The 288,358-nt window shown below is 35.9% G+C and overlaps 5 protein-coding genes and 1 pseudogene across 12 annotated transcripts in view; 1 reads left to right on the top strand and 5 right to left on the bottom strand.

Annotated features, from left to right (window-relative positions):
• Positions 1–10,992: 10,992 nt before the first annotated feature.
• On the bottom strand, positions 10,993–13,050 carry LOC149795536 (uncharacterized). The gene has a single exon (XM_089963816.1). The coding sequence runs from the start codon at positions 13,048–13,050 to the stop codon at positions 10,993–10,995; it is 2,058 nt and encodes a 685-aa protein (XP_089819942.1).
• A 20,422-nt stretch (positions 13,051–33,472) lies between these two features.
• LOC149795537 (uncharacterized) lies at positions 33,473–35,530 on the bottom strand (annotated as a pseudogene).
• Positions 35,531–57,344: 21,814 nt separating this feature from the next.
• Positions 57,345–59,402, bottom strand: LOC149795538 (uncharacterized). Its single transcript, XM_089963817.1, has one exon. The coding sequence runs from the start codon at positions 59,400–59,402 to the stop codon at positions 57,345–57,347; it is 2,058 nt and encodes a 685-aa protein (XP_089819943.1).
• A 21,518-nt stretch (positions 59,403–80,920) lies between these two features.
• On the bottom strand, positions 80,921–83,033 carry LOC149795539 (uncharacterized). Its single transcript, XM_089963818.1, has one exon. It carries the CDS (start codon positions 82,976–82,978, stop codon positions 80,921–80,923), a length of 2,058 nt encoding a protein of 685 aa, XP_089819944.1. The 5' UTR covers positions 82,979–83,033.
• Positions 83,034–104,074: 21,041 nt separating this feature from the next.
• LOC149795540 (uncharacterized) lies at positions 104,075–228,701 on the bottom strand. 5 transcript variants are annotated; one of them, XM_089965339.1, is made up of 9 exons: positions 226,894–228,701; positions 165,901–166,076; positions 164,972–165,109; positions 136,369–136,414; positions 134,896–134,937; positions 114,383–115,284; positions 113,337–113,375; positions 109,847–109,924; positions 104,075–107,331 (listed from the first exon to the last, which is right to left on the bottom strand). In XM_089965339.1, the coding sequence occupies exons 1-9, from the start codon at positions 227,232–227,234 to the stop codon at positions 105,680–105,682; spliced, it is 3,414 nt and encodes a 1,137-aa protein (XP_089821465.1). In that variant the 5' UTR covers positions 227,235–228,701; the 3' UTR covers positions 104,075–105,679. The 5 variants fall into 5 exon arrangements, with proteins under 5 accessions (XP_089821465.1, XP_089821468.1, XP_089821469.1 ...); XM_089965342.1 differs by lacking the exon at positions 226,894–228,701 and adding an exon at positions 209,922–210,260; XM_089965343.1 differs by lacking the exon at positions 226,894–228,701 and adding an exon at positions 170,576–170,959.
• A 32,077-nt stretch (positions 228,702–260,778) lies between these two features.
• LOC149795541 (prominin-1-A-like) overlaps positions 260,779–288,358 on the top strand; it is a 133,773-nt gene continuing 106,193 nt past the window's right edge. The window contains exons 1-3 of one of the 4 annotated variants that reach the window (XM_089965345.1): positions 260,779–261,009; positions 268,400–268,751; positions 269,754–269,812. In XM_089965345.1, coding sequence (XP_089821471.1) covers positions 268,490–268,751; positions 269,754–269,812 — 321 coding nt within the window. In that variant the 5' untranslated portion in view covers positions 260,779–261,009; positions 268,400–268,489. Of the gene's footprint in view, positions 261,010–262,353; positions 262,503–266,480; positions 266,565–266,597; positions 266,735–268,399; positions 268,752–269,753; positions 269,813–288,358 lie in introns of those variants that run through there. The other 3 variants (XM_089965347.1, XM_089965348.1, XM_089965346.1) reach the window with 3 other exon arrangements.

Consider the following 288,358-nt stretch of genomic DNA (forward strand, 5'->3'; position numbering starts at 1 on the left):
TATCCAGCCATACCTAAAAATCGCACCAGTTGCTTTTTGCTGACAGGCACAGGGAATTCAGAAGTAGCCTTGACCTATAAGTTGAACTTGTCAATGTCACAGGATATGTCCTATAAATATTATACAAGGACGGCAGAACTCACTTTTGGATAAATTAATTATCAAACTTGCATCTGCGAGTCTGTCTAAAAATTTCCGAATTAAGTCTAAAGTTCTTTCCAGGTGTCGTTGTCGATGTAGGCATCACAATTATCTAGATAAGAGGTAATCATATTCATTAGACGTTGAAAAAATATTTGGCGAACCATTCATCCCAAAAGACACCACATTTTATTGAGAAAGTCCATCTGTAGTCATGAATCCCGATATTTCCTTTGCTCTTTCCGCCAGTGGAATTTGCCAAAATCCTTTTAGAAGGTCAAATTTGGTGACATACTTGGCATTTCCGATTTTATCAATACAGTCATCGATTCTTGGTAATGGAAATGAATGTTTTAGTCACAATGTCCACATTCCTATAATCAGTGCACATACGGAAAGTTTTATCTGCTTTCGGAACAAGTATATATGGTAAAATCCAGTCACTGTTATGGCATCTATGAAATTGTTTTCCAGCAAATTCTGACTTTATTTCTCAAGTAGTCCTGTTTGACAGGATTCATCCTTTATGTATGTTGCTTCTCAGGCGTGGAGGTGAGGAATTTACCATTTCAACGTCATGGAAAATTTTGTTTGTTCTTCGAGGAACATCTGGAAATAAGTGATTATATTCAAATAATAACTGTTTAAGTTCATTTAGTTTTTGTTGTGGCAAATTTGAAAGATCTGTCACTCCAAAAATCAGTAGAGTCAGATGGTATTCCTTCACGTAAATCTTCACTGAGTGGAACAGGTACAACTAAATTAATTGCATGATTAACCTGGCTATCTCTTTCAATATACTGGTACTCCTTTAAATTATTTAGGTCCCAAGAGTACCATCATTATACTTTAACTCATTCATTTTCTTCTTAACTTTATAAGGGCCGTAATATTTAATCTGAAGAAATTGTTGAAGAAGGAGCATTAGAGACAAAACTCTTATTACCAAACTCAAAAGTTATCTCCATTACTGTTCTGTTGAAAATTAATTTCACTTTTGACATGAATTGCTGGATGCCTAATTCAAGCATGACCAGCTAGAAAATTCTAGACGTAAAACCTGACCCTTGATAAAATGCGACAGATTTGGGAAGGCCAAACTGAGTAAAAATACTTTATCAAAGCTTTTACTATGGTTTTTAAATTTAATAAACCTCAACAGAACTGCCTCTGAACATTGTTGAAGCACACATCATTGTCAACAAATATTGATTACCTGACTTGGTCTTAGGTAAGGGACCAACACAATCTAACATTATTCTACTAAATGGTTCTCAAATGCAGGAATGTGTTACAGACGAGCCTTAAGTATCTTTTGATTGGGTTTTCCTACCATTTGGCATGTATGACACGATCTACAGTATTTACAAACATCACTTTTAAACATTTTGACAGTAGAAGTGAATCAAGATTTTGTGATAAGTCTTATTAATCCCTAAATGACTAGGCCAAGGAGTTTCATGGGCCAGATTAAAACTATCCTGTCTGTACGATTTTTGGACATACAAGTTGATAGATCATTAACCACTCGTCACCAGCGGGTATCTCGGGAGGTCTCCATTTCCTCATAAATTTTCCATTTTTAATAAAATGACAGACGGGTACTTCAATGGCTTCAATATCACAAATGGCCCTTTGAAACAAAAAGGAGCTGTTAGGATCTTTCCCCTGTTCGACGACAGGTGATTGTCGTTTTTCACCCTGATTAGAATAAAGAGAATGAGTAGTTAAAAGACAATCACTATGATCAATACTTTTTGATTGATCCAAACATGGAGTGAAAGCGAGATCATCAAAAGTTACATGTGTAAGCTAAAGGATTACTTTCCTGATCGACATCATTCTCAAGAGCTTTCTTTGCTATAGCTCTAGTAACTGCACAAGCTGTGTATAGATCATGAAATTCTTTTTTTAATATGATCGACTTTCTGATCAAAACAAGGCTTCTCAGTTACAAGTGGATTAACCACAACCTTATCTCCAGTTAGGTTGTTGCCTAGTAATAAATGAATGCCCTCAACGGGTAAATCGGACACTGTTCCGACCGTCACAGGTCCTGAGACTAAGTCTGATGAAAACTTTACACAATGGAGAGGAACATTAACAAAGCCGCACTCTACTCTCTAAACACCCTCATTAAAAGAAGACTTCTCAGAAAAAGGCAAAGTACCTGATAATAAAAGATTCTGATAATCTCCGGTGTCCCTTAAAACTTGAATAGGGATGGGATTGACCGAATTACATAAGAGTGACATAGAACCCATCGACATGAATGGTTCATAAATCTCTATAATGAAATCAGACCCAACACATGTATTGCTTTCAATAAATGACCGTGACCTTGACGTCTTTAATGGATATGTCTTGATTTTGATGCTTATTTTTCAATTCGATGCAATCAGAAATAACGTGTCCTTTCTTCTTGCAATAAGTACATGTAGGAAGAGATAAGGAGTTTTGATCAATCTTATGTAGGAAGAGATAAGGAGTTTTGATCAATCTTATCAGAAGTTATTACAAGTTCTAAAAGTTATGCCAGATTGAAATTTAGAAGGGCTTATATTAGACTGAAATAAATTGCCAATAATTGAGTCCAATGCTCGCTTATCTATTTCAAATTCTCGGTCATGTTTGTAAAATAAGGAAAATATTTGTCTACATCTGTTTTGTTCTTTCTAAAAGAGGTCAGTAACCTTCTATTCTTAGTGACATAAAAAACTTGAATTTGTATGTGAAGTGGGAGCGCGCACTTTACTTGCCAGGTCTATTTCTGTTATTCTAAATTGATTTTACCTATCTTTCTCTCTCTTTGCATTTTAATTTGCACCTGTCTCTCTCACCTCTTTCTCAGATTGTAACTGCACTCGTTTCACTCTCTCCTGTAATTTCATTTGTTCTTTTTGTAATGCATTTTTCTTTCTCTCTCCTCTTTCTTCGCTTGTAACTGGAATTGATTCTCTCTCTCATCTTTCTCCAATAACATTTGTTTTTCTTCTTTCTGTAACTGAATTTGTTTGTTTTCTTTCTATAACTGCAACTGCATTTGTTTTTTTTTCTGTAATAACATTTGTCTTTTTTTCTCTTTTTCCAATTGCAACTGTATTTATTTTCCTTCTTTATCTTTCTGAAGTTCCAGCTTCCTCAACTCTGATTCCATCTTGTATTTTAATTTTAATTCGTTTATTTATGTCAAAGTCTGGTACAGACTTACTGATCGAAACGAAAGCACTTTTATCCAAAACCTTCTTTTCTATGAAATATTGGACAAAGCTATTTTTTATTTCTGTCTATCTCTCTCTCTCTCTTTCTCAAATGATAACTGCATTTAGTTTTCATGTAGCTCCATTTGTCTTTCTTTCTCTTTAACTTCTTTATGAGGTTAAAGCTTCCTTAACTCTAATACCATCTTGTATTTTAATTCTAATTCCTTTACTTTAGTGTCAGAGTCTGATAGAGACTTATTGGTCGAAACCAAAGCACGTTTATCCTAAACATTCGTTTCTACCCGGTACTGGACCACATGATTTTTTATTTCTTGCTTCGTTAAGGAAACCTTTACCTCAGAAAGATAATATTTTCTGGCCAGTAAAATCAATTCATCTTTCTCGCAAACAGTCCAACTGTTCCTGGGTACGACTTGAAGAAAGATTTTCACTTTTGATGACATTGTAGAAAATTATTGCTGATTTCACTAAGGATTTCTAAACTGTAAATTGATACTTAGGATTTAAAAATTTCATAAACTAGGGTAATTCTAATTTGAAGAAAAAAAACAACAACAAAGTTTTCTGAAATATTTAGCGACAATTCATGTATCCAAGAACGAGCGAACCAATTTTCTTCGTTACGTTTTGGCTCTTAATAAACGCAACAAGAAAAGAGTGAAGACAACAAGCTTTGTAAAATTTAACAAATAATTTATTTCCTTAGAAAAGCAAGGTTAAAATGAGGAAAAGAACTTACGGTTTTAAAAATCGAACCCTAAAATAATCCTAGAATAATCCAAGAATTAAAAGTTTTAAGTCCAATTCATAAAATGTTCTAATGAATTTGAGCTCGAGTCCCGACGAAAAATCCAAACTGTAAGGCAATGACATATACTCTTAACCTGTATAGGACTGAAGTGTCAACAGACTTTCCACAAACAATACTATACCGGTGTTCGAATTCCGAATAAAATTTCAATAAATGTCTTTGTCTTAGAATTCTCTTCGAGCACTTAAACATCTTCCAGGAAAACCAAGTAATCTCTTAGAATCCAAATAATCTGAAGAAAAATTAAAATGTAATTCTTAATGGTCAGAACAGAGAAAAAAACACCTTTCAGTGTCAAAGGTAAAATGACCAACTGGCTGGTTCATTTCAAGAAAACGATTATATAGTCCAAGTAAGACGCAAAATAGATACTCGTATGAAGGTCACGTGATCACTTTCTAGAAGATATTTACATATCTAAGGTTACGTACTCCAGCGTAGATCTTTCTTTTATCAATTCCACATTATGAATGAATAATACAAAAAAGTTGTTTACTACTTGATTCTCAATCAAGACCACGAACTAGGTCAGCTGTTAGATACAAAGTTCTGTTTTTAGGTGTTTACTACAAAACAGTCGGGTCAAACCAATTTCTGGACAATGTCAAATTCCAGTAAAAAAAATTACGTTACTTTAACATGTAATGACTCTTAAAAAATAACAATCAGAAATTAAATTACATATACGTAATAAAATATAGTATACTTTAGACTTATTCTGGCTGATTAGCTTTATGCTTCGAAATTGTAGAATGTCCACAAGTAAAAATTCAAAGACATCACAGCCTCAGTACATGAAAGTGACATCGAAGTATACCAACATTCTCTTCACTATGCGTGTTTCGAATGCAAACAACTTCACCTTGCACCCGTCACTCTCTCAGAAGTCTATACTACCCGTGTAGCGCCACCATAGTTGTTACAAAGTTTGCATTTTAGTTTTGATATATTGAATGAAGTAACTAGGGAAGAAGGGTGTGTCAGCTTGCATGCTTTCGGGCTTAAATCTAAATTTGATTGTGGTTAGAAGAATTTTTTTTAATGTATGAAAATACTAATTTGGGTTTGATGAATAATTTCACGTGCAAACATTTAGTACACCTCAGTTACAATGAAAATACACGAAATCCATCTGATAACCAGAAATTGTGACTGGCATATAGGGGTGGGGTTGGGAATGGTTGCGGCATGATAAAACCATTATTACAGAGGCTGATGCCAACGAAAATGCACGTGTTATGTATATTTGATTTAATTGGTACGTCATTTAATTTAATTTTCGTAAATTTTAAATTGTTTTATTTTTTATTTCATTACATTTCAAAGTGATATAATTCTCTTTGCTAGGAATTTGATATTTTCCAGAAAATTCAATTTGACCTGAATTTTTCATAAATACATAATAATTGAAAAGCTATTTTTTTTTGTCTTAATTTCCGACCTTGATTCATAAATTATTGCCACAAATAAACAACCTTTTATTTTTTTTTATATTCCCGGAGGAAAAGTATTTTTTTTATCAAGGTCATACTGGGAGTACACGATTTTAGATGTAAACAGCCCCATTTCGCAATTGTGGGGTTTCTGAAATTGCGCAGTAGTTAGATTTATTAATGATATTTAGAGAGATATTTCTTAGTTTGGGCTTCAAAACACTTGATCTCAAGGTGATCGTTTTGTTGTGACCAGTTTAGAGTTACATTTTAATTTTTATTTAAACTATTTGGATTCTAAAAGATTAATTATTTTTGCTGGAAATATTTGAGTGCTCATACATAATTCTTGGACAAAGAACTTTCTCTAAGTTCTTTTCGTAAATTCAAACGCCGGAATATTATTGGTTGTGACACTAAAATAAAGGTAGTATCAACAAAGAACTGTAGACAACTGGACATACGCGTCAGGAAGTTAGATATATATTTTTTAGTAGAACTATTTACGGTTTAATATACTATGATAGACTTGTCGAACTTGATTCTGAATCATCATGGACGTAGATTCAATCCAATTTACTGAATATTTTACTATAAACAGTGATGAAATTCAGCGTTTAATACCAGTCTAGCTGTTCTTTTTTGAGTTTGTTGATTCGTTTAACAAATATATTTTAATAGATTACCCTAATCGGTGCACCTGTAGTCAAAACGTGGTTGAATGTAAGGTCATCACAGGCTGTACGACAGGTCACATACATGGCAGTACCATATTTAAGTGAGAGATAGAAACAAAGAATAAAATATACTGCTGTGTGCCATTTAATTTTTCTCCGTACTTTCCTTATTGTACATGCATCACTTTTACTCACCATACACTTTTTAAAAAAATCTGTAACTAGGAAATAGATCAATTGAAGCTAATTAACATCTGCATTGTGTTGATTGTGCCGTAGCCATGTAGAGCGACCAAACAATGACATAATCAACAGTAGGCACATCTCAACTTGCACAATCTTTACTAATCGCTTGGCAAAATAGGCAGTAGTTGTGCAAACAGAGAAATGAAACTTTACCCACCCACCTCCCGTTACTTATACCCGTTTCTGATAAATTATTGAACATATATGATGTCGATTTATTTGAGCCATCAATCAATTACAAATGAGAAGTGTCTGATAAGCAAATATGTAGGATTTGGAGTAGGATGTAATGGAGTCGAATCGTAAAACGAAAGGACGTGGGGATTTTTTTCGTTTTTTTTTCTTCTTCTTGCAGTTATAAGCATCAAGACTATACTTTCTTAACAGTAAACGCTATTATTAGTTGCGTGACCTCATGCGCTATTTATAGCTTGAGATAAAAATATTTGAAGGAAAAGAACGTGTAGGATTTCTTTATATTTAAATTTAATGGACTTCTCACACATATTATTATTGCAGGATGCTTATAATTTTGTATCATTTTCTATCATGTATTTTGTATAGTTTGGGTTAACGTACGCACCGTTGATAAAAGTCTGACTGCATAAGTAAGTGACTATATTTGAAACTGGATTTTTAAAGTTAATCGTGAAAACTGCAAGCACATTAATGCTAACTGGAAAATAGAAAGAACGGCAAAGAAAGAAAATTCCTCTCCTTAAAAACAATATTTCGAAAATCTACCTAAAGTTGTTGCTTTTTTAATACCAGTGTTGCATTCTGGATGTAAGCATTAAAGGTAAGTTCTTGAATATTTGTTGAATACATCAATGAAAGTTTGAGAATTAACGTTTATCATTTGCTTTCTCGATATATAATTTCATGTCCAGTTATCTATCACCTAATCGTTGTCGTGTAAAAGTACCAATTTTCATGCAAGTGATTTTGTATGGGTTTGATTTTCGATTTACAATGTTTAGACCGTCCAGGTGCTTTCGCAGTCTGATTTCAATATCATCTGTTGATTTACCAGTCGTATTAATAGTTACGTCTTAAGTAAAATGTTCAATGGAAAACAACAATAACAATGGCGACAACAAGAGCTGACAGGGGAGTGGCAACCGGGGACATATACCCGGGGCCCGGACCAGTAAAGCGCCTGGGCCGAACAACACTTTTTAATTTTTTAAAAGAAAAATTAAATTTGAACACGAACTAGGAGAGGCCCGGTTGTTTCTTACCACAGGGACTGTGGTCGCTCTCTACGGCCCTGGCAACAGCAATACGTTTAATATGCATGTATCGTAATGCCCATACTCGAGTTGCTTCCCATGAAATAGCTTTATAACTTTGAAATGGTTGAAGACACGTATCGAGGTATTTCCAGGAACAGGATATATTATATGTGATATATTAGTTTGGAGGTATTTCCAGGAACATGATATAAGTGGTATCTTTGTTTCGTGTAAGGACATTATATATCATGTTAGTCTCGTGTATTTCCAACGACACTATGTATCTTGCATGTGGCGTATCGTGTATTTCCTATCTTAATATTGGACAATAATGTTCTCAGAATTTTCTCTTTTAATGAATGCCCGTTTATAGGATGGGGATCTCTTAAACGGTATACAAGTTGTTGAAATGTAGAAATGTATGACACACGTTCTTTCACGAGATATCGCAGCACCGACTGACTGTATGACAATATCTCCACCCTACATCCGCGTAGGGGGATTATCGAATGATCAGCAGTGTATTTCATTTATCGATCGACTATCGAATAATCAACATTGTCTATCATTTATCGACAAACAATCGAATATTCAGCATTATATTTCATTTATTGATGGTCAAGACAGTTCTTTTTCAAAAATTCGTGTCAAATGACCTTGTCTTTGTTTTTATTCTAATAAACCCATTTATATTTTTTTCTTCAAAAAATACAATATGATGAGCAACAAGGGAGTAAAGCCCAAGGCACGAATGTAATTTGAAATTATTTCACCAGTCTGTTTTGTAGTTGTGTTGATTAAGTTTATGAGTGATTTTAATCTTCGGTTAATGCTCGTTACAAACGTTTTATAAACTCGAAGAATCAATTTAATCACTTTGTTCACAAAGGATAGCAAAATAAATAATTATTTAACTTGTCCTATTTAAAAGCAATACTCCGGTAGTAACCTTTATGCAAAAATGTTGGACCTTTAAGATTCACTACAGAACGATTTGAAATATTTTAAAAACGTTTTCTTTATTTGGAATATATCAGCATCACAGTTCTAATGTCAGTGTATAAAAATATACGAATTGCAAAATGTACAACAATGGACCAGATTCACAAAAGCTGAAAATAACGCTTTCGGGTTAACTCGCAATTACAAAACGAGGCGCTCGCTTCTGGGAGATTTTCACCGTCAAACAGTTAAAATAAATCTTAAATATTAACAATGATAATGACAGCGGACAAACGGTCGTTATAGTAACGTGTACCTACGTCCAAATTTGCAGGTAAAAGGATTCCTTGCAGTTAACATTATTTGCCTAAGTGTTATGTTGACATCCAAACTTTCACAATGTATCATGGCTCTCCGAGAACGCTAAATGGACTGAAGACGTGTTGAAACAAATTTCAGAAATTAATATCAATCAGATTTATGATTATTTAGTAGAGAAAACAAAGACAGTGATGAAAGGAGCTAAGTTTGAAAAACGAAATGACTTTAGCATTTCTCGTTCGTTGAACGGCTTGTCATTGATATTAAAGTTTCAAGTATCAAAAATTTTAGTGTACGTGAAAGGTGATTACGTCAATAAAAATAAAATATCAAAATAAAGAAATAATGTTATTTAAAACTAAAATAACAAAACTAAATATAAATGTTTTGTTGTTTTAAAAAAAGAATAAAATAGCAAAACCATAACGTTCTTGGAATGAAAGTATCTAAATTACATAATAATGTTATTTAAAACTAGAATAATAAAACTAAAGAAATGTTTTTGTTTTTAAAAATATTAAAATAGCAAAATTATATTGTTATTTAAATGAAAATGCCAAATTACGGAAAAATATTATTTTAACTAAAAAACAAGTAATATAGTGTATTGTTATTTTGATTAAACACCATACTATTGAATAATTTTATTTTAATTAAAATATCACAACAATCTAATAATGCTGTTTTAAATAGACATTTCCATGGTTTGAAACTAACCATAGCTCGTTCGAGAGAGATTAGTAGATTTCACTACAGACTCAAATGTGTACATTGGTATTAGTCTAATGGTATTAAGTAAAATTTTATTTTAACTTCAAATTTGACAGAAAGGGTGGAGACAGCTGCATCTTTCTGAATCTGCAATTATACTGATTCTTTTCCCAATGACTTTAAACACACTATATTAAACCTACATACTTGTAAGCATGTTTCGATAGCTATATTGTTTATACCGCAAAACATGGTTTAACAAATATCATTAAAACATTTTGAAAAACTTGCTGATAAAACAAGTTCTGAGACAAACCTCTCATTTGCTTGGCTGTTCGTGTTTATTGTTTAAAAACATGTTGAGGATTATTATTATTATTATTATTATTATTATTCTGACTGTTTATATTTGTTTATCAACACTCTATGTACCTGTACATAATGTGATGATATTATTCAGACCTTCAACGCCGATGTCCACTTTCAATTCAATATAAAGAAATTTACCAAGCAGTGATAGCCTCGTTTTGATATTTAGCGCTCGATATCAGTAACAGCAATTTGTCCGAATTGAGTATTGTGAAAGGGGTCCATTGACACATGAATATATTTATGCATTCTTGGAAGCATTTAATTTAAACATTTGTATGTTGATAGGTTTCTATTATAACAGATGTACCCCGGTGTACTACGTACAATGTGGAGCTCTGAGGTTGTGGTTCTATTGTGTCTAGCGTCTGGCTGGTTCGGACTCAGGTCTGGATTAACCTGTGGACTAACAAGGCTATAGCCCTGGACCCTCATCTTTTGTATGCCATTATGTATACCCTCTATTCCGATACGTAATACACACTAAGGCCATTCCATCCTATTTTCCTTAGCCACACACTTGGAGAAGTTATAGGTTGGACAATCTGAAAGGCACATTCAAATGTCTGCTGCACCCATTCCGCAATAGTGACTACTCTTTGTTTCTGTTAACAACTTTAGCCACATGTTATTGATGTTCACGAGGAGATCGAAGCATGGAGCTGAATAGTGTTAACGTACAGAATAGGTCAACGAGGGCAATTTCTCATCATTAGACTTCTGTAACTGGCAAATAGATATAAACAATACTGTCTTTTGAGTTGTCACTTTGTATTCTAGGAAATACATTTATTTCTTGATTGTACTGAACTTGTTGGTTTCAATTCAATCATTTACAAAGTTTAATTCCACAGAATCGTAACATCTGTTCTTAGACAACGTTTATATAGGTTCCACTGAACCACGTTCAGCAAGAGCCTTCGACTTGGAGCATTTGGAAAAGAATTGGTTAAATTTAAATGAAATATCAGCCAGTTTGCCCAATCTTAATTTAGTTCCTTCTGTTGACATATCTGGAAGCTGAACTACAGTGCTTTCTACATTGGTTGCGTTCTTTTCCTCTAATTTACAGATGCGTTTCAATTTAGGTGAAAGCGAGGTGAATGCGGAGTAAAACGGAAGTAGGAATACAAACCAAAACATAAATACAATTGGATTCGCTGTTTTAAAATATAGGCAGACAGCAATTACCTGTATTAAGGCGTACAGTGAATATCCCCATAAGTGTTTCAGACTAGAAACAAATGGATTTGAGAGTCTGATTTTTTCTTCCACGGCCCTCTGTGTAAATGATTGGAAAGTGCCCAAGACGTTGTCTATCCAGGACAGGCAAATACGGACTGTACCGACTACAACCTCTGGTGTGAACTGGCTGATTGAGACTATTGTCTCCAAAAGCATGCCTTTGTAGTTTTTCATGTTGCATGCTACAAGCTTTGGGAAGACGGCCACCAAGAATATGACGATAATAACGGAGAGGTATGAATAATGAAGACTGACGCTACAGTGAATATAGATGTACAGCAGCAGCAGTGGTTTCATAAGCATTTGCCGTAAGGCCAGATGAGCAAGGTAGAAACTCACAAAATCAAACTTGCTTGGTGTTCTCACTTTGGTCTTGTTAAAGCTCTGTCCCTGAACTATCTTTTGTAAGAATCTCATTATCCAGCCAAACGTATTTGGCCACGAATGCATGGCGAGAAGAATTTCACCCCTATTCCACCCCATTTCGCGAATGTTCCAGGTGATGTAGTTATAACATGGCTTTTCTGATAGGTAAACACGTCTAACATAGAGAGGTTTCGTAAAGGCTCCTACAAATGCATCGTGGCTGAGAACGTCCACTGGAACACGTTCAATCAGGTTGTCTTTGGTACCAATTACGTTGTCAATATACGCACGATTTTGTATCAATGCCTTCCCAAAGAATCTTGATTGACCAAAAACGGCCATAACAGCATTTGTAATCGGTTCGTATAATCCTTGTTGAATAGATTGTAAATGCATGAAAATTGTGTCGTCTGGTTCACAACGAAGCTTTATTGCTGGCTGAATTATTGCCCTCTCCGGATGTGCTGCCGCTATCTGAAGTAGTTCGGTCACTGAACCGCTAGGCACTCCATTGTCAGCATCAAGGACGAGTGTGTAATCAAATTTACGTTCAAAAATATTATTGACATCATCAGAAGCATGAAATAGAGGCTGACCGTAGGGGCGAGCACTTTTTCCGTAATATTCCGGATCACAGTAACTGTATGCTTCATAATTTCCTTCTGACAACAACATCAAGTCCTGGTACTGTCCACACATTCGAAGGACACGACTTACACGATGCAGTACCATGAACTCTCGTACATATTTGTCACATATATTATCCAAATATTCCCGAATAAAGACTGGTGTATCTATATTTACGTACATCTGCCAAACATTTTTTAATCGAATAGGATCTATGGATTCATAATGTCTAATCGAAAACGCTAATCCTTCATTATACAGTTCTTTGTAAATTATATCTTTATATGCGTTTCGCTTCTCTAACTCATACTTTTTCAGTTCTTCATCGTTTGTTGAGCTCACTAGGACAGCAGAAACGTTTGGTCCAAGGTTACCCATGTACCCTTTATACATGGTTTCAAAACACTCGTCGATGTCATCTTTGCTTGTTGCCAGAAGGTTGTAGTTCAAAACTACGGTCAATTGGTTAGCTGGAGCCTTCTCGACTTCACAGCAGTGTCCCCTCACAATGAGTGTCGCAATCGTTTGGACTGTAATTTCTAAGACGGAGACTTGTATAACGCTTAAGAATATTACAATTACGACTCCCTTGACAAAACTATTATGGGACCAATCAACGTTGATGATGTTTAAGAGGACGGCTCCTAAACTGAGAGCCAGCCATAATGAAAAGTACAGAAATAGTCGCACGATTTTCCTCATAGTGACAGCAGATTGGAGTTCACCTCTTGCGACTGTACTATCAATTTTCTCTTTACGAAACCTGTAAATAAATAAATAAATAAATAAATAACATTTTCTGTTGATTGTTACAAATGTGGAGTCTGTTGACCCTCTAGTATAGGTAAAGACTTATGTAGTGGACAAAAAGGCGTCATCAAAAATGCATTATAATGCACTGAAAAAGACAATAAGCAGTCTTGAACTAACTTTTGATAACTTGTTTTCTACGTGAATCGTAGAAATTGTCAGTGCCTGAACTGATGCTATTGAATATTCGTTGTCAGGGATTCATAAAATATACCTGTTGTTTTCTAAGACAAATAATACACATATTTAAGAAAAACTTGTGATTAAATATGACAGTAAATTTCTTTCTGTAGCTAATATTTATGTCATCACAGCCATGATCATGTCTGAAAACTATGAAGAAATCAGGAATAGATTAGTGTCGATTGAATAATGAAATGAAGTCATTATCCAAGTTTGGATGCAGCCTCTGTTATCGAAATTATTCGCAAGCCGACTGACACACATAGTTCACGACTGAGTGCAACCCCCCCCCCCCCCCCATAAATAAAATAGCACCCAAAATCCTTACAAGTAAACTCACAAGTATTAAAATCTGTTGTTTGATGATGTTTGGCTCTGAAGTCTGTTGGAGAGTTGTCATCTTGCTGTAGAACCCCAGTAATGTTTGCTATATCAAATCGCGCAAGAAAGGTCTCAACAAAAATATAAAAAATGTCTGCATTTTTGCACGAAAACATTAATTTTTTTGAAAAAACACACAGTTTGAAGAGTTATAAGTACAATCTAAATTTTGGAACTTCTGTTTATTGATACAGTAATGCGACAGTTAATCGCACTGATACTGAATTGAGAAAAAAATCAATCTTTAAAGTGGAAACAATTTCGCCACTAGTGACAATGCAATGCTTCCATATCACTCGTATAGCATTTCCTTACATTAGCAAACATTCCATCTATCTTTATACGGGGTGCATGTAACGTGACTGTCACTTTGCTTTTGTACAAAACCGTACTGTATTTATAATCTCTGATTCATGTCGGGATTGATAGCTTTACCTATACTGAAAAAGCCGATGCAAATTGTTTTATTACATATACCATAACAATATATTATGAGAAGAAGAAGAAGAAGATGATGATGATAACGATTTTTCACCTAATGTTCCACAGTTCAATGCTACAGTAAACTGAGCGCATCATCCAATTATATGCGTAATGTGTATGTACTTGCCACGACCAATTGTCATTATGGATTAAACTTACTGTATAATACATTTTAAAATATAAATTACACCAAAACTTATTGAATACCAGAAGCAATATACCAAAGTGAAAACGTAAATGAAAGTATTCAATACGGACACGTCAACTCTGTAATGGAAACTGAGCTTGCCTATATCAGCTGGTGTAATACGTACAAGATGCCAACACTATAGTGTTAGTCATTCGTAGTTATTTAAGTAACAACATTTAAAATACTTACTTATTTTTGATCGAAAACAAGTCACACTAGCCGTCGTGTCTCCTCTCTACTCTGGGTGGAGTAGATGACGATAGGTAGGGACGATCGGCCTTTTATAATCCGATCATCTCTTGACACAGTTACCATCGAAAGGGCTTGACCGATGCTCGAGGGTGCTTTACTGACCTGGAAGAAAATGTCACACTCAGTTTTCTCCAGTGCCCCGTTTTCATTGGCGGTTCCAATACGCTATAATTTTAGCCCTCGGAGATTTAGAACACCCATATACCAAATGCAGCAGAACAGATATGCTATTATTTATGTTTCCAGTTAATTTAAAATAATTTTGTTTTTTAAAAAAAAACATTCAGTCAGGTAATTTCAAGGCCTATCATTCAAAGGGTACATTTTTGGACCGATTGTGTAACCGTCTGCTCAACAGTACGTTCACTCCAGGACTTGACTGTAAGCTGGCAGTAAAGTGATAAGGAGTTGTGAAGGAAAGGAGTTGTGAAGGAAATAAAGATGTTTATTATACAAACGGAACGACTTTAATGAGCGTCGGGATGAAAACAGTAAGGAAAAAAGAACACTTTAATGAGCGTCGGGATGAAAACAGTAGGGAAAAAAAGCATACATGAGAAAAACGTTTTTTTTCGTTTTTTATTTTACGTCGAAAAACGCGATTTTTTACGTTTTTTTTATTATATATTTGGTACTTCCATTTTTTTATCATGGCCATACAGGCGGTCCTCTGTCATACTCTAGATAACAAATATCGACCAATAATGAATCTATGATGCTAGCCTACGATACTTTACGTAAACTTTAAAACTGGTATGTAGTGTGTAAATAAGCAAAATATTGATTTTTGTGTTGCCTAAAAACTACTGGAACGTTTTTTTTTCGTTTTTTATTTATTGAGAAAAAAATGCGTTTTTTACTTTTTTTATTTAATTTTAACGTTTTTAACATCTATGGAAAAAAGAATACCCATGAAATATATCTACCTTCTACTATATTTTGTTGATTACTTTTTTGTTGATAATAACGTGAGTTTATGAAAAGAATTAGACAAAACAGCGCTATAAAAAATCCTGAAAAGAATTACTGAATACATTATTCAGCAGAGAAATCGTTTCAGATGAAAACGGATACTGCTGGTATCAATCCAGTGTGAGTGTATTGGTGTAGTAGTTATGAAGCGTACCATGGTGCATGAATTCATGTATTCAAATTTGCGTCCTAGATACAATTTGTGGTTATATAGAGTAATGGTCAGCACATGTCTCGGCGTATAATTAGGCGTAAAATTTGATGATTTAAAAAGAAAATAGCACCCAAAAATATACTTCAGTGTACACTTTCATAAAGTGCATCCCTTATTATGAAAAGGCGATGTTCAATGATTAGTGTTTGGCCATAGTATGACATGTATAAGTTTAGATAAAATTGCATTAATATAGGACGAGGCAACTACAAGATATATCTACCCTTTGATTCCCACGACAGCCATTCATGGAGAGTTTAATTTATGTTAAAACTTCATTAGTTCATCAATTCTGAAAAATAAGTTTTATTCGATACGAATGGCTAATATGAGATAAGCAATAATTTTCACAAGACAAATAAATTGTCTAACATTTTGGTTTCAATTATTTCGTGTATTTCGTTGCTGTAACCAATCTAATCAAAATCAGGTATTCCACTGTACTACGTAAAGACCCGAATGTGACCGCTTTAAGGTCATGTTCTTGTGGCCTATGTTATTACCATAATCGCTAAATTTATCAGCCAATCAGATTAAATATTATACCGTAGGTTTGGCAGTATGGCTGAAGGGGACCACTCTGTGTCGAACGATTTGATTCACTTTTGAATTTCTGAAAGCTACATTTCAATTGGTTAATTCAAAGATCACCAGAACATGACCCATAAGTGCTTGCTGTCAGGACAGTGGAGATCAGATTTTAATCAGATTGTTGTTATCACTAATCACAATTTAAAAATCCAACACGAAACCAACCGCATACAAAGCTCACACATCACTGATTTTCGGACGAAACCTCTGAATCAATATCGTGTCAATCATGTTTTTTTGGTAGAAATTAATATTCGTCAGGTGAATGGTCCTGAAATTGTTAAAATAATCTAGTCAGACTTTCTAAAAGTGGAGGATACTTTATTCAAGTCTTTCACACATCCACGGATGAACCTGTCTTTTTAACAGTCAGAATGAATATGCTTCACTTTAGAAGTGGTTTTATGGTCTAGTACAGTATAGGGTGACCGTTTAGGTGTCTGTGGAAATTTTGTGTTAAATGGTATCTCAATTCTTTGTGGCTGTGAGAAAATCATATGTTATAAATGTGCATAGGTTTAACATTATTGGACTATTTGGCGGGAAATTCAATATTATAATATTATATTTCTTTTTCCGGGATATTTATCATTGCACAATTAGAGGTATGTCTGGCCTTTTAGTAGTACAAGTCTGTCAAAAGGGTCTGCAGGTTTTACTCGAATACATTAAAAAAAGGAAAAATATAATCCCCTGCTTTAAAACATTTTATAAATAAGCCAAAAGTAACAAATCAACAATGTAACTTCAATAACAATAATCTCATTTATAGTAACTTATTAATAGAAGCAATTTTCTCGCGTCTAGGCGGGGTAAGAGGGTGACAGTCCACCTGTGATGGGAACTGGATTTAGCTGCTAGGGAACTCGCGACGGGCTTAAATTCCTAAAATTGGACTACTAGAGTACGTCTCTTAGCTAAGACAAATCACACTGAAAAATACATATAGCAATATTATAGCCTAAATTACAACTAACAAATATATTTGACACAAATCTATATATCCAATCAGCTCTTCTATACTAAATCATTATCATCTTTAAAAAAGCAATAGTATCGGTAACTTTCAGAAAAAAAGACCCATCGAAACTACTACCCAAATAAACACTTATGCAAAATAAGGTGGTCGTAGCTCCAGACATCAGGTCCCACCACACAAGATGGCAAAAGATTGGATCAACTTTACGAACACAAATCCTAGAGTCATCCAAACCGACCCCTCCCCAAAAATAGTGTTATAAGGTGGTCCTATGCCTAGACCAGACCATGATGCACTGACACACAAGATGGTAATATTAGACTAAATAAAAAGAGACGTCAATGTATGGTTCCATAAAACTGACCCCAAATTAATGAAAGTATAATGTGTTAAAATCCAATACCATTAGGTCCAACCGAACGAAGCGGAGAATGCAAAATTACAACATAATTAAGCAGATGTACCATTATATTTCCATACTCAAATTACCACCTGAATCCTAACCATTAAGCCCAGCCATAAAAGGTGGCAATGATTGAAAACAAAACCATGAAGTAACATCGTACTAATAAAATAGGTGCATATGTAATTAAAAAACATCTGGACATGCTAATCCTATCACACTCTTTTCTCAGTAACAAATCGTCTAAAACACAGACCACGTATATTCTAAATTAAGTGCAGGGAGATATATTTCAAACCAACCATGGTTTGATGAAGAGAAACTGACATACAGCGACGGGGCGAGGCCCTTGACGGTCCCTCTCTTCCCTGGTCACTTCCGTCATGCAAATGAGTATTGTTTTCTGTGCATACAGTAAAGTGTCGGTAGGTGCTGAAAAGTTACTCACCGACGGTAAATTAAGTTGCAAACCATGCGTACATTAAACAATCTCACATGGTCGAATAACCGAACAGAACTGTAAGATAGACAGACAGACAGTTATGCAATCATTCCTTCATTCACCCCTACTGTTGTGGCTCTTGAAGGACGGACATGTATCTAATCCGTTTGGAAGTTGGAGTTTTCTTACTATCCACTCCGAACCTACCGACCAAGAATGGAACACAGGAGCATCCTCTTAGCGGCCTGTCGGGGTGGGATATGTAGCCTTAGCAGCATCGTTCATGACTGTGGCAGACAGCCTTAGACTAAAAAGTTGAGAGACTTAACCACAGATACCGATACCATCACCACCTTCGCCAGCTATCAACGGCTATTTTACTACAGCTACTCAACTAATTTTGTTTACTTGGAATAAAGGGCACCCTAAACAGGAGATTCTCCAAAATATACATTAACCTAGGAACTTTTGAAATCCTCGGGATAAAAACACACTGTAATATCTGGCTAAAATAACGATGTTCCTTCCAATATGTAGACAACTGTTACTCGGAAATATTTGAGTTAGAAAGTGGCACCCCTCAAGGCACCATAATAAGCCCCACTCTGTTCAACATAATTGTTAACGAATCAGACCGATATGTTTACCCGATCACCCTGGATTTATCTGGAAGATGGGTAACTCCTCTTTTGAAACGGTGGTCAGACGATCGCAGGTATGACTGGATGGGGTTGGTCGATGTGCCAATAGTTGGGGCTTCAAACTATCCCGGTGAAAGAACAGAGTTGATGTTTACGCTTAGAACAAACATAAAGAGACAACAGCCAAAACTGTAGCTAAGCATAATAGAAGGTACATTTGAAAAGGTGGCGACATTGCTGGGGATACAATTAGATTAGCACGTAACACGTGGCAACTACATAACAGAGCTAGCAAGACGATGCTGGCAGAATCTGAGCCTCTTGAGGAACTTTAAAGGTAATGATTGTGGAGATGAACAGACAACACTTCTTACATTGTGCAGGAGACTTATTCAGTCCAAAATTGACTATGAGTGCCATATCCATGCTTCGTCACACCCTAAATTACTTAAAACATGGATTGAATAAAGACCAAGCCTTAGTTATCTGCACCAGTGCGCTTGGTAGCATAGTAAGCAAAGAAAGGAAGACTCTCGGATCTTAATACATGACAAGTCGCACCATATAGCTATGATAGAGAGATGTAATAAACACCTCAGACACAAACTGTACATGAATTTAATCAGGAGGTAAACTAATCCATGACCTGAAAAAGGAGTGAAAAAATTCTAATATTGCAGGCAGAAATAGCAACATACCCAGATCCCGTACCAAGGGCATCCAAAAGTCCAAAACATCAGTATAGCTATATCCACTAATTCCATCAAACATCAATACCTAATATAAATGTATAAGCTCAGATTTAAACGATAGAGCCAGCCAAATCTCTTGACCCAGGACGTATCTTATCAACAGCGGCGACTCCAGCTCCAAAAAAGAAACAACTTCCCCACAAATAAAAACAAATCCAACAAAGCAGCCATATCGGTGAGGATATTTCACAACTGGTTTATTTATACTGTTCAATTTTGAGCTATAAACCAAGTGATTAAATGGACACATAGAAGTCAGACCCTGAAAGCAGTTATATTTAGCGATTCCCTCCGTGTGCTGAGAACTCTGGAATCGGTTAGCTCTACCAGTAGAAAATATGACTCGTAAAGTCTACTTGAAACTTAAAATGCTGGAGCAGAATAAACGGATTGTTTAATTCATGTCGGTGCCCTTCCATGCTAATATGCCTGAAAATGAAGGAGCAGACAAAGAATCCAAAATTATGCCAAGCGAATCCGAAATACATCATTTAGATTACAGTACGATCAGGCAGAAAATCGACCAAAATGAAAGGGGAATTGGACAACATGAAAAATATAAACAAAGGAAAAAGGCGCTAACTATATAATTTAATGGAGCAAGTCCGTAGAAAAACTGTTGTCCAAAACTTGGGAAACCCGTTTGACTACAAAGTCATAAACATAATCAAAACTGATTCAAGTCTTTTGGTCATCTCACCCCAGAAAGTGTAGTCATATTTTAAATGACTGTTCAAAATATGTCAAAGAAGTAAAAGAAAGATTCAGGAAGAGCAAGAACAACTGAAAACCTCATCTTTATATCTGGATTTCTTTAAAGCAGGAAAAAAAATGTATGAAAATATCATGGGAAGCGCTTCTGTCATTGACAAGAGATGGAAACCATTATCCCCAGATAGGGGCACAAATGTAGAAATAAAAGGAAAAATCACAAACAGTAATATAGGAGAAGTTGCCCAGACTAACAAAAAAGCCCAACAAAACAACAACAACAAAGCACAAAGTAATTCTGAGAAAACTAAAAAAGAAAAGAACTTAAAGTAAAACCAATAATTGGAAAATTGCACCAATATTCACTAAATAAGAGAAATTACAATGAAATAGCCCAAAATGATACCGCAGGATCGGGATAAGTGGGGATTGACAATGGGAGAGGGAATTGGTAGACTGGGCACAGTAGGGGACAAAGCTCGTTCTCACAGCAATAAGAAGCTACACTTCCATATAAGGGCATCTTACAAAGAGACGACAAATTAACTTTAAAATGAATATTTATACAAAATATTCTCTCCCAGGTTATGTAGTTATATTATATCAACAAACAACAACCTTCTTATCTTATTTTCAATCTTTTATGTACCCCAATATCTAACACTTCCTAATTCCACGGCATCACTAACATAGGATGCGTGTACGTTCATCGTACTACAGAAATACTACTCTAAAAAGCAAAAGAAACAACTTTCTCTTAATTACTTCTCTCGACCTTTTGTGGCGACACCTAATGGAAAGGAAAGGAGTAACATGCTCAATAACATTGACCCTCAAGAAAACTCATAACATATAAGGTGTTCCTAAGTCCAGACCGACAAGCCGATTAGATGACCCACTAATCTGATCCACGCGGAACTAAAATTTAAATGTAATCTCAAGTAAAGACCATCAGGTCCCCATTCCACAATGCGGTAAATGATTAACATTACTCCTTTAAAATTATGAATAAGCATTTGACAACTAATTCCAAATAATTAAATTAGACAATGTAAGGAGTTTATTAGCCAAGACCATCAGGTTCAGCCGCACTATATGGCAATGGTTGGTTAAATTATGAACAAATGCATGTACATTAAATGGAGCCTCTGTCTAAATATATAGAATACTTTATTATTCGAAAGACATAAAGTTGCACTCAATTTCTAACCTTTATTAACAATCCTCAAAACTAATCACAAATACAGTTTTTATATTCCATCTCAATAGTCAGACATTAGATAAAGTACAAAACAAAATAATTACTTTTGGGAAATGAAACCAAATTTGTTATCTTAGACCAAGTGACGACTTCCAGACATGTTCATGCGCGTATTCCTTTTGCACATTTTCCTCCTTGTCCTCCCTGATATTCGCAATTAAGTAGTGTGCCGTGCACACATTAACGCGTCCATTTCGAAGAGGAATTAAATAATATACAATGTGTACATTTACCCAACATAAATTGAGGAAAGAGGGCACACTTGTAAAGTCAGGGTAAGTAAGCAGTTGTGCCATTCGTCGCAATCCAAAAGATAATAAACAAAAATAGAAAATGATGAATGATACAATTTCAATATTGCGAAGTGAGAATGTTGATGGAAACAAACGATTGAATGGTGAGGGTGGAGTACCTACCAAATCAGACAGAAAGAGTAGGGTATTACCAGAACAAATGCGATGTTCACAGAGAACTGACCGCACGCACACCAGTAAAGAAGTTAAGAGAAGTAATCGATGAGGAGTTAGTAAAGATTAAGGTAACATGGGAGGAATTAATTCGTCATCTGCTTCTAATATATTGATGAATCATTTAAAGTTCAGAGTGGTTTGTTCAAGATCAATCCATCATTTGGTGTCTGATAAATAAAAACAGACTCCGGTTGAAATCGCCAAACTATTATTTATGCAGAGATAGAAAAGTGATCAGACACGTTTAAATGAAGTTTTTACAGGTGAAGAAACGAAGACTTTATTTTCGAACCAGGGTCAAGAGAAAATAATAAAATTCGGATCGGAGACAAAGACAAGAGACCACAATAGCTCAGTATACTTAGGCTCTTAAGAGATATTTACACAAAGGTCCCGTCATCGAGGTACCTGTCCTGCCTCTGCCTCAAAAGTTTTGCCAAATGTTTCAAAACACCACTGAACCTAGAGCCCGGTCATTGATATCCTAGTTTGCCATATATTATACGACAACGCACCGGCGCATACATCCGCCATCCGCCATCATGACAGACTTCCTAAAGGAGTGCAGCATCCAAACGGTTTCAAATGTTCCATGCAGCCCAGATTTAGCTAGAAGTGTTTCTTTTTATTATAAATATATATATTATATATATCCCATTATCAAAGATTCGCTGAGGAGCTAACAATTTCATACTTAATATTTGGATGATCAGATTGAGAAAGCTTGTAGAGGTGCAGTTGTGTAATTTGAGGGGATGCAGTCATATCTACTGCTCGCCAATAAAGAACTTTGTTGTATCGCAAACTGATAATAATTAAAGACCCATGTAAAAGCACAGACCTTTAATCGCCGCTTTACGCGATTATCAGAAAGTGGAGTTTATACTTGTCGATACTTCAAAGCTCAAAGGTACTAAGTTTGGTGTATATCGGTATTATTGTCAACATAGCATACATCTAACAACGTAATGAAATACCAGATATAAATTTGCATCTGCTATTAAATTATCTTTTCCCTTGATGTGCCAGATGTCAGTATTATATTCCTGAAAAATAACCTTGACTTTACTAGTCTTTGATTTCTTGCTGATTAAACTAAGGAGTTGTGATCGCTAAACACTATAATGGAAGAAGGAACTAAACTAATGTAAGCTTCTACATGTTGTAATGCCAAAGTCTAAGCCAAACATTCCTTCTCGATTCTTGAATAATTTATTTGATTCCTATTTAATTTCTTTGAATAATAGCACACTGGATGTTCAACACCATTCTTATCTTCTTGAATCAATACTGCTTCAACCGCAGCATCACGTGCATCAACAGACATTTTAAATGATTGGTTGAAATTTGGAGCTGTAAGAACTGTCGCGCTTTTAAGTATGATTTTCAAATTATTAAAAACCTCGTGAAATTTTTTCAGTCCAAATAATCTTGTTTTTCATGCTCATTCATTTTTTCAAGGTTTCAGCAATTATGGAAATATTCGAACAAAGTTTCCGATAATATCCAGCCATACCTAAAAATCGCACCAGTTGCTTTTTACTGACAGGCACAGGGAATTCAGAGATAGCCATGGCCATAACATCTATATGTTGAACTTGTCAATGTCCCACGATATGACCTAGAAATATTATACAAGCACGGCAGAACTCACTTTTGGATACATTAATTGTCAAATTTGCATCGGTGAGTCTGTCTAAAAATTTAAGTCTAAAGTTCTTTCCAGGTGTCGTTGTCAATGGTGGCATCACAATTATCCAGAGAAGAGGTAATCATAGTCATAAGACGTTGAAAAATATTTGGCGAACCATTCATCCCAAAAGGCACCAAATTTTATTGATAAAGTCCATCTGTAGTCATGAATCCAGAAATTTCCTTTGCTCTTTCCGTCAGTGGAATTTGCCAAAAGCCTTTTAGAAGGTCAAATTTGGTGACATGCTTGGCATTTCCAATTTTGTCAATGCAGTCATCGATTCTTGGTAATGGAAATGAATCTGTTTTAGTCACAATGTTCACCTTCCTATAATCAGTGCACATACGGAAAGTTTTATCTGGTTTCGGAACAAGCATATATGGCAAAATCCAGTCACTGTTATGGTATCTATGAAATCGTTTTCCAGCAAATTCTGATTTTTTTCTCAAGTAGTCATGTTTGAGAGGGTTCTTCCTTTATGGGTGTTGTTTCGCAGGCGTGGAGGTGAGGAATTTACAATTTCAACGTCATGGAAAATTTTGTTTGTTCTTGTAGGAACATCTGGAAATAAGTGCTTATATTCAAATAACAACTGTTTAAGTTCATTTAGTTTTTGTTGTTGCAAATTTGAAAGATCTGTCACTCCAAAAGTCAGTAGAGTCAGATGGTATTCCTTCACGTAAATCTTCACTGAGTGGAACAGGTACAACTGAATTAATTGCATGATTAACCTGGCTATCTCTGTCAATATACTGGTACTCCTTTAAATTATTTAGGTCCCAAGAGTACCATCATTATACTTTAACTCATTCATTTTCTTCTTAACTTTATAAGGGCCGTAATATTTAATCTGAAGAAATTGTTGAAGAAGGAGCATTAGAGACAAAACTCTTATTACCAAACTCAAAAGTTATCTCCATTACTGTTCTGTTGAACATTAATTTCACTTTTGACATGAATTGCTGGATGCCTAATTCAAGCATGACCAGCTAGAAAATTCTAGACGTAAAAACTGACCCTTGATAAAATTAGACAGATTTGGGAAGGCCAAATTGAGTAAAATACTTTATCAAAGCTTTTACTATGGTTTTTAAATTTAATAAACCTCAACAGAACTGCCTCTGAACATTGTTGAAGCACACATCATTGTCAACAAGTATTGATTACCTGACTTGGTCTTAGGTAAGGGACCAACACAATCTAACATTATTTTACTAAATGGTTCTCAAATGCAGGAATGTGTTACAGACGAGCCTTAGGTATCTTTTGATTGGGTTTTCCTACCATTTGGCATGTATGACACGATCTACAGTATTTACAAACATCACTTTTAAACATTTTGACAGTAGAAGTGAATCAAGATTTTGTTATAAGTCTTATCAATCCCTAAATGACTAGGCAACGGAGTTTCATAGGCCAGATTAAAAATTTCCTGTCTGTACGATGTTTGGAAATGCAATTTGATAGATCATTAACCACTCGTCACCAGCGGGTATCTCGGGAGGTCTCCATTTTCTCATACATTTTCCATTTTTAATAAAATAACAGACGGGTATTTCAGTGGCTTCAGTATCACGAATGGCCCTTTGAAACAAAAAGGAGCTGTCAGGATCTTTTTCCTGTTCGACGACAGGTGATTGTCGTTTTTCACCCTGATTAGAATAAAGAGAATGAGTAGTTAAAAGACAATCACTATGATCAATACTTTTTGATTGATCCAAACAAGGAGTGAGGTGGGAACGCGCACTTTACTTACCAGGTCTATTTCTGTTATTCTAAATTGATTTTACCTATCTCCCTTCTCTCTTTGCATTTTAATTTGCACCATCTCTCTCACCTCTTTCTCAGATTGTAACTGCACTCGTTTCACTCTCTCCTGTAATTTCATTTGTTCTTTTTGCAACTGCATTTGTCTTTCTCTCTCCTCTTTCATCGCTTGTAACTGGATTTGATTCTCTCTTTCCTCTTTCTCCAATAACATTTGTTTTTCTTCTTTATGTAACTGAATTTGTTTGTTTTCTTTCTATAACTGCAACTGCATTTGTTTTTCTTTTTTTGTAATAACATTTGTCTTTTTTTCTCTTTTTCCAATTGCAACTGTATTTATTTTCCTTCTTTATCTTTATGAAGTTCCAGCTTCCTCAACTCTGATTCCATCTTGTATTTTAATTTTAATTCCTTTAGTTATGTCAAAGTCTGGTACAGACTTACTGATCGAAACGAAAGCACTTTTATCCAAAAACCTTCTTTTCTAAGAAATATTGGACTAAGCTATGTTTTATTTCTGTTATTTAGTTTTCATGTAGCTGCATTTGTCTTTCTTTCTGTTTAACTTCTTTCTGAGGTTCCAGCTTCCTTAACTCTAATATCATCTTGTATTTGAATTCTAATTCCTTTACTTTAGTGTCAGAGTCTGATACAGACTTATTGGTCGAAACCAAGGCACCTTTATCCTAAACATTCGTTTCTACTCGATACTGGACCACATTATTTTTTTATTTCTTGCTTCGTTAAGGAAACCTTTACCTCAGAAACATAATATTTTCTGGCAAGTAAAATCAATTCATCTTTTTCGCAAACAGTCCAACTGTTCCTGGGTACGACCTGAAGAAAGATCTTCACTTTTGATGACATTGTAGAAAATTCTTGCTGATTACACTAACGATTTCAAAATTGTAAAATGATACTTAGGATTTAAAAATTTCATAAACTAGGGTAATTCTAATTTGAAAAAAAACAACAACAAAGTTTTCTGAAATATTTAGCGACAATTCATATATCCAAGAACGAGCGACCCCAATTTTCTTCGTTACGTTTAGGCTTTTAATAAATGCAACAAGAAAAGAGTGAAGACGACAAGCTTTGTAAAATTTAACAAATAATTTATTTCCTTAGAAAAACAAGGTTAAAATGAGGAAAAGAACTTACGGTTTTAAAAATCAAACCCTAAAATAATCCTAGAATAATACAAGAATAAAAAATTTGAAGTCCAATTCATAAAATTTTCTAATGAATTTGAGCTCGAGTCCCGACGAAAACTCCAAACTGTAAGGCAATGACATATACTCTTAGCCTGTATAGGACTGAAGTGTCAACAGACTTTCCACAAACAATACTATACCGGTGTTCCAATTCCGAATAAAATTTCAATAAATGTCTTTGTCTTAGAATTCTCTTCGAGCACTTAAATATCTTCCAGGAAAACCAATTAATCTCTTACAATCCAAATAATATGAAAAAAAATTAAAATGTAATTCTTAATGGTCAGAACAGAAAAAACCCACCTTTCAGTGTCAAAGGTAAAATGACCAACTGGCTGGTTCATTTCAAGAAAACGATTATACAGTCCAAGTAAGACGCAAAATAGATACTCGCATGAAGGTCACGTGATCACTTTCTAGAAGATATTTGCATATCTAAGGTTACGTAATCCAGCCTCGATCTTACTTTTATCAATTCCACGTTATAAATGAATAATATAAAAAAGTTGTTTACTACTTGATTCTCAATCAAGACCAGGAACTAGGCGAGCTGTTAGATACAAAGTTCTGTTTTTAGGTGTTTACGACAAAACAGTCGGGTCAATTAAATTTCTGGACAATGTCAAATTCCAGTAAACAAAATTACGTTACTTTAATCTGTAATGACTTTAAAAATATTAACAATAAAAAATTAAATTACATATACGTAATAAAAGATAGTGTACTTTAGACTTATTCTATCTGATTAGCTATATGCTTCGAAATAGCAGAATGTCCACAAGTAAGAAATCAAAGACATCACAGCCTCAGTACATGAAAGTGACATCGAAGTATACCAACATTCTCTTCACTGTGCGTGTTTCGAAAGCAAACAACTTCACCTTGCACCCGTCACTCTCTCAGAATTCCATACTACCTGTGTAGCGCCACCATAGTTGTTACAAAGTTTGCATTTTAGTTTTGATATATTGAATGCAGTAACTAAGGACGAAGGGTATATTAGCTTGTATGCTTTCGGGCTTAAATCAAAATTTGATTGTGGTTAGAAGATTTAGTTAAAATTGTATGAAAATACTAATTTGGGTTTGATGAATAATCTCACATGCAAACATTTAGTACACCTCAATCACAACGAAAATACACGAAATCAACCTGATAACCACAATTATTGACTGTCATATAGGGGTGGGGTTGGGAGTGGTTGGGGCATGATAGAACCATTATTACAGAGGCTGATGCCAACGAAAATGCACGTGTTATTTATATTTGATTTAATTAATACTTGATTTAATTTAATTGTCTGTTTGTAAATTTTAAATTGTTTTAGTTTTAATTTCATTACATTTCAAAGTGATATAATTCGGTTTACTAGGAATTTGATATTTTCCAGAAAATTCATTTTGACCTGAATCTTTTTAATAAATACCTAATAATAGAAACGCTATTTCTGTTTTTGACTTAACATCCGTCCTTGATTCATAACTCACTGCCACAAATAAACAACCTTCTATTGTTTTTATTCCCGGAGTAAAATGATTGGTTTTTATCAAGGTCATAGTGGGAGTACACGAGTTTAGATTTAAACAGCCCCCTTTCGCAATTCTGGGGTTTCTGAAATTGTGCAGTAGTTAGATTTATTAGTGATGTTTAGAGAAATATTTCTCAGTTTGGGCTTGAAAACACTTGATCTCAAGGTGATCGTTTTGTTGTGACCAGTTTGGAGTTACATTTTAATTTTTATTTAAACTATTTGGATTCTAAAAGATTAATTCTTTTTCCTGGAAATATTTGAGTGCTCATACATAACTCATGGACAAAGAACGTTCTCTAAGTTTTATTCGGAAATTCAAACGCCGGAATATTATTGATTGTGACACTAAAATAAAGGTAGTATCAACAAAGAACTGTAGACAACTGGACATACGCGTCAGGAAGTTAGAAATATATTTTTTAGTAGAACTATTTACGGTTTAATATATTATGATAGACTTGTCGAACTTGATTCTGAATCATCATGGACGTAGATTCAATCCAATTTACTGAATATTTTACTATAAACAGTGATAAAAGTCAGCGTTTAATACCAGTCTAGCTGTTCTTTTTTGAGTTTGTTGATTCGTTTAACAAATATATTTTAACAGATTACCCTAATCGGTGCACCTGTAGTCAAAACGAGGTTGAATGTAAGGCCATCACAGGCTGTACGACAGGTCACATACATGGTAGTACCATATTTAAGTGAGAGATAGAAACAAAAGAATAAAATATACTGCTGTGTGCCATTTAATTTTTCTCCGTACTGTCCTTATTGTACATGCGCCACATTTACTCACCATACACTTTTTAAAAAAAAATCTGTAACTAGATCAACTGAAGCTAATTAACATCTGCATTGTGTTGATTGTGCCGTAGCCATGTAGAGCGACCAAACAATGACATAATCAACAGTAGGCACAACTCAACTTGCAAAATCTTTACTAATCGCTTGGCAAAATAGGCAGTAGTTGTGCAAACAGAGAAATGAAACTTTACCCACCCACCTCCCGTTACTTATACCCGTTTCTGATAAATTATTGAACATATATGATGTCGATTTATTTGAGCCATCAATCAATTACAAATGAGAAGTGTCTGATAAGCAAATATGTAGGATTTGGACTAGGATGTAATGGAGTCAAATCGTAAAACGAAAGGACGTGGGGACTTTTTTTTTTTTTTTTTTTTGTCCTTCTTGCAGTTATAAGCATCAAGACTATACTTTCTTAACAGTAAATGGCTATTATTAGTTGCGTGACCTCATGCGCTATTTATAGCCTGCGATAAAAATATTTCATTGAAAAGAACGTGTAGGATTTCTTCATATTTAAATTTAATGGACTTCTCACATATATTATTATTGCATGCTTATAATTTTTGTATCATTTTCTATCGTATTCTTTGTTTAGTTTGGGTTAACGTACGCACCGTTGATAATAGTCTGACTACGTAAGTAAGAGACTATATATGAAAATGGATTTTTAAAGCTTTTTGTGAAAACTGCAAGCACATTAATGCTAACTGGAAAATAGAAAGAACGGCAAAGAAAGAAAATCCCTCTCCTTAAAAACAATATTTCGAACATCTACCTAGAGTTATTGCAAATATTTATAATACCAGTGTTGCATTCGATGACGACGAGCCTGAATGTAAGCATTAAAGATAAGTTCTTGAATATTTGTTGGAAGGTATTCAGTATACATTGCAGTAATGTAATTTTGGTTGAAATTATTTACCAAAGTTGATCAGTATCAACACTAGAATACCAAATTTCATTCTTAAATACATCACTGAAAGTTTGAGAATTAACGTTTATCAGTTGCTTTCTCGATAGATAATTTCAGGTCCAGTTATCTATAACCTAATCGTTGTCGTGCAAATGTACCGTATCAATAGTTACGTCTTCAGTAAAATGTGAAATGGAAAACAACAATAACAATGGCGACAACAAGAGCTGATAAGGGAGGGGCAACCGGGGACATATACCCGGGGCCAGGGCCAATAAGGGGCCTGGGCCGAACAACACTTTTTAATTTTATAAAAGAAAAAGTAAGTTTGAACACGAACTAGGAGAGGCCCGGATGTTTCTTACCACAGGGCCTGTGGTCGCTCTCTACGGCCCTGGCAACAGCAATACGTTTAATATGCATGCATCGTAATGCCCATACTCGATATCGAAATATTTTCCTTAACATTTCTGGCAAGGGCGTAAGAGTTGCTTCCTATGAAATAGCTTTATAACGACACTATGTATATGGCATGTGCGTATCGTGTATTTCTTATCTTAATATTGGACAATTTTCTCTTTTAGTGACTGCCCGTTTATAGGATGGGGATCTTTACAACGGTGTACAAGTTGCTGAAATGTATTACACACGTACTTACATGCATACCGAGATATCGCAGCACCAACTGACTGTGTGACAATATCTCCGCCCTCCCTCCGCGTAGGGGGATTATCGAATGATCAGCAATGTATTTCATTTATCGATCGACTATCGAATAATCAACATTGTCTATCATTTATCGACAAACAATCGAATATTCAGCATTATGTTTCGTTTATTGATGGTCAAGACATTTCTTTTTCAAAGAATCGTGTCAACTGACCTTGTGTTTGTTTTTACTCTAATAAACGCATTTATATTTTTTTCTTCAAAAAATACAATGACATGATGAGCAACAAGGGAGTAAAGCCCAAGGCACGAATGTAATTTGAAATTATTTCACCAGTCTGTTTTGTAGTTTTGTTGATTAAGTTTATGAGTGATTTTAATCTTCAGTTAATGCTCGTTACAAACGTTTCATAAACCCGAAGAATCAATTTAATCACTTTGTTCACAAAGGATAGCAAAATAAATAATTATTTAACTTGTCCTATTTAAAAGCAATACTCCGGTAGTATCCTTTATACAAAAATATTGGACCTTTAAGATTCACTACAGAACGATTTGAAATATTTTTCAAACGTTATCTTTATTTGGAATATATCAGCATCACAATTCTAATGTCAGTGTATAAAAATATACGAATTGCAAAATGTACAACAATGGACCAGATTCACAATAGCTGAAAATAACGCTTTCGGGTTAACTCGCAATTCCAAAACGAGGCGCTCGCTTCTGGGAGATTTTCACCGTCAAACAGTTAAAAGAAATCTTAAATCTTAACAATGATAGTGGCAGAGGACAAACGGCCGTTATAGTATCGTGTACCTACGTCCAAATTTGCAGGTAAAAGGATTCCTTGCAGTTAACATTATAGGCCTAAGTGTTATGTTGACATCCAAACTTTCACACTGTATGATGGCTTTCCGAGAACGCTAAATGGACTGAAGATGTGTTGAAAAAAAAATATCAGTAATTAATATCTATCAGATTTATGATTATTTAGTAGAGAAAACAAAGACAGCGATGAAAGGAGCTAAGTTTGAAAAACGAAATTGCTTTTGCATTTCTCGTTCGCTGAACGGCTTGTCATTGATATTAAAGTTTCAAGTATAAAATATTTTAGTGTACGTGAAAGGTGATTGCGTCAATAAAAATAAAATATCAAAATAAAGAAAATAATGTTGTTTAAAAATAGAATAACAAAACTAAAGATAAATGTTTTGTTGTTTTTTTAAAAATTAAAATAGCAAAACTATAATGATATTGGAATGAAAGTACCCAAAATACAATTTAATGTTATTTAAAACTAGAATAATAAAACTAAAGAAATGTTTTTGTTTTAAAAAATATTAAATGAGCAAAATTATATTGTTATTGGAATGAAAATACCAAATTACGGAATAATATTATTTTTAATTCAAAACCCAAAACTAATGTGTATTGTTATTTTCATTAAACACCATACTACTGAATAATTTTATTTTAATTAAAATATCATAACAATCTAATAATGCTGTTTTAAATAGACATTTCCATGGTTTGAAACTAACCATAGCTCGTTCGTGAGAGATTAGTAGATTTCACTACAGACTCAAATGTGTACATTGGTATTAGTCTAATGGCATTAAGTAAAATTTTATTTTAAATTCAAATTTGACAGAAAGGGTGGAGACAGCTGCATCTTTCTGAATCTGCAATTATACTGATTCTTTTCCCAATGATTTTAAACACACTATATTAAACCTACATACTTGCAAGCATGTTTCGATAGCTATATTGTGTATACCGCAAAACATGGTTCAACAAATATCATTAAAACATTGTGAAAAACTTGCTGATAAAACAAGTTCTGAGAGAAACCTCTCATTTGCTTGGCTGTTCGTGTTTATTGTTAAGAAAACATTTTTGGGATTATTATTATTATTATTATTATTCTGAATGCTTATATTTGTTTATCAACACTCTATGTACCTGCACATAATGTGACGATATTATTCAGACTTTCAACGCCGATGTCCACTTTCAATTCAATATAAAGAACATTTACCCAGCAGCGATAGCCTCATTTTGATATTTAGCGCTCGGTATCATTAACAGCAATTTGTCCGAATTGAGTATTGTGAAAGGGGTCCATTGACACATGAATATATTTATGCGTTCTGGGAAGCATTTAATTTAAACATTTGTATGTTGATAGGTTTCTATTATAACAGATGTACCCCGGTGTACTACGTACACTGTGGAGTTCTGAGGTTGTGGCCCTATTGTGTCTGGTGCTGGTTGGTTCGGACGCAGGTCTGGATTAACCCGTGGACTAACAAGGCTATAGCCCTGGACCCTCATCTTTTGTATGCCATTCTATATACCCTCTAATCCGATACGTAATACACACTAAGGCCATTCCATCCTATTTTCCTTAGCCACACACTTGGAGAAGTTATAGGTTGAACAATAAGAAAGGCACATTCAAATGTCTCCTGCACCCATTCCGCAATAGTGACTACTCTTTGTTTCTGTTAACAACTTTAGCCACCTGTTATTGATGGTCACGAGGAGATCGAAGCATGGAGCTGAATAGTGCTAACGTACAGATTAGGTCAACGAGGGTAATTTCTCATTAGACTTCTGTAACTGGCAAATAGACATAAACAATACTGTATCTTTTGAGTTGTCACTTTGTATTCTAGGAAATACATTTATTTCTTGATTGTACTGAACTTGTTGGTTTCAATTCAATCATTTACAAAGTTTGATTCCACAGAATCGTTACATCTGTTCTTAGCCAACGTTTATATAGGTTCCACTGAACCGCTTTCAGCAAGGTCCTTCGACTTGGAGCATTTGGAAAAGAATTGGTTAAATTTAAACGAAATATCAGCCAGTTTGCCCAGTCTTAATTTAGTTCCTTCTGTTGACATATCTGGAAGCTGAACTACAGTGCTTTCTACATTGGTTGCGTTCTGTTCCTCTAATTTACAGATGCGTTTCAATTTAGGTGAAAGCGAGGTGAATGCGGAGTAAAACGGAAGTAGGAATACAAACCAAAACATAAATACAATTGGATTCGCTGTTTTAAAATATAGGCAGACAGCAATTACCTGTATTAAGGCGTACAGTGAATATCCCCATAAGTGTTTCAGACTGGAAACAAATGGATTTGAGAGTTTGATTTTTTCTTCCACGGCCCTCTGTGGAATCGATTGGACTGTGCCCAAGACATTGTCTATCCAGGACAGGCAAATACGGACTGTACCTACTACAACCTCTGGTGTGAACTGGCTGATTGAGACTATTGTCTCCAAAAGCATGCCCTTATAGTTTTTCATGTTGCATGCTACAAGCTTTGGGAAGATGGCCATCAAGAATATGACGATAATAACGGAAAGGTAAGAATAATGAAGACTGACGCTACAGTGAATATAGATGTAGAGCAGCAGCAGTGGTCTCACAAGCATTTGCCGTAAGGCCAGATGAGCAAGGTAGAAACTCACAAAATCAAACTTGCTTGGTGTTCTCACTTTGGTCTTGTTAAAGCTTTGTCCCTGAACTATCTTTTGTAAGAATCTCATTATCCAGCCAAACGTATTTGGCCACGAATGCATGGCGAGAAGAATTTCACCCCTATTCCACATCATTTCGCGAATGTTCCAGGTGATGTAGTTATAACATGGCTCTTGTGATAGGTAAACCTGTCTAACATAGAGAGGTTTCGTAATGGCTCCTACAAATGCATCATGGCTGAGAATGTCCTCTGGAACACGTTCAATCAGGTTGTCTTTGGTATCAATTACGTTGTCAATATACGCACGATTTTGTATCAATGCCTTTCCAAAGAATCTTGATTGACCAAAGACGGCCATAACAGCAATTGTAATCGGTACATATAAGCCTTGTTGAATAGATTGGAAATGCATGAAAATTGTGTCGTCTGGTTCGCAACGAAGCTTTATTGCTGGCTGAATTATTGCCCTCTCCGGATGTGCTGCCGCTATCTGAAATAGTTCGGTTACTGAACCGCTAGGCACTCCATTGTCAGCATCAAGGACGAGTGTGTAATCAAATTTACGTTCAAAAATATTATTGACATCATCAGAAGCATGAAATAGAGGCTGACCGTAGGGACGAGCACTTTTTCCGTAATATTCCGGATCACAGTAACTGTATGCTTCATAATTTCCTTCTGACAACAACATCAAGTCCTGGTACTGTCCACACATTCGAAGGACACGACTTACACGATGCAGTACCATGAACTCTCGTACATATCTGTCACATATATTATCCAAATATTCCCGAATAAAGACTGGTGTATCTATATTTACGTACATCTGCCAAACATTTTTTAATCGAATAGGATCTATGGATTCATAATCTCTTATCGAAAACGCTAATCCTTCATTAGACAGTTCTTTGTAAATGATATCTTTATATGCGTTTTGCTTCTCTAACTCATACTTTTTCAGTTCTTCATCGTTTGTTGAGCTCACTAGGACAGCAGAAACGTTTGGTCCAAGGTTACCCATGTATCCTTTGTACATGGTCTCAAAACACTCGTCGATGTCATCTTTGCTTGTTGCCAGAAGGTTGTAGTTCAAAACTGCGGTCAATTGGTCAGCTGGAGCCTTCTCTACTTCACAGCAGTGTCCCCTCACAATGAGTGTCGCAATCGTTTGGACTGTAATTTCTAAAACGGAGACTTGTATAACGCTTAAGAATATTACAATTACGACTCCCTTGACAAAACTATTATGGGACCAATCAACGTTGATGATGTTTAAGAGGACGGTTCATAAACTGAGAGCAAGCCATAATGAAAAGTACAGAAATAGTCGCACAATTTTCCTCATAGTGACAGCAGATTGGAGTTCACCTCTTGCGACTGTACTATCAATTTTCTCTTTACGAAACCTGTAAATAAATAAATAAATAAATAAATAAATAAATAAATAAATAAATAAATCTTGCACAAACATTTTCTGTTGATTGTTACAAAACCATTCTCCTCACAGATCAAATTCTGACCATTTTGCCGATCTGACATGTTTGACACGAACAACTACTTCAAGAATATTTTCTTAGAACATTTGGATTGCAGCACTGCTCACTGGTTCCTAGAAGAATCACGTCAGATTACTGACACAGAACCATAGCCATAGTTTAATTTATTATAAATTTTAACATGAAATATTGAAATATATCAGTGGGAGAAAAATGATATCGCCACAGTGGCAAAGCCATTGTTATCATTACTGTGGCGATAGTGTTTCTGTGGCTGTTATTCAGACCCGTATGTCCATATTTGTGCTTAATTTATTTTCTTCTTATTTTCATTCCTCTCTTTCTCTCTCTCTCTCTCTCTCTCTCTCTCTCTCTCTCTCTCTCTCTCGATTATTAAGTCTTAAAATGTGTAGTCTGTTGACCCTCTAGTATAAACTTAGGAAGTCGACAAAAAGGCCTCATAAAAAATGCATTATAATGCACTGAAAAGAACAATAAGCAGTCTTCAGCTAACTTTTTATAACTTGTTTTCTGCGCGAATCGTACAAACTGTCAGTGCCTGAACTGATACTATTGAATATTCTTTGTCACGGATGCATACAATATACCTGTTGTTCTCTACGACAAATAATACAAAATATTTAAGATAAACTCGTGATTAAATATGACAGTAAATTGCTTTATGTAGCGAATATTTCTGTCGTCACAGCCATAATCATGTCTGAAAAGTATGGGGAAATTAGAACTTGATTAGTGTCGATTGAAAAATGAAATCAAGTCATTATCGAAGTTTGGATGCAGTCTCTGTTATCGAAATTGTTCGCAAGCCGACTGACACACATAATTCACGGCTGCGTGCAATAAAAAAAAATAAAACCCCCCAAAAAACAAACTAGCAAGCAAAATCCTTACAAGTAAACTCACAAGCATTAAAATATGTTGTTTGATAATGTTAGGCTCTGAAGTAGGTTGAAGAATTGTCATGTTGCTGTAGTACTCGAACCTGAGTAATGTTTGCTGTATCAATTCGCGCAAGAAAGGTCTCAACAAAAATAAAAAAATGTCTGCATTTTTGCACGAAAACATTAATTCTGTTGACAAAATACATGATTTGAAGAGCTATATGTGCAATCTAAATTTTGGAACTTCTGTTTATTGATACAGTAATGCGACCGTTAATCGCATTGATACTTAATTGAGAATTTTTTTTTTTTAAAGTCGAAACAATTTCGCCACTGGTGACAGTGCAATTCTTCCATATCACTCGTATAGTATTTCCTTACATTAGTAAATATTCCCTCTATCTTAATACTGGGTGCATGTAACGTGACTGTCACTTTGCTTTAGTACAAAACCGTACTGTATTTATAATCTCTGATTCATGTCGGGATTGATAGCTTTAGCAACACAGAAATTCTTTTATTACATATACCATAACACATTTTTCATGAGAAGAAGAAGAAGAAGATGATGATGATTTTTCACCTGATGTTCCACAGTTCAATGCTACGGTAAAATGAACGCATCATCCAATTATATGCGTAATATCTATGTACTTGCCATGACCAATTGTCCTTATGGATTACTGTATAATACATGATAAAATATAAATTACACCAAAACTTATTGAATACCAGAAGCAATATACCAAAGCGAAAACGTAAATGAAAGTATTCAATACGGACACGTCAACTCTGTAATGTAAACTGAGCTTGCCTAATATTAGCTGGTGTACTGCGTACAAGATATCAACATATAGTGTTAGCTGACGTAACAACATTTAAAATACTTACTTATTTTTGATCGAAAACAAGTCACACTAGCCGTCGTGTCTCCTCTCTACTCTTGGTAGAGTAGATGATGATAGGTAGAGACGTTCGTCTTTTTATAAAACGATCATCTCTTGACACACAGTTACCATCAAAAGGGCTTGACCTATGCTCGAGGGTGCTTTACTGACCTGGAAAAAAGGTCACACTCAGTGTTCTCTACTGCCCCGTACGTTATACTTGTAGCCCTCGGAACTGTAGAAGACCCCGATACCAAATGCAACAAAACAGATATGCTGTTATTTACGTTTCCAGTTAATTTAAAATACTTTCTTTAAAAAAAAACATTCAGTCAGCTAATTTCAAGGCCCATCACTCAAACAGTACACTTCTTACCACTTGTGTAACCATCAGCTGAGCAGGACGATAACTTCAGGACTTGACCGTAAAGTGTGTAACCATCTGCTGAGCAGGACGATAACTTCAGGACTTGACCGTAAAGTGTGTAACCATCTGCTGAGCAGGACGATAACTTCAGGACTTGACCGTAAAGTGTGTAACCATCTGCTGAGCAGGACGTTAACTTCAGGACGTGACCGTAAAGTGGCAGTAAACTGAATAGGAGTTGTAAAGGAAAGAAAGATGTTTATTATATAAACGTAACGACTTTAATGAGAGTCGGGATGAAAACAGGAAGGAAAAGAGAATACTCAGGAAATATATCTACCTTGTACTATATTTTGTTGATTACTTTTTTGTTGATAATAACGTGAGTTTGTGAAAAGAATTAGACAAAACAGCGCTATAAAAATATCCTGAAAAGAGTTACTGAATACATTATTCAGCAGAGAAATCGTTTGAGACGAAAACGGATACTGCTGGCTTCAACCCAGTGGGAGAGTACTGGTGTAGTAGTTGTGAAGCGTACCATGGTGCATGAATTCATATATTCAAATTTGCGTCCTAGATACAATTTGTGGTTATATAGACTAATGGTCAACACACTTCTCGACGTATAATTAGGCGTAAACGTAAAATGTGATGATTTAAAAAGAAAATAGCACCCAAAAATATAATTCAGTGTACATTTTCATAAAGTGCATCCCTTATTATGAAAAGGGGATGTTCAAGGATTAGTGTCTGGCCATAGTATGACCGGTATAAGTTTAGATAAAATTACATTAATATAGGACGAGGCAACTACAAGATATATCTACCATTTTATTACCACGACAGCCATTCATGCAGAGTTTAATTTATGTTAAACCTTCATTAGTTCATAAATTCTGAAAAAAATGTTTTATTCTTCAATATGAATGGCTGATATGAGATAGGCAATGATTTTCACAAAAGGAAGAAATAGTCTAACATTCTGAATACCGTGGTTTCAAATATTTCGTGGATTTCGTTGCTGTCAACAATCTGATTAAAATCAAATATTCCAATGGCCTGCGTAAAGACCTGACAGTGATAGCTTTTGGGGTCATGTTCTTGTGGCCTTTGTTATTACCAGGATTGCTATTTTTATCAGCCAATGGCATGAAATCTTATACCTTAGGCGTTTGGCAATATGGCTGAAGAGGATCAATCTGTACCGAACGATTTGATTCACTTTCAAATATCTGAAAGCTACATTTCAATTGGTTAATTCAAAGGTCAACAGAACATGACCCATAAGCACTCGCTGTCACAACAGTGGAGATCAGATTTTAATCAGATTGTTGTTGACACTAATCACAATTTAAAAATCCAACACGAAACCAACCGCATACAATGCTCACACATCAGTGATTTTGGGACGAAACCTCTGGATCAATATCGTGTCAATCATGTTGTCTGGTACACATTAATATTCGTCAGCTGAATGATCCTTAAATTATTTAATTAAACTAGTCAGACTTTCTAAAAGTCAATGATACCTGACGCAAGTCTTTTACACATCCACGGGTGAACCATTGATTATAGTCAGAATGAATAAGCTGTTTAAGGTCCATTATGTTCACCAGTGACTTTTTCCTTTTCTCTCATGGTATCCATGACCTGTTTATAGCATATGTTTATGTGTCTGTGGAAATTTGTGTTAAATCATATCTCGTTTCGTTGTGGCTGTGAGAAAATCCTATGTTATAAATGTGCATAGGTTTAACACTATTGGACTGTTTGGCGGGAAGTTCAATATTACAATATTATATTTCTTTTGCCGGGATATTTATCATTGCAACATTAGAGGTCTGTCTGGCCCTCTAAGAGGAAAATCTCTGTCAAAACGGTCTACAGGTTTAACTCGAATACATTAAAAAAAGAAAAATAGAATCCCTTGCTTTAAAACATTTATAAAAAAATCCAAAAGTAAACAAATCAACAATATAACTTCAAAACAAAATAGTCTCATTTATAATAACTTATTAACAGAAACCATTTCCTATGGAATGGGTGGGGCAAGAGGGTGACAATCCAACTGGGACGGGAATTGGGGTTGGCTACTAGACTAAATCCCTAAAATTGGATTACTAGAGCACGTCTCTCAACTAAGACAAAACACACTGAAAAATACATAAAACAATAGTATAGCCTAAATTACAACTAACAAACAAATCTGACACAAATCTATATATCCAATCAGTTCTTCTATACTAACCCGTCAATAGTGTCAGTAACTTTCAGAAACAAATAAATACATCAGCAATATAATGTGGTCGTTGGTCCAAACATCAAGTCCCACCACACAAGATGGCAAAATATTGGATCAAAATAACAACCCCCAATACCTAGAATCATCCAAACCCTTCGGCCAATAATGGTGTTGTAAGGTGGTCCTTAGCCCACACCGGACCATTATGCCCTGACGCACAAGGTGGTAATATTAGACGAAGTAAAAAGGTACGTCACTGTAGGGTCCAGCAAGATTGAATCCAAATTAATTAAAGTATAATGTGTTAAAGTCCAATACCACTAGGTCCAACCGAGCAAAGCGAAAAGAATGCAAAATTCAACATAATTAAGCAGATGTACCATTATATTTCCACACTCAAACTACCACATAAATCAGATCATATAAGGTGGTTAAAAACCTAACCATTAAGCCCAGCCATAAAAGGTGGCAATGATTGAAAACCAAACCATGAAGTAACATCCTAATAATAAAAGAGGTGCATGTGTAATTAAAAAACATCTGGACATGCTAATCCTATCACACTCTTTTCTCAGTAACAAATCGCCTAAAGCACAGACCACGTATCTTCTACATTAAGTGCAGGGCGATATATTTCAAACCAACGATGGTTTGATGAAGAGAAACTGACATGCAGCGGCGGGGCGAGGCCCTTGACGGTCCCTCTCTTCCCTGGTGAAATTCCCGTCATGCAAATGAATTGTTTTCTGTGCATACAGTAAAGTATCGGTAGGTGTTGACAAGTTACTCATCGACGAGAAATTAAGTAGTAATCCGTGCGTACATTAAACAATCTCACATGACTGAATGACCGAACGTAATCTTAATACAGACATACAAACAGACAGTTGTGCATTCATACATTCATCCCTACTGTTGTGACTATTGAAGGACGGTCGTGTATCTAAGCCGTTTAGAAGATGGAATTGGTTTACTATCCACTCCAAACCTACCGACCGAGAATGGAACAGAGGACTTCCCTCTAAGCGGCTGTGGTGGGGGCATGTAGCCTTAGCAGCATCGTTCATGACCGTGGCAGACAGTGGTAGACTACAAAGGTGAGAGACTTTACTACAGATACCAATACCATCACCACCCTCGCCAGCCAATCAGCCAGCCATCAGCGGCCATGTTACCATACCACCTCAACTAATTTTGTTTACGTGGAATCAAGGACACCCTAAACAAGAGATTCACCAAAATATATACTAAGCTAGGAAATTTTGAAATCCTGCGGATAAAAACAAGCTGTAATATCTGGCTAAAATAGTCATATTCTTCCCTCTATAGTGGGCAACTGTTACTGTTACTCGGAATTATATGAGTTAGAAAATGGCACCACTCAAGGCAGCATACTAAGCCCCACACTGTTCAACATATTTGTTAACGACCCAGATATATATATCTACCCGACCACACTGGATTGATCTGGAAGATGGGTAACTCCACTTTTGAAACGGTGGTCAGACGATCACGTGTATAACTGGATGGGGTTGGTTGATGTGCCAATAGTTGGGGCTTCAAACTATCCCGGTGAAAGAACAGAGTTAATATTTACACCTCGAACAAACATAAGGAGACAACAGCCAGAACTGTACCTAAAGAGAATAGAAGGTAAATTTGAAAAGGTGGCGACATTGCTGGGGATACAATTAGATTAGCAAGTAACACGTGGCAACTACATAACAGAGCTAGTAAGACGATGCTGGCAGGATCTGAGCCTCTTGAGGAACTTTAAAGGTAATGATTGTGGAGAGGAGCAGACAACACTTCTTGAATTGTGCAGGAGACTTATTCAGTCCAGAATTGACTATGGGTGCCACATCCATACTTCGTCACACAATAAATTACTTAAAACACGGATTGAATAAAACACCAAGCTCTAGTTATCTGCACCAGTGTGCTTGGTAGCATAGCAATGAAAGAAAGGAGGACCCTAACCGAGGAACCACTCATCAGTCTAACACGGGAAGAGATACTCCTTGGGTATTCGACGAGGCTCTCAATACATGACAAGTCGCACCCTATAGCTATTATAGAGAGATGTAATAAACACCGCAGACACAAACTGTGCATGAATTTAACCAGGAGGTAAACTAATCCATGACCTGAAAAGGGAGGGAAAAAACTATGTTATTGCAGGCAGAAATAACAACATACCCCGATCCCGTACCAAGGTCCAAAAGTCCGAACATCAGTCTAACTATGTCCACTAATTCCATCAAACATCAATACCTAATATAAATAAGGGCGACAATCCTCTTGGATAAAGAAGGTACGAACAATGGATAAGCTCAGATTTAAACAATAGAGCTAGCCAAATCTCTTGACCAAGGACATACCTTAGCAACAAACCCCCCCCCCAGAAACAACTTCCCCCAAACAAAAACAAATCCAACAAAGCAGCCAAACAAACAAACATCATACTGTGGGTGAGGATATTTCACAATTGGTTTATTGATACTGTTCAATTTTGAGCTATAAACCAAGTGATTAAATGGATACAAACAAGTCAGACCCTGAAAACAGTTATATTTAGCGATTCCCTCCGTGTGCTGAGAACTCTGGAATCGGTTAGCTCTACCAGTAGAAAATATGACTCGTAAAGTCTACCTGAGACTTAAAATCCTGGAGCAAAATAAACAGACTGTATAATGCATGTCGGAGTCCTTCCATACTAACATGACTGCAAATGAAGGAACAGACAAAGAATCCAAAATTATGCCAAGCGAATCCGAAATACATCATTTAGATTACAGTACGATCAGGCAGAAAATCGACCAGAAATGACAGGGGAATCAGACAACATGAAAAATACAAACAAAGGAAAAAGGCGCTAGCTATGCAATTTACTGGAACGTGTCTGTAGAAAAGCTTTTGTTTAAAACTTGGGAAACCCGTTTGACTACAAAGTCATAAACATAATCAAAACTGATCCAAGTCTTTTGGTCATCTCACCCCAGACAGTGTATTCATATTTTAAATGAATGTTCTAAATATGTCAAAGAAAGTAAAAGAAAGATTCAGGAAGAACAAGAACAACTTAAAACTCCATCTAGATATCTGGATTTCTTTAAAGCAGGAAAACAATGTATGAAAATATCATGGGAAACGTTTCTGTCATTGACAAGAGATGGAAACCATTATCCCCAGATAGGGACACAAATGTAGAAATAAAAGGAAATATCACAAACAATATTATAGGAGAGGTTGGCCCGACGTAACAAAAAGAACAACAAAGCAAAACGTAATTGTGAGAAAACTAAAAAAGAAAAGAACTTAAAGTAAAACCAATAATTGGAAAATTGCACCAATATTCTCGAAATAACAGAAATTACATTAAAATAGGCCAAAATGATTCCTCGGGATCGGGATAAGTGGGGATTGACCCTGGGAGAGGGAATTGATAGACAGGGCACAGTAGGGGACAAAGCCCGTTCTCACAGCAATAAGAAGCTACAATTCCATATAAGGGCATCTTGCAAGGGGACGAGAGATGAACTTTAAAGTGAATATTTATACAAAATATACTATTCCAGGATATGTAATTACATCAACAATCAACAAACTTCCACAGCCCGTATAAAAGTACCTTCTTATCTTGTTTTTGATCTGTTTTGTACCCCAATATCTAACGCTTCCTAATTCGCATGGCATCACTAACAAAGGATGCATGTACTTTCATCGTACTACAGAAATACTACTCTAAAAAGCCAATTAAACAACTTTCTCTTAATTACATCTCTCGACTTTTTGTGGCGAAACCTAGTGGAAAGGAAAGGAGTAACATGCTCAATAACATTGACCCTCAAGAAAACTCATAACATATAAGGTGTTCCTAAGCCCAGACCGACAAATAGATTAGATAACCCACCAATCTGATCCAAACGTAACTAAAATTTAAATGTGGTCCCAAGTAAAGACCATCAGGTTTCCATTGCACAGTGCGGTATACGATTATCATAACTCCTTTAAAATTAAGAATAAGCATTTGACAGCTAATTCCAAATAGATAAGTTAGACAACGTAAGGAGTTTATTAGCCCAGACCATCAGGCCCAACCGCGCAATATGGCAATGATTGGTTCAATTATGAACAAATACATTAAGTGGATCGTCTGTCTAAATATATAGCATACTTTCTTATTCGAAAGAACCGGATCTACAATAAAGTTGCACTCAATTTCTAACCTTTATTAACAATCCTCAAAACTAATCGCAAATACAGAGTTTTTTATATTCCATGTCAATAATCAGACATAAGATAATGTACAAAACAAAATAATTACTTTTGGGAAATGAAACTAAAAATTTATCTTGGATCAAGTGACGACTTTCAGATATGTTCATGCGCGTATTCCTCTTGTACTTTTTCCTCCTTGTCCTCCCTGATATTCTCAATTAAGAAGTGTGCTGTGCACACATTACCGCGTCCATTTCGACAAGTAATTAAATAATAAACCATGTGAACATTTACCCAACGTAAATGGAGGAAAAAGCGCGCACGTTGTAAAGTCAAGGTAAGTAAGTAGTTGTGCCATTCGTCGCAATCCAAAAGATAAGAAACAAAACAAAAAATGATGAATGATACAATTTCAATATTGCCAATTGAGAATGTTGATGGAAGCAGGCGATTGAATGGTGAGGGTGGAGTACCTCCCAGTTCAGACAGAAAAAGTGGGGTATTACCACAACCAATGTAATGTTCACAGGGAACTGACCGCACTCACACCAGTAAAGAAGTTTTTAAGAGAAGTAATGGATGAGGAAGTAGTAAAGATTAAGGTAACATGGGAGGAATTAATTATTAATATAATATATTGACGAATCATTTAAATCTCAGAGTGGGTTTTTCAAGATCAATCCATCATTTGGTGACTCGAGTTGAGATCGCCAAACAACTATTTATGCAGACATGAAAAAGTGATGAGACACGTTTAAATGAACTTTTACAGGTGAAGAAACAAGGATTTTACTTTTGAACCAGGCTCAGGAGAAAATAATAAAATTGGGATCGGAGAAAAAGACAAGAGACCACACTAGCTCAATGTACTTAGGCTCTCAAGAGAGTTTTACACAATGGTCCCGTCATCGAGGTACATTTCCTGCCTCTGACTCCAAAGTTTTGCCAAATGTTGCAAAACACCGCTGAACCTAGCGCCCGGTCATTGATATCCTAATTTTCCATATATTATACGACAACGCACCGGCGCATACATCCGCCATCCGCCATCATGACAGACTTCCTAAAGGAGTGCATCATCCAAACGGTTTCAAATGTTCCATGCAGCCCAGATTTAGCTAGAAGTGTTTTCTTTTTATATCTGAATCCCATTATCAAAGATTCGCTGAGGAGCTAACATTTTCACACTTAATATTTGGATAATCAGATTGATAAAGCATGTAGACCAGCAGTTGTGTAATCTGAGGGGATGCAATCATACCTACTCCTCGCCATTAAAGAACTTTGTTGTATCGCACACTAATATTCAGATAATTAAATGCCCCATGTAAAAGCACAGACCTTTAATCGCCGCTTTACGCGATTATTAGAAAGTGGAGCTTATACTAGTCAATACTTCAAAGCTCAAAGGTACTGAGCTTGGCGTATATCGGTATTATTGTCAAAATAGCATACATCTAACAACGTAATGAAATACGAGATAGAAATTTACATCTGCTATTAAATTATTTTTTCCCTTATGTGCCAGATGTCAGTATTATATTCCCGAAATAGACTCGACTTTAGTAGTCTTTGACTTCTTGCTGATTAAAGTAAGGAGGTTGTGATCGCTGAATACAATAATCGAACAAGGAACTGAACTAATGTAAACTTCTACATGTTTTAATGTCAAACTCTAAGCCAAACATTGCTTCTCGATTCTTGAATAATTTCTTTGATGCTTATTTAATTTCTTTGAAAAATAACACACTGGATGATCAGCACCATTTTTATCTTCTTGAATCAATACTGCTCCAACCCCAGCATCATTTGCATCAACAGACAGTTTAAATGATTGGCTGAAATTTGGAGTTGTAAGAACTGCCGCGCTTTTAAGTATGGTTTTTAAATTATTGAAAACCTCCTGACATTTTTTCAGTCCAAAGAAACTTGATTTTCTTGCTCAATAATTTTTTCAGGGTTACAGCAATTATGGAAATATTGGAACAAAATTTCCGATAGTATCCAGCCATACCTAAAAATTGCACCAGTTGCTTTTTGCTGACAGGCACAGGGAATTCAGAAGTAGCCTTAACCTATAAGTTGAACTTGTCAATGTCACAGGATATGTCCTATAAATATTATACAAGGACGGCAGAACTCACTTTTGGATAAATTAATTATCAAACTTGCATCTGCGAGTCTGTCTAAAAATTTCCGAATTAAGGCTAAATGTTCTTTCCAGGTGTCGTTGTCAATGGTGGCATCACAATTATCTAGATAAGAGGTAATCATATTCATTAGACGTTGAAAACATATATTGGCGAACCATTCATCCCAAAAGACACCACATTTTATTGATAAAGTCCATCTGTAGTCATGAATCCCGAAATTTCCTTTGCTCTTTCCGCCAGTGGAATTTGCCAAAATCCTTTTAGAAGGTCAAATTTGGTGACATACTTGGCATTTCCGATTTTATCAATACAGTCATCGATTCTTGGTAATGGAAATGAATGTTTTAGTCACAATGTTCACCTTCCTATAATCAGTGCACATACGGAAAGTTTTATCTGCTTTCGGAACAAGTATATATGGTAAAATCCAGTCACTGTTATGGCATCTATGAAATTGTTTTCCAGCAAATTCTGACTTTATTTCTCAAGTAGTCATGTTTGAGAGGGTTCTTCCTTTATGGGTGTTGTTTCGCAGGCGTGGAGGTGAGGAATTTATAATTTCAACATCATGGAAAATTTTGTTTGTTCTTGTAGGAACATCTGGAAATAAGTGCTTATATTCAAATAATAACTGTTTAAGTTCATTTAGTTTTTGTTGTTGAAAATTTGCAAGATCTGTCACTCCAAAATTCAGTAGAGTCAGATGGTATTCCTTCACGTAAATCTTCACTGAGTGGAACAGGTACAACTAAATTCATTGCATGAATAACCTGGCTATCTCTGTCAATATACTGGTACTCCTTTAAATTATTTAGGTCCCAAGAGTACCATCATTATACTTTAACTCATTCATTTTCTTCTTAACTTTATAAGGGCCGTAATATTTAATCTGAAGAAATTGTTGAAGAAGGAGCGTTAGAGACAAAACTCTTATTACCAAACTCAAAAGTTATCTCCATTACTGTTCTGTTGAACATTAATTTCACTTTTGACATGAATTGCTGGATGCCTAATTCAAGCATGACCAGCTAGAAAATTCTAGACGTAAAAGCTGACCCTTGATAAAATTAGATTTGGGAAAGCCAAATTGAGTAAAAAATACTTTATCAAAGCTTTTACTATGATTTTTAACTTTAATGAACCTCAACAGAACTGCCTCTGAACATTGTTGAAGCACACATCATTGTCAACAAGTATTGATTACCTGACTTGGTCTTAGGTAAGGGACCAACACAATCTAAGATTATTCTACTAAATGGTTCTCAAATGCAGGAATGTGTTAAAGACGAGCCTTAGGTATCTTTTGATTGAGGTTCCTACCATTTGGCATGTATGACACGATCTACAGAATTTATAAACATCACTTTTAAACATTTTGACAGTAGAAGTGAATCAAGATTTTGTGATAAGTCTTATTAATCCCTAAATGACTAGGCAAAGGAGTTTCATGGGCCAGATTAAAAATATCCTGTCTGTACGATTTTTGGACATACAATTTGATATATCATTAACCATTCGTCACCAGCGGGTATCTCGGGAGGTCTCCATTTTCTCATAAATTTTCCATTTTTAATAAAATAACAGACGGGTACTTCAGTGGCTTCAATATCACGAATGCCCCTTTGAAACAAAAAGGAGCTGTCAGGATCTTTCTCCTGTTCGACGACAGGTGATTGTCGTTTTTCACCCTGATTAGAATAAAGAGAATGAGTAGTTAAAAGACAATCACTATGATCAATACTTTTTGATTGATCCAAACAAAGAGTGAAAGTGAGATCATCAAAAGTTACATGTGTAAGCTAAAGGATTACTTTCCTGATCGACATCATTCTCAAGAGCTTTCTTTGCTATAGCTCTAGTAACTGCACAAGCTGTGTATAGATCATGAAATTCTTTTTTAATAGGATCGACTTTCTGATCAAAACAAGGCTTCTCAGTTACAAGTGGATTAACCACAACCTTATCTCCAGCTAGGTTGTTGCCTAGTAATAAATGAATGCCCTCAACGGGTAAATCGGACACTGTTCCGACCGTCACAGGTCCTGAGACTAAGTCTGATGAAAACTGTACACAATGGAGAGGAACATTAACAAAGCCGCACTCTACTCCCTAAACACTCTCATTAAAAGAAGACTTCTCAGAAAAAGGCAAAGATTCTGATAATCTCCGGTGTCCCTTAAAACTTGAATAGGGATGGGATTGACCGAATTACATAAGAGTGACATAGAACCCATCGACATGAATGGTTCATAAATCTCTATAATGTAATCAGACCCAACACATGTATTGCTTTCAATAAATGACCGCGACCTTGACGTCTTAAAAATGGAATGGATATATCTTGATTTTGATGCTTATTTTTCAATTTCATGCAATCAGAAATAACTTGTCCTTTCTTCTTGCAATAAGTACACGTAGGAAGAGATAATGAGTTTTGATCAATCTTATGAGAAGTTTGATTTCTAAAAGTTATGCCAGATTGAAATTTAGAAGGGCTTATATTAGGCTGAAATAAATTGCCAATAATTGAGACCAATGCTCGCTTATCTATTTCAAATTCTCGGTCATGTTTTTAAAATAAGGGAAATATTTGTCTACATCTGTTTTGTTCTTTCTAAAAGAGGGCAGTAACCTTCTATTCTTAGTGACATAAAAAACTTGAATTTGTATGTGAAGTGGGAGCGCGCACTTTACTTGCCAGGTCTATTTCTGTTATTCTAAATTGATTTTACCTATCTTTCTCTCTCTTTGCATTTTAATTTGCACCTGTCTCTCTCACCTCTTTCTCAGATTGTAACTGCACTCGTTTGACTCTCTCCTGTAATTTCATTTGTTCTTTTTGTAACTGCATTTGTCTTTCTCTCTCTTCTTTCTTCGCTTGTAACTGGAATTGATTCTCTCTCTCCTCTTTCTCCAATAACATTTGTTTTTCTTCTTTCTGTAACTGAATTTGTTTGTCTTCTTTCTATAACTGCAACTGCATTTGTTTTTCTTTTTCTGTAATAACATTTGTCTTTTTTTCTCTTTTTCCAATTGCAACTGTATTTATTTTCCTTCTTTATCTTTCTGAAGTTCCAGCTTCCTCAACTCTGATTCCATCTTGTATTTTAATTTTAATTCCTTTATTTATGTCAAAGTCTGGTACATACTTACTGATCGAAACGAAAGCACTTTTATCCCAAAAATTCTTTTCTATGAAATGTTGGACAAAGCTATTTTTTATTTCTGTGTATCTCTCTCTCTCTCTTTCTCAGATGGTAACTGCATTTAGTTTTCATGTAGCTGCATTTGTCTTTCTTTCTGTTTAACTTCTTTCTGAGGTTCCAGCTTCCTTAACTCTAATACCATCTTGTATTTTAATTCTAATTCCTTTACTTTAGTGTCGGAGTCTGATACAGACTTATTGGTCGAAACCAAAGCACGTTTATCCTAAACATTCGTTTCTACTCGATACTGGACCACATTATTTTTTTATTTCTTGCTTCGTTAAGGAAGCCTTTACCTCAGAAAGATAATATTTTCTAGCCAGTAAAATCAATTCATCTTTTTCGCAAACAGTCCAACTGTTCCTGGGTACGACCTGAAGAAAGATTTTCACTTTTGATGACATTGTAGAAAATTCTTGCTGATTTCACTAAGGATTTTTAAACTGTAAATTGATACTTAGGATTTAAAAATTTCATAAACTAAGGTAATTCTAATTTGAAGAAAAAAGAAAACAACAAAGTTTTCTGAAATATTTAGCGACAATTCATGTATCCAAGAACGAGCGACCCCAATTTTCTTCCTTACGTTTAGGCTTTTAATAATCGCAACAAGAAAAGAGTGAAGACAACAAGCTTTGTAAAAGTTAACAAATAATTTATTTCCTTAGAAAAACAAGGTTAAAATGAGGAAAAGAACTTACGGTTTTAAAAATCGAACCCTAAAATAATCCTAGAATAATCCAAGAATTAAAAGTTTTAAGTCCAATTCATAAAATGTTCTAATGAATTTGAGCTCGAGTCCCGACGAAAAATCCAAACTGTAAGGCAATGACATATGCTCTTAGCCTGTATAGGACTGAAGTGTCAACAGACTTTCCACAAACAATACTATACAGGTGTTCGAATTCCGAATAAAATTTCAATAAATGTCTCTGTCTTAGAATTCTCTTCAAGAACTTAAACATCTTCCAGGAAAACCAAGTAATCTCTTAGAATCCAAATAATCTGAAGAAAAATTAAAATGTAATTCTTAATGGTCAGAACAGAAAAAAAACCCCACCTTTCAGTGTCAAAGGTAAAATGACCAACTGGCTGGTTCATTTCAAGAAAACGATTATACTGTCCAAGTAAGACGCAAAATAGATTCTCGTATGAAGGTCACGTGATCACTTTCTAGAAGATATTTGCATATCTAAGGTTACGTAATCGAGCCTCGATCTTACTTTTATCAATTCCACGTTATAAATGAATAATACAAAAAAGTTGTTTACTACTTGATTCTCAATCAAGACCAGGAACTAGGTCAGCTGTTGGATACAAAGTTCTGTTTTTAGGTGTTTACGACAAAACAGTCGGGTCAAACAAATTTCTGGACAATGTCAAATTCCAGTAAAAAAATTACGTTACTTTAACATGTAATGACTTTTAAAAAATAACAATCAGAAATTAGATTACATATACGTAATAAAATATAGTATACTTTAGACTTATTCTGGCTGATTAGCTTTATGCTTCGAAATTGTAGAATGTCCACAAGTAAAAATTCAAAGACATCACAGCCTCAGTACATGAAAGTGACATCGAAGTATACCAACATTCTCTTCACTGTGCGTGTTTCGAAAGCAAACAACTTCACCTTGCACCCGTCACTCTCTCAGAAGTCTATACTACCTGTGTAGCGCCACCATAGTTGTTACAAAGTTTGCATTTTAGTTTTGATATATTGAATGAAGTAACTAGGGACGAAGGGTGTGTCAGCTTGCATGCTTTCGGGCTTAAATCTAAATTTAATTGTGGTTAGAAGATTTGTTTTTTAATGTATGAAAATACTAATTTGGGTTTGATGAATAATTTCACGTGCAAACATTTAGTACACCTCAGTTACAATGAAAATACACGAAATCCATCTGATAACCAGAAATTTTGACTGGCATATAGGGGTGGGGTTGGGAATGGTTGCGGCATGATAAAACCATTATTACAGAGGCTGATGCCAACGAAAATGCACGTGTTATGTATATTTGATTTAATTGGTACTTCATTTAATTTAATTTTTGTAAATTTTAAATTGTTTTATTTTTTTATTTCATTACATTTCAAAGTGATATAATTATCTTTGCTAGGAATTTGATATTTTCCAGAAAATTCAGTTTGACCTGAATTTTTTCATAAATACATAATAATTGAAAAGTTATTTCTTATTTTTTGTCTTAATTTCCGACCTTGATTCATAAATTATTGCCACAAATAAACAACTTTTTATTTCTTTTATATTCCCGGAGGAAAATGATTTTTTTTTATCATGGTCATACTGGGAGTACACGATTTTAGATGTAAACAGCCCCATTTCGCAATTCTGGGGTTTCTGAAATTGCGCAGTAGTTAGATTTATTAATGATGTTTAGAGAGATATTTCTTAGTTTGGGCTTCAAAACACTTGATCTCAAGGTGATCGTTTTGTTGTGACCAGTTTAGAGTTACATTTTAATTTTTATTTAAACTATTTGGATTCTAAAAGATTAATTATTTTCGCTGGAAAAATTTGAGTGCTCATACATAATTCTTGGACAAATAACTTTCTCTAAGTTCTATTTGGAAATTCAAACGCCGGAATATTATTGATTGTGACACTAAAATAAAGGTAATATCAACAAAGAACTGTAGACAACTGGACATACGCGTCAGGAAGTTAGATATATATATTTTTAGTAGAACTATTTACGGTTTAATATACTATGATAGACTTGTTGAGCTTGATTCTGAATCATCATGGACGTAGATTCAATCCAATTTACTGAATATTTTACTATAAACAGTGATGAAAGTCAGCGTTTAATACCAGTCTAGCTGTTCTTTTTTGAGTTTGTTGATTCGTTTAACAAATATATTTTAATAGATTACCCTAATCGGTGCACCTGTAGTCAAAACGTGGTTGAATGTAAGGTCATCACAGGCTGTACGACAGGTCACATACATGGCAGTACCATATTTAAGTGAGAGATAGAAACAAAAGAATAAAATATACTGCTGTGTGCCATTTAATTTTTCTCCGTACTTTCCTTCTTGTACATGCATCACGTTTACTCACCATACACTTTTTAAAAAAATCTGTAACTAGGAAATAGATCAATTGAAGCTAATTAACATCTGCATTGTGTTGATTGTGCCGTAGCCATGTAGAGCGACCAAACAATGACATAATCAACAGTAGGCACAACTCAACTTGCACAATCTTTACTAATCGCTTGGCAAAATAGGCAGTAGTTGTGCAAACAGAGAAATGAAACTTTACCCACCCACCTCCCGTTACTTAGACCCGTTTATGATAAATGAATGAACATATATGATGTCGATTTAGTTGAGCCATCAATCAATTACAAATGAGAAGTGTCTGATAAGCAAATATGTAGGATTTGGAGTAGGATGTAATGGAGTCAAATCGTAAAACGAAAGGACGTGGGGATTTTTTGTGTTTTTTTCTTCTTCTTGCAGTTATAAGCATCAAGACTATACTTTCTTAACAGTAAACGCTATTATTAGTTGCGTGACCTCATGCGCTATTTATAGCTTGAGATAAAAATATTTGAAGGAAAAGAACGTGTAGGATTTCTTTATATTTAAATTTAATGGACTTCTCACATATATTATTATTGCAGGATGCTTATAATTTTGTATCATTTTCTATCATGTATTTTGTATAGTTTGGGTTAACGTACGCACCGTTGATAAAAGTCTGACTGCATAAGTAAGTGACTATATTTGAAACTGGATTTTTAAAGTTAATCGTGAAAACTGCAAGCATATTAATGCTAACTGGAAAATAGAAAGAACGGCAAAGAAAGAAAATTCCTCTCCTTAAAAACAATATTTCGAAAATCTACCAAAAGTTGTTGCTTTTTTTAATACCAGTGTTGCATTCTGGATGTAAGCAATAAAAATAAGTTCTTGAATATTTGTTGGAAAATATTCGGTATACATTGCAGTAATGTAATTTTGGTTGAAATTATTTACCAAAGTTGATCAGTATAAACGCTAGAATACCAAATTTCATCCTTGAATACATCACTGAAAGTTTGAGAATTAACGTTTATCATTTGCTTTCTCGATATATAATTTCAGGTCCAGTTATCTATCACCTAATCGTTGTCGTGTAAATGTACCAATTTTCATGCAAGTGATTTTGTATGGGTTTGATTTTCGATTTACAATGTTTAGACCGTCCAGGTGCTTTCGCAGACTGATTTCAATATCATCTGTTGATTTACCAGTCGTATCAATAGTTACGTCTTCAGTAAAATGTTCAATGGAAAACAACAATAACAATGGCGACAACAAGAGATGACAGGGGAGCGGCAACCCGGGACATATACCTGAGGCCCGGACCAGTAAAGCGCCTGGGCCGAACAACACTTTTTAATTTTTTAAAAGAAAAATTAAATTTGAACACGAACTAGGAGAGGCCCGGATGTTTCTTACTACAGGGACTGTGGTCGCTCTCTACGGCCCTGGGAACAGCAATACGTTTAATATGCATGCATCGTAATGCCCATACTCGAGTTGCTTCCCATGAAATAGCTTTATAACTTTGAAATGGTTGAAGACACGTATCGAGGTATTTCCAGGAACAGGATATATTATATGTGATATATTAGTTTCGAGGTATTTCCAGGAACATGATATAAGTGGTGTCTTAGTTTCGTGTAAGGACATTATATATCATGTTAGTCTCGTGTATTTCCAACGACACTATGTATCTGGCATGTGGCGTATCGTGTATTTCCTATCTTAATATTGGACAATAATGTTCTCAGAATTTTCTCTTTTAGTGAATGCCCGTTTATAGGATGGGGATCTCTTAAACGGTGTACAAGTTGTTGAAATGTATTAGACACGTACTTACACGAGATATCGCAGCACCGACTGACTGTATGACAATATTTTTACCCTAGATCCGCGTAGGGGGATTATCGAATGATCAGCAATGTATTTCATTTATCGATCGACTATCGAATAATCAACATTGTCTATCATTTATCGACCAACAATCGAATATCCAGCATTATATTTCATTTATTGATGGTCAAGACATTTCTTTTTCAAAAAATCGTGTCAAATGACCTTGTCTTTGTTTTTATTCTAATAAACCCATTTATATTTTTTTTCTTCAAAAAATACAATATTATGAGCAACAAGGGAGTAAAGCCCAAGACACGAATGTAATTTGAAATTATTTCACCAGTCTGTTTTGTAGTTGTGTTGATTAAGTTTATGAGTGATTTTAATCTTCAGTTAATTCTCGTTACAAACGTTTTATAAACTCGAAGAATCATCTTAATCACTTTGTTCACAAAGGATAGCAAAATAGACAATTATTTAACTTGTCCCATTTAAAAGGAATACTCCGGCAGTATCCTTTATGCAAAAATGTTGGACCTTTAAGATTCACTACAGAACGATTTGAAATATTTGTAAAACGTTATCTTTATTTGGAATATATCAGCATCACAGTTCTAATGTCAGTGTATAAAAATATACGAATTGCAAAATGTACAACAATGGACCAGATTGACAAAAGCTGAAAATAACGCTTTCGGGTTAACTCGCAATTACAAAACGAGGCGCTCGCTTCTTTAAGATTTTCACCGTCAAACAGTTAAAGAAATCTTAAATATTAACAATGATAATGCCAGCGGACAAACGGTCGTTAGAGTATCGTGTACCTACGTCCAAATTTGCAGGTAAAAGGATTCCTTGCAGTTAACTTTATAGGCCTAAGAGTTATGTTGACATCCAAACTTTCACAATGTATCATGGCTCTCCGAGAACGCTAAATGGACTGAAGATGTGTTGAAACAAATTTCAGAAATTAATATCAATCAGATTTATGATTATTTAGTAGAGAAAACAAAGACAGTGATGAAAGGAGCTAAGTTTGAAAAACGAAATGGCTTTAGCATTTCTCGTTCGTTGAACGGCTTGTCATTGATATTAAAGTTTCAAGTATCAAAAATTTAAGTGTACGTGAAAGGTGATTACGTCAATAAAAATAAAATATCAAAATGAAGAAAATAATTTATTTAAAACTAAAATAACAAAACTAAAGATAAATGTTTTGTTGTTCCCTTAACAAAAAATTAAAATAGCAAAACTATAATGTTCTTGGAATGAAAGTATCTAAACTACATAACAATGTTATTTAAAACTACAATAATAAAACTAAAGAAATGTTTTTGTTTTTAAAAATATTAAAATAGCAATATTATATTGTTATTGGAATGAAAATGCCATATTACGGAAAAATATTATTTTAATTAAAAATCAAGTACTATAGTGTATTGTTATTTTAATTAAACACCATACTATTGAATAATTTTATTTTAATTAAAATATCATAACAATCTAATAATACTGTTTTAAATAGACATTTCCATGGTTTGAAACTAACCATAGCTCGTTAGTGAGAGATTAGTAGATTTCACTACAGACTAAAATGTGTACATAGGTATTAGTCTCATGGTATTAAGGAGAATTTTATTGTAAATTCAAATTTGACAGAAAGGGTGGAGACAGCTGCATCTTTCTGAATCTGGAAGTATACTGATTCTTTTCCCAATGATTTTAAACACACTATATTGAACCTACATACTTGTAAGCATGTATCGATATTGTTTATACCGCAAAAAATGGTTTAACAAATATCATTAAAACATTTTGAAAAACTTGCTGATAAAACAAGTTCTGAGAGAAACCTCTCATTTGCTTTGCTGTTCGTGTTTATTGTTAAAAAACATTTTGGGGATTATTATTATTATTATTATTATTATTCTGAGTGTTTATATTTGTTTATCAACACTCTATGTACCTGCACATAATGTGATGATATTATTCAGACCTTCAACGCCGATGTCCACTTTCAATTCAATATAAAGAACATTTACCAAGCAGTGATAGCCTCTTTTTGATATTTAGCGCTCGGTATCATTAACAGCAATTTGTCCGAATTGAGTAATGTGAAAGGGGTACATTGACACATGAATATATTTATGCGTTCTGGGAAGCATTTAATTTAAACATTTGTATGTTGATAGGTTTCTATTATAACAGATGTACCCCGGTGTACTACGTACAATGTGGAGCTCTGAGGTTGTGGTTCTATTGTGTCTAGCGTCTGGCTGGTTCGGACGCAGGTCTGGATTAACCCGTGGACTAACAAGGCTATAGCCTTGGACCCTCATCTTTTGTATGCCATTATATATACCCTCTATTCCGATACGTAATACACACTAAGGCCATTCCATCCTATTTTCCTTAGCCACACACTTGGACAAGTTATAGGTTGGACAATCTGAAAGGCACATTCAAATGTCTCCTGCACCCATTCCGCAATAGTGACTACTCTTTGTTTCTGTTAACAACTTTAGCCACATGTTATTGATGTTCACGAGGAGATCGAAGCATGGATCTGAATAGTGTTAACGTACAGAATAGGTCAACGAGGGCAATTTCTCATCATTAGACTTCTGTAACTGGCAAATAGACATAAACAATACTGTCTTTTGAGTTTTCACTTTGTATTCTAGGAAATACATTTATTTCTTGATTGTACTGAACTTGTTGGTTTCAATTCAATCATTTACAAAGTTTAATTCCACAGAATCGTAATATCTGTTCTTAGCCAACGTTTATATAGGTTCCACTGAACCACTTTCAGCAAGATCCTTCGACTTGGAGCATTTGGAAAAGAATTGGTTAAATTTAAACGAAATATTAGCCAGTTTGCCCAATCTTAATTTAGTTCCTTCTGTTGACATATCTGGAAGCTGAACTACAGTGCTTTCTACATTGGTTGCGTTCTTTTCCTCTAATTTGCAGATGCGTTTCAATTTAGGCGAAAGCGAGGTGAATGCGGAGTAAAACGGAAGTAGGAATACAAACCAAAACATAAATACAATTGGATTCGCTGTTTTAAAATATAGGCAGACAGCAATTACCTGTATTAAGGCGTACAGTGAATATCCCCATAAGTGTTTCAGACTAGAAACAAATGGATTTGAGAGTCTGATTTTTTCTTCCACGGCCCTCTGTGGAATCGACTGGACTGTGCCCAAGACGTTGTCTATCCAGGACAGGCAAATACGGATTGTACCGACTACAACCTCTGGGGTGAACTGGCTGATTGAGACTATTGTCTCCAAAAGCATGACTTTATAGTCTTTCATGTTGCATGCTACAAGCTTTGGGAAGACGGCCACCAAGAATATGACGATAATAACGGAAAGGTAAGAATAATGAAGACTGACGCTACAGTGAATATAGATGTACAGCAGCAGCAGTGGTTTCATAAGCATTTGCCGTAAGGCCAGATGAGCAAGGTAGAAACTCACAAAATCAAACTTGCTTGGTGTTCTCACCTTGGTCTTGTTAAAGCTTTGTCCCTGAACTATCTTTTTTAAGAATCTCATTATCCAGCCAAACGTATTTGGCCACGAATGCATGGCGAGAAGAATTTCACCCCTATTCAACCCCATTTCGCGAATGTTCCAGGTGATGTAGTTATAACATGGCTTTTCTGATAGGTAAACTCGTCTAACATAGAGAGGTTTCGTAATGGCTCCCACAAATACATCATGGCTGAGAACGTCCACTGGAACACGTTCAATCAGGTTGTCTTTGGTACCAATTACGTTGTCAATATACGCACGATTTTGTATCAATGCCTTCCCAAAGAATCTTGATTGACCAAAGACGGCCATAACAGCATTTGTAATCGGTTCGTATAATCCTTGTTGAATAGATTGTAAATGCATGAAAATTGTGTCGTCTGGTTCACAACGAAGCTTTATTGCTGGCTGAATTATTGCCCTCTCCGGATGTGCTGCCGCTATCTGAAGTAGTTCGGTCACTGAACCGCTAGGCACTCCATTGTCGGCATCAAGGACGAGTGTGTAATCAAATTTACGTTCAAAAATATTATTGACATCATCAGAAGCATGAAATAGAGGCTGTCCGTAGGGACGAGCACTTTTTCCGTAATATTCCGGATCACAGTAACTGTATGCTTCATAATTTCCTTCTGACAACAACATCAAGTCCTGGTACTGTCCACACATTCGAAGGACACGACTCACACGATGCAGTACCATGAACTCTTGTACATATTTGTCACATATATTATCCAAATATTCCCGAATAAAGACTGGTGTATCTATATTTACGAACATCTGCCAAACATTTTTAAATCGAATGGGATCTATGGATTCATAATGTCTAATCGAAAACGCTAATCCTTCATTATACAGTTCTTTGTAAATTATATCTTTATATGCGTTTCGCTTCTCTAACTCACACTTTTTCAGTTCTTCATCGTTTGTTGAGCTCACTAGGACAGCAGAAACGTTTGGTCCAAGGTTACCCATGTACCCTTTATACATGGTTTCAAAACACTCGTCGATGTCATCTTTGCTTGTTGCCAGAAGGTTGTAGTTCAAAACTACGGTCAATTGGTTAGCTGGAGCCTTCTCGACTTCACAGCAGTGTCCCCTCACAATGAGTGTCGCAATCGTTTGGACTGTAATTTCTAAGACGGAGCCCTGTATAACGCTTAAGAATATTACAATTACGACTCCCTTGACAAAGCTATTATGGGACCAATCAACGTTGATGATGTTTAAGAGGACGGCTCCTAAACTGAGAGCCAGCCATAATGAAAAGTACAGAAATAGTCGCACGATTTTCCTCATAGTGACAGCAGATTGGAGTTCACCTCTTGCGACTGTACTATCAATTTTCTCTTTACGAAACCTGTAAATAAATAAATAAATAAATAAATAACATTTTTTGTTGATTGTTACAAATGTGTATCTGTTGACCCTCTAGTATAGGTAAAGACTTATGCAGTCGATAAAAAGGCGTCATCAAAAATGCATTATAATGCACTGAAAAAGACAATAAGCAGTCTTCAACTAACTTTTGATAACTTGTTTTCTACGTGAATCGTACAAATTGTCAGTGTCTGAACTGATGCTATTGAATATTCTTTGGCAGGGATTCATAAAATATACCTGTTGTTCTCTAAGACAAATAATACACATATTTAAGAAAAACTTGTGATTAAATATGACAGTAAATTTCTTTATGTAGCTAATATTTCTGTCATCACAGCCATAATCATGTCTGAAAACTATGAAGAAATCAGTAATAGATTAGTATCGATTGAATAATGAAATGAAGTCATTATCCAAGTTTGGATGCAGTCTCTGTTATCGAAATTATTCGCAAGCCGACTGATACACATAATTCACGACTGAGTGCAACCCACCCACCCCCCAAAAATAAATAAAATAGCACCCAAAATCCTTACAAGTAAACTCACAAGTATTAAAATCTGTTGTTTGATGATGTTTGGTTCTGAAGTCTGTTGGAGAGTTGTCATCTTGCTGTAGAACCCCAGTAATGTTTGCTATATCAATTCGCGCAAGAAAGGTCTCAACAAAAATATAAAAAAATGTCTGCATTTTTGCACGAAAACATTAATTTTTTGGAAAAAATACACAGTTTGAAGAGCTATCTGTACAATCTAAATTTTGGAACTTGTATTTATTGATACATTAATGCGACCGTTAATCGCACTGATACTGAATTGAGGAAAAAAATCAATTTTTAAAGTGGAAACAATTTCGCCACTATCAGCAAACATTCCATCTATCTTAATACGGGGTGCATGTAACGTGACTGTCACTTTGCTTTTGTACAAAACCGTACTGTATTTATAATCTCTGATTCATGTCGGGATTGATAGCTTTGCCTATACTGAAAAAGCCGATGCAAATTGTTTTATTACATATACCATAACAATACATTATGAGAAGAAGAAGAAGAAGATGATGATGATAAGGATTTTTCACCTAATGTTCCACAGTTCAATGCTACGGTAAAATGAGCGCATCATCCAATTAGATGCGTAATGTGTATGTACTTGCCACGACCAATTGTCATTATGGATTAAACTTACTGTATAATACATGATAAAATATAAATTACACCAAAACTTACTGAATACCAGAAGCAATATACCAAAGTGAAAACGTAAATGAAAGTATTCAATACGAACACGTCAACTCTGTAATGGAAACTGAGTCTGCCTAATATTAGTTGGTGTAATACGTACAAGATGCCAACACTATAGTGTTAGTTATTCGTAGTTATTTAAGTAACAACATTTAAAATACTTACTTATTTTTGATCGAAAACAAGTCACACTAGCCGTCGTGTCTCCTCTCTACTCTGGGTGGAGTAGATGACGATAGGTAGGGACGATCGGCCTTTTATAATCCGATCATCTCTTGACACAGTTACCATCGAAAGGGCTTGACCTATGCTCGAGGGTGCTTTACTGACCTGGAAGAAAATGTCACACTCAGTTTTCTCCACTGCCCCGTTTTCATTAGCGGTTCCAATACGCTATAATTTTAGCCCTCGGAGATTTAGAACACCCATATACCAAATCCAACAGAACAGATATGCTATTATTTATGTTTCCAGTTAATTTAAAATAATTTTGTTTTTTAAAAAAAACATTCAGTCAGGTAATTTCAAGGCCTATCATTCAAAGGGTACATTTTTGGACCGATTGTGTAACCGTCTGCTCAACAGTACGTTCACTCCAGGACTTGACTGTAAGCTGGCAGTAAAGTGATAAGGAGTTGTGAAGGAAAGGAGTTGTGAAGGAAATAAAGATGTTTATTATACAAACGGAACGACTTTAATGAGCGTCGGGATGAAAACAGTAAGGAAAAAAGAACACTTTAATGAGCGTCGGGATGAAAACAGTAGGGAAAAAAGCATAGATGAGAAAAACGTTTTTTTTTCGTTTTTTATTTTACGTCGAAAAACGCGATTTTTTACGTTTTTTTATTATATATTTGGTACTTCCATTTTTTTATCATGGCCATACAGGCGGTCCTCTGTCATACTCTAGATAACAAATATCGACCAATAATGAATCTATGATGCTAGCCTACGATACTTTACGTAAACTTTAAAACTGGTATGTAGTGTGTAAATAAGCAAAATATTGATTTCTGTGTTGCCTAAAAACTACTGGAACGTTTTTTTTCGTTTTTTATTTATTGAGAAAAAAATGTGTTTTTTACTTTTTTTATTTTAATTTTAACTTTTTAAGATCTATGGAAAAAAGAATACCCATGAAATATATCTACCTTCTACTATATTTTGTTGATTACTTTTTTGTTGATAATAACGTGAGTTTATGAAAAGAATTAGACAAAACAGCGCTATAAAAAATCCTGAAAAGAATTACTGAATACATTATTCAGCAGAGAAAGCGTTTGAGATGAAAACGGATACTGCTGGTATCAATCCAGTGTGAGTGTATTGGTGTAGTAGTTATGAAGCGTACCATGGTGCATGAATTCATGTATTCAAATTTGCGTCCTAGATACAATTTGTGGTTATATAGAGTGATGGTCAGCACATGTCTCGGCGTATAATTAGGCGTAAAATTTGATGATTTAAAAAGAAAATAGCACCCAAAAATATAATTCCGAGTAGATTTCATAAAGTGCATCCCTTATTATGAAAAGGCGATGTTCAATGACTAGTGTTTGGCCATAGTATGACATGTATAAGTTTAGATAAAATTACATTAATATAGGACGAGGCAACTACAAGATATATCTACCATTTGATTCCCACGACAGCCATTCATGGAGAGTTTAATTTGTGTTAAAACTTCATTAGTTCATCAATTCTGAAAAATAAGTTTTATTCGATACGAATGGCTAATATGAGATAAGCAATAATTTTCACAAGACAAATAAATTGTCTAACATTTTGGTTTCAATTATTTCGTGTATTTCGTTGCTGTAACCAATCTAATCAAAATCAGGTATTCCACTGTACTACGTAAAGACCCGAATGTGACCGCTTTAAGGTCATGTTCTTGTGGCCTATGTTATTACCATAATCGCTAAATTTATCAGCCAATCAGATTAAATATTATACCGTAGGTTTGGCAGTATGGCTGAAGGGGACCACTCTGTGTCGAACGATTTGATTCACTTTCGAATTTCTGAAAGCTACATTTCAATTGGTTAATTCAAAGATCACCAGAACATGACCCATAAGCGCTTGCTGTCAGGACAGTGGAGATCAGATTTTAATCAGATTGTTGTTATCACTAATCACAATTTAAAACTCCAACACGAAACCAACCGCATACAAAGCTCACACATCACTGATTTTCGGACGAAACCTCTGAATCAATATCGTGTCAATCATGTTTTTTTGGTAGACATTAATATTCGTCAGGTGAATGGTCCTGAAATTGTTAAAATAATCTAGTCAGACTTTCTAAAAGTGGAGGATACTTTATTCAAGTCTTTCACACATCCACGGATGAACCTGTCTTTTTAAATCAGAATGAATATGCTTCACATTAGAAGTGGTTTTATGGTCTAGTACAGTATAGGCTGACCGTTTAGGTGTCTGTGGAAATTTTGTGTTAAATGGTATCTCAATTCTTTGTGGATGTGAGAAAATCATATGTTATAAATGTGCATAGGTTTAACATTATTGGACTATTTGGCGGGAAATTCAATATTATAATATTATATTTCTTTTTCCGGGATATTAATCATTGCACAATTAGAGGTATGTCTGGCCTTTTAATAGTACAAGTCTGTCAAAAGGGTCTGCAGGTTTCACTCGAATACATTAAAAAAAGGAAAAATATAATCCCCTGCTTTAAAACATTTTATAAATAAGCCAAAAGTAACAAATCAACAATGTAACTTCAATAACAATAATCTCATTTATAGTAACTTATTAATAGAAGCAATTTTCTCGCGTCTAGGCGGGGTACGAGGGTGACAGTCCACCTGTGATGGGAACTGGGTTTAGCTACTAGGGAACTCGCGACGGGCTTAAATTCCTAAAATTGGACTAATAGAGTACGTCTCTCAGCTAAGACAAATCACACTGAAAATACATATAGCAATATTATAGCCTAAATTACAACTAACAAATAAATTTGACACAAATCTATATATCCAATCAGCTCTTCTATACTAAATCATTATCATCTTTAAAAAAGCAATAGTATCGGTAACTTTCAGAAAAAAGACCCATCGAAACTAGTACCTAAATAAACACTTATGCAAAATAAGGTGGTCGTAGGTCCAGACATCAGGTCCCACCACACAAGATGGCAAAAGATTGGATCAACTTTACGAAGACAAATCCTAGAGTCATCCAAACCGACCCTTCCCCAAAGATAGTGTTATAAGGTGGTCTTATGCCTAGACCAGACCATGATGCACTGACGCACAAGATGGTAATATTAGACTAAATAAAAAGAGACGTCAATGTATGGTTCCATAAAACTGACCCCACATTAATGAAAGTATAATGTGTTAAAATCCAATACCATTAGGTCCAACCGAACAAAGCGGAGAATGCAAAATTGCAACATAATTAAGCAGATGTACCATTATATTTCCATACTCAAATTACCACCTGAATCCTAACCATCAAGCCCAGCCATAAAAGGTGGCAATGATTGAAAACAAAACCATGAAGTAACATCGTAATAATAAAATAGGTGCATGTGTAATTAAAAAACATCTGGACATGCTAATCCTATCACACTCGTTTCTCAGTAACAAATCGTCTAAAACACAGACCACGTATCTTCTAAATTAAGTGCAGGGCGATATATTTCAAACCAACCATGGTTTGATGAAGAGAAACTGACATACAGCGACGGGGCGAGGCCCTTGACGGTCCCTCTCTTCCCTGGTCACTTCCGGTCATGCAAATGAGTATTGTTTTCTGTGCATACAGTAAAGTGTCGGTAGGTGCTGAAAAGTTACTCACCGACGGTAAATTAAGTAGCAAACCGTGCGTACATTAAACAATCTCACATGGTTGAATAACCGAACACAGCTGTAGGATAGACAGACAGACAGTTATGCAATCATTCCTTCATTCATCCCTACTGTTGTGGCTCTTGAAGGACGGACATGTATCTAATCCGTTTGGAAGTTGGAGTTTTCTTACTATCCACTCCAAACCTACCGATCAAGAATGGAACACAGGAGCATCCTCTTAGCGGCCTGTCGGGGTGGGGTATGTAGCCTTAGCAGCATCGGTCATAACTGTGACAGACAGCCTAAGACTAAAAAGTTGAGAGACTTAATCACAGATACCAATACCATCACCAGCTTCGCCAGCTATCAACGGCTATGTTACTACAGCTACTCAACTAATTTTGTTTACTTGGAATAAAGGGCACCATAAACAGGACATTCTCCAAAATATACATTAACCTAGGAACTTTTGAAATCCTCGGGATAAAAACACACTGTAATATCTGGCTAAAATAACGATATTCCTTCCAATATGTAGACAACTGTTACTCGGAAATATGTGAGTTAGAAAGTGGCACCCCTCAAGGCAGCATAATAAGCCCCACTCTGTTCAACATAATTGTTAACGAATCAGACCGATATGTTTAGCCGATCACCCTGGATTGATCTGGAAGATGGGTAACTCCTCTTTTGAAACGGTGGTCAGACGATCGCAGGTATGACTGGATGGGGTTGGTCGATGTGCCAATAGTTGGGGCTTCAAACTATCCCGGTGAAAGAACAGAGTTGATGTTTACGCTTAGAACAAACATAAGGAGACAACAGCCAAAACTGTACCTAAGCATAATAGAAGGTACATTTGAAAAGGTGGCGACATTGCTGGGGATACAATTAGATTAGCACGTAACACGTGGCAACTACATAACAGAGCTAGCAAGACGATGCTGGCAGCATCTGAGCCTCTTGAGGAACTTTAAAGGTAATGATTGTGGAGATGAACAGACAACACTTCGTACATTGTGCAGGAGACTTATTCAGTTCAAAATTGACTATGAGTGCCATATCCATGCTTCGTCACACCCTAAATTACTTAAAACATGGATTGAATAAAGACCAAGCCTTAGTTATCTGCACCAGAGCGCTTGGTAGCATAGCAAGCAAAGAAAGGAAGACTCTCGGATCTTAATACATGACAAGTCGCACCATATAGCTATGATAGAGAGATGTAATAAACACCTCAGACACAAACTGTACATGAATTTATTCAGCAGGTAAACTAATCCATGACCTGAAAAAGGAGTGAAAAAATTATAATATTGCAGGCAGAAATAGCAACATACCCAGATCCCGTACCAAAAGCATCCAAAAGTCCAAAACATCAATATAGCTATATCCACTAATTCCATCAAACATCAATACCTAATATAAATAAAGGTGATAATCCGCTCGGAAATAGAAGGTATGCACAATGTATAAGCTCAGATTTAAACGACAGAGCCAGCCAAATCTCTTGACCCAGGACGTATCTTATCAAAAGCGGCGACTCCAGCTCCCTCCCTCCATAAAAGAAACAACTTCCCCACAAATAAAAACAAATCCAACAAAGCAGCCATATCGGTGAGGATATTTCACAACTGGTTTATTTATACTGTTCAATTTTGAGCTATAAACCAAGTGATTAAATGGACACATAGAAGTCAGACCCTGAAAGCAGTTATATTTAGCGATTCCCTCCGTGTGCTGAGAACTCTGGAATCGGTTAGCTCTACCAGTAGAAAATATGACTCGTAAAGTCTACTTGAAACTTAAACTGCTGGAGCAGAATAAACAGATTGTATAATTCATGTCGGTGACCTTCCATGCTAATATGACTGAAAATGAAGGAGCAGACAAAGAATCCAAAATTATGCCAAGCGAATCCGAAATACATCATTTAGATTACAGTACGATCAGGCAGAAAATCGACCAAAATGAAAGGGGAATTGGACAACATGAAAAATATAAACAAAGGAAAAAGGCGCTAACTATACAATTTAATGGAGCAAGTCCGTAGAAAAACTGTTGTCCAAAACTTGGGAAACCCGTTTGACTACAAAGTCATAAACATAATCAAAACTGATTCAAGTCTTTTGCTCATCTCACCCCAGAAAGTGTAGTCATATTTTAAATGACTGTTCAAAATATGTCAAAGAAGTAAAAGAAAGATTCAGGAAGAACAAGAACAACTGAAAACCCCATCTATATATCTGGATTTCTTTAAAGCAGGAAAACAATGTATGAAAATATCATGGGAAGCGCTTCTGTCATTGACAAGAGATGGAAACCATTATCCCCAGATAGGGGCACAAATGTAGAAATAAAAGGAAAAAATCACAAACAGTAATATAGGAGAAGTTGCCCAACAAAACAACAACAACAAAGCAAAAAGTAATTGTGAGAAAACTAAAAAAGAAAAGAACTTAAAGTAAAACCAATAATTGGAAAATTGCACCAATATTCACTAAATAAGAGAAATTACATTGAAATAGGCCAAAATGATTCCTCGGGAACGGGATAAGTGGGGATTGACAATGGGAGAGGGAATTGGTAGACTGGGCACAGTAGGGGACAAAGCCCGATCTCACAGCAATAAGAAGCTACACTTCCATATAAGGGCATCTTACAAAGAGACGACAAATTAACTTTAAAATGAATATTTATACAAATATTCTCTCCCAGGTTATGTAATTATATCAACAAACAACAACCTTCTTATCTTATTTTCAATCTTTTATGTACCCCAATATCTAACACTTCCTAATTCCACGGCATCACTAACAAAGGATGCATGTACGTTCATCGTACTACAGAAATACTACTCTAAAAAGCAAAAGAAACAACTTTCTCTTAATTACTTCTCTCGACCTTTTGTGGCGACACCTAATGGAAAGGAAAGGAGTAACATGCTCAATAACATTGACCCTCAAGAAAACTTCATAACATATAAGGTGTTCCTAAGCCCAGACCGACAAGCCGATTAGATGACCCACTAATCTGATCCACGCGTAACTAAAATTTAAATGTAATCCCAAGTAAAGACCATCAGGTCCCCATTCCACAATGCGGTAAATGATTAACATTACTCCCTTAAAATTATGAATAAGCATCTGACAACTAATTCCAAATAATTAAATTAGACAATGTAAGGAGTTTATTAGCCAAGACCATCAGGTCCAGCCGCACTATATGGCAATGGCTGGTTAAATTATGAATAATACATGTACATTAAATGGAGCTTCTGTCTAAATATATAGAATACTTTATTATTCGAAAGACATAAAGTTGCACTCAATTTCTAACCTTTATTAACAATCCTCAAAACTAATCACAAATACAGTTTTTATATTCCATGTTAATAGTCAGACATTAGATAAAGTACAAAACAAAATAATTACTTTTGGGAAATGAAACCAAATTTGTTATCTTAGACCAAGTGACGACTTCCAGACATGTTCATGCGCGTATTCCTTTTGCACATTTTCCTCCTTGTCCTCCCTGATATTCGCAATTAAGTAGTGTGCCGTGCACACATTAACACGTCCATTTCGACGAGGAATTAAATAATATACAATGTGTACATTTACCCAACGTAAATTGAGGAAAGAGGGCACACGTTGTAAAGTCAAGGTAAGTAAGCAGTTGTGCCATTCGTCGCAATCCAAAAGATAATAAACAAAAATAGAAAATGATGAATGATACAATTTCAATATTGCGAAGTGAGAATGTTGATGGAAGCAAACGATTGAATGGTGAGGGTGGAGTACCTACCAAATCAGACAGAAAAAGTGGGGTATTACCAGAACCAATGCGATGTTCACAGAGAACTGACCGCACGCACACCAGTAAAGAAGTTAAGAGAAGTAATCGATGAGGAATTAATAAAGATTAAGGTAAAATGGGAGGAATTAATTCGTCATCTGCTTCTAATATATTGATGAATCATTTAAAGTTCAGAGTGGTTTGATCAAGATCAATCCATCATTTGGTGTCTAATAAATAAAAACAGACTCCGGTTGAAATCGCCAAACTATTATTTATGCAGAGATAGAAAAGTGATCAGACACGTTTAAATGAAATTTTTACAGGTGAAGAAACGAACATTTTATTTTCGAACCAGGGTCAAGAGAAAAAAATAAAATTCGGATCGGAGACAAAGACAAGAGACCACAATAGCTCAGTATACTTAGGCTCTTAAGAGATATTTACACAAAGGTCCCGTCATCGAGGTACCTGTCCTGCCTCTGCCTCCAAAGTTTTGCCAAATGTTTCAAAACACCACTGAACCTAGCGCCCGGTCATTGATATCCTAGTTTGCCACGTATTATACGACAATGCACCGGCGCATATATAACCCTCATGACCGACTTCCTAAAGGAGTGCAGCATCCAAACGGTTTCAAATGTTCCGTGCAGCCCAGATTTAGCTAGAAGTGTTTATATATATATATATATATATATATATATATATATATATATATATATATATATATATATATATATATATATATATATATATATATATATATATATATATATATATATATATATCATTATCAAAGATTGGCTGAGGAGCTAACAATTTCATACTTAATATTTGGATGATGAGATTGAGAAAGCTTGTAGAGGTGCAGTTGTGTAATTTGAGGGGATGCAGTCATACCTACTGCTCGCCAATAAAGAACTTTGTTGTATCGCACACTAATAATAATTAAAGACCCATGTAAAATCACAGACCTTTAATCGCCGCTTTACGCGATTATCAGAAAGTGGAGCTTATACTTGTCGATACTTCAAAGCTCAAAGGTACTAAGTTTGGTGTATATCGGTATTATTGTCAACATAGCATACATCTAACAACGTAATGAAATACAAGATAGAAATTTGCATCTGCTATTAAATTATCTTTTCCCTTGATGTGCCAGATGTCAGTATTATATTCCTGAAAAATAACCTCGACTTTAGTAGTCTTTGATTTCTTGCTGATTAAAGTAAGGAGTTGTGATCGCTAAACACAATAATCGAAGAAGGAACTGAACTAATGTAAACGTCTACATGTTGTAATGCCAGAGTCTAAGCCAAACATTCCCTCTCGATTCTTGAATAATTTATTTGATTCCTATTTAATTTCTTTGAATAATAGCACACTGGATGTTCAACACCATTCTTATCTTCTTGAATGAATACTGCTTCAACCGCAGCATCACTTGCATCAACAGACATTTTAAATGATTGGTTGAAATTTGGAGCTGTAAGAACTGTCGCGCTTTTAAGTATGACTTTCAAATTATTAAAAACCTCGTGAAATTTTTTTAGTCCAAATAATCTTGTTTTTCATGCTCATTCATTTTTTCCAAGGTTTCAGCAATTATGGAAATATACGAACAAAGTTTCCGATAATATCCAGCCATATCTAAAAATCGCACTAGTTGCTTTTTACTGACAGGCACAGGGAATTCAGAGATAGCCATGGCCATAACATCTATATGTTGAACTTGTCAGTGTCCCACGATATGACCTAGAAATATTATACAAGCACGGCAGAACTCACTTTTGGATAAATTAATTGTCAAACTTGCATCGGTGAGTCTGTCTAAAAATTTAAGTCTAAAGTTCTTTCCAGGTGTCGTTGTCAATGGTGGCATCACAATTATCTAGACAAGAGGTAATCATATTCATTAGACGTTGAAAAATATTTGGCGAACCATTCATCCCAAAAGGCACCAACTTTTATTGATAAAGTCCATCTGTAGTCATGAATCCCGAAATTTCCTTTGCTCTTTCCGTCAGTGGAATTTGCCAAAAGCCTTTTAGAAAGTCAAATTTGGTGACATACTTGGCATTTTCAATTTTGTCAATGCAGTCATCGATTCTTGGTAATGGAAATGAACCTGTTTTAGTCACAATGTTCACCTTCCTATAATCAGTGCACATACGGAAAGTTTTATCTGGTTTCGGAACAAGCATATATAGCAAAATCCAGTCACTGTTATGGTATCTATGAAATCGTTTTCCAGCAAATTCTGTTTTTTTTTTCTCAAGTAGTCATGTTTGAGAGGGTTCTTCCTTTATGGGTGTTGTTTCGCAGGCGTGGAGGTGAGGAATTTACAATTTCAACGTCATGGAAAATTTTGTTTGTTCTTGTAGGAACATCTGGAAATAAGTGCTTATATTCAAATAACAACTGTTTAAGTTCATTTAGTTTTTGTTGTTGCAAATTTGAAAGATCTGTCACTCCAAAAGTCAGTAGAGTCAGATGGTATTCCTTCACGTAAATCTTCACTGAGTGGAACAGGTACAACTGAATTAATTGCATGATTAACCTGGCTATCTCTGTCAATATACTGGTACTCCTTTAAATTATTTAGATCCCAAGAGTACCATCATTATACTTTAACTCATTCATTTTCTTCTTAACTTTATAAGGGCCGTAATATTTAATCTGAAGAAATTGTTGAAGAAGGAGCATTAGAGACAAAACTCTTATTACCAAACTCAAAAGTTATCTCCATTACTGATCTGTTGAACATTAATTTCACTTTTGACATGAATTGCTGGATGCCTAATTCAAGCATGACCAGCTAGAAAATTCTAGACGTAAAAACTGACCCTTGATAAAATTAGACAGATTTGGGAATGCCAAATTGAGTAAAAAACTTTATCAAAGCTTTTACTATGGTTTTTAAATTTAATAAACCTCAACAGAACTGCCTCTGAACATTGTTGAAGCACACATCATTGTCAACAAGTATTGATTACCTGACTTGTCTTAGGTAAGGGACCAACACAATCTAACATTATTTTACTAAATGGTTCTCAAATGCAGGAATGTGTTACAGACGAGCCTTAAGTATCTTTTGATTGGGTTTTCCTACCATTTGGCATGTATAACACGATCTACAGTATTTACAAACATCACTTTTAAACATTTTGACAGTAGAAGTGAATCAAGATTTTGTTATAAGTCGTATCAATCCCTAAATGACTAGGCAACTGAGTTTCATAGGCCAGATTAAAAATTTCCTGTCTGTACGATTTTTGGAAATGCAATTTGATAGATCATTAACCACTCGTCACCAGCGGGTATCTCGGAAGGTCTCCATTTTCTCATAAATTTTCCATTTTTAATAAAATAACAGACGGGTATTTCAGTGGCTTCAGTATCACGAATGGCCCTTTGAAACAAAAAGGAGCTGTCAGGATCTTTTTCCTGTTCGACGACAGGTGATTGCCGTTTTTCACCCTGATTAGAATAAAGAGAATGAGTAGTTAAAAGACAATCACTATGATCAATACTTTTTGATTGATCCAAACAAGGAGTGAAAGTGAGATCATCAAAAGTTACATGTGTAAGCTAAAGGATTACTTTCCTGATCGACATCATTCTCAAGAGCTTTCTTTGCCATAGCTCTAGTAACTGCACAAGCTGTGTATAGATCATTGAATTCTTTTTTAATAGGATCGACTTTCTGATCAAAACAAGGCTTCTCAGTTACAAGTGGATTAACCACAACCTTATCTACAGCTAGGTTGTTGCCTAGTAATAAATGTATACCCTCAACGGGTAAATCGGACACTGTTCCGACCGTCACGGGTCCTGAGACTAAGTCTGATGAAAACTTTACACAATGGAGAGGAACATTAACAAAGCCGCACTCTGCTCTCTAAACACTCTCATTAAAAGAAGACTTCTCAGAAAAAGGCAAAGTATCTGATAATAAAAGATTCTGATAATCTCTGGTGTCCCTTAAAACTTGAATAGGGATGGGATTGACCGAATTACATAAGAGTGACATAGAACCCATCGACATGAATGGTTCATAAATCTCTATAATGTAATCAGACCCAACACATGTATTGCTTTCAATAAATGACCGTGACCTTGACGTCTTAAAAATGGAATGGATATGTCTTGATTTTGATGCTTAGTTTTCAATTCGATGCAATCAGAAATAACGTGTCCTTTCTTCTTGCAATAAGTACACGTAGGAAGAGACAAGGAGTTTTGATCAATCTTATCAGAAGTTTGATTTCTAAAAGTTATGCCAGATTGAAATTTAGAAGGGCTTATATTAGGCTGAAAAAATTGCCAATAATTGAGTCCAATGCTCGCTTATCTATTTCAAATTCTCGGTCATGTTTTTAAAATAAGGAAAATATTTGTCTACATCTTTTGTCTTTCTAAAAGAGGTCAGTAACCTTCTATTCTTAGTGACATAATAAAACTTGAATTTGTATGTGAGATGGGAACGCGCACTTTACTTACCAGGTCTATTTCTGTTATTCTAAATTGATTTTACCTATCTCCCTTCTCTCTTTGCATTTTAATTTGCACCTGTCTCTCTCACCTCTTTCTCAGATTGTAACTGCACTCGTTTCACTCTCTCCTGTAATTTCATTTGTTCTTTTTGTAACTGCATTTGTCTTTCTCTCTCTTCTTTCTTCGCTTGTAACTGGATTTGATTCTCTCTCTCTCCTCTTTCTCCAATAACATTTGTTTTTCTTCTTTCTGTGACTGAATTTGTTTGTTTTCTTTCTATAACTGCAACTGCATTTGTTTTTCTTTTTCTGTAATAACATTTGTCTTTTTCTCTTTTTTTTCCAATTGCAACTGTATTTATTTTCCTTCTTTATCTTTCTGAAGTTCCAGCTTCCTCAACTCTTATTCCATCTTGTATTTTAATTTTAATTCATTTAGTTATGTCAAAGTCTGGTACAGACTTACTGATCGAAACGAAAGCACTTTTATCCAAAAACCTTCTTTTCTAAGAAATATTGGACTAAGCTATGTTTTATTTCTGTTATTTAGTTTTCATGTAGCTGCATTTGTCTTTCTTTCTGTTTAACTTCTTTATGAGGTTCCAGCTTCCTTAACTCTAATACCATCTTGCATTTTAATTCTAATTCCTTTACTTTAGTGTCAGAGTCTGATACAGACTTATTGGTCGAAACCAAGGCACCTTTATCCTAAACATTCGTTTCTACTCGATACTGGACCACATTATTTTTTTATTTCTTGCTTCGTTAAGGAAGCCTTTACCTCAGAAAGATAATATTTTCTGGCAAGTAAAATCAATTCATCTTCTTCGCAAACAGTCCAACTGTTTCTGGGTACGACCTGAAGAAAGATTTTCACTTTTGATGACACTGTAGAAAATTCTTGCTGATTTCACTAAGGATTTCAAAATTGTAAAATGATACTTAGGATTTAAAAATTTCATAAACTAGGGTAATTCTAATTTGAAAAAAACAACAACAAAATTTTCTGAAATATTTAGCGACAATTCATATATCCAAGAACGAACGACCCCAATTTTCTTCGTTACGTTTAGGCTTTTAATAAATGCAACAAGAAAAGAGTGAAGACAACAAGCTTTGTAAAAGTTAACAAATAATTTATTTCCTTAGAAAAACAAGGTTAAAATGAGGAAAAGAACTTACGGTTTTAAAAATCAAACCCTAAAATAATCCTAGAATAATCCAAGAATAAAAAATTTGAAGTCCAATTCATAAAATGTTCTAATGAATTTGAGCTCGAGTCCCGACGAAAAATCCAAACTGTAAGGCAATGACATATACTCTTAGCCTGTATAGGACTGAAGTGTCAACAGACTTTCCACAAACAATACTATACCGGTGTTCCAATTCCGAATAAAATTTCAATAAATGTCTTTGTCTTAGAATTCTCTTCGAGCACTTAAATATCTTCCAGGAAAACCAATTAATCTCTTACAATCCAAATAATCTGAAAAAAAATTAAAATGTAATTCTTAATGGTCAGAACAGAAAAAACCCACCTTTCAGTGTCAAAGGTAAAATGACCAACTGGCTGGTTCATTTCAAGAAAACGATTATACAGTCCAAGTAAGACGCAAAATAGATACTCGCATGAAGGTCACGTGATCACTTTCTAGAAGATATTTACATATCTAAGGTTACGTAATCCAGCCTCGATCTTACTTTTATCAATTCCACATTATGAATGAATAATACAAAAAAGTTGTTTACTACTTGATTCTCAATCAAGACCACGAACTAGGTCAGCTGTTAGATACAAAGTTCTGTTTTTAGGTGTTTACGACAAAACAGTCGGGTCAATTAAATTTCTGGACAATGTCAAATTCCAGTAAACAAAATTACGTTACTTTAATCTGTAATGACTTTAAAAATATTAACAATAAAAAATTAAATTACATATACGTAATAAAAGATAGTGTACTTTAGACTTATTCTATCTGATTAGCTTTATGCTTCGAAATTGTAGAATGTCCACAAGTAAGAAATCAAAGACATCACAGCCTCAGTACATGAAAGTGACATCGAAGTATACCAACATTCTCTTCACTGTGCGTGTTTCGAAAGCAAACAACTTCACCTTGCACCCGTCACTCTCTCAGAATTCCATACTACCTGTGTAGCGCCACCATAGTTGTTACAAAGTTTGCATTTTAGTTTTGATATATTGAATGCAGTAACTAAGGACGAAGGGTATATTAGCTTGTATGCTTTCGGGCTTAAATCAAAATTTGATTGTGGTTAGAAGATTTAGTTAAAATTGTATGAAAATACTAATTTGGGTTTGATGAATAATCTCACATGCAAACATTTAGTACACCTCAATCACAACGAAAATACACGAAATCAACCTGATAACCACAATTATTGACTGGCATATAGGGGTGGGGTTGGGAGTGGTTGGGGCATGATATAACCATTATTACAGAGGCTGATGCCAACGAAAATGCACGTGTCATTTATATTTGATTTAATTAATACTTGATTTAATTTAATTGTCTGTTTGTAAATTTTAAATTGTTTTAGTTTTAATTTCATTACATTTCAAAGTGATATAATTCGGTTTACTAGGAATTTGATATTTTCCAGAAAATTCATTTTGACCTGAATCTTTTTAATAAATACCTAATAATAGAAACGCTATTTCTGTTTTTGACTTAATATCCGTCCTTGATTCATAACTCACTGCCACAAATAAACAACCTTCTATTGTTTTTATTCCCGGAGTAAAATGATTGGTTTTTATCAAGGTCATAGTGGGAGTACACGAGTTTAGATTTAAACAGCCCCCTTTCGCAATTCTGGGGTTTCTGAAATTGTGCAGTAGTTAGATTTATTAGTGATGTTTAGAGAAATATTTCTCAGTTTGGGCTTCAAAACACTTGATCTCAAGGTGATCGTTTTGTTGTGACCAGTTTGGAGTTACATTTTAATTTTTATTTAAACTATTTGGATTCTAAAAGATTAATTCTTTTTCCTGGAAATATTTGAGTGCTGATACATAACTCATGGACAAAGAACGTTCTCTAAGTTTTATTCGGAAATTCAAACGCCGGAATATTATTGATTGTGACACTAAAATAAAGGTAGTATCAACAAAGAACTGTAGACAACTGGACATACGCGTCAGGAAGTTAGAAATATATTTTTTAGTAGAACTATTTACGGTTTAATATATTATGATAGACTTGTCGAACTTGATTCTGAATCATCATGGACGTAGATTCAATCCAATTTACTGAATATTTTACTATAAACAGTGATAAAAGTCAGCGTTTAATACCAGTCTAGCTGTTCTTTTTTGAGTTTGTTGATTCGTTTAACAAATATATTTTAATAGATTACCCTAAACGGTGCACCTGTAGTCAAAACGAGGTTGAATGTAAGGCCATCACAGGCTGTACGACAGGTCACATACATGGCAGTACCATATTTAAGTGAGAGATAGAAACAAAAGAATAAAATATACTGCTGTGTGCCATTTAATTTTTCTCCGTACTGTCCTTATTGTACATGCGCCACATTTACTCACCATACACTTTTAAAAAAAAATCTGTAACTAGGGAATAGATCAATTGAAGCTAATTAACATCTGCATTGTGTTGATTGTGCCGTAGCCATGTAGAGCGACCAAACAATGACATAATCAACAGTAGGCACAACTCAACTTGCAAAATCTTTACTAATCGTTTGGCAAAAGAGGCAGTAGTTGTGCAAACAGAGAAATGAAACTTTACCCACCCACCTCCCGTTACTTATACCCGTTTCTGATAAATTATTGAACATATATGATGTCGATTTATTTGAGCCATCAATCAATTACAAATGAGAAGTGTCTGATAAGCAAATATGTAGGATTTGGAGTAGGATGTAATGGAGTCGAATCGTAAAACGAAAGGACGTGTGGATTTTTTTTGTTTTTGTTTTTCCTTCTTGCAGTTATAAGCATCAAGACCATACTTTCTTAACAGTAAACGGCTATTATTAGTTGCGTGACCTCATGCGCTATTTATAGCCTGCGATAAAAATATTTCATTGAAAAGAACGTGTAGGATTTCTTCATATTTAAATTTAATGGACTTCTCACATATGTTATTATTGCAGGATGCTTATAATTTTTGTATCATTTTCTATCGTATTTTTTGTTTAGTTTGGGTTAACGTACGCACCGTTGATAATAGTCTGACTACATAAGTAAGCGACTATATATGAAAATGGAATTTTAAAGCTTTTTGTGAAAATTGCAAGCACATTAATGCTAAGTGGAAAATAGAAAGAACGGCAAAGAAAGAAAATCCCTCTCCTTAAAAACAATATTTCGAACATCTACCTAGAGTTATTGCAAATATTTATAATACCAGTGTTGCATTCGATGACGACGAGCCTGAATGTAAGCATTAAAGATAAGTTCTTGAATATTTGTTGGAAGGTATTCAGTATACATTGCAGTAATGTAATTTTGGTTGAAATTATTTACCAAAGTTGATCAGTATAAAAGCTAGAATACCAAATTTCATTCTTAAATACATCACTGAAAGTTTGAGAATTAACGTTTATCAGTTGCTTTCTCGATAGATAATTTCAGGTCCAGTTATCTATAACCTAATCGTTGTCGTGTAAATGTACCAATTTTCATGGAAGTGATTTTGTATGGGTTTGATTTTCGATTTACAATGTTTAGACCGTCCAGGTGCTCTCGCAGTCTGATTTCAATATCATCTGTTGATTTACCAGTCGTATCAATAGTTACGTCTTCAGTAAAATGTTCAATGGAAAACAACAATAACAATGGCGACAACAAGAGCTGACAAGGGAGCGGCAACCGGGGACATATACCCGGGGCCAGGGCCAGTAAGGGGCCTGGGCCGAACAACACTTTTTAATTTTTTAAAAGAAAAAGTAAGTTTGAACTCGAACTAGGAGAGGCCCGGATGTTTCTTACCACAGGGCCTGTGGTCGCTCTCTACGGCCCTGGCAACAGCAACACGTTTAATATGCATGTATCGTAATGCCCATACTCGATATCGAAATATTTTCCTTAACATTTCTGGCAAGGGCGTAAGAGTTACTTCCCATGAAATAGCTTTATAACGACACTATGTATATGGCATGTGCGTATCGTGTATTTCTTATCTTAATATTGGACAATTTTCTCTTTTAGTGACTGCCCGTTTATAGGATGGGGATCTTTCCAACGGTGTACAAGTTGTTGAAATGTGTTACACACGTACTTACATGCATACCGAGATATCGCAGCACCAACTGACTGTGTGACAGTATCTCCGCCCTCCCTCCACGTAGGGGGATTATTGAATGATCAGCAATGTATTTCATTTATGGATCGACTATTGAATAATCAACATTGTCTATCATTTATCGACAAACAATCGAATATTCAGCATTATGTTTCGTTTATTGATGGTCAAGACATTTCTTTTTCAAAAAATCGTGTCAACTGACCTTGTCTTTGTTTTTACTCTAATAAACACATTTATATTTTTTTCTTCAAAAAATACAATGACATGATGAGCAACAAGGGAGTAAAGCCCAAGACACGAATGTAATTTGAAATTATTTCACCAGTCTGTTTTGTAGTTTTCTTGATTAAGTTTATGAGTGATTTTAATCTTCAGTTAATGCTCGTTACAAACGTTTCATAAACCCGAAGAATCAATTTAATCACTTTGTTCACAAAGGATAGCAAAATAAATAATTATTTAACTTGTCCTATTTAAAAGCAATACTCCGGTAGTATCCTTTATACAAAAATATTGGACCTTTAAGATTCACTACAGAACGATTTGAAATATTTTTAAAACGTTATCTTTATTTGGAATATATCAGCATCACAATTCTAATGTTATTGTATAAAAATATACGAATTGCAAAATGTACAACAATGGACCAGATTCACAATAGCTGAAAATAACGCTTTCGGGTTAACTCGCAATTCCAAAACGAGGCGCTCGCTTCTGGGAGATTTTCACCGTCAAACAGTTAAAAGAAATCTTAAATCTTAACAATGATAGTGCCAGAGGACAAACGGCCGTTATAGTAACGTGTACCTACGTCCAAATTTGCAGGTAAAAGGATTCCTTGCAGTTAATATTATAGGCCTAAGTGTTATGTTGTCATCCAAACTTTCACATTGTATGATGGCTTTCCGAGAACGCTAAATGGACTGAAGATGTGTTGAAAAAAAAAAAAAACAGAAATAAATATCTATCAGATTTATGATTATTTAGTAGAGAAAACAAAGACAGCGATGAAAGGAGCTAAGTTTGAAAACGAAATTGCTTTTGCATTTCTCGTTCGCTGAACGGCTTGTCATTGATATTAAAGTTTCAAGTATAAAATATTTTAGTGTACGTGAAAGGTGATTGCGTCAATAAAAATAAAATATCAAAATAAAGAAAATAATGTTGTTTAAAAAATAGAATAACAAAACTAAAGATAAATGTTTTGTTGTTTTTTTAAAAATTAAAATAGCAAAACTATAACGTTATTGGAATGAAAGTACCCAAAATACAATTTAATGTTATTTAAAACTAGAATACTAAAACTAAAGAAATGTTTTTGTTTTAAAAAAAATTAAATGAACAAAATTATATTGTTATTGGAATGAAAATACCAAATTAAGGAATAATATTATTTTTAATTCAAAAACCAAAACTAATGTGTATTGTTATTTTAATTAAACACCATACTACTGAATAATTTTATTTTAATTAAAATATCATAACAATCTAATAATGCTGTTTTAAATAGACATTTCCATGGTTTGAAACTAACCATAGCTCGTTAGTGAGAGATTAGTAGATTTCACTACAGACTCAAACTTTTACATTGGTATTAGTCTAATGGTATTAAGTAAAATTTTATTTTAAATTCAAATTTGACAGAAAGGGTGGAGACAGCTGCATCTTTCTGAATCTGCAATTATACTGATTCTTTTCCCAATGATTTTAAACACACTATATTAAACCTACATACTTGTAAGCATGTTTCGATAGCTATATTGTTTATACCGCAAAACATGGTTCAACAAATATCATTAAAACATTTTGAAAAACTTGCTGATAAAACAAGTTCTGAGAGAAACCTCTCATTTGCTTGGCTGTTCGTGTTTATTGTTAAAAAACATGTTGGGGATTATTATTATTATTATTATTATTATTATTCTGAATGATTATATTTGTTTATCAACACTCTATGTACCTGCACATAATGTGACGATATTATTCAGACTTTCAACGCCGATGTCCACTTTCAATTCAATATAAAGAACATTTACCCAGCAGCGATAGCCTCATTTTGATATTTAGCGCTCGATATCATTAACAGCAATTTGTCCGAATTGAGTATTGTGAAAGGGGTCCATTGACACATGAATATATTTATGCGTTCTGGGAAGCATTTAATTTAAACATTTGTATGTTGATAGGTTTCTATTATAACAGATGTACCCCGGTGTACTACGTACAATGTGGAGTTCTGAGGTTGTGGCCCTATTGTGTCTGGTGTCTGGTTGGTTCGGACGCAGGTCTGGATTAACCCGTGGACTAACAAGGCTATAGCCCTGGACCCTCATCTTTTGTATGCCATTCTATATACCCTCTATTCCGATACGTAATACACACTAAGGCCATTCCATCCTATTTTCCTTAGCCACACACTTGGAGAAGTTATAGGTTGGACAATATGAAAGGCACATTCAAATTTCTCCTGCACCCATTCCGCAATAGTGACTACTCTTTGTTTCTGTTAACAACTTTAGCCACCTGTTATTGATGGTCACGAGGAGATCGAAGCATGGAGCTGAATAGTGTTAACGTACAGAATAGGTCAACGAGGGCAATTTCTCATCATTAGACTTCTGTAACTGGCAAATAGACATAAACAATACTGTGTCTTTTGAGTTGTCACTTTGTATTCTAGGAAATACATTTATTTCTTGATTGTACTGAACTTGTTGATTTCAATTCAATCATTTACAAAGTTTAATTCCACAGAATCGTAACATCTGTTCTTAGCCAACGTTTATATAGGTTCCACTGAACCACTTTCAGCAAGGTCCTTCGACTTGGAGCATTTGGAAAAGAACTGGTTAAATTTAAACGAAATATCAGCCAGTTTGCCCAGTCTTAATTTAGTTCCTTCTGTTGACATATCTGGAAGCTGAACTACAGTGCTTTCTACATTGGTTGCGTTCTTTTCCTCTAATTTACAGATGCGTTTCAATTTAGGTGAAAGCGAGGTGAATGCGGAGTAAAACGGAAGTAGGAATACAAACCAAAACATAAATACAATTGGATTCGCTGTTTTAAAATATAGGCAGACAGCAATTACCTGTATTAAGGCGTACAGTGAATATCCCCATAAGTGTTTCAGACTGGAAACAATTGGATTTGAGAGTTTGATTTTTTCTTCCACGGCCCTCTGTGGAATCGATTGGACTGTGCCCAAGACGTTGTCTATCCAGGACAGGCAAATACGGACTGTACCGACTACAACCTCTGGTGTGAACTGACTGATTGAGACTATTGTCTCCAAAAGCATGCCTTTGTAGTTTTTCATGTTGCATGCTACAAGCTTTGGGAAGATAGCCACCAAGAATATGATGATAATAACGGAAAGGTAAGAATAATGAAGACTGACGCTACAGTGAATATAGATGTACAGCAGCAGCAGTGGTTTCATAAGCATTTGCCGTAAGGCCAGATGAGCAAGGTAGAAACTCACAAAATCAAACTTGCATGGTGTTCTCAATTTGGTCTTGTTAAAGCTTTGTCCCTGAACTATCTTTTGTAAGAATCTCATTATCCAGCCAAACGTATTTGGCCACGAATGCATGGCGAGAAGAATTTCACCCCTATTCAACCCCATTTCGCGAATGTTCCAGGTGATGTAGTTATAACATGGCTTTTCTGATAGGTAAACACGTCTAACATAGAGAGGTTTCGTAAAGGCTCCTACAAATGCATCGTGGCTGAGAACGTCCACTGGAACACGTTCAATCAGGTTGTCTTTGGTACCAATTACGTTGTCAATATACGCACGATTTTGTATCAATGCCTTCCCAAAGAATCTTGATTGACCAAAAACGGCCAAAACAGCATTTGTAATCGGTTCGTATAATCCTTGTTGAATAGATTGTAAATGCATGAAAATTGTGTCGTCTGGTTCGCAACGAAGCTTTATTGCTGGCTGAATTATTGCCCTCTCCGGATGTGCTGCCGCTATCTGAAGTAGTTCGGTCACTGAACCGCTAGGCACTCCATTGTCAGCATCAAGGACGAGTGTGTAATCAAATTTACGTTCAAAAATATTATTGACATCATCAGAAGCATGAAATAGAGGCTGTCCGTAGGGACGAGCACTTTTTCCGTAATATTCCGGATCACAGTAACTGTATGCTTCATAATTTCCTTCTGACAACAACATCAAGTCCTGGTACTGTCCACACATTCGAAGGACACGACTCACACGATGCAGTACCATGAACTCTCGTACATATTTGTCACATATATTATCCAAATATTCCCGAATAAAGACTGGTGTATCTATATTTACGTACATCTGCCAAACATTTTTTAATCGAATGGGATCTATGGATTCATAATGTCTAATCGAAAACGCTAATCCTTCATTATACAGTTCTTTGTAAATTATATCTTTATATGCGTTTCGCTTCTCTAACTCATACTTTTTCAGTTCTTCATCGTTTGTTGAGCTCACTAGGACAGCAGAAACGTTTGGTCCAAGGTTACCCATGTATCCTTTATACATGGTTTCAAAACACTCGTCGATGTCATCTTTGCTTGTTGCCAGAAGGTTGTAGTTCAAAACTACGGTCAATTGGTCAGCTGGAGCCTTCTCGACTTCACAGCAGTGTCCCCTCACAATGAGTGTCGCAATCGTTTGGACTGTAATTTCTAAGACGGAGCCTTGTATAACGCTTAAGAATATTACAATTACGACTCCCTTGACAAAACTATTATGGGACCAATCAACGTTGATGATGTTTAAGAGGACGGCTCCTAAACTGAGAGCCAGCCATAATGAAAAGTACAGAAATAGTCGCACGATTTTCCTCATAGTGACAGCAGATTGGAGTTCACCTCTTGCGACTGTACTATCAATTTTCTCTTTACGAAACCTGTAAATAAATAAATAAGTAAATAAATAAATAAATAAATAAATAAATAACATTTTTTGTTGATTATTACAAATGTGTAGTCTGTTGACCCTCTAGCATAGACTTATGTAGTGGACAAAAAGGCGTCTTCAAAAATGCATTATAATGCACTGAAAAAAAAACAATAAGCAGTCTTCAACTAACTTTTGATAACTTGTTTTCTACGTGAATCGTACAAATTGTCAGTGCCTGAACTGATGCTATTGAATATTCTTTGTCAGGGATTCATAAAATATACCTGTTGTTCTCTAAGACAAATAATACACATATTTAAGAAAAACTTGTGATTAAATATGACAGTAAATTTCTTTATGTAGTTAATATTTCTGTCATCACAGCCATGATCATGTCTGAAAACTATGAAGAAATCAGGAATAGGTTAGTGTCGATTGAATAATGAAATGAAGTCATTATCCAAGTTTGGATGCAGTCTCTGTTATCGAAATTATTCGCAAGCCGACTGACACACATAATTCACGACTGAGTGCAACCCACCCACCCCCCAAAAAATAAAATAGCACCCAAAATCCTTACAAGTAAACTCACAAGTATTAAAATCTGTTGTTTGATGATATTTGGCTCTGAAGTCTGTTGGAGAGTTGTCATCTTGCTGTAGAACCCCAGTAATGTTTGCTATATCAATTCGCGCAAGAAAGGTCTCAACAAAAATATAAAAAAATGTCTGCATTTTTGCACGAAAACATTAATTTTTTTGAAAAAATACACAGTTTGAAGAGCTATCTGTACAATCTAAATTTTGGAACTTGTATTTATTGATACATTAATGCGACCGTTAATCGCAATGATACTGAATTGAGAAAAAAATCAATTTTTAAAGTGGAAACAATTTCGCCACTATCAGCAAACATTCCATCTATCTTAATACGGGGTGCATGTAACGTGACTGTCACTTTGCTTTTGTACAAAACCGTACTGTATTTATAATCTCTGATTCATGTCGGGATTGATAGCTTTACCTATATAGAAAAAGCCGATGCAAATTGTTTTATTACATATACCATAACAATATATTATGAGAAGAAGAAGAAGAAGATGATGATGATAATGATTTTTCACCTAATGTTCCACAGTTCAATGCTACGGTAAAATGAGCGCATCATTAAATTAGATGCGTAATGTGTATGTACTTGCCACGACCAATTGTCATTATGGATTAAACTTTCTGTATAATACATGATAAAATATAAATTACACCAAAACTTATTGAATACCAGAAGCAATATACCAAAGTGAAAACGTAAATGAAAGTATTCAATACGGACACGTCAACTCTGTAATGGAAACTGAGTCTGCCTAATATTAGTTGGTGTAATACGTACAAGATGCCAACACTATAGTGTTAGTTATTCGTAGTTATTTAAGTAACAACATTTAAAATACTTACTTATTTTTGATCGAAAACAAGTCACACTAGCCGTCGTGTCTCCTCTCTACTCTGGGTGGAGTAGATGACGATAGGTAGGGACGATCGGCCTTTTATAATCCGATCATCTCTTGACACAGTTACCATCGAAAGGGCTTGACCTATGCTCGAGGGTGCTTTACTGACCTGGAAGAAAATGTCACACTCAGTTTTCTCCACTGCCCCGTTTTCATTGGCGGTTCCAATACGCTATAATTTTAGCCCTCGGAGATTTAGAACACCCATATACCAAATGCAGCAGAACAGATATGCTATTATTTATGTTTCCAGTTAATTTAAAATAATTTTGTTTTTTAAAAAAAAAACATTCAGTCAGGTAATTTCAAGGCCTATCATTCAAAGGGTACATTTTTGGACCGATTGTGTAACCGTCTGCTCAACAGTACGTTCACTCCAGGACTTGACTGGAAGCTGGCAGTAAAGTGATAAGGAGTTGTGAAGGAAAGGAGTTGTGAAGGAAATAAAGATGTTTATTATATAAACGGAACGACTTTAATGAGCGTCGGTATGAAAACAGTAAGGAAAAAAAGAACACTTTGATGAGCGTCGGGATGAAAACAGTAGGGAAAAAAAGCATAGATGATAAAAACGTTTTTTTTTTTCGTTTTTTATTTTACCTCGAAAAACGCGGTTTTTATTCGTTTTTTTTTTTATTTTTATATTTGGTACTTCCATTTTTTTATTATTGGCCATACAGGCGGTCCTCTGTCATACTCTAGATAACAAATATCGACCAATAATGAATCTATGATGCTAGCCTACGATACTTTACGTAAACTTTAAAACTGGTATGTAGCGTGTAAATAAGCAAAGTATTGATTTCTGTGTTGCCTAAAAACTACTGGAACGTTTTTATTTTCGTTTTTTATTTAATGAGAAAAAAATGCGTTTTTACTTTTTTATTTTAATTTTAACGTTTTTAACATCTATGGAAAAAAGAATACCCATGAAATATATCTACCTTCTACTATATTTTGTTGATTACTTTTTTGTTGATAATAACGTGAGTTTATGAAAAGAATTAGACAAAACAGCGCTATAAAAAATCCTGAAAAGAATTACTGAATACATTATTCAGCAGAGAAAGCGTTTGAGATGAAAACGGATACTGCTGGTATCAATCCAGCGTGAGTGTATTGGTGTAGTAGTTATGAAGCGTACCATGGTGCATGAATTCATATATTCAAATTTGCGTCCTAGATACAATTTGTGGTTATATAGACTAATGGTCAGCACATTTCTCGACGTATAATTAGGCGTAAAATTTGATGATTTAAAAAGAAAATAGCACCCAAAAATATAATTCCGAGTAGATTTCATAAAGTGCATCCCTTATTATGAAAAGGGGATGTTCAAGGATTAGTGTTTGGCCATAGTATGACATGTATAAGTTTAGATAAAATTACATTAATATAGGACGAGGCAACTACAAGATATATCTACCATTTGATTCCCACGACAGCCATTCATGGAGAGTTTAATTTATGTTAAAACTTCATTAGTTCATCAATTCTGAAAAATAAGTTTTATTCGATACGAATGGCTGATATGAGATAAGCAATAATTTTCACAAGACGAATAAATTGTCTAACATTTTGAACACGTTGGTTTCAATTATTTCGTGTATTTCGTTGCTGTAACCAATCTAATCAAAATCAGGTATTCCACTGTACTACGTAAAGACCCGAACGTGACCGCTTTAAGGTCATGTTCTTGTGGCCTATGTTATTCCTATAATCGCTAAATTTATCAGCCAATCAGATTAAATATTATACCTTAGGTTTGGCAGTATGGCTGAAGGGGACCACTCTGTGTCGAACGATTTGATTCACTTTCGAATTTCTGAAAGCTACATTTCAATTGGTTAATTCAAAGGTCACCAGAACATGACCCATAAGCGCTTGCTGTCAGGACAGTGGAGATCAGATTTTAATCAGATTGTTGTTATCACTAATCACAATTTAAAACTCCAACACGAAACCAACCGCATACAATGCTCACACTTCATTGATTTTCGAACGAAACCTCTGAATCAATATCGTGTCAATCATGTTTTTTGGTAGACATTAATATTCGTCAGGTGAATGGTCCTGAAATTGTTAAAATAATCTAGTCAGACTTTCTAAAAGTGGAGGATACTTTATTCAAGTCTTTCACACATCCACTGATGAACCTGTCTTTTTAACAGTCAGAATGAATACGCTTCACTTTAGAAGTGGTTTTATGGTCTAGTACAGTATAGGCTGACCGTTTAGGTGTCTGTGGAAATTTTGTGTTAAATGGTATCTCAATTCTTTGTGGATGTGAGAAAATCATGTGTTATAAATGTGCATAGGTTTAACATTATTGGACTATTTGGCGGGAAATTCTATATTATAATATTATATTTCTTTTTCCGGGATATTTATCATTGCACACTTAGAGGTATCTCTGGCCTTTTAATAGTAGGTTTCACTCGAATACATTAAAAAAAAGAAAAATATAATCCCCTGCTTTAAAACATTTTATAAATAAGCCAAAAGTAACAAATCAACAATGTAACTTCAATAACAATAATCTCATTTATAGTAACTTATTAATAGAAGCAATTTTCTCGCGTCTAGGCGGGGTACGAGGGTGACAGTCCACCTGTGATGGGAACTGGGTTTAGCTACTAGGGAACTCGCGACGGGCTTAAATTCCTAAAACTGGACTAATAGAGGACGTCTCTCAGCTAAGACAAATCACACTGAAAAATACATATAGTAATATTATAGCCTAAATTACAACTAACAAATAAATTTGACACAAATCTATATACCCAATCAGCTCTTCTATACTAAATCATTATCATCTTTAAAAAAGCAATAGTATCGGTAACTTTCAGAAAAAAGACCCATCGAAACTACTACTTAAATAAACACTTATGCAAAATAAGGTGGTCGTAGGTCCAGACATCAAGTCCCACCACACAAGATGGCAAAAGATTGGATCAACTTTACGAACACAAATCCTAGAGTCAAACCGACCCTCCCCCAAAAATAGTGTTATAAGATGGTCCAAGGCCTACACCAGACCATTATGCCCTGACGCACAAGATGGTAATATTAGACTAAATAAAAAGGTGATTCCAGTACCCTCCGCCAAAAACAAAACAAAGAAAAATAATCCAAAATAAAAAGCACAACAAACCAACCAAACAAACAACCATCAGGATGTAGTTGAGGATATTTGACAACTGCTCTTTTCATGCTGTTCAATTTGAGCTATAAACCAAGTGGTGAAATGGATACAAACAAATCAGACCCTGGAAGCAGTTATATTTAGCGATTCCCTCCGTGTGCTGAGAACTCTGGTATCGGTTAGCTCTACCAGTAGAAAATTTGACTCGTAAAGTCTACTTGAGACTTAAAATCCTGGAGCAGAATAAACAGACTGTATAATGCATGTCGGAGTCCTTCCATGCTAACATGCCTGAAAATGAAGGAGCAGACAAAGAATCAAAAATTATGTCAAGCGAATCCGAAATACATCACTTAAATTATAGTACGATCAGGCAGAAAATTGACCAAAATGAAAGGGGGATTGGACAACATGAAAAATATAAACAAAGGAAAAAGGCGCTAACTATACAATTTAATGGAGCAAGTCCGTAGAAACACTATTGTCCAAAACCTGGGAAACCGTTTGACTACAAAGCCATAAACATAATCAAAACGGGTCCAACTCTTAGTCATCTCATCCCAGACAGTGAAGCCATATTGTTAATGACTGTTCCAAATATATCAAAGAAAGTAAAAGAAAGATTCAGGAAGAACAAGAACAAGTTAAAACTCCATCGAGATATCCAGATTTCTTTAAAGCAGTAAACAAATGTATAAAAATATCCTGGGATACGCTTCTGTCATTGACAAGAGATGGAAACTATTATCCCCAGATAGGGACACAAATGCAGAAATAAAAGGAAAAAGCACAAACAGTAATGTAGGATAAGTTGCCAAGACCTAATGACAAAGCAGAAAGTAAATGTGAGAAAACTAAACAAAAAGATTTTAAAGTAAAACCAATAATTGGAAAATTGCACCAATATTCACTAAACAACAGAAATTACATTAAAATAAGCCAACACGATTCGTCGGAATATATCTAGAGTGAAATGCCTTTATGTCATTGGTTGAAAAACGATAAAAAGGAATAAATCTAGATTGAAATGCCTTTATGTCATTGGTTGCAAAACGATAAAAAGGAATATATCTAGAGTGAAATGCCTTTATGTCATTGGTTGAAAAACGATAAAAAGGAATATAGCTAGAGTGAAATGACTTTATGTCATTGGTTGAAAAACGATAAAAAGGAATATATCTAGAATGAAATGCCTTTATGTAATTGGTTGAAAAACGATAAAAAGGAATATATCTAGAGTGAAATGCCTCTAATTCTTTCGTTTATAAACGATAAAAAGGAATATTTCTAGAGTGAAATGCTGTGGTTGTTGTTGTTGGTTTAATGCCATTTTTCAGCACACGATAGGCTATGCATGGCGGCCAGTATTAATGGTGGAGGAAGAACCCGAGTGAAATGCCTTTATGTCACTGGTTGAAAAACGATAAAAAAGAATATATCTATAGTGAAATGCCTTTATGTCATTGGTTGAAACACGATAAAAAGGAATATATCAAAAATGAAATGTCTCTAATTCTTTCGTTTATAAACGATAAAAATTAATATATATGGAATGAATTAGGGTAACACAAGCCTTCTCTAGAGTACTGCATCAGTGATATCTTTCTCACTTTAGAAACCCAGTTTTTAAATTCTTTTCGTCTGTGTCGGTAGACACTATTTGGTATATTTTGCGACGAGTATAATATAATTTTCAATGATTAGCAATTAGAACCAATACTGAATGATTTACACATATCTCTTGTATAATGTGAAATGCGTTCGAACTCTCTAGACACAAAACTATTGTTGGTAGATAGTTCAACATTTATTAATCACTTGCATTATTTTCTATATACCCGTTTACACGTATAGCTTTCAAACATCGCAAAACTTTATAACGACATACACAAAGTAGGAGATACAGAGAAATCAAGCAAATCATGCATTATATTCATTGGACATTAGATTTTTAGTAGCATTCAAAAGAATGTTCATTGTTTTAACACCTTTGTCAGCAACATCATCTGTCTTTTTCAGCAACAGCGTCTGTCTTTGTCAGCAATAGCGTCTGTCTTTGTTATCAACAGCATCTGTGTTTGTCAGCAACAGCGTATGTCTTTGTCAGATACACCATCGGTAGCAGAATAGAGCAGAAGAAAACCTTTATTTTGGTATTGAAATATCAGACCACAGGCAGGTGGCATATCAGAACTATGTAATGTTTATAGATTATGTAGCTGTGTGTGTATGTGTGTGCAGAGGGTAGTTATTAAGCGTTTGAGGGTACAACTATATGTATGCGAAAATGGGGCGTGCAGTACTATCGCATGGAGTTAAACAATGTAAACTGTGGAATATAAAGAACAATTTTTGTAACGTAATATTTCTATGCTTATACTCGAATAAAGATTCAGATCATAAAGAACAGAGTGACAACAACAAGCGTTGCAAAATGTAAAAAAGAAATTCCCTAGAAAAAACAAGTCAAAAATGAAAGTCCTAGTAAAAAAATGTCCTAATGAAACTGATTTCGAATTCCGATGAAATCCAAAAATGGAAGGCGATGATGTATGCTTTGGTCAGCGTCGTACCGAATCACAAAAAAATAATCTAGCGTTTGAATTCTGTCTAAATTTCGATGCATGTCATTGTCCAATAAACAATTTAGAGCACTAGTATTTCCAGGGAAAACAAACTTGAAATCAAATTAAATTGAAGAAAACAAAATAATTAGCCAAAAACTAGTCACAACATAAAACAATTTGACTTGTCAAATGTTATGACAAGAATAACTATTATTTCTCAAAACATCAATAATAAATCTAGCTACAACGCAGAACAGATGCTCGGATGTGGGTCAATCCTCTGAAAAAAAACAGAGTATGTAACAAATGCTACATGTTATTTGTCACGTACTCCAAGTATTGCATCGATTTCACTCGATGAATCTTACTCTGATTACTACAACTCTCGTTGATTTCTGAATCAAAGTCAGGAACTAGGTCAGCATTAGATACAATGTTTCTATTATTAGTTGTTTATAACTGAATTAAATTTCTGGACAATGTCAAATCCAGTAAATAAAATTACATTAAAATAACATGTAATGGAATTAAAAAGATACTTTAAAACTAACAAACAATTAAATTAAATCAAATATAAATTAAATCGAATACACCTAACAATATATATATATATATATATATATATATATATATATATATATATATATATATATATATATATATATATATATATATATATATATATATATATATATGTATGTATGTATGTATGTGTGTGTGTGTGTGAGAGAGAGAGAGAGAAAGAGAGTGTGTGTTCTTGCATTAAAATCTAACATTAAGAATATGTTAATGTCGTTGGTGTCAGCTCCTTCCCCCCGGGACATTATAATTTTCAAATGTCGATAGAGTTTCAGGTACTATGCGATTACATCAACCACGAACGATCAACAGTTTTGGAATTCAACAGACAAAATCAATCAGCGCGAGCTGTGCCCAATCTAGTCGGTCGCATTATATTTCGCTACCTAGGGAACATGTCTATAAGGACATTGGCATTGATAACATGTATAGGGGGACATTTGCCTGATATTCTTTGCTGCAGGGTACTTCTCTTCAGATCTAGCAATAGTGGTTTGCTAGAATCCGTAATCTTTTGACGGCAGTCACGGTTTACGTCAAAACTTTGTACCTTTCAATTTCGAGGTATAGAACAGTATCAGTTCCACGTCCTATGAATCGCAAATGCATCGATTAAAGACCTATTGTTAACTCTGATTGATCAGGTGAATGGACGTTTGCCAACACGATGAACCCTCTGGATAAAGATAACATCAGCATCGAGAAAATTTGTCTCGCCAAATATACGAAAAGACTGAATGAAAGCCTCGCTGACAACTTCAGGGATGCCACTGCCGCGCCTCATTGTCTATCTATTTGTATGCAAAGATGTCAGTTTATTCTGTGTTCTTAGATGCATCCTCACAGATAGTACACACTTCCTGATCTATTTTACGAATCAAAACTTTAGTTAATTTCAAGTCTTGCAAGCATATAAGTACTGATTAAAGTTTATTGTCGATATTCAAATCTGTAAGCAGCAAAGGGGAGCTGGCAAGATGACCTTACTCCGGGCATTTTTAAAAATCCTGTATTTTTTAATCTCTCAGCGTGAACAAATATAACTGTTGCTATGAAAATACGAACACTTTGATGTCTCCGTTATGTAGCCATTTTGATTCAATAAAACATCTTAATAATAATCGGGGGATTACATGGAATTTTAATAACATGTTTTATATGAAATTTATATAACTTCATAATAATAGAAATTATAATATAATAAAGTGATTAAATCGTACATATTTTAACGGTTAATTTGATTGATTAGCTGATGAAGTATATTATATGAAAACTCCAAAAGATTATTTTCGTTTCTATTTAGAGTTTTCAATGTTAATAAAATATAGTTTGTTAACTATAACGCCTTAATAAATTTCAGGAAATTCTCCCTAAATAATGACAATTACCAAAGAAGTTATTATCGTTGGTGATACTGCTACTAATAATACTTTTATAATAATGTACTCTTTAATATTTTTAATATTGGTTGCCCCAAAAATAATGCTTCATCGTCTCGATTTTTCAGTCACTTGTGTGACTGTTTGCTTCTGCTTCAGTCATTGATCTTGGCGGGGGATGAAAATTGGAATTAATAATAAAAAGTGCAAAAGCAATGGCTTTGGATATTCATCTTCCAACATATTGAGTATGTATTTTACGTGTTGACATCATTGCACGTTACTAATAAAAATTCCATCTCTCGAACATAGTAGAACTTTAAAAGTATTAAGTGCGACATCTTATTTCCAAACAGTTTACGATATCATTTATTTTAACATCGTTTTCCTCAAAAGCAACATAGACATAAATCAGTAAAAATAATAAAATTAGACTTATACTAAAAACATTAACATTTTCTGGAGTCAATCTCCTTTTACGTCAATATGTTCTCGAGCCGCTTTAAAACTGGGTTTCATGATTTACTGAAATAACACACGTAGGTTATTACAGTATGAACGTGAAACAAAAATATAAATATTGTTTACTGCAGATTAATTTATACAACCCGGAAATTGTATGTTTTTAAGAATAATAAAAAAGCATGTTAATAAACATATCACTTAAACTGAAACATATTTCTTTGCCAAATAATGCATGTTTGTCTGAGATTAACAGGTGGTCATGTCACATGATTCGGCTGTCAGAGCAATCGATCATCTCGTGTAAGGTCAATTCCAAACGCGGTGCCATCATATCACATCAGCAACACGATCATATATTTAATGATAATCAGGAAAGACATATACGTAATTTAATTTTTACCACGTCAGATATTAATAAATATCGATATCGTTAAAATTTATATCATTATTGTCAATGATACAAGGAAATAATGTACATTTTGTATGTATGTATGTATGTATGTATGTATGTATGTATGTATGTATGTATGTATGTATGCATTATGTATGTACGTATGTATGTATGTATGTATGTATGTATGTATGTATGTATGCATTATGTATGTATGTATGTATGTATGTATGTATGCGTGTGTGTGTGTGTGTGTGTGTGTGTGTGTGTGGATGGATGGGATGGATGGATGGATGTATGTATGTATGTATGCATGTATGTATGTATGTATGGATGGATGTATAGTTTGTACGCTGTATCAATGATATACCCCAAGATGTATACATTTTGTCATTAAAAGGAAACGCTCCGGGCAACTGTGTATTGACCGAGTGAATGAACTCCTCACATCCCAGTGAGTGTGACCGCTACAAAAAATGTAGTTCTACGACTTTTCTTGTTGTTCACAATCACATACCCAAATTGAGAAGTTGACTGTTTTTTTTTTGGTTTTTTTTGAGTTTCTATTTTTATTCACAGTTATTAATTCAATATAAGACACACTCGTGATTTAAACAAGAAACATTGTTTTGTATGAAGTACGTAATGCTATACAAGCACGGTTACTAACCAGTTTACTGTAGGTTACTGGATACAAGTTCAGTTTTAATGTTTTCGTTCAGCGGAATATGTTGTTCTCTTTCACTCCAAATGTTTGCTTATTTTGTCCCTTATGCACGATAAGGGAGAGGGGAATGGATAAAATAAAGGATTCCGATGAGATTGTGTACCATTTTAATTTTTTTAGAAAACAGGGACTATTAATGCTGTTTATCGTTATTTTCATATGTTATTTTTGATCAATGAAATATTAGAAATTCATCATTAACTATATACCTGCAGTTGAAAGAATGGTTATATATTAATATTATTGCGCCATGGGCGGATTACAATTTGATATACCAATAGTATTGGTACCTTAATTTGCTTTATACCAAAAATTTAAATGCCATGTGTGTTTGAATGTATTAGGATAGGATTAACATTTGGGGTAAATGATAAAAATGGTTGACCTCAAGTTGGGTTGCATTGTAACATTATTAGAACTGAAGTCAGTTAACATAGGTTAATGGCAGCCTGATTAAAATCAGCTCTCCGTTGTCTTGCGTGAAGAACTGACATCGACTTCTAAGGGGTCATGTTCTTTTGACCTTTGAAATAGCCAATGGAAATGCACTTGCCAGAAACTTGAAAGGGAACCAAATCGTTCGGAACACATTGATGTTCTTCAGTCATACTGATCAGCCCCCTCCCCCAATGCGAATATATAGGATTTCATCTGACTGGTTGATACGATTATCAATTATGGTAATATCATTGGTCCCAAGAACAAGATCCCTAAGCGGTCGCTGTCAGAATTTCACGTAGGACAGTGAAGATTTGATTTTAATCAGACTGAGGTTATTGACTGAGTATTGGAAAATGTTGATCCCGAATGTATAAGGTAAAGGATGCCCTAGCTTGCTTGCGAGGCCATCCTGCGCCATGATCCCGAATGCATAAGGTAAACGATGCCCTAGCTTGCTTGCGAGGCCATCCTGCGCCACATGAACGAAGGCCAGTTATTTTTCAATAATCAGTCAATAACTTTTTTTATATTATATACTTAATAACAAGTATAGTAATCGTTCTATTATAACAAAAGGAATAATACAATTGAAACAATATTTTTTTTATATATATTTCATTGTTCACATGTTTTTCAGCTTAAGAATTAATCCTGAGCCCTGCGAATTAATATACACCGTTTTACTACTATGAAAACGCTCGCCAGCCGTGAATAAAGCATAGCTTGCTAAAGACAATGAAGTGTTATGTAGCAAAAGAGAAACAACGAAATAATAATACGAGAAATACATTTTTATATGAGGAAAAATGAGTCCATACATCAAGGCACAATTAAGAAAAGATGCGGCAAAAAAATAATCATCGAATGTGATCTTTGTGGGAGAATTGGTCGTTTTTAGATGTTCATGTCATTACGGAAGAAGAACTTGTGGAGGGTAGTTTTGGAACAGTAGTGTGCGTCCTTCTCTTCATTTAGATTGGCACGATTTTAATTGGTGACATTCTGGCTTAGGAGAGTGTTGTAACTGTTGTTTTTTTCTGACGGAGTGATTCGTGAATGTACTCTGAAGTTCCGCAATTCCAGCAGCAACCTTCATTAACGGCCCTAGGGTACTGTGTCCCGTCAGTCATGGGAAATACCTGAAAACAAGGATTATTATTTATTTTGATGTGGCTGTGGTTCACGAGATTCCATGTACAGAGTCAAACAACTTTATTCAGAGTGAATAAAAGTGCACCGTTAAATTGCAAAATAACATGCTCTTGAACCTGCTGATTGATACATCGTATTCAAGGTTAGAATGACGTGCTCTCTCTCTCTCTCTCTCTCTCTCTCTCTCTCAGTTTGTATTGTTTTTCTTGCAATTCTAACTCTTTGGATGTAGACCTATTCATAGCTTATTTATTTAATTTTGGTGGTGGTTATAGTAGACATTTGTTTAATTTCATCTAGGATGAGAGCTATACCTATCGTAGAGCTATATATATTGTAGAGCTATACCTATTGTAGAACTTTTACCTATTCTAGAGCAATACCTATTGTAGAACTTTACCTATTGTAGAGCTATATATATTGTAGAGCTATACCTATTGTAGAACTTTACCTATTGTAGAACTTTATCTCTTGCAGAGCTATATCTATTGTAGAACTTTACCTATTGTAGAGCTATACCTATTGTCGAACTATACATATTGTAGAACTTTACCTATTGTAGAACTTTACCTATTGCAGAGCTATAAATATTGTAGAGCTATACCTATTGTAGAACTTTACCTATTGTAGAGCTATACCTATTGTAGAACTTTACCTATTGTAGAGCTATATATATTGTAGAACTTTACCTATTGTAGAGCTATACCTGTTGTAGATCTATACCTATTGTAGAGCTATATCTATTGTAGAGCTATACATATTGTAACTTTACCTATTGTAGAACTTTATCTATTGTAGAGCTATACCTATTGTAGAACTTTACCTATTGTAGATCTATATCTATTGTAGAGCTATACCTATTGTAGAACTTTACCTATTGTAGAGCTATACCTATTGTAGAGCTATATTTATTGTAGAGCTATACATGTTGTAGAACTTTACCTATTGTAGAACTTTATCTATTGTAGAGCTATAGATATTATCGAACTATACCGATTGTGGAGCTATATATATCGTTGAGCTATACCTATTGTAGAACTTTACCTATTGTAGAGCTATACCTATTGTAGAGCAATACCTAATACCATCAATCTCAGATGACCGATTCTGGTACTTGTGACAGGTACAGAGGGCTGCTGTAACCGTTGGCCTGTGGTGGACGTCAGCGTTAAAACTCTTTTAAAAAATGCGATCGGATCCCTTTAGTTCTGCTTTTCAGTCGAAAATATTTTCGGCATCGTGGCTCTGAAGTCATCCCTTTGGAGTCCATTCATGGTTTTGTTATCCATTTCATGATACTCCAGGGATGCTTCCATACTCCAGGTATTCTTCCATACTCCAGGTATTCTTCCCCACCTGGTGTTATTTTCAGTTGTATGTCTCCATATTGCAGTTTGAGATGCTTGTGCCTTACTTCCTAATCCAAAAGTAAAAGACTGCACATTGCAATACTTTGGTAGTTTCAAAACCATCCTAATTTTCTTTCGCGAGTCCCTCGCTAACATCATCTAGCCTGCTTGGTATTCAGCTTTTTCTTTTGAGTTTAAATAAACCTTTCCTCGTCATCTGGAAACATTCAAAGAAATAAATCTATTTCATCTTGACTCATCTCGAGCAATATATGGGATACGTCACAATTTTGGACGCGGTCAGCGTTCGTTGCTATTTTTATTTCGAAGTAGACAAACGTAGTTCTTCTAACGAGGGCACGTAACTACCATATAAGGAAGCGGTGAAAATTTTACTTTACTTCGGTCACTATCGCTGGGTATTGACCCTTAGCAACAATGTTAAACTAATTGGACTATTTATGAAGCATATAATAAGCGTCACTATAGGTAGGTATGGTAAATCCTATGTTCACATTACCCATAGCTTTAATGTGGTATCAAACGGATCTGACGGTATGTCTCGTGTTAAACCGGTCCGTAGGTTTAACATGGGAATGGTATTATGAGATCAAAGTTTTTGTGGGGACAGGGGAAAATATAATAATACCTTTGTGATTGTTATTACCTGTTTCCGTGTTCAAATATATATGCGTATGTACTGAAAAAAATTTATGTTAACATTTTTAGACACTATTCCATAAACGCATTTTTTGAGTACTATCCAGCACCAGCTATTGCTATTTGATTACAATCCAAACAACACATACACAACCAGCATCCTTGTTTTAATTACTATCGTCCTCGTATAGGAGTCAACGGGAAATTAACATGGGAGGAAAGGTTCCAAATTTGATAGGGGTCTACGACAATTTGTGTCTTGTGTCATGTTAAAAATAAACACGCCTACTATAAGATGCAAAGGAATTAATCTTAAAGAAGCGGATAAAAGTACACAAAATACAATCAACAACACCACATGTAATATCCTACACTCCACCTATACTATCCAAAACCACACGCTCATTATCCATACGTCCTTGCCAAATAACTAAATGTTATCTACTGTCAAATATATAGCAGATATCTTAACTTTTATCACGAGGAGAGTAGTCATAAGTCTTTTTGGAAGCATACTTTCGAATTACTCTCTTGTAAATATTTGTACAGAAGTTCTGATTTGTTTTGGCTCTTCCATCTTCATAGACTGAAAAGTAAATGAGTATTTTCTTTTAGGTCGGGTGGTACTCTACATACAGAACGATAGTTGCGTAATAATGTTTTTTAAACGTCGCCTTTCTTGAAACGATCCAGCAGTTCCACAAGCCAAACGATGACGAAATTCTGTGTCACCTAACACTTCCAAGATGTAGCATCAGAAAACAATAAAACAATATTTATTTTAAAATGATACTCGCTTGTGTATTGCATTGCAATAGAATTTTCAGATCATTAATCTAAATAGAAAATAAAATGGAGAGATGCTTTTGCCATTAGGAACCCAAAGTGAACTAGTCTGAGTGAGTTAAGCGCTTTACACATGACTGCACTGAGGCATAAATAGATTGAAGCTCTCTGTGACACCACATCATACTAATTTTTGCCAGAGACTTGTCCTTTCTACATATCAAATGGTTATTTTAATTCAGTAAAGGCACTATAAGCGTTTTCATTTCAGAGTGAAGCTGTTAAATAAAAAGTTGCATTAAAAATGGATGTTATACTATTATTCTTCTTACAACCTAATTGTGTACCAATAAGAATTTCATACTTAATTGCCAAGGAGGACAGTCTTTGATGTAATATGCTACTGAAAACGTATCCTATATATATATATATATATATATATATATATATATATATATATATATATATATATATATATATATATATATATATGTATATATATATATATATATATATATATATATATATATATATATATATATATATATATATATATATATATATATATATATATATATATATATATATATATATATATATATATATATTGATTGTTATTCTTATAAAATTACTTATATCTGATGGATCACTATATTTATTCCAAAAATGGTATGTTAAGAACAATGCTCCGATTTGAAGGATAAACAACGCCTAGAAAAAAATCATATTAAAATGCTTCAGCGTGTAATTTTCTAAATGTCGCAAAGACTGAGTAATATATTCATTCAAAGCTCAATCAAGACCCGATGCTTTATTATTGTTTAAACTTGATACAGCTAAGCTAAGTTCTCCAGTTGTAAATGCAGTATCCAGTTCGGCATTAGAGGTTGGCTTGAATACCCATTTATATCTTCATCTCTTGTATGTTTACACTCTGCTAAGATTATCCAGTATTAATCTCTGGTAAATTTGTTGCAACTTTTCAAAATCGTCATGAAATTCACAGCAGTCATTGCAATAATTATTGGAATGTTTTGGACTTATAAAAGGACTTCAAAACTCATGTGTATTTCCTGTTTTGTAAATCATGTATATTTTAGTCTCTGGACATGTTCGGCATAACCTTTGTGTTATTTTTAATCCATTATTTAATTTGTTCCATTCACTTCGATTTGAAATTTTTTATATAAAAGAAAGCACTTTCATATGTTTTCTTTAGTCATTTCATTCAACATAATGCCAATGAGCATTATGTCTAATTGGAACAATAATAATTCCCAACGTAAAAATGTACCATTTATCAAAATATCGAATGGCCTTTTTTTGTATTAATGCCACTCAGTGTTTCAGCGTTTTCGTCAATTAACCTTTGCTCTATGAGTCCAATAGTACTAGAATTAAAGTGTTCGTCGAATTCCCTAAATGTCAGCGTAGGCAAGATGGCGGATGGTACAGCAATATGCGTATCATAATGGGACTGAAATGCTTTGCAAGCTTTAATAGAGTTACCACTGAACGGATTCTTTCTATGTATCTATTTCTCTCTCTCTCTCCCTCCCTCAGTTACTCTGCTGGCGGATAATTTATTTATCTGTGCAAGAGGACAGAGGACATTACTATAAATAATGGCGGTTTTCAAATTGTGACCAGTAAGCGAAATACAAGAAAAAACTTCAAAGGACCCAAACAGTTTGAACAACTTTCGATGGAGGATAGACTTTCATTCATTTTTGAGGATATACAAGTGATAAAGTCAGGACAAAATGTCATCTTGTAAATCAGGTTTTCCGAATGCAAAAAGTTGACCAAGTCATTTTAGTCACAAATACATTTGTTGATAGATTCTGGCAAACTATTTAATATATATCGAACCTCAATGTAAAAGAAACAGTCTGGTTGTCTAGGGTATTGACTAAACGTTCGGAGAAAACTGTTTAGATTTGGTAAGAAAATTGATATCCAGTCAAATGAATCTTAATGTGAATTCCGAGTACATTGCCGATGCGCACAGGTTAGTGGTACATGAAAAGGAGAATCGATTAAGCCCAGACTATGAGGCGCAAGCGACCCATCAAATTCGCATTTACGACAATTGTGACACCACGTATATTTTAGAAAATGCCAAAGCTTCGAAAGGCACCAAGGTTTCAATTGATAAGAGATTACCCGCGAGAAATTGTCGAAGCGACACACAGACTGAGGTCACAAGTTAAGGTGGTACGCCAAAGAAATCCGGGGGACAAAATGTCTATACAGCATTTAGAAAAGCTGGTTATCAACGTCACTGTCATCAGTGACGAATTCCCAGATTAGGTGGCTACAACGAAAGCTACTCGCAAAGCAACTTCCTCCTGGTCAGTTACAAAACACACGTATACAAAGAGCGAATCATGATCTATGAAAATGCAAAGCAACAATAGCCTCGATGATGGAGTACATTCTTTACTGCGTAAGACAACACCTTAAGAATAAGAACAAAATGTGGATGAAGATGAGGAGCACAAGTCTCCAAGTGAAGATACATTGCCCTCCATTACAGTGATCTCGGCGAGTTCATTGAGTACAGAGCTTCTGACCGGTGACAAAATGGCGAGGAGTACAGCACCAGAAAAGCAGTATCTTCAACAAGACACTTCAAGAGAATTTATTGATTACGATCAGCAAGGCATCAATACTTGACTTTAGGGAAATCTCTAAAACATCAAAATATTGCCAATATATACATGGAGAAACAGGAGTATATTTCCTCCAGTTTTGATACAAACAAAGCATCAACCACTCGATCTAAAACTAGATTACCTCCTCCATAAGTTCAAACGAATGATTCAGCAAACATATCAGTCATGAACGAGAAACTCACCAGGAAAACATAGCTGGACGCCAGTTGTCCACAAAAAATGATGTTACTCAATTATCCGCTTTCCGTGTGTTGAATTAAAAATGCAGTATTTGTGATGATGGGTTGAGATCTTAGCAAAAAATGAATGTAACATGAAGCCAACTGTAAGCATGACAATGCATACCCAGTAGCACTTTACACAGAAAAATAAACACAAAAGGTCATCACAAGACACTATAGGATAGGACCCTAGAAACTTAGACTGCGATTTAAGATGTGGTAATGAAAATTCCTTGTCTGATAAGGAAACGCCGAAGCCTAGGTGTGGTGGGGAAAAGAGATTTAAAGCTTTTCTTTTTTGAATATTCAAGGGTTACATACAAGAAGAGTGAATGAACTAAAATATTATGAGGTAACTGAAATAGTTTTATTTTAAATATGACATTGCTCTTCTTGCAGAATCTTGGACAAATGAATTATCTGTTTTGTTAATAAAATGATTTACATAATTTATTTTGCATAGAAAACTAGAGAGAAAAAAAAATTAAATGTAAATGAAACCTTGCAAATATTAGAATTACAGTTGTTAGGGACAATATATTTGCGGGTATGAGTTTAACATATTATGGCTTCAGTTTGGTGGTTCCTTATTTGTGAAAATGTTTGCATTTAAATCTAATTGGCAATATGTGGTGGATACAATTATTTCTGGCATGCTCTTACAATCTCTGGTGAGAACAGAAGCTGACGGAATATACGATTGTAAATTTCTCGTAAGTGGCGATTTTAATGCCCGAACGTCGACTCGACCAGATTTTGATGTTGATGACAATAGTCGATATATGTATGCATTAAACGAGGAGTGTATTGTTGATGATTAAAATACTATATCCAGTGTTTCACACAATTTTGTGCATTCAGACTCTAATGAAATTCAGTTTATTGACTTCTGCAGTGAATTTGTTTACGTATAATGAATGGACGTGTAGGTAATGATAAGAATATTGGCAGTATGTGTATGTTGGACACAGTGTATGTTGTTTAACAGACTGTGTTAATCCTTATCATTCCCTCTTCAGTTCTTATAATCACTTAATGTTAGTGAGCCTAACATTTTGTTATCAATTGCTTTGTATGCTTTCCGTTAGACTCGAATAATGTTAATAATGTCGATGCAACATTTATGAAAGAAAGAGAATATCAGACTACAGAGGGTAAATATACATGGCAACCATAGTTGAGGAATGAATATGAATCAAAATTAAGTGACGATTCTCTAATCCAACATATATAAGTTATCAAGGAAAAATTGAGAATGTTAACGCTGACACCATTGCATTTAGCTTGTCAGCACTGAATGATATTTTCCATTCTTTTAGGATTTAAAAATGTCATGATAGAATGCCGGATAACTATGATGGGACAAATATATAATCCTTGGATTAATGATCAGTGAGAAGAAAAACGGTTCAACTTTTAAAGTTAAATGAATCATTATCGAGTTGCAAATGACAGGTGCGAGATCGAACTATAAGAAACTTACACGAAATCAGAGCTAAAACATTAGCATTTAAAAGGCGAAATTTAATGATTCAGAGTTGTTGGTACCAGAAGATGTTTTACACTTTAAAGAACTATTTGTAAGAGGAGTAAGTTAATGAATCCCGTATTGAAAAATGGCCACTTGTCCATAAACGTGGTCCGAGAGTCTAATTATAGCGTTGCATAAAAAGGCCTTAATTAAGATCATGTTAATAATTACGGAGAAATAAACGTAAGGTTGCATAGGTAAATAATTCACTCGTGTACGTAATAATAGACCAAGTGACGGGGCAGAAAACTATCATGTCTTTAGCGAACGACATGTATGATTTACAACAAAACATAAGCATATTTGACAATATTTTTTATTTTAAATGAATTTAAATAACATATTATTAATCAAGGTAAACCATTATGTTGTGCGTCTGTTGATTTACCAAAGCGTTTGATAACATAGAGGATTTGTGTGGTATAAATTATTAAAGCTTGGTTTAATGAGAGATTATTTATATATATATATATATATATATATATATATATATATATATATATATATATATATATATATATATATATATATATATATATAATTCATGTGAAATAAATGTAATGTCAAAAGTTATACATGAAATATGAAAAAGTGTTAGGGGATAAATTCTTTCGTATTCGTGGTGCCTGGTAAGGTGAATGTTTATTACCATTTCTCTTTTCAGTATCTGTAAATGCGTTATAAGAATAGTTTGCCATGCGTGGATCTGAATTTATAGATATTGGTATGCTACGCCTTTTTATTTGTTCTTTCTCGAAGACCTTCAGGCCGAGATAAATTATTAGAAGATTGTTGTCCTAAGTGGAAACGCATATTTAACCTCGACATGTAATGATTTTAAAAAATACTGGAACTTGATCTTTTGAAATATGAAAGCCTTATGATAGTTTAAAATTTTATTCTGCACTTGTAGTTTTCGAGTGTTTTTTTAGTTTCTAATTCGTTCATAATTTTGCAAAGAAACATGTTTAATTTTTCAATAATTTCTAATGTTATTTCTCATACTATCTTAGTCTTTTAAACTGTAAGGTCGTACGTAATACTATATCTTACTCAAGTTTATTCCAGCTTCCCTGAAAATCACATTCAAGGAGATAATGAAATTCGTCCCCAATAAGGTTATTCTGACTGTTTGGTACATTTCTTTCTTAATATGGAATTTTATTCCACCGTCCAGTGTCTACAGGTATTTACGGCATTTCAAAACAAGTAAGCACAATTTCCTGGAAAATTAACTACAGCATGTTTCTAGAACGATAATCTAAATTTGGGTGATATTAGTCTCTTTCTTTCTATTACAACATGTGGGTCAAATGGAATAACACAAGTGAAACATCTTTTTGATATCATAACCAAGAATCATCAACAGAATGTTACGGTCAAAAGGCTCAGTACTAACAATTTCATTGAATATTTCTCAATTAATTGCAAAATTATATGGTCAGTGAAAAAGAAAATGAGATGCTCAGATGGTTGTTTTAATCTAAGGAAATTTTTTAAAAAAATTCTGTATATCAATGTTGATAAAGAATATAACAAATCAACCATATGGAAAACATCCAACATTATCTAGATAGTAAGGATGCCAGATAAGTGATCACACCTGGAAAACTCTAATCTTAGCATAAAATTGCACTAAATATAGAACATTCAATTGCCTTTCAGTTTAAATTCATGCACAGAATTATTGTAGCAATTTAAATTTTGACAAAAAATATATTTACAAACGACGATACATGTTCGTTTTGCAAGGAAAAATTTTAACTACTAAACATTTATTTTAAAATTGTCCAGTTATTGAAGATTTTCGGAAATCTAGGTTTGCATGGATCAGGAATTATATATTCGGTCTAAAGATTAAAAAAAGAGTTTGTTTTCCATTTTGTTTGCAAGCTATCTAATTTATTGTTCCCAATGTGCTTAAAAACAACTTGTACAAGTTACAAAAGTAAAATTTAATACCAGAAAACTAGAAAAATATTGAGCAGGGCTGTATAATAAGAACATACTCGTCTGAAAAAGGTGAACAACCCTTTCCCAAACTTAAACAGCGCACTACAGCTAAACATGAATCCGATATTGAGTTTCGTATTTTAATGTAACATTTTCCAATCTGAGTAAGACACCATTTTCGTTGATGGGTGTTAGGACACGTGTTTATTCATCTTTGTGCCTGGCGTTGCGCATGTGTGTGTGTATGTGTGTGTGTGTGTGTGTGTGTGTGTGTGTGTGTGTGTGAAAGAGAGAGAGAGAGAGAGAGAGAGAGAATGTGTGCATATGTGAAAGAGAGTTTGAGAGAGTGTGTGTGTAAAAGTTTTTCTGAGATATATAACTATACTTATATTTAATAATATAGCAATGTAATCATGAAGTCAAGATTTCTCAACAATTATGCATGACTATAACAAAACTGTGTCAGATGTTGCTCGTGGGAATTCGCAAAACCCTGACATTTAAATTTCAATTAAACAGATAAAGGACACATTGTAAATGTTTCTAGCAAACGAGTTAAAATAGATAGCAACTTGTTTTAAACTGTAGTTCAATAAAACCTTGTCTTAAATATGTAAAAATATTTGTGAGTCAGTTAAACGTTGTAGTTGAAAGACTTGTGGAACCTGGAATAACACTATATAAGCATCATATAAATATTGTTATTGAATAAAAATGGTTCATATGACCTATACAGAGAATTGTTATTAAATACATCTGGCTATCCTACGCATGGTTTACTTGCATGGTAATTCACGTTGGCAGCAGACATTTCTTGAAAGTGGTGATAGTAATGACGTTGGAATAACACAGTACAAGCAAGGTAGAAGAAAACATTTGCAACAGTCCTTTGGAAAGATATATTCTACATGCACAATTAAACACAATTATTATGTCTGCGACTATTTGAACAACCGCTCATTTGAAACTTGCTGACAATGGCAGATCCTTGACAGACGGTCAAATTGGCAGAGTGAGCTCCCTTGCTGCTTGGTTCCTGTAAATATTATATACCTTAGAAAGGGACTTACGTTACTGTAAAATACGGTAATTTTCTAACTACCAGCATAATAAAATCTAATCGTCGTCGTCGTCGTCAATGTCAAGATTGTACTTCCTGCGAGCTCTCTCAAAAATATCTGACATGTCATCGTCATCGTCATCATTTATTTTCGTGGACAGCAGTGATCGCTCGTCCGTCCTATCTATGCCAGTCTCTGGCTTAGAGAGATATTTGTCCAAATTGACTTGCCAACCGTTTTTCGCCGTGGAAGAATCTTTAGCTTTCACAGCGTTATTCTCTTTTCTAGTGGGTCCTAAGGTTTTGGTTTTGATTACGCCTCTGTTTATCTTCGATCGATCGCTTTCGGATTCTTTTTGAGAATTCTTTATATCATCAGTTGTTTGCTTGGGGATGCATTTTGATGGAATGAGTTTGTCATAGCCTTTATTATCGGATTTTGTTTCAGTTATGACTTCTACCTTTGCTTTGACTGTTTGATTACTTTTTCCTTTATTACTGTCCTTTGGCACATCCTTTGTTGTGGTCGTTGTGACCTTGATCACCGTCTTCTTGTCTGACTCGTCATTTTCGGATGTGTTTGGGTCCCTATGCGAAGCGTATTTAAGATCCACGGTTCCACGCGAATCACGGTTGTTGTGTTGTGTGGTAGGATGGTTAAATCTGGTAGATTGCTGCTCACGGCCATTAAAATGACTCTTGTTCTCACTTTGTTTAGTAGAATCACCAGTTGGCTGGATTTTTCCTGTGTTAGAGTCATTTCTCATCATTTCATGCACGTTCGGATTGGTCGTTGGTTTAGTTTCTTGTTTTGTGGTTGTCGTCTTTGTTGTAATGATTTTCTTAATGATGACGTTCTGCCCGCTTGCGTCATCTTCATCATAGTCTTCTGTTGTCGATGGATGTTGTTTCTGCTGATGATGTTCAAGAGTCGGTATCGGAACAGCACCGGATGCAGGGTCTTTGAAATATGTCAGTTGAACCTCTTCTTTTGGAGCTGATATAGTAGGACTATGTCGATCTTGTTCGTCTAGCTTTTGTGAGGCCGAATCTGTCTGTTTATCCTTCCTTATTGTTGTAGGACTATTTCTCGATATTGCCTCATTTTTTCGGGGCACTGTATCATTTCTTTTTTCAATCGGTTGTGTTTTTGTTGGAAGAATTACTTCTCTTTCCGGTTGAGGGTCATTACTTTTCAAAATGCCGTTATTCTGATGCTTTAAATATGGTAAATTTTGGTCATTTTTTTGTCGATCAGTATCATATATATTGTTTACCTTCGCATACTCTGTGGATTTTGAAGTTGGTTGGTACACATTTCTATGTGAAGAGCTTGAAGGAATTTCGATCTTTACACTTCTCTTTCTTCCTCTTGATGGAAGGACATTTGATTTATGATTATCGTGTCCTGTAATTCTGTGTGTTTGCTGTGCTGCATTTATGTATGGTAATCCGGGTCTTCCTCCTTTCGTTCTGTTTGGCGAGTTTGATGCAGCAATGTCTCGTGGATAAGTTGCAATCTGTATCTTTGCACCCCTCGGAGGGCCTTTCTCCTCTGTCGTCTTGGTTTTGGGAGAAGCCCTGTGAACATACTGATCTGGCGAACTACTCCGACTCTGCTGAGCACGCTTAGTTTCAGTTCGCCTCGGGTAAGACGTTTCTATTTTGGAGGAGTTCTCTAGAGATGATGGCATGGAGTCATTCAGTTCTGGAACGGCATTAAACATATTTATTGTTTTAAGGAGAGAGATGTCGAGAACAATCATTTTCATTTTTAATATGAAAGAAGTAATAACGGAAATGACAAAAAGCTGATAAAATGCTAGTCTTGCGGTATTTGCCACACCTAGTCTTATCTTAAAGTCATTATTTAGAACAAACCCTATATAACTGTGCGATTAGAAAGATATACCATCCAATCTCATATCGTTCAGTTGATAATTAAAGAACTTAATACAGTAAGGAAGGGTCTTTATAAGGCTGTTGCTGAAGTGAATATAACTTAAGTCGTTACAATATTTTAAACAGGGGAGTTCTAGTTAGGTACACTAAGGAAAAATCTCCAAGGCAATTGGAAAGAAAAAGAAGAAAGGAAACTGAAACAAAAATAACAAAATACCATAGTAGGCATATAATATAAAGCCCGGCTGACATGAATAACTAATAGCTCGAAACAAGATCAGGCAAACAAGTGATCTGGGCAACAACAAACAAAACGTTTCTGTCAAATAGAATCAGTTTGTTGAACTGTTTTTGCAAAGTAATTTCTTAAAGAAAGAGTTTAAGAACGGTATAGGTGTGAGGCCAGGTCAGTATATGAACGCAATCAGGCAGATTATTGACCAATCAGTGCTTATTTCTAGGACTGTTTAGTGTCAGAGAGTCAGAGCCAGAGACAAAATAATAGTCCTTCTTTTATACACCAGCTTTGTCTTTAAACTTTTTTTTTTTGTTGTTGCTAGTAAGGGCAACCATTACATGGCGGATCGGCATCATTAGAACAAACTGAAAGACCTTCATCCTGGAATGATTTCTGTCAAATCATGTTAGTAGAATTAGGAAAAGAAATCGTTTAAAGTCGTTTTGTACTATTTTAAGTATCAAGCGGCTATTGATAGCAGATAGGCATTATCAACACAAGCATGGAAACACTCATGCCCGGATGTTGTCAGTCAGATCTGTGCTAGAAAGTTTTGGAGAAGTAGTAGTATGTTCCGTTGAAAAAATTGAAGCATTATTGGATGGGAAATAGGCATTATTGGATGGGAAATAGGCATTAAATGCCAAACTACGTTTACGTTTATAATTATGTGTATTTTTACGGAAGATATGAATTACTTGTAAAAACAGTAGGGGCATTCAAGTTAGTTTTGTTCAGCCAGTCTTCCGTATGGCTATGCGATATCTTCAACGAACGAGGATCTGATAAATTAGTGTTTTGATAGCTGTTACTGGTTAAACGGATTTCAGTCAAATTTTGCCGAAGCCAAAATCATTTCTAGCCATGTAAGAACGTATCTAGACATACTTTCTGCGATAACTCATGCCAAAACTTTTATAGTAAGCTTAATCTAGTAGCAATCTATTAACACACACGATGCTGCAGCGTACATATTTCAAAAGTCAATTGCTCTGACAATGTTTGCAAGATATATGACTTCGTCTCATCCTTACATTAACGTTTTACGTCACATCATCTTATCAGCCAATCAAATTACATTTCCAGATTTTGGAATAGCCTCGATCTGGTGTTAACAAGAAAAATAATTGTTTAACATTCACTGACAGTCAGTGTAAATTGGCAAGCCAATTTCATAGGAAGGGAACTGATACAATTTTTGTCGTCCGGCTGTTTAGTGACGACATTGGTGACTATATTCCTATAATGGTTTGTTTGAAAAATCGCTCTTGAATTGTAGTGAATTGTTCGTATTTTCACATTAGCCCATTGTATGATAGGTAGATAGTACACATTTCTTGTACTTTGTTCAAAGATAGCAGTTGATTGTTATTCCACCTTGGTTTAGTCTTTTGTTTCGTTTCTTTACCATAGCCTGGCTTGGCGCAGATCTCACGGAGGAACGCGGGAGGCCTCATTAAACGATAATATTTTCAAACGATAATACCCCTCTGACAAATCTGTTCAAGTTATTTTGAGTTATTATTTTTTTAGAAGTTGTTTACAATTTTTGTTTTACTCTTAGTAATTGCGGCCATGAATGATGGTTGATCGGCATCATTTGTTTAGACTTCAAAACAAGGATCCAATCAGTAAAATGTAGTCCAATACTTTTGAGAGGTTTATGATAAGCAATAGCGTACATACTGTACGGCCTATCACCATCATTTGCGTAAACGTAAACTATATTTGTACAAGAATACTTTCAGGAAAATCGGGTCAGATTCTCTTGATTAGTTCTAGGCGAAGAGGTCTTGTGCAGGCTGTTCCTGATTTTAGTTACTACAGTCATATCTGATGACGGACAGGCACAAGAGGTACAACAGAAAAAGACGGTGTGCCAAGATATTTTGAATCAAATGAAGTCACATGCTGTTGAGCTGCTTTGCGGTTTTTGTGAAGTAACAAATGTTGGGAGCCGAAGTACGACGCATTGCAAATAACACACAATGCATGCCAGGCGTAACGCTTTCACATGGGGTTTATCATCAGAGATTAAAAACATGAAAAAGAACCGTTTTATAAAAGAGACAATTATCTTTACCTTCTTCTGCCATTTGCAACATAGCTTGTGCTTCTTCCAATATTTCATTTACGTTTCGTCTTTTTACAAGCGGTTTGCCTACAAATGATACGGAATTAAATAAATGTTTACTTAATGTATCTCTAGAAAATAATAATAATAATAATAATAATAATAATAATAATAATAATAATAATTAATGATGACTATTAGTGGATATATCGATTGAAAAATAAAAGAAATTATATATATATATATATATATATATATATATATATATATATATATATATATATATATATATATATATATATATATATATATTCTTATGTCACTTGTTTGGGCTCGAATAAACAGTAGCACAAGAAAGAGTGAAAACATCAAGCTTTGAAATAAATACAATAATTTATTTCTCTGGAAAAATTCTGTAAAAATGAAAAAATATAAACTTATGGTTTTATAGAATCAAATAATTAAAAAAAAATCCAAGAATAATCCACAAATAAAATTTTTGAAGTCCTAATAACAAAATATTCTACTGATTTCAAGTTCAAATCCCGAAAAAGAATCCGAGATGGAAGACGATGATGTATGCTACAATCTGTAGTGTTGAAGTCTACAGTTCCTTGTAGAAACAAGAATTTTCACTCCGGTTTTGGAAATCAAAATAAATTTCTTATAAGATCTGTCTTTGATTAAGAATCTCACATGAGCACATGCATTTTACAGAAAAATAATAGAATTAATCCTTTTGAATCCAAGTAATTTGAAATAACTCCAATCCAAGTAATATGAAATAACTCCAAACAGCACAACATACAACTTCCAGTTTAACAGCCCTGCTTCCACCGAGAATATCTCTCCAAAACAGAGGTTATATCGTAGCCTAAACCGTAAACAAGGGGTCACGTGATCATCTTCTCGAAGCTTACAGAAACTAGGTACTTGTTAAACATCACCTACACACAGCGTGAACCTGACGAAAACCAATCGTTTTACTCTATGAAATAAATTTTAAAAAATTGTTTACATCTTAAACCCGAAGTCCCGTCATGACCTCGACAACAATCAATCATTTTAAAATAAAATAGAACTTGTTTACGTGGATGCTACAAATTTCGAAACAAGGTCAGGATTTAGATCAACACTTGGTGTTTATAAACTAACAGTCAAGGTCAAACTATTTTCTGAAAAAAGTATCATCTCTAGTGAATAAATTTACATTACACTATCATGTACTGAAAAATATTTTTTTTAAAAACTGACAAATAATCGAATTCAAATAAATATATATGAAATCAGATAAAATTAAATCAAATATACATAACAATATATACAAAACAAGTAACAAGTTTTATTAATTTGAGAAATTTAGAAGCAGTTATATACATAAAAATATTCAAAACAATAAGTAGCAGAATTTAGTATACATTTCATAGTGGGATCATGAGATATATCAGTGGAAGGAAAATGAAATCGCTACAATTGATATAGGAAAGATTTCTGCTCTTATGTATGTTGCTTAAATATGTATTTCCATATTTAGGTCATTTTTCTTCTTCTTCTGAACCTCTCTCTCGCCATCAGATCTTTAAATATGTTAACCATTTATATAGTCAATTTATGCAGTCAATGATGTTCGATAAATAAATGACTGTCTACGAACTCCAAGCAGCAACAAGCAGACTTCATGTATTAATTATTTCTAATTAGTTTTCTACATAAATAATGGAAATTATCAGTAGTTGAATTTACATTACATGTTCCCGAGTATTCTATAACTGTAATATTCCACGACAAAAGGGTACACATTCTTTATATATATATATATATATATATATATATATATATATATATATATATATATATATATATATATATATATATATATATATATATATATACATACAAATGTATCTTGAATAATGCATGCTCGGATGCATATTTTAAAATCAAATTCAAATCGATTAAATATATCTTATCGATAAGGCACTCGATGTAGCACCTGCGGCCGCGCGAGTACCTATTCTTTGTTAAGTTTGAAGTGTAACGGTCACAACCAAGACATCAATATCGTTCACGTCGTAAATCTTAAATGGCTGAGTCTAATTCTTGTGGTAGTAATTTTTCCCCCACATATTATTTCAATTCCAGTTTCAACATCCATAGGAGACGACGATGACGATGTTCATGATGAGAACGACGAGGAAGACGACGATAATAATGATGACGATGATCAAGAAAAGATTACGACGACGGAGAAAACGACTATGAAATTCGAAGGACGTAGAAGATGACCATAATGAAGATGACGCAAATTTTATGACGAAGAAGACGATAATGGGGATGATGAGCAGGAAGAGGAAAATGTTTATGGTTTGTGGTATTGTGTTTAACGCCATGTTTCAGCAGATGATATGCTATACGTTGCGGCCACTATATCTGGTGGAGGAAGAACCCAAGAAGAACCTCCGACACATGGTTAGCTTAAAGAAGAAGAATACACAGAAGAAATAAAAGACGACAACGATGAAGCAGAAAGAGATGAAAGAGGAAAATCTGTATTTTTGTGTCATTATATCTGTATAATTGTCATTAATGACAGTTATTTTGTAAAAAGGAACGCATATGTCATTACCATGGGAAACCCCATCTCTGATTGTTATGAGAAATTATATCTCTCACGGAAGTAGGAACGGAAGAGCAAATGCAGAAAATGGGGTCGTCTCAGAGAATTCCGAAAACCAGACAGCAATTTGTCTTTAAAACATATGGTTTGAAATGACTACACACCTGTTTCCGGTAGGCGAAACTATTCGCCTTACCGAGCATTTATTATTTATCTTGTATTAAAAGTCGTCAGTTGATTTTTCATATAATTTATCATTGTTCTTAATAAGTATCGGGAATGAAAGAAATGTTTAGTCATTAAACAAAAACAGCGGTCTAGAAGAATTCTATTTACCGTTACCGTCCAAACAATTACGGATACAACCGAGTAAATCACCTCTCCGAATGAGCCAAATAGCGGTTTCAAAATACTATTGTTAATATAATATTGAAGATGATGGATCTGAACGAAATTAATTTGTGTTAGCACTAGACAAGAGATGAAAGCTATGTTAAGGACGAAATCGGTTTAGCCAACACCTGACATTCTAGATTAGAATGTCGCACTTTGGACGCAGTGAAGGAATCAAATGACTGCCGAAAATTGATGTGTCCCCCAAAATATAAAGTACGCATATCATTTAATCGTTGCGTTGATAATGATACAAAAAAGTCTTCAGTCTGTGCTCCCTACCACTCCTCAGACAGATGTCCAACTCTTGGTACAACACTTTATGAATAAAGATACATTTTGGCGTGTCTGTTGGCGAAATATGTTGAATTTTCTTTCAAAAGATTTCAAGAAATGTTAGTAGGAAATTTGTTGGTTGAGCAAACTGTTATTATTTTAAAAAGTTTGTCTTCTTTCCAGGAGAATGATTAAAAAAATACAGATTCTTACTGTTCAGATTAGTCAGTCCCACGGCAATATCCATTATTTCTGTTGACAAAATATCAATATCATAAAATTACACATTATATCCAGGATTCGTTTAGTTTGTATACGGTCCTAACTAATATAGCACCAATATAAAGACTACAATAAACTCGTCATTATATATGGTCCTGATTAATATAGGACCAAGATAAAGGTTACAATACACCCATTATTATATATGGTCCTGAAAAATGTCTGACCAAAATAAAGGCTACAATAAACCCGCCATTTTATATGATCCCGATTAATGTATGATCAAGATAAAAGTTACAGAAAAAAACATAACTTACATTGGAGATGTTAATTAAGAACTCGCGCATTATTATCTTCATTCCAAATTAGAATTAAGTGGAGTTCAAACATATTTTCTTTTGAAAATGTCCACAGTCAATATTTTGTTTTCTAGAATCATAAAATCGAAAAGATAAAACTAGCACGATATAATCTCATTTCATTTACTAGAGTACCCAATGTAGACACTGACTCTTATATGCAGAAATAACTAATACAAACCACATTTCTCGAGATTTCATCCAGGTTTTGTCAAACGTGAAAAGAATTCTTGATAAAGTACAATAAAACAATGAAATTAGGGCGGAACTTTGTTAAATGAATTCATCTAAAAGGACATTCCCCATCATCATCATATAACATTCCCCATCATCATATTATAACATTCCCCATCATAATATTATAATGGCGGGTCGTGCAATTTTCTAATCGCGGGCAGTTTTCGTCATAATACGAAAAAGGAAAAGTAATTTCGAAAGAAAGCGGAAGTTTTGAAATATACTACAGGACTTTAAATATAGTCAACTTAAAATTATGAACATAAATTACTTTTTCTATATATTAATTGACTAAAAAAATACTGGTTTTACTTTAATGAAGTAAAATAAAAAGCCTGGATAAAACATAATAATGGGACTGTTATTTAATATAATGTATAATATTTATATGATAAAGAAACATATTAAATTAACGCTAAGTGACAGTACGGTGTATCCTACCTTTCTCATCTTCATCTTCGAAGTATACGCTATCGATGCCTTCGAGTTTTGGGGGCCGATCGTTGGTCTGCCAAGTAGGTCCCGTTTTCACTTCAAACATTTGTTGGTATTTTTTCTTGTTCTTTTTGGATAATGTAGCGGGATCTGTATCTGCCTTTGGTATCAGCCTCTTTCTTTTCAGTTTAGCTTCGAATTCCGGTTCACCGTCTAGGTCTTCCGGCAACCCGTACACGTGCCGACTCATGTGTTCATGCGCAAGAACACGGGAAGTGACGTACTGGGTCATGAATCTTTTCCAGGCATCATCTTCGAACTTCTGCCTCAGATATGTCAGTTGCTCTCTTTGTTTCTCTTTTGTCTCCATTTTCAATTTTTCTCGTTCTATCAATTCTTCCAGCCTTTTCCTAAAGTCCTCTTTCTGAACTTCCTCCAATTTTTCAAAGAACTGCCTGGCTCGTTTAGCTTTACCACTCTTACCATAGATGTCTTGTATATAACGATACTGTTTAGCCTGCGGTCGGCCAAGCATGTAGTTTTTACGTTTATATGGCGGAATGTGCTGAACTGATCGATATAAATTATCCCTCTCTAACTCAGCAGACCCCTTCTTTAATCGTGCACTTTCTAGTGCCATATAGTAGGTCTCCTCTCCGGTATAAGTCTTATTTATTACCCGTTTGTCATTTATTTGTGGGCGAAATGTTAAATTGTCCAACTCTTCCTTCGTTAGATGAGTGTTACCTCTAATCAAAGTATAGCCTCTCACAAGGGAGTTTTCATCCAACAGGAAACGAACTCTCGTATGGCTGAAATCACTATCCGTTTTATCCGTAATCTCGGTCCAATTATCACTTTGTTTTGACAATAACGTTCGGCTGTTTTCCGTCTCACTTGAGCCCGAACTGAAATAGTTCACGGTTATATCAACAACTCCATAGTGGATAATGCCACTAGATAAATAATAATAATAATAATAATAATAATAATAATAATAATAATGATGAGAGGAGTAATCAAAGAATTGGCGATTTGCTAATCTCGTTTTTAAATATCGGCATATAATTATAAATATACATGTACATGTACGGGGAAGGGGATAAATATTAAACACTTTCAAGACTGTATTTATAGTCTACACGTAATTCAACTAATTGAAGCTGTCGTTAAAACTATATATATATATATATATATATATATATATATATATATATATATATATATATATATATATATAAACAGAAAGCTTTGAAAGAAGATTTACACCGTACATCCGCAATTAATATTTCAGTCCCTGCTTGTCTGATACAGTTAACATGAAACGTGTCTTTTTTTCTCTCCTGTCCCTCCCGAAAACTAACGCACGCTTGCACGCACGCGCGCAGACTCACACACGCACACACACACATTGGGATGATGCCAGAAATACATTTTTTGTCACCGCAATTGGAAATTTATATCTTAAAAGAAGTATTTTGTTGAAATTTTAACACGCAGTCTTATGATTTCTAACCTCCAACCCTCATCACTCGTAATTTTGCTGCAGTTTATTTTCAAATGTCCCTTAGCAACAGATTCAAAAATAATTGTATAAAGGTTTGTGTATGCTGAAAACAAAATCAACTATATATTTTTTTCTTTTGTTTTGCAGAGAATTTGTCTTCTTAAATAGCGGCTGTAGTAGAAAATCCTGCAGTTGTTTTCCTAGCATAAAACCCCAGCTTTTTAATAACAAGTCCTAAATATGACACAGATTTATCTGTTGATCAAACGTAATGCAAAGTTTGGCTGCATTATAGTAATGTTGCGTGTAACTTACATGTGGGACTGGAATATTGTTGCTATTTGACCATGTGTCACCGATGGTTTCACATCAAATTTATATATACTTTGATTAAAGGGTACGAATAATTTCAGCATATATACCAAGCTCATAAGTCAACAAATTAGATTATTGCTCCCTAAAAGTGAGAAAATAATGAGATAGAGCGCCATTTAAGAAAACCAACAAACAATAACATGTTTTGCTTCGTTAGAGGCAAAGTAGCCGAACAGTCATTTAGAGTTTCGTGTTAGACCACGTGACCCGAAGCATAGCAAGGCAAATGAATCTACGGCTGTTGTGTTTAATGAATGTAATTCAAAGCAAAATAAAATGTGTGTTTCGGTCATTAACAGTATATATTGTCAACTAGCAAGCAACTATTTTAAAAAATGTTTATAAATAAGGCAGATAAACGTATCCGTTGGTATGAAAACGGTGGTGTCTGTTGGCTTGTTAGCTTTTCGACAATGCAAACATGTTGCAGGATCCGCATACTTATACGGTTCACGTTGAGCAGTGGGGGTCTGATTTGGGCGAAATAGTCGCCTTAGAGTATGTCATTTCACCTAAACAGACATAAAAAATCGAAGTTCACTTTGTCTTTTAGTTATTTCACGACATTCTCCCACCCCCTTTTGTTTGAATCCAATGCACTATTAATCGAAATAAAACATCTACATTTTTGTAAATTTGCATTTCAAAGAAGAATGTGGAATAGTTAAAAAAAAATTATATTCTGTAGTCGATTTTGGTGCTAATTTGATGATCATAAATACCAGAAATTGCATTGCTTTCTACGGAATTCCTGCTGAAAAGTAACGCATGCGCTATCAAATGTAAGTGAAAAATTGAACCTTTGTCGCGCAAATTCTGACTAGTGGCTGTATTCAGGTCCATTACTAATGAAAGCAATCTTTGTATGAAATATTTCATCATGCAGAATTGTGTAAAGAAGCCAACTGGTATTGCTACGGGTACTGATTTTCAATTGTAACTTATGTTCTAGGTTGCCCTTTTACTATTTTTTCAATTAACTTCTAATGCTATTTCACCAGCCTTTACATCATCTGGCATGCAGATATGCAAAAAATTAATAATTTCAAGTGACTATTCTGAATTTAGTAAACCCAATTTTCCCTAATTTAGCAAACTTCGTCGTATTCTGGCAAAAAAGTAATTTCGCACAAATATTGGAGTCCAGCTTGGACCGTAACTTATAGTGATTACATGCACTTAAAAACAATGCCAATAATAATAATATGAGCTCTGATAAGGATAAACTTTAAATACGGCTCAAATATAGAAGCAGGTGTTAAGGGTATAAACATAATTAGGGCAGAGATTTGATACCCAAGAGCCGTTAATATTATATTGGGCTATTTCAAAATAAAAATTCTGGGACCCAAATTGGTATAGCAGGATCCATACACCAACAGACATGCAGACAGACAGACACAACACGCACGCAAACATAATTTAATCGATCTTCTTCCAAGCAGTCTTATAACGCACCTTGTCATTCTTGTAATACAGTGAATGCCATATTTATGTTATGGCCAAAATCCTAAGTTATGACAATTAATGAAACGGCCTAAATCCGTCACAGTGCAGTTTAACCGAGCATTTTCTATCCCCTTTTAGGGTATGTAATGAAAGGGGTCAATACCTGCGATATTAATGCACGGTCACTTTCATCACGTTTTGAAATCGTAAAAGAAGATAAGGTTGAGACGTATGTTTGAAAGCTCTAAACACGGACCCAGAAACGGAATGTGGTGGTGGTGGGGTCAACAGATCTACTTATTTCTCTCTCTCTCTCTCTCTCTCTCTCTCTCTCTCTCTCTTAACTATACAGCTCCCGTAATGTATAGTTGACTAATATAAATTGGAATTTTGGCCACAGTAAATAACATATAAGCACGCACATAAAACACTAGGCTTTTTTTTTAAAATTGAAAATAGTACACCGCTCAGTTGCCCTTTCAAAAATGATTAATAAAGTGTATTTTTTAAAAAAATTGTACTAAGGCAAACTGGGGAAATTTGACTAATATGCTGTCTCAACACTGAAACTAATATAGCATTCATACACATATCAATACACATATAGCAAACACGAGACTAAGGAGACTTCTAGCAAAGGTCACAAACACGAACTAGGGGAGCGAATTCGAGCTAGGTGAAAGAAACTTGGCTCGGATGAACACCCCTATAGATAACACTAGGAAATATAAATACCCCATCGAAAATTTTAAATAATTAAATTTTTGATTGAAAATTCTTTTTATAAAAATAAAACAAGCAACATACATGGGGGATACACTTACACATAAAACACTTTTCACTTTTTTTTTAAATGCCCCCCACCCCCCCAAAAAAAAGGAATTGAACTAGGTAAACAAGCTTCTCAAATGTAAGACGATATCTCGGCCGAGTCTTTGTGCTTGATTTGAGTAGATAGTTGTATATATTAGAATACTGAATCCTCACGTATAGTTGCATTTATTAGAATATTTAATCGCATCATATTGTTGAATTTATTAAATAATTGAATTATGACATGTACTTAACATCTATCAGAATGTAGATTGTGCGCTATGCAAAATTAGACGGAGATGGATTTATGTGCATATGTATTTATATGTATAATTCTGTAATTCTTAGGACGCATGCAATAGGAATAATTACATTCTAACGATGGGTAGATACAGTGTGAATGTGTTACAAAAATTCGTTGAGTAATGCTATTCGTGCGTAGAGCGCAAGGCATGAATCCGATAAGTGGAAATTTATGTGTACATAGGGCCTGGTAAAATTGTTCGCCCATTAGTCTGATGGAAGGTCCGTGAGAGTGGTTAATTTCAAAGAGCAGAGTAGGGAGATAAAGGTGTACGTCCCTCATATTTCTTCTGGAAGCTCCCAGGGTGCCGTGAGAGCCGGTGCTGAGATTTTCCAGTGTGTACGAAGAGACAACACCGAGAGAATAAGAAGGAAGCCGTGTAGACTTCCAGTGTGTACACAAGAGGCACAGTGTATAGAAGGAGGAAGAGAAATGAAGGAGGAAAGAAGAGAAATTAGATGAGTACTTGGGAAAACTCACTGAACAGAGACTCTCTCACAATAGGACAGTGCTTTCTATATGACGAAGTAAAGAGTAAAGGGCATTTGGTCAACCCGGCCATTATTGTATTATGATATATTGAGCTGAAGATATATGTCCACGAAATACTTGCATTTGTATATTTAATTTAATATTCAGCCTTGAGTTGTTATATGTATTTAGAGAGTCAGGACTGCTGACTGGGGGCTCGTTAGTCATTAGTTATTAAATTTTAATGCACACCTTCTGCAGTATTATTTATAATACCGTAGTTGAACAGCATTATTTATAATAAAGCAGCGGGGTTGTGACAAATATTATACTTTTAAATGTGCCTATAAGGGTATGCGGAGAACTCGCCCCATGGAGAACCCGCCCCAACGCATCTGGAGAAGTCGCCCCAATTGGTTGGATAAGTCACCCCAAAACTTGTCACCCAGATAACCTTTTTATAACAGAAATAAACCATCTTTTACGTGATTCATAGTTAGATTTTTATATATACGCGTTCACAACAGAGATATTAACTGGTAATCATAAAAAGCAATATCATAGTAATATTTCTAAGGACGAAATTAAGTCTTTATATAATCTAATGAATGACGACAGTATAGTGATTAAAAAGGCTGATAAGTCAAACATTAATATTATTATGAATCAAGATGATCATGTTAAGAACGTCAATTAAATGATTAAAAATACTACAAACATATTATCGAAGACCCTTCAAAAGAAATATAAAAATAATTCAATATGCATTAATGAGATTGCTAAAAATAATAATTCCGTATATGAGGAATTTATGCTTTCCCTCTTAACATACGTACACCTCAATTTTACATATTACCTAAAACTCATAAAATAGTCATCTCAGGTTATTAGGTTGGAATCCTTTCATATATAAAACTGCAGACATCACATCATGCTTACACCGTCTCTATTTTTCCAAATAAAATGCATCTAATCATTTGAAGAGCAGAGCAAAAGGGACAGATAACACTTATTTTTCGTCAAGTACAGAAGCGGAGTTGATATAGATTTAATAAATTATTAAGTCGAAGAAAAACGACAATAAATAAAGCCTTAACAACCATGTGGCGACATCTCAGAATTACTATATATGATCCTTGGGGCGACTTCTCCAGGCGAAGTGGAGCGACTTCTCCTGACACCTAGGACGAGTTCTCACAGGGCGAGTTTTCCGCTATTCGCCTATAAGGCGTACTAAAATACTGTCACGCCTACTCACTAGTACATAACAAAATCACTCTCGTATTCACAAAAGCCATTAGCTCACTAATGCTAGGTATTACTGAGCAGCAATCGGTAAAATCTACATTTAATAGATATTTCATTGAAATAAATTGTTGGGAGAAAATTGACATCGCCACAACGGCAATACCACTTTTATTTCCACAGTAGTGTCATAACTGATTTTGATTGTTGAAATATGCCAACCGTTTCTATACCCCATGACTTTTCCTAATTGTATCCTTCCGTCACACACGAGTGTATGCGGTGTGGTTAAATTTTAGGTAGTAAAAATAATTTTAAAGTAAGCGTGAAAGATTTTGCATAGCAAATTTGGCTAGCGTAAATCTATATATAGCCTTTACTAAACTTATGGAAATTCATTAATTAATTTCTGACAAACATAATTTGTACATCCTTTGGTCGCGTAAATGATTTTGCCAATCAACATCTCTTAGCTGCGGCAGTCAGGCCAATGCGTTGGCAAACATGATGGCAGGCTGATTAATTTGCATCAGCAAACAGTCGCTCAATTTTCAATTTCTGTAAATCAGATACCTATGTTTGGTCGATAGTGCCTCCGTTCTGTTTCTGTGCGCTGAGACATGAGTGGTTTTCCATTTCTACCAGCATCATTTGAAACTCACCAACACCAACTGGGTTATCATTGAGTACCGATATTATTTTATTGGCTTCGACAGAGTCACCGGTTGTTATTGATATAGCTCTGACAACAATTCCGATTGGTGTATGATGGCTGCCGTGGTCACAATTCTAGTTTATATATAATGAGTAGCGCCGATCTCTAGATGATCTCATCTCGGAGCAGTTGTTCTACTTCATTTATTTTCTCAAGTCGGTAACCTCGATGGTACATCATAGTTCTTCTATTAATAATGGGATCGCGAAGCGTAATTGCTCGACAGGATGGTCCTTGTATTTGGTGCAGTTATTCTTTTTATTGGTATAACTGCCAAAATAATCATGACAATTATTTTTCGTTGCAATATTCAAATTTCCGGCGATTGTGTGTTCTAGGGGCATGGCATTAATTTCATACAAAACCATGGTAATATATCTATTTAACAGTTTCTGAAAGATCGCTCTCGTCTTCGTCCAAAAACTGTTGCTCGGACAAGTGCGTCCTTGTCAAATAGCAGTCAAAATGTTTCTCTTCATGGCTGATTCACTGTTGGTGGAAACATGTTCAATGGGGAATACAACAGGGGTGGATTTGTCGGTTAACTCCACTTCATCGTTGCAGAAACAATCCCTGGGAGAATTCATACCTGGCTGTGCATTCTGTGACTGAACGTTGTCATATGTTTAATTCCAATCGTTTTTTATTTTTGTTGTTGTTTGGTAATGTACAGCAGACTTGTCTCAACTGTCAGTTTCTATCTGGCTCTTACCAAGATTATACTGCAGTGTAGAAGAGTGTTTATTAGCATCATTTCCACGCACATTTTGACCGATAAGTGGCAGAAAATCAGTATTAACGTTGGTATTACTGGTCAGTTGGTCCAATACCCGGTGGCAAATTCTGAAACATGATCACTTCAGTCAGAATTAATTACTTATACAAATGAAAAATCTAATATTAAACTCAAACACCATGAGACGGTTAAATATGCTTCGGGACAGAAGTTGACTACTTCAAGCTGAAGTTCATCTCCGGTAACATGCATCATCGAAAAGATTTTTAAGTGCTTCTAAGATGCTTTTGTTGGTGATAGAATCAAGTCGTATATTGAGTCGTATATTGGGCCCATACTAATTGTATCCAGGGATGTACTTTTCACCATGATATTTACTCCATGGTGCTCCGAGTAGCTTCATTAACTCAACAGCGACATCACCGCTGGAGATCATTTTTGTTTTCTCAATAAATGTTTGCTCTTTGCTCCATACGGAACACATGTTCCCGCCATCAAAGCTCGACCATTACGTGTCTGAATCCGTGTTGGACTTCCAGTAAGAGTTTTCATGTGACATTGCATACAAAATGAAGTCATGATTTTCGTTTACGACAAGTGTCAAGATTGCATCCCGAAAGAGAAAAGATCTCACTGTTATCGACGTTTCTGCGCAGGGAAAGCCCAGATCAACCAAGTACGGTGACATGCTTCCTAACTCAGTTCGGGCTGGATATGGGGAAACACAACATTTTAGTCTCATCGTGAGAAGGATAAATAGGGTCGTTTCTACGTGATTGATAGCATACAGACTGTATATTTACATTTACGGATGCTACTCAACCCTATGCGGTGCCGAAAAGGATCTGAGCTGGTTTTCACCAAAGCGGATTTGGCCGAATTTACCAGCTTGGTTGTTGTTAGCGTCGAGCCGGGCGAGCGTGTGATTTTCCAAGATCTCACCCTAAAACTTAAAACATCTTACGTGGATATCAACGGTATTACTTGAAAAATACTAGGCTCAGTCGTGGAAATCACGCGTGAAATCAATACAATTGGGGTAACAAGAGACTCTGTCTATCAAATGATATGTTAATGATGTTATGCTAAAATAACACGATGCGTGGATAAAAACATGCAATGTTGCCTTCAACATCATGTGTAGTAACTTCATGGAGCACAGATTCTAAGAATATTATTCAAGAAAGAACAAACTGACGCCGTAACTTTAGCAAACGGTCGACGTTTTTCAATCTTCCTAAAAAATACTTTTGATTGACCTAAACGCTACATCTTAAAGGTATGCGAGTCTGGATCATATTTATTATATAACCGGAACTTAAGCTGGCTGGGGTAATATGTCTAAGTTGATAAACTACCAGCGTCATCTTGATTTCTTGTCACAAATAACGCGCATCGACAAACCCGGGAGTCACGTTTGCCTGCCCGCGATTACGTAAGTCAGGAACAAAGGAATGGGTTAGCGCAATGAGTATGTCGACCCTGCACTGTTACGGCGATTTTGTTTGTACAAGAACCTCCCCCCACCTCGTTAGGTGTTAACCCTCGCATATAGATGTTAGAAGCTTTGTTCTAAGAACAAAGGACCCTCAACGCTTTGTAAATCTCGCCGCTGTGACAGATGGCCTGAGGCTCGTCTGTTAATCTAAACCTACTGGGGGTAGAATTGATATCCAATCAGAACTGAGGAAGGGTGGGGCCATCAATTCGAACCAGAACTTAACAGTCAGTCGGACTGATAAAGAATTAGTGATTTGTAAGCCGTCGTACTGGTAAAGCAGAATATACTGACTCCGAGGGAGCCACTAGTGATTTGGCGGGAAAACTCTTAGTGCATTCTAAGGACAGAAAGCTTCATAAAGGTCAGTGAGTTATTTGCTCGATTGTTGCAGAATGTTACGGCATTGTAATTGTAATTAAGTGCAGTATGTATATTTACTTACTAGAATCGTTAGCACGTAGAATTACCCTTGTATTGTTTAATTTACATGCGTACTTGAGAAATGAGCTATGATTATGTAGATTGCTCGCTCGTCAGAATTAATATTGTATTTCGCTATTTAGTTACTTCGTAGTAAACTAGTGTATTTATTCATGTGATATTCTAGATTTTGCCATTGTGAATTAAATGGTAGCTTGTAAAATAGCTGCAGTGTGTAAATTTAAATAATATGAATATTTGAATATTTGTGTACACTTGTGAGAGTGTAAAGTATAGAAATGCGTCGGATTATTGTGATATTGTTGAGAATAATGAGATTAAGGAAATATATATATATATATATATATATATATATATATATATATATATATATATATATATATATATATATATATATATATATATATATATATATTGATGTGACGCAATTTAGTGATTTCTGTATGATAAGTAGGATACCGCTCTTATTGCAACGTTGTTTCTATAAGAACGTGTGTTTTTTCGGTGTGCACGAATGCGTGACCAAAGATGTAGATAACCTTGATCTGATGATTGATTGATTGTTGATTTAGTGTGAGCGAGATGGTTAACGCAAATGCTAACGTCCTTGTGTTTTTCGTAGGAAGCTTTAGGGGATAGAGTAGTCAAGTCCCGAGTCTCAGAGAGACAGGATAGAAGTAGGCGGAGAACATGCTTCGTTGAAGGAGAAATAGAGAATAGGAGTAGGCGGGGAACAAGCCTCGTTGAAGGAGAAAGAGAGAAAGAAAAGGAGGAGGAGAAAAGAAGACAAAGGGGAAGAGGACAGGAAGAATCGGAGAACGCCGGAAGGAGGAAAGCAATTGGCGTAGTAAACACAGATGAGTAGAAACCAAGTACAGGGGAAAGCCATCTCACACTAAAGTCACGTGATGAAATAGGTTGTCACATGGTCGAGAGGAAGCAGATTGGTTGAGAACTTAATATCGTTTAATTTGTATTAAATTGTTATTCTTTTGGATTTCACCTTTGTATTCTTAATAATTTAATTGTCGGTATTGCTGACTGGGGGCTCGGGGCTTTACCTCTCTCTATCACTAATTTCACTTCCTACAAAACGAGCCAGGGTGGGAATTCCACAGTAATTCAAATAAATTTGGGAGCACCCCACCCCAACGCATAACAGTGAGTCACATAGAATTTCACAGTGGGGGCTCGTCTGGGATATAAATTGGACAAAAATATTATCCTTACAACCTAAAGTTTTATTTGTTAGGAAGTATTAGTGAAAAGTGTGAGATATTTTCCATCCTGTGTATTTTGAATTTTATGATTTTTCATCTCGTGTATGTTATATTTTGATATTTGCGTGCTTGGTAGATTTTTAATTACTTGCAGTAATTGTGAAGGAAATATCGAGCAAATATCTTACCTGAACGAAATTAGTTGCTGTCGACAGGTAAGTATTTGGCTGGGAACTTGTAATATCTGTCCATTGTTAGTAAGGTCGAGACAAGGTATCACTTTCTATTAGTATAACAATATGGCTACAGAAAGGCAAATGTTCAAGGAGTACCGTGCCATGGGCTCGGAAGATCTCGGATACGAGGGAGATCGCCTGGCAGCATTTATTGAAGAAAGAATCAAGGAATGGAAAGCAGAAAAAGCAGCAAAGAAGGCGCTGGCTATGATAGCAGCGGACCAAGAGCTGGCCAAGATAGTAGCGGACCGAGAGCAAGAGCTGGCCAGGATATCAGCGGACAGAGAGCAAGAGCTGGCCAAGATAATAGCGGACAGAGAAACACAGAAAGAGCTAGAGCTGGCCAGACTGGCTCACACTCTCGAAATGGAGAAGGTAAGGCTAGCGGCTAGGGACACCGATAGGGACGACCCCAGTACGATTCATGGAGGGAGCGTACGACCATTTATCGATCACCGAATGGTACAGATAAGTATGGCGCGGTTCAATGACAAAGAAGAGTCCATTGACGATTTCCTCGTGCAATTTGAGAAACTCGACGGCGCTCATAAAATTCCATCGCAGCATTGGGCGATTAATGTCTGAGCTTTTTTGCAAGGTGCAGCTCGTGAAGTCTACCACGGCTTAGCTGCAGACGATGCTGACGACTATAATGCGCTCAAAAAGGCCCTTCTTTGCCATTATCGGCTGACCGCCGAAACGTACCGTAAACTTTTTCGGGACTCGACGAAAAAGGTAACGGAGACCCAGTCTCAATTCCACAACCGTGTTCGGGGGTTATTTGAGAAGTGGATGAAGATGGCCGAAGTCGAACGATCGTAGGACGGACTACGCGAGGTTATACTCAAGGAAAATGTCCTGAGTACTTATCGTCGCGAGTTGACAGTCTTCCTAGCAGAGAGAGAGCACCGGACGCTCGAAGAGATCGCTAGCATGGCGGAGCGATACGAGCAGGCACACTCGAAGACTGGAGGTTCCGGGGGTGCGGACCGACCCCGACCCACTGAGTCACGCCGTGTGGTTGAGGTCGAGCCGGCTTTCCGTAACTGTCAGGGCGACGGGAGGATCGGAGGAAGATCTACAGGTAAGGATGCCAACCATAGACCTGGACAGGCCTCACCCACGAAAGCGGGACTTGCAGGTCGGCGAGGGCCGCCGACGTGTTACAACTGCAAGCGCCCGGGGCATATTGCCAGAGACTGTCCCAAGGGCAGGCAGACCCAGGTAAATGTCGTCGCTAGGAAGGAGCGCGAGCCGGAGGAAAGCTGTAACTCAGCCAACCTCGCGTCTGCTACTGTCAACGGAGAAGGTGTCACCATCTTGTATGACACTGGGTGTAGCGTTCCCGCCCTTGCCGACAAGAAATACGTGAAGCCCGAGGATTACACAATGGAGATAATTGAAGTTCAGTACGCGAACAGCGCGCGTGACTCATTGCCAGTGGCTGTCATCGACCTCGATTCACCGTACGTGAAGGGGAAAATTGAAGCTGCGTGCTTGGATGGTTTATCACATGACGTCATACTGGGATGTCGTGATGTGTTGCCACAACCGAACCCCGAAACCTGCACACCGATGTCGGTGAGTGCTGTGGAAACCAGGTCCAAGAGTCGACAGACGAAAGCGAAGCCGATGGAAGCTACATCGACACCGGTAAGTAACGTTCTTCCGGCCGAGCTGAGGAAGCTGCAACAGGAAGACGCAACTCTGACGCAGTTGCACAAACACGCTGCAGCAGGAACGGAGAAAGAAACTCCGAATGGCGTGGTGAAGTTCGCATACAAGAAGGGGATCTTGTATCGCCACGCCAGGAATGGTAACGAACACTTTAAGCAAGTCGTCGTGCCAAAGGAGAAGCGAGGTGAAGTGTTGAAACTCGCGCACGAGAGTCTCATGGGTGGACACATGGGAATTGCCAAGACGCGTGACAGTCTTGTCAAAGAATTCTACTGGCCAGGGATCCAAGGAGACGTTAAGCGGTTCTGTCTCTCCTGTGACAAGTGTCAGAGAATGGCACCGAAAACGGATCATCGACCCGTCCCCTTGGGGAGTACACCCCTTATCGATGAACCGTTTAGATGCGTCGCGATGGACTTGATCGGACCGATAAAACCCGCGTCCTCGCACGGAAATCGGTATATTTTAACGGTCGTAGATTACGCTACACGCTATCCGGAGGCCGTCGCGCTGCGTAATATTGATTCGGAAACAGTCGCGGAAGCGCTGTTTGGGATTTGGTCAAGAGTCGGAGTGCCCGACGAGATCCTGACCGATCAAGGGACACAATTCATGAGTCGCGTGATGGCAGAGGTAAACCGACTGATGTCGATTAAACATCTTACTACTACACCGTATCACCCTCAATGTAACGGGCTGGTCGAACGGTTTAACTGGACATTGAAGAACACGCTCAAGAAGATGTGCGAAGGCCGGCCTAAAGATTGGGATAGATACATTCCTGCAATGCTTTTCGCATATCGGGAAGTACCCCAAGCGAGCTTAGGGTTTTCTCCCTTTGAACTCTTGTACGGGAGGACCGTACGTGGCCCAATCGCCGTACTGAGACAACTGTGGACGGACGATCACGCTGTGGAGGAGGTACGCACTACCTACCAGTAAGTCGCGGACTTGCGCAACAAACTGGAGGAAGTTTGTTCACTCGCACAGGAGAACCTCAAGCGAGCGAAGGCGCGTCAGGCGAAGAATTACAACAACCGCGCAAAACCACGCCAGTTTGAAGTAGGGGACAAGCTGTTGTTACTGCTGCCCCAAGAACACAACAAGTTGCAAGTTTCCTGGAGGGGTCCATACGTTGTCACCGAGAAGGTCGGAGGTCAAACCTATCGGATACGGCTACCAACGAAGGAGAAATTGTACCATGTCAATCTCCTTAAGAGATACCGGGAAAGAGAGACCGTCAGCGATTTTGTTATCGCCACGATAGTCACCGAGGACACCGAAGGCGATACGGAAGGTGCCAACACTGTTCCGAGCTGTCCGTTAACGAGGGCTGAGACACCCTCGGACGTGGAGTGCGACCCCATGTTGACTGAGGAACAGCGGGAAGAGATTGAGACGTTGCTGGCCGGGTATTCCGATGTTCTTACGGAAATACCCGGGAGAACGTCACTTTTCGAGTTCGGGTTAAAGCTGGTTGACGACCGGCCAGTCCAACGGAAACCCTACCCCTTGCCCAACGCAAAACGACAAGTCGTAAGGGACGAGATTGAGCAGATGATTGCTCTGGGAGTAATCGAACCCGCCGACTCTCCGTACAGCTCTCCGGTAGTTCTAGTGCAGAAGAAGGATGGCACCCATCGGTTTTGTATCGACTACCGGAAGCTGAATCAGGTGACAGAATTTCAAGTCGAAATGCTACCTGACCCGGAACATATTTTCGCTTCTGTCTCAAAAGCGAAATATTTCTCCAAGCTGGATTTGTCCAAGGGCTATTGGCAAATTCCGGTAAAGGAGGAGGATATGGCAAAGCTCGCTTTTGCTACTCCCGACGGGACCTGCCAGTGGTTGGTCGTGCCGTTCGGGGTACGGAACGCGCCCATCCTCTTTACTAGGATGATGCGGAAGCTGTTGAAACCCTTGCGCGATAGGGGTGTCCACAACTTCATGGATGACCTCTTGTTAGCTACAGAGACGTGGGGTGAACACCTCACTCTGTTAGCTGACGTTTTGGAGCGGCTACGTCAGGCGGAATTGACAGCTCGCCCTTCCAAATGTCACCTTGGGTTCCGGACATTGGACTATTTTGGACATACCCTGAGCCAAGGCACGCTGTCCCCAGAGAAGTCGAAGGTGGAGCAGCTGAGAAACGCCGCACGGCTCACTACAAAATCTGAGGTGAGGTCATTCCTGGGATTGGCCGGGTATTACCGGAGGTATGTGGCCAATTTCAGTGCGATTGCGGGGCCGTTGTCTGACCTAACCAAGGAACGGGCCCCGAGTAAAGTTATTTGGACTGATTCGTGTGAGCACGCTTTCCAAACGCTAAAGGATAGGCTTACATCCGACGCGGTTGTCCGTCTACCAGACCTGTCCAAAGACTTCGTGCTTCGTACTGACGCATGTGGCACAGGACTTGGAGCAGTACTACTGCAAGAGCACGAGGGTACGCTTTTTCCTGTCGCGTACGGCAGTCGGAAACTGTCTGCTGCCGAGAAGAACTACTCCGTATCGGAGAGAGAATGCCTCGGAATCGTGCTCGGGATATCACGGTTCGAGCGGTACTTATACGGGCGGAAGTTCATATTGGAGACCGACCACCAACCACTCGCCTATCTCGCGCAGGTGAAATTGTCGAATGGACGCTTGATGCGATGGTCGCTGTTTTTACAGCAGTACCAGATGCAGATTAGATACGTGAAAGGAACCGAGAACGTAGGCGCTGATTTCATGAGTAGAAGCGCTGAAATGTCATAGATCGCTTTGTAGATAACCGTATGTTGTGTGTATATTCGTGTCCGTAGTCAGCGTGTAGTGTCGCTATAATTTTGTTATTTTATTACGCGCAGTAACGCGCATTTGCATTTCAAGTAATTTGTTGAATAAAATTCCGATTTTATTCTCAAGCGTGGGGGGATTGTCACGTTTGCCTGCCCGCCATTACGTAAGTCAGGAACAAAGGAATGGGTTAGCGCAATGAGTATGTCGACCCTGCACTGTTACGGCGATTTTGTTTGTACAAGAACCCCCACCCCCACCCCCCGTTAGGTGTTAACCCTCGCATATAGATGTTAGAAGCTTTGTTCTAAGAACAAAGGACCCTCAACGCTGTTGTAAATCTCCCCGCTTTGACAGATGGCCTGAGGCTCGTCTGTTAATCTGAACCTACTGGGGGTAGAATTGATATCCAATCAGAACTGAGGAAGGGTGGGGCCATCAATTCGAACCAGAACTTAACAGTCAGTCGGACTGATAACGAATTAGTGATTTGTAAGCCGTCGTACTGGTAAAGCAGAATATACTGACTCCGAACAACAAAAACAACAACGGAAAACACAACAACAACAACAAGGGGATCAGGAACGGCAGCATCAAATAGAACAAGGAAAAATAACATCACAATCACGATAACAACAAGAACCAAAACAACAAAAAGGGAAAATACAACAACAAAGACAACAAAATGGACAAAATAAACTCCAACAACAGCACGAAAAGCAAGAAAATAAGAGCTTGAAACAACAACACCAATTAGCACAAAAACAAACCCATCAACAACAACAGAAAGCACAACAAGTAACAGGAAAACCAGTAGAAGAAGCATCCAAAGAACCCAACCGAACAACATCACTAGAAGAGGAAATAAACAGTGACAAATGCAAAAGGAGGGCATTTAAGAGACAAAAGAGGGAAGAAGAGGCAAAAGTGAATCAAACCTACCTTATGAAAGATGACGAATGTATTGAATAGAATATTCACCTTATGCTCAAAAAAAAAAATTACATTATAAAAAAAAAACACAAATAAAAAAAAAATTACATTACAAAATATTAAAAAAATTATTTCTTAAACAATACTATACAAAAATGTACACAGATATATTTGAAAAATCATATCAAGATAGAAAACTATAAATAAACAAAAAATATAGCACATACAACCAGAAGTAGGGCAGGAGGGCCTCCCAAAATGGTCTGCGAAGATCAACCAGGGAGAGCACCCTCCAAAAAAAAAATAAAAAAAAAAAATAGCAGAATATACTGACTCCGAGGGAGCCACTCGTGATTTGGCGGGAAAACTCTTAGTACATTCTAAGGACAGAAAGCTTCGTAAAGGTCAGTGAGTTATTTGCTCGATTGTTGCAGAATGTTACGGCATTGTAATTGTAATTAAGTGCAGTATGTATATTTACTTACTAGAATCGTTAGCACGTAGAATTACCCTTGTATTGTTTAATTTACATGCGTACTTGAGAAATGAGCTATGATTATGTAGATTGCTCGCTCGTCAGAATTAATATTGTATTTCGCTATTTAGTTACTTCGTAGTAAACTAGTGTATTTATTCATGTGATATTCTAGATTTTGCCATTGTGAATTAAATGGTAGCTTGTAAAATAGCTGCAGTGTGTAAATTTAAATAATATGAATATTTGAATATTTGTGTACACTTGTGGGAGTGTAAAGTACAGAAATGCGTCGGATTATTGTGATATTGTTGAGAATAATGAGATTAAGGATATATATATATATATATATATATATATATATATATATATATATATATATATATATATATATATATTGATGTGACGCAGTTTGGTGATTTCTGTATGATAAGTAGGATACCGCTCTTATTGCAACGTTGTTTCTATAAGAAGGAGAAATAGAGAATAGGAGTAGGCGGGGAACAAGCCTCGTTGAAGGAGAAAGAGAGAAAGAAAAGGAGGAGGAGAAAAGAAGACAAAGGGGAAGAGGACAGGAAGAATCGGAGAACGCCGGAAGGAGGAAAGCAATTGGCGTAGTAAACACAGATGAGTAGAAAACAAGTACAGGGGAAAGCCATCTCACACTAAAGTCACGTGATGAAATAGGTTGTCACATGGTCGAGAGGAAGCAGATTGGTTGAGAACTTAATATCGTTTAATTTGTATTAAATTGTTATTCTTTCGAATTTCACCTTTGTGTTCTTAATAATTTAATTGTCAGTATTGCTGACTGGGGGCTCGGGGCTTTACCTCTCTCTATCACTAATTTCACTTCCTACAAAACGAGCCAGGGTGGGAATTCCACAGTAATTCAATTAAATTTGGGAGCACCCCACCCCAACGCATAACAGTGAGTCACATAGAACTTCACACCGGGAATTTTTCACTCATGCAGTATCAACGTAACTGGTCACCGGAGCAGCTGACATCCAAGATTCTGTAAGTAACGCAGTTGCCTCTTGAACGTTATTATACACGGGAAGGGCGAATAATTTCTTGAACGTTATTATACACGGGAAGGGCGAATAATTTCTTGGAGCCATTACTGCACTGCTGACAAAACATAAAGTGATTGTTTATCTTGGACATGGTGGCATATTGCGAAGTGAAGCCATTGTGGAACAATGACAATTGACAAAAGAACAAATACATCGGTAGACAGAGTCAGAACTGAAATTAAATTTTATAATTTGAGGGGATTTTTTAGTTTGTTTTCTAAAGGGATTAATTTTTATTTTGAGGTTTAAAATGCAAAATAAAACTATCTGCATGGTGATCATAACATTTATATTAAAAAAATTCATAAAGTAAGCTTTGAGTTTATTTCTAAATAAAATGAAGTGAAAAGTAATAAATAATATAAAAAAAGAACAAATACATGCAAGCGATAAGAAATTCGTGTGCTTTTTAGACCACTAGGCTAGTCTAACGAAAAACCGTGTGCAACTAAACCATTTTTGTGCGGTGTGGGTACAGCCATTCATATTGTTTTTCAAACCTTTAGTTTTTGTTTATATTTATCTAGGTTTTCTTCAGTTTTATGTTTTGTTAAATTTCTACGGTCAAAATGAAATGTTCGATTTTTCGAGGTTTTAAGGTCCGCTTCTATGCAACAATTAGTCCAACTGGTATTATTCCCGCATCACTTTACCCATGCTAGCCATGCTAGACATAGTCACTAGTTTGTGTGTAATCAGTTGTAGACGGACCTGTAAAGTTTACGAGATCTTCGGACAGTGCTGTAAATGTAGCCAGATACAAAGTTTAGAATTTACCCAAACAAAATATATTCATTATTCCCTCTTCATTTTCCCTATTTAATTATCTGTTATAAGAAAAGATGCTACTTATTTCTATGTTATCATCACAGAAAATAATTTGTAAATAAATCTGCATCCTTTCAGAACCATAGGTGTATATTTTTTATGTTCAAAATAAAAAAAGATTAACACTTATATTCTCTTGAACGTCATTCTTAAATACAAATAACTCTGGTAAATCTTTTATCGCGTTCAAAAAACATATATGCATTATCTTGTTCTTCTTACATTGTTACTCTCATGATAAACTCGGGAATTATTTATATCATCTCTCTGAAAAGCACTGAATTCAATACTTATTTACCTTTGTGTCATTATTTATGATGTGTCAACATTTTTCATATTATTACTTTGTGACAAAGATAGTCCATTTGCCTAGTGAAAAGCAAAGTTTTGTAAAATAACAAAACTTATCTTATTGTGCTACAAAATGTCGACTTCTTTTAATTCTGACTTTTGTTATATGCCTATACGAGTGTGTTGGTGTGCTACACTAGTGCGATTGAAACGTCTTTGTTTTTATTTTTGGTGTCTTCGTTAACCACTATGCGAAGGGGTTGATGTGCAAATAGTATACTGTTCAGTTATCGAAGTATCTACGCTACTTAGAGTTCATGTCCTCTAACATAATTTTGATATATTGTATTATTAGCCCTATTCAGAATTTGTTAACATTCTGTTATTTTCTATTTGTATGAGATGTTAATTCGGATTTATGCTGTAAACAACTTAACATAGAACACGCTACAATAATTTTTCGGTGTGGGCCTAAAGTCTTCTAGCAGGTTCCAATCCAAATCTGCGCATTTTTCACAAGAAGTTACTGACATATATTTTACAGGTATTTTGGTAGCGAATCACTTACTTTTCTTTAGCTTGATTTGCAAATGTCAAGTGCTAAGTTAGCTGGAATTATAAGGCTTTGTACATCACATTTTCTACTATGTCGCAACTTCTTTCAAGAGTGTCTTGAACTTCAGAAATGAATCGACATCAAAATTTAGATATTTTTTTTATCTTAATCTACAAAACTCATGGAAACAGCGCTATATTCGTATGCAATTTATTTAAGTCGCTTTAGTACCAAAGTATTCTTTTTCGGTGAACGTCGATCGTATCGTCGATCGTATAAAAAAATTGGGTTGTAAGGATGTTATAAAGGGAATATATTAAATTATTCGTTAGAGCGATTCTTCTGGTATTTTAAAGAGACTGCGTTGCCAGTTAGTCTGTCATCTATAAAGAGCACCCATATTGCACATTCAAGGACGAAGGTTAACAAGTTTGTACAGGGAAATCAGATTTGAAAAGCATGTTTACATATAATTCTTACTCAAATGCTAGGTTTGCTGACGTCAGAAAATCATTCTGAAAGATCGAAGTTTTGGCAAAAAGGTATGCAAACAGCACGTGTAATGATGTATTATTACAGTTACTCAGCAAATTACTCATCACACGTGTTGTCCGAAATCGCGTTCAGATGGTGGCTTTATTAGATGGACGTTGACGAAATGATAATCTGTTGATGTATGGTGGGAAATTGGGCAGATTTATCCGTACAAAGGTATGGAGGCAAAATAAAATACACTTTTCCGAAGTTTTAACCTCGCCTCAGATGCTACCAACTGTAAAAGGCCAGAGTAAGCTCGCTCTCGCTCTTTTTCGGAAAGATACTGTATTTATAGAGAGGATAATTTAGTATTTAGTGTGTGCAATGTGGAAAATCTTATATCACTACCTACCTCGGACTTGTCTGAAACGCCATGGTAGACAACTTGGAATGTCTAAAAAAAAGATCAGAATTATATAATGAAAAGAAATATTCCCTTTCGAAGCATTGTTTTACAAGATGAAGGAAACAATGGAACATACAGCAAATTTCCTAACCGAAACAATTAATGTAATATTTTCCTTCACATGTCTTGCAAATAAAAGCCACTTTGTGGCGAATGAAATAAACACACGTCTTGCAAATAAAAGCCAGTTTGTGGCGAATTAAATACAAATGACTCTAAATGATTCTAATTCTTTATTAGATGTAACATTTTAAGCAGAACTAAAAAGTTGACTGTCGCTGAAGTAAAATGACAACTGCTAGATTAATTTTCCACATTCCAGTCGTGTGTGCAAAGCCTGCACTACTGCAATAAGAAGGCGCAACACAGGGCATTTATTGCATGGCCATTTAAAATTTGTGTTGTAGACATGCATTTTAATTTTTGCAACATAACAACATATTATAGTATAGGAATCCGTCAAATTGAACAACGGAAGTAACGTGGACGTCTTAGCTATGTATATATATATATATATATATATATATATATATATATATATATATATATATATATATATATATATATATATATATATATATATATATTACAAAGGAGCTTTTGATTTCGATATCAAAGTCCATAGTCTCAATCTTAAATGGGCGAGTAGATCATGTTACAGTGCAAAGTCCAAAATATTCAACATTAGGTAACTTTATTCAGAATAAGCCCAGAATCAAAGAGTTTCTTAACTTTTTGGACCCTACTAAAATTCATTTCATTATGACCAAGTATGTATATCCTTCTTGTTTTCAGAAAGAAATGAAACGACTGCTTTACCTACGTAAAACGTTAGCAAAATAAAATCGATAACGCTTGAGTTCAAATGTTCTGTTGAGGTTAACGATTGTTAATTTCAGTTAGAAGTGCGACTTTAGTAATACAAATCAATGCCATTCTTGAAATCTATTATGGTAAATTTCTGCACGACATTAAGGGCATGAATAATGCTATCATTTTTCAAAATTTCGCTGATACATGAGGCTAACTAGTGAAATTACAACAGTGTATCGGTTTCATCACCAACAATGCGTTACAGAAAATTACGAATACCAACTTGTAAACAAGTCTGACATATACAAGCATTTTAACTTTTGCTGTCCTCCGCTATAAATGAAACCTCTAAAACACTAGAATTTAAATTCATTTACTGCCCAAAATAATCGAGCTCTTGAATAGTCAATGTACGTAGCTGTCATTTTTAAGTTTGGAACTGTTTTCTCTGATAACTGCAAATATACATGTCCAGTCTATGGTGTATAAATATACTTATACATTTCATAATCAACTACGGAGCTGGAGTTTGATTTACTTGCTATAAGAGTTCTGAGAATACACGGCTATGAATATTTAACTTAATTATTGTAATAGAAAGGTCACCTTGATCGTTGTGTTTCGTTCATATGGACCGTTGTACCTGCGTGCCCTGAAACAAGGATGAAAAATTATGGTGTTCATAACGTAATGTAAAATAAACTCTTAACATAGCAATCGATTCAAAGAGTGTTTAAACATTTAGTCCTTAAGTAACCTTATTGATTCAAATGCAATACAGTTGTAATTTTAATTAGAATTATGAACAATTTCCTGACTTTTTTTATAAACCTTATTTAAAAACTATTCAAACGATTATCATTATGCTGAAACGTCATCCGAAGAGGCTGTTAATTGGCTGATTAAAACAAAAACACCCTTTCTCTGATCAAACGTTTTTGCGTACAGTGAAGTATTTAAAATATTCTGAATATTGTTGCGCTGTACAACAAAAGATCTTTGTTATTGAACAGTACGCAAGCGCATCCTCTCAAAATACTTTCATGCACCTCTACACGCGTTCTCGGTCTGATTATCCGTATATTAAATGCCATTTTCAATTCACTTTTTAGTATATTGTTTATTGACTGGAAAACGTCACTTGCACCGACATGGCGGTTTTCAAAATCATATGTCCCTCAGCAAATGTTGAATAAAGCGATCCAGCTAAAACTTCAATGGAGCTAAGTCAGCGGTGTATTTATTGAGTATGTGGCAAAGTTTGAACTCGTGTTTCTTCAAGAAGTCTGTCAAGACTGCACATTTTTGTAACGGTGCGTTGTCATGGAGTTGATGGATAGATAACTCGAGTACCTGTGCGTGGATGTATGGTTTGGTAGTATTTCACAACTTGTGACAGTACTTTAGAGGCACAACACAGTCTATTGACAAAAATAGCGCGTGGCACATACCTGGATGACTGGACGTTTTTGCATCGAAAATTAATGCGTAGAAAACTCTCTTGGCAGTCAGCCTTCGTCGACCAGTTTTGTGGTCTTTACTCGCTTTTGTCTGATCCAGCCTTTATTTTTTTATCAGAAGTCGTGTTCAGAAAAGTAAATCCTTGTTTCATCATCTGTCAAAATACCATTCGGACGTTTCTGGTCGCTCGTTTTATGTTTGGCGATTTCAACCCTAGTCTGTTTTTCATCTGCCGTCAGCAAATGTGGAATCCATCTTTCACAAATCTTTCTGAGCTTCAAATAACACTTTGGTGTATCTTCAGTATATTAAAAGCAAATGACAATGTATGCCAGTGATACCAAAAATACCTTCCAATGTACACCGATTATCTTCATGAATTTTCAATTTCCCCCCTTCTCAGCAACCACTTTCAGATCAACAAATGAAGACATTAGTCCTGTAGAACGTGGGTCATATTTCATTGATTAGTGATAATCATTAAAACAATGAAACCACCTCAGAGTTATATGATATGACAGAGAATTCCATTCGTAAACTTTATTCAACTAGACATTGCTGTCATCAATAGAGTACATATTTATTTTAAATCCGAATTTTACAGCATACTCTTTGCTCAGTGGCATAGTTGCTCTTCTGGTCCGACATTTACACGTCAATGTCATTTGCTTATGTTACGTCGCGTCTGCATGTTTCTGGCATGTTGTACATGTACATGAAGAAGTATAGCATTTTATACAACGTTATTTTGTCTGTCGATCGGCATTAAAAATTAATGACACTGTCAATACTCGATTATCATAAACTAAGTACCAGAAAGAAGCAAAACCATCAAATTTGGTAAAACCTAACAATAATTTAATTATCCATGTTATGCATGAAAATGTGAGTGGAACATACAGTATTATAGAGCCAATAAAAATAATGCTGATTAAGCTCTAAGAAAGTCCAAAAGAATGAAAAGTTGCGTAAAAAGCGGGAATATACTGGTCCGTCAAGAATCGTGGCATTGTCAAGATACCATTGTCCAGAAATTCTACGAGTAATTCGCAACAGTTTCAGAATAACATTATAGTCCAAATAATGAATACTTTCTATTCCTAATAAACAGTTCCAAAAATGTTTCTCCTCTCGAATTATATCTGTGTGTGTGTGTGTGTGTGTGTGTGATTTGGATTTTTAACGTAGCTTTAACAATTTTTCAGTCATATCGCTACGATGTCTGCAGTGTAACAGTTTATAGTGATGTCTAGCCTTGGGTCATCATGCCGCAGACATGTAGCATGATGTCCCACTCAGTCACATTTTCCTGACACCAGGCCGACCAGTCCTAAAACTAACCTCTTAATGCTGAGCGCCAAGCGAGGCAGCTGTTAGTACCATTTCTGTAAGTCTTTGGTATGACTCGACCAGGGATCGAAACCACGACCTCCCTCATCAGAGGTGGACGCTCTAACCACTAGGCCACCGGAGCGGTCGAATTATATCTAAGTATAATATTAAATACGTCTGCAAACTTACAACAGGAACATAACAACACGTTCAAAGAAACAAAGAAGTTATAGCAAGATACTATGAAGTCTTCGGATACCCCTCATATTTACTTACGGAAGTTATACGATATTTGTTACGATCGTGCTTGTTTCTTGTGTGAACAATTTTTTCGCCCTTTATTCACCTTTTTCATTTCTTTTACAATCTAAATCTAATGATATTAACAAACGATTGATAGTAGCTGTCATCACCGAACACAGTCTATTATGGACTGTGCAAGGTCCAAATCTGAGATTTATTTTTACGTTGAATTGTAAAACTGGCAAAAGGATATAATTCAATGTATATGCGTCAAAAGTTGAACCTATAGACTGTTAAATTTATCATAATACCACCAACATATTAATATATGTTTAAACGGTCAGCTGTTATCTCATGACCTAATACCATAGACTGACAGAACTCGTCCCAAAGGGAAAGTCAATTCTCAATCATATCATGTACCGTCAAAACGTCACTTCCCTGATATACTGAACACATAATTTAGACCTCAAAATTTTCACTGGTATTCCCCATAATAAACAAATGTTTCTGTTTTTTTCAAGTAAAAAGAACCATGACAATTTCCCATTCCGTAACAAAGAAGTAATTTAAGTTGTATTCTTTCATAGTATAATAAATAAACATAAATAAATATGTACAAACCTCTAGTTTGAAGATCAGGAAATACACAAGTTCCCATTTCGGTGTATATTATAATGATCAATCCTCAAAAAAGCAGTTCTCCACAAAGTTTCTGGTGAAGAAGGATGGGGATGTCTTGCATTCTATTGTCAAAAAATAGTTTGGATTTACTCTGAATACTTGCAAATGACCAAGTGATGCTAAGAGGCAAAAGTCGTATTACCGCATTTATAGCCTTACGGTTTCCGCTTTATGTATGTAAATGTTTACTATCATGTGTGTTCCTGCTTCACTTTATGTTCAGTTTCTAATGGTAACTTTGCATTTGTTGTTGTTATGTCTTCATTTAGTGTAAGCTCAATTCTCCCTTTCCTTTGATGAAAAGAAAGAGTCTCGCTTATTTTCAATCAATGGTGTCCTTCAATCCGTTTCATTGATATGTGCTTGTTTTATTTTCCTCAAGTGTCACTTCAAATCTCCTCAGCAATACAAGCGACTTAGTGAGTGCTTAGACCTTGACGTTTGTATTCCGAATGATTAACAATAATAAATAAATCCATGGGAACGATAGACATCACTTAGAAAGAAAAATCAAGTATACTTTACGTCATACTTGAGTATCACTGAATATTAAAGAAGCATAAAAAAATGTTGTCGCTACAAATGGTGTTTATTTTGAATAAACAACTTGCTGGCAAGAAGATGAAATACGACACCACTAGAGCGATTTCATTCAAATGAAAATCACACTGTACATTAGGGCACCCACTTACTGTGTACTAAAACCATTTACCTTTATTCATCAAATTTATTTATATTAAAACCAAATGCTAGTTTCTTTGTTGACTTACCTACTTGATGATCAATATAACTTTCTTTAATAACGTACAATTATATATCCAGGAAGGAATGAAAATCGTTGCAACTTAAAACAAATAGTTCGTAGCCATACGTTTAATCGTAAAGTATCCATTATATATTTAAATATGTTATGTAACACACACACACACACACACACACACACACACACACACTTCCAACACCGACCTGACATCGCGCAATGTGTGATGTCTTTATTCAGTATGCAAATGACTCAACACTAAAAAAACAACACAAAAAAAATCTGTACGATCTTTAGGCCAAACAAAACACGATTTTCTAATTTTTAAAATGTTTATCCAATACGTGTAATCCGAAATTTTATGCACTTTTATTTGGCTTGGTTTGTGGCTTTGTGGATATAACACCATTTTACAGCACATGATAGGATCTCTAAGGCGGCCAGTATGTTTCATCGAGGAAGATCCAGAATCGAATGGATGATTTCCCGCATATCCACGTTGGGCGAGCCGAGACTCATTTCACGTGGAATTGGTCTCTAATGTTTATTAACACCTGCAATCGGCATGAAGGTATCACACATAAAAGATAGAAAGATACATCGTATTCGCACACGATTTTATTTATACAAGTTCTCCTTCTAATAATATTTTTTCCAAATTGTAAATTAGTGACTAACACTTCGATAAAAACCAGTGGACGATATCACGCCCTAAAGTGCTTTGATGTTTTCGGATGTGCTCAGACCATTTACACACATTTTTGACTCAACGCTACGACTGTGCAGTGTGTCGCTATCTGTTTATACACGAAAAATGGCAGGCCACCAGTATTATACCGTATATTTAATGTCTGTAACTAGAAATCACATTGTATTGAAAACAAATTCTATATATGACCAATCAGTGCCTTGAGATCATGTTTTGTACTCAATTCAGTCTCGCCCAACTTAACTCAGTTAACGTTGTTGTCTGTCATTCTATTTTAAGCATCCCGTGATAGGCAAATGGGTATCACCTTCATTAGGTATTACACGTCCCACGCATCCATTATTTCCATGTAATACCTTTTGGTTTTCAGAATCTAGTTATATGTGGTATTTAGTTGAAGAAGTGTATTCCTTGTGTTTGTTGATTTTCATAAACAGAACGATAAAACTGTGATATAAATGTATGTGCCTTTAACAATATAAATTATATGAATTCCTCCATTCGTACATATAAAATGCCAATTCCTAATATGTTTAAATAAAAAATATGAATTAACCAAAGCTCATTATGTCTGTCTGATTGTTCTCAAGAGAAGAATGTCTGTCATTATTTCTTTTATAAACAGTATGACGACCTTCAACATTTGCAGGTGAGCAGCACTTCTCACAGGTTTATAACACCTTTACCTTTCGTACCGAAATTTCAATCCATCTTTTGGACCAGTGATCAATCCGTTGCTATCTGAATGAGGGAGGTTAATGAATGAGTGTCTCATTATTTTATTTACTGTATGGTGCTACATTTCCATAACTTTTAGCAAAGTAAAACATCTAAGAATACCTCTTCAATATTTACAGTCCATACAGTTCTAAAAATACTTTACAGTAACAGATCACCTGTTCTGAATACAAATTCATTGCCGAATATAATCAAAATATGCTACTTTCATACTTTTTGCTTTCGTAGTCTTGGACTAATGGAAATAATTTATTTCCTCACTTCCTCCATTCAAAAAGAATGAAAATTCATTGAACATACTATCATTTACCACCACACTCCCACCCATTTCAAGGAAATATGTAACATGCTTGTAAAAAGTAATTTTAATTGATGGAAAATAACTCGCTTTATTCAAGTTTTATAAAATCGACACAGAAGAATGTTTTATCTGTTTTTTGAAATTAATCATTTTTCTCCATAATAAGAATATTTAATTGTACTTGAAATCAGCTCAGTAGTTCAGTCGTCCTCATTGGCAAAATCACGTTTCAAGTTAAAGTTAACAGTTGTGGAGACCATATTGGTCTATGACACATCTTTATTCCTACTAACTAATATATGCCCATTTTATTTTCTCAGTTAACTTTACATTATTAGAATAGTGCAGTACTTTTCGATAATGAACACCTTTATACTGCACGACATGGATGTCGAATAATAGAATCGTGTATTAGGAACTACTTTGTAAAAAGAACCGTATACACACATATTGTATATGTTTTTGTGTTATTAGATTGTTTTTGAATGAAATAAACAAACTGTTTCGTCCATTTGAAAGTAGCGATGATAAAGTTAACGATGTGGACGAATTCAATGAGTCACAAACGAATCTTTGAAACAAAAAAAAAACAAAAACAAAAACGAATCAACGTGATATTTGCGATGTCAACAACAAACGTGAGAGACGCAATAATTGAAAATACAATTCTGATCAGTTAAATAAAGTTATTCAGGAGAAATCTTAGTAACTTTTCGCAAATATAAAGGTTCATAATATGACCAGTGCTCTCTAGAGTCCATCAAAATGGAACAGAAAAGCACATTGAGGCCAAGACCTATCGCATATCTATCAGTCACGTACCATTTTATAAGTCAGTCAAAACAATAAATTTGAGAGAAACAAATGCAACTAAAATTTTGGTAGGAAACTAAAAGCATCAGAGCCAATAAGCCAAGACGACGTAAAAGTATTATTTCCGCTTACTAAATGGACTTTCATACAACAACTGCTTAGCAATTATCCCGTTGAACTGTTTTAATACAATGTTAGGCTTGCAATAGAAGACATATACGGTACGATACAGATCTTAGCCGGAATCCCTCCACCAACAGTAATGCAAGTGACAGGGCAAAAACGCGTCTTCTTAGTTGGTAATAAGAATAGTAATAAACATACTTTCATTTCTACGTCTTAAATTTCCTCAAAATGTACTTTCTTGGTTAATTCTACAAATCCGAATGACATGACACATGTCATGGAAAACGATTCATACTGAAACTGTCCCGGAAGTTTGACTACATTTCCAACTGAAATCACATTCTTCTTACTGCACTGAATTGACCTAATATACCATGTCCATCATAAGCAGAAAAGTAGAATTGACTTAGATCAACAGAAGAAGCAAACTTCATCCATTCCAAACCAACTGGAAACGTTTATTCGATGTGCATTCATTCAAAATATGTCTCTAAAATTCAATATTAAGTAGATCAAAACAAGTCTTTTTAAAACTAATGTCGAGCGCGCGAAAAGGCTCAGTGAGTCGCAGGGCGGTGTTATGTGCGCATTAATATTGTTACTATGTACTGATGAATCTACGGTAGTATATTTATTCTGAAATACAGCATAAATTCAGTAACTTTGTTTCTGCTTGTGCATTCCTTTATTATTAAGCCTTAGGTAGGAAAATGAAATTAGTATATAATAAAAAAATGTTATTGCATTTGTATAGGAAAAAAAAACTGTTTATATTTCGTAGTAATAGTTCACTTCCAAGGTCCTGCAGTATTGCTCAGACAAACACTCGTTCATACTGACCCATACAAATGTAGTAACCTAGAAATCTTCATTAACTATCTAATTAGAAAATAAAAGTAATTGTTACGACTATTTGGTCTTAAACTAAGTAACGGAAAGAAACAAAAGCAACAGGTTTATTAAAATAAAGAAATAATTTATTGCTCTAAGTTACAAAGTGATAATTGTAGAACAACTTACATTATTTGAATTAAATCCTAAATAATCCTAAACTTTCTATCACTGGTCTACAAAGTATAGAGTATTCCAAACTTATCCCAATACTGAAAGTGCTGCTGTACCGTAAGTCTTGAACAGGCTGATGCACCAGAAATCCTGATGTTAGACAATGATATAATCCAGAATGTCTTTGAATGAATCCACAATAATCCCAAAGTAGTGATTTAGTCCAATTCGTCAATGAGCACTTTGTAATTCCATTGAATAATTCAATACACGATTCCTCTCAAATTATATCTGATCACCATATTAAATGATTTCACAGACTGAACTTTAAATGGGAATGAATAATTTTGTTTACCACAGCCTTACATAGGAACCTAAGAAACAATAAAATGACCATGATATGGGTCACAAGTTCCAAAACATTCTATGTTTGTAAATCAGACTGGACCTTTAACTCAAACTTATTGACATGCCAAAAATCAGGTACACACAATATATATATGTATGTGTGTGAGTGTGTGTGTGTGTGTGTGTGTGTGGCTTTTCAGGTTTATCATGCCGTCAGTGTGGCAGGTGTGGTGTGGGCTGCTTTCAATATTTATTTAAAGTACCATGGAAATCCCATCCGGGCTCTATTTTGGTTGGAAGTTAAATCAGTGAAAAGCTCCGAGCCCACAGTCAGCATAGCCGACGTTTAAATGATTCAATATACAAAAAGCGAAATTCATCTTATAACAATTTAATGACAATTCAATAATCAAACGATTACAATTTCCTAAGTACTCTCCTTCAGCTCGACCCTGTGGTAGCCTGTAGCATCATTTTATTTGCAGTGTGAGATAGCTTTCCACCTGTCCTTGTATTCTACTCATCTGTGTATTCGTCTCTCCTATTCCTCTAATTACTTCTCCTCTTCCTACCGACTTTCTCCAAATTCCTTTTCCTGACGGACTCCGACTCCTTCTTCATTTTATCCTCCTTGACTCATTTTCCTCCTCCTTCTCGACTATCTACCGACTATACTTGTCGACTCCGACTGTTCTGCTAGTCGCACTTCCATCTCCCCTCTTAGAGACTCGGGACCCACTGAACCGAACGTTCTGTCCCCCGAAAAGCTTCCTTTACGAAGCTTTGTCTTTCCTTAGAATCTATTTCTAAGTTTTCCTGCCAAATTACGAGTGGCTTTCTCGGAGTAATGCTATTTCCTCAGCAAGCATCCCAGGAGAACTAAATTTGTGCTTGCTAATTAGAAGTTATAATTCGGATCGAAAGTGTTATCACATCCTCCGTCTCAGTTCCGATTGGATGTCTCTTTGATCTGATCCAATCAAACTTAGCGGACAATGTCTAACCACGTGGGGACGGATTTAGAACACGTCCTGGTCCTCGCGTGTTCCTCCGATCTTTGTATGACATAGTTGGGAAGTCGCTCGATCTAAAGCCTGTGCCGGTTCAATATGCCAAGTCGTCTCTTTGGTCACGGTAACCTTGCGTATATATATATATACATATACATATATATATATATATATATATATATATATATATATATATATATATATATATATATATATATATATATATATATATATACATATATATATATATATATATATATATATATATATATATATATATATATATATACATATACATATATATACATATACATATATATATATATATATATATATATATATATATATATATATATATATATATATATATATATATATATATATATATATATATATATATATATATAACATAATACATGTCTGAATACAGACCTTTTCCCATATACGATATTAATTGCTGTCACACCCTATTTGATGATTTATAGATTGAGTATGCTTTTGGGGGGTTCCAATAAGAAAAGGAACCTCACAGTTGTTTAGCTCCATTAAACCCTTTTCGAGAAGAAAGATTTAATATTAATTTAATGTGGTTATTTGGAAAGAAGTTGATTACTCCAAATTCTTTCGAAAGCCACTTTGTGTACACATGGTGGTGATGTTGGAAACACATTTCATTCTGGTCACATACTTAATTCGCAAAGGATAAACCCGGTATTTAACTCTCCAGCTCTAGCAGAATCAATACAAAATTGCTACTCATAGAGCCATACCATCAAATATAGTTACCTGTAGGATTGAAATATTTATATTTCAATGTAATATGTAAATTAACCATTGGATCTATTGCAATTCTATTTAGATCTCTTCCCAAAGAAAGGGACAAATTAGTTTTGGGCTGTTCATTCATCGGTCTGGCTGTCACATCATTACTTGTAAGCAAGCTATTTTAAACAAATATTAATTCAGACAAAACCAGGAAGGGTATTTATATATCTTGAGTAGGTTCAAAGACCCGATTTAGTATTGGTAACTGACCTTTGGTTTTAATAATTTGAAGACATATATTTACTTTTTTGTATCGTACATTGTTATAAAAGCCTTGTATGCAACATTAAGAAAGTTCAATTCAAGTTGACAAATGGTCTTTGACTGACGAATTCATATTCTATTGAAATAACCCAATTAGACGCTCATGCATTTGTGGTAATTATTCAGCTGTTACACATTTGGATACATTTGGGACTTGGAATTCTTTAACATAAACATTGTGAGGAAGATAAGCGAAAATCTCTTGAGGTAATCAAATGGAATTTACAAGGCATATTTGTAATATACAGATGATCCGATTAGAATTTCAAGTCATTATTGCAATTCGCTCCATTATTAAAAGCTAATCTTGAACTTTGTTTACCAAAACCTTGTTTGTATTTTATTGTAAGCATGGTAACAGATGAATTATTTAGCTCATATGCATTTGTCTATGTTTATATTTTTTGTTGGAAACTATTTTATAAACCGTGTTTCCAAAATATATTCTTGCATAGACTTTTCATGCCCTTGTGACCTAGGGACTATAACTGCACCATCACCAGGGTCTGTGACTATGTTTCCTAAAAGTAAGCTTGCAGTGACTTCTCAACCCTGCGACTGTCTAATGTTTTGAACAAAATACTGTTGCACCCTAATAAGCCCACACCTCTCAATAGGGAATACAGCTGCACCATCACTATGGTCTACATTTCATACACCATCTGTTATTATATACGTTGGTGTTAGCTCATCTCATTAAAAAAGCCCAATGTCTTATTATAGTGTAAGACATGTATAAAGGTAAGTTAATCACTTGGATCTACTTTTCCTAATTTGTAACTACTGAACTCTTCCATTCCTTTAGTTTAATGTTCCAGATTCTTTTTCTTTTTGACTATTAAATGTTTAAGCCTTCATTTTTAAGTCAACATCAAAATAACTTATGGAAATTACTTTCAATAACGTGCACTGCTTGAAATTTTCATTCTAGATAATTAAAACTGTTCCGGTGGCGTAAGTGGTCAGAGCTTCCGTCTCGGATGCGGGAGTTCGCGGGTTCTAAGCCCGGTCGATTCATACAAATAACTTTTAAAAATGGTACTAACAGCTGCCACACTTGGCACTTAGCATCAAAAGGTTAGTGTTAGGACTAGTCGGCCAGGCGTCAGGATAACACTGGACAACAAATTTTTACAAAAGTCATGTTACTGAAATAAAATTAGTCAATTCTTATCAATTTTTATGTGCTGAACACGAATATGACAGTCAAATTGCAAAATTGGCTCTAGTTTTTTTGTAATCTGCAAGAAATTAATGTTTACATAACGAAATGCATTCCAATAGTAAAAGGTCAACTGTAATAGCCTACCTATAAAAAATCAAGTCATTGACTACATCTTAGATTTCTTCGCCTGTCTCTTGTACAGCTGTTCGGGAGCATCTCTGAGGAGTGTCCAGCAGTAGTCAGCCAGCATTGTAGTGGACCATTTTCCCTGGTATCTTTGTTCCATTGTTGCGATATCTTGATGAAAACGTTCGCCGTGTTCATCACTAACAATACCACAGTTGCTAGGAAAGAAATCCAAATGGGAATGAAGGAAGTGAATCTTTAGAGACATATTGCAGCCAAGTTTCTTATACTTCATCAACATGTCTTCTACTAGTTCCTTATAGTTTTCTGCCCTAACATTTCCGAGGAAGTTTGTAGAAACTAGGCGAAAAGCATTCCATGCTTGTTTCGCGTCACCTTCCAGCAAGTTGTTGAACCGGTCATCTTTGAAAAGCTCTCGAATCTGAGGACCCACAAAAACTCCCTCTTTAATCTTTGCTTTGCTGAGTCGAGGGAATTTTTCATGCAGGTATCGGAATGCTGGCAAAGTCCGGTCAATGGCTTTCACGAAGTTCTTCATCAAACCTAGTTTGATGTGAAGGGGTGGTAGCAAGATTTTCTGAGCCTCAACCAGAGCTGGGTGTTGGATATTCTTCTCTCCAATGGCTACATTCTGCCTGTGAGTCCATTCCTTCCTCATGTAGTGCATTTCCCTTGCTCGGCTATCCCACTCGCATAAGAAACACATGTATTTTGTATATCCTTGCTGCAGTCCCATTAAAAGGGCAACTACCTTCAAATCACCACAGAGGTGCCAGCTGTACTTGTTATACTCAATGGAATTCAGTAGCTGCCTTAAGTTATCGTATGTCTCTTTCATGTGGACAGCATACGCTACTGGAATAGATGGAAGAATGTTTCCATTGTGCAAAAGCACAGCCTTGAGACTCAGTTTCGAAGAGTCCACAAATAGTCTCCATTCTTGTGGGTCATGAGTGATTTTTAAAGCATTCATGAGGCCCTCAATATCGGAACAGAATATCAGATTACTTTCCTTTCTGAAGAAAGGCTCCAATTGCTGGTGGCGCTTTCGATATGCAGTAATTGTGACATCTTCTTCTAGAAGATTCCATTGTTGGAGTCTTGATCCTAGCAATTCTGCCTTGTTCTTTGATAAGTCCAAATCACGAATCAGGTCATTTAGTTCTTCCTGTGTTATTCTGTGTGGGGTTGATGATGCACCACAGTGAAAATCTGGATCACTGCATGCTGATGGACCAGGAGAAGAACAGGTCGACTCACCTTTGTCTTCGTCAGATGAATCAAGAGAATATTCTGCTGGAGGTTCTGGAATAGGAAGTCCCTCACCATGTGGAACTGGTCTCAATGCAGACGGAATGTTTGGGTAGACTATTCTCGACTTCTTTCGCTTCGTTATTCCGCCGGAAAGAGGAGGAACCAAGCAGAAGTAACAGTCATTTAGGTGGTTGCTTGGCTCTCTCCACACCATTGGGACTGCAAACGGCATTGATGACCTTTTGCAATTCAACCACTGTGAAAGCTGTGTTGTACATGTAGCACAGCATATATGCGGAGCCCAAGGCTTGTCTTGGTCACCAACCTTGCATCCGAAGTAAAGATGATATGCCTTCTTCACTTGAGAATTGATACTTTTCTTCTGGTTGGCAAATGTCACTTCCCCACAAATATAGCAAAAATTGTCCGCGGTATTAACACACTTTCGAGGCATTACTGTTCTTTATTGTACGTAAATGGATAAAATAATAAGTTTTATGTAACAGTAGCTTGAACTGTCTCGCACAACGTCTAAAATATTTTAAATGCTGAACCTATCTGATTGGGCTTTATATAGTACACTGCTTACGTCAGCTTCAGCAGCCGCCTGGCATTAGTATAATAGGCCTACACATGTATAGTACACTGCTGACATCAACTTACTTCAGCAGCCGCATGGCATTAGTATTGCATTGCATCAGAAAATGATGCAATCAACTGTGGATGATGTGAGCATGATGGTATTATGCAATGTTACATCATTATTCCGGATGTTGCTGCAGTCCTACTGGAGAAATTTACACAGTGAAACATAGAAAATGAGGTATATGAATATCTTCAAAACGAGAGCCAATACAAATTTTTCACGGTTATATTCGTGTTCGGCACACCAAAATACTACAGATTAGGGCCTTTTCAAGTCAGTAATGATTTCACTGTTGACCAGTGTAATATGACTGGATGGGTCATGATGCTTCATGTCTGTTACAAAATGCTCCAGTGCAGACATCGTAATGATAATGATTGAATAATGTTTAGAACTACGTTAAAATCCAAGTCACGAACTCATATAATTAAAGTATGCATGCTGAGGAAATTTGAAGAGATGAAGCTCTCAGAGACGTACACATTATAATATCCAGAATAGGTCAGTGTGACATAGGTCTATGTGACATTCTTTGCCCAGTTGCTCTTATTAATATCAGTGTTTGTTTTCACATCTTTGTCGGTCAACATAATTATACAGACACTTAACTGGATCTTCAGCAACATCGAAAAATATTCATGCAAAACTCTCTTGACAGCCCAGCTATAGCGAGCGGTTTGTGATCTCTGCTCGTTTTTCGTCCGATCCAGTCTTTCATATTTTCTCAGACGTCGAGTTCAAAAAATAGTAAATCCATGTTTTATCACCTTTGAAAATCTCCCCAACGCCCTTGGTCGCTCATTTCATATTGCACAAACCTTTTTGATCTCGATTATTAAATATATTTAAAACAGCTGTCGATTAATTACGTGATAATACAAATATCTTCCGCCGTGTATTGAGTCGTTTTATCAAAATCACTCTTCAGAGCAGCCACTTCCTGCTCACCAAAAGCAGGCGCCGTTTCTACAGAACATGGATCATTTTCCATGGATTCGTAACGATTCTTAAAACGATGGAACCATCTCAGAATTTTATGATATGGCAGAGAATTACATGCGTAAATATTTTCCAAGTGGGTATTCACATTATTCAGAGATTACCCTAAAAACGTACGGATTTTACAGTATGATCTTTGTTTTTGTAGCTCCGACCTGACCTTCATACTTAAATGTCATTTACTTATATTACGTTACTTCTGCATGTGTCTTGCGTACTGTTCATGAAACTGCATATTATTCGATAGAATGTTTTTGTATCTGTCTATAGGCGTTCAAGGCACAAAGCCGAGGTAACAAAATATTTAGAAGTTTTAAAATACGCCTTGTATTTATTTACGGATGTTATAATATATCTGTTGCGACCGTGCTTGTTGCATTTTGAACAATTTGTTCGCCCATTATCAACCGTTTTCGTTTCTTTTACACTCTAAATCTAATGATCAAAGGAATGATGGCAGCTGTTGTGATCAAAAACAGTATATTAAGCACTGTGCAAGTTCCAAAATTGAGAATCATATATTTATGTTCACTTGTACAACTGGCGAAAGATAACTTAATGTATATACGTCAAAAGATGAATAGAAAAGAATGTAAATTTATCACAGTACCGACAACTATGTGATTTAACAGTGTAATGGTACATACGTGGGTAGAGATAATTTTACTGTAGATTCTGTCAGGGTCTGCTTGACACTTTAACATTAACATAAGGATTATACTTGCCATCATATATTTTTGGCTGTAAGGGATGGAATCTGTTTTGTTTAAGGCATGAATTGAATTTTAATTAGGACTCGTTTTGATTAACGGTTAAAGCTAAATGGAGTGCAATGTTAACGCAAGGCCCATAGCGGTAAAATGACAAGAGTTGAGACGAACCAGGAAAAAATTTAGGAAGTCGAAGGTTATTTTGACGCAGATGTTAAAAAAATTATATAGTTATCAATAAAGTTGGACTAGAGAGGATTATTCTGACTTCTATGGAAGTTGTCACGTTGTGGGCAACATTTGCTAATGTTCATGTTCATTTATACACATATTTTCTTATAGTTACTTTGTATTGAGAGCACCTGGATATGTTAATACGTATTACGTAACGTTTTGACTATAGACCAAATTCTGGAAAAAAGCTGCCTTTCGGTTGTGTAACCGTTACGCAACGGCCTGTTCCCGCCTTACTTGAAAAGGAATTCGACGTCGGGACACGTTTCCTTGCTTTGCACTTAGTCAGCGATGTCCCGACCGGGAATTCAGTGCGACAGGTAAGTGCGAAATTACCCCAGGGCAGTTTTCAAAGAGACTGGGCCGTAGCCAATCGGAACCGAGAGATGAAAATTTAGGAAAAAGTCTCAGTAGGAAATTTCTTCGGACTAAGTCCATTTTTCCGTTAGTGGATGTTTGGACGTTGACGAGAGCAGATCATAGGAAAGTTTAGAGACACTAGACTGCGCTCGTTAAAATAGCGGGGAAATGAATTTCAGGGAAATTCTAAGTTGGATTGTGAACGAAATCTTCTTTAGGTAATTTTTCTTCGCCCAAATTTGTCTCACTTTCATAACTAGTTGTTGTAGGATTGATGCATTATTATGTACCTTCTTATTAATTAGAAATGGAATCTTCAACGTTTGTCGAATAATTAATATGCAAGATTTATAAGTTACTGGATTTGTATGGGAAAATAAGAAAGTTTTTTATATGGAAATACTGCACGACCTTGAGAGTGCAGTATATCCATCCGACAAAGCGAGTTCATAGGTATCTCGATGTGAATGAATGCGTGACCGAAGCAATTTAATAGCTGTTTTCTGATAATAGGCTTTGTGTAGTGTGAGATGGGAGGGCTAAGGGAAAAGATTGTACCGTCCCTGTGTTTTCACAGGAAGCTTTTTAAGGGTCACATAATTTCAGATTCGACTGAGTCCCCGGTCTTCAAGAGATGGAGACGGAAGTGAGACTAGCTAAAACAGTCGAAGTCGACCGAAGTCTAATCGGTGGAGAGAAGGTGGAGGAGGAGGAGAAGTATAAAGAAGTCGAGGAGGAGGAGTAGGAATTTGGAGAAAGTCGGGAGGAAGAGAAGAAGGAATTGGGAAGAATAGGAGAGAGAAGAATACCACAGATGAGTCGAATACAAGGACAGTTGTAAATCAATCCCACACTGCTAATCAAGTTATGCAATAGGCTATTCAAGGATCGAGCGGAAGGAGTCTAATTGGGAAACTTAATCATTTGATTATTTAATTGCTGTTAAATTGTTATTCATTGAACTTCAACCTTTTTGTGTATTTAGCCATCTAACCGTCGGCATTGCTGACTGGGGGCTCAAAGCTTTACATCTATCTTTCACTAATTTAACTTGCAACCAAAATCGAGCATGGATTGGACTTCTATAAGATATTTTGAGCACCCCACCCCAAACAGAACAATCCTCACAATATATATATATATATATATATATATATATATATATATATATATATATATATATATATATATATATATATATATATATATATATATATATATATATATATATATATGTGTGTGTGTGTGTGTGTGTGTGTGTGTGTGTGTGTGTGTGTGTTTCCATGTATCAGAAGTCGTTGAAATTTTTTTATTGTTATAGTGCGATTAGTTCCGAACCAAGCCTGCATGGGATATTTAGAAGCGAGTGTAAGTTGACCTGATAATGTATTCGCCGTTATTCTGATGAAAGGTATGTAAGAGTGCAGTTAATTCTCCCGAGATTAGAGCAAGTAGACCAGATTCTACGTCCCTTTTAATTTCACAGGAAGCTTTCCAGGGGGGAGCGAGAGGCGACACCCGAGATTCGGAAAGAAGGAAGACAAGTTGAAACCAAGTGGGAGGTCTATCATGACATAATCTGATGGGTGAAGGTGTATTATCGGAAAGTAGCGTGGAAGAGAGTTCCGGAAGTGCAAGGAAAGCACGGAGTCAATGGTACCGGATGCACCAGAGAGACGTAGTATTGGAAGGAAGCGTGAAAGAGAGTTCCGGAAGCGCAAGGAGAGCACGGAGTCTATGGTACCGGAAGTACAAGAGGACAGATGAGTAACATAATCAACACCGAAGGGAAACGCACTCTCTTAAGACTGTAATTTCATATGAGGATAGTAATTGGCAACAGAATAGGTCAGTGTTTGTATTTATCAAAAGCATTATTTGAGAAATTGTAGATGAAATAATTGAATACGTTAATATTTATTAAATTGTTGTACCTTTCACCTTGGGCCTTTTATCCACCTAGACCGTCGATATTGCTGACTGGGGGCTCGGAGCTATCTAAATTTTAAATTGACGTCCTTCTCCGGTGTTAGAAAATAATACATGTAGAGGGCACGTGACAGAAGTGATAAAAATGTTTGACGGTTAAAGTAGTAATACTGATTGGCTAAGCTAAATGAGAGGGTGTGCGTTCCCAAGACAGAATTCAGGCTTTTAAGAAATTCCCCTAGAGAAATTAATTAATCTAAGTTCTGAGGAGAGCCATGCTATTAGCTCCGGGAAATAATAAGTATTTCTCCTTAGATTGTCCTAAGGGCGCGTGTAGGAAAGTGATGGACACGAACAGGAGAGAGATTAGACTTCATAGGGACGTACGAACCTAGAATAATGCACAAGGTTAGTCTCACTAGCATTTATTGATGTAAACGTGTAATTAATTGTTGAATGTATGCAAGTTACGTTCATACTACAATTTTTCATTAAATTCAGACGTGCCCGAGTAACCGATTGGTGTATTTCCATATTTCTTTCCTTTTCCTCTTCCTGGACGCATGGATGTTTGTTTCAAACGTTATACGACCCATGGATCATGAGTGAGTTTCGATTTAGTTGGTTTATAATAGAAATTGTGTGGTGGTGTAAGATTTCATGTATTTGTTCTGAAACAAATTGTATGAATATGTAAATTATCTGTCTTAAATGATTTGTATCATGTACGCTGAGGGTTGATTTTTCCTATGTCTGAAAACGTATGTCACGGAATCGCCAATTAGTAATGCAACGTATTTAGAACAGAGAGTGAAGTCCATTAATTCGCGTGTAGTTAAGTTGTGAATTCTCTTTAATCCGAGAATCGAGGAAAGTCCTGACTGGCATAACTCAACTGGTAATTTGTGTGATGGTTTGCCTAAAGAGGTCTAATTATGTCACGGTCATATCAATAATACGAGAGCAGCTAGAAACACTAAATTTCACGTTAATACAGCGTGAGTGTGTATTATGCTGAGAAATGACCACAGGTAGTTCTGTTGAATTTCGATCGACGATATCTGTCCGCAGAAAGATTGCGCATATTGTTGATCACAGGGTAATGAAAATAAATCTGAAATGTATTTAGGCTGGGTACTATATTTTCATTTTGAAGAAGAAGAAAATAGCTCCATACCTGTATTGCACAATGGTAAAAGTGCAAGAGGTTGATGACCCGAAGGAGAGAGAGAGAGATAAAGAGAGAGAGACAGAGACAGAGACAGCAGACTCACAAAGAGGTGGAGGAGTAAAGTAATACGGAAACGCGGACCGAGAGAGAGAGAGAGAGAGAGAGAGAGAGAGAGAGAGAGAGAGAGAGAGAGAGAGAGAGAGAGGGAGAGAGAGAGAGAGAGGAAGATAGAGATAGAAACGGAGAGAGAGAGAGAGAGACAGGGATAGAAACGGAGACAGAGACAGTAGACTGAAAAAGAAGGGGAGGAGGAAAGAAATACGGAAACGCTGACCTGGCATCAGCAGTGATTGGTGGAGACCGGAAGCGCAAGATGATGCTGTCATGCCGATGATCTGAACTGATCATATGATGAAATTTGTTCTATTAGTATATCAGAACGGCTAATTGAATCTTACGTAATGATATAACTCCATTTTTTGAGAAAAACAATCATTTACATGTCATGTTCGATCTCATTTTGTTTATGTATTTGATAAAGTTGTTGTATTTTTAAAACAATATCGGGATTTGCTCTGAATATTTGCATTTGACCAAGTGATACTGAGAGGTAAAAGTCGTATTACTTAATTAAATCCTTACTGTTTCCGTTTTATGTATGTAAATGTTTACTATTATTGTGTTCCTGCTTGACTTTACGTTTATTTTCTATTTGTATCTTTGCACTTGCTGTTCTTATGTCTTCATTTAGTGTAAGCTCCCTTTTCTTTAATGAAGAATAAATATGTCTTCATTATTTTCAATCGGTCGTGTTTTGCGATCTTGTTCACTTTTTCCAAGCTGATGTATTCTTGTTCTATTTTACACTTGTAAATATTTCCTACGAAGTAGCTCTATTACCAACGACCTCGTGTGTACTTAGATATAAGCATTTCTATTTCGAATGCTTAACAATAATGCTAAAATCCGTGGGAGAGATTTAAACTTTTAAGAAAGAAAAAGCAAATATACTTTACATTATACTCTAGAATCATTGAATATTACTGAATCCTAATAGAATGATTTTGTTACGAATTGTGTGTATTTCAAACAAGAACCTTCCTGGCAAGAAACAGATTATACTACACCACTTATGTGATTTTATTCAAATATAAATCATGTTAAATTGTGTGGCCATCTACGTAGGGCGTACTCTAGCCCATCTTCATTTATTAACTAACTTGATTGCATTGAAACCAAATGTTATTTTCTTTGTTTACTTACGTCTACTTGACGATCAGTTTAACTCATGACAATGCATTCTTTCATCAATAACTTGCCTTTACATGTTCAGGAGTCAATGCATCGCGTCGTAACTTTAAACAAACAGTCGTTAGTCAAAAGTAAAACCGTGAAGCGTATATTATATAAGTAAACATGTTATGAAAATAATACACACATATACACACACACGCGCGCGTGCACACACAGACACGCACACACACACACACACACACACACACACACACAGAGACACAGAAGCTAAAGAGCAAACAAATCTATCTTGAGTACGATTTTTAACCCAAAGAAAACATGTTTCTCCGTTTAAAAGTATTACTCCAATACATTTAACTCGTCTCTTTTGCACATTTATTTTGCTTGGCTTCTGATTGTGTGGGTTTAGCGCCATTTTCAGCACATTATAGGCTATGTGTGGAGGGTATTAAATTTGGCGGAGGAATAACCTAGAAGGAACCACCGGTCCAAGAAAGCTACTGGCAAGCTTTCCCGCATACCATCGTTTGCCGGGCCAAGACTCGAACCCACGACAGACGTGGATACCAATGATCTGTAAAGGTGACCGCCTTAAACCACTAAGCCACTCGAGGCCCTATTTGACTTGAATTCGTTCTGTAACATTATTTTAGTTTTCTTTATACATATTAATAAATATATATTAACATTTGCAGTAGGAATGAAGGCATGACTTATAAACGAAATAAAGATAGTTCATATTCCCACATGATTTAATTTATACAATTTATCGTTCTTGTAATATATTTTTTCTTGCTGTAAATTAGTGACTAACACTTCAACGAATGCAAGTGGACATATATCACACCATATAGCACTTTGATGATCGGATTTTTGTCTCAAAGCCAGTGCTCAGTAGCTTGTAGCTGACTGGTACATGCCAAATTGGCAAGCCGCTGGTATCAAACCAAACAAAACGAGCAAAAGATCCGTCCAGATTAGTCCGTGACGTCTTTCGCACAACACTAGCGTGATTGCAGTAACGACTATTCTGGAAACTCTTCCCTGAACTGCGGTAATTTGCTGGTAGTTTTACATCCGGTCACTGCATATCGGGCAAAAGTAACGAACGTTTGTAAAAAGTTTTAAAAAAACAATAACAAAACAAAACAAAACAACGATTGATTATCCGAATCAATAATTTATAGAACAACTATTTATTTCTTCGACGGAAATTTCTACGCCAAAAAGAAACCGCAATCTATTCTGATCACCTCAGTTATTTCTACGATAGGATTAACCATACGATTGACTGAGAAGTTGTGAATGCGTGGTAGTTTGGTTTATATGTATGCGTAAGAAGTATGCTTGCGCACACTTGGCAGGAGAATGATTGAAAGAAAAACGATAAAAACAGAAACATAATATATACGTATGCATCCTTTGTCTTGGTAATTTTGTCCATGACTCTTTATTATCTTTTAAATCTCAAAAGCCTCTGAAAAAGTTACGCTAGCTATAGTTTAATCCGGCACATTGTATCCATTATTATTTCGATCGAATATTTATAAAACATACAGTACAAACTTGGCAGTATCAAACAGGACTAGCTTGACGGCATCAAACAGGACTAACTCGTGATAACATACAGTACAAGCTTGACGGTATCAAACAAGACTAGCTTGATGGCAACAAACAGGACTAACTCGATGATATCATACAGTACTAGCTTGATGGCAACAAAAAGGACTTACTCGATATCATACAGTACTAGCTTGACGGCATCAAACAGGACTAACTCGATGATATCATACAGTACTAGCTTGACGGCATCAAACAGGACTAACTCGATGATATCATACAGTACTAGCTTGATGGCGACAAACAGGACTAACTCGATGATATCATACAGTACTAGCTTGACGGCATCAAACAGGACTAACTCGATGATATCATACAGTACAAGCTTGATGGCAACAAACAGGACCAATTCGATGATATCATACGGTACAAGCTTGACGGCATCAAACAGGACTAACTCGATGATATCATACAGTACTAGCTTGATGGCAACAAACAGGACCAACTTGATGATATCATACAGTACAAGCTTGACGGTATCATACAAGACTAACTCGATGATATCATACAGTACTAGCTTGATGGCAACAAACAGGACCAACTTGATGATATCATACAGTACAAGCTTGACGGTATCATACAAGATTAACTCGATGATATCATACAGTACTAGCTTGATGGCATCAAACAGGACTAACTCGACGATATCATACAGTACAAGCTTGACGGTATCAAACAAGACTAACTCGATGATATCATACAGCACTAGCTTGACGGCATTAAACAGGACTAACTCGATGATATCATACAGTACTAGCTTGACGCCATAAAACAGGACTAACTCGATGATATCATACAGTACTAGCTTGACGGCATCAAACAGGACTAACTCGATGATATCATACAGTACTAGCTTGACGGCATCAAACAGGACTAACTCGATGATATCATACAGTACTAGCTTGATGGCAACAAAAAGGACTAACTCGATGATATTATTAGGACAGAATTTTTTAGAACAAGTAACAAGATTGAAAATTCCTCTAAATTGTATTAAGAGTAAGTTTTGATTAAATTGTATTAGAAGTAAATTGATAAATCATATTGGAAGCAATTTTCTTCTAAAATATATAGAGATTGAATCCATTTATTTGTGTTACAATTATATGCTACTATTCAACAAAGATTACGCTATTATGATCAAGTACGAACCGTCTTATACAAAACATTACTTGTATCTCAGACTCAGCACAAAAAGAGTACATTGATTACGTTACGTAAGTAGTGAACTAGACAGATTCCAAAGATTTCTATAGAGGGCAAATGTGCTGATCTTGCAGAAGTACTTACGTAATAATGTACATAGACCTAGACAATAATCTGTAAGAGACTACGAAACCTCACTTGAGATTCTGGCCAACGCAAGAGCTAGGAGCACGCCATATTTGGCGTTGTCTTAAGAAACGGGTATAAAAAGCCCAGCCACGGGCTGACATCAGTTTTGCTGGCCAGAAGCTCAAACAGGCTTTGTCTTTACAGGTAAGATTATGATCTATGTACAGTTTTTCATAGCATAAGACTTTTTAGATGTTGGTAAGTGAAAGAATATCGTAGTTTTATATGTATTTCTTATATCCGAAAATTGAGCTTGTTGTAGTTTGATATTGAAATGTAAGTTTATATGTTAAGTGTTTCAATAAAGTTTTGCTGGCCAGAAGCTCAAACAGGCTTTGTCTTTACAGCTCGACCCGTGTACTCTCGCATGCCAAGCTTCCCCGACATGTAGCTGTATTTACAACATCATCAAGTGACACCTCTTTCAAGAGGATTGAACTTCCTTTCTTCTCTCTCTCTCTCTCTCTCTCTCTCTCTCTCTGAATCAAGAAACGGATTGACTTAGAGTTTGCGAAGCAGATCTTCACATAAAAGCTGGTGAAGAAATCTCTCTTCGTAAAAATATCATACAGTACTAGCTTGACGGCATCAAACAGGACTAACTCGATGATATCATACAGTAATAGCTTGACGGCATCAAACAGGACTAACTCGATGATATCATACAGTACAAGCTTGATGGCAACAAACAGGACCAACTCGATGATATCATACAGTACTAGCTTGATGGCAACAAACAGGACCAACTTGATGATATCATACAGTACAAGTTTGACGGTATCAAACGAGATTAACTCGATGATATCATACAGTACTAGCTTGATGGCATCAAACAGGTCTAGCTCAGTGGTATCATACAGTACTAGCTTGACGGCATCAGACAGGACTAACTCGACGATATCATACAGTACAAGCTTGACGGTATCAAACAAGACTAACTCGATGATATACAGTACTAGCTTGATGGCAACAAACAGGACCAACTTGATGATATCATACAGTACAAGTTTGACGGTATCAAACGAGATTAACTCGATGATATCATACAGTACTAGCTTGATGGCATCAAACAGGTCTAGCTCAGTGGTATCATACAGTACTAGCTTGACGGCATCAAACAGGACTAACTCGATGATATCATACAGTACTAGCTTGACGGCATAAAACAGGACTAACTCGATAATATCATACAGTACTAGCTTGACGGCATCAAACAAGACTAACTCGATGATATCATACAGTACTAGGTTGATGGCAACAAACAGGACTAGCTCACTTGTATCAAACAGGACTAGCTTGATGGTATCAAACAGGACTAACTCGATGATATCATACAGTACAAGCTTGACGGCATCAAACAGGACTAACTCGATGATATCATACAATACAAGCTTGACGGTATCAAACAAGACTAACTTGGTGATATCATACAGTACTAGCTTGATGGTATCAAACAGGACTAGTTGATGATATTAAACATGACTAGCTGGATGATATTAAACAGGACCAGCTGCATGGTCTCAAACAGGACTAGTTTGATGGTATCTAACAGGATCAGCTGGATGGTGTCAAACAGGACTAGCTTGATGGTATCAAACAGGACTAGCTTGATGGTATCAAACAGGACTAGCTTGATGGTATCAAACAGGACCAGTTGGATGGTATCAAACAGGACTAGCTTGATGGTATCAAACAGGACTAGCTTGATGGTATCAAACTGGATCAGCTGGATGGTATCAAACAGGACTAGCTTGATGGCATCAAACAGGACAAGTTGAATGGTATTAAACAGGAATAGCTTGATGGTATCAAACAGGACTAACTTGATGGTATCAAACAGGACTAACTTGATGGTATTAAACTGGATCAGCTGGATGGTATGAAACAGGACTAGCTTGATGGCATCTAACAGAATCAGCTGGATGGTGTCAAACAGGACTAGCTTGATGGTATCAAACAGGACTAGATTGATGATATCAAACAGGACTAGCTTGATGGTATCAAACTGGATCAGCTGGATGGTATCAAACAGGACTAGATTGATGGTATCAAACAGGACTAGCTTGATGGCATCAAACAGGACCCGCTGGATGATATCAAACAGGACTAGCTGGATGGTATCAAACAGGAATAGCTTGATGGTATCAAACAGGACCAGCTTGATGGTACCAAACAGGACTAGTTAGATGGTATTAAACAGGATTAGTTTGATGGTATTAAACAGGACTAGCTGGATGGTATTAAACAGGAGCAGCTTGATGGTATCAAACAGTTCTAGCTCGATGGCATTAGACAGGGCTATTTCGATGATATCAAACAGGAATAGCTTGATGTAATCAAACAGGAATAACTTGATGGTATCAAACAGGAATAGTTTGATGGTATTAAACATGACTAGCGTGATGGTATCAAACAGGGCTAGCTCGATGGTATCAAACAGGACCAGCTGGATGGTATTAAACAGGGCTAGCTCGATGGTATCAAACAGGACCAGCTTGGTGGTATCAAACAGGACTAGCTCTATGGCATTAGACAGGGCTATTTCGATGATATCAACAGAACTGGCTCGAATATATATATTCGGACGACAACCCCAATGGCATCAAGGTTTCTATATTCACAATGTGTCATAATAGTGTATCTGGTTTAACTTTTATTTGGATAATCCTAAACCCATGTCATGTCCTTTTGGAATCAGTCAGGAGATATATATCACGTCACCATTTAGAATTTTCAAACATCTTTATAGATTTAAAAGTAAGATACAACAGAATACAACAATTGTGTCGTAACACAATATCATTGGCACAATGAACTGGTCTTGCATAAACACACAACACAGGTAAAAATCTCTGAAGACGATTTTTTCAAACTTTAGCAAGATCATTTTTATTTTATAAATTAATATCTATACTGGAACAAATGATAGCTCTGCGTGTTTCTTTCAAGCTACGACGATCTTCACCAAATGCTGTTAAATCTATATTCTAATCTTATCAATAAATTATTGAATTCATGAGTGATACTTTAATTGTACATTAACTACTGAATTCATGAGAGGTACTTCGATGTTACATTAATTACTGAACTCATGAATGTTACTTACATTAATAAATGAATTCATGAGTGATACTTAAATGGTACAATAATTACTGAAGTCATGAGTGATACTTGCACTAATTACTGAATGCATACCTGCTAAGTGGAGATTCATGAATGTACATGATAAATACATTTATGGTTGATAAAATGAATAAATGTGGGAGAGGGGCTATTTTTCAGGCTATAAGATGCTAAGTACCAGAACATTCGTACCTTATGATAGCACGATTATGCAAAATGAAAACTTACTGCGCAGCTCAAGATGACCTGATTATTTATTATCACGTATTCAATATAACATTAAATTTCGATGGCACTCTACAGTTTCGTATTTGCTTAAGGGCTAGAATTTCAATAAAAAGAATTACCCTGGTTTTCCTCGCTGGTTATACTGGCTACTTAAACTGACCTTGTATACCTTATATATTCTTCAAAGAACCTTTAATTCCCTTTATTTTGGTGTATGATTCTTGAGAGTAATATGGGTTATTGAGTGTACAACTTGACCTACAGATGCGCTCTCTCAAAAATCTGCTAGCTCCTTTTGGTAATTTTCGCCTCCAGGTCTTCAGAGGTAAATTGTCGAAAAAAAAGCTGATAAATATTTTATTTTTTTAAAATATATTTGGTAATTCAGTCCATGCACATTCAGAAGCCGGTATTGTCTAGTCCGGCAATATTCACTTTCCATATTTTAATAGCTGCTAAAGATAGTGAAGTTTAGACTAATTCAGGATGATTTTTTTAGCACAAGGGAGCAGCCGTTTTTCTCAGCTGTCTTCTTAGATCGTGTATGTGTGTGTGTGCGTGTGCGTGTGTGTGTGTGTGATATTGATTTTTAATGTAGCTTGAACAATTTTCTTGTTATATGGCTACGATATCTGCAGTGTGGGGCAATTTATTGTGATGACTAGCAGACATGTAGCAACATGTCCAACCCAGTCACATTATCCTCACACAAGGCCGACCAGTCATAACACTAACCTCTAAATGCTGAGCGCCAAGCAAGGTAGCTGTCAGTACCATTTTATAAGTCTTTTATGTGACTCGGCCGAGGCTAGTTCATTGTGCTAGAACCCGCGACCTCCCGCTTTCGAGGCGGACGCTCTAACCACTTAGGCCACCGGCTTGGCACTTATATCATATACAATTTCCACAGGTACAATATCCAAAGAAATTTCAGCCATAGTACATGAAAATAACAGAGAAGTTCACAATATCTGCAGTGTTCCGCCATAAAGGGCACATACCTATTATTATTGCATGATTTAATTGTGTTGTAGGGTTGAAACATGTAAGTGTCAAGCATCAAAACAGTCCTTCTGAATCTCCTGCATCAACCACACCCCAGAAAATAACATGTATTTGTGCCAGAGTCCCAGAAGAGTCCAGTCCCCCTCTCCCATTATGATGAAAAGTGAGCTATTTTAAAAGTGTACATACATTTTGTCAACACAGCAACCAATGTTATGCTGAAAGACAGGGAGCTGAAACTTGAAATAATTAATGATTTCACCAATAATTTGTAAAGTTTGAAAATGAGGTAGATGTGATAGATGAGGTTCAAGGAGGTCCAAGGTCAAATGTTAAATAAAATGTTCGTTTATTGTTTAATATGGGAAAAGCGAATTTGCTTTGTCATCACTTATTGCTTAATTTCATTACAAACAAATGAAAATAAACATTTTCCATATATATTTTGTTTATGGTTAATGCAACAGTTTTAAATTGAATTGACTTCACTCCTGTATTCTAAGACTTCTAATTCACCTATAGTTAAGGTCATTACACACACGATACTGATTCAATGTGTAATTAATAGCAAAATAAGCAACACTAGATTATTTTCATGCATAACTTCGATGTTAATGTACCATTTTGTTCAGAACAACATACATAATAATATGAAAATAAGAAAAATAATTGCACAAAGTTTCATATTTGTTTTAAGGTGACACTCAATGGATTCGTATTTTGCACAAGGTTTAGAAGTTTAAAGAAAACTAATTTCCCGGGTTTCATTACTGGTTGTACTGGCTACTGAAAAAGACCTTGGATATCTTATGTATTCTTCAAAGAACTTTTAATTTCCTTTATTTTGGTATATGATTAATGGGTGTAATATGGTTCGCAGAGTATACATTTCAGCTTTACGTCAGATGTGCACCTCTAAAACAAAATGCTAGCTCCTTATGGTAATTTTTACTTCCTGATTTCAGAGGTAAATTGTTAAAAAAGAGCCGATAACCGTTTAACTTTTTACATATTTGGTAAATCATTCCTTGCACTGTCAGAAGTTGGTATTGTCCAGGTCGGCAGAGCTCATTTTCCCTATTTTAATAGCTGCTAAAGATGTGTACTTTACACTAATTTCAGATTTTCGGGCTAGTTCAGGCTGATATTTTGTACAAGGGAGCGGTCATTTTAGTTGGCTGCGTGCTTAGATCACAACCAGTTTTCACAAGCACAATAGCCAAATAAATTTCAGCCACAGTACATTAAAGTAACATAGAGATATACCAACATTCTCTCCACTGTGCATGTTGTCAACATAAACAACTTCACCATACACCCGCCACTCAGAAGTTCATAATCGCAGTACCGGCAATTCGATTTGATGGATCAATGGACTGTTAAGAAGTTCAATAAGTAAGTAACACATACCGTTCAACCCTTTCTTTGAGGATACATGTGCCCTGTTTCTTGCCATCACACTATCTTCGTCAGTTTTAGGAACCCAGTTAGATTCTATTGGCCTCTCAGTATGAACCGATACAATATTTCTTGACTCGCCATCTTGGCCTTACGAAAAAGAAATTGCTTTTTATTTATAGTCGTACTTTAAGTGCACAGTCACGCCTGTACGCGAACACAAATAGCATATGAACAGTATTCTATTAACTAAACTTAGGTGTAATGTCAACAGCACATATCTAGAAATAGCAGCTACTGAGTATGCGTCGTTACATGCGGATGCTCTCGAGTACTCCCTATAGACTTAAGGCTAGAGCAAGGACTTCAATCAGCCTCTTCTGCAATGATCAGGGTAGCATTCAGTTCTGAGATTTATTACCACAGTCTGGTTATAAACATATGTGTAATTTACGCTTCAATAGTTTTACAATAAGAACGAGTGTAAGATCGGTCTTGTCCATGCATTGCATTCATATATATTTTAATTTTCATTAAATTATATCGATCTGGAATTATTTATCCATCTCATCTTGAATTAATATGATATTTCTATCTTAATATCATTACTAAAATGGTAAAGTTACAAGTTCATAGAACTTGATAAACATAACATTTGAAGTTGGAGATGAAGGTGATTATAAGCAATTGATCGATTTGCAAAACAGAGTTAAAGTGTTGTATGGTTGACGCGATATCTGCTCATCACGGAAATCAAGAAAATAAGTTGTCATCAACTGTGCCGGAAATGGTTTTATCACCATCTATTAAATTCTTGTAAGCAGCGAATTGATGAGTAGGACTAGAAAGAGTGGTGTTTCTAACCTATTCAGTCATTAAATGCATTAAGCTTGATTGATGTGTGTGTGTGTGTGATGAGAGAGAGAGAGAGAGACACGTACTGCTTCGCTCCTTACTGGTGTGGAGAGATTTTAGCCTGACGGGTTCACTCTTGCTACTCTTGGTGTCCTCATCCCCTCTCGCTTTCCCACGCGGACGTGCAAATCTCACAATAGTTCCACGATGACTTTCGAGGGGTTGAATCTGGGCCCTCTCCACGGCCCCGTCGTGAGATAACCTTATGCGGAAAAAAATCAAATACAAACAATTATGAGCTCATGTCACCTGCATATGTGCACAGTTCTACATGGAGTCACATTTTCCGTTCATGATTCACAGCCGGGTATTCAGTAGTCAGCTCCTCTATCGATAAAAAGCAAGAAATATTTACCTTATAACGCAGTGAATGAGCATCTTATCCAAACGAGAATATTTAGAAAGAGTATGTACATTTCAGATCAGGAATGCAAATGTTATCACGATCTGTTTTGCATATGTTCTCTCCAGCTTTCACGTCAATTGCCACAAAAAGAATAACGCGTCTTTGTACTTGAATTACTGTTTGACATGTCTACGTTGTTTCCTACTCCTTAGTGAACTCAAAGACTGTAGAAAATTAAGTCTAACGAGGTACCCATAAAAAAGTTATTCAATCGTATTCCCCTATTTCAGCACTCTTAACCCTATTATGTTGCCGTACGCAAAGATTTGTGTGGGTTGACATTTAAAATTCGCACGATCAAAAAAGTCAAGTTTTATTTATTACTTTCCCTGTAATAAGAAACCATCCCTTCAAAATTCAAATGGAACTTTAAACTTACATTGTATAGTGTCTGTACTTTACCTATGACAAACCTCCTAATGAGATTGCAGGCATATTAGAGATGAGATTCGCAAGTGGAACATTCACTTGACAAGAAAATAATACATTTGTTCCGTGGCTTTAGCCTTGAGGAGTTAAACCTCAATTAATCGGGACTTAACATTCTTTGTCGTGAATAAAGGACAATAAAAAATTTTTTTTTTTGGTAAAGAAAATGGATTACCGTTCATTTTGTATGCTATGCAAGCCCACTATGAAGTACAAATAAACCAGTATTTTCTGTGTATCTATACATGTCATATATTCTAGAGATTTCATCTTTTTTTACCTTTATCTTTTATTTTATATACAGTGTAAAGAATTTTAGCATCTTTATATTGTACATTTTACTTTGTATTAGTACATGTTTATGTTCAGTAGGAAGGATTTACCTACCGATGTTTTAAATTAGTTATCTATATATGCATGTATTTTTTAGTACACAGAATTGCGTTCAAGAGACATTATACCCTATGCATACATACATACATACATACATACATGCATACATACATAATTCTATGATATGTATAATATGTATCTTAGCAACCTGATATACTCTTTGTTGTAGAGGTAACTAAGTCAGTCATAGATAAATGCATGCACGCACGCATACGCGCAAACAAGTATATATATGCATAAATACATGCGTCATATGAAGAAAAGAAACTACATATAGAATTACACTGTTATAAGTTTTACATTTCATTTTCGTTGCTATCTCGGACTTAATGTTAAGCACATAACACTATAGACGTATTAACTTTTCGAAATATTATCATCATCATGCAACGTTTAAAAGATCAGTGGCATGCTCAGCCAAATGATTGCAGATTTGCATAATTGCAGGTATTGAGATATTTCGTTTTGTCAATACGATAGCTGACACAGTATTACTATTGTATTTATGTCAATTTTCTGTTCTATTTTATGATCTTGTATTATCATGAATTTGTTTAATCTGATGTAATCTCTTTTTAAAGAGGAAATAAAGTCAGTCAGTCAGTCATACATATATATATATATATATATATATATATATATATATATATATATATATATATATATATGGTAATTACGTTCACAAAAATTAAGTGGGTCTTCTCATATAAGACCTAACTCAAGCCAATTATGAGCGAAACTTCAAAAGGGTTATTTTGGTTCATATGTACCATTTGAAGATGTCTCGGCTACATTTCAAGGCCATGTATTTGGAACATTTCTGAGACATCTACACGAAGTAATAGTTTGAAAATGAAGATACATTGTAGGGACAACAGCACATATACGACATGCATATAGGATTACCTGCACCGAAAGGTATATAGAACATGTGAAAGCTTGTTCAAAAATTGCTCTCCATTACAAACAAAAAGTTAATGCCATGCAAGTATAGATAATTTGCAAAGTAATATATATATATATATATATATATATATATATATATATATATATATATATATATATATATATATATATATATATATATATATATATATATATATATATATATATATATACTTTCTAACAATCAAAATGTTATAATATTTTACTCTGTACTCGAAAGATAGCTCTAGGCTGTAGAGATACAACTTATAATTATTGGAGTTATTTATATCAAAGTAGTAATGTACAACTGTGTCACATGTGTCTATAGTATTTCTACCGTTTATCTCCTCCACTGGGCCTTAAATGGAAACCGAAGGGATACAAAGAGAGAAAAAGAACCATGGATAGCTTTGTTTGTTCCTACCACTATATAAACGGCGAGATTGCGGTGACGGTAGCAGTGGTAAAGTTATCGCTGTTAATGATCAAATATGAAACGTTTACACTTAAAGAATCTCTTCTCGAATCCCCTAAACTGATTCACCTGTATTGTTAAGAAAAACCGCTATTGCATGATAGTACCACATGAGTTCATAATGAGTATTGGTTTAGTCTGAGTTTACCTTATTTTGACATTTTTAAAAAGTATAAAAAGAGAAACATAAATTTCACAATGATCAAATAAAAAATTCATTTTCGATAAAGAGCGAAATACCGCACCCCTTTCTTTTGACGAGTTTTGTCTAAGCGCGTGCTGTGCTTTGCATCCCGGTTTGACCATTAGTAATCGTTACATTATATGGGGTACTTCAACTATACATTTCACGGTTTGTCTTGTATATGAAGACATTTTTTTTTTCCTCATGATGATACATCTGTTGTAAGTGGTTTTCATGTTTTCGGGTACATATACTGTTACCCTTTAAAACACATTATATTGACGATGGATCAGTGAAGCGTAATTTAGTTGTCTTGATAATTTGACAATTTTCATTCAATACCCATCCAATGCGACGCCTATTTTCAGATTAAAATTTTTGTTTTTCGTGACCAGTGCTCTTAATCTTTGTGACTGTATTCGTCTTCGGTCCGCCGTTTTCCTCCGATATAACATAGTACACATTCCTCCAAACATGGTTGTTGTCCTTCATTTCACATGGGAATGGCAGTCTTCCAGCGAAAATATTTTTTCCTCTTCTCTCAGTTTTCATACTTTCATTATTGTGATTTTCAATTGTTGCATTCCTTGCTTCCAACCAAAATACTTTCTTCGACACTCCTTACAGCAAATCTACTGAATTCATTAATTTGATCAGCTGCTCGTTCGTTGTCCTTTTTTAAAACTCAGATATTGGATTACCTATATTAAATGTGAACTGCCCATAGCAGATGTCCAGTTGTGCATTGGGATTATAGAGTCATGACTCAAAAGGCTTTCCAACTTTCAATGCTGGTCTCAAGATGATATCCGCTAATACAATCACATTACCCTTATAATATAGGAATATGATTAACATATTTTCAGTTGCCATTTAATCTTTTCTTTTGCACGGAACCGAATAATTATTTGCTTGGCGAATCCTGAATATTAATTAAGATACAAGACCAACATAAAATTGCCGCATCTGAAGGTAATGTCTATGAAAAGAAGTCATCGGGTAAGCTGACACTCCCTTCTAATTATGATTGTTGTTACTCATACTACGTAACCATGTCTTCTCGTATGTCAAGCACCGACAGACTTAGTCATCACACGATCAATTATTTGACAAATCCGATACTTGTAAATCAATGATTTGAATAACCTCGAGACTACAATCAATAAGAATATGCACATTCCTCGTGGCCAATATCACACACACACACACACACACACACACACACACACACACACACACACACACACACACACACAGTGAACGCTGTTACAGATAACAGGGTCGGATCTGTTTAAGTGTTTGGGGGTGGGATTTCCAAACCTTAAAAAGGGACCTGTCTTTCTTTGAAAGGACACCAAAGCAAAACTCTATGGGTCTATTTACTTAGAACGTGCATAATAAACGATGGTCAAATTTCAAGTGAAAAGTGGCTGTACGTTTGTGCTTGTGTACGTTTTTCTCCGGGTGGGGGTCCAAAAGCCCTGCCCCCCCCCCCATTCCGGCCTTGGATAAATTATTTACCATGATAATTATGGGAAAAAGAACGATTTCACACAATGTATCATTGTTGTGATTTTCGTCCCAGTTGACTGCTGTTTGAAGGACGACACGTAATCTAAATCCAGAAAATATGTGTGGAAGAATTCTATATTGCTCACGAAAATTGAAATAATGGGACAAAAATTATGAGACACATGCTTTCCTCTTGTATACGCTATTGTATCTTGTGAATCTATATTCCGAAGTCAATAATATATCGTGTAAACAAGCAAAGCCACACATGTTCAGTTTCTCTAATGCAATGCAATGTACTCTCTCTCTCTTTCTGTGTGCAGGGACCCTGGTTGACCGAGCGGTTTAAGGCGCTATCCTTCACAGATCACTTACCTATATCAATACTTCTGTCCGTGTGGGCTCGAGTCTTGGCTAAATCAGTGTGGGTATGAGAGAAAGCTTGTCGTAACTTTCCTTGGATCTTCACGTCTTCCCCGGACTCTACCTGCACCAGATATACTACCCACGATGTTATGGCCTAGCCGATCGGAACATCGCGCGGCCATTTCCGTCAAGCAGTGAAATAACCTAGGAAGTAGTGGTAGGAATACATAGCAATTTGATAAGTTTGGGGACTCGCTTCTAGCGGAGTGCACCACGTATGTTACAGCAGCAAAGGCCAATGTAATTCCGACTCTAAGTTTGTCTCCGTCCACAACCATCTTGTTCTATGTGAACGAAAATACTTAGAATATAGTTCTCGAAGGCGACCAATTATATCCGAGGTTTATTTCACAACCTGATGGTAATGCCCAAGTGATGTTCCGGTTAATGACCCATCATGTGCTAAAAATAGCATCGAGCTAAAAACAAATCACAAACATCTCTCTCCTTACTTATTAATTGTGACAGGAAGTCTTATAAATTAGAATTAAAGCTTGCATCGTGCTCTGGCGGCTTTTAAAACAGATAGAGGATCGCCAAATAGGTTTTACCAGCGGTAACGCTTATATATCAGACACAAGGGGTTGTCTTTCTAGAGAATTCTCTAACTTGATTATAAATGAGGTACAAGAAAAAAAGAGAAACAAAAGTCGTTTGTGCTCGAATAAAACATATCCGACTTCAGAGCTGGTTAATTCATCAAGAGTAGTAATTCACCTGACAATCAGTTGTTAAGTATAAAGCGAGTATTACAATAACATCCTGGCTTAGTTTGCATGCAGGTTTGCACGAGCAGCTCGTGTTTGTTTCATTCTGCCAGCAATTCACTTTTCCGGTTTAGAAGTCAATTTACAAAAGAGGATATTGCATCCAGTTTTGACATCGTACAATGCAGAAAAATTGCTATATAGTGGGGATGTTTAGTGCCTTTATTTTGGTCTTTTCCAGATTCTATTCTTCTGTTACATGTTAGGCTCGAGAAAAAAGGTTCACAAGAAAGAGTGAAAACAACAAGCTCTGAAAAAATTAACAAATAATGTATTTCCCTGGAAAAATATTGTAAAAATAAAAATAATAAACACTTACGGTTTTAAAAATCAAATCCAAAATTAATCCAAGAATAATCCACGATTTAAAATGTATAAGTCCTAATAATGAAATAATCTAATAAATTAAAGTTCGAGTCCCCACGAAGAATCCAAGATGGAAGGCGATGACGTATACTGTATCATTTATGGTGTTGTAAGGTGTACAGTTCTGTGTTCTTCACAAACAATTATCCGGTGTTTGAATTTCCGAATAAAATTTAATGAAATGTCTTTGTCTAAAAATGCTGTATCAACACTCAAATATTTCCAAGAAAAAGAATTATCCTTTAGAATCCAAATAATTTAAATAAAAATTAAAATATAACTCCAAAATGACAAAAAAACGCCTTTACGCCCCAGTGTTTAGAAGCCAAATTGAGAGATCTTTCTCTTTACGATTCACTGTTAAAATGAACCACTGTGCAATTTGAGAAAGCCAAGAATTGCGAAATGAAGGATGTTTACATATTAAAAAAATCACGTAGCCCTAGTATGACCTTGATGAAAACCAATCATTTTACTCCTGGAATAAAAAATATAAAATGGTGTTTACTTCTCTAATTGGTTTCTAAATGAAGGTCGGGAACTATGTCAGATTTAGGTGTTTACAACTGAAAAGTCAAGGTCAAACTATTTTCTAAAATAATTCCAAATCACGTAAATAATATTATATTATAAGAACATGTAATACAATACAAAATTAAAGCTGACAAGCAAACAATAAAATTAAAATAAATATAAATTAAATCAGATATACGTAACACTTATCCATAAAGAAAAAGAAAGATTTATATAATAAAGCTTTTTTTTACCATATATTAATTATACATGAGGCTAAAGATAAACATAAGAAGAACTCTTATGAATAATAAACAATGTACATGAAATAATACATTTCTACATACGTCTGCTATGACATTATCTTTTCCCTTGATGTGCCTGGTGTCAAGATTATGTTGCTGTAACACAAACACGACCTTAGTAGCCTTTGATTTTTATTTTTCATCTTGCCGATGAAAGTAAGGGGGTTGTGGTCACTAAACACAATAATCGTAGAAGGAACTGAACTAATCTGGACTTTAGACTGTTGCAATACCAATATCAAAACCAAGCATTCCTTTTCGATTGTTGAATAATTTCTTGGTGATTATTTAATTTCTTAGAAAAATAGCACACTGGATTATCAATACCATTTTCACCTTCTTGAATCAAAACTGCTCCAACCCCAACATCACTTGCATCAACATACATTTTTAATGATCGGTTGAAATCTGGAGCTGTAAAACTGGCGCGCTTTTAAGTATGGCTTTTAACTTGTCAAAAGCCTCGTGAAAGTTTTCAGTTAAAAAAAGGAACTTGTTTTTCTTAGTCAATAAATTTGTCAGGGATTCAGCAATTATAGAAAAATTAGAACAGAATTTCCGATAGTATCCGGCTATGCCCAAAAATCGCATCAGTTGCAATTTATTTACAGGCACAGAGAATTCGGAGATAGCCTTGACCTTAGCATATATTGGTTAAACTTGTCCATGTCCCACGATATATCCTAGAAACGTTACACTAGCACGGCAGAACTCACTTTTGGATAAATTAATTGTCACACTTGCATCTGTGAGTCTGTCATTAAGAATTTCCGAAGTGTTGCTAAATGTTCTTTCCAGGTGTCGTTGTAGGTGATGACATCATCGATATAAGCATCACAATTGTCTAGACCAGAGGTAAAAATTCACGAGACGTTGAAAAGTACTTGGCGACCCTTTCATCCCAAACGGCATGACTTTATAGTGGTCAAGTCTGTCTAGAATCACGAATGCCAAAATTTCCTTTGCTCTTTCCGTTAGTGGAATTTGCCAAAATCCTTTCAGAAGGTAAAATTTGGTGACATACTTGACATTTCCGAACTTATCAATACAATCAGCTATTTTTGTTACTGGAAATAAATGTTTTTGTCACACTATTCAGCATCCTATAATCAGCGCACATACCGAAAGTTTTATCTAGCTTTTGAACAAGTATGCATGATAAACTCTAGTCACTTTTACTGGCCTCTATAATTTTTTCAAGCATTCCAGTTTGAGAGGGTTCATCCTGTATGCACGTTGTTTCACAGGTTTGGAATTTACAATTTCGACGTCATGGACAATTTTGTTTGTTCTTGTAGAAACATCTGGAGATAAGTGCTCATATTCAAATATTAACTGTTTAAGTTCATTTCTTCATTGCTCTTGCAAATGTGAAAGTTTTTGGTCCAGATGTTTCATAAGTTCTAAATTCCGAAAAGTTTTCACTCCAATATCAGTAAAATCCGATGATGTTCCTTAACTTAAATCTTCACTGAGTGGGACAGATACAATTAAATCAATTGCATGTTTAACCTAGCTATCTCTTTAAATATACTCTTTTGGCATGTTTATGTGGCAGAGTTGGTTTTGTTTTCGCCTCCGAGCAGTATTTATGATGTAATTTAAAACATTTTTTTCCTGTCAACTGTGTAAGGACCATACTACTTAGCCTGAAGAGGATTTTGTGACAGGTCAAGTTAGTCAGGACTCTATAACCAGGCTGAAAGTTCCTTTCCTTCGCGTTTTTATCATATCGTGACTTCATGTTTGATTGAGTAGAGGGCATATTTGCTCTTGCGACCTCCCAAGCCATTGACAACTATACTTAAAATTGGAAACATAATCAAGGTGATTAATTTCAGTATCTTCATTTGAAAGAAGTTCCTCTTTCAACAACTTCAATGGTCCACGCACAGTATGTCCAAAAATAGTTAAAAGGGACTAAATCATAAAGATTGTTGAACTGATTCCCTAACAGCAAACAATAGTAAATGAATGCCTTCATCCCAATCTTTACCCGTATCAAAACCATATGATCGAATCATATTTTTCAAAGTCTAATGAAATCTTTTTAATGAACATGGGCTCTCAGGGTAATAGACAGAAGATTTGAATTGTTGGATGCCTAATTCGTACATAACTTGCTCGAAAATTCCAGACATGAAATTTGAGCCTTGATCAGACTGGACAGATTTAGGAAGGCCAAATTGAGTAAAAAAATCTTTATCAAAGCTATTGTTTTAGATTTAATATTTCTTAAAGGAATTGCCTCTGGAAACCTTGTTGACCCACACATAATGGTCAACAGGTATTGGTTACCTGACTTGGTCTTAGGTAACGGACCAACACAATCTACCATAATTCTACTAAATGGTTTGTCAAATGCAGGAATAGGTTGTAGTTGAGCCTTAGGTATTTTCTGATTGGGTTTTCCTACCATTTGACAAGTATGACAAGATCTACAGTATTTGCCCACACCACGTTTGATTTTTGGCCATCAGAAGTGAGTCACGATCATGTGATAAGTCTTCTTAATCCCTAAATAACCAGCCAAAAGAGTTTCATGGGCCAAACTACGTATATCCTGTCTGTAAGGTCTTGGAACTACAGTTTGATAGTTCACTGACCACTCATCACTAGCAGGTACTTCTGGAGCTCTCCATTTTCTCATATGAATTCCATTTTCAATGAAATAAAAGACAGGAACTTCAGTGGCTTCAGTTTCACTAATGGCCATTTGAAACAAACATGAGATCTCGGGATCTTTTTCCTGTTCGACGACAAGTGATTGTCGTTTATTACCCTGCTTAGAATAATAAGAATGAGTAGTTAAAAGAGGATGAATGTGATCAATATCATTTAATTGATCCAAACAAGAAGTGAAAATGACCGCATTAGAAGCCTGACCAATGCATATGTTAGCTAAAGGACTATTGTTCTGTTCAACGTCATTCTCACGAGCTTTCTTTGCCATAGCTCTGGTAACTGCACAAGCTGGGAATAAATCAGGATTTTTTTTTAATTGGATCAACTTTCTGATCCAAGCAAGGCTTATCAGTTACAAGTAGTATAACAACAACATTATCTCCAGCTAGGTCGTTGCCTAGTAATACATGAATGCCCTCAACGGGTAAAACATGCACTGTGCTGACTGTCACAGATCCTGAGACTAAGTCTGATGATAAATTTACACAAAGAGAAACATTAACAAAGCCGCACTCTACTCCCTGAATAAGAACACTCTCATTAGAAGAAGACTTCTCAGAAAAAGGCTAAGTACCTGACAATAAAAGACTCTGAGTAGCTCCTGTGCCCCTTACAATTTTAATAGGGATAGGATTGGTCGAATCACCCAAGAGTGTTATAGAACCCTTCGATGTGAATAGTTCAGTATTCTCCATAATGAAATCAGACTCGGGTTTATTAGACCCATCAAATATATTGCTTTCAATACATGACCGTGACCTTGACCTCTTAGAAATAAGAGTATTTGGAATAGGTCTGTATTGATTCTGATGCCTATTTTTCAATGTGTAGCAATGAGAAATAACGTGTCCATTCTTCTTACAATAGGTACACGTAGGAAGAGACAAGGATCTTTGGTCAAGCTTATCTGAAGCTTGAATTTTAAAAGTTGTGTCAGTTTGAGATTTAGAAGGGCTTGTATTAGGCTGAAATATTTTCCTACCAGAAGACTGTTGAGTGGAAGTCATATTTACTAAAGAACTTTATGAGTTAAAGAATACTGATCAGCAGCACAAGCAGCATTTTCCAAGGTTTCAATCTGATGTTCGTCAAGATAGGTCTTTATGTCACTATGGACACAGTTCTTGAACTCTTCAAGTAATACAAGTTGTTTGAGATTTTAATAATTTTGTTCAACTTTCTTGGCTAAGCACCATCTATCAAATAACTGCTCTTTTTCTCTAGCAAATTCGACCGGAGTTTGTCCAGCTTCTTTAATTATAGTTTCTGAATGTTTGCCGATAAGTTTCAGGGACTAACTCATAACCCCTTAAGATATGGTCCTTAACTTCACCATAGTCAGCACTCTGCTTATGTGACAGCGAAATGAAAATATCATGAGCTCTACCAGTGCGTACACATGAGTGAGTACACCTTGCAATAACAGAGTCCAGTATTCTCTTGGCCATTTCAAATTTTCAAGAACTTTTTCAAAATAAGGAAAATATTTGTCTACATCGTTTCCTCTAAAAGGGGGCATTAGCCTAATATTCCTTCCAACATCGAAACTTAAATTTGTATTTGAAGTGTGAATATGCTTTTCACTTGACAGCTCCGTTTCTTTTATTCTAAATTGATATTACATCTCTTTCTCTTTCTCCCTTATCTAATTGCATTTGCATTTGTTCTTTTTGTAATTGCATTTGTTTTTTCTTTCTCTCTTTCCTATCTCTCTCCTCCCGTTTCTCATATTGTAACTGCATTTGTTTGTCTTGTAACTGTATTCGTCTTTCTTTCTCTTTTTCCTCCGCATGTAAATGCATTTGTTCTTTTTCTTTTTCCAATTGCAACTGCATTTGTTTTTCTTCTTTATCTTTCTGAAGTTCCAGCTTCCTCAACTTCAATTCCATCTTGCATTTTAATTCTAATTCCTTTACTTTAAAGTCAGAGTCTGATGCAGATTTACTGATCGAAACCAAAGCACTTTTATCCAAAAGATTCTTTTCTACCAAGTACTGGACCACAATATTTTTTATTTCTTGCTTCGTTAAGGAAACCGTTACCTCATAAAGATCATATTTTCTGGCAAGTTTGATTGTTTCATCTTTTTTGAAAAGGTCTAATTGGTCCTGAGTAGGGCTTGAAAGAAAGATTTCCAAATTTGATGACATTTTAAAAAAAGCTTGCCGACTTCACTAAAGAGTTCCAAAAATAGGAAAAATCAATTTTCAAAAGACAAACTTTTCTGAAATGTTTTAGCCAAAATTTAAAATAATCAGAGTACAAGCGCCCAGTTCTTATGTTACGTGTTTATGCTCGAATGAACAGAAACAGAAGAAAGAGTTAAAATAACAAACATTGAAAAATGTAACAAATAATTTATTTCCCTGGAACAAATACTGTAAAAATGAAACAATAAGAATTTAAGGTTTTAAGAATCAAATCCAAAAGTAATCCAAAAATATTCCACGAATTAAATTTTAGAAGTCCTATTAAAGAAAAGTCCCATTGTTTAGAAACCCAACTGAGATATCTCTCTCTCTCTCTCTCTCTCTCTCTCTCTAGGCACTATTGAAACTAACTAATGCGCAATTTCGGAAATCCCAGAATTGCGAAATGAAGGCTGCATACATATAAAGAATCACGTATCCCCAGAATAACCTTGATAAAACCTAATCATTTTACTCTAAGAATAAAATAAAACTAAACAGTTGTTTACTTCTCTAACTGATTTCTAAATCAAGGTCGGGAACTAGGTCAGCTTTAGGTGTTTACAACTGAAAAGTCAAGGTCAAACTACTTTCTAAAACAATTTCCAAATCACGCAAACAAGATGATATTATAGTAGCATGTGATATAATAAAAATATAATGCTGACAAACAAGTAATAAAATTAAAATAAATATAAATTAAATCAGATATACGTAACACTATGCCTATCAGGTTTTCATACATAAGTATAAAGAAAAGTTACCCTGATAGTAAGACACGTGAATGAAAGGCGGAATAATCCTATATCAGTTTTGACACATAATCTTCTCAATGTTATCAATACTGTTAATAAATCAATATAGCATTTATGCCATCACACGCACATAAAAACAAATCATTACAACGTGTCAATTTGTAAGGCGAAAGCGCCATGTCCAATTGGGATTAAAGGTTTAATACTAGTCCTTAAATACGGTCAGCCGGGCAGACCTGTCTGCAAGAATGTTATATGTATAGTCAAAGTCAGTACACTTTATTATGTTTCTGGGAAGGGGCAGGAGTATAGAACAAAAAGAGCAATCTTACACTTATCGTTGCAAATACCACAATGAGCCGTCAGAGATATAAATTATTCAACTCATCCATACATTTTGTTCTTAATGTGAACTGAGATAAGATAATATATGTAAGTGTAAATATAAGGTCATAGAATGATGCCCTAGAGGTGGATGGGTGGCTATGGTTGCTTGAACATCAGCAATTTGATTGTCACGTCCAATTTTCATTGGTCTTTCAGCTTATGTTAATACTTTTCACACAAGCGCATACAAATGAGGCATCAATAGAGGGTTTAATGAATCGTATATAAATGTATTCACACTGACATAAACTCACCGAACAGTTGAGTCATCCATGACAAAAGGGTTACCTATCCATTGAACTGCACAAATCGCACACACTCACGCACGCACGCACACACACACACACACACACACACACACACACACACACACATTCAGACACAGACACACACACACACACACACACACACACGCACACACATAGAGGATATCCCATTTTATGATACTAGTGCTTTTTTATCCTCTCTTAGCGAGAGTCCTTTTATTGGTGACTTTCTTACGTGCACCAGTTATAGGACACACGATACAAACTGTATGGAAAAATTGGAACCAGTCTGGAAATGGGTAAAATAGAGCATATATGGGTTTGGTTGGCCAGGATTGGTTGATAATGAAAGTTTTTTTTTTTTTTTTCTAGGAAAAATAATCTTTCAAGAGCTTATCCAAGTTGTAACTGAAAAAATAGAGAAATTGCTTTATTGATGGAATTTCAGTAATTTAACCGTCTTGAGTTTGGAACACTCATTACTCAAATAGCACCGGACGCTTTGGTGAGGAATTGAAAGCACATGTTTTAAGCACATGTAGGTCCTGAAAATGACGCGGCACATATCCTTTTCTCTACACAGAAGCTGCCATCTAGGTTTCATCTGTACTGATAAATATTGGTCTGATCATGAGCACGCAGGAATTTAAAGTTATTCATTTTCTAATATCATGGTGTTTGCGTAGGTTTACTATAGGGACTGAATTAGTACCGTGAGTCCTACCTAGGGCGTGTTGGCTTGAATGAAACAACAATAGATCGAACGATAGTGTACAAATTATTCACTATAGAAACGTTTGGCTTTCAACACATTCAATTAAAGAAAAAAAATCTACACTGATATAAATAAAGCCAAATTCCTTCAGGTCCTTTTATCAAAACGGAAACCTTCATCAGTATTCATAACATCAACATGCACGGTCTTTTTTTTTTAGAAGAACGTGTTCTGGTTGGACTATTCATCGATATTCAGACAGACTGCAGCTCATGGGAAAATACGACTTTCATACTTAGTAATATAACTTTCTAATATATATTTATAATTAGATTCAAAGTTTTAAAATCTTGTTGACTGTAAAATGTTTATTAAAGAAACAAGTAATACGAACCCATTTCTGGAAAAGTTAACGATTGCATGTATCTATTATTTAAAATAAATAAAATAAAACTAATTAAAATTAGCAAATATAAACGTGCTTGGATCAACATCCGCCGGCGATTGTTCCCACTATTTGGCTGTCTCTGCGAACAGAAGGAAGCTATTCAACTATTCTTTGAAAATTACAAGAATCTGCTTGCACATTTCCTAAACGTTTATGCTTAGTTGTTGACTGCTTTTTATTTTTATGATTTATGCATCAATATCAACTTAGTAATTTATGAAGGCAATCGTCTGTACGAGTGCATCTGTCGTGCTAAAAAAGCGAATCCCTGTGACCTGTATTTCATATGTATAGACTTTCCATAATCTTTTGTTTTTAAGCTATTTTTCAGGTACTATTTGTTATGATCACGAAACTTAGTGACTGCATTCATGCCGGAGAGCACAATACTTTCTTTACAAAAGTAGGACATTGTAATCTACATTTCATGTTTCATGGCATTTCTTAACTGCCATAGACTAGCATCATTAATGGAATCAAGTCTTCTGTTTACATTCTACTTCTTTGTAATAACGAGGTGCGTAAAAGTCGAGGGCATCTCATTTTTTTGGGATAAGCCCTATCATTAAAAAAACTATGGCTTTTTCGATGATAATACAAGGTAGTGTTCATTTCTATCAATGACAAAATTCAGCACAAGTTTTGTTCAGCAGACTTTATCAGTCTATTTTGAGAACGCATTGATCTGCATGAATAGCAAATAAGTACCTAGTATTAGAAGCAATTTAATTGAATGTATGTATGTATGTATGTATGTATGTATGTATGTATGTATGTATGTATGTATGTATGTATGTATGAGTGGCGTACTAAGTAGGAGCACGAGGCTACTATGAAAGCCCAAAGGGTTTTTGGTGCCCTAGGACCTCTGGCGACAGCAGTTTTGGCAATTGCAATCGCCCCGTCCGCTCCACCTCCGTTAGTACGTTAATGGTATGTATCACTTTATTTCCTGTTAAACTTAGTTAATATCGGAGCTTATCAAATTCAGGAGAATACATGATGTAAAAACGCACTTGCCACCCCCACCCCCCCTTCACCTGTAAAGATGTTTTAGCCTACGTCCGTAAAATCTAATTAAATAGCTCGACAGTGACGTATTTCCTTGTTCACCGAACCGATATATACAACACTATAGAAACGGGTGGGTGGGTGGGAGGTAACCATCTTCATTGGTTTCATATATTGTTTCGTAATTTTAAAAGAAAAGAAAAACTTGATTAACAAAACAAGAAAGAAACTTGCACTCTAACGTGAATCTTCTAAATTTGCTTGTTAGATAACCTGCATTATTCTTTATGTAAATTAACCGGCGAAAATTAACATGTATAAAATAACTAAAATAACCACTATATTTATACAAGGTTAAATTAACATGTATACAATAGCTAAAATAACCACTATATTCATGCAAGGTTAAATTAACATGCATACAATAGCTAAAATAACCACTATATTCATACAAGGTTAAATACGAAAGCAGCGATAATAAAAATAGCGAAGTTAGTGTAAATTACAATTAACAAAGAATATATTAAAATAGGTAAATGCAGGGCAATATGCATTTGCCTTCAGTTTGTGGTTATAAACACTAATACTCACTTTTTTAACATAAATTACACTGAGGAAATAGAGATATGTGTACCTGTCTAAGCTTATGACATCATAACTGATTTTAAACTATTTAAGACAAACTAATGCGATTTTATAGTCCCTCCAGTAACAGTTGAAAGAGAACATTGTAGAGTCACTAATTTTGGTGTGAGGGCTTGATTTAACGCATGTACGTTGCAACTTCACTGTGAGGTGATAAAAAGGCCGATACATTTAAATGGTCCAGAATCCTACATGCGCAAAATTGCTACATAAGTTGTGAGAGGTCTAATTTGAGAGACACAGAAGCTATTGCTCTTGCTCCCTATAAGGGGGATTTGTCAGACGTAAAAGTGATTGTGTTTGGAAAATCTAGATGGACTTCTAGAAACTTTAGCTAGGGACAATGCTCTGTTTCTGGTCGGTCTGCCTATTAGTTGACACAAACTGTTAGAAACTGCCAGTACTTCCCACATATCTTATAAATGAAAACAAGTAAAAGCTTTCTAAAAGTCTGCGTATGCCGTATGCCGTAGAACGCAACTCCGGATGCAGTTCTCCCGTATATTTTATTTGACGGCGCAACACATTAAATCCAAGAAAAGTACTGTACAAAGGGCATTAGTCTTTTGAGTTGTTTGGTTAGTCCTGATATCATAATACATCAGATGTCAGTATGCTGTGTTCCTGATATCGCAAGATAGCATGTATCAGAAGGATGATATCGCACGATAGCAGTTTTTAATATGCTGGTATCACAGGAAATCAGGTGTCATTATGCTGATGTCACAAAAGATCGGTTGCTAGTATGCTGGTATCACAGGAGATCAGGTGCAAGTGTGCTGGAATCATAAGTGATCAGTTGCTAGTATGCTGGTATCACAATAGATCAGGTGCCATTATGCTGATATCACAAGAGATTAGTTGCTAGTATGTTGATATAACAAGAGATCATGTGCCTGTGTGCCGGTATCACAAGAGATTAGGTGCAAGGTGTTAATGTAACAAAAGATCAGTTGCTGGTATGCTGGTATCACAAGAGATCAGGTCCAGTGTGTTGGTATCACAAGAAATCAGCTGCTAGTTTGCTGATATCACAAGAGATCACGTGCCAGTATGCTGATATTCCAATAGGTAAGGTGTCACTATGCCTAGATGAAGTACTGTAGAAAGATTATAATTTTGGCTTTGTGTAAACTCTGATGTTGGCTGTTGCAAAGCACAAAGTATTGATGTGTCTGGCCACTTGAGTCTACAGTTTAGCTCCTAGCCGGAATTCGTAGTTTCGATCTGCGTCGGCATACAAAAACCAACTTTGAAACAAAATCTCAATCTTTCCGATATCCTGGATTTGATTAACACGTTCTGGCACCACCTTCTTGACCTACATGGACTCCCCGACCTTAACTTATACTGCAATGATATGATAACTATCATGCGACAACAACATTTATTTCGATCTACCTCTATTAAATATCGACATAGCTGTAACTCGTTATAGGACAAAGGCTGATTTACTAATACATTAAGTGGAGCCTATTTTATAATTAAGAAGTCAACTTTCGGTGTCTAGAGGTTTGCACAATTAATTGACAAAGAAGGAAGGGCTCAAAACATTAAATCATAACCAATCTTTAAAAAGATAAGTGGCCGTGGTAATGAAAAGTAAATATATACGTAATATTGATTTACATAATTATTTACTTGGCATGATATGTTTTGTATATCATTGGAGTCGATGAGTGAAAACAATTTCCAATAATAGCCACAGCTACTCGTCATGTAATGGAGAACACAGTGGATCAGTATCTTTAATGGTGGTATTTTTATACCCCAAGGACAGCATAGTAAAATCCGTACTGAATGCACAATTTGAGAAAGAAAACACATATAAACGTAAACGAGAAGATAAATAAATACAATTAACGCGGAAATTATCAAATAAAGTATCTGCTTCCTATAGAAGACTGAGGGTCCGGAATCGTATTACCTTTTTAATATTAATTCCCTTGGTTACAATTTGTATAGATTCTTTAATTGTATAAATTTAAACTACTGAGATAAACATAGACTTTAATGTATGCCCTTAATCGGGTAGTGGGGTGGTGGTGGTGGTGGTGCGAAAAGCACGAGGCACTCAACATCGTTTTTTCCATGTGTTTAATAACATGTTCGCCTTGAGGAAAGTGTCATTATGATTAATGTATAATTGTGACGATACATGAGGTCGGGGTGGGATGCTGTCAATATTTATTTAAACTATTATAGAAATCCCAAACCAGGCTCTTCTTTGTTGGAAGTTAAATGTAGTGATGTAAAATTCAGAGACCCAATTCAACAATGACGACGGTTAGATGGTTAAATATACAAGAATGGTTGAAATTCAACGAATAACAATTTAATACCAATTCAATAATCAAATGACTTCAATTTCCAATAACACTCCTTCCGCTCGACCCTTTAATAAGCCTATTAAATCACTTGATTAGCAGTGTGAGATTGATTTCCACATGTCCTTGTATTTATATTAATCTATTGTATCCTTTCTCTCTCCTATTTCTCCCAATTCCTTCCCATCTTCCTCCCCGACCATTCTCCAAAGTCCTTCTCTTCCTCCTCCTCGACTTTCCCTAGACTCCTTCCCATCCTCCTCCATTTTCTCCCCCACGACTACACTGCTTGTCGATTTCGACTGTCTCGGCGACAATCTCAATTCCGTCTCCAACTCTTGAAGATTTGGGATCCAACGAAACCGGAAGTTTTCTGTCCCCTAAAAAGCTTCCTGTCAAAACACAAGGACGGTAAAATCTCTTTTCCTTAGCCCTCTTATCTCACACTACACACAACCTATCATCAGATAACGGCTATTAAATTTCTTCGGTCACGCATTCATTCACATAGAGATACCCATTCGTTATTGTATGGTGAAGCAAACGTCATAATACAGCACGGTATCAATTACTTCTTATACATACATCAATAAATTCCGTCACATTAGTACATATTCTTAATCCCGTTATAATAAACAATATTACAATAATCAGACGCATTTCTTTACATTACAACTTATAAAAAGCACGCAAATATTCAAATATCGATGCTCTGATACATGCATGTGTCCATAGTAACGAATCTCACATACTTCAACCATGTTTCCGAATTCACAATTCAAGCATATGTCGTCGTCGTTGTAGGGTTTAACGCCATTTTTCAGCATAAGATAGGCTATACATGGCGGCCAGTATAACTGATAGAAGAAAAACCCCGGCAAACTCCGGCAAGAACCACCGACCCACGAGAAGCTACTGGCAGGCTTTCTCACGTACCCACGTTAGCCGATCAAGCATGTGTAAATTCGAACATAACGGATTAATAAATGCACTGGTTCACTACGAATTAACCTAATAGCGAATTGCAAAATTAATACTTCTGACTGCAAGCTAACAATCTACATTATTCCGCCTCGCATATAATAATTCTCTACGTAAGGCTCAAGTCCATTTCTCAAATACGCATGAGGTAATGATGAGGTAATACGCATGTAAATGAAACACCACAAACGTAATTCTGCATACTAAACGATCCTAGTAATTAAGTGTACATACTATAAATTTTACATTTATGATGAGGTAATATTCTGCAAAATCGAGCAAATAGTTTACTGACTTTTTCGAGGCTTTGTCTTTCCTAATAATCTACCTCTAAGTTCTCCCGCCAGATTACGAGCGGCTTTTTTCTTGGAGTAAACCCTATTGATCTGCAATCATTCCAGGAGAATACTAAATTACCCTTACGATTTCGGAAGGTATCAGTCGGGTCTGAATTGTAATCACGTCCTTTATCTCAGTTTTTGATTGGATATCGCTGTGGTCCGATCAAATCAAACTTAGCGGACAATGTCCCTCTCGCTGTCTGTCAACGTGGAGACGGATAAGAACACGAACCATTAACCCTGTGGATGTCCTTTTTATCCTTGAAGTAACCTTTAAGATAAAGGTGTGATAACGGCAAGCCCTTGTTAAGGGACGATAGCGCTCATCTTTGCCGACTCAAGTTTCCGGTCTCTGGCTGGTCATGTCAACCTTGCGTAAGAATTCAACACTAACCCCACGACAATTTTTAGAGCTCAAACACAAAAAGCCGCGGTAATATTCCCAAGACAGGTAAATTATAGCTTATACATTACTTTACAGCTTAGGCTTAGCAAACGTGACAATAACCATGCCACTAGTACAAGAGATCATATATACAGTTTTGTCTGTCTCTGAATTTAAGGACTACTGGCAGATGTGTGTGTGTCACCATTGCCAGATAATCAGAATGGACCGAAAGACAATCTTCTTACACTTTGTAGAAACCCATATAAAAGGAATAGCTTTATACAACGGCACCACTCGTAAGAGAAAATTGAGCAAATAATGTCGATCAAAAGTCGAAGAAAACGAGGTTGATATACTCTACCAAAATGTGCACGATATCAGTGTTTATTTTGTTTCCTTGGCAATGAAAATACATAGAATCTGTCAATAGGTAAATGAAGTCAGACTTGTTTCACGAGTGTCTCTTGAGCATCAAATGAACAGTCGCTGTTACATCTGGGTTTACTACATGCATTAGAATCGGAATGCTTCTACTAATATCCGCAGCTTGCTATTTTTGGATCTTCTATAGCGATAATAACTTAACCGATGCTATTCAGCATAAACACAGAACAAAATTAGCCGAAAAGACATAATTTGTTTTATGCAGCAATAAAAGTTTAACGTGTGAATATTCATGCGTTGTTTACTCGCATATTCTACACTTAACTAACACAGGGACTGAAATATCAATTTTTTTTATATGATATCTTCATGATAGACAGATTTTTTTCTTATTTTTAATAAAATTAATTTAATAGATGCTTTGCACTATCTGTGCAATTCCTACCGTAAGTAATCTTCACTTCAATACATTTAAGTCATTCTAGTATGCCAAGAACCTTTGCATGATGATGATGATGATGATGATGATGATGAATTATTCATTCATAATCCTGTATTGTGGTATGTCTGGACTGTTGGATTAAACTTAATTAGTCTTTGCGATAGATGTAATAGAAAAAATGTGCGAAACACACTAGAGCACTGCCTAGTCTTTGTGCCGCACGTTCCATGACTACTGTTCCAGACAACCTTTTAACTCCCTGATCTTTTGTAGCCACTGAGTATGACCCCCAGTAATGAATAATTATGCATTTTAGATGTGAGATGTGGCATTTCAAAAATTATCTCCCAGAAGATCCAAATGATATGATTTACATTCAATACCTTGGTGTTTAATTTATATTTGATGGAAGTTCAAAGTCAAGATAAGATCTGCAGTGTTTCACAAAACATTGAATATAATTTCCTTATGAGCTAGGACATGAAAGTCACAAATAAATAAATCAAAACATTTACCCTTAACAGAAAACACTATTATAGGTACAGTCGGATTCTTGTAAGCCAACACTCCCAGACCTTAACCTTCAACAGGTATTGGTGGCATACAAGTTACAACTATTTGATAAACTATTCACTTGGAGCACAATATAGGCTATTCAGGCGGCCGGTATAAACGGTGGAGGAAGAACCCGGGAAAACCCCAGAAAGAACCACCACCCCACGAGAAGCTTCTGGTAAGCTTTCTCACATACCCACATAGGCCCAAACCGATACTTGAACCCACGCAGAGGTGAGATGGCAATGATCCGTTACGGTGGTGGCTTTAGACCACTCGGTTCCCCCTCCCCACATATTTGTAATGAACTGAGATAGAATAATTTAGAACCTGAAGAAAGTAACACACGTATGGATAAACACATCATTTCATGGGATCGAACCCATGACCTCCCACATCAGAGTCGGACGCTCTAACCACTAGGCCACCGGAGCGGTGCTTGGAGAAAGTAACACACGTATGAATAAACACATCATTTCATTACACAAGAAGACAACTCAGAGACACACGCAAGGCTGAATACCGCTATGAATAATGGGAGTAACAGATGAATGAAAAATGGGATTCATGAGATGACACTTACAGGGGGTGGGGTGCAGCTACCCATAGGACAGATTATAAAGATTTAAAAAATGTACGATAATTGTTACATCAACCAATACAAGGACTGTGGACAGGTCCTTAAGCAAACCTCTGCTAACCTGGGCAGAGACTCGAAATACTCGGTACATTAAACGCAAGCAAGAACTCGGTAAAGAGATGACAAACGATAGTAAGCAAGAACAATATGACACTGATAACTGTAACATACTACATCCTGACGATACAATATTTCGCTATGATGACGATATTGGTAATAGTTTTTATTTTGGTAGTGAAGACTGATTCGTACAACCGTACCATAACAAACACACCCAACCCACCCAACTCGAGACTGACGTCAATCCGAAAAAGAATGGCGGGGGGGGGGGAGGAGGGGGGCAGAGAAGAGACTCCGCCTGGTACGATGGCAACGAAAGCGAGAGAAAAGCCTGGAGTTCGAGCAGCAGCGACTGCGGTTGTCACGCATGGGATAGTGGTCACGGTCCACCAGATTTTACCAACAAAAGAAATATGTAAATAAATAATAAGCTGGCACATTGGGAACAATAAAAAATGGTTTAAAATGGGTGTATAAAAACTATCTGAAAAAAGTTTGACACTATTGCACTTTGTGACCCTTGGAGTGAGTATTATACTGGCACTAAGGGAAACTTGACTTGTATTGTAAATAAAAGAGTCAATGTATGCTTACAGTATCGCTTCTGGTGAACATTTTTCCTGCTTCCTTTTTTCAATGTTAATGTAGATGACCTTGACCAATCAGTGCATTGCAGTGTCAGTTGACATTTTGATATCCAAACTGTTAGTAGCTTTCATCATTCTAAAAATGTGTTACACAGCCTAATATCAAATAAGGGTGGCAGAAAAAATATCGTGAGCGTGATTTCATATCGGAAACCATATAAAAGGATGTTAATAAATCACTAAATAAATTAATTGGAAGTTTCACATCAGAGTCTGAGCGTACGTGGCCAAAATCTTTTCCGCGTTCGGTCGAGTCACGCACTGCTGGGGGGTGGGTGGGTGGGTGTGGGTGGGGTATATAGAATGTAAAGTAATAACCACAAAAATACTGAGATAATTTTGCCAAACTAATTCTTTGGAAGCTCATGTTCGATATAAGACCGATATAAATAAAGTAAAGCATATATTTCTAGATACAGCATATAACAATTCCAGATTATTAAAGCCGTTCTAGAGGAATTCTTTTCACCGAATAACGACACATGTATTCTGTGGATGATTTCTTTACACATCCGGAAATACCATCTGATGAGTATTTTAAATAATTCAGTTTCAGAGCCTAAAGTAAGCTGAAGCTGTTGGCAGCTTATGTCGGGTACAAGTTCCATACCTGATGAAATTAGAGCTGAATGTTTTAAAAAGCAATCGTACGGAGACACTAAAATTGTTCGTGACTACTTCTAGAAACATATGTAACTCTAGTATTTTCACTGTACTGTAGAGGGATGGTGCTTCCATTATACAAATGGATTGTCAAATTACAAAGGTACCTCTCTGATTAACACAATTTACATATTTTTTAAATTCTCGTTTAAAGACTTTCTTGGGCCGAGATAAATAATAAAATAGGCGAAACCCGAGATGCCTTTCAAAAAGGTTATTCAACAGTAATAAATATTTCTCACTCCAAAAAAATAACACAATATAAGCTGCCACAAAGAAGGGATCGTTTCTTTTGTATGCGTATATTGGCTTTTCAAGGCCGTGGATAAAGTTAAAAAACAAACAAACAACAGCTAACTCCCAAACATAGTCAATAAAGGTGTGTATTGATTGATCGATCGATTGATTGATTGCTTGATTGCTTGCTTGGTTTATTTATTTCTTTATTTCTTTATTTATTTTTTCTATTTTTGAAAGACAATATATCATAAATAGAAAATGTGTGTATTTGGAGGTTGTTGTTGTTGTTGTTGTTGTTGTAGGGTTTAACGCCATTTTTCAGCACACGATAGGCTATACATGGCGGCCTGTATTAATGGAGGAGGAAGAACCCTGGAAAACCCCCAGAAAGAACCACCGACCCACGAGAAGCCACTAGCAAGCTTTCTCACATACCCAAATTAGCCTAATCCGAGACTCGAACCCACGCAGACAGAGGTGATATAAAAGGTAAGGGCGCGGCCGATTTCTCTACCTTTATTATCGAAACGAGACATGGGGATATCAACAGCAAGTTACAGTTCGTCTGATGTATTGATGAGTTATTGACCGTGCAGAACTAACATTGACGAAACTTACACGCAAAAAAAAAAAATATTAAAAGGAAATTTTGGGAGTGTGAACTGAGACAAATAGAAATCATTGTTTATCGAAATAGTGCTGCGATACGAAAATACGAAATGTGTTAATAGTACGGTTATTAAAACCACTTTGATTTATAAATACACCGCTTTTATATTCATTATAAACTGGCATGGACGCCACCTAATTAAAATTCAAGTCACCAGCGGAAAAATTCTTTAACAGAGATCCAAAATTATTAAAAGCAATTTGGGTGTTTCTTACACAACGAAGTATTTAAGTCATCTGATTCATTGATAATCGGGGACCCGAGTGGCCGAGTGACCGATTGGTCTACAACACTTCCTCCATCATTAATACTGGCCGCCATGTACAGCCTATCGTGTGCTGAAAAATGGCGTTAAACCCTACAACAACAACAACAACAATAAAAATCATTGATAATCTCCTTCATTTCTTACGGGTTTGAAATCTGGGACTTGGAATAATTTTATGTTACCGAACAGTGTTTGCTGATTTCATAATAATTGTCATGGAAAATACTATTTTCTTAAATCACTTATTAAAGTTGACACAAACTTATAAATTGACTGTTTAAAGACGTCTCTCTGTATAAATCACTTGCCTATGGTGGAAACAGAGTTATAAAGTAACTGTATAAATATGGATATGGTCAAATTTGTTAATGTCAATAAAATGATAATATCAACATTTTTGTACAGTTTCGTATGATGGTCTCTGACTAATGTCAACAACGGTCACTTGGTAACACGATCACTTGGTAACATCAGTGAGTCCAATAGACGTTGGTAGTATCAACAAGTCAAATAGATATCGGTAACATCACTGAGTCAAATAGACGTTGGTAAATATCAATGAGTCAAATAGACGTTGGTAATACCAACGAGCCAAATAGATGTTGGTAACATCAGTGAGTCCAATAGATATTGGTAACATCAGTGAGTCAAATAGATGTTGGTAAATATAAATGAGTCAGTAGATGTTGGTAATATCTATAAGTCAAAAGGATGTTGGCAATATCTATGAGTCAGGTAGTTGTTAACATTCTTTATATATTTTAAAACAATGTTAAATACTGATAGATACTAAAGAAAACATTTGATCGGCTCAGGTGTTCCACTCAAAATTTTAGAATAGACAGACTTACGTGAGGGGTTAGATAGGAAGTTTGTTCTTATTGTTTAGCTGGTTCCGTTATTAAATGTTAAGAAAGAAGTTCAATGTCCTTATCTTTAAAACAATGAAGTATTTTGTAACCCTGAAATGGTAATTAAATGCTATTTTTTACCTGTTATTTATTAAAGTAGAAAACTCCTTTCCATACGATTCAAGAACACTCTTTACGAATTGTATGTGTGCATACCTACCTACTGCATGCATATATGCATGCATATAGACATACATACATACGTACGTACGTACATACATACATACATACGTACAGTTTACTCCCTATAACGTATTATTCGTAGACATTTATGTGTATGACATTAATATACCTTTGAAGAAATTTTTTATATAGAGCGTACACCATTTGTATAGGCATACTATTGTATGAGAGTGTATTCATCTACTATATGAATTTCATATGTAGCCGTAGTATATAGCTCATACTTTGAGATGGATTTAAGATATTGCGCCAGCACTTTTTCCTTGTCCTTTACTTTGTTAAACACAATGCTTTTCTTGAAATGTCTGAAAATAAATACTGTTTGAACCAAAAGGTCAGCGTGACTTATATCTACTAGTGATAAATGTTGCTTCTCAGGATAAGTTTATTTAGCATGTACTATGGACATTAATGGAGAAAATGTTTGTGCAACGAAGAATGTGCTAGAGCGTATTTCTCAGTTATTATGGCCAATGTTTCCATCGGTTTTTTTTTTATTTTTTATACAGCTTGCAGATTTTATTTTCTATTTAAATAATATTGAATTTTATTTACTTTATCTACACTGGTAAGGCACTTTAAGTATTTAAGGAGAACTAAAGAATCGTTCAGTGGCACCTGAGCTTTTGTTTTTTTTTAAGGCGGTGCCTCGTGGAACCACTTCAGAAATGTACACTCATTACATTTAATTCAAAACACGTACATGTGTCACTCCTCTAGATAAAACACATTCACAAAGACTAGTGGTAGTGGTTATGCTACTACATTGATTAAAATGAAAACTACTGAGGGGCCCCGAGTGGCCGAGTGGTCTAAAGCGCTCATCGTTACGGATCACTGCCATCTCACCTCTGTCTGCGTCGGTTCGAGTCTCGGATTCGGCTAATGTGGTTGTGTGAGAAAGCTTGCCAGTAGCTTCTCGTGGGTCGGTGGTTCTTTCCGGGGTATTTCCGGGTTCTTCCTCCACCATTAATACTGGCCGCCATGTATAGCCTATCTTGTGCTGGAAAATGGCGTTAAACCATACAACAACAACAACTCTGACTTACAGTGAAGTAATTCTGCCACCGATAACGCAGGAAAGGTAGCTGGAAAATAATTTGCATGCCTAACCTTATACCGATCTTATATATCTGCAAGTCCATATTTCTTCAGCAGACAAATATGGCGTGTACTCGCAATAAACATTCGATATAACTGTAAACAACATACACCCCGATCTCCCATCGCATAATGTAGGGTATATGTATTTGGTCTACTGATTAGACGTAACAAAGTATGCACATCTATGCTGATTACAGCTCCAACTTATACACTAATGTATACGGTATATGCATATAAATGTTCAAAAAATATTGAAAAAGTCATGGGAAAGGCATTGCTTGTATGGATAAGATAATTGAATCTTAAATACAAATTTACCTTTACTAGTATACTACAACCAGGTTTATTTTAATGTTTGCAAGTTGATTTTGTACCATATATAGGATCAGCAAAACAACTAATTATGTTAATACATTTGGCACTTGGCCAATTTCAAAGATCAGCTGTACCTTCCCAACATGGAACCAATTAACCAATTGAATGGTATCTTAAGTATGTGTGATCCACTTGCATTAACTATACCTCCATAGCGAGTCAGATAAAAAAAAAAAAAACGAAGTAAAAACCACATATCAGGCCTTGCTTCTGGCAGGTATACAACACTTTTATGCTAGTCTTAACTTGTGTACATATCTTTTTTTAATTACCAGTTTATGCGATGAACAACACTGAGGAATAATATAGACATATCCCGCACCATCGGCGCCACATGATCCCTGTTTAATCTCTCGCGGTTACTCTTAAAAATGCCACATTAACAGCTGTTCCATTTAATTCGATTGGTTTGGTTCTGTGGGGTTTAAAGACATTATTCAGCACACGGCAGACTGTATTTTGGTGGGGGATAAAACCATGGAAAAACCACCCGCCCACAGAAAAATACTGGAAAGCATTATCACATACTCACGCTAGTCGAGCTGAGACTAGATCTCATGCGGACAGAGCTGAGATATTGAGTGACTCGTAAAGGCGAACGTCTAAGACCACTCTGCCACACTCGGGGCCATTCAAATCAATTTGAAATTAGCTGAATTTATACATTAATTAAAAAATTCCAATATCAACCCTTCTTACATTAAATAATAAATTGAAATTAATAATAAAAGAAGTATCAATTAGTGTAAACAACAAAAATACTTACAGTAATATTGACCTTTTTAAACATAACTTAAAATCACTTTTTGATAATAAAATCCATAACATTTGTATTTATTTGCTTATGTTTTGACGTAATAGTTCGTATTGGTTGTATGCTGTTCTCAAAGTACACGCTGTGCAGATCTGTTAGGTTATGGCGAAGCCAATAAAGAACTTAAAATTAATACTTTGCAGATCTGTTAGGTTATGGTTATGCCAGACCAGAACATGCAATGTATACTTTTGCTGACAACACCTGAGTGAAGCGTGCATGCATTCGAATCTGTTAAAAATCGTTATAGCTTCTTCCTGTTTTGTGGTCGTACTATGTGACATGGTTTTAGTGTCTTCCTCCTTTCTGGGAGTCCTGTGTGACATGATGTGCAAGATGCTGTATTCTTGCTATATATGGGGGACATTGACTTCAGAGCTTGGTAGTCTTTTTCATTTAAAATATTACGCTGTTAAAGAAAAGTCTTTTGATGATTTCCTTGCCAGAAAAAGGGTTCCATCAGATTTCTGACCAATAATCAGTATATCACAAAAAAGGATTTTAGTCATTTTTCTGGATTTATGTACTAGCCTCACACTCATGTAATCTAAACAAAGAGTCTGTTCCTGTCTGAAAGAGTTATGGTCCTTGATAATATATTTATATTACATCTTTATATAATATATTTATAGTACATCTTTATATTAAAATAAAATAAAAAAATCACCATGCACTATAATATATTTATATTACATCTTACATAATATATTTATATTACATCTTTATAAGCCTGACAACCATCTAATCTTCGGTTCGGCAAACTTTGGTACACTTCAGTTAGAAAACGTCTGAAACAGCTCTTGTCTGACTGCTCGCTTAAGCTGGCGTTCTTTGTCTATTTATTGCTCCGCTTCTTGACCTGGGACCACATGTAAACACCGCATCACCAGTAAACCATTGATAAATCTACTCTCTGTATACAGCTACCACACCTGTGCTATCACGAAGAACAAATGTCGCTATATCGCAATTGTTTTTATCTCCATTTTTTGTAACCCTTTACAACAATATCCTGAAATTCGCCATATGTGATATTTATTGTTTCACGCGATACGCCATGGTGAACAATCACATTTTAAAATATGTTCAAAATGATTATTTTTTTCTTGTAAAACGCATTCGATTACCTACGTGATTTATCTCTATATTGATAGCAGTTTCTTTGACAATTGATTGGAGCAAAATTTACAGCAGTACTCCGTTGCGCTCTAGGGTAAATATGCTTTCAAGACATGAAAGCCCCAAATAAAATGACCAAATTTGCACAGCGTTCTTTTACAATCTTTTTACAGGTTGAATTCATATTAGGAAATTCAATCTTTGGAAGTAAAAAAATATATATATATATATATATATATATATATATATATATATATATATATATATATATATATATATATTAGGAACTTAAATCTTTGGGGAGGGACGGTGGTTAAATGTTAAGAACAGCTTTTTGCAAATAAATATAGTATGGGGGTTAGAAAACAGGGTTGTTTAGAAACAAAGGCACATAAAAGCAACACTGTCCTTTAAACAAAATTAATTTAATCGGCGTTGCATGGTTCATTTTGCAACAAAAGAAAAAAATCACCATGCACTATTCATAAATTTGTATTGAATAAATAAAAAAGTGATGGTTATTGAATAAAAGCTTTTTTCTACAAGATGTCGGAGACGGAAAAGAATACCATTAGTACTTTAGAAAGGTACCAAAATGAACACGCTAGTGTAATTGCATGAAACATTGTGTTTCCTAACGATGAGGTCAACCAATTTTAATCTGAAAGTCGGTGCTTAGAATGAACCAGCAAGAAATTATTTCGAGTGCTATGTCTGTTTTAACGATGCATTATCCTAACACTGAGCATAACGACTTTAGCAAGAAAAGTAGGTCGTTGCAACCAAAATGTTTATAGTTGTTAACATAAGTGACAAAGGTAAATGCACATATAACTTCCATTAACATACATGTAACTTACTTTGGAAACTGCAGCAAGGGAAGAACAAATTAAACGGAGAACGAAAAGTACATGTATGTACATTATGCGTACACGTACCTTCTGCGTGTATTGATTTCAACTTTAAATACATCCATGAAGTTGAGGGAATATACATACAAAAGTGTATGTCAAAATAAGGATCAAGTTTCGTAGATGGTTAGCAGTACCTTGACGGACAACATGCCATTTATTGACATCTCGATATGATTGTTCGACGGTCCATTTGCTTTAACATGTCCGATACATTGCAGTCCTGTTTAACATTGTTCTAAGTGTTTCTCGCTTTCTTTGACAAAGTAATCAACAATGCTGGATAAATGTAACTTCAGAATATCCGAAAATTTTCATTTCCTAGCATAGCACTTCTTATTAATGCGGAAACAGTAAAATTAATGATTTCACATAGCCGTCGCCGCCTCCCCCCACCCGTAAAACCCATAAAGTGTAGGATCTATTTTGGCACTATAAAATGCATGTCTGACGTGAAAAAGATGTCCAAGAAGCAGACAAGAAACAATTGTAGCAAACTGGTGTTACTAGTTTTTAGATCGTTTATTTTGTTTTAAAATTGTAGTTGTGCACAATTTGATTGATTACAAGCGTGCAGGGTAAACCAGTCTCCCAATAAAATCAATCTTGGACTCAAGTTTCGTTCACACAGACAGTCCAATATTGTCTGTCGCACGGTTTTATTTATATCGTGCATACAATGAATACTATTCTCCTTTTAGAGTCAACATATAGTTGACGAAGACCCGCCCAATAAGGGAGCACTCTTCTACTTCAAGAAATAAATACAGCCCAAATATACCAGTATCCAATAAATCAAGAGAATTTACTCACATAGACATCTTGGAGTTTTTCTCTTGCACGACTGTTCAAACTAATAAATTACATCTAAGGTTCCGTTCCAAAACTCTATTTTTTCACATGTTTCAAAATTTAAAGAAATTATGCTCCTTGGTTTCCACATTGGTAATATTTTGTTGCTAGAAAGAACATATATACCCGGGGTGGGTAGGTAAAGAACCCGTGGTTTCCTTTAATTCCATATCTTAATGATGGAGGTTGATTTGGCTTTGAAGGCTGTTAGCTCTGCATAGCATTTTCACTGCATGAACTTCAGAGGTCAATTATCAATAGAAATGTGAGTCGGCATTTTATTCTAGTTGTTTGGCATTTGAAAATTACATATTAGTGTATGTTTTAGACAACAGTAATTACCACACTGTGAAAACGTCGTTTCTGTATTTCAAGGGAAGGGTAAAGTTAGTGTACTTCGAACTAGTCGGCTACATTTCCTAAACGCATAAAGGCATACATTTTCATCTGATGTCTGCTGCAGACGCACATGGTTTTCCTAACAATGATAACAAATGGTTGTCAATGCAAGCAGATGAAAGACTATCCAAGTAGATAAGACATACAACGGTATGTTGGCCTTGTCAACATTGTGAGAGTTGTAGACCAAAAAGCTTTGCCCAGTGTAACTCACCCACCCATCCCAACCCACCCCCATTTAACGGTGCTCCAATAGTCTGAAACGAAACCTAAAAGGTCCGTTTGGCTTCCGGTAAACAAAGCACAATATGAAGATCCAAAGTTATTAAAGAAGGATAATAAGTCTATCAGAAAGCGATTTCTTTATTCCCCGGTAGAAGACAATGTAATAAAAAGCGATTTCCTTTAAAAACGGTACAAAAAGACCTGGTAAAATGTGATTTATTTTTAAAAACAATACAACAAATAAAAATAGATTTCTCTTTAAAACGGTCCGAAACAATCTAATAAAAAGTTAGCACAGTAAAGGGAAATTGAGCAATGTTTGTAATTAGGTGCGGAAGAGAAACTTTGGTTCATTCAAACATCACGATGATTCATATTTGATCAACTTTCCGGCAGTTTGTTCGAACTCGCAATGATTACTTAAACACGTTTTATGCAGTATCATTAGAAAGGAGAACACGTTATTGTTGGAAGGTACGCGTGAAAAAGAAGCGTAGCAAAGCTTCGCATGTGGCTTGCAAATGTGCCGCTCAATGCATTCACGCAAACGGATCTATTGATAGTTTCACTAAGCACCTATACTTCATACTGAGTTTGAATCACAAACTTAGCATGCCCACTGCTTTTGCAGGAAGTTTCCTCCAGTTAGATTTCTAATTTTAGCTTGCGGGTAAACCTGTTATACGCAAGTCAGTCCCGCTATACTTGTTCACTAAAGCATGTCATCTGATGTTAAAAGCTATCATGCTTTGCTATATGTATAGCGAGTAGAGATTAAGACAAATATTATGAACTATTTTCACAACGATGTACTTGTAAAAAATGATACCCCGCCACCTTTCTTCTGTTCAGAAACTGTGATGTTCTTGTGGTCAGCAAGAAAAATGTGCTTTGTGTATTATATTTCTACATGAAAACGGAAAACGACCCCTAATTTCCTGCATTAGTCGCATATAATTTTAAGTTTTCATCGGAGTCTAGGTACCTATAAACAGCTAAACAATATTCTGTGTAGTAGTTGGAGGTTACCAAGAATGAAACCGGTTTTAACGTTGACCGTAATTGTGATTCCAACAAAGAAAACAAAGACAATCCTAATATAGCGTAGAATATTCCAGATGCTCGTGATACATCATTAGACTGTGTCCTTCAAATACATGCCATGGTTTCTTGCTAAAATTTAGTAATGTAGATTCTTTTTATTAGGTCTTCACTTCAGGTATTGGTAGGCAATGCATGCTGATATTGCTTTGAAAACAAAATAAGACATATAGATTTCATAGATTTCTTGTGTTTGTAGATATATGCTTATTTCTTCCATCATAATAGAAAATGGAAATTTAATCGTTACATGTAAAAATCAGATAATACATTTTCCCAAGGAAATCAGGAAAAGAAGCATATCATTTACGCAAACTGAAATAGGATTTATCACAGGATTCGTGTTAAATATGAGCTATCCACTGAGATAGCATGACGTCATATGATTTGAGGCAAAGCATCTTATTAAATATACATCTCGTGACTGCCCATGTAAACGTAATGTGTGAGATGATCCAGTATTTTTTGTTGACACGCACTTTTGAGTGCTGTGAACACATACTCACACACGGTATTCAAGAAGGTGTTGTGTAACTTAATGTCTCAGCGATAAATTCGTGACAATACATTATGCAGAATCAGGTCACGTCATGATAATTCTTGTTTGTGAGCAACTCTAGGTCCGTCCCAGCATATATAGCTGGCTAGAACTTTAGAGAGGCAACCTCCAAACGTTATGGATGCCCAAAGACGTTATTGCATTCATTTAACGAGTTAGCAATTTTGTGGAGGTTCTTTGCATATTTCCTAATCTTTCCAAGCTTGAGGTCTTGGGGTCAAAGTTCGGTACCCCGATCCCTTCAGGCAGTTGTCTGTTGGTCAGTTTTCCCTGCTTTATTCCCTCAAGATAGATTTGATGAATGAACTCTGGCCTGAGGTCACTAGTACTGGTCATTGATTTTTTATGGATTTATGTCTCTGTCTGTGTATACTATATTTTAGTAGTGCTTTTACCAAATATTGTATGGTTCTCTTACTGTTATTATTGGTATGTGCGTGAGTGCTGTCTCCCTTTCCTCTCTCTCTCTATCTCATTTCATGAATGTCTTATACGGATCTTTTTTTTAATGAAAGTCCTGTAAGGATATATTTTCCCTCAAACTGGCGTCATTTCTATGGATAGAAGGTGTCCTCTAGCTCCTGATTAGTAGTTCTTTCTATAGATGTCTGTTTTTCTGCTTCTTCCTTCTGCTGTCTTTTCTTTTCTAGTTCATCTCCAATCTTTCCTTTTTCCTTCGTTAATGGTGGTTGTACTTCTTTCTGTTGTGAGTTTTCGTCTTGCTTCCATTTTTGGTCTTCCTGCTTTCTTCTCCTCGCCAACTGCAATTGCCCATTTCTTAATTGGTTGTTGTTTGATGATGTATATTGTGTGTTGTTGTTTTTCATTATATTGTTGTTGCTGCTATTTTTTATGCCGTCGTTGCGTCCTTGAGTTGAAATGCATCCTCGCCCGCTGTCAGCTCAACTTCCTTAATTTGTTTTCGCTTATTGTTGACTGTTTCTTGTTGCTGTTGCTGTTGAATCCATATCTTCGTTGCGTCATTGAGTTTACCCTACTCCTTTTTTCTGAATCCTTCTCATTGCCTACTGTGATCACCGCCTCATTCATTTGCTGCTGTTTATTGTTGTTTGTGTCATGTTGTTGTTGTTGTTGCTGCCTTTGATTCCCTAAAGTAGTTACGTCATTAAGTTGAATTGCATTCTTTTTCTCTCTGCTGTCGACTCGCTGTCGACGCCCTCTCCATAATTGTTGGTTATTTATTATCATTTGTTGCTTGCTGTTGATTCTGTTGGGTTACTGACGTCATTGCATCCTTGTGTTGAGATGGATCCTTTTTTGTTCTCATCTTTCTTTCTCTGGCCCACTGTATTGCCATCTCATTACTTGTTTTTTTGTTATTGTCATTTGTTACTTCTTGTTGTTGTTGATGCTGTTGATTCTCTCTAGTAATTGTATCTTGGGGATAGAATGCGTCTTTTGTTTCTCCGTCGATTCCGTCTCCTTTACATTCTGTTTAGAAAAGGTCGTTAATTCGCTTATTCGGGTTTGTCCTTTTCTCTCTTCCGTTTATCTCTTGTCTTCGGGTATTTGACAGTTATTCAACGCATGTCCAATGTTTCCAAAGTGTTTGCACATTCTATAATGAATACAAACCTTGTAGCGTCTCTTTACAAGAAAGCCACGAAGAAAGAAGACTGTTTATTCCGTATCTTTTCTTTTTCTATTTGCAGTACCCTTACACAATTCTCTATGGTACTTAGGGGGTGGGTACCCATTCTCGCTTTCGTGACCTTGATCTTGAACTTGTTCTCGAATAGTTCTACTATAGCTGTTAGGAACATCTCGTAAGGTCAGTCTGACATGTGTAGTTATTCTGTCGTTTTCTTAATTTTCCTCAAAATGGGCGATGGTTCCTTGATGATGATATCTTCTCCTCCTATCTCCATTATTCCATATGGGAGTATGGGTTGTGTTCCGTTCGGTCTTAGAATGTACCATTTATTCCCTCTTCTATTTAGTACCTCCGTTACCCTTTGAGAATCTTTGTTTCTCAGTTCCAAGGCTACCATGACCGCCGCCACGAATGATCTCTGTTCTAAAGGTATATCAGTCATGTCTATCTCTTGTATACCCGCTGGGTACAAACATTTTAGAAAAGGTCCCTCTTTCGTCTCGATTTATTGTTTTAAAGTACTGCTCCAATTTGGACATATTCCTACCATTTGCCATGTTTCCTCATCGGTCTCTGCCACAGTAATCGTAGTGAAATGAGCGACTGTTGTTTCACGCGCTTTCTTCATACACTGCGATATTCATGAGTATACCGGATGATCAGTATGTAATTAGGTTTATGGTTTAGGATGAAGCTTGTAGTAAAAGGGTGGAAATGTGAAGCGGTTTCTTTTGTTTTCTGTTAAGTATAGCGAAATTATGAAATCATATTGAAATCGACAGGCATATAACACAAATATTATTATACTAATTCGATCTTCATTATAGATGACATCTTGTTATCAGAAATGTTACGTTATATCAGTGAACGATTTCCCTTTTATGTAAACAATAGATTTGTATTTACTCTCACTGGTATTCTTTGAACCTATACTTGGAATGTAATGAAACATAAGCGACTACAAAATGAATATATATCCTTTTATGAGGTAATATCCACGCCTGGTGGACCACAATATCATGGCAACAATCCCGACTCATAATGCACTTTTAATTTACTCGTTACCATGACATTATCAATGAAACAATCCCAACAATACTGTAACCTTATATTGAATTTTCATAGCTTATCTTTTCAGCATGGTATCTTCAAATTTCACTGTTACATTTGGCCAAATGTTCATAATAGTAATATTATTTTGTGTTTCTTTGGTTACGTGACATTTCATCCTCTTTAAAAAAAACTAGTTTCGTTCATTGTTTACTGATAATCACCTCATGTAAATGCGCGCAAAAAAGTAGTGTGCATTACTGCGCGGTGTGTATTTCCATTCTTTAATTTATCGACGCGTATAATATTCAATAAAGCATTGAAATATAATTTTGTTTTGTGTTATTCCTTTAACATAACATAATAATAATATGTTTGTTTTAAGCATATGATAAAACTTATTGAACGACTATTAAAAGATATTGGGCCCTCATTCATGTGACATAGAATGACTTCGCAACTTCTTGCATCCTGCACCGCATAATCCTGGGTCAAATATTTTCCGATGCTCATTTAATACTCTATACATATCTTCATTTATAAGCAGAATATGGAAGTTTGAATAATGTTCATGGAATTATTAACTTCCACTGAGGTTTAACTGAAGTTTTATGAAGCAGAAAACCTGATATTCACAGTCGCTGAGCCGAGGTTAGTGTGACCGGATTAGTCATTCATAAAACTTCGTATACGCAAAGCAGACGTCTACAATTGTGTAATTACATGATCATAGAACTAATGGGGGGGGGGGTGCGAGGCCTGAGCCTGACGACCCGCTTGCCAAAGGAAAGTGAAGCGTCTCTCATAGCCTCTCCTTCCCAGGTGTAGTGATCTCCGCAGGACCACTGTCTCGCTCTGCGGGGCAGGAGGTTACTTGCATATGGCATCTCCTACACTATTGTATCCACAGCAGCACCTTCACGCGGTGCCCCCTGTTTTAACAGAGCCTGCTGTGTGGCGCGACCGAGTACCTGGCGGTATAACTGGGTGGGCAGACTGGGCTCATTAGCCTTGGCAGGCAACCATTCTAAGAGAAGGGAAACTCTGATCCCAAACCTGGGCAGATGAAGCTCGTTAGCCTTGTCAGGCAGTTCATCTAGGAGAAGGAAACTCTGATTCAAAACCAACCAAGTCCCATCCATTGGATTATGGCTCCACTGCCTTGTGGATATCTTCGGGAGAAGGAAAGGCTTCGGGAGTAAACCCAGACAGAAAATCAGAAGTGGAGCCCCTAAGGCGGCTGGGGGTCGACTACGACCTCCTTCCGGCAGCTCCTGCATCCAAACTGGTGCCAAATGTCATTCTCAGCATTCCTTTGGACCCCACCAGCAAGGACGAGAGGGGGATCCTGACGTCTGGGCAGCCCAGGATCTCCATACTCCACGCCCAGGCTTGCGCCCTGGAGAGGACACTCCAGTCTCGCTACTGAGTGAGGAAACAACACGGAAGCTAACAGTTTACGGGTTATAAGTCCCACCCGATTGGCGTAGGGAAGGGGCGCCACGGGTCAGCTTTGACGGTGGGAGGGATCATCGTGTCCCACTGGCCAACTATCGCCCGCCTCAAGCCGGGCAGCCCCCGGTCAATAAGGTGTTGACCCGCCATCGTCTGCCTGCTTCAGTGGGTGTCTGGAGCTCAGTGTGTTGTTCAGCATGACAAGCAGACGGTAATTCCACACCAGACAAAAGAAACAAGAAACCAATAAAGAAGACTCCAGCTCTTCGATTTGCAAGCTGGAATGTGCACACCATGTGTACATGCATCTCCGACGACCTCCGAGAAGTGGACGACACCAGAAAGACGGCCATCATCGATAGAGAACTCACCAGACTAAATATCAGCATAGCTGCCCTCCAGGAAACCAGGCTCGCCTCTAGTGGCTCCCTCAGAGAGGAACACTACATCTTCGTCTGGAAGGATCGAGAACCTGAGGAGCCCCGTCAGCACGGAGTGGGCTTTGCCATCAAAAACAATCTCCTGGCCTCGGTTGAACCTCCCACAGGGGGCACTGAGCGTCTCTTGTCCATCTGCCTCACCACTGCTTCAGGTCCTGTCAACATCATCAGTGTCTACGCCCCAACCCTCACGTCATCAGATGACGTGAAGGATCAGTTCTATGGGCAACTGGACGAACATATCAAAGGATGCCCCAAAAATGAACCACTATTCCTCCTCGGCGACTCTAATGCCAGAGTAGGTGCGTACCACGAGTCATGGCATACCTGCCTCGGATATCATGGCACTGGAAAGACCAACGAAAACGGCCAGAGACTGCTGGAGCTATGCACCTACCATGGCCTGTGCGTCACAAACACCTTCTTCAAGTGTAAGCCACAACACAAAGTGTCATGGAAACACCCCAGATCTCATCACTGGCACCAACTCGACTTGGTCATCACCAGGCGCTCTGCCCTTAACAGAGTCCTCTCCACCAGAACCTACCACAGTGCAGACTGTGACTCCGACCATGCCCTTGTGAGCAGCAGAGTGCGACTACAGCCACACACGCTACACCGCTCAAAACCAAAAGGACGTCCTCGCATAAACACTGCGCAGATGTCAGTCCCTGCCAAGGTGGAGGAGTATGTGTCTGCCCTGAACAAGGCTCTCCAGGACCTGCCTGAGTACGACGCTACAGCCAAGTGGAACGCCATGAAGGATGCCATCTACAGTACAGCTATGTCAACGTTTGGCAAGAAGGAACGACCCAGCCAGGACTGGTTCAGTGCACACCTGTCAAGGATGGAACCACAAATCGAGGAGAAACGAAAAGCCTTCATACAAAAAATGCCCTAATGAACGGACGCTTGCTGCTCTCAGAAGTGCCCGAAGTAACACCCAACGCATTGCTAGACAGTGTGCCAACGAGTACTGGCAACAACTGTGTGAAGGGATCCAGCGCAGTGCCGAGTCCGGACACATCCAAGGTATGTACAGTGGCATCAAGAAGGCTCTAGGCCCTACAGTGAAAGGGGTCGCTCCCCTGAAATCCCTGACGGGAGAGAAGATCACAGACCGTGGGCAACAGATGGCCAGATGGGTGGAGCACTACTCAGAACTATACTCCCGAGAAACGTCAGTCACTGATGCAGCCCTGAGCAGCATAAAGAATCTGCCCACCATGGAAGAGCTCGACAAAGTGCCAACCTTAGAGGAGCTCAGCAAAGCAATCGACTGCCTTCCAAACGACAAAGCACCAGGTAGTGACAGCATCCCGCCCGAAGCTATCAAACGTGGAAAACCAGCATTGATTAAACCACTGCACGAGCTACTTTGCCGCTGCTGGGAGGAAGGAGTAGTCCCCCAAGACATGCATGATGCCACAATTGTGACCCTTTACAAAAACAAGGGCGACCGCAGAGACTGTAATAATTACAGAGGGATCTCGCTCTTGAGTATTGTTGGTAAAGTTTACGCCCGCATCATACTCAACAGGCTGCAGTTGCTGGCAGACCGTGTGTAACCGGAATCACAGTGCGGCTTCAGAGCAGGCAGGTCGACGACAGACATGATCTTCTGCCTACGACAACTCCAAGATAAGAGCAGAGAGCAAGGTCAACCACTCTACATGATGTTCATCGACCTCACCAAGGCCTTTGACTTGGTCAGCAGGAAGGGCCTTTTTGAACTTCTGAGTAAGATCGGTTGCCCCCCAAAACTCCTCAGCATGATAATCTCTTTCCATGCAGATATGAAGCGAACAGTCCTGTATGATGGCTCCTCCTCAACCTCCTTCCCAATTAATAGTGGTGTGAAGCAGGGCTGCGTGCTGGCACCAACACTTTTTGGGATCTTCTTCTCCCTGCTCCTGTCCTACGCCTTCGACATGCCCACGGATGGCATATATCTACACACCAGGTCCGACGGGAGGCTGTTCAACCTGGCACGACTGCGCTCAAAGACCAAAGTGAGAGCTGTGATCATCAGGTAGATGCTTTTTGCAGATGACGCAGCTCTTGTGGCCCACACCGAGGAAGCCCTCCAGAGACTGGGAGACTGTTTTGCTGTTGCCTGCACGCAGTTTGGTCTCACCATCAGCTTGGAAAAAACAAATGTCAGCGTGCAAGATACCACCATTGCCCCTTCAATCAAAATCAACGGTGTCACCCTGGAAGCAGTCAACAACTTTACCTACCTAGGGTCAACCATCAGCAACACTCTCTCGATTGATATGGAGCTGGACAGAAGGCTTGGAAAGGCAAACACCATCATGGCTCGATTAAAGAAGAGGGTGTGGGAAAACAACGCGCTGACATAGCACACCAAGGTCCGAGTCTACCAGGCCTGCGTTCTCAGCACCCTTCTATATGGAAGTGAGACCTGGAGTACCTACATGAGGCAAGAACGCCGGCTCAACTCCTTCCATATACGGTGCCTAAAACGCATCCTGAAAATCAGCTGGCAAGACCGTGTTCCACACAACGAGATCCTGCAGCGTGCAAGTACCCCCAGCATGTACTCCCTGCTAATTAAACGCCGCCTTCGATGGCTGGGTCACGTCCGACGCATGGAGGATGGAAGGCTGCCAAAGGACATCCTATATGGACAGCTGGCCATTGGCATGAGAAGAGTCGGACGCCCCTCACTCCGTTTCAAAGATGTGTGCAAGAAGGACATGAAGGCATGCAACATTTCACCCGATGGCTGGGAAGAGCTGGCCGAGGACGGAGGCACCTGGAGACTGATGGTAAACAATGGCATATCTGTCGCTGATGCGAGGAGAGGCCAGTTGGCGGCAGAGAAACGTAAGAGAAAGAAGAACGCAGCAGCAACCACAGTAACGCAGACTTCCCAGTATGTCTGCACCAACTGCAATAGGGACTGTCACTCACGTATAGGCCTGCACAGCCACAGCAGACGATGCCAACAGAGACAGACAACACCCCAAGGGCGCTATTCGCATGGTCTTTCGAGACCGAGTTGCCAATGATGATGATGAGAACTAATATTTGATGCTTAATGTGTTGCAGAAAAGTTAAAATGCCATTTCATTTGTCTGACGCTACTAAAAATACGTGATCACCTCATGGAAATGTTAATGACCTCAAGATGATCCAGTTTGAAGAATTTTGCAAAATGTCACGTCGTATCCGTGATTGAAAATGTGCGTTGTTTGGTTGTATTGAAATCAGGTAATAAATAGTGGATCATGAATGGGTAATGATTTAATATTGAATCTATAAATAATTTCCATCTTTTTAGAGCCCTCGGGAACAAAACCTGGAAATTATTCAACATTTTTCATAAATTAAATCATTAGCCATTTTCAATTATGTTAATCACACAGTTTTGATTTACAATGGAATGAAAGGGAAAGAAGAACACATCGTTATCGTCATTTCATTTTGGTTCAGAGAATACTTATTTAAATTCTTGCGCATTCCAATCCATACGGGAGTTGAGGCGGTATTGAAAACTTTGAACACAAACAACGTTTAGATGTATAATTTTTAATAAATAACAACTAATAGAGCAAATATATTTCTGATCGGTAGAACATTTCTCACGAACAGGATAATTTTTTCAAAATTGGACCGCTCTAGAAATTCCTGGATTTTGGTGCATAGTTTACTCGGTTAGTTCAGTTAGGATTAGCTTGAAAATTTGTATATGTCTGTTTTAGAACGTTTCCAACCAAATGGGTTTCCACCATGGACATTCATAAAATTTGCAAAATTGGGTTTGGCAGAAGCAACAGATTTCCATTTGTTGTATTTTTCTCTGAAGGGAGTATTAGGGGTTGAAGAAATAGTTTTACATATAAACGTGTTGCTGAGAATTGAGGAGATTTGCCGGTACTGATATACATTCACTTGGCAGTAATTATTAACTGATTGGATCTTTTTGTGACCGGATATTTAACATTATTTGATTTGGAAAAAATGGTGTGATTAGATAACTTTCTGTCATTCAAAATATAAATCATTTTGGGCTGGGTGACAGGCATTTTTCGACATTCTGTTCAAAACCGCGCCGAGTTTATTTACACCTATAGGTTGACATTTAAACCATGATTATCATGGAGCTGGGGTGCCGTATAAGTTTTGCCTAACACCCCTCCCTATCTATTGACCAATACAGATAATTTCATTTGTAACGACCCCTGTGGGGTAAATTTGACATATTCCAAAAGACCTAACCTTTTGGTACCTAGTGACCCTTCGTCAATCTATTACAAAGATGGTCGCCACAATTGTTAATAGTAATGTTAAAGAGAAAACAAAATGGTTCCAGAAGACGGGAAAAGGCAAATTCCCACAATCACGTTCAATAAAAAACTTAGAATACTGCGCAAGAATTTCAGAATCTTAATTTAAACCAAGCAGAATTATAACAAGTGATGTGTTAACAAGTATATATATATATATATATATATATATATATATATATATATATATATATATATATATATATATATATATATATATATATATATATATATATATATATATATATATATATATATTAAGCTGCACAAACTGTATGTAAAGTTTACCAACTATGTGATAATTTCAATTACCTTTCGTTTTTATTCTACATACTGCTTGGATAACAAAAATAAGTCTAAACAAATCGATTTATATACAAACGTGAAAGAACACATTGCAAAATGTTTTATTCTGAAGGACACATACCTTTAAATCTACTTCGCAAGCAACTCTATGCCCTTTAGTCTCAGCTAGACAATTTAGATAACATGTTGTCGGACTAATAATGTAGGAAAATGATTACAATGTACTAAAAAATGTGAAAAGCTCTTTGCATTACTGAATGAAAGTTAAATCTTTTATTTCTGGCCTTTATTATTGAAATAATTGTTTAAATTTGGCGAGATGATTGTACAAGCCAAAGAAACTTTGAATAGTTTTGTGCGTGCACATTTGCTTCTCCCAGTGTGCGGGCAAAAAGCACAAACAAAGGTCCAAACAAAGTCTAGGACACTTTGTTATTATCTATGAATGAATATATCTGATAAAACCAACAAAAGACCATAATTGTCAAATAATACCGTAAATAGATACAAACTTATTCATACAAAGCCCTATGGCGAGGATAATTTGTTTTCGTTTTGCTCATTCGAGGTTAATTAATTCTATATTTGTTGCCTCTCCACAGCAAGCATACATAATTTCACTTAAAACCATTAGGGTTTATTTTTGTAACATTTAAGTATTTTCAAAATTTTATGTATCATGCGTTAGGGAGGAGGACGTAAACAAATAGGCGAGGGGTCTGTGGGATGGAAGCCTCTGTGGGGCCAAGGGAACGATGTAACCGGAAGCTCTTGCATTTTAAGTGTTTGTAGGGCACCATTACAACCATGTAACTGTAAAGAAAACTTACGTTAGGAAATGTTCCGGTCGTTTCGCGCTGATTTTGGGTAGTGATAGATTACACAGCCCCTCTTCTTGAACCACCCCTGATATTCTTTTTATAAGTGTTTAACAAGATAATTAAAATGTATGTGCTGATAAGGGAAAGAAATGTACGTTGATATCGGTGAGGTGGGGCCAATTCAATGACTGAACATTTGTTAAAACTTGGAAAAATATTAAGTGATGATTCATATTTGAAATTTCGGATATAGTGTACATATGTGTTTATTTTGCATGTCCTAGCATGCACATAGGAGAACAGAAGGGGGAATACAGTTTTCTCAGATTAACCGCGGTCATCGTATTAAACACATAGGTTAATTGCATTGAGGATCTATCATTAACTCTCTATATGTATTTCGAGTCCATCTTCATCCACATTACTGTACTCACTGTATAGTTTTCTTAGAGGGGAAGCCTTGTCTTCACAAAGCTGGTGAATATTCATTACTCCAAACGCTTTAGCGGAAAGGGTTGTCTTTAATTAATTGTCCAGTATTTTACTCTTATAGCTGGATAGAAAGTAAAGTCTGGATTTTTCAAATTACTGAACACACTTTCCGGAGTAAACAATTTGAAGCTTTTTAAAAAAATTAGTATTTTTCGGACATATTTATGCGAAATTAATCAGAAATATACAAATACAGAAAAAAAAAACGAATATGGATTTCAACGTTTTTATAGCTCAAACATCACATTCAAATCTTCATACCAGTCTAACTGAAATTGTATTAAAATTTTAGTCTATTATTAAAATTATAGAGACCTATTTTGTGTTTGAGGTCAAATTCAGGACATCAGAGGTGCAAAACGAGCTAAATATCCCTCTCCCGAACAGATTACATGAAATCAGGTCTCAATTTTACTAATATGTCTTAAATTTTATGTCCAGGCCTAAGACTTGCCATTGGTTTATGGTCAGACTTTGATATTATCCAATCGAATTGTATAATTCTAGACTAGATTATAATTGAATGCACTTAGTTATGTTGGTAATAGTAAGGCAAGGCCCAGGATTTATTGTAAAGGAAAATGGGACCCACCTTCTGGTAATGAGAGCTTCCTGACCAAGCAGCGGAAACATTGATGTGGCCGCCACGGTGGCCCTCCTACGTGTGTACCTATCGCTGAGCTTCACTTGGATGGGTATCATGGTCGTCGATATGCTGAGTGAATCCTTGGCGCCATCCGCCCCGTTCGTGTCTACTGGCAATCGCACGCGTCTAGTTTTTTTTCTTTTGCGAAATATTTTCTCCTTCTCATCCGAACTTTCTTCGCTTTCCGAGTTGGAGCCCATTTGGAATGGAGGAATATGAACATCAATATTTACGCCTGCCATGTTGATGGTATAATCAAATTTATCAATCACGCCGTTTTCATAGATGCAGATAACGAATTCCAAAATAGTGTCTCAAGAACTAATTGTCACACCTTTAAAGTCACGAAATTGGCCAGTACTTGGTGTATTATATAGCATAGATAAAATTAACTTTCTTGCAGTTGCAGAGAAGAAAAATACTCCATATATATAGATACTGGTTCAGAGGCCTAAATAGTGCTTTGCTACTTATGTATTTAAGTGCCTACCGCAAAATTGGATTGGTACTAGTGATTGACACGACACATCAATTATCCTCTTGTGGCAGGAATGAATTGTAAAGCAGAGGAAACTTTTACAACATTGTAAACAAAGATTACACCTTTTTGTCCTTCGAATACTAATACTATTATTTAAAGTGTTTTACAACATTTTTTCCGTTCTGACAAAAGCATAATTATAAGCGCCCAACTGTATACAATTGTAAATGCTTGACCAACGTCTCACAAAATGCGTCCTTCACTCGATAAATGTCGAGAATAGAAAGGACTATTTCAGTTATTTAAAAAATGTCTTTCACGCGATTAACGTCGAGAAAGAAAAAAAAGATTTATTCCTTCGGTCGATGACTATCGAGAAAAGAACGGAATAATTGGTCTGTCTTAATTCCGATAACTATGATTTTGTTTTAAAATAACATTTTAAGTCCTTACAAAACCATACAGAATGTCAGATGACATGTATAGGAATAAAAATGATTTAAAATTTACAGAAAGCTAATGAGGAAAGAAAATAATACCTCTTTACTGCATACCAAGTGGGTAAAAACAGAAACAAAATTATTGTGAATACATCAACAGAACATAACAGAACACACCTCCGCATTAAGTTGCAAACGCAATTTTCGGCTACAGAGGTAAGGATGCGAAAACATGCAACACTACCGAGGACGAATACAATAAGTATAGTAAGTATTAACGAAAAATGATTTTAATGAGAAAATAAATAAAAATACTAATACATAACATGTAAAGGTCAAATTATAATTAATTAATTGATTTTAGAAAGTGAATTGGTCACTAAATTCTTTAACAAAACTAGTTTTCTGTCCTATTCTAATGTACAAGTTATACACATTCGAACAATGCAAACATTTTTAATTTTGAAGACACAATGGCTTTATATTTTTTCATATTTGGCCAGGAACAATAATATTGTGGCAAATCTTTTGTTTCCTCAGTTACCTTTAACATTTACAAACAAGCAATGAATGATACTGATTTTCGACAGCTCTTAAATGACATCCATTGCAAATACGTTCGTTTCTTGGAACTCCTTTATAACGACCCGTTTCTATATTCATGTTCTGCGACACTGCTCTACGTTACGTATTAATTCATTATATAGTAGTTTCATACTGGTCTTTCTGCCCTTTGATTAGCTGTAAACAATCACACGACTCTGGTCTAGAATTTGTAACATTGGTCGATGGGACTACATTAGGTTATCAGTCCTGTCTCCAGTGGACGTTCGGTCAAGTTTCGTCAGCATTGATTACGTATATCAACAACCCCCAATCCCACTCCCCTGCCCACTGCTATAAAATATCAGATCGACGTTTGCGACCCCAGATTACAGCTTTTATCAGAATTTCAAACACGTTCGTTGCAGTCATTCTTGGACTCCAACGGACAACTCAATAATCGAACAAAATATTTGGTAGGTTTTATGAACAATTTTACATTCGTAAATTTTTTAATCTAGTCTTGCTTCGGTGTAGAATTTACAGTATCGATCAGCAGCTGTTACAGTGTAATTAAAATCGATGTCTGATTGTAAGGAATACATTTGTCAGGCACCAATAGGCGTTAATGTTCTGCCGATCTGTGGAATTCCTAGTCCACTCAGTCATTGTAGCCCATCAGATACAGTAATGCAATTCGTGATGGGAAGAGTTATCGTTGGAAAACGTGTTCCGAATAAAGCTCTCACATTAATAATATGAAAGCTTTAATTTGGTTGGCGAATGTAAGGGTCAAAAGTATTTAGTATCCGTGTCCGTCAGATTCCCATTATGTCAGAGATCGCGATTTTAAACTGATTGGCTTATTCTGGGTCATGGTCATATGACGCAATAGCACCGAATAATGAATATGCTATGTATATTTGCTGAATAAGTTTCATTGCGACCTTCACCTGGTCTTATGCTGTGATTCTGGCTGGATATATTTGCTAGTCAAGGATCTTCGTTTCCTTTAGTTCCACATCGGCGATCAAGGAAGAAAATCGACGCCTTGGCTATCGAAGATGGGGTTAGATATTCTGGTGTCATATGAACAGGCTCATGAATGAAAATCTACGTTTATTTAAAATCGTATTTTTAAATGAATTAGAAAATGAAATGTGCTGATGTGATGACAGTAGAATGAAAATTGGAAATATAGTGATTAATTGGTTTCATTTGGATTTGTATTGAAGTGTAATTATTTTATAATAACAAAGATACGATAGAATTTCTGCTGATTTTATATAAACATTTTGGGTGATTAGGTGAATTCACACTTAGGTAATCCGGACTGGCTAATTATGTGAGTGATTAGTAAATATGTTCGATTCTACAAATACCCAACCATGATCATTTAATCTACAACAAATTTCGGTCGATTTTCTCGAACGCTTTCTCATACTCCCTGAATGATCAACACAATTGTTTACTATTATTCATTTTTTATACTTTTCATCACATTTGCATTATCTTTCATTGAATATATTTGAATAATGGCTACTGATAAAATGATAAGCATATTGATCCTTTGATTACAAATTGCATCGATATTACTTTCCGTATGAATAAGTACAATACCACATTTATTCCGTAAATATCGATGTTGACCACTTCAGAAAATAGCATTTTAATGCCGTACAAAAAATTAATAGTAATATCAATAGCAATGTTTTTGGGACAGAATATTATTAAAATTCAAACAGTTTCTTTTATTTCCTCTGGTTAAATCACTATATCTAGAACTCTATTGATTATTTCACCTGGTTAAATCAGTATATCTAGAACTCTATTGATTATTTCACTGGTGAAATCAGTATATCTAGGACTATATTGATTATTTCAGCTGGTGAAATCAGTATATCTAGGTCTCTATTGATTATTTCAGCTGGTTAAATCAGTATATCTAGGTCTCTATTGATTATTTCACCTGGTTAAATCATTATATCTAGGTCTCTTTTGATTATTTCACCTGGTTAAATCAGTAGATCGTAACTCTATTGATTATTTCACCTGGTTAAATCATTATATCTAGGACTATATTGATTATTTCACCAGGTGAAATCAGTATATCTAGGACGATATTGATTATTTCACCTGGTTAAATCAGTATATCGAGGTCTCTATTGGTTATTTCACCTGGTTAAATCAGTATATCTTGGACTCTATCGATTATTTCACCTGGTGAAGTCAGTATATCTAGTATTCTATTAGTTATTTCAACTGATGAAATCAGTATATCTAGGACTCTGTTAGTTATTTCACCTAGTTAAATCAGTAGATCTAGAGCTCTATTGATTATTTCACCTGGTGAAATCATTATATCTAGGTCTCTATTGATTATTTCAGCTGATTAAATCAGCATATCTAGGTCTCTATTGGTTATTTCACCTGGTTAAATCAGTATATCTTGGACTCTATCGATTATTTCACCTGGTGAAATCAGTATATCTAGTATTCTATTAGTTATTTCACCTGATGAAATCAGTATATCTAGGACTCTGTTAGTTATTTCACCTGGTTAAATCAGTAGATCTAGAACTCTATTGATTATTTCACCTGGTGAAATCAGTATATCTAGGACTCTATTAGTTATTTCACCGTGACTGATTCATTATCTTGAAAGTGATTAATTATTAATTCGTCGAAACAACAAACCATTAAAATAATCAACGAAAATGTAATTAAAGCATCGCTCAGTAAATGGTTAATTTTCCTTTTTGTTGCATGTATTAATCTCCTCCAAAAAGCATCCATAGTTAGATTTATCCACGTCGATCAATTTAATACCCATTTAAACCTCACGCTCTTTCCTCTTATACTTAGTATAAGTGAATCTAGCTTTAACCGATTTATATGAATTTTCAACAGCTTTATTCCAAAGATACCTTTCCATGAACATGAAACTAATTTCATACTTTTAAAAGGTTTCATCAAGCCAAACATCGCTTGTACGTTCAATTTGATGTAATTATGAAGATACCTTCTTGCCAAAATATACAAGTGCACATTCCAAAATAAAATAATAGAAAATTATCAGCACACGGTCTTCTGCAGCCCTGGTATACAAAGCCAGATCATGTACAGTCTCATCTCTATTACGCAAACATGATACAAAAGTTTGCTTTTCCTATCATTTTTTTTTTCTCCATCAATTATCGATGTAAGTTTGTCCTTGAATACATTCTCATTAATTATTAGACGAAGAGCAATATGGAGCATTCATTACCTCAGTAAGTTATATCAAGTCTGAAAAAGGTTTTGTAAAACAAATTAAAACAGGAACATACATTACAACATTAGGCCATGGTATATCAGGAAGTAACACAAAGATGTTCGTTCGATCAAGTTATCCGTGCTACACATGTGACACCTGTCTCTGATCGAATACCAAAAACCAAACATATCAACTCGACACTCGACAGGAATGCAAGTCTGGTCCTAGGTATCTTCTAAATTTTTTTTATTACATACACGTTGAAAATAAACAGTGAATATATATATATATATATATATATATATATATATATATATATATATATATATATATATATATATATATATATATATATATATATATATATATATATATATATATATATATTACGTCCTATTGGCTTAAACTACGTCAAAACGAAAGAGAAAAACCAAGTATTGTTAAATTAAAAATAAAAAATTTCTTCACCTAAAATGCAGAGTGCAAGAATTAAAAATAACTTACAAAATGGTATGAATTACAAGAATTATAAAATTTTCTATCAATTCCAAGTAATCCAGATACTCTCCAAACATATTCCGAATGAAAATTATAATGTGCTTATTGTTAACACCACAGAAGAATTAGTGTTTTAAGATCCAAAAACCTTAACTGGAATTAAAGGTAAATCCGAAGAATATTAAGTCTAAAAAATGTTCTTCACCCATTCACGGTGAATTCAAAGATATTAATATAGCCATGTTTTTGAATAATGTCACAGTAATCCAGTCTATGGCATTGACTATTTAAGATAAATGTTCCAAGCTCTGCAATACCAACTAACGCTTATCAGTTTTAAATAAACCAGTCAAGCTCCTCCATGTTGTTATTACAAGACCTATATCAACTCTTAAGAGCCAGAAACGATGCGTACAAATCCCGTTTTATAACAAGATCATTTTTATTAATAAGCAGTAGCTAAATACGATGTTGTTAGAATATGATTCCATGATTTTTGTGAATCTTTTAAAATTTTGAAAGAGTTTAGCAATCAACAACTGCTGTTTCAGGCTTAACCAAACACCAGCTAGAGCAGACTGACCTCTAAACACCATCTTTGATCACATGAGATTATCTCCCATCACTTCAGTCATAACCTATGAAGACCAATTGTTTTTGTTTGCTTAAACTTGGTACATTTACAATGAAATTCTATGGGCTACGTATTATTCATGTACTCATCTTCATAGTACACAACCCATTGTGAGGATCGATCAGTTAAAAATCAAATGACTCTAATAAAAACTACATTATAAAAATAATATACACGATATAGGTATACATAGGAATATGATATTTTCACAATTCCTAATCATCTGGTTTGTTTTTTATTTGCATTCACAAACCTCACTTGCCCCAATGCTGAAGTACAACCTATGTATCATCTCGATTGTGTCAATCGAATACAGTAGGGGTCCAACAACATGCGAACCTGATAATAATGACGATAATACTGGTGATCATAATGGTGGAGTTGAATATAATAATAATAATAATAATAGGAAGAAGAAGAAGAATGACTTTTCCAAGGTAGAGTGACTTCACACCCAACCGACCTCACCCAACAAAATACCAATAAAACAAATAAAGAAACAAAATAAAAACAAAAACAAACCAAGATAACTGAATGCAAGGATAAATAATGCGTAGAATATTTTCAAATGAAACAATATTGCAGGTCGGTGATAACATGTAATATGTTTGAAAACGGGAACAAGACTCCATTGAAATGAATGACAATCCAGCGCCCTAGAATAATTGTTACAAATAGACGAAGCGTCCTTTCTTATCTCCTTTTTATTCTTGAGACGTGATCTTGAGGTCGACCAACATGCCAAGTTTGGTCGAAATCCATTATTATATATTTGAACCAGCTGGATCAAATGCTTAGTCTGTTGCATATACAAACATTTAAAATCACACTAGTTTAATGCACTCGATTTAGATGTTCTGAAAGTATGCATACGAGTTTGTTTTAAAAATCACAAGTCATTAAATTTCAAACCTAAGTAATGACTTTTTACCTTACAAAATGTTCCACACTGACGGTAATTGAGCCTGTCTTGTCGAAACGTTATTTCATCTATCGCTTAGTCATTTCAATAGGTACAATATATGTCTACACAAACCCACTTTATTACAAAAAAATATGTAATCCTATGGTCAATTGGGACTGGTCACTGAACTTGTTTAAGACATTGCTACGATATTTATAGGTTACTGCATTTGTATGGGAAAATATGAACGAGTTTTTCGGATGTAAATACTGCACGACAATGGGAGTGCAGTATATCCACCCGACAAAACGAGTTCATATTTTCCCATACAAATGCAGTAACCTTTTTATTATATGCTCATTTTCGTATTCTACCTAATGCTTAATTATATTAACAAAATACATTACAAAAAAACAAAACAAAGTAACTAAATGTATGCCGTATTCCAAACTAAATACACAAGCGGAGATTCATCATTACAAAACAACAACATTATTATTACGCACATAACTCCGCCCAGATAAATTTGAACGTAGTCGCGCGCTCGACATAACTTTAGAAAGAAAATGGCGTGACTAGTTAAAATTAAAATTTGGAGTCATATTGTGAATGAATGCGCGTTGCAACAACTTTTGATCTGGAATGAAAAGATTTTGGTATTTTTTTCGATTCTACGAAATTTCGTGATTATGGACTGAATTTATATGTGACAATCCCACATGAAATCCATCGGATTTGAAGAAGTGAGGGAGAAGCGTGTTGAGATATGCAAACGTGTTTCTGTTTCTGTCATTCAATGTTTGAAATCATAATGTGGGAAAAATATGAAGTCTTCCAATTGCAATTATCAAAAAGACGTTATGGAATTTAATGCTTATTTCATGTTGAGTGCAGTAAGGAGGATGTAATTGCACTTATCATCAAAATGACAGTACAATTTCGAAATGTGTAATCAAGATTGAGAACCTATGACATGGCTTATGTAATTCGGATTTGCAGAACTAAGAAAGTACATTTTGAGGAAATTCAGGATGTAAAACTGTAAGTATATTTTTTTGCCATTTTTATTACCAGCTAAAGAAGACAGTTTATGCCTTGTCACTTGTATGCTATTTGTAAGGACCCTTTCTGGCATCTACTGTATAGATAGCCTAAATCCGAAACATTGTATCAAAAAAGTTAACGTGGAATGTGCCAAAGCAGCTGGTATTTGGCAGTCCACGAAACATCTGCTTCATTCAGAAAGAAATATAAGCAACCAAAACGTAAAGCGCCTTCTACGCGAGTGTATATGATTTGTTTACAAATCAAACGTGATGGCGTCTGCGTCCATTGTTTGTTTACAATAGAAAGTAGTTCCTTTATGCACGTGAATGCAATATGAAGGTGTGCAATATCGTAAAATACTGAACGATTCTGACAATGTAAAGTTAACAGAGACAAAAATGAGCAAATAATAAATCCAAATACAAAGATTCATCAAAGTCAGATTTTATGTTTAGTATCAAATACAGCTTGAAAATCAAGGTCAATGATATTTTTAAAAAATTACTGATTATCAAAATTTGTCTGTGAGGCAGTTGAAATATGTTATATTTGCTCAAGTCATTTTGTTCACGTTAAATGAGTACATAAATAAAGAAAATGACCTTTGATCTTGGCTTGGGTCATGGACACAAAGAATCGAATAATCTGAGATATATTCAAGATACACAAGAAATCAAATGTTTGATCAAACCATTCCTATTTATGAAAGCTATTATGTTCAAATTTCAACATAATTTTATGCCCAAATTACGATCTTCAACCTTGAACTTAGTATCACACGATGTTTACTATCAGATGGATCAGAGGTGTTGTTGAAGTGTATCACCTATACATCAAGTTTAATCTAAGTTTATTAGCATTTACACCAGTAAGTCTACAATCTGTTGGCAGTAAATAAACAACTCTCTGATCTTGGAACAATAGTCACACTTTTTGGGGCGGACTGGAGACTGATGTTTTAACTCGTATGGGGTGTTGAAGAAATAAATAAGCAAATTAGATATTATCAAAATATAGTATAATATCCTCAAGATATTTTTTCTACAGGCCACCCATATATAACAAATCTTCAAAGTGTTGATCCTTTATATTACACCAAAGGCCACATCGCGTTCATTATCGATCATAGTGATGAGAAATGGAAACGAGTAAATGATAAATCCCAATTAAAGTTTTTACACAATAAAAAAGAATGAACTATTTATATGAAATAGCAGCCAATAACCTGTGTTTGACATAAAAGAAGAAAATGACATTCTGATCTCAGTGTCGCTAGGCAACGTATGAATAATTAGCCATTTTATGCATTACAATATGTATCCATATGCTTTTGCTTTAAAAAACTTTGTGACATATTGAAACATATTTTTTACTTCCCGGTTTATTTGTCCGTCACTTATGACGATGGCAGAGGAACTAACTATCTATGATACGTTTCTCCATTCGCTGGGATTCCCTTGCAGCTGTAACAATATCTGCATTATCTTCACTGTGTCTTCACTGCCTCTCCACTGTCTTCACTGCCTGTACATTGTCTTCACTGCCTCTGCACCGTCTTCACTGCCTGTACATTGTCTTCACTATCTGTATATTGTCTTCACTGCCTCTGCACTGTCCTCACTGCCTGTACATTGTCTTCACTGCCTGTATATTGTCTTCACTGCCTCTGCATTGTTTCCAATGCCTGCACATTGTCTTCACTGCCTCTCCACTGTCTTCACTGCCTGTACATTGTCTTCACTGCCTCTGCACCGTCTTCACTGCCTGTACATTGTCTTCACTACCTGTATATTGTCTTCACTGCCTCTGCATTGTTTCCAATGCCTGCACATTGTCTTCACTGCTTCCGCACTGTCTTCACTGCCTGTACATTGTCTTCACTGCCTCTGCACTGTCTTCACTGCCTGTACATTGTCTTCGTGGCCTCTACACTGCCGTCACGTTTGTAAATAAATGATCTTTATGATCTTGAATGTGTAAAACATGTCAACTTCTTAGAATGTAGCTTTCATTTAATATGAACTTGCATATTCGTTTTACCATCGTGTAAAATGAACCACAAAATCATTGTTGATAGTTCTTGCAATTTCAAAGATTTATTTCATTTAGGATAGCACTTGAAAGAACATTTGCTAATTGTTTTTAGTTTTTAACCTTAAAAACTATGTATATTCTTGAAGTCCCAAAGCAATATCTTATCCAGTATAATTTTAAGAAAAGGAAAAAAACCCACATGTTTTGCTACGAATGCTAAAGATGGTATAGGTGATAGCTCGTTGTACAAAGAGTCATTTTTAATTAAACATCAAACAAGTCTATGATAATTACATTTCTAAATTGTCTTCTAGATATCAGATCAAACATTTTCTTCCAATCTTACAAGTTAACATCACACGAGACATTGCCCATTTCTTATTGTTCTTGTTGTTCGTTTTAACCACACTTTGAACACAATATTGGGTATATCATGCCGTGAAAATGGAGCTATGCTTTTACAATTATGCAATAAAGCGGCCATCCCAGTGGGTCTGGGTGGGTGTTGCACTCGCGACATTTGGATTATGAGTTCGATGCTCATCTACCAGATATAAGGGATATGGTAATTTCTTGAAATCGACCTTACAAATAATGTAACCTCTTGACTGGGATTTTCTTGTCTCGGTCCAAACCCCAACATAGATTATATATATATATATATATATATATATATATATATATATATATATATATATATATATATATATATATATAAAATATCAATAGGTGAAATTTACACAATAGCATTGACTTAAGACCACTTGGGAAAATTTCATCTGAGCGTCATGATATAAAAAACATGTGTTCAAAGAAGTAAACGAACTAATGAATCTACGGACGAGAGAGAGAGAGAGAGACAGAGACAGAGAGAGACAGAGACAGAGAGAGAGATCTGGTCGAGTCGTGCAGGTGTACTGTTTATTTTTAATTGTTTCCTTTGATGTTATTCTTACCTTTTACTCTTATAATCGATTCCATTGACAGAACTAGCAATGGCTGGTCCCACAATGTCCGATTTTGTAATTGCGCTTGTTATCGTCAAACGTATTCTGCAAACTATGTCATATTGTTCTATATCATACAAGGTATTTTCTATTACCTTGCTGAAGATTTTAGAGAACGCAAAGTTCTTTAAAAGCGTTTGTAGAAAAAGGAGATGACCTTCAGCGCAGAATGTGAGCCGGATATTAGTGTTGTATTCGACGTAAGCATCGAACTAAGAATACCCCGTCTTGCCAATCGACAAACTCATAATGCCTGGAGGCAGCCCAAAGTAATACTGGCATTGGTCTGCATATATCCTCTTTGTGAATAAAAAATATGCAGTAGAGAGTAATCTAATTAAGAAAACCCATATAATATAACTTATTTTTTATGTTGTTATATGTGAGAAAGTAGCTGTGAAGTACGTTAGAAAAGCAATTAACCACAACCTTCAGGTGTTAATTGTCGCAGATAAAAAACATGTTTTAAGAGAGCGAAGTTATTGATCCCTCAAGGCTAAGATGTCTGTTGATCTTTCAAAGGTTGTGCTTATCTGTGACAAATGACCTCTGTTGGCTATAAATCTTGTTTTAACCATTGTTCGTCATATTAAAAACTATTTCAGTCACATGCCTTATTTATCTATCCACAATTCTAGTCCGTTCCTATACAGTAATTCCAATCTTTGATTATAAGAACACAAATATTTTGTGATCCCTCAAGTGATTGAAAACACTGTTGTCAAGCATCTGGTTGCCAGGTAGTTTTCAGAGGAGATAAATGACGAGATAGCAATCAAAACAGAAATACGTATTTTATAACTGAGGAATGATATATAAATTTTATTAAACGAACTTTCTTTTGCTTTTACTTTTACTTTTAAGCCAACTTTTGTGTCTGTTAAACATGTACGGTTTGTGTTGTTTTCCCCACTCTATTTTCTTCAACGCATGCCTTTAAGCTTACTTATACTAAGGACGCTCGAAATATCAACAAACAGTTTTGGTACATCTTTCTGCGTTTTGTTTTCGCACCTGAAATCTGACACTACGTATTGTTTTTCGCACATGAAATAAACAACAGCATCTATGGTACAATACAGTATCCATAAAGTTTCACTTCCGAACACATGTGACGTCCGCATGATATTCAATCATTTCGGTCAAACTGCCCAGTTCTGAGACCTTTTTCACTGTTTTATGCGATCCAAAATAAAATTATCTGTCTAGCAGATGTTTTAATTGTAGATTAATTAATCAGAATTATTCAGTACCTCTTTAAGCCCAAATAGGTTGAAAATAGCAGAACATGTATTACGATATGATCCTGAGCAAAGAGAATACCTGTAGATGTAATTTTACCGGTCTTAGACAATTTGTCCAGCAACCAAACGACAATGGACAAATAAACATGGGCATTGGGCATGTGGAAGTATTCTTTAAACCAAAATTGTACGATTCTTTCATTTGGTATCATCCACACCTGAAAATTAGACAGAACTCATGATATTTGATATTATGATTAAACGGAGAGATAGATACATCTAATCAAGGATTGCCGTACCACACCTACCGAATACCTCGATTACCCCCGTGTTATTTGCCTATAATTTTTAATAGTGAGGTATATATTATGAGACTTGACTTAAATGATTGCTCGTTATTTCCTTAGTCTATTCAAATGTGACATTAACGATTTTGTCATCAGTTTGAATTTTTCGATACAAGTGTCAGTTACCTTTAAAGCAGAAAGATATAGCGATGTGTACGTGATGCATGGCAAATACTGATTGCTTCTTTAATGATCTGGCTACATGAAGTATAGTGGTATAGAGTTACAACTTTAAGAATCAAGTTTCTCCATTTACAGGCGAATCTTAGACGTGTATTGGACGTACGTGTGCGATACGATAATCCCACTGTTGCCCTACATTCTAGTGGATTAGAAAATTTAAATTTTGGTCCAAAACTTGAAGAATATATGCCTGCAATAAATAGTATAAGTGGTATCAATAGTATTGGTACGTTTACTATTGTATATTCAGTGTGTAGGCGAAAAAGAGGTGTGGCGAATGTAATGTTCATCTGACCAGCCTACTACTCTGTTCTCTCGATCAAAAGATATTTTAATTAACTGAGTTAATAACAGTACAAAGAAGAAAATTTACATTTCCAAGACGGCATTAAAATATCAGACAAAATATTAACGTATTAAGAAATGTCTGAAGCGTTCCTCGTATATGCCCATGTATGCGTGGTCAAATGTCCATGCATCGCCAATTTAAAGCTATTTTTAAAACGGCAACAACGGTGCTAATGCTTTCAGTACATTCCCCTTACGAACCACCCCCCAAAATAACACCCCCACAGCAAGCAACAACAAAAACAACAACAAAAACTACCCATCCCAAGGATAACAACGGATTGGTAAATTTTCGGCTATTTCACGATTTATGGTTGAAGTACCTTAATATCCATTTCGTAGTCATTCAAATCAAAACGTATGTCTTTTTCGATTTATTTACTAATGTAGGTTATTTATTTCCGAGGCAACTGAAATAAAGTACATTGCCCAAGTACAGACCACAACAGCTGACCAAGGCTGGTAAGATGGTAAGATTCAAACAGCACGCTTTCGGCCGTGAGTCCCGCACGCTAACCACTGAGCTAAACGGTTCCCGAGACGCGACGAAATCATCTTTCAGACAGCCACAACTGCGGATTTTCGACCTTGGTTTATGACGATGATAAAACCCTTGCTTTAGAAATGAAAGTCAAGTGTATGCATATATGGCACACCTGTTTATCGTGACGACTTCATGAATACCACATTTTCCTTTGATACTCTTGACGTACCTGCCAATCGTAACAAAATAACTAACTTACAAAACTTTTCTTAAAGAATGATTTTTAACCATTTTAAAGGCCGAATACACTTATCAAGCTCCTTGGCCAGAAGGGGATACAGTTTAGATCGCATAAACGACCATGATTAAACAAAGTTGCTATTAAATCTTATCGAAGGCGAGAATTCATTTATCGGTATTCCGTAAAATAACTCTTCCTCATAAGTCATAATAATACACGTTTGGTCAAATTTATAGGTACGTTGTTAAAATACTATTTAAATATTAGAACCATATTAATTAAGATTATTGATAAGATATGGAAATATAGCCCTGATAACAAAACACATCTCAAGGATTACGTATCAAGGTTTACTTATCAAGGATTACTTATCAAGGATTACTTATCAATGATTACTTATCAAGGATTACGTATCAAGGATTACTTATCAAGGATTACGTATCAAGGATTATTTATCAATAATTACTTATCAAGGATTACTTATTGAGGATTACGTATCAATGAATACGTATCAAGGATTACGTATCATTGGTTCTTAAAGTGCTGTTATGGAAATCATACCTAATGAATAGGTACAGCTCTATAAACACGAAAATACAAACAGAAAACACAAAAAGTTAAGAATAACTTGTAAGTAGATTAAATTTGCTGATTTTTAATAAATATTATGTTTACAAAATTGTCACATTGTTTATTTCATTGTAAAACTTGTTTATTTCATTGTAAAAACTGTATACTTGTAATGAATTGTTTTGCTCACAGGTGAAATATCCATTATTTTATGCTGAAAACGCCTGCTTAATGTTTTTATATTTCGGGAAAACGAACTCATTTGCGTATTCTTTCATAATGCCATAACATTTTCTGCTTCTCTATTTATTATCTTTGTAATGGAAACCTGCAATTGTTTATCAAAATATATCAATCAATACACATCCTAGGAGCCTTGACAAGAAGAAGACGAAATTCATCAATCTGTGAACGTAATGTCTTGATGATTTGAGAAATATACCACCGAACTTGTTATTACCTAGATACATACAAAACAATACAACATGTCAATTGGCTTATGTATGTTCGTCTGCTTGACTACTGATATATGTTTGACTATGCTGAAAGAGATAACGTCGTATCTATGTTAAGGACCAGTGTCACAAATGTACATTTGTACAGATTTAGTATATGCATATATAAAAAGTAATCTATAAGGTCATGACAAGAAAAGATTCATGTTCCAGCAAAAAAAAGACTGTCTATACCACATCGTAAGAAGCTGTGTGTGTGTGTGTGTGTGTGTGTGTGTGTGTGTGTGTGTTTCTTGTATGTCTCTCCGCCTGCCTTATGTTCTTTATTTTTAGCCGTTTGTTAGTATGTCCCTACGTACGCAAATTCCAGGCCTGAACTTGCCTTTAAATAGATTTAACTAGGCCCTATGCTTGCCTTTTGTGCGAAACAGTCATTATGGAAAAACGAATTCCGTATATATTCCCGTATAAGTTCAAATGCAAACAACATAGATCCTGACCTGCAGTCGCATAATGCACATGTAGATCAGAGTCAATGTTTTCTGTTCTACTGATTACTCTTACGAAACTGCATATAACCAGATCTGCTCGACTTACGAAGCTGCATAAATAAGTTCTGCTATGCGATTACAGATCTTGAGCTGTCAGTTTGCAGTTGGGCTTGTCTTATAAGCGTGTACATACGGTATAAAAGGTAACTGAACATTGGAAAACACTACAAAGTAGCGTTTGACCTATCACAAGTAAAGTCCTTAACTAGTATGATATAATTCAACAGGTAGGATTTATGCACACTGCATACGTTGATGATTAATTCGATCAAAGCGTCAAATTTTGAACCAATTTACGACATATAAGCTCCGTGAGACATATTCATGGAAGGATCTGTTATTGGTACCTGAACCGTCTCTACAACAAAAGTCAACTCGCAAGACTCCACGTGGTTTAAGGTGTGGGTTCTTTTTTTTTGTTGTTTTTTTTTTTTTTTTTTTTCTTTTTTTGGTACGGTTATTATGTACTGGGTGTATCATTCCCATTCAAGTACGTATTACATTTGCAATATAGCTAACAACAGGCTGCGATTGCCTGTTAAAGTTATTTCTCATTGTAACTGTAAGTAAACAAGCATTAGCTTATAAACAAATATTTTTCAATATTTAGTAACTGCAGTATTAAATAGCAATGGTAACTTACATCGATATTGATAAGTACGAAACAGGCAGCTGACATTATCAAGTCAACTGGCCAGTGACATTAGCAATGTAAGGAACGCATATAAATAAAACTGCCCGACAAACTTCGCTGGACTTAATTTAACAAATTTAGATAGCACGATATAATCGGTCGCAGGATCTTAAAAAATAAGGATTAGAGAATAGTCCTCAAACAAGATATGTTCATGTCATTTTGTGATTTCAGGTCTCGTTGACTATACTACGTCTACTGTAAATTAGTTCTAGATCTGTTTATTTCTATAGATTAGTATCAGATATAGCAATTCTAAATATGATGTTCCATCAGATCTTCAAGCAAAATCATCCATGGCACATACTGAATTTATTTTTAGAAAGCAAAATTTTCTCCATAGTAAGAACATTCGAAAGCACATTCTCCTTTTTTATGATCGTCCAACATAGACGGTCCGAAAAAACAATAATTAGTAAAAGTGAAAATAAGGAAATAGCGGAACTATTTTATACAGTTATACATTTAGAAAACGTACATTCAGATTTAGTCTCTCACTCTCTCTCTCTCTCTCTCTCTCTCTCTCTCTCTCACACACACACACACACACACAGCGACACAGTCATGCTTTGCGTTTTGTGTTTCATTTATATAACGGAAATGTATAAGTTAGCAGAACTTGTACAACAGACCAAATTTTTTAGCATTTTTGTCCAATATGTTATACTTTTAACTAAACTTAATTAGATAATGTGTTATCCATTGTTAGGATCCATTTTTGACATATGCTATGTAATCCATATCAGGTCAATGAAATTTTTATCAAAATGAATTTGAACCTTAAAACAATAGTCTTTAATGAGTTGTCAGAGCTGTGTGAGAATGGACGAAAGCCTTGATGCAATAAAGGAAATGCTTTATTTGAAAAAATCAAAATGCCTAAAGTTTTGAAATGTTTGGGATATGGTTTGGAGAATCAAATTGTTTCTTTAACTAAAATGAATAGCAAATACTCACCTTTTCGGTTTCTTGGGAACGTGCTCTAAAGGGGTAAGAGTGACTCCAACTGTCTGATTCGGGACGTGTAAGGCCTTTATAAAGGGTTTAATATTACTTGAGAAATAATTTACATCCCACTGTTTTCTGTCCCTTAAAAAAGAATCCAACTTTTGTTTCTTCAGCATCATTTCCTCTCTGAAACTCATTTTCTTCTGTCTGGAACTTTTGCTACGTTTATGATCAGCGCTTTCTTCAAAGCTGCCATCGCTTGTAGAGGTTGCCTGTGTTGTATTGGAATCTTTATTTTCCTCGATTTCCATGGAAACAGGAGAACCTTCCCGACTCTTATCCTTTTCCATATTTTTCTTACTTGTATAAAAACAAGAACATATTAAATATAGGAAGCTGCAAAACTATCAACTCATGTCAACCCCAAGACAAGGTTGTCGTGGATAAAAGGGTGAAATGCTCTGTGAAATGGAAACAATATTTACACCCTTACTTTGTAAATATGGTTTTTCATGGTCAAGAACAAACATTGTCTTGATAAACAAGTGTTTCGATGCATCGGGACCATTGCTTCCATCGGAAATACCATTTAGCTTTTTGGTACGATTCGAGTTTAATATCAAACCAAACTGCATACAGGTAATTGGCTTGATACGGCAAGAATTATAATTCCATAAATAAATGATCCTCTGAGTGTAAATTTTGCCACTACTCTACATCATATCTGTCCACCAAAATTTGTCACAAAAGATCACTAACTCCGCGTCACTTTGAAACTTAAGTGGCTGTAAAAAGAAATAACCAGGATTTTGAATGCTCGTATATTCTCCCATACAGACTGGATGGTATTTGTATACCTGGAACAAGTCGGCCTTTATCATTTTCATTTCAAAGTGAATTGTGACGATCTGTCGATATTAAATAGAACCTTGCCCTGAGGGCAATGCAGCAAGATTAGTCTTACCATAATTATGCATGGTTATTCAAAGTTGACCTGAAATATGTTTGTCTTTTGAGTATAAGTATTAAATAACGCAATATACTCTGAAAAAAATAACATACCATTTCTTCGTCTGCTAAATCTTACTGATCCATTAGCTCTTTTACAATTTACCGTCAGCAACAAATAAATCCATCAAATACCTACGGTGCTGGTTTTGTGTGAATGTTTTTCCTTGTAGCGGCTCTAACGTGATTTATTTATAAATTTATCAGAGCAGACGAAACGCATTTATTTGTTTACCTCACATTAACAGGCAAATAGGGCTTAAGAATAGGCTTTGTCAAAACTGATCGCAAAATGGCAACAAAACTTTCATTTTTGTTGTTGTAGTAATCGATACTGGAAACCATACTAGTTATTAAGGTCTCATCGGACAGTTTATCTTGTGAATGTTCACCCGACAATGACCTATTGCAGAAAAATCAGAATAATTTTACACTGAACATGCCAATAAAAACAAACTAATGATATTTGTAGAAAGCATGCATGTGAGATTCTGACTGTGGCAATCAGGTTAATTCTTTATACAACAAGTGGCTTTTATATTCAACCAACACTGCCACCAACCCCTCTTTTCTACTTTTGACAGGAAAGAGCTATTTTGAATATTTTCTCGTGACAAGGCAGCTAAGAGAATCAGTATGTGCCTTATGCATGAATAAAGTTCACTAGTACTATAACAAATTAGCATACTTTTCATCACCCCTTAACCATATAGATTTTTATATATTTACCTATGTATCAGACACGCGTAAATACGTAAGCCAAGTCGGCTGCTCATTTGCATCACAAGTTACACATTTGATCTCCAATGCTCGTCTGTGACAAGCAGTCACTAACAAGCCAACCCATTTCCCAGCCTGACTCAAAGTAAATGTAAACCACATTACAGATTTAGCTTCTGTATGAATTTATAAATGCTAGGATTGTGATAATTAGGTTCATGCCTCCTACCTTAAAAATTGGGGAGGGGGGTCAAAATACGAAACTATCCAGTGACACCTTAAGAATTCAAATAGCAGTCTGATTAAGGGAAAATCTTTGGCCAATTCTAAATAACTACTGATAAAAAGAATAAAAAATACTACAAATGCAACAATATTAGAAGATGATATCACAAACCTATGGATATGTTGTTGTTCGTCTGTCGAGTTCGAAGATGACCATGACATCATTAACTATTTTGGGACAATACGATGTTTAAGGAAAGAAGGGACAATCATTATAATAAGAAAGACACTAGGGACAAATGCTGTGTATCGACTATATCAGAGATGTCAAGCTTTGTTTCACAAACAACACGAAAAATATCATTTTTGGACTAGTTCACAAAAGTCGGGTGAAACGTTTTACGCTTAAGACCGCAGACATTTAAATATCTGAAATCAATAACGTCATCTGGAAGACATGATTGTTGGGGGTTTGAAGTTTTATTTGTTTTTCATATGGAATAATCACTACGGTCGTCCTTTGAACACTTCGTGTAATTCTAAATGGTCAAAGTCCCTATCTGAATTATCTGGAGTGTAATCTTAAATGGTCAAGGTCTTTATCTGAATTCTCTGGCGTGTAATCCTAACTGGTCAGGGTCCCTATCTGAATTCTCTGGCGTGTAATCCTAAATGGTCAAGGTCCCTATCTGAATTCTCTGGCGTGTAATCCTAAATGGTCAGGGTCCCTATCTAAATTCTCTGGCGTGTAATCCTAAATGGTCAAGGTCCCTATCTGAATTCTCTGGCGTGTAATCCTAAATGGTCAGGGTCCCTATCTGAATTCTCTGGCGTGTAATCCTAAATGGTCAAGGTCCCTATCTAAATTCTCTGGCGTGTAATCCTAAATGGTCAGGGTCCCTATCTGAATTCTCTGGCGTGTAATCCTAAATGGTCAGGATCCCTATCTGAATTCTCTGGCGTGTAATCCTAAATGGTCAAGGTCCCTATCTAAATTCCCTGGCATGTAATCCTAAATGGTCAGGGTCCCTATCTGAATTCTCTGGCGTGTAATCCTAAATGGTCAGGGTCCCTATCTGAATTCTCTGGCGTGTAATCCTAAATGGTCAGGGTCCCTATCTGAATTCTCTGGCGTGTAATCCTAAATGGTCAAGGTCCCTATCTGAATTCCCTGGCGTGTAATCCTAAATGGTCAGGGTCCCTATCTAAATTCTCTGGCGTGTAATCCTAAATGGTCAGGGTCCCTATCTGAATTCTCTGGCGTGTAATCCTAAATGGTCAAGGTCCCTATCTGAATTCTCTGGCGTGTAATCCTAAATGGTCAGGGTCCCTATCTAAATTCTCTGGCGTGTAATCCTAAATGGTCAGGGTCCCTATCTGAATTCTCTGGCGTGTAATCCTAAATGGTCAGGGTCCCTATCTAAATTCTCTGGCGTGTAATCCTAAATGGTCAGGGTCCCTATCTGAATTCTCTGGCGTGTAATCCTAAATGGTCAGGGTCCCTATCTAAATTCTCTGGCGTGTAATCCTAAATGGTCAGGGTCCCTATCTGAATTCTCTGGCGTGTAATCCTAAATGGTCAAGGTCCCTATCTGAATTCTCTGGCGTGTAATCCTAAATGGTCAGGGTCCCTATCTGAATTCTCTGGCGTGTAATCCTAAATGGTCAAGGTCCCTATCTGAATTCTCTGGCGTGTAATCCTAAATGATCAGGGTCCCTATCTGAATTCTCTGGCGTGTAATCCTAAATGGTCAGGGTCCCTATCTGAATTCTCTGGCGTGTAATCCTAAATGGTCAAGGTCCCTATCTGAATTCTCTGGCGTGTAATCCTAAATGGTCAAGGTCCCTATCTGAATTCTCTGGCGTGTAATCCTAAATGGTCAGGGTCGATATCTGAATTCTCTGGCGTGTATTCCTAAATGATCAGGGTCCCTATCTGAATTCTCTGGCGGCTTATTTGTAGGTTCTGCAGACTTTTTCGACAACGTTGTTCAGAGACCCGTTTCTACATCATCTACGATACTTACTGGAATCATCTACTGCATGTCAACATCACATTCGCAGTGTTGTCTTCAAATCGGAAATCTTTGGTTAAACTGGTTCCAGATGCATTAACCTGTTGTTTGTATTAGAATGTATCTTCACAAACCGAGATGCTTGTGCTCCTTTCGACTCTTTCTCGTCATTGGGAGTTAACAAAGGACTACGGGACACGCTAATACTGCCCAAACTGTTGCGTCTAATATTTTGGCGCCAATCTAGAATTATCTTTCACTGTTACCATCCACAGTTAATTTCGCCGTAAACTGGATGGTAACATTTGTTTGTGAGTACTCGGTTTCCAGAAGTTGTAGCTCGCTCAAACGATTTCCAATTATCTGTAATTACTTGCTGATATTCGCGACTAATGACAAACTCCGTGGCCGTCATTTTGGAAGTATCTGATAATAAAAAATCTAACATCTAGATAATATCAATAACACATCCTGATAATATCAATAACACATCATCATAATATCAATAACACATCTTCATAATATCAATAACACATCTTGATAATGTCAATAAAATATCTTGATAATATCAACAACATATCTTGATAATATCAACAACATATATTGATAATATCATAAACACATCTTGATAATATCAATAACACATCTTGATAATGTCAATAAAATATCTTGATAATATCAACAACACATCTTGATAATATCATAAACACATCTTGATAATATCAATAACACATATTGATAAGAAGTATGCCAGAAGCTCACTGTTCCTGGAGCATTTGTTTATGAAGTATGCCAGAAGCTCACTGTTCCTGGAGCATTTGTTTATGAAGTATGCCAGAAACTCACTGTTCCTGGAGCATTTGCTTATGAAGTATGCCAGAAGCTCACTGTTCCTGGAGCATTTGCTTATGAAGTATGCCAGAAGCTCACTGTTCCTGGAGCATTTGTTTATGAAGTATGCCAGAAGCTCACTGTTCCTGGAGCATTTGCTTATGAAGTATGCCAGAAGCTCACTGTTCCTGGAGCATTTGCTTATGAAGTATGCCAGAAGCTCACTGTTCCTCGAGCATTTGCTTATGAAGTATGCCAGATGCTCACTGTTCCTGGAGCATTTGCTTATGAAGTATGCCAGATGCTCACTGTTCCTGGAGCATTTGTTTATGAAGTATGCCAGAAGCTCACTGTTCCTGGAGCATTTGCTTATGAAGTATGCCAGAAGCTCACTGTTCCTCGAGCATTTGCTTATGAAGTATGCCAGAAACTCACTGTTCCTGGAGCATTTGCTTATGAAGTATGCCAGAAGCTCACTGTTCCTGGAGCATTACTTATGAAGTATGCCAGAAGCTCACTGTTCCTGGAGCATTAGCTTATGAAGTATGCCAGAAGCTCACTGTTCCTGGAGCATTTGCTTATGAAGTATGCCAGATGCTCACTGTTCCTGGAGCATTTGCTTATGAAGTATGCCAGAAGCTCACTGTTCCTGGAGCATTTGTTTATGAAGTATGCCAGAAGCTCACTGTTCATGGAGAATTTGCTTATGAAGACTACCAAAAACTCTCTGTTCCTTGAGTATCTGCTTACGAAGTCTGCCTGAAGCTTGATTGTTCTTGGAGCAACTGCCACCGAACTCTTCCAGAAGTGTCAATGTTTCTCTCATTCGGAACAATCTGATAAATGTTCTAGGCTGTTTATATTTATATAACGGATATACACTTCTGCTTTTTTTGGAACATATAGGTTGCATCCCTTTCTATCAGGTATTTACCTCCCCATAGTAGATATCTTTGCTAAACAACAGATATTGAAAGCATGGAATCTGTATTAATTTTCAGCAGTAAGTTATCTTATAAGTCTTTGGTATGACTGGCCGGGATTCGAACCCGAGACCTCCTGCATCCGAGGCAGATACTATAACTACTAGAGCACCGGATCCGTTCACTATGCAGAATCAATCAATTGCCAGAAATGGAGATAAGATAGTGAAATTCAATGATAATTTACATTCTGTCTACATTTGCTTCCTTGTTTGCTGAGTATGACTATGTTCATGTCTGTTACTGCGCTTACAATGGGTCACTATTTTCTCACGCGAAATTTGACCTCTCGCCGGTTAAAATCAAGTACTATCATGCCGTTTAAAATCAAGACCTAGCAATACTTTAATTTAATGATTAATTATTTGATGATACGTAGAATATGCACTCACATGTTTCAATATACCTTTTAGCACTTTCGCAATAATAAAACGGTAAGACCTTTCAACTTCTTACCTTTAAAATGTATTTAAGTGCGCTAAAAATGGAAGTTACAATGTTAGGTAGGTTATCTGTTTCAAGTATCGTTTTGATCTTACCGTACTGTCATTACAGCCCAGAAACCAATTTGGATAATACCTACTCAAAATTGATGATAACGAGTCAACCCACACCGGTAGTTATCCAGTTGACATACAAATAAACAAAAGTCTCAAGAATAAACGTATTGCATTCATAGCCTCTCAAAATATGATGAATTAACACAATCACCGGCAATAGTCGGCAATCAGTCATAGTCATATTCACATGTGGCCCATAGATTTCAAAGTAATATCAAGGTGATTCGAGCATGAGTTGTTACTTTAAACATTGGTCTTGATATCGGGTTTTTAGTTTTTACTTCACAATTTGATCTCGAAGATACCAGCGTATATTAAGGATCCAAAAGTAGAATTGGCTTTCCTTCACAATTATGAAAATTAAGATGTTGTATTTTAAGGCTCTATACTTTTGTTTAAGGAAGCTTAAAGATAGCAATCAGTTATGTACTTAGTGGATTGGTTCACCATTGCTTTATTACGCTTGCAAACTTTTAGCTTGTCCCAGTTTAGTTGAAATCAGCCTATTTCTCATATTATCTGAAACAAGATTTTGCATTTTTTTTTGTAACAAGCATTCGTGACATTGACCGGAACTACTGAGCTCGATCCGACGTGTGTGTGTGTGTGTGTGTGTGTGTGTGGTTACCTGTTAATACAAGTATTGTAAAGGCCAGTAGGTGAGCTCCGTGGCTTTTCAGCTGCAAATTATAGTATACGTGCTTTTATTAAGCAAAGACTATGACGCAAAGACTGGACAGTTGTTATCTCAAATTTAACATACTCATAATGCCTACTAACATTAGGAATAAAATGTCACGTACTGTCAAGGAAGTCTGACGAAACTAGTTTATCAGGTCAGATACCACGCTCTATCCTTGATCAATCTATTGACCGGATTTATCAAATACGATTTAAGATCTTAGTTTGTAGGTCTATTCTAGTGCCGGATGAGGGCACCCTTGGGTCTAAAGCACTGAAAATATTATGGTGTCCCCCCCCCCCATGCATATAACATGTGAAACTAAAAAATATAATAATAAAAAGATAAATAGTGTGGAAATACCAGTGTTGTCATAATTCCAAATCCAAATACTGGTACATGTAGATCGAAATGGTCATTCAATTTCATCATCAACAGTTAATTTGAATTTTTCGGTTGTCCCTGTTTCGCTGGTGTGCTTAATGGGTAATCGGGCACTAGTTTACTTACAATAACAAACAATAACAAACAAAACAAAACAATTAAACCAAATATCATTAATTATGTTTGTAAAATATGTCATGCATTATTCAACGAATCTTTTCTTTTTATTTTGTTCAGTCGTCAACAGCTACAAGTTTTCGATTGAATCAATTATTGTATAGATTTTGTGGAAGAATGGATTGTCAGCTTATACATTACTTTATATTCCTAAGCAGACATGTATACTTGTTATAATATCCATGTTAAGAAATATACTGAGCAAAACCTTTGTAAATGCAAAAGTATAGGAGCATTATGAAGAATGTTGACTGGTATGTAAACGTGTAAATCCCAGTCATCACAACATGCTAAATGTACCATTGCGACGTCACCGGATGAGGAGGATGAATTTTTGTCGTCTGCAATTTGAAAGGATGCCAATGCAGCAGAAATAAAAGATTTTGAACGGAGGTAGTATTTTGTATTATGATGTGTTCGGCCAACTCATATGAAGTTCATTTAATATAGAGGTAATTGTAGTCAAGTGCCATGCTCAGTGACTCACCAAAGTTGCTTACTCTGTAACAAAATATAAAAGGAGATTATAACGCGTTTTTGCTTCCTTTTTTGTAAAGAAGTGATCATGGCAATTAACAAAAGAGAAGAAAGAAAGATACCCCCTCCCTTTCAGCCCTTCCACCAAGCTATTGAATAGGGAGGGCTGTTGTGTAAAATGTTGTTGCAATAAACAGAGATTGATGTCATATTGCAGTAGCCATTCCAGATACAATACCGTGTCGTTTCAGTTATGATTTTCCACTCTTTGATGTCAAGGTGAAGGAAATGAGGTTTTTGGTATGTCGTACATTTTCAAAAACGTGGTACCTGCAGACATATCCTTAGGGTCATTATAAACAAAAAAGGGGCGTATACGACAATCCATGTCAAAGTGCCTGCTCAGCTGACTTCATGGGTATTAGAAAATGTTATCACCATTTTTTTTATTATTATTTACAACCCAAGTCAAAACTTTGAAGAGGACTTAATAATTGAAAATATTCTTTTTTATAACCATAATTAAACAATTGACCATTCAAGAGCGAGAGATCAAAGCAATATTGTGGTCATAAAATCTTAGCCTCATGGCCAGTAATTGATCGATTTAGAGTACTTCAAAAGTCTTTGCAGGTTAACCATGTAAAAGCGTTGTCGGACAGTTTACCTTTTAATACCTACAGCTAAAATCATAAGGGCTTGCAGAATTTATTTAAAAAAGCTCGAATAAGTATGATAGCGCAAAAGCTCTAACATAGTGGGCAATGTGGATCACTTGAAGGGAAACTTGCTTCGCCCTCAGCGTCATATTGATTTTATTAATTTCATATTTCTTCAGCTTGTCTTTCATCCATTTTCCTACATAGGTATACATTTCTAGTTTTGCAGAGGGAATTTGTCCTTGCATTATAATGATTCATCCGAATTATGAAAGCAAAGTCTATTAAAGGGTTTATAAATATTAGCAAATGAGAAAACTGCAACCAACACCATAACTCGTATTTTTTATTACCGTGACATTGACCCTAAGAGTGAAGGTCAAGAAAACGTGTTGCAGAATGAATAGTCTTAGCTTCATAATGATTCGTCCTAAGTATGTACAAAGGTCATCAAATGAAATAAAAATTTAACTAAAACCTTAGGGCACATTTTCTATGGATGTGACCTTGATTTCAAGGTCAAACAGGTAAACGCGAATGAATTTGTCTTAGCTTCGCAGAGATTCATTAAAAGTGTGAACACAATTCTTAGCTTAGTAGTGATTCATTTAAAGTATCAACACAATTTAGGAAATACAAAGACATGAAAGAATCTTTGCCCGAATCTTAGCGCAACATTGTCCTAGTTGTGACAATGTCAAAAGGGCGAGCTGGTAGATCGCATAATGAATTATGCGAGAGTCATAATTGTTGCCAATATGGTGACGATCTCTAAAGGGGTTTAGGAAACAGATTCAAATTAAAAATGCACAAACGAAATCACCACAGTTTTGTTCACGCTACTGGCGGAAAAGTGAGTTACTTTACGCTTGTCCACTTACATCAGCTCCACAATAATGTGTAGTAACAATTTCTAAATAAAATTTCCCATCTATAAAAGCATGTGATCTAACCTTACTGAATAATTAAAATCTGTTGGTATTTAGAGTATTTATCATAAAGCCAACACCGTATCACATAGTTCACAGTAATTAAAATCTGTCGGTATTTAGAGTATTTATCATAAAGCCAACACCGTATCACATAATTCACAGTAATTAAAATCTGTCGGTATTTAGAGTATTTATCATAAAGCCAACACTGTATCACATAGTTTACAGTTACAACATTATACATCTGGATAATATTTCATGCGTTGTGTAGTTTTGCTATCCTTCGTGTAGTTTTTACCATCAAAAGTCTTTTCAATCTGCAACACACTGTACATATATGTCAGCATTCTCTTTCATATAGGGATACAATAACCAGTTCATAATTTCTTTTCACTAGATTCAGAAGAAACTTTATCAACATGCTGTCTGGATTACCATCACCTTTAACTTTGTCATATAAGCTGGATATTATTGGGAAACAAACACAAACCAGCAATCGCTATTCAGTCAGGTAGGTATCTTCGGCATGCTCTCAACGAATTTGAGGTTTTGTCTCTCCTAACCACCAGAGGGATAGATTTAAGAGAATAAAGGGATACGTTATTTACAAATAAAATCTCTAGTTTAATGACACACGAATCACATGATCCACAAAAATTATTGATTTTCGCGATAGTATTAGTCTTATGAATTAAACTCCGCCACATCTTGCATTGAAAACTCAAGGAAAAAGCAAGAATGTAGCCGTATATAGATAGCACGTTTAAGTTTTTTTCAAGGCAGCATAAGTTTTGTCAGTGTTTATTTTTAAGGTTTTTGAAAGTCAGAGAGTGTATAACATGGTTCAGTTCAGAAGTGTGTTTTAGCATTTCGTTGTGGTTTAGCAAAACTGATCTTTGGTTGCTATTTTGAAAATGTTTCTTCATCGAATACATTCCCTTATAACATTATCATTAGAAAATAAGCACTGCTACGTTTCAAATTCAGCCCTTCTGCAAAGATGACAAATACTTCATGAAAGTTTGGAGTTAAAATATTCAGTCAACGCTTGCTCTAGTAAGATTCGTTTGATGATTGGTGGATGTTTAAAAAAAAATATTTCACAGTTAATACACTACCCGATAACAGTAACATTAGAAATTAACGTAATCAAACTCGCGTTTTCTACCTCTAGAATGCATCCCTCCTAGAAAGACATAAAAGTAGTCTTATGCAGGCGTCATGCATAAGGCCAAAGCAAAGTATGTTGGCAACGTTGAGATTTATATGTTACTGCATTTTCATGGGAAAATATGAACGAGCTTTTCGAATGGAAATACTGCACGACCTTGGGAGTGCAGTATATCCGTCCGACAAAAGGAGTTCATATTTTCCCATACAAATAAGAACATTTTTATTATATGCTATTTTGTTAATTTCTATCTAATGCTTAATTATATCAACAAAATACACTACACGAAACAAAGTAATCGAATGTATGCCACATTCCAAACTAAATACACAAGCGCATATTCATCATTACACAACAACAACATAGTTACTGTGCACATAACTCCGTCCAGATAAATTTGAACTTAGTCGCCCGCTCGACATAACTTTCGAAAGAAAATGGCGTGTCTAGTTAAAATTAAAATTTTGAGTCATTTTGTGAATGAATGTGCATTTCAACAACTTTTCCGTTTGATCTGGAATGAATATATTTTGGTATTTGTTTCGATTCTACGAAATTTCGTGATTATGGACTGGATTTGTATGTGACAATTCCACATGAAATACATGGGATTGAAGAAGCTAGGGAGAAGCGTGTTGACAACTGCAAATGTGTTTCTGCTTCTGCCATTGAATGTTTGAAATCATAATGTGGGAAAAATATGAAGTCTTTCAATTGCAATTATCAAAAAGACGCTATGGAATTTAATGATTATTTCATTTTGAGTGCAGTAAGGATGATGTAATTGCACTTATCATCGAAATTGCAGTACAATTTCGAAATGTGTAATCAAGATTGAGAAACTATGGCATGGCTCATGTAATTCGGATTTGCAGAACTATAAAAGTACATTTTGAGGAAATTCAGGATATAAAACTGTAAGTATATTTTTTTGTTGCTATTCTTATCACCAGCCAAAGAAGACAGTATATGACTTGTCACTTGTATGTTATTTGTAAGGACCACTTCTTGTGTCTGTTGTATACTGTAGCTAGCCAACAGTAAATCCGAAACGTTGTAACAACGCGGAACTTGCCAAAGCAGCTGGTATGTGGCATTCCACGAAACATCTGTTTTAGTTCATTCAGAAAAAATGTAAACTACCACAACGTAAAGCGCCATTTACGCGAGTGTAAATGATTTGTTTACAAATCAAAAGTGCTGACGTCTGCGTCCATTGTTTGTTTACAATAGAAAGTAGTTCCTTTATGCACGTGAATGCTATATGTGTATTGGCGAGCGGGTTCAGTGTCGGTAATATTGCACGATTCTGACAATGTAAAGTTAACTGGAAAAAAATGAGCATATAATAAATTAAAGTTTCAGGACGTGAATAGCATGGCTCAGTTCACAATGAAACTTTGCATTGCACAATAAGCTTGTGTTAGTAAATAGATTTGATCATTAGTGGATATTTAGAACATCTTCCTCCGTCTAATTTGTTCCCGAATAACATTATAATTAGGAAACAAACTCTGCATTATCTTGAATCTAGCCCCCCATCATCTATCATGACAAAAGGTAGTCTTATATAGGCATCACATTGACGCAATGGTAAAAAGAATGTTTTATCAAAGTTTTTAAAGTTTCCTGAAAGTCTTCTTCAGGGAGCTTGTAACATGGTTCAGTTCATTACTTAGATTTCATATACCAACGCAAATTGTCTTAATAAGACACATTTCATCATTGGTAGATATTTTGAAAATGTATCTCCATGGAATACTCTCACCGATAACATTAACATGAAGAGAAAGATGGCTGCTGCTTCTTGAATCCTGACATCTTTAGAGATGTATGTGTGTTTGATTTGGATTTTGAACTTAGCTTTAGCACTTTTGTAGTCTATCGCTACGATGTCTCAGTTTACAGTGATGTCTAGCACTGGGCATCATGCCGCAGACATATAGCACGATTTCCCACCCAGTCACATTATCCTGACACCAGGCCGACAAGTCCTAAAACTAACCTCTTCATGCTGAGTACCTTGTCTGTAACATAAACACTAAAAAAAATTTATTCTACATCTCCAATGCAGCTCTGCTGGAAATTTGAAAAAAAAAGTTAGCGTGTTAAAAATATCACTTTTGAGGCCATAACAATAGATATTTTGTCAGAGTTGAGATTTTATAATTTTTTGTATGTCGCCTTTGCGGAACGTATGCCATGGCTCAACTGAAATGTGTGATTTCGCATTCTGTCGGAGATTGCTCCGGTGGGAATGATTTGACCATTGGTGGATATTTTGTAAATGTTTCTCCATCCATCCCTAAGATTAACATTAGACAACAAACTCTGCTAATACTTGAATCCGGTTCTCCTGGAAAAACAAACATGGCAGTTTTATATATGTTTGGTAAGAGTTTAGCTTTTAAAAGTTTTGAAAGTGACCTTCAGGGATGGTATATTATGATTCGTTTCGCAGGTGAGATTCAGTATCTCGTCGATGCTTGTTTTTAGTAAGAATGGTGGATATTTTGGAATATTTCTACGTAGAATGCGTTCCCTCACGACATCAACATTGGGAAATAAACTGAGTTACGTCTTGAATCCAGCCCTAATGAAAAGACAAAAAGGCAACCTTACGTAGTGTCGCATTAGTTCCATTCCACAGTCGGTAAGGCGTATTGGTGGGTATAGGTTTCTATTAGCAGGGTTATAAAAGGTTTCAGGTTTAATCGCTTGTGTTGTGTTAATATGTTCCAGTTAATCGCCGGTTGGTCGTATTGCAGGATATGCCATCGTCAGTAAGCCGTATTGATGTTTGTATGTTTGTAACAGCAGCACATATACATTTTCTGCCAGGGACAATGTTGTAGAATGCTGGACTGTGTGTCCATCATCTCTGAATGGAAGAATGTTGTAAATTGCTACATAATCGCTAGTATAGTTTCGCATTTTCGATTTCTATGTGTTATGCATATTTAATTTGTATTGTGTAATTGACTTTTGTCATTAATTGATGATAGGATTTTGGGCCTACCTGACTAATGTCATTTTTTAAAAGTATGTTTACTTGGATTTGAGTTCATGACCTCGTTGGTTTACTTGGAAATTCTATTGTCTACCTGATATTTGTCCTGTTGTTTAAGTTATAAATAAATAGTTACTGATATTTGGGTTCAAGTCCTAGCTTTATTTACAAAATTTAGAAGTTCTATAAGAAAAGGTTTCACCCACATCCTGGTCAACCTATTGTGTATTATGTTCGTATAAAAGGCTGTGATAAACACAGTACTTAATTTCTTTTTAATATCAACTTTTGTTGAATCACTTTTAGTTATGTTCAGATATACTTTGAGAAGAATCATTTATTTAAAATATTCATTGGAATTACTAAGTGCTTATTAACATTCATACTAAAATGCTATGTTGGGACTTTTGTGAATGCATTCAAATGCATTTTTGATAATATCATTTTGATACACCAAGACTATTCAAAGACTATTGCTACATCAGCACATTCAAGACTGGAATTCATTCGGAGCAGTTTAATATTTGTTCTTGAGATTTAGAATTATTTGGGATTAAATTCACAATACTGTACGTTCCTTTCATATTTACACTTTGTATCCTAGGAAAATAAAGTATTTGTTGAATTTACAAAACTTGTTGCTTTTTTCCTTCTATTTCTTAGTTTAAGACCATAGAGTCGTAATTCATGGATAAGGAGGCGTTTTGTTAGATATGTTGTGTGCGCACATCTTCTCTGGGAGTGACAGTGTTATCAGATAATTCGGACTTCGTAGTTTCATACTTGCTCCTTTTCTCGATCACTTAGTTGTATAGTTGACAATTGGGTTGTGCGCTTCTCAGTGTGGGGCAGAGTTGTTGTTTACTTCAACTTGAATCGCGTGTGTGGCTCGCATTTCTATCCTTTCATGGTCAGGAAGGCCTGTTGATTGGGTCGAATGGGCAGTGTACACATTTCATCTACAAGGGTCAATTTTATTGGATGCTTCAGATATAGCTGCTTGTGAAGTTTCGCATTGGGTATATTCCATGATCAGGGAGGTCTCATTTCATCATTACAATAAACAAAGTTACACATAATATTGATATCGATCCAGTCATGTACCAACATATATATATATATATATATATATATATATATATATATATATATATATATATATATATATATATATATATATATATATATATATATATATATATATATATATATATATATATATATATATATATATATATGTTCTGTTGTTAGCATCCGTTACTCTCGAGAGACGATGGAAGTGCGCCCATGAGAGATGTCCCGGTTGGTGGTTGTGCAGCGTCTGCTGTTGCGTTCTTCTGGCAAGGAAAGAGCGCCGACGAAGCCAGAGAGTTTGGTGTTGGATTCACTGTCAGGAACACTCTGGTGGTGATGATAGAACCCTGCCAACAAGGAAATGGAAGACTGCTATCCTTCCATCTCCACACCACAACCGGGCCTGTCAACCTGATCAGCGTTCACGCTCCCACACAGATAACAAGGATGAGTTCTACGAAGAGTTCGACTCACTCATCGACAAAATTCCCAAAGAAGAGAACTTGATTCTGCTGGGCGACTTCAACGCTAAGGTGGGTGCCGATTTTGCATTTATTCCGTTTCATGGTCCGGAAGGTTTATTTCTGGAGATTGGGTCTATAGGGTGTGCATACATTTTCAGTGCGATATACATTATTGTCGAATTATTCCGATTGTACAGTATGTGCAGTATCGTTTTTTAAAATAAACAACACAGTGAAAAGCAAAGGATATTCAGAATCTAGAGGAAAATGCATGTAGATTCATTTAGCACATGTTTGAATGAATACAGATTTTACCGTGGCAACAATTAAGACTAGTGGGAATTTCCAATCACATTTGAACTAAATTTGAAGATTTCTTCTCCATGATAGGTATGTGGCAGCTCCATGTCATTCAATGAGCACACCTAACAAGAGATTAAAAGAGGAGATAAAGAAGACAACCTGAATGTAAAAAAATTACGACAGAAATGCACATATTAACATACGAATAAAGTAGCATTGGCAATGTTATCGAATATGTGTATTCGACCTTTTGCATACTGAATTTGGACAGGAAAAAAGCGAAAGAACAAGTCGTTTTACTGGAGGTAACAGAGGCGGCGTTAGGAGTACGCGGGGCCTAGGGCCGACTTTGACCGCATGGGGCCAGAGTATCGGTATATCGATTGGTTTGCTACTGCAAACACTGATTATGTCTAGACTAGATCAACTTTCGCGATTTGCGTGCATTACGTGCGGCCTGTATCAGCCTTTCCAATTTGCCGGAGAATATAACTTGACAAACTCATAAGGACTACCTTAGGCCTGAAGCACGGGCCCCCCAAGAGTGGGGCATGGGGCGGTCGCCCCATTTGCCACCCCCAAACACCGGTCCTGGGAGGTAATATTTAATTTTGCCCATAGATAGGTGTCAGATGATAAGAGGAGGGTTTAGAACTTAAAATCTCGTATCAATGAAAACATAAGATTAAAGATCACCAGTACTTCATTGATTCTATGGAATCAGTTTGGAATACTCCATCGATTCATACTGACCACAAAATTACAGTTTGGATATACATACAATCTCTAGCTTGTGTTTTTCATCGAATTCATATATCACGACAACGACTGCAGTACTCTCTATAGCCATTTTCGTGTTCAATCCATTTTGGATTGTCTCATTTCATTTCTGTCAGTTTCAGCTATATAAAGTCTGCCACTTAATGGATGAACAGTGTACCAATTACAATCTTAACTGCATAGTGTTGCCGTTGCAAAACGTGTTTTCTCAAGACATTTGATCTTTCTCATTTGCTTGATTAATTTGTCTATTTACCAATACTGCTTTGGACCTCATCGGTATTAGTAACCAGATCTCCGACAAAATATTCTTGGGTGTGTGTTTGTAAATGTACAAGCGCAATATGAAACATGTAAAAATACAGTAAAGGAAACACCGTTATCGTTCTAAGCTATCGCACAAATCTTAGATCTTTTTTGTTGTTGATCGTATTAGGATTTAGTTCGCGATCAATACGTTTTTGACAGCCGCTGTTAATTTGGTTATTTCTGTTAAAATAATTTTTAGCGACAGGGTGTGTTAGCTGTTATTTTGTTGTTCAAGTCAATAATACTGGTACTTAACTCATTTATTAACTTTTTTAATATTTTGATCCTTGATTTCATCAAGTTTTTTTGTTGTTGAAACTATCTAGCTATGGTTGTGAAATAATATAGCCTTCCAGTGATCTTTTCTTTTCTCTATGGCCTTCCAGTGACCTTTTCTTTTTTCTATGCCATTCCCTCATGCAACAATACTGATGTGTATCCTCTGTTCATATGGTTTCATATTGATGACTGTGTGTTATCAGCCTTCAGCAGCGTGCTCTATAAAGTATGAACGAGGCTTTTAAAGCAATGGACAGTGTGTTGAATTGTTGTCTAATCAAGTCATTATCATCTACAATCGTTCGTCTGTTTTCATCCTTTACCCCAATATAAATTTGTGCACTTGCTCACACCAAGACGTAATTTATTTTTTCTTCATACTAAACTGTTTAAACCTTATTTCTATCAATGACAGTAATGTGCAATTCTGCATCTTTTCTGAAGCATGTGATTTTATCACTTGTAATGTTAGATATAACAAATTATGACCTTTATTCTCTTAACTATTATTCATCGACCTTGATCACAGCTTTATTCCGTTCAAACTTTTAAACAAATAGGCATTATCACTGCATGCTAACATTGTTGCTTTCGTGTTAAACTCTTGTGCTAATTAGTTCACCCGTTTGCGCCATGATTTAAAATTGAGAAATACATAATGGAAAATTATTAATTTGTATTTGCTCACGATTATTCGATGTTTTGATGCAATGAGTTCTTCTCAAGGCTCTGCAGCTAGTGATCATAAACTTTAATAAATCCGATTTGTTCAGTGCCACAATTATAGCATTTTAGGAAGATCACGATAGTAGTGGTGCTATAGATTATGTTCATTTACTGTCTGAGTTTTGTGGTCAGTAAATGGTCATTTAAAATGTAGCTTTCTTGTAAATTAATTAAAGTGTTAATTAATTGACTAATGCACATTAATGGGCATACGAATACTCATTCTAAACACAAATTTTAATAGTGTGTTGCGTATTTATTTGTGCAAAGACAAAAGTATATATAAAATCACTTTCAACTTTGGACAACATTTGTGTGAATCACCTGAGAAAAACTTGTTCACCTAACTAAATATTATATCAGAATTGAACTTATTCCAGTAGGCATCATTTTTTCTGCCATTCATTCTTAATTTTGTTATTGGATTGATTGACCTTTGTGATGCATCGTTCTGCAATGAAATATTTCCTAAAATCAAAACCAGTGTCTCAAACTTCGAAACTAACTATTCAAATCTTCGATCTAAGAACAAATCCCTCGACATTTTAATAAAGAACTGAACATTTATTTGACAACCTGCTGTTAAAAGTATAATAGTTTTGTTAAAGTCTCCATATATATATATATATATATATATATATATATATATATATATATATATATATATATATATATATATATATATATATATATCCCAATACAATTATGAATGAGAAGACGGTTTTCATAATTTGCAGATCAAGAGGTGGCGTTTGAAACAAAATCCTAACTATTACATAACATGCCAGGCAAAACAAAAAAACGACATAAATGAATCTTTTGACTATATTACCTCTCGGTCAATTGTATAACAAGAAAGTGTGACCTTCTTTAACTTCATTATATGTTTGAAATATAACGTTATTATGTTTGAAATACAAACAATAATGTAATTTTGTCATGATTTTGAAATAGGTTTATGGAGAGAGAGAGAGAGAGAGGTCATAAAACAGTCTTAAAAGAAAGATAACTCCATCAAAATAAAATAAATCTTAGAAGAGTTATGCTGTTTGTACGTTGTGTTGAGGAGGCAGGGTCCAGTTTTTATGTACAAATTTAATGCCGCAATCAGCGACCTAGTATAAAAAATCATAAAAAATCAAATACACAAGTGAGGTCAAAAAGGTCCATATTTTTAGATACCTATATTAAAACAAAGCATAAGAATAGTATTCACTTGACCGGAGAAGTCAATAGTAGTTCATAGCAGAAGAGGTTTATGCACCCCAACCCCTATTTTATACATGCATTTTTCACATCCAAATGCCATTTTTGACAGCATGTGGTGCTCACAGTGCAAACGCAAGCCCTTTCCCTGGATGAAAATTTTGAAAAACATTGTCTACTAAATAGTTTAATGCAATTCAGAATAGTTGTCATCCAAGCCGTTTTTGAGATACTCTAGTTGCCTTGAACCCACGTGTCTACTGCTATGGGAGGCTAGCTCTTCTTCCTAGCCAACTATTGGTATTTCACTATCAACATACTGCAGAGCAGCTATGGAAGGTGTACATGCATTGCATCAGTTTCAAGAACAACACAAGCCCAAAACACCTAGTTCACAAATATATCCATATCTATAAATAGTAAACAATAATAGCTGAAAAAGTCACACCATAGCCTTAAGTTAAGAAATTTGCCAGGGGCCAAATTACGAAACTGGACCCTGCCACCTTAGCGTTGCCATGTCATGGCATGAATATGGGCAGTAGCAAATTATACATCTCAAATAATAAAAGAATTAGCAGGAGAAGATTGAGGAGAAATAGACAAGCAAGAAAAAAAGAGCAACAAGGAAAATGCATACATTTAAGTCATATACGTCGTACAAAAATACCACGTGTAAAATGTTATTCTTAGAAGGTGCATAATTTTCTGATCTTTTTAAAGTCTAGATAATCATATGAAAAACGGTCTTAACATGAGCAGTCTACATGTTTATTGTTTGTTTCTGCCATAATGGAAACAGTTTATACAAACATAAACTAATATGGAGTGTCATTGCGTGTTTATCGTACAGAGAATAAAACTTTTTGATCGAAGTAATGTGCGAAGAAGATGACAATGAAATTATGTCATGGGAAAATAATAATAATAATAATAATAATAATAATAATAATAATGCCTAAGTGAATTATTTGTATAAGATTGCAGTGGGAAGGTTATGTTGTTTTCATTTATACCAAATTTTCCATGAGTTTTAGTTTCCGTATCCAACGTCGTTGCTTACTTTTGCGTTCACTGATGTCCACCACGGGTTGGGTTCAGTAAGTAAGATCTCAAGTGTCTATATTAAATGTCCAATTGAGTTGTCCAGTTGAGTTATAGTAGGTGGGGACTTCTGTCGTTGATTGTACTGCAATCGTGACTTTTGTTTGTATTCTTTCGTTTTCTGAAGTCAGCGTTTTTGCCAACATATGGAGTTTCACTGATTGATACTCACAGACGAAATTAAAACAACTCTTTTAGGTCAATCTGCATGTATTTGAAAACAATTTGGCAACCTTCAGTATAGAATCTACAATGAAAAGTAAAAGACGAAGTCGAGTCCGAACCGTCGTTCTTGCAGCAGTAAATGGGTATTTTTGTGTTTAAATGATTATATCTAAATACGATCAAAACATGCAGAGAGATTGTAAGAGTTTACTCGTATGTTAGGAGATTGGGTGAAGACAAAAGACGTGTGTGATTTATGTATTTAGTACACATAAAATTTATTGAATTGACTATTTTTTTAATAAGCGATACGAGCATCACCAACCCTTTGACAACGGCATACTTGGTAATTGTACTCTGCCACTCTGCCATTATCACTTGATGGGCATATCTCAAAGATTATCGCACAGTCTACTATCCACACCACTCACGGCCACCCCAAAAAATTGACATGGATGAAGTATGTTGGAACAGAGTTTAAACAGAGGTCAAAGGTCCAATAGTGTATCACATATTTATTGAAATTAGCAGGCCCTTTCTAAAATTGCTCATACAACTGCGTCAGATAAATCAGGATGTTGTTCTATGATAGCTGGCTGCAAACGTCTCAAGTCAGGATTTAATACGAGTCAATGATGTGGACCTAATTACTTCTGTCGCTGAAGTTTGTTTCTTATCATTTGGCAATTTATCTGCATTGATAGTATGCCGCCAGTAACACGTGTATGATACGAAGACAAAACAAAATTCTGATACCGCGATATCAATCTTCCATTTATTTGCGAACACAATAGACACGAAATTGTGTTTGAAATGTTCTGGAGAATCGAATATATCCTAACCACAGATGACAATAGCTACTAGAAATAATGGGTGTTGTTTAACAGAGCATGATCTAGTATTAAATATAAAAAATTTGCATTGCGAAGTTAGATCGTTTATTGAATAAACAGTAACGTATAGATTACATGCACTAATTGATAATCTACATGCACGCGGAGTTTGTCATTAGCAAATGTCATCATGCTATATTGTTATAGATAAAAGCATAATCAACGATGTACATGATTCCATGTACCTTCCTTCTTCTCTCATGCTGTCAAAGCTGTTGCCGAAATAGATTTACGGAACGTAAGAAGCATTTTACTGGAATAAGATTCTCATCCACATGTGGAAAGTATTGTTGCATCATGGTTCTAAAATTCGCAAAAACAAGTACTTGTCTCTCTCTCTCTCTCTCTCTCTCTCTCTCTCTCACACACACACACACACAGAGACAGACAGATAAACACATAAATTGATTTCAAAATCAATAATGTTGCATCTTGTATATATTTGGTTAAAATATAAGGTAACACATAAACTTAACTACGTAAGATATAAAACATATAGTACAAGACAGAATAAAAGAATAGAAGCACGATTACATTGAAGATAATACAAACAGACAGACATACATATGTTGAGAAAATGGATTTTTGTTTTCATGCTTTAATGTGTTGTTTATTCTCTTTTCTTGTGCTTTAATGCTATGATTATATAGTGAAACGTGATGTGATGAAGTGGCTTGCGAAGATAAGAAGAAAGCCGAAAAAACGAAACACGTGTCTAAAGGAGTGAAGAAAGAAAGCGAAAACAAAATAACATGATGAAAGAGGAAGGATAGAAGAAAACAGGAAGGAAGAACGAAAGAGAGATGGAAGAACGATCGACTAAATAGGAAAGAAATAGGAAAGAAGTAACAAGGAGAAAGATAAAAAGATGAGATGAAATGAATTGTCCGTTTTTCTTTAGTTTTCTTTATTTTCTGACATCCCCTGGACGGACACGAAGGCGACCAGTCCTAGCACTACCCGCTTAATAGTGAGCGCCAAGCGAGGCAGCAGCTAGTACCATTTTTATAAGTCTTTGTCATGACTCGGCCGGGGTTCGAACCCGCGACCCCGACATCCGAGGCGGACGCTCTAACCACTTAAGCCACGAAGTAGCAGTAAATTGACATATTCTAAAAGTATGACAGACAGTATCAAGTCACAGTTCATATCTTTGTTTAACGATATTGTAACCACAAAAATTCAATTTTCGCATGCATATACAACTGTGAACGTTTAACTTTACATTTACCAATACAACATTCCTGCGCTATATTTTAAACTTTTACATTTCATATTCAATTTGCAAATGCGAGGAAGTTTGACGCTAATATTTTGAAACTCTCAGAGTTTTTTTTAAAAATAAAATAATCTTACATGGCATTAGATGAAAATTCAGAATTGTTTTCTATCTGTTGACATGACCAGATTAGTTGATAAGGCTTAAGTATTTATTCAAATTGTTTGTCAAGAATCAATTAAAAATGCTGCTAATTATTGTGCAATTTACAATATCTACATATAGCAATTAAGGTTCTCCAAGAGAAATTATAATGTATCTTTTAACACTAGTTTGAGTCAATATATCTATAATTTATAATTAAGTTAAATTAATGAAATGTATTGGCAAAGGAAAAATATAGTATAATTTTCTAGGAAATCGTAGATGCAGGCAATGAATTAGTATAAGGATGGTATGTAATTATTCAGAAATCCGCTACGTACAGCAGCATTAGAAATCCTCATGTACAACAGTGCTAGTACACACAAATCCATTAAGTACGGCAGCGTTAGACCACTGAAATCCTTACGTACATCGGCGTTAACACAATATTTATCATTCAAGTTAATAGTCCATTGTCAAACTTCAGCGATACAGTACAGATAATAAGTTCATAATTCCCATTTAATGTACTAATTCTGCAATGAAATCATAATTTCAAGCTACATTTAACTATGCAGTTGTGTGCGGTAGGGATTATATCTACGAAACAAATGGTATGCAGCAGTGTGGTGCACTCCGAATGAACTGATTAACGTTACATTTTGTACTGTATCCAATTTATGAATTTAATATAAAATCGTATCCTTCAAATCGCGTTAACTGTTATACCGAACAATGGAGTATTTCACCTTGATTACATCTGATCAATTACAAAATTTATTTTTACAGTAGAAATTGTAAATTTTTGTACAAATAAGAATTAACGTCATTCTAGCTTCCGCCACAAAAATAGTATAAAAAACCTCTTTCATCATTACACTTCACCAAAATGGTGAGAAAACTATTTACATAATTTTCGTAAGTCATGAACCTAGACATTCTCGCAGCTGTATCTCGTTACGAAAGTTTCTGAAAAACATGGAAGCTCCAAATTTCACAGATAACAGGCAGAGAAGGTTCTCTATAATATAATAAGAGAGAGAGAATCTGCTTTGCAGCGACTTCTCACTTTGAACTTGCAAAGTCACTGACGTGAAATCTGTACGGAAAGGTTGACGTCGTGAGCTATTCAAACAAGTGCCTACCATACACGCAGTAAACGCTATTCAATATTTGCGTACTGTACACTCAATAAATGCTATTCAACATTTGCCTACCGTACACGCAATAAATGCTATTCAACACTTGCCTACTGTACACGCAATAAATGCTATTCAACATTTGCCTACTGTAACGCAATAAATGCTATTCAACATTTGCCTACTGTACACGCAATAAATGCTATTCAATATCTGTCTACCGTACACGCAGTAAATGCTATTCAACATTTGCTTACCGTACACGAGTAAACGCTATTCAACATTTACCTACTGTACACGCAATAAATGCTATTCAACATTTGCCTACTGTACACGCAATAAATGGTATTCAACACTTGCCTACTGTACACGCAATAAATGCTATTCAACATTTGCCTACCGTACACGCAGTAAACGCTATTCAACATTTGCCTACTGTACACGCAATAAATGCTATTTAACATCTGCCTACCGTACACGCAGTAAACGCTATTCAACATCTGCCTACCGTACACGCAGTAAATTCTCTTCAGCATTTCGTCAATCATTCACTCATTAAATGTGCTGCATTATTTTTGCTAAACTTCCAGTCTGAAAATTTGAATGAGACTCGACCTGTTCAAGTGACGGTATTAATGGCACACTTTGGATAAATAAATACATAGACTTTTGCTTTAGTGCCCTTTCGAGGGGCCCTTTCGAAATTGTGGACCCTACCCCCCTCCCCCAACACTTTACCTGATCCGGCCCTGATATTGGAAACTATGTGAAAAAATAAAATGCGTCATGAAAGTTCAAGTACGACTCTTAAAAGTTTAAGAGTCAAGTCCATTCACAGTAATCAAACTTTCATTAAGATTAGAGCACGTGTCGACGATGTTTTTGTGGTAACACGGACTACTGCTTTGTCTTGTTGTAACACGGACTACTGCTTTGTCTTGTTGTAAAACGGACTACTGCTTTGTCTTGTTGTAACACGGACTACTGCTTTGTCTGTTGTAACACGGACTACTGCTTTGTCTGTTGTAACACGGACTACTGCTTTGTCTTGAAATTTGTTTAATGAATCTGGCTTTGTCCAGGTTGGTGTGACAGCAACAGGTTGATGGTCTTGTTCCCTGAATAAAGAAGTTGAGAATTATGTGTTCTTTCGTTCTTTTTCAAATAGTATGCGACTTTCATTTATTATCTTCGAATTTGTTGTTTAACAACATTGGAAAGGTGTCTATTGTTGATATGACGTGATTATTAGGCCAATGATTTCATGGGAATATAGATTACGAGATTCGTTTGGTCATGTGACTATTCATTATAATGAATACCAGGTCAAATTTCATTAAGTTTCTTCTCGTCTGTCAGCTCATAAAAGAAATAACGATTGTAATACTGGCAATTTCTCAGAAAATAAATCATTTTCCTATCGATGTCATGCAGGTATGCCTCGATGAAACATCGTTTGATTTGGCTATGACCGCTCGTACGCGGCTACCCGCATCGTGGCGGCAAATTCGAGCTTTTCTGTCGGCAATAGACTCTGACCCTAAAAACCAACATAACTGTGCAAATTTCAGAATGGGGTGGGAAGTGTTAGAAAAAACTCAGGCTAAGCCTAACATGTGCGGAAAAATAGAGTTCAACTTACAATAACATTTGTCGAAAGAGAAGATATTTAATTTGAAGGACTCGATGTCTATCCGAAAGGGTACTTAACGTCTTTGGCGTTTGTGTTTAAGATTAGTCATCACATATACGTGATGGATTCTGAACAGCCACACGATGACAATGTTGAGGAATTTGTAGATATGGTGTTGACTCGGCTGAATGAGCGTGCCAGCATTGATGACGCATTTATGCCGCTTGTCGACCAATATGTGCATCAAAATGGCCTAAACATACCATCGTATACATTAAAATATAATTTACCTGAGAGCGAAAAAGAAATTACCGTTGGGGCCGCCTTGAGATATCAGTAGCTTCAATACCAAAGAGAGACCAACTTGAAACCTTTACAGGCGTACTCGAAATGCCCAGTCGGTGGATGCTATCAACGCCGAACGTTTAAACATATGAAGACTATTTTACAGTGATGATGTAATTTTCACCAATAAATCCACGCCGGGTACATTTTTCAAAAAGGCTGCCGAACCATCATTGACTTGACCATAAAAAGAAAGACTTCAACTAATGTTCAACAAATACGCATTTGTCGGTGTAAAAGTTCTTCGACGAAACCGAAAGCAAGTCGTTGCAGACACAAAACAAGGGCTTTAGATAAATGTAGTGTACTCTCTCTAAACGCCAACTATCACAGGTAGTACACGAATTTGAATTTTTGTCGGAGCCATATCTATAGCAACCGTATGCTGGTATTATTAGAAAATATAATTAATTACATTTGCAAATATAAATATTTGTATATTCAGACATTCTTGCAGGACATAAAGCGGCACAATTGACAAGGAGTACTCGGTGGCCATCGAAGATGCATTTATTACGACGGCGAAGTTCGAGACGATAGAGGTCGAAATGAAAGAAGAAAAACCCCACACCCCACACAAAACCTACAACTTCACGCACTGATACAGAACCCGAAATAGTTTATTGATCTGCATCACGCGTGTGCAAAAAATGCTATGTGTGGAAAATGTATGTCCCCTAGGTGTTTCTGGTTGGGGAAAGCCCCATTATGACACTACTACTGCTGATGCATAAAAGTGATGTAGAAATGAGACACCTATTTTTTTATTACGGATTTCCTACCACTTTCAAGGAATAACGTGATTATGGGAGTCCCTTGAAGTGACTGGCACTCTACTGGCCGAACAGAATTTTCATGAATTCTGGCAAAGACAATTCATTTCAATTACCGAATGTTGATGCCATCACTGATATTCTTCAGCGAGAACAATATTTTTTATATTAGCGGATTTGGTAGACATATTTGATGCCTTATTGGCAGCATTTCTTTTAGAACCGACAAGACAGCATTTAGAACCAGCAAGAAATCGTAAGAATTCTTTTATTATGACATTCGGTCATGAAGAAGCAATAATTAAATGATAACTAAATGTGAAGAAAAAAAATGCTCATGGTATATATATATATATATATATATATATATATATATATATATATATATATATATATATATATATATATATATATATATCAGTCTGGATTAAGTCATACTAGAAAATAATGGACTTTATAACTTATATCAGTAGATTAAAAACGTTCTTTATTGCACACGATTTTGCCGTTGTCAATCAACTCTATGTACTCTCATGGGATATTGCCTGCAAACAGTATAGTTCAGGAGTATATCAAAATTTTAAAGCAGCGATGTGCTGTTGAAGTTTGAGTTTTGAAACCTGTGAAGGCATCGATAGCAAAAGAACAGTTTTCAGTTATGTTTGACGTACTGAGATCGCCACAATCGGCTAAAATATTTGATGTACGCGTAACAGTGCTAATAGTAGAGAAGATTAAGGTTGTCCTGCTATGCCGTCGCCGTGATATGTATGGGACAAATAGAGAACTATTTATCTCCTGCTTTCTTTTCATCGAGTCCGAACACGTTGATGGAGAGTCGATCGTTGAGCACCTCAAGTTTGTGAACGTCTTTGATATCCGGGGTAAAGGTGATGCCTGTGGTGTTGAGGGTATTCAAATACGGCCTGTAGTTGGAGATGCGGTCGACATGACGTTCAGCAGGATATTTTGCGTAGAGGATCGCCCACAATAGGCAGAGGTCATCGTTGTTTGGCCTTGTGAATTTGTGTATTTGGCCTTGTGAAAGTTAATTTTCTTGATCCCGGGGAGGATCCAGTCCGAGATTCTTGGTAATCTTCGATGCACCGCTGGATGAACCGATAAACCAGGTCCATGAGTCTATTAAAGTCAGATCCACACGGAACAATGACGGCTTGACTAGCGAGCAACGCGTCGTTCGATTGTACTTCTCCAGTGCTTCTCACAAAATAAACGTTGAAGAACACCCCGAGTTTGATTCCAGTGAACGTGTGTACTTCTTGTTGTATCACCGGCAATACAATACGTTGAAGTGTAATCTTGATGAATCCGTGGGATAACGCTTCCTGATTATCAAACGTCAACGTCTTATCGTTGTTATCAAACACCGATTAGGTTTGTATTTCGCAATGAGATTTTCTTGTTGAGATTTCAGTAGCTTTATCTCCGAATGTTCGTCGCCGCTGATCCGTGGCAGTGCGTCGATTTCTTGACGTCGTTGAATGCTCGTTTGGTCATGTCCTCGTTGGATGTTCTCAATGACGTTTTTGAGCGTGCGCCTTTCCGTTGCCGTTGCAGTTGTTGAGCTTCAAACGAAGCCTGTTTTTGCGGAGTCATCGCCGTAGTCGTGCTGAGTAGGAGAAACCTTTCGGCAAGCTCGGCATCGTGCCGATGTTGTATCTAAGTGAGAAGGTTCGTTTTGAGATCGTCCAGTGCCCGACTCAATCTTGCAAACGGCGGTGGTCTTCCATTTTTTTTTATTATGAATCTCCTGAAGTTGTTCTCCAAGCTCCCTTCGCGACAAACTTGTCATCATGGTGTGTATATATACTATGTATATATAAAACTATATATTTAAAGAACTTATATATATATATATATATATATATATATATATATATATATATATATATATATATATATATATATATATATATATATATATATATATGTGTGTGTGTGTGTGTGTGTGTGTGTGTGTGTGTGATACAATTCTCTCTCTCTCTCTCTCTCTCTCTCTCTCTCGAGAGAGAGAGAGAGAGAGAGAGAGAGAGAGAGAGAGAGAGAATTCTATAGTCGATTGACTGATGGCTGTGTAGAAGTGCTACGTAAAATGGACTGGTTCACGTGATCTCTTACCATATTTGTGACTAAAAACCTATATATCAATTAAATATATAATTCTATCCATATCGATAGCATCAGTATTGACGATGGCATAGAAAGAGAACAATAGATGCTAGTGGCTGAAGTGGCTGTCCACGGTGACGTGCAATATGCGCTGTGTTGGCAAATACTGTAGGAGGCATACATGGTTAGCCAAAGAGGTCGTGGTTGTGGTATCGGTTTTAAGGGGAAAATGCTGATATCTTTGCGAACAATTACAGGTCGATAATGTATTATTACCGGTACCGGGATCCCAAACATAAATATGAATTTGGACCAGTTACCATCGAAGAATTTGGTGCAGATAATGGAACAAAGAAATATGATACGAGAAACACATAATATCGATGACAAATGAAGCACAAAAGATTTCCTTTTTATCCAGTACATCAGTAAACTGTCACTATGAAGAATTTGATCCTTATCAAGGCATCTTATAAAACATCCACTACACATAATGAAATTTGTACAGCTTATACAGCTTTTATTTAACCACAACATACAATATTACTTGCCCGCGTTCCAAGAACTATTTTTGTTTACGTCGAAATAAACATGGCAACAAATGCTCACCGCGTGTGTTATGTATATTTAATTTAATTAAATCTGATTTAATATATATTTATTTCAATTTAATTGTTTGTCAGTTTTAAATTTTTATATTTTTTATTACATGCTAATGTAAATTTATTCACTGGAGATGATACTTCTTCCAGAAAATAGTTTGACCTTAACTGTTCGTTTTTATAAACACTAGGTGTTGATCTAAATCTTGACCTTGTTTCAAAATTAGTAGCAAACACGTAAACAAGTTCTATTTTTATTTTACAATGATTGGTTGTTGTCGAGGCTATGATAGAACCACGTGTTTAAGATGTGAACACTTTTTTTATATATATTTCTTAGAGTAAAATGATTGGTTTTCGTCAGTGCCACACTAGGTTTACGTGATCTTTAACAAGTACCCAATTTATATGAGGTTCTGAAACATGATCACGTGACCCCTAATATAACAAACACGATTTAACCTTTGTTTTGGAGAGTTATTCTCAGCATAAGCTGGGCTTTTTCTTACACTACAAGTTGTATGTTGTGCTGTTTGGAGTTATTTCAAATTACTTGGATTCAAAAGGATTAATTCTTTGTCCTGGAAAATACGCGTGTTCATGTGAAATTGTTGAATAAGGACAGCTGTTATAAAATTTATTCAGCTTTCCATAGCCGGAGTGATAATTCTTGTTTCTACAAGGAACTGTAGATTTCAACAATATAGATTACAGCATACGTCATTGTCTTCCATCTAAGATTCTTCGTATAACTTGAAATCATTAGAACATTTTATTATAAGGACTTCAACAATTTTATTCGTGGATTATTCTTGGATTATTTTTGGATTTGATTCTTAAAACCGTAAGTTTATAATTTTTCATTTTTACAGAATTTTCCAGGGAAATAAATTATTATTCTTTTTAAAGCTTGTTGTTTTCACTCTTTCTTGTGTTACTGTTTATTCGAGCCTAAACATGTATCACGTCCAAAATATTGACGCTTCAACGGATAGCTTGAGATGGGTTCAGAAGAGATATGTTTCTTTATCATTTAGTCGGTACACTTTGCCTAAATTAGTTTCAGTTTAATATTTTTGATATTCCAATATGTGAACATATCACTTTATGTGATTCTGACTGGTCCAAATAAGCCCATGAAATTATTGTGCTGTACTCTCCTTACTGACTGACTGCAATCGTGGGAAAACATTTCTAACCCCGCCTTTTGAACTTTTTTGTTTTTATTGAACATTTTTGGTCGCCATTTTATTTTAAATTCGACTCGCGAAAGGCAATTGGTGAAAATGGTCTCGTCTGTTTCAGTTTTGCAAATTTACCCCCACAGGTGGAGGGGGGGGGTATGTCATGTATAACACATAACATGAAAAAATGACAAAACTCCCAAAACAAGAACAGTAACAACAAGTAAAACTACTGGCATTGTTTAGATGATAACAAGGGTGGGGGGTGGGGATGGAGGGCGGTATATATTTAGCATAGAATCTACCCTATATACTGTTGTTGTTGCTGTTGCTGTAATGGGGTTTAACGCCATTTTCCAGCACAAGATAGACTATACATGGCGTCCAGTATTAATGGTGGAGGAAGAACCCGGGAAAACCCTGGAAAGAACCATCGACCCACGAGAAGCTACCGGCAAGCTTTCTAACATACCCACAAGAATGGTTTTGAATACAAAATATTTGGCGTCGAAGTCGAACGTAAACGTGTCCTTAAAAGCGTTACACACAATTCCATTTTATTTTTTGTAAGATCCATTGGCAAGCCAATATACTAGATCGGTAACCATTTTGATATCCCCGAATGGTAAGTTGTGACGTCATTTCCATAATAGTGACGTCATTCTCATAACGACTTTTCCAAATTGTCTCCACAAAGCTCCCTTCTGAACTGCAGCAATTGGTTGGCCGACATAGATCAAACGTAGACATTTGCAGCGTCTCTCTCGTCATTATCATGTACACTATCTGCAAGCAGGTAAATTCTAAGTAGGGCGTGTAACTCATGCAGCGTTTATGTTTTGCAATTTACTATAGATAGTCATATAAGAAAGTTGCAAAATGTGGTTCTTAATTGTATACCTAAGCTCTGAAATGTAAAGATAACAATAATTATTGTTAAAAGAATAGTTTCACCATTTACATGCTTTAAGGTAGGTTTTGTCAGTTCTTTAAGATTATCGTCACTCTTTATAGATTTTATAAGTTCTGTTTATCATATTTCATTAAATTTGTATTATCGTTTGTTTGCGAATCTCATCATATATACCGCCATGTCGGCTAATTCTGCGCCGTGCAATTCTGCGCAACGATGCGTCATTTCTGAAACATTGGATCACGTGTTATTTTGGGTCAAAATCCATTTTGTATCAAGAAAGAACTATCGTACTTTAAATAATAAAAGTGATATTTATAAAGTGTACAAATATATCCCACATTTCAACTCGAAATGCATTTAAAAATGTGATTTCTAAATGTCAACATGAAGATAACACCACGACCTTCTTGAACCTGTAACCCATAAAATCCTATTTGCTCTGTATCTTTTAGAATCATACAAATAAATACATTATATAAAAGATGGAAATGTATATCTTAAAACAATTCTGCATCTTAATTCAATTTTCCAATTTTGCAAGAAGTTGTTCCATACGCACAAAATCGTCTGCTACCCAACGTATCAACTAGCCGCTAGAACGAGATTCTCAAGAAATTCTCAGGCGTATAGTCTGTTTATAAATTCTTTCATAATTTTGTCCCATAAAGAATACGTTGTAAACACATTACATCCCATTCGATGTTGTTTCTTTTACACACAGTAGCTTATTTTTTTATATAAATGTTGAACTTTACTAGTTTTTGTTTACAAGATCGGTTTAGTTTGCTTAATATCTTTTGTAAAACTAGTTATAAACCCTAAATGCTGATAGAAACTGTCCAAAGTAATGTATTGCATTTCTATAGCCCGATGGATAAACATTTGTACATTTTTTTAAAGCTGTGCGCAGAATTGGCCGAAATATCGCGAATCATGAAAACACCGGGGTGTTATCCCGTGTGTCCAAAATGAATATTATTTTGAACAGAATATTTTTTGACAGTTGCTGCTTTTCAAATGGTCAGCATTGTAGTATTTTATTTTCGTCAATTGGTTGAATTCGGTATGCGTTTTGCTTCAATATTGGAGACGGAAACCTTACGACAGCATTGTATATTTTCATTGTTTCTTGATTTTGTGTTAAGTATCTCTTCTGTCGTTGTGTTTGTTCATTCATTGTTTGTCTCTTAACGAGGTCCCTGCCTAGCCCGAAACGTTGCGAAACCCTACAGCGTCAGTTCCTGCACAGTCACCAGTATCTAAATAAATTATTAATAAATAAATTTGAACAGGATATAAGTTATCTTCATCTTTTATTCCTTCAAGTGCATCATAATGGATGCTCGTCAGGTACTCACATGGTCATGTACGCGCTCTTGAGTAACTATTTTCAGCTATAGGTGTCACTTAGGAAAATTTAAATACACATACCTTTAATTGGCATTTATTCGCTTTATTTCGTTCCTTGTCCATTGAAATTCCATTCATGACTATTGTATAAATTGCTCAAGAAATCTTTAACGGCAAATTCAGTTATAACTAACTGGAACTATTTAGACTGAGTCACTCAAGCGGGGTGATCCCATTTAAACCGGCTTTTGTCGCGCGCTATGATGTAACAGGGAAAGCGTCTCTGTCAAGTTGTATAACAAACGTAAACAAAGACCTCGACAGTGTGTAATTGACAAAAAAAAAAAAAATAAAAATAAAAAAAAATTTTAAAAAATTCTTAATATTGCGACCATTCTGAATCATAAACCGATTTTTTTTTTTTTTTTTTTTTTTTTGAGGGGGGAATAGTTGATATTCACATGATTATCAGTTTTATGAATGATGGATCCGTAAACTAGTCACTTATTTTCACTGCTATCACTGTTAATAACTCAAGTTAATCGATGCATGGGGGCAGCACATCCATATATGTTATGTAACGATATTGCAAAGTTGTCTTTTTATGTAACACAGAATATGTAACGATCTGATTAACTAGGTAAATTTCTATCCGTGAACCGACTGATAGAGTTTGAAGTTTCTGTCTAAAATACTCCTGAATTTTATGTTTTTATTATAACAAGGTATTCTTTGTTCCGTGTGTATATTTTGTTGCGTACAAATCCATTGTTTTAAACTACATTTATCGGATTTAAAATGTCCCTAACGTCGCAACAAAACAGAACACAATAGCAATGCTTGCGTGTTGAGTCACATACATTTATTATGTTCCCAGTGTTTGTGGACCGTTAGGCAGATGCTGTATTATATCCCATCGATAACCTCAACAATGCAAATTGTTGTGGCAGTTTAAAGAGTTGAATCGTTTATGGTGTATGCGTCCACAAAGAAGTAACACAATCTAACACCCTTAAAGACAAAAGTTCCAAATTCGTTGCAGGAAAGGCTACTTGGCTTGCTTCACTGAAAATAATGACTGTATAATTTTTCTGCTAATCTTACAAATTCAGGTTGTACAATTTAAAGATCTAATTACATTGAGGCACATGCCTGTTTCTGTATACGTTTGGCTCAGATGGATACAAAATGCGATCCGCTGTGAATAAACAATGAAATGTGGCCCTTTTATGTGACAAGGTATCGAATTCACTATTGATAAACATGCCGTGTCAATAGGCACGTATAGTTTCCCAATACACGCATCCACGATAAAGAAAGGTAAATTTGTAACATCCAGGTGATTTCCACTGTAGATTAAATACGGTATCATCTGTAGGACGAACTCATTGAGCATCATAAATATAAACTTGTTCAGGCCAGCAAAACAGATCGTGGAACATTAATGGATTTAGCAAAATAAATTGAGAAATGTATTCTAAATTCAAGGATAACAGATTCGGGAAATGAAATAATTCTACACCGGTAGCGTAAGAAGATGGACTTTGTCGGAGGTAAGTAGCAAAAAGAAATTTGTAAACCCGAGCTTAAATTATTTCGGTTAAACGAGTTAAGTAATCAACTGTACGTATGGTGTTTAGAAGAAACAAAGGACTGAGAAATTACAAATTATAGAACTTGCTTACCTGCATATGACCACTGCTGCAGAACGAAATATACAAATTTTACTGTTGATGAATTTATCGTCCGTTACTCTGTAACACGTCATCCGTTTTTGGTTATTATTTATTCTCTATCTCCTTCATTCTCTCTCCCACTAGATGATTTGTAATGATAAGTATAACGATGACAATGTTGTTTTCGTTGCTATTGCTGTTGTTATTGCTTCTTTTTTTGTTGTTGTTGATGATGATGGTGAGTGACAACGGAACGACAAAATATATTGTTATATATTATCAGGTAAATTATGGGAAATTAAACCATTTTCATGCAAGACCCGATACATATTGGGCTGTAAATGCATGCAATGTAGTAATGCAAGTCAACGTAATGCCCCAACGTATCACTGTTAAGCTAGGGGAGTTGGGGTTGGTTTGTTGGTGGTTTTTTTTTTTTTTTTTTTTTTTTTTTTTGTAAGGCTTGGGCTTGATGATTTGAATGCCAAATAGGATGTCTAAATATTAAGTTATGCTCAAACACAAAGAATTATATGATTGGATATTATTATTATTATTATTATTATTATTATTGTGATTCAAGAAAAGACTTGTGGCACATGGTCACTATTCAGGCCATCAGAGGCACCTCAACACTTCCAGCATTTGGATTTTTTTTGGAATATCACTAAAGTGTATTCAGAACTATAAATATTAGGACTTGTGTTAGAAATTCTACGATCTTTTGGGAATTAATTTGCAATACCATAAGTTATTTTTTCAAAGTTTTCACTATATGTTCTAGGGAAATAATTTATTTGTTGAACTTTACAAAACCTTTTGGATTTTACTCTTATCTATTGCTTAGTCAAGACCATAGAATCGTAATGCCCTTCAAGAAGATCCACTTGATACGGTCAGTACATCAACATTAGGTCCTAATCTTGAAGATTTCGTAGAGGTTAAGGACCGAGTTATCACTGCAGACATCGTAGCAACATGACACAAACTATCAAAGCTACATTAGATAGAATCCAACCAATCACATTTTAACCTCAAATACCCGAATGTAAGAACTGTCCAACAGGAGATTCTTGCTCACTATATTGTCATTGTTAACAAGCACTCATACCTGTGCCAGCACATTTAGTATCAAATTCCTTGACTAGAATGTTCTGCCAAGCATTTCTTCTTTAACAAATGATTCATTAGATGCCTTGTTCACGCTGTAAAGAGTTAATCGACCGGTATATTTATGGCAAACTGAACTGGCAGGGATGAAAAGAGACCTACCCTGTGTATTATTACTTGGATTCACGATCACACCCGTCTAGCGGATCAGAAAGGATCTAGTCTATTATACATTGCATAACACAAATAGAAGTCAATGCGTAAGTATAAGTAAAGAAAGTTAACTAACAACTGCATGTAATAACCGGGTGTAAATCCAGTACGTATGGTACAAGTTGATATACTTGAATATGCATTAAGAAAGAGAAAAGAAAAGAAAAACTAAATAACAAAATATTGTGTTGGCTTCCGAATTCTGGTTTGGCTCAATGTCATAAATATCATTAAAAAAATTTGTCCGTACAAACAATCCTTCATGACCTATTTTCCTAACTATTTCAGCAGTCTTTCCTCATCAGTTTTCATGATGGGTTGCACGCATTCAGTTTCGCTGTGCAATTTGAATAAATAAATGGTAAGCGATGTAACTTTTCGCTGCAAGTACGTTATCAAACCAAGTATTCTGATAGGAAAATGCGTTAGTGAAAAGAATTACTAAATTCCGGGAGAGACACAATGTTCTTTTTTTTCTAGTTTTGTGTCCTCTGTCTTAAAACATTTGGGGACTGGGTGTCAAAATACTATCCCGCGAGATCTCAGAGAACTATACTAAAATCTTGGGCTCCGTAACATAGGATGTTAGGACCAATGGAGCCGCTATCAGCATAGTTTTGTTCTGGTAGGCAAGTAGTAGACGAAATTACAACTGAAAGAAACATGGCAGTATAAAACGTCGTCCTTCTTTAAGAAATAACTAACTAAACGTTAACCGCAGCGTAGTGGCTGCGTACAAAATTCAGCACAATTGATGAAATGGTTTGCAGCGGTTATCCTGTGATAATGAACAAGGTGACACCTTAATGTGACCAAAATAAATGGTCTGCCTCAATTGAAGGTTGTCTTACTATAAAGCGATTTAGAAGGAAGAAAACCTCTCTCTCTCTCTCTCAAAAGAATAATGCAAGTGCTTTTATGAAATGAAAGGGCTGGTCGTATGTTAGATAACAAGTGTAGATTTTAATTATTATTTATGGGGAGTCGGTGTTTGGAAGATATTTCTCAACACGAGTAATTAGCTACTTTCTATGAGAAGGCGTCATAGTGTACAGTCCTCACGAGTAGAATGCGTCATAGTGTACAGAACTCACGAGGAGAAGGCGTCATAGTGTACAGTCATCGCGAGTAGAAGGCGTCAGAGTGTACAGTACTCACGAGGAGAAGGCGTCATTGTGTACAGTCCTCACGAGTAGAAGGCGTATATTGTACAGTACTCACGAGGAGAAGGCATCATAGAGTACAGTACTTACGAGACTTTAAAACAGGGTGGACTAGTTTCGTAAAATGCATGGCGTGAAGAACTAATATTCAGCTTGGAAAGGCTTAATGGTGAATCATACAAATGTGAAACAAGAAAAAATAACATATAAATGTGAAATTATTATAGTGTATGATGTTTGGTCATTATTTTCTGTCTGAGCTGTAGTGATTGGAAGGTGGCCTTATATTCGGTCTGGTGAACGATGGATGAAATATGTAACATTGTTCAAAGGTGGCGGTTAAAAGTGCGTGCTCACAAGCTGGAAGCATTTTGAAATGCTACTTATTTGTAATATCGAACTTGGAAACTTGATGCAATTCTAACAAAGACTAAGGTAGGAGTATTGTGAAAGTCCAGAAGAAATGAAGTTCTTAGTTTTTCTTGCAATCTTGAAACATGTTAAATAGTAAGTGACCGCTCCACTGGCCTAATGGTCAGAGCGTCCGTCTCAGATGCGACAGGTGGAATTATACAAAAGACTTATAAAAATGGTACTAGCAGCTGCCTTGCTTTAAGCTCAGCATCAAGAAGTTAGTGTTAGGACTGGTCGGCCTGGTTTCAGTATAATGTGACTCGGTTGTGACATGATGCTAAATGTCTGCGGCATGATGCCCCAGTGCTAGACCTCTCTATAATCTGCCACACTATAGACATCGTAGCGATATGACTGAAAAATTGTTAAAACTACTTTAAAATCTAAATCACACACACACACGCACAAACACAAACACAACTAGTAAGTGATTTTCTGTATTTATGTTTATTTTTTTTCAAGTAAAGAGAACTTTCAAGTGAAAGTTAGTTTTTTGTTCTGCAAGCTTTGAAATTTGTGTTCTTTTTCTTTTAGAAAAGCTTGAATACTGAGTTTACCAATATATCTTAGTTGCTTCTTTCCGATACTATAGTTTTCCATTATGACTTTATGAACTGTGGTCCGAGATATTGAAAAATATGATATCACTGAGAGCATTAAGCTGACAGTGAAGCACATTGAAGTCGCCATGCAGTGTGCTTCTTTGTCTTTGTTTATGACCTGATTTCAAACTGTAAAAGAGATGTAAGATGAAATTCAGTTAACGAGCTTGTGTATTAATTCGCGGAGACGGTGTACTAAGGTTCAGATGACCCAAGAGTCAAAACAATCTTATTACAGCAATATATCCTGAAAGAGTATGAACTGAGACGAGCATGAGACGCGTATTAGAACAATCGAAACACCTTTAGTCTTTCCTACTGAAAACCCTCCTCAGAGATGTTCTCTCTGATAACTACGTCACTCCTCATTTCTCGTTAACCTACATATAACTATCAACTACCATCTTCGAACAAATAATAAAATTGCTTACTTTATTGCCATTATGTACCTCGCCGCTCTGAAGCTACGAATCAGTCACCGAACTAACCATTATGGGAGAGATTTTGTGCGATGCCCATGACATCATTGACTAACCTATCAGTGTACAAAGAATTTACAAATTTACTGGTATATGATATTGGCTTGCCAGTCTAGGCCGGTACCAGCAAGAGCAATATTACGATGAGCCTGAAAAGGAGAAATTGTCTTGCAAATGGTGAAGAACTCATTTAAATTTTGAACTATGCCATATATAATAGCTCTGTGCTGAAGACATCATGATAACTTTAGCATATTACTGGCACACAGCTCATATTCTTTCAGAATGTATCGCTGCCTTCGCTATGTTTTGGCATTAAGTTCATCAAAGCTTAAGTCCATCAACTCCGCTCATTAGTAAATTAAAACCCGTATTGCCTCCTACATTGGTTCTTTGGAATGCACTGAAAACCGGACAAGAACGAGTTGAAAATAAGCCAGACTGTGTGTGGTGGCTCAGAGGCATTACATGGTGACATCATTCGTATAGTATGGCGTCTTCTACTTCATCATCTGTCGTGTATTCCGTCATCTAAACAATCAGTCTGTGAGTTTTTGGTCTAATATTTTGTACACAATTTTAACAGTCTCTTCGAAATGCGTGCTATGGAAAGCTCATAGTGAATGAAATCTAAATTTAGTGTTTTTCTTAATCAAAGAAGACAGTTTTTATGCAAGTGGCATTTTATAGCATTGTGGAAGTGGTGTCATCCTACATGGAGAATTATTTGACCGTGAGGAGCATGACACAAGTACTATACTTTCCACACATATCTGCGAATGTAAGGCGATATCTTATTGGTGGAACGTTAAAATTAGAGCTATTAAAAATCCACTATATACCGTCTGAAATGTTTACGTCATTGTAACGTCATAACTCTACAAGAGAAGTAGGGACACAAAGAATTATATTTTTCGGTTGAAGGAGGTGGGGTATTGACAACATTTTGCACAGTGTGTTAGAAGGGGATATACGTCTTGGCTTTGAGGACGTTGGTGGTGGCTTTTACTTTCGCACATTTCTTTTTTAACCCCCATTCCCAGAACGAAAATATACGTCATAAACAGAGAATTTCAGATTTCAGATCTTATTCTTTTGTTTTATGGTCAACATAAGATACATTTCTGCTTCCATGGTTTCCTTTCAACGTGTAGTTATTCCACTGGGAAAACTAAAAAGGATGGGGAATGAAAAACACATGAATCAAGACAGCCAATACTCAATCGCTTGTACCGATGAAAATATCGATTTTGAAGATTGCATAAGATAAGAATCTAATGTGTAGATTTTATTGGTCATTTCAAAACTTCGCATGCAACAGTAAATCATGGTCTTGCACATGAAAGAAAATCAATAACCTTGATTACTTGCTTGCCTGATAAAACCTGGTTGTTATCGATTTTTACCTGTGCCAGTGATGCTGTGGAAACAAATAACGTCATATGCTTCAGGTAAGTATGATCATGAATTAGTAATGCGTTGCAGCCTAATGAGAAGAACTGACTACGGAGACTGAACATAATATCAGGAAATTATAGACTGAACATATTAATATCATGTTTGTGGATAAAGTCTGAAGATGTGTCCAAACTTTGTTCTTATCTAACATGACTTATTACAGGTAGAGTATTGCTTTTTGCTTTGATGTCCATGTTTTCTATAAATATTACTGGAAACGTTGATGTCGTAGTTTGACAGTACATTGCGTTTATGTATTTTATATGTTAATCATACAAGTTAATTTTCTCTCTGAAATATGATCGTCACCTGCCTCCATTTGTGTATCACTAGTTGTCAGCCATTTTTATGTGCACTGTCCATAAGCTGGTAAACCCATCGAATACTCGATAACTGATTTAGAGTACATGCTTTGACTTTTACGTAATCATACACGGATGTGAGAACAATATTTTTCGTAAGTTCACTCCTCGTTCTGAAATGAAATGTGAAGATGATATATATAGTATGTGCGCTGTATCAATGATATACCACGAGATGAATAATTGTTTCGCTACAAGAAATCGATGCTTGCCGAGTTTCTTTTAATAAAAAATTTATAGAACGAGTGGTATATCGTTGATACAGCATACATACTATACATATATTTTTTTTTTATTAATATCACATACAAATGCATATATTTTTCATTTGAACGGAATTAGATTGGCGAGACGCAACTGTGTATTGGCTGGGTGAATGAACTCACTTCGCTCACGAATGTGTCCGCTACAAGATGTAGTTCTGTTTTTGTGTGCCTAATCACAATCACCTTTTCATATTGATAAGTTGATTGTTTTCATTTTTGAGTTTCTTTTTTTATTCACAATGATTTGCATATTTTGTCCTTTGTGCATGGGAGGGGAGGAGAAAACGGAAAAAGAAGGGATTGAGATTAAACTTGTGTATCATGTTAAATTCATTTAGAAAACGGGGATTGTTATTACTTTTTATTGTTACTTGTATACCTCACTAACGATTAATGAGTAGAAATTCATCATTGATCTATAGGAATAGACCCAACAGCACACAGTTTCAAGATTGTTTATGCATGTGTATTATTGCGCCATGGGCGGATCACGATTTGATATACCAATAGTATTGGTATATCAAATTTCTTTATACTACACTTTAAAGACGATGTTATTTTTATATATGTGTGTGTGTGTGTGTGTGTGTGTGTGGTTGAAAGGAGAAGAGCTATGTCTGCTGGAAGGCTGGCTTAATGAAAAGGTGCCAAAATAAAAAGAAAAGAATGAACATGAAGGGGTAGCGTTTTATTTTCACTGTAGTCAGTATTCTGTAATTTATTGTTCATTAGTTTTCAGTATTCTATGATCTTTGTTTCTTCAGAATTCTATGATTTGTTGTTGTCTGTGTAAATTCCCGCTGTTATAATATTGTTGTATAATTAGTTCTTGTCAGAAAGTCACTGTTTGATATTATGCCTTCGACCGGAAGGAAAACGATTCAGTCAATCAATAGTAATGAAACTAAACAGTTAACAAAAGTGAGTTCAGCAAAAACAAAACTACTTGCGGTAATACATTTGTAACTGCAAATAGAATTGCAGTTTGATTCGTGATTAATTTGGCGTTACAGTCACGCCATGAATCAAGGTCCCTAAGGATAAGCACTGTCATTCTGACAATTGAAAGAAGGAGTTATATACGGAAAAGGGATTCATAATAAAAAACAACAAAAACACAAATATTCTCAGTTTCGGAAGTTTAAGGTACATGTCAATTGGGGATTAATGTACTTGCCATTTCTATTTTTTTTGTTGCAGATTCTTGCAAGGCCAACGTAGATCTGCATATAGTTTAGAAACTGAAAAAGAAAAGAGAACTTCATCTTGCCCAGACACTTGATATCCACAATGAGGATACATGTGGTAATTGTGTCCACACTGTTTGTCCACGTAGCTCTAGCGTACACTGATCCTGTGTACTCTCCCCTAATAATGAATGACTCAGTTGGTAATGTTGCCTACAGCAATAGCTCCATCGATTGGGCCGATCTGCCATCAGGCACACCCTACAAGGCGGGCTCCATTACGTACGATACCGGAGGATTCGACCCCTACTATAATCTGGTCAACAGCTTTATCGGAACAGTGTTTGCCTACGGGTATCCTATATGTAAGTTCAGAGTTATGTTTCTATGCTCTCTTTTCAGTATTAGCTCCACCAGCATCATGTTCCTCTCAACACTAGTAGCACACTCAAGCAACTACTGCAAAAGCATAGGGAGGAGCGGAAGGGGTTGGGTTTGGGACAAACATCCAAGAAACATTTTTCTTATTGGAATGGGGTGGGGTGGAGAACATACTTTATTCATGTGCCACTGCTCTACATTATTGAGCAATTGGCCGAGCGGCATTTCTACGTCTTATTCTTATACTTTGTCCATTACTGAATGTCGATTATTCTCCTCGTTTATGTGGGTACGATTTATCCAGTTCTTTCAGTACATGTAGGAACAAGACGATACCAGCAAGCGAACTACGCTTTGGCTGCCCAGGCCGTAGTCCAATATCAAAGCAAATTTGCTTTTAAAAGAATGGAGTTTCGATCTATCTAACCCGAAAGATTGTCATATCAGCTAAAACTTCAGACAATAATTTTTGTACACGTTTGTTTGTGGTAGTTTTGTTGTAGACATATATAGAATAAGAATGGAATATTCTGATCCTTTGTTGATTTTGTTTTGTGGAACATCAACATATGAAATGCTATATCATGCCGAAGCGATTGGAGTAAAGTGCCTTTCCTAGAGTTGCGCCAAAGTGATCTAATCGGCCTGGTGGTGGCAGGATCATAACCTGCGCCCTTCTCGTCCGGCACGCTAACCACTGTTGTACTATAATATTATAATTACGCCTATAAGAGCATCTTTGAAGTTTACTTTCATAGTTAATTGTACTTGACATTTCAAGCCTAATTGAAGTTTTAATATCAATCATCGACGTCATTGTCTGACGATTGTTATGTCCATCTGTGATAGAAATCTGCCAATGTAATTTTTATTGACTTAAGAAATTACGGTTTTCAAATCTTTTATGTTTTTCTGCTGCAAGTTAACTTTTCACTAATTTCAATGCGTGAAAATGCATGTTAAAGCGTTTATCAAATTTATTTCAGCAATCATCAAGGGTGTACAAACTGGCGGCATCAGCTATGTAATTGCGAATTATGCTCAGGTAAGTTAATACTTGCATTATAATTATCACCTCATCTTTTACAGTCTACGAGTGTAATGATTGCTCACTAAGCATTATTCTTTCAGCAGTATAAATGCCGCTAAAATGCATAGCTCGTGTGTGTGTGTGTGTGTGTGTGTGTGTGTGTGTGAGAGAGAGAGAGAGAGTGAGAGAGAGAGAGAGAGAGAGAGAGAGAGAGAGAGATTATTTAATGACTTTGAATTAATTTGGATTGAATCACTCTTGGTTGTCAACGCGTAAAGGTAAGAAATATCGCAAAATAAGAAGAGAGCCGGTATAGGTAATCTCGATCGAAGCGCGAATTGCAGTGGGAAACACTTCCAGTTTTTAAATGGATTGTGTAATTGTCAATGGATTTGTAATTTCCAGTATCATTTAGAAGTCTAAATGACGTGAAAGTCTTACATTCCAAGCATAACTTTAGAAGTTGTAAATATTTTAATTGTTCTGAAAGTAAAACACGAATATAATAAATAATACAGGCCAGTGCCTATAGGAATCAAACAACGATACAATAGGATTAATAACACTGGTCAACAGTGAAATCATTACTGACTTGAAAAGGCCCTAATCTGTAGTATTTTGGTGTGCCGAACACGAATATAACCGTGAAAAATTTGTATTGGCTCTCGTTTTGAAGATATTCATATACCTCATTTTCTATGTTTCACTGTGTAAATTTCTCCAGTAGGACTGCAGCAACATCCGGAATAATGATGTAACATTGCATAATACCATCATGCTCACATCATCCACAGTTGATTGCATCATTTTCTGATGCAATGCAATACTAATGCCATGCGGCTGCTGAAGTAAGTTGACGTCAGCAGTGTACTATACATGTGTAGGCCTATTATACTAATGCCAGGCGGCTGCTGAAGCTGACGTAAGCAGTGTACTATATAAAGCCCAATCAGATAGGTTCAGCATTTAAAATATTTTAGACGTTGTGCGAGACAGTTCAAGCTACTGTTACATAAAACTTATTATTTTATCCATTTACGTACAATAAAGAACAGTAATGCCTCGAAAGTGTGTTAATACCGCGGACAATTTTTGCTATATTTGTGGGGAAGTGACATTTGCCAACCAGAAGAAAAGTATCAATTCTCAAGTGAAGAAGGCATATCATCTTTACTTCGGATGCAAGGTTGGTGACCAAGACAAGCCTTGGGCTCCGCATATATGCTGTGCTACATGTACAACACAGCTTTCACAGTGGTTGAATTGCAAAAGGTCGTCAATGCCGTTTGCAGTCCCAATGGTGTGGAGAGAGCCAAGCAACCACCTAAATGACTGTTACTTCTGCTTGGTTCCTCCTCTTTCCGGCGGAATAACGAAGCGAAAGAAGTCGAGAATAGTCTACCCAAACATTCCGTCTGCATTGAGACCAGTTCCACATGGTGAGGGACTTCCTATTCCAGAACCTCCAGCAGAATATTCTCTTGATTCATCTGACGAAGACAAAGGTGAGTCGACCTGTTCTTCTCCTGGTCCATCAGCATGCAGTGATCCAGATTTTCACTGTGGTGCATCATCAACCCCACACAGAATAACACAGGAAGAACTAAATGACCTGATTCGTGATTTGGACTTATCAAAGAACAAGGCAGAATTGCTAGGATCAAGACTCCAACAATGGAATCTTCTAGAAGAAGATGTCACAATTACTGCATATCGAAAGCGCCACCAGCAATTGGAGCCTTTCTTCAGAAAGGAAAGTAATCTGATATTCTGTTCCGATATTGAGGGCCTCATGAATGCTTTAAAAATCACTCATGACCCACAAGAATGGAGACTATTTGTGGACTCTTCGAAACTGAGTCTCAAGGCTGTGCTTTTGCACAATGGAAACATTCTTCCATCTATTCCAGTAGCGTATGCTGTCCACATGAAAGAGACATACGATAACTTAAGGCAGCTACTGAATTCCATTGAGTATAACAAGTACAGCTGGCACCTCTGTGGTGATTTGAAGGTAGTTGCCCTTTTAATGGGACTGCAGCAAGGATATACAAAATACATGTGTTTCTTATGCGAGTGGGATAGCCGAGCAAGGGAAATGCACTACATGAGGAAGGAATGGACTCACAGGCAGAATGTAGCCATTGGAGAGAAGAATATCCAACACCCAGCTCTGGTTGAGGCTCAGAAAATCTTGCTACCACCCCTTCACATCAAACTAGGTTTGATGAAGAACTTCGTGAAAGCCATTGACCGGACTTTGCCAGCATTCCGATACCTGCATGAAAAATTCCCTCGACTCAGCGAAGCAAAGATTAAAGAGGGAGTTTTTGTGGGTCCTCAGATTCGAGAGCTTTTCAAAGATGACCGGTTCAACAACTTGCTGGAAGGTGACGCGAAACAAGCATGGAATGCTTTTCGCCTAGTTTCTACAAACTTCCTCGGAAATGTTAGGGCAGAAAACTATAAGGAACTAGTAGAAGACATGTTGATGAAGTATATGAAACTTGGCTGCAATATGTCTCTAAAGATTCACTTCCTTCATTCCCATTTGGATTTCTTTCCTAGCAACTGTGGTATTGTTAGTGATGAACACGGCGAACGTTTTCATCAAGATATCGCAACAATGGAACAAAGATACCAGGGAAAATGGTCCACTACAATGCTGGCTGACTACTGCTGGACACTCCTCAGAGATGCTCCCGAACAGCTGTACAAGAGACAGGCGAAGAAATCTAAGATGTAGTCAATGACTTGATTTTTTATAGGTAGGCTATTACAGTTGACCTTTTACTATTGGAATGCATTTCGTTATGTAAACATTAATTTCTTGCAGATTACAAAAAAACTAGAGCCAATTTTGCAATTTGACTGTCATATTCGTGTTCTGCACATAAAAATTGATAAGAATTGACTAATTTTATTTCAGTAACATGACTTTTGTAAAAATTTGTTGTCCAGTGTAAGTAAAGAAGACTACACGTGTTTTTTAACCCTAGTCTGACTGTTGATGGTAGGCTGGTTAAGCTGACATTAATTAACAAAGATACGCGAAATTACATGTCGCAAAAACGCTTTTGAAGTTTAGTTTCTGCTGTTTCACAAATAAATATTGCATAACTCATTATGTGTGTGTGTGTGTGTGTGTGTGTGTGTGTGTGTGTGTGATTTGGATTTTTAACGTAGCTTTAACAATTTTTCAGTCATATCACTACGATGTCTGCAGTGTGGCAAGTTATAGTGATGTCTAGCACTGGGACATCACGCCGCAGACTTGTAGCAATATGTCCCACCCAGTCACATTATCCTGACACCAGGCCGACCCGTCGTAACGCTAACCTCTTAATTCTGAGCGCCAAGCAAGGCAGCTGTAAGCACCATTTTTGTAAGTCTTTGGTATGACTCGACCGGGGATCGAACCCAGGACCTCCTGCATCCGAGGCGGACGCTATAACCACTAGGCCACTGGAGCGGTCTGCATAACTCATTGCAAACCCAGTAGTCTGGAATAAAGAGTCCGTACTTTTATTCAACAAAAAATAAAATAAATGGAGAACACATTCCGTGGAATCATACTCCACACAATGGGTTGCCTCCTTTGGGTAGGATGCTACCACTGTCAACATGGTGATAAGAATGGACCTGGAGAAAACTGGGGGCTTTGATAACTGTATCACACTCAAATTGGACTACATTTGCTCCGGTCTTTTTTGTTTAGTGCTTTTAGTACAGAATGTGCAGATTTTTGCGTAATACGTTGGAGGAAAACATAAGGAATTCGTTACTTGCAGAGTTGTTGTTGTTGTTGAGTTTAATTATAGTGGCGTGCGCACAATTGTGCATGTGCCACTTTTTTCTGACTGTACCGCAGCCTGCTAGTTGTTCCTGGGGAAGGGGATGGTGCCACCTCCCCCAGGCTTTTATGGATTCAAGGAACCTTGATAGTTTGGCCTCAATCTGTGGGTCCATAAAGGTCCCTACAGTTGAATGGTTGGCTGTCATTAGTGGGAAGGAGAGCTCGGGAACGGTCCTGCTTGCTTTACATCGCTGGTTTCTTGTTGCATTTGCCTGGTGTTTCTTGCAATTTTTGTTTGTTTTTGTTTTTGTTTTTTTTCTCCGATTGTTTAAATATTTTTTTCTTCTTCAAAATGTTCTAAAAGGAGGGGGGGATGTTCTATGCTGTTTATAGAGGTTCTTAGTAGATATCATGTATGAAGAGAGATTTTCAAGGTTATTATGGTATTACTAGTCGAGGTGTTTAGGGTGTGTTTCCTACGTTATGTTATTTATAAGTTTTTAGATATTACTTCTTTAAGTTATTTATTAATTAATATTTTTAGAGATTGAATGTTATTTACACTTTATTTAGCAAGAGACCGGAGTCCTAGCCGATTACACGGTTCGTTAAGGACATCTAGGACCGGAATCCTAGCTGATTACTCGGTTCGTTAAGGACATCTAGGACATCCGATTTTGCGGTTTCCTTAGTTTTTTATAGGTGCTTCGTAAGTGAATTATTTATTAATACTTCTATAAAATTGAATGATATGTTATGGGTTTTTATGTGGTGGCTTCTAAATTTATTTAGCTAGTTACTGGGTCTTTTGGTTTTGTGGGGATAGTAATTATATTTTGTTCCTAAGTCCTGCTGAGTCTATGAATTGATTTATATTTTTATATGCTGATTGTTTATTTTTATTAGAGTCTATAAGTAACTCTAGGTATGTGTGTGGTGCTCCAATCTCTTTTTGGTTTTTGATAAATATTTTCCGAACGGGTTGATATTTTAGGCATATATTGAATACGTGGTGTAGATCTTCGGTGGTGTGGCAGTTAAAGCAGTTAATGGTTGCTGGTTTGGGTCCTATAAACCTTCCAAAACTGCTTGCTAGTTTAGTTTTTCCAGTTATTATCCTGTTTATGGTTTTCTGTTCTAAATAGGTACCCTTAGGTAGTTGTATGTTCCTATCTGCGTTTTTTTGGGGTTTCATGGTGCTTTTTACCTTTTGTGGAGGAGTTCCAAAACTCTTGCCATGTTTGGTCTATATATGTTTGTGCGAAGCTTATTGCTTCTATAGAGCTATAGTTAAGCTTGATAGAGTTTTGATCTCCTAGTTTGGTTTTTGCAACTTTGTCTGCTGTTTCGTTGCCAGAGATTCCAATGTGCGACGGTATCCACATCAGCTCGATTAATTGATGTGCTGTGGTGATATCGTCGATTAATTGGCATGCTCTGTCGAGGAATTGTTCCATAGAGTGTGTATTGCGATTTTGGATCGATTTGATAACGCTTAGGGAATCGCTTATAATGACTGCTTTAGGTATTTGGTTGTCTTTGATCCATTGTAGTGATTCAAGTATAGCCCAGAATTCAGTGGTGTAAATGGAGCAATAGTCAGGTAATCTGGATCCCGTTTGTATATTGAATTCAGGGATGACTATTGCTGCTGCTGTTCTTGGTGGGTTGTTTGTTTTTGATCCATCGGTATATATTTTAGCATAGTCCGGGTATTTTTGGTTGATTTCGTTTACCAGTACAGGTTTTAGTAAGTTTTCTTGTTCTTCTTTATTGCTTAATTTGGTAGCTTCAATGTTAATCCTTTTTGGTTTTTGTAACCATGGTGATTTGTTCTGGTCTGTATTGTTTGTTACCTGTTTTTTTAGTAGAGGTATCTTTTCTCTTAGTTCAAGGATTACTTTGCCACTTGGTGTGATGGGTGTGATTTTGGGTTTGAAGACAACTTTACACTTATTTATAGCTATTTTGGTGGGATGGTTGTCTGGGTGGGTATCTAATCGAATGGAGTATCGGAGGAGCAGTTCTTGCCTACGTAATTTTAAGAGTAGTTCTCTTGTTAGTGTTTGTAGTTCTTCTAATGATGTTGAGGGGAGTGTTCCTGTGCATAATAGTAAGGCTTTTCTCTGGATAGTGTCAAGTTTTGTAGTACAGGCTGCTTAGCCGAGTTATATGCTTGGCAAACGTAATCCAGTTTTGATCTAATTAGGCTTTTATATATCGTGAGGAGGGTTTCCTGGTTGGATCCCCAGTCAGTCCCTGTGATGTTCCTGAGTAAATTGAGATCTTTGTTACAATTCTGGGTGAGTTGTTCAATGTGCTGTTTCCATGTGAGGTGGTTGTCAAAGAATATTCATTAGAATTTTACTACTGTTACGTATCTGATTAACTGATTTTGTATATAGAAGTTTGGATAGACTAGGTTGTTATTTCGTTTGGGGGTGAATATAATTGCCACAGTTTTTTCATGAGATATTTTGAAACCCCATTTGTCCGTCCATCTCCCTATGTTGTCTAGGCTCTGCTGGATTTCTTTAACTACTGTGTTATTGGCAGGATTTCCATTCCTCCATATGCCACTATCATCTGCAAATTGTGACAAGTTTATTTTTGCGGAGGCTGCATTGAGGTCAAGGTCGTTTACCATTAGGTTAAATAGTAAGGGACTTATTACACTGCTTTGCGGTGTTCCATTTTCAAGTGAAAATTCTTCCGAATGGGTGTTGCCTATTCTTGTGGTAATTTTCCGGCCTGTGAGGAAATCGCCAATCCAGTTGAACAAGCGTCCAGTTATTCCAAATTGGTTTAATTTGGCCATTAGTCCATTGGTCCATACTAGGTCGAACGATTTTTCTAGGTCTAAAAATACCGCTATGAGGTTGCGATCGGTTTTCCTATGTGCGTTAAAAGCGAGTTTGATGTCCGTTTCCAATCTGAGAAGTTGGTCAGTGGTGGACCGTTTGTTCCAAAAGCCACATTGATTTATGGAGAGTAGGTTATTGGTTTCTAGGTGGTGTTTTAACCTATTTGCGATTATTGTCTCCATTATTTTGCAAATATTGTTTGTAAGGGAGATGGGTCGGTACGAATTTATGTTGTTGGGATCTTTACCTAGCTTGGGGATTGGTATTACTATGGCCTGTTTCCATTTTGTGGGTAGTTGGCCTTTATCCCATATCCTATTAGAGTTTGATTATGGCTCTTGTTATACTGATAAGTAGTTTTTTGTAGATAATGTAACCTAACTGATCCTTACCAGGGGATGTTTCGTTTTTGCAGAGGTAGTGCACAATACTGATGATGTTGTAAAGCAGCACGTGACAGATATCACAATATACCGTTAATCTCAAAATAAAGAGTACTGAAGCCGTCATACATAGTTTGGTTCTTTTATCCTTGTTTATACGGTGCAAACCCGTTATAACACTTCCCGCTATAACGTGAATTCAGATTTACCCTTGTTTATAGTTTGATTTCAATCTCTGATGAGACGATAATGGAGGAATTCCATAAGCGAGATTGTGTACTAATGTAAGGGGAGGATGTGCTAGTGAAACATTTGTGTTGGGGTGTAAATATAAATGTCCAATAATAAAAATTGGGGTTAGAAAGTTCAGAGGAAATTTGGATTTAGTCCGAGGCTGATTTCAGAGTATGAATTTGTTTTTTCTCTTATTTTAAATATCTTTCTCTTCATTTGCCTCTTTCATCGTCTAGTCAACGGTCTTGGTATTCTCTGCAACATTTTCAATTCAGTCTACTCATTTCCATTTGTACACAAAATAAATAAATAACAAAGTACATAGACTACATTGGACAAGGTAACTGAGACACTGTTCACTTCAGCGAAAAATCAACTGAAAGCACATAAAGAAAAACAAATAGTATACACTAAACTATTGGTAACTTAGGACACACACACACACACACACACACACACACACATTCACACACACACACACACACATCTTGTATCATCTTCCCTTAATATATAATGAAGTGGATAAGCCACCCTTGACATATGTCAGAAACGGTATCCACGGCTCCTCTGCCTCAATGGATGGCAGCTGAAAGAAACTGACACAATCAGATTTCATTAGATTTGCATAGGGATATAATCAAAAACAATAATAACTGCCTCTGGGGACAACGAACTGGTTACACACATCTCTCTAACTCTTTATTGCATAATTTATGAGGAAAATTATCAACAATACTAAACACGTTAAACAAGTACTTAATTTGCCACTTTACTACGAATTGATGAGATAACATCTAAGGGACAAGTGTTGATAAAGAATTAAATAAAAAAAATAATTGTGAAATACATTTCGGTATTCGGTTTGACAATTTCGTGGTAAACCTTCAGTGTCTTTTTTCTTTTTGGAAACACTTATGCAGATTGACTATGAATGGACAAATCCAGGGTATTGATTTTGTAATTTGAGAAACACGCACGTGCATTGCATTCAAACATTTATTGAAATATACATTACATTGGTGTTTTGAAAACCAATAAACTGTTTCTTTCCACGAAATCAGTCCAATCCATGAAACTGATTAAATGATCCATACCTAACATTTACAGCAGTCCAATCGCCCAACACGATGACTGAATGATTTATACCTAACATTTACAGCAGTCCAATCGCCCAACATGATGATTAAATGATCCATGCTTAACATTTACAGCAGTCCAATCACCCAACACGATGATTGAATGATCCATTCCTAACATTTACAGCAGTCCAATCACCCACACGATGATTGAATGATCCATACCTAACATTTACAGCAGTCCAATCACCCAACACGATGATTGAATGATCCATACCTAACATTTACAGCAGTCCAATCGCCCAACATGATGATTGAATGATCCATGCCTAACATTTACAGCAGTCCAATCACCCACACGATGATTGAATGATCCATACCTAACATTTACAGCAGTCCAATCACCCAACATGATATATGATGACTTTAACCAGGATACGAACCTTGAATTTGTAATTACAGAGAGAGAGAGAGAGAGAGAGAGAGAGATAGATTGACTTTCGTAATTCGTCTCAAATTCAAGCTGGCCATATATTTTTGTCACAGTAATGCGCCTGTTTGTTCCTAATCAAACCACCGTACAGGGGCCATCCATTTTAAATGGTCATAAGTTCATCAACTGTGCTGATTTTTGTATGCAATCACTACGTTGCGATTTACAATTACATATTTATTTCTTAGAGAATGACGACATTTTATACTACCATGCTTGTTTAATTTGTAATTTCGTCTATTACTTGCCTCCCAGAACAAGCTATGCCCCCAATATCCTATGTTACGGAGCCCGAGATTGTGGTATCGTTGTCTTGTTTTGTATTTTGACACACTGTCCCCTAAAGCGCTCACCGTTACGGATCACTGCCATCTCACTCCTGTCTGCGTGGGTTCGAGTCTCAGGCTCGGTCAATGTGGTTACGTGAGAAAGTTTGCCAGTAGCTTTTCTTTGGTCGGTGGTTCTTTACGGGGTTTTACCGGGTTCTTCCGCCACCATTTATACTGACCGCCATGTATAGCCTATCTTGTACTGAAAATGGCGTTAAACCAACAACAACACACTGCCCCCCCCCCCCCACACACATTTTCTAAGGTAGAGGGTACGAGACTACAAAAACACGAGCATTGTGTATAAAAATTCACACAGAAAATAAATCTGTATTTTGGTTTACATTTAGTTTGAGTTACCCTTGAAAAGGAGTCGTTTTGTTTGCTGAGTGCCTGCCACAGTTTGACTGGCACAGGAGATCAGATGCTAAACTATGCTGCAAATGAGCAGACCATTTGGTTTCCGTATTTATGTATGTTTGTTGCAGCGGTAACTATCTCAAAATCAGGATGGTCAAGTGTGATTGGAAGCATGCCAATTTCATATAATACGGGTGAATTTTAAACATGTATGCTGTCCATTTTTATTGTTTGAGCCGCCTTGCCACAGTAAAATATTCTAAATAGCTATTTACTGTAAAACAAATGAACGCTAAAACAAGGGTTGGGGTAGCACTGGTTCAGTGTACATGTTCTTAGTTGTACAAAGAATTAACCTGAAATCCTAATTAAAATCTGTCAAGTATACTTTCCACGAAAAGACTGGTTAGTTAATATATGGATCTTTACTGTAGAAAATATTCTCATGTTCTGCAATCTGTCCTAGTCCGATAAAAAATTCACCCCCAAAATCTCTCGAAAAGCATGCTTTAAATTGGAACATCCTCGGAGAGAGAGAGAGAGAGAGAGAGAGAGAGAGAAAGAGAGAGAACAGACGCTAATTTGTGTTCAACACACACACACACACACACACACACACACACACACACATATATATATATATATATATATATATATATATATATATATATATATATATATATATATATATATATATATTCTTATTTATGATAAACTGGGAATTGATGACATGATTTAAAGTGGTGAGCCCGTGATAAGGAACAAAGTGGCGCATTACTTTGACCAAACTATATGGTCAGCCTGAATAGAAGGCTGTTTTACTAAGGGGCAATTTGCGAAAGTCTCTCTCTCTCTCTCTCTCTTTCTGTTATAAACTGTAGCTTTTTTCCGGGACATTAGTTGAAAAGATATTGTACTAAGCTTATGGTGTATGTTGCTGGTATTTAAGATTCCGTTATAGCGTTACATATTTTACTGATTATTTGTTGATTATGGGAAGTCTTTGTTTGGAAGATGTTTCTCAACGCGAATAATTATCATCTTTCTAAGAGCAGACGTCATAGAGTACAATACTCATGAGAGTTTATAATAATGTGGATTAGTTTCGTAAAATGAATGGCGTGAAGAACTAATCTCTCTCTCGCTCTCCCCCCCCCCCGCTCTCTCTCTCTCTCTCTCTCTCTCTCTCTCTCTCTCTCTCTCTCTCTCTCTCTCTATATATATATATATATATATATATATATATATATATATATATATATATATTCCTGTTATATATTATATATTCCTCTTATAATAACTAGTCAACAAGGACTAAAACTAGTGAAAATTTGATAATTTGATCAATTGCTTGAAAAGTACATTTTGATAACTTGAAAAATCTGGGCTTTGATTACAATCAAAACATACATACAGAAGGGATCTATCTTAAGCAACACGTACTTTTTCTATGTATGCGGACGAATTGACGTTAAAAAATGCACGCGTAAAGCCATGCATCTAAAACAGGGCTGACCCACCCAAGACAACTCCTCAACTTGACAAACGTTTACAATTTTTAATATATATAACTGGGATGATTTAGATACCTAGTATCTGAAATTGAGAAGTTTGGAAAATCGTGTCATTGATCAGTCTGATTCAAGCGATTAGCAGAGACCCTTATCTGCCATTGCATTGTGTACACACGGTAGGTGCATGAGATTTTTTTTCTTCCAAGTTAGGATAAGGCTTGACTGAGTTCCCTCTTTTAATCTTCTCATTTTTATATCCTCCCTTTCAATAGGCTCTCTGCTGTTAAACCCTGTATATGCACACATACATGTCGTAGAAAAAGTTTCATTACTGTTCTGTTACGGCCTCTTCAAAATAAGGACAGTACTTCAAAGACATACAATCTGTCTCGGCAGAGGTGCACACTTTTAAAGTGTTATTTATGAAGTCAGTCCGGTGAAAGATATGGGTTGTTTTCACAGACGTCACGACCGAGTACGCAAATACCCACAATGCAAAGCGCGCGCACCTTGCGCCTCCATCTTGAGTCCCTAACAAACCTTTGTCAACATTAGTCATCATGTATCTTCAAGATAATCTGATTCAGCTGTCGATAAGGACATTTACTTCATCGAAACGATACATAGATTATACTTGCAATTAAGTGCCCTATAGCATGAAAATAAAAATAAAGATGGAATTTCCATTGCTTATATCGAAAGACAGAAGAGAGAAGTTGAACCGTAATCGTGCATATCGCCATCAAATAGAAAGGCTTTTTTTTTTTTTTTTTTTTTACAGACAGACAATATTTACATTTTTTAAGTGTTTCTTATCATATCCCTAAAGACAGTTGACAAACCAATTTAATTAGTATGGTCATATATTGTATTTGTGGTGGAAATGATGGACGTAGGATGATATTGAATCAAAGCGTTAACCATTCAAAGAAGTTTCATCTTCAGTGTGTTCAAACGAAACACGTGCCTAATGGAACATGACTTTGTGTCGAATGTCACAAAGTATTCCTGAAATGCTTTTAGAAATATAAAATTATATATTAACAATTAGGTTTTCAACATGAACGATAACCAAATGATAGATTTCAGCCCACGAAAATTGAAAATCATTACATGTTTCTATTTGTTTGTGTATCCATTTGTGTATGCGTTTGTTTATTGATCGATCTAATTTGTTTATGAAAGAATAACAAAGATGGATGGAATTTAAATGTTTTACTTGAAGAAAACAAGTAGAAAAGTCACGCATTTGGTCTCGTGCGGTTGACAGGAACAACAGAATGTGATGTATTATTATATTCTTATGCACAAAATGAGACGTGTCTTCGTAATTATGCGGGAAGAACAATGTTATTAGGTGCCGGTTTGCGGGGCTAGGGACTCAAAATGTCGGATGTGGAAGTACACACATTTTGTGGCGTCACGTGAAAACAACGGATAGATGATTCTGTTTTCTTGCAAAGCCATTAAAAGGTTATATTTCGTCGAGTGGGTGATAAATTCGGTATTGTAACAAGCGGAGAAACCACAAATCAAAAAGATTACGTTTTTCACCCACGAGATGAATTTTATCCGTTATATGTTCGGAACAATCAAATTTTCTTCTTATGTTATTGAAGCAGCAGATTTTTCAGTGTCCCGCGTGATAATGTCAGCCGTTTACTGTGTATGGTATGTTTCGCTGTGTAAATTAGCACGGAAAATATCAGTACCAACATACTTCTAATAATAAGCAAAAAGACAAACAAAAAAAAAAAAAAAACAAGAATAAACGTATAGGTATTTGAATCTGATACTTGGAAGTGACAACACAGAGAAGGTCATTTCTTGGTGAAACTGTTATCGATGTCTATTGAGGATATTTATCATATATTTTTCATGATTTACTATAGTGAAATGTCACAAATCTAGTGAAAAATCCTCTCAGTTACTAGCATTAAATAAATTTCAACATCCATGGTATTTTGTTTAACCCTGTATTTCGTAGTATATGACAGGCAAGTGACTTGAAGCTGTATATACCGATTATACAGCACTTCGCATTGCTGGAGAGCTTGGGGTCCAAATTCTAACATGGACACCTGTACTGGTTTTCTTTTGCTTGCGTTGATTACACGGACAAATCACTTTTTTGGTGTTGTGTTTTTTTTTTTTGTTTTTTTTTCTGTGAAGATATAAACTATCCACCAACCTACCTATCTATAGGGGCCCCGAGTGGCCGAGTGGTCTAAGGCGCTCTCCGTTAGGATGCCATCTCAATTCTATCTGCGTGCGTTCGAGTCTCTGATTCAGCCAATATGGGTACGTGAGAAAGCTTGCCAGTAGCTTCTCGTGGTTGGGTGGTTCTTTCCGGGGTTTCCCTGGTTCTTCCTCCACCATTAATACTGGCCGCCATGTATGGCCTATCGTGTGCTGAAAAATGGCGTTAAATCCTACAACAACAACCTATCTATAAAAACACTATCTACCAATCAAACAACCAAGCAACATGCAGATGCAGTAAACTGAATATATTGCGAGAGTTTATGCAGCAATACATCATGTATAACAGTCAAGAATCCATTGTGCTGTTTAGTTTCACATATTTGTATAATGAGATATGTGTATAATGTGTTAAATTTGATTGTCTGCAGGACTGGTTTTCTATATAAGATGTTAACTATATATTATTTCAACGGCATTCCATATGTATTATTCTATCGGAAATAGGACATGAAGCCAGTTTAGTAATAAAGGTGAAAGAGAATCGGAGCAATGAAATAGTACGACTGATAACGACTATGTACACGTGCATACTACGATACATGCTACATCTTGCATAGACATGATAATTTCGCGACTTATGCACACCTGAGTTACCGATCCCCAAAACTCCTATGTGATCATTAGCATAATGATTAGCTTCATATATTTAACTTTAAACTGTGCACATAATCTGGGTAAACATTCTCCAAGTTCATTTAAAACAAGTTTATTCATGTCGTCCCGGATCCCCTTTTATTCCATTGTATGCACCTGCTATATTACTTCTCTCACAAAAATGCTGTGAGATTGACAACGAAAAGGAACACTTGTATTGTTGTTGAATTCGTTAGTTGTCACGCACCTGATCAGTTTAAATTGTACAGGCACATACAGCCAGTATATATAATTAATATTTAGCACAAACGGGTATCATATTACTATTATTATTATTATTATTTCTAAATTGTTTCATCACTGATGATAAATAATTTTGTTCGGAAATCCTCATTAATACTCATTACGTTGAATCAAGTTCATACTGAACTCTGAACTGAGGCAGAATTTTCAAATTTTGATAATTTGCATAACATTATAATTAGTTATCGTGTATGAAATGTTTGTTTTTATGTATAGGATTTAAGGGTACACCATCACAATGCTAGCTACGTATTATTCACTTACATGTTTCTTTTACTTAAGAAAGATGAAGAAATTTCCCGTCATTCCTAGTAGTCTGTAAACGATCCACTCAAATGAAGTTGGAACTAACGTTTCGCGAGGTTTCCTGAGAACGACTTAGCAGGTGAACAAATATGCTGTAGCCTCACTTACCATGCAAAAGAAAATGAATAACAATCTATGTAACAAATCTATATCATCAATTTCCAAAAAAGTGTCCAATCCAGTTGTAAATAACTATCCCATTAATGCTGTCATTCCCATTCCAAGTCCCCGTCGGAGCCTCTCTCACTCCTTTTGGCCTGACCACGGAGAGAAACATTCAGTTGTTGAAATCTTTCGTGATGCAACGTTTGACAGCTGAACAAAAACTGTAAATAATATATGGGTTTATTGCGCATGTGACTACAATTTCAATTTATCATATATATATATATATATATATATATATATATATATATATATATATATATATATATATATATATGTATGTATATTAGTGATCGTAGGAAAATAACATCACATAAATAAAACAAAATAGGAACAATTATCATAACTTGTAGGCAGGCTAATAAGCTTAAAATTAGGGAATAAATAAGATAAATAAGATAAGATGTCTTTGACATGTCTTAGCGACCCGAGTATACGGCAAAGATAGACTTAGCCTGAAAATAAAATAACAACATACTAATAGCTTCATCCATAAAGACTGGGGGGGGGGGGTGCCGAGTGGTCTAAAGCGCTCAGCGTTACGGATCACTGCCATCTCACATCTACGTGGGTTCGAGTCTCAGGCTCGACTAAAGTGGATACGTGAGAAAGTGCGCCAGTAGCTTCTCGTCGGTCGGTGGTTCTTCCCAGGGTTGTTCCTCCACCACTTATACTGGCCACAATGTATAGCCTATCTTGTGCTGAAAAATGGCGTTAAATCCAACAACAAAAACAACAAAAAACTAGGAAAATAAAGCAAACATATAGATTAGCAAGTACTTAGCCCAACCCTAAACCCACACATAGAAACAAATAAACTGCAATAACCCTTAATCTAAATTTGTAAAAAAAAATAATAAAAAATTGTATAATTTTTCTTTCTTTCTTTCTTTAAAAAAATAAAATGTGATTAATTATTTTTCTAGGGCACCGAAATCCTACAACATGAAATTAAGGACACTAACATCTTTTCCTACCGCAAGGTGACCGCAGATTATTTGTAGTACAACAAACGCAACTGCACTAGATAAGACCCCAAAAAACTAGAATATATAAGGTGGTCTAAAAAGCCCAAGACCATCATGCCCCGCTACACAAGGCGGCAAAGTCTATCAAGATAGGAAAACTTACTCTAACCCCAAAATTAGTACCTGTAAGGTGGTCCAAGCCCCAAGGACCATCAGGCCTGGCTGCATAGTGCGGCAACCAAATACCTAGCGAAACTAGTTAGGACCCTAAACTTAAAAATATATGAGGTGGTCCTAACCCCAAGGACCGTCAGGCCCAGCTGAACAAAGTGGCGCACCATTAAGCGTAGGAAAGTTTAAATAACCATACACAAGGGGCCCCGAGTGGCCGAGTGCTCTAAAGCGCTGTCCGTTACGGATCACTGCCATCTCACCTCTGTCTGCGTGGGTTCGAGTCTCTAATTCAGCTAATATGGGTATGTGAGAAAGCTTGCCAGTAGTTTCTCGTAGGTCGGTGGTTCTTTCCGGGGTTTTCCCGGGTTCTTCCTCCACCATTAATACTGGCCGCCATCTACAGCCTATCGTGTGCTGAAAAATGGCGTTAAACCCTACAACAACAACAACAACAACCATACACAAAAGGGTGAACCCAAACCAAGAACCACCCCACCCAAAACAGACTCAATTGATAAAAGTTTAAATAACCCTACAGACTATCACTAAGCCTACAGACTATCACTAAGCGGTTACTGGTGCGGTACTATATTTAATAAAAACGGCACAGAAGATATCTTCAAAAATCCCTCAAGACGACAACCTTTTGTCAAGGGAGTCAAAAAATGTATACCCTGGATAAACCAAGGTATCTTCCTAGTGAGCAGGCACTTCCCTGCCCGAACCTTCCTCCTCGCCACCGCCGGACATTAAATTAATAAACGTGCATAGCACATTAAATACATGAAGGGAGAGGCACTTTTTCCTCTCTTCATGAACAATTAATTAACCCTCCACATGGGAATAAAAACCGTGGTGTCCCGATGTGACCTCATAGTTGCGACCAATCGCTACTGGTGTTATATACTGCTTGGTTGACACCTAGAGCAGCTAATGCAGACTGAATTGCTACGTTTAACTCAGGATGTGCTGGGTCTATCCCCACTCGAGTATAGCCTTACAGTCAGGTCGCTAGGGTCTATGAAGCCAGTCATATCGTCGGCAATGGCACGTACAAAGCAAACCACAAGAAAGTTCAAGAAATACAGATACCCAAATCAACATTAATAACGACAAATACAGAAACGTTAGACTTAAAAAGAGAAAGGGGCAGAATAAGGAGGAAAGAAAAGAAAAGAAGGCAGAAAGAAGAAGAAGAAATGAGGATGGCAGAAGAATACTTATTAGAGAATGACGAATGTTTATATTCAAAAAAATGAATAAAAAATCGAAATAAACTTTTTGCGAAAAAATTAATAAAACCTTACAAATATATAAACACATACAATATAGCAAACATTTGCAAGTAGGACAGAAGGGCCTACCTAACATGTCTGCAAAGATCAACAGGAGGGAGCACCCTCTAAAAATTAAACAAAAAAACATTGACCCAAGACCTGACGGCTCAATTAAATAGTGCCTTTTATGCACAGTAATGCCTGGGGGACGAGGCTCTAATTCCTTCCCCCGGGATTATTAAATAGACCGCTTATGGACATTAACCAGACGTACATGCCTGTCTGGGCGAAAATGTCTATAATTTAAATGATGATGATGACGATGAAAAGGAGTGACTTGTTTCGCGTGCTTCATTAATAAACTCGTGCGCATCTCAACTGATTAGAATGCAATTCGGTTCATGGTTTAAAATGAAGTGCGTATTCAAATGGCTGTAGCGTGAAGCAATTTATTTTGTTATGTTTTAGTTAAGTATTATGATTGTATTAACTTATCTAAAAATTGATAGACATAGCAAAAATATAAGTATCATAGCAATTCGATCATGACTGCATCAGAAACTCTTCCTGATCTAGCAATCAGTATCCCATTACTGTTTATGTATGTATGTATGTATGTATGTATGTATGTATGTATGTATGTATGTATGTATCAAGTGAAAATGGACGAATATCATTGTGTTAGGTGAAAATTCTCGATTTTGTTACCAACGACATGAAACGTAGCTACTATTCACTCGGAACAAGCACTTTTCTTTTTCTTTTATGCTGAAAAAGATTTCATTAGTTAAGTGGAAACAATGTATTGTTACTAGTGGTGAGAATAAAAAAAAAAAAAAAAACGAGTATCTACCATGACAGTTAAAGTAAGAGCTACAGGTAAACCACCGATTTTCCGGCACCCTTGTTTCCAAAGCCTTGCAGGATTAACAGTTTTGCCGGACCATCCGAGGTCACCTAAAAATAATTCAACAGTACAGGTATAAATGAAACGGGTTTATTAATTACTGTATTTGCAAAGAATGTTGCTGTACTACCACTCCAAAAGTGGCAAATCTTAGAATTTTACTGAAACTGAAGAGTTAATCACTGAGGTCTGGAAGTTGAGGGCTGTCAGGATTACTGTCTGTTACATAGCGGATTGCTTCATCATGGATTCCTAATGCTGCAGGTGGGACATCCGGGGTATTTTAAGTTGAAGTCACAGGATTTTCAGATGTACTGCTTTGATACATATTCTTCTTGACTATCTTTTAAAGCATTTCATCCAAACGAGGTTGTTTCTTGTGTTGTGATCTTTCCAGAGATCTTGGAAACGCTTAATTACGCGTATTTCGACGCACATTTTTGATCTGGGACGCAGAAAATCACCCATGCAGGTGTCCTCCGTACGCACATTTTGTTGTAAACAGGAACTGTTAGCGACACAATAAATGTTCTAATCAGTATGAAAAATTAAA

Source organism: Sinohyriopsis cumingii, chromosome 7 (genome assembly GCF_028554795.1).
Source record: "Sinohyriopsis cumingii isolate HCF-2022 chromosome 7, ASM2855479v2, whole genome shotgun sequence".
NCBI lineage: Eukaryota > Metazoa > Mollusca > Bivalvia > Unionida > Unionidae > Sinohyriopsis > Sinohyriopsis cumingii.

What these genes read in the sequence shown, in the direction of transcription:
- LOC149795536 (XM_089963816.1), bottom strand. Translation starts at nt 13,050, where the DNA reads ATGAGGAAAATCGTGCGACTATTTCTGTACTTTTCATTATGGCTGGCT.
- LOC149795538 (XM_089963817.1), bottom strand. Translation starts at nt 59,402, where the DNA reads ATGAGGAAAATCGTGCGACTATTTCTGTACTTTTCATTATGGCTGGCT.
- LOC149795539 (XM_089963818.1), bottom strand. Translation starts at nt 82,978, where the DNA reads ATGAGGAAAATCGTGCGACTATTTCTGTACTTTTCATTATGGCTGGCT.
- LOC149795540 (XM_089965339.1), bottom strand. Translation starts at nt 227,234, where the DNA reads ATGGAAAAGGATAAGAGTCGGGAAGGTTCTCCTGTTTCCATGGAAATC. An exon ending in GTTCCCAAGAAACCGAAAAG is followed by an intron (nt 166,077 to 226,893) that starts GTGAGTATTTGC and finishes TTTCCGCATAAG; the next exon opens with GTTATCTCACGACGGGGCCG. An exon ending in GCGTTTCAGACAAGTCCGAG is followed by an intron (nt 115,285 to 134,895) that starts GTAGGTAGTGAT and finishes GAACTATTTCAG; the next exon opens with TTCGGGCTCAAGTGAGACGG.